The sequence below is a fragment of the Lagenorhynchus albirostris genome, chromosome 2 (genome assembly GCF_949774975.1).
Source record: "Lagenorhynchus albirostris chromosome 2, mLagAlb1.1, whole genome shotgun sequence".
Classification (NCBI taxonomy): domain Eukaryota; kingdom Metazoa; phylum Chordata; class Mammalia; order Artiodactyla; family Delphinidae; genus Lagenorhynchus; species Lagenorhynchus albirostris.
In genome coordinates, this window is record NC_083096.1 from 88,080,413 (window position 1) to 88,357,488 (window position 277,076).

A 277,076-nucleotide genomic window follows, 5' to 3' on the forward strand; every position below is an offset into this window, starting at 1 on the left:
TTGGCAACTCTTTGGGTGGAGCAGTGAGGAAGGTGGCCAAGGCGACAGGCCCGGGGTCAGGGATGCTGTGAACAAAAGGTAAAGAGCAGCTTTTTTGCAGGGAGGTAGACTCAGCTGACACCTGTCCAGTTTCAGAGGCATCCAGGTGGGAAAGTCTGTGGTGGCTCAGGAATGAGAGGGGGTAGAGATCTGGAAAACCTAGAAGAGTTGGGAGTCAAGAGGAGCAGGCAGAGTTACAAGGAAAGATGAAGATCAAATCCCATTACAAGACTCACCCTCTGCCTCCTTTCTTTAAACCAGCTGAATTCCAGAGGGTCCAAATAATTCTGAGTCAGGATTGGTTCTGCGTGATCAGTTTAGGATTTGGGAAAACGAGTGTCAACCCCAAACAATTTCCCGTTGCTGTTACGTGTGTTTCTGTGTCACCACATGTCTCCCCACAGATGGTATACATTTGGGATTGCAGAGTCATTTCACTATCATCTTTAAAAAGCCAGATTTGGGTAGGTAAATCTGTTTCCCAAAGCCAAATATAATTCTCCGCGCCACTGTTCCCTCCATCCACGCAGGTGATGGGGAAGTGTGTACTCAGCGTGGCTCAGAGAGCGGTGAGTGAAGGGCCGAGGTGGCCCAGCTCTGGAGGAATCTCTGAGGGTGGAGAGAGGCCAGGTGAAAGAGGCTGGCTTGGGAAAGAGTATTGTTATATAACCCGAGGGAGTTGTGGATGGTGGGCAGATGGAGACGGGAGGCGAGGAGCCTGGAGATGGCAATAAGCGTGGATCAGCTTCCTCTGGGAGGGAGAGGGACAATGCATGAAAGACAGGTGAACCAAGAATCCAAGAGCCCTTTGCAAGGTGGGGGAGGAACCCCAGCCTCACAGCCTCTGCCACATCTTTCTACTATGGCCCTGAGGGCGCGATTGGACACGAGGTTGCTGGATGTCCCAGAGTAGCGCTCCACCAGAGTCAGCCTTCTCCATGGGACTCGGGGACAGAACTCCACCAAATCCTGGGTCTACTGTGGTCACCTGCCATCTCAGAGAATTGTCCAGACCTGGGCAACCCCAGCCTCCTCACCCGTGAAGAGTGGAAAGAATGTGTTTACCTGATCTCCCTCATCCACATGCCGTTCCTGATTACCCTAGTGGGTGAAGAGAGAAATAAAAATTAGCATGTTTATCCCACTTTTAAATTCATTTAATGAGAACTCATTTACCCTCTCCCAATTTAAATTCGTAGTAATGCCATAACCTTTCGGAGCTGATTATTACCCACGTCTTCCCAGATCTTTCTGCTAAGGAGGCTTTCCCTCCAAATGCTTCTGAGTCCCCTTAGAACTTGACAATTTGTCAGGCAGTCAACAAATTCCGGTGATCCCACACTGCTGCACGGGCCCGGTGGGTGCTAGGTGCTCTCCCGGCGAAGGGAGGGGAAAGAATCAAGTCTCCTCTCTTTGGTGGTGTCTTCAGTTCCATTAATTTGCCTTCCAGACTTTTGCTCTTTCACTTACCAATGACCCTTCCCTGTGTCCCATTTCCCACCCGGGGGGCCAATCAGGGACTCACTGGTTCTCCGCTCTCTCCTCCTGCCTCCAGGGGTCGCTGAACTAACTCTCAAGCTGGTGTGCGCGGTGGCGGAGCAGTGGCCGCCCAAGAGCTGGAGTCACCATGGCGGCCGGAGTCGCAGCCTGGCTGCCTTTCGCGCGGGCTGCGGCCATCGGGTGGATGCCGGTGGCCAACTGCCCCATGCCCCTTGCCCCGGCAGACAAGAACAAGCGGCAGGATGAACTGATCGTCCTCAATGTGAGCGGGCGGAGGTTCCAGACGTGGCGGACCACGCTGGAGCGCTACCCAGACACACTGCTGGGCAGCACAGAGAAGGAGTTCTTCTTCAACGAGGACACCAAGGAGTACTTCTTCGACCGGGACCCAGAAGTGTTCCGCTGCGTCCTCAACTTCTATCGCACAGGCAAGCTGCACTACCCCCGCTACGAGTGCATCTCCGCCTACGATGACGAGCTGGCTTTCTATGGCATCCTGCCCGAGATCATTGGCGACTGCTGTTACGAGGAGTACAAGGACCGCAAGAGGGAGAACGCCGAGCGGCTCATGGACGACAATGACTCGGAGAACAACCAGGAGTCCATGCCCTCCCTCAGCTTCCGCCAGACCATGTGGCGGGCCTTCGAGAACCCGCACACCAGCACACTGGCCTTGGTCTTCTACTACGTGACTGGCTTCTTCATTGCCGTCTCGGTCATCACCAACGTGGTGGAGACGGTGCCATGTGGCACGGTGCCTGGGAGCAAGGAGCTGCCGTGTGGCGAGCGCTACTCGGTGGCCTTCTTTTGTCTGGACACCGCCTGCGTCATGATCTTCACGGTGGAGTACCTCCTCCGGCTGTTCGCGGCGCCCAGCCGCTACCGCTTCATCCGCAGCGTGATGAGCATCATCGACGTGGTGGCCATCATGCCCTACTACATCGGCCTGGTAATGACCAACAATGAGGACGTGTCGGGCGCCTTCGTCACGCTTCGGGTCTTCCGCGTCTTCAGGATCTTCAAGTTCTCCCGCCACTCCCAGGGCTTGCGGATCCTGGGCTACACCCTGAAGAGCTGTGCCTCTGAGCTCGGCTTCCTCCTCTTCTCCCTCACCATGGCCATCATCATCTTTGCCACTGTGATGTTTTATGCCGAGAAGGGCTCCTCTGCCAGCAAGTTCACGAGCATCCCCGCCTCTTTTTGGTACACCATCGTCACCATGACCACACTGGGGTAAGTCCTGCTCTGTTGGACTGGAGAAGGGCGGAGGTTGGATTGATGATGACGCTTTGGATGGTATCAGGATTGGGCAGAGGAGGATGGAGTCGCTTCTCCAAGTTGTAGGAGCCAGGGAAGCCCCTCATCAGAAGAGGAAGGCACGTGAATGATTGGTTTGGGGAGGACAGAAGTCTCGGAATTGAGTTTTCTTTTCGCGGGGGGCATGTATTTTACAAAACATGGAAAATTAAATCCCCGTTTATGTTTTTCAGCCATGCCTTCTGTGTATGTGTGTGTGGTGAGGGAGAGGTGAGTGGTGATGCTGCATGCTCATATGCATCTTGTGCTTGCAAGGGCTGCCTTGAGGAGAAAAACAGCGTAGCAGGAAGGAAGAAGACAGTGAGAAGTTCAGCGAGTGTTGTCAGGAGGGTACAGATTTCCATTAACAGAAGACACCTAGAACACTCTTTTGGGATCCTTCCTGCATTTCTCCTTTGTCGTGTATTTGCAGGCTGTTTTCTCTTTTGCCTTACTTTTCTTCTCTGCTGCCACAGATGCTCAAGGGTTCAGTACCTCTGAACAGACTTTCTCTAAGGGACTCTGAACTTGGGTTTTCTGCAAAGTGGGGCACATGGTTTGTTTTTTTCTCACGGAAGGAACAGCAGTCTTGCTTTCTCAGCCTGACTCTGTGATGGAATGATCTGGCCTTCCTGGGCAATTGTGAGGTGGTCTGAATGGATCATGTGGTCAGACACAGTGGCAGCGATATCATCAGAGGGAGGGAGAGGTGCTCAGCGAGGTCACAGGTGACTGTCTCTTCCATCTCCCCGAGGTCTCCTCTGCAGCTGAGGTCACCAAAATGTATTTGCGGTACTGGGATGTGAAGATTTCCATCAGAGGATGGGGGGTGAGGAAGCAGATTACAATCTTCACCCTAACGGGATTAGGGCCAATGAAGGCAGCTTTACGGAGACGTGTATTTCTTAGGGGTTGCTGCTTCAGCCGTTGCAACTCGTTGAGGCTAATGCAGAACCCTTCATGATTCATGTGCTGGGTCTATATTTGCTTAGGCCAGGAAGCGTTATATTGCTGATGGAGAATTCATGAAGCTTTTTATTTGGTGTTTGACAATTCGGTTTGTGGCGTCCTGGTGATTTGATTTTGTTTTTTCCTGGCTGAAACCCTGTGGCACTGGTATCGGTTTTTCCATAGTGCTGCATGTGCTTGTTGGAAATGACTGAGCAGGTGATGGGACCTTTTCAAATGATTACATTTGTCATTCTGCCACATGGGAGGGAGTAGCAAGGGAGAGGGCGTGGGGTGTCACTGTCCACGATGGGGGCATTCCATTCACCTCTGTCTGTCTGACAGAGGCCACCCTGCCCCTTCCTCCCTTTCCAACACACACGCAGCCTCCAAATAGCCGCTCCCACCCAGATGGGCGAGAAAGTCTGGTCCTTTGACCTTGCCTCTCTTGGCTCAGGGGGCAGATGTGGCTTCCTGGCACAGTGGAATATTTAGGGATTAAAATGGGCTAGAGAGCTGGCCACGTGTCAGGAGAAGGAGGCACATTTGCTGCTTCTGTGCTAACCTGGCCATCCCTTCGCTTTCCTGAAAGGGACCGCTCCCACGGCCAGGACCTCCATGGCCGCGCTCTGACATGGCTCTGACTGTCCAGCGCCCTCAAGTGCCCCTTGGTGGGACTCATGACACCAGAGTGATGCCTCAGGACCACCATGGGGAGAAAACAGGACAGATGGATGGGTGTCATCCATGGGATGGGGGATGTGGGACCGTTTCAGAGGAGATCAGTGGAAACTTCAGTGACCACCTGCCCATTACATTTTATTAGTATAACAGCGTATGTGTGTCTACTGTGTGTCAGCAGTGTGCTGAGCACTTTGCATATGTTATCTCTTTAAGTCTTCACAATAGCCTTGCAAGGTAGGAAAAACTCTATACAACTTTGAAGATGTAGCAGGCGAGGCTCAGAGAGGTTAAGTAAATGCCTGTAGTCACATAGCTGCTAAGGGGCGGTGCTGCTTTGCAAATACCAGTCTGGCTGTCTCCGGGACCCTTTCTGTTCTCGTTCCCCCTCTACTTGTTTCCGTACCATCAGGGCCCGTAGGTGGAAATCAGCCCTTCAGAGTTGTTTTTTTTTATTATGGCCTCAGGGTGTCATAGTCTATTCTAGTCATATCACTATTGAAGAAAGAAAGCATCAGTGCAGTGAGTACTACAGACACCTCACTAGGCACGCAGGGAATTTATAAATAAAACATTTCCTTCTGGCCAGTTTAAGTTCTGCCTTGGAAATCCATGGCTGCTTTCATGGCAAAATCCAGTGTTTTAATGTCATTGGGGAGACCAGTGATTTCCTTTAGCCTTCACTCTGTAGAATCAAGGTCGAGTCCAATGTCAGGGGGTGGACAGTCATGGCCTCACATTTATTTTCGGGGATGCGGGAGGGGCAAAGCAAGAAGACTCTGCCAGAGACTGAGACAAAGAGGAAGGGCAGGACACCTGCGTGGGAAGAAGCACGCTCCCCCTGACCGTGGGCACTGTGGACTCCTCACCCTTCCCTTCCCCGTGCATCACGACGTCTAGCCTCGGCGAGGAAAGACTCACGGGCCAGAACAAGAAAAGAAGCCTTTTAGTTATATCTTCCTTAACCTCAGTTAAGTGACGGGAATGCAGGCTCTTTCTTCCCTTCCACCCTGGCTGGTGTCGCCCAGTGCTGGATTGGGCTGCTTTGACTTTGACCTGAGCTGGCAGTGGGAACCATCACCAGGCTCACTGCTCGGCTATACACAGCAGGTGTTTGGCAAAACACTGTTAAATGGATGGGTCAATGCGAACGGGGCTCCTTTTCCATTTGCTTGGTCTGATACTGTTCTCAGTTCCTTCCAGACTCACCTGTCCTCTCTCTAGGGTGGACCCAAGATTTGGGTCTGCCCCAGCCCTGGCCCCAGGGAGAGAGGATGGCAGCCTTCACCTGGTGTGTGGTCCCCCCAACTGTGGTGCTCTGCTGCATTGTGGGGGTCTTCTTGCCCTTACTGGAGGTCTTACCCACCAGACCCTGGAAACCTTTCCTCTCCTCGGCTGGTTTCTGTCCTGAGCTCATTTACTGGCTAGTTGTAAGCTTGTTCGACCACTCCAGAAAGCCTTTCTTTTGCTTACCCTTCACTGGCATTTGAGCCCCAAGTGGCTGTGCAATACCAAGGGCCAGTGTTCTGCCACATTCCATGTTCTGTCTGATTGCTTCCAACAATTCCCAGCAGACTCCTAGTTCTTCCAGGCTCCAGACCCTCCCCGCCCAAACCTCCCCTTGCTTCCTATTTCCAGTCTGGAGAGACCGTCTTGAGTTCCTTTGCAGAGCAGAGCTGACTGATTGGCCGAGGGCTGATGTGCCGAGTGAAGGAGTTCGCTCTTCCTGGCTCTGGTTGCCATCTCTGCCTGCTTTCCCAGGATCCGCTGATGAGTTACTCAGGTGTCCTCCAGGGAGGGATCTCCTGGAGCCAATTATTCCTATTTATTTAATTTCTCAAAATATCTTAAGCACACAGAACAATAACAGCCCAGCTGCCATCAACGCTTGAGGATGGCTTTCCTTTGCCACCTCCTTTGCTGGTGGGAAAGACACCTGTGCCCAGCCCAGGGTTCCCTTGTGCCCCCTTGACAGCTGAGCTCCCAAATTCACCATTAAAGGATTAATTTCCGTGCTTATAATGGATGCTATAAATAAAATAAATCGTCAGTTATCTCAGTTAACAGAGGGAAGGGATAATACAGAACTCCCAATATTAAATAAGACCAGCACATCTAGTTTGGGAATGTATTATACGGCATAGACTTCTTCAAAGCAGATCTCCCCTCTTCATTTTATTTGACTTTGGTTGGCATCACCATTGGGCGGACTGCCTGAGACGATCCGTGGGTGAAGCTCACGTGGGGCGTGGGGAAGAGGGCAGGAAAGCTTTGTGAGCAAGCATCCGCAGGGCCATGGAGGACCAGCTCCAGGCCTGGATGGGGTGAGGCCGCTCTTGGATAGCTTAGGGAGGGGGAGTTTGACCTGGGAAGGGCAGGGAGCGGCAGAGCAGCAGAGCAGCATTGCTCCTGATGAGGTGGCCCGCTGCTGCCCAAGTTGGCTTGGCTATGTAATTGAGACCGGCAGCCTGTCTTCACCCCGTGTCCTGAGATGAGAGAGCTTTTGACAGTGTCCAAAAATCACTTTAACGGGCTTCCCTGGTGGCGCAGTGGTTGAGAGTCCGCCTGCCGATGCAGGGGGCACGGGTTCGTGCCCCGGTCCGGGAAGATCCCACACGCCGCGGAGCTGCTGGGCCCGTGAGCCATGGCTGCTGAGCCTGCGGGTCTGGAGCCTGTGCTCCGCAACGGGAGAGGCCACAAAAGTGAGAGGCCCGCGTACCACACACACACACACACACACACACACAAATCACTTTAACGAAAACAATCGATTTTTACTTCTTCCAAGCAAAAGCAGCCTCCAGGTTTTTTTTGCTCCAGGGATTTGCATTTCCCTTTAAAGCATAATCCTGGCAGGGTCCTGCCTGAGGTTTCCGGAGACTGGGAGCCGGGCCTTGGAGAGCAATACAGGCACTCCACAGAGTGGGGTACTTGGTCAGGCTTCCCCAGTGGAGACAACCAGAGGTGTGGTTTTGTTAACCCTTCAATTCCTGAAATTCTGGCTGCACCCTCATCCACTGCCTCTGGGGGGCCCACCAACCCTCCTCCCACCTTCCAAATGCCTTGGTGTGGGACACTGGCCAAACGGTGCCCACCTTTGATGGTGGTGGGTCCCTGCCCAGGGAGCTCTGATCAGAGTGCACTTACTGGGAATAAATGACCTCAGGGTCTTTTCTTGGTTTGACATTTCTTACCCAACAGTTTTCTGGTGCTGAAATTCCTGAGTAGAAACCTGCATCACAACAAGGAATCATTCATTCATTCAACATTTACTGAGTGCCTACTGTGTACCGGGCAGCATGGTAGGCTCTGAGAATACACAGGCACTATGATGGCATGTCAGCCCTACATAAGGTACAGACAAAATGAACTGAATGAGACTCAGTTCTCTTCCTTTGAACCGAAACAAGAGAGGGTGGGGAGAGCAGTGGACCAAGGATCAGAAAAGAGGCTTTTACTCACACTCTTCCCGTCACCCAGAGGCTACCCCTCACTCTGCTCTGTGTGCGGCTAAGCCCCGTCATCCTTCGAGACAGCCCACATCGTCTCCTCCAGGAGACCTTCCCAGCCCTCCGGGAGCTCCGTGCCCCTCCTCCCGCCTCCCACTGCAGCCTCTGCATACCTCTGTCTTGCCAGTTGCCACATTTTATTAACTTTATTTGTTTATGTGTCTTTCCCCCAGGATATGAGCTCCTCAAGGGCAGGTCTCTATTCCAAAGATCATGGTATGATCCATGCCTAGCACAGGGTCTGATATGTATTGGGCCTCAATATATATGTGTTCAACCAAACAGGTTTGTACCCCAGCTTACCCGTCTTCAGTTTTCTCACCTGTTAACCATCTCCTGCCCATTGTGAGAACCAATGAAAGTGCTATCTGAATGTTGGTTATATGGTCATGTCCGACAGGATATTTGTGGGTGGGTGGAGATGGGGAGACCAAGCAGAGCATTCTCTGGTTCTGACGTCAGCCTAGCAGAGTTGGGGCTTTCTTGCAAGGGAAGTTTAAGCCTTTGTCTTTCACTATTGGCTACTTGGCCAGGCTTCCCACTGCAGACTCTGGAGCAGGGAGGAGCACAAAGAGAGCCATAGATAAGCCCCCCTACCCATGAAGTATCCCTCCATTCGATTATTTGAGTAGCTACTGGGCTCTGGGGATACAGCATCAAAGAAAACAACCGCTGATCCAGTGGAGCTTACATTCTAGTGGAGGAAAACAGACAGTAAATAGAAAAATATATACATACATACATGTATCCTATCAGACAGCAATTCATGCTGCAGAGAAAAATAAAGCATGATGTGAGAAACTGGGGCTGCTGAGTGTGAGACGGGGTAGAGCAAGGGAGAGTTGCTATTTTAGATGAGGAGGTTAAGACAGGCCTCTCAGATAAGGTTACATTTGAGCAGAGATCTGAAGGAATGTGGGTTTCTTGGGGAAGAGCATTGCAGGCAGAAGGAACAGCAAATGCAAAGGCCATTAGGCAGGAGGGGCCTTGGTGCACTATTCTTGGAAGGGCAAGAAGGCACTTACGGTCCAGCCCCAAGAGCAGGTAGCGGGAAGCAGCTCATGCAGGGCCCTTAGGATCACCTCAAGGACTTGGCCCTTTGCCTTTCACTAATCTGCTTAGAATGGGAAGCCACTGGAGAGTTTTGAGTAGACCTGACTCATGTCTTAAAAGGATCACTCTGGGTACTGGGTAGTGAATATATTGTACGGGAGAAGCTACCACAATAATCCGGGCAGGAGATGATGGTGGCTGGGATCTAGGGTGGTGGTGGCAGTGGAGAGGGGAGAAGGGAGAGATTCCGCATTTATTTGAAGGTAGAGGCCACAGGACACACATGCTGGTCCTGCTGTCAGCCTGCCAGCTGAAAGCTTCACCAGCTCCCATGGCAGAGAACTGGCCTGAAGACACATTCCTAAAGACCTCCACCGCTGGGAGAAACATTTCACAAGAAGAGGCCTCAAGGGCCTGCAGGATAGCTCCCAGACTGTGGCACAGAACGGACAAGCCCCATAGGCCGAGCTGGAGCATGGCCAGCTGAGAGCAGGGCTGGGCTGGACTGGCGGTCAGTGGGAGCATCTGCACCTGATTGAGGTTGTCTCCAACTCAGGCGGAATTTCCCTATAGCACCTGCCAAGGGCTGGGCACCACCATGTGGGGACGATCTTGGCTCAGAAACTGAAAGGGAGAGGCCAGTCTCAGAGTCAGCCGGCACAGAGGGGCAAGCGGAGGGCCTCAGGGCTACGGAGGAGGGAGAGATGAATTCCCACGGGTGGGATGTGAGCTTTGACGCTCTTCACACCAGAGTCACCACATTAGATTGCTCTTCCGATCCAACAGTTCAAATTGCTGCAATTTTCGGAAAGGGATTTCCACGCTGATGCCCATTTCACAGCTCTCTTCGGAATCTTTGAAAATCAATCTCTCTCTCTCTCTCTCTCTGTTTGGTTTTGTTTGGGTTTCCCTCTTTAAACATACCCATAAACACAAACATGATCCTTCCTGAGGAGCAGCAATTATTCTGCCTGAAAATAGTGTAAATAAAAGGCATCCTGGCCCTCCGTCTCCCCAGGGGAGGGGCAGAACCCCTTGGTAACTACATGAGGATTTTTGTCTCTCTCGCCCAGGTGGGAGCGCCTGTCCCAGGCCACGCAGGGCCCTTGGCCACATGCCATCATGGCTGGGAGCTACTCCCAGGCAAGGAGAGGAGCAGAGACTTCTCTGTGAGTCCCCCCATGCCCTGTCCTCAGACAGGTGGTCCCCTCCAGGAAGCTGACACTCTAGTCACATCTTAAGTGTTCATCCTTTGTGATGACCAAGTCAGTTTTTCTTTCCTGGGAAGTGGGGACCAGGCCCTTAGCAATCTCTTTTGGAAGGAGTATATAGTAGTGAATTCAAACCAACCTTGAATGGGGACTTGTTTGTGATGAGGAGGAAGGGGTTACCACGATGCCTTCGAGAACCCATAGTTCTCGACCAAAAGGCTCATGTACTGTGGCCTCCAGGTCAAGGCCAGTGCGCCTGCCTCTGTCCAGACTGCTTTTCTCAGACCAGAACGTAGGCTTCTTCTCCCCAGCCCCAGCTCTCTCCACCCAGCTCAATGCAAATGATGGGTTGGTGGGAAGGGGCTTGCTGGGGAGGGAAGATAACTCAGCCTTTGCTGACCATGGTTGGATAGAGGGAGATTGCATCTAGCTCACGTAATCATATTCTGGGTGTCAGGACTCGAATGAATGTCATTAAACTGAATCAGAAAAATCGTTTTAATATAAGTGCCACCTCACACACAAGCTAGTTGATGGAGAAATGGATGGGGCTGGGGACGCCTCCTTTGTAATGTGATGCCGTAAAATCCCATCACCTTCATTATTTCCCACCGAGCCAACACATCATAATGCCCATGAGCGGCAGAACAGCTTGAATTTAATATACAGAAAGTCCAATCAAACAATAAATGGATGGAACTATATAAAGAAACCATTTTCTGGGAGGCTGGCTCCATTCTCTGGGATTCAGCTCCCTGACACATGAAATGTGCATCAATTTTCCCCAACTAATGCAGCTGCTGAATCACCACATTTGATATTTGTTTGCTTCAGAAGGAGAAGAGGGGAACTTTCTCCCCTGCATTATCTAGCTATCAATGCAAAATTGCATATCTCATTTTCTTTGATTTGCATCCAGTGGTTCCCGGTGGCACAGCAAGGCACCCTCCTGTTACCAGCAAGACTGGAAGCACAGCCCTCCCTTCATCCCAGAACCTTACTCGGTCCCAGGGGCACTTTGTCATCATCTTTAAACAAAATCCAACTCTGGACCCAGAGTGGGCTGTTAGGGGGCTGGGACGTCTCTACCCTTGCAATCATCTGACAGAAACTGGCCAAACCCTGGGCCATGCTGACAAACCCAAGTTCCTGTGATGCCCTAATCGTCCAGTCTTGCCTTCAAGGTTGTATAGAGCAAATGTTTCCTTCTGGAAACATCTCCCACCAGCACAGTCCTCCATCTCCCCTTCCATCCCTGTTACCCGGCCAGTTATTGAGAGGCTGTAAACGCAAATAGCAACCTGATCAGCCAAACAATTAAAAAGGCAAATCAGCTCCTTAAAAATCATCCAGTACATGTCAAAGACTGATGGAAATCATGTTTTTATGCTTCTGGTGTGGGATTCTCTCCAACGCTGTTTTTCCAACGGGATGGATAACTGAGAGTTAACCATAATTACAGACTTATAGCTGCTGAGAAGTATCATTAGTTTATTTTTACTTCTTCCTGGTCACGCATATTTAAACAGGAAAATAAAAAAAGAACCTTAGGAGGATTCAACTAAACTGAATGATATCAAAACCATGGACAGCATAAATCTCGATTCAGTTCAACAAACATTACTGAGCACCTAGTATCTGTGAAGCACCCTATTAGGCAGTGTTGAGGATACCAAAATAAATGAGATGGAGACCGAGTTGTAAACTCCCAAGAAGTTTACAATATAGCAGGGGATTGGAGCATGTTTCTGACTGTACAGGGGAGAATGGGGCATGTGTTGAAATGATCAAGAAGTGTTCGGCACAGAAGAAAAGTTTAATAAGTATTTGTTGATGAACAAATGATTGGCTTCGTGGAAAGGTGAAGTTTCGGCTGGACTGACAGCAGTGGGCAGGACAATGAGCTTGCCTGTGGGTCTGTGGTGTTTGCAGGTAACCCTGGGTGTCCTTGAAGTGGCTGGCAGGCAGGTGGAAATGTGGGTCTGAAGCTGAGCAAGGGAGAAGGGGGCTAAAGCCGCAGGTTTCGAAATCATCAGCTGAAGCAGGAGAAATAGATGAGATTGCCCAGGAAAACATGAAAGGAAGGAAGAGGAGAGGGCCTGGGGCACACTTCCGGCCCCAGGCCCTGCTTCTCTGGCACCTGCCCCCTTTAGGAGTGGCGGTACCACCTGTGAGCAGTTTTGCCGATGCTTCCGTTTAGCCTCTCTCTTTGGCCCATGGAAGTTCCCTTTCACACTGGGTTTCTGCTGGAGCTAAAAGGTCATATTGGTTTCCTGAGTAAAACAAGGTTTTCTGTTTAGTCTCCTACCATGATAATTAAATAAACAGCACCGACCCAGGAAATCGAAATTGCTTTATGGGCTTTGCTAAAAAATAATAAGAACAGGATCCTTACATTGGCATGTGGATGGGAGATGGGGTCTAAATGGTCACAGACCAGCAAACGTCCCCTACCTGGCCAAGGAGGATGTTGACTCCGAGTGGTGCAGCCTCCATGGGTGACACTGTCTGGCCTTGCAGTGCCAGACCCCCGGGGCAGAGTTTCCAGGCACTGCAGACACTGCTTGTCCCACCCATTCCCTCCTTCTTCTTAGAGAGAAACATCAGATGCACTCCTGGCGTCACTGGGTGTGTCCTCTGGCCTGCCGCCTCTTGGAGACATCTCTCTTGGGCCCTTGGTAAGCACCCGGGGAAAGCGATGGTTCAGTAATTCAGCAAATTTGCATTGGGCTGTCTTTGTGAGCACGGCATAGTCCTGGTTGCGAGGAGGGCCTACAAAAAAAGAAAGGGGACGAGGACTAAATCCTAGGAGGCGGGAGTTAGGTTCCCTTCCTATATATGAGAGGACTGAGACGTTGAGAGTGTAGGCCACTGGCCCGAGCTCCCACGGTATAGTAGCATTACTAGATTCAAACCAAGGTCTTCTGACTCCTTCGGAGCCCGCTGCTTCATAAGAAGCTTCAGTCTAGTAACAGGGGTGACTTGTGTGCACACAGAGCTATATTTCTGGGTTCAACAAGGTGAGAGCTATGAGTAAAGGGCAGAAAAGTGTGAGGGAAAGGTGGAGGAACAGGAACCAGGGAAGGCTTCAGGAACCAGGGAAGGCTTCTTGGAGGAGGTGGCATTTCAGCTGGTCCTTGGAAGCTTGTGGTGGAAAAGTTCAGTGCGTTCCTTCATTTGATCATTTATTGAACAAATATTGTGAGTCTCCACATGCCAGGCAGTGTGCTGGGGCTGAGGCTGTATTCACGAACAGAACAGGCAAATTCTCAGGAGCAGCAAACAATAGTCAAGTGAATGTATAAAGTGAGAATGAAACGTTGAAGTAAAAACCAGGAAAAAAAGAGATGAGCCTGGTAAGGGGAGAGAGAAGGAGGCCATCAGCCTGACCCCAGGGAGAGGTGAGGGGTCCCAACACGAGGGTAGAGGAGCAGTGACTCTAGCCTCTCCTGAAGTGAAAGCTGTGTCCACAGTTGATTAGGAGCTGGTGAGAGGCTGGCCGCAGGACAGAAATGATGATTCAAGAGCTGTGTTTGAGTCCCTTTAGGGTTGTTATCCAGAAGGTGAGGAGACGAAAATGAGTAGCAATAGATTCACCCTGACACGTGAGAGACCACTGTCCCTCATCATCAACAACAACAACAATAATCATAGCTAATATTATCAAGCTTTTATGATGCTCCAGGTATGGTGCTAACTATAAGTCATTTACATGGGCTTCCTCATTTAACCCTCCTGATAACCTCCCCTTAACCACAGGAGAGCGAGATTACTGTTATCTGTGTTCTGTCCCTGAGAAAATCGAGGCCTGCTCTCTGGTGAACGGAGAAGCTGGGTTTCAGACCTGAGCTGCTCTGACCAGCGTCTGCTCTGAACCTATCACTAACCACCCAGATTTCCATCGGAGAGGCGTTCGAGACCTCTCCCTCCCCAGGCTCTGTCTTGGGCAGCGGGAGGAAGACACAGAGTCCTCACCGTCCTAATGTCCCAGCACCAAAGAGCCTCGGGCCTGCTGGCAAAGGTCATAAGGGTGAAGAGTGGACACAGGATGGTGACGAAGGAGAGATGAGAGTCGCAGAGATGGGGACAGCGGGGTCGAGGGGATCCAGGCTGGTCTGAACCAACAGAGACAGGAACAGCGCATGCACAGGCAGGGGGTGAGTTCATCAACAGGCAAGGAGCATACTGGTGGAAAGGAGGGAAGACAAAAAAAGAAGGAGGTGGGAAATTTTAGTGTTGCAGCAGAGTCTGTGCAAAAGAAGAAATATGTAAGGGAGAGGGAACGTTGTAAATATGCATACTGTGTAAATTTCCTATGTGAGTATCTCAGAATAAAAGTCTAAAAGTTTTGGGGCTTCCCTGGTGGCGCAGTGGTTGAGAGTCCGCCTGCCGATGCAGGGAACACGGGTTCGTGCCCCGGTCCGGGAAGATCCCACATGCCGCGGAGCGGCTGAGCCCGTGAGCCATGGCCGCTGAGCCTGCGCGTCCGGAGCCTGTGCTCCGCAACGGGAGAGGCCACAGCAGTGAGAGGCCCGCGTACCGCCAAAAAAAAAAAAAAAAAAAAAAAGTCTAAAAGTCTCACACCATCTCCCTCTCTGTGGAGATTCTGGTGCCTGGTGCCTTTGTTGACCACGTCCTACGTCTGGAAGTTGGCAGCATTCCCTCTCTCCCACCGCAGACCTTGGGGCATAACTCAGCCTTTCAGCTGGCCACCTCCGCAGCCCGCTAGAGAGATCACAGCTCAGCGCAGCAGGGAGCTGGGGTCCAGTCCTCACAGTTTTGGAATGGAGGGAATCAGCGCTGTTAGGGGAACCTATCAGAACCCGGTGACAGAGCGCAGGCTGCCCTGTCCTCCCGGCCCCTCACAATGATCTGTGGCCGGGAGCCGGGGCAGGTGGGGGATCGGGTGAGGAGCCTCCGGGGGCCCATCATCCCTGGGGGGTCATGGGTGCTCCCTCGCCCCCGCCGACCCTGAGGAATCACAGTACCAGGTGTGACTCTTTCTTTGTCATCTCTGACCCTCCCTACCCCCTCTGCTGGCTCATCTGATGTTGTGGTGTTGCACTCCTTCAGCCTTTTTCATGCCTTCTCTGCACCAGAGATGGAGAAGAGCAGTTTGCCATATGTGACCCTACGTTTGTTTTTTGTTTTTTTTTTCTCTTCATCCCCGGCCTGTTTCTCTTCTGCCTCTAGAAGCTGCTAGACGTTTTCCCGAGATTTCTGTACCTGAGGGCTTGCATCTCTGTCTTCTGAACCAAAGACCCCTCCCCTCTCCAGCAGAAGCGTCTCTCCAGGCTGGCAAAAGGCCATTGTGTTGATTAATAAAACATTTTCCTGCAGCCTGACAAGCAGGCTCTGAGTTTCGGCAGGGCTTAAAGAGAGATGATGAAGAGTTATACCCACCGCCAACTCCGCATACTGTGTTTGACTTTCTTAATATTTCCATATAAGGTCAGCTTCTCATCTGAGGAGCAGAGGCTGCTGTGTCCAGGCTCTGATTTAGGTGTTTATGCTGGTTCACGTGGGTTAACCGGACCCTTCTGCTGGGATTGAGCTGTATAGAGCAATAGGACTACCATTGAACTAGGAGTCAGGAGATGTGGGTTTTGGGGCCAGCTTCAGCAGGCTGTGTGATCTTGGGCAAGTCTCTCCCAGATCAAAGGAAAACTGATCGTTAGCCCAGGGGCCTGGATGATCCACAGCCTGGAGAACCAGCCCCTAGATGCTAGGGCACTGGGGACCTTCCCATTTCCATTTCTTCATCTCCAAAGAGGGCGAAGTGAAAAGAGTCCTTGGCCAGAGTGACCACCAGAAATGCAAGTCTGCAGAGGGACCTGGGAGGTTCTGCTTGGAGACTCCCCCAGAGGGCTCCAGGGTTCCCGATGAGAAGCACAGATCCAGGTCAGCAGCCCTCGGCCACACAGCATTGTGTTTAGAGAGAGCAGGGAATCGTGGATTCAGGTCCCTGGATAGGCTCGATAAGCTGAATGAGGGGAAGGTATAAGACATTAACCCTGGGACGTCAGAGAGCTACGTAAGCCCCACGAATCCTAGTTTGCTGTCCCTCTTCAGAGCTGGATTCCCTTCAACAGCCTCCCCAGCAGATGGCAACGAATCTGCCTGAACATTCAGGGATGGGAGTTTCCCCTTTTGACTGGTGCGCATTCAGTTTTGGAGAGGGTCAGTGATCACAACCCTCCTCTGTGTATTAAACCCAAGACTACTTCCTCTAGGCCCCAAAGTGATGACGGCTTTTGAGAACCCAGAAGATTCTGTTAGGAAATAGTTCTGGAAGGCAAGTATAATTATGATCAGGGAAGCCACTAGGGGACTTGGTGGCAAGAAGACCCTGGGCCATCTGTCCTGGCACAGACTTAGGATGACTCAGGCATAGCCCTGGCAGCTCCAAGCCCTTGGGGAGGGGTGGAGGCTTCCTGGGTGAGTCAGCTCCTTTCCAGCCCCTTGGAGAGCCTGCACAGCATGGAGGGGCAGGTTTTGGAGCAAATAGAGTCCCCATCCCTTCTCTGGTCTCCCACCACCCCAACCCTACGGACACTCCACCAGGGGCTGGTTTCCTACGTGCCCCACCTCATCCCCAACTTCTTTCTTCCCTGTTATCCCGTTGGCCTGTAAATGGTCCTTCCCTTCTCCACTCCCATTATTTCATAATATGAGTTCCCCAGAGGAATGCAGGGGAACCTCAATATTGCTATTAGCATCCGTGTGGGCAGCGTGGCTTGCATTACTTTGAGTTATTTGAGTGAAACCAACCATTAAGTGATCACAGAGGACTGGGGAGAGGGTGAGCCTGTGGACTCTCTCCGGCTGTGGGCATCTCACTGGCTGGCTTTCCAATGTGCAGAGAGGACGAGGATGGAAGGGCCGACTGGCGGCAGGGTGCTGGCCCTGAAGGGAAGTTTGGTTGGAAATGGGACAGGTTAGTGAGTCCTCTCCTAGGGAGGCTTCCTCACTTCTGTCACCACCATCTGAAACCATAGGCAGCCCTTGCTCGTCAGAGTTAAGTGCCGTGGTCACGGTCCCAGCTCCCAGCAGAGTGCCAGGGACACAGAAGGGGCTCAGCTGTCAGGTTCTGGCCCATCGCTGTCCCTTCACGTCCTGCCCGTTCACTCAGGCAGAGTGAGAAGTACCCGCACAAGTGTGGCTCAAACAACCTGAAGGACTGGACAGTGAGTCAGGTGCAGGGGTTGTGTGTTTCACAGCATGTAGTGAGAGAGGATGTGCTCAAACTTGGGGTAGGGTCTGTAGCTCTGGGACATTTCCTATCCGGATAGGGCAGAGCCGAGGGGATCATCAGATCTGTTTGACCTGGAGATATCACGGAAGAGATAGAACTTCCAGGAGTGTGTAAATCACGTGAGAAAGTTGGCTTGGACGCCTGGAGAGGGAAAGCATTCCAGGCAAACAGTGTAAGTTGGAGGAGAGACTCAGAAACAGGCTCTATGCTCATGCTGTGTGTGTGTGTGTGTGTGTGTGTGTGTGTGTGTATTGTGCGTGTGAGCGCACGCTTGTGTGCCTGAAAGCCTGCTGGCAGTGAGGGGTGGGGAGGGAGGAGGGAGTTCTCAGTGTAACCCTGGGCCATTGTAGACATGGGGGAACCTCCAGGTCCTTGTTCTCTGTTTGCCATCCAGAATCCCTCCATTTTTAGAAAGTTTGCCTGCTGAAAGGTGACCCTTTCCCGCATATCAGAAGCATCATCCTGGACCAGGACTGGGGCTTCTGGTCCTTAGATGAGGCCCTCACCCACCCACAGCTTTTCCCCAAAAAACAACTCTGTACCTGGAGAAATCCAGAGACAATTGATGGAGTTCTTGTCTCAATGAATTTGACTACCCTGGGGACCTCATATAATAGTGAAGACGTTTGATCATTAACTTTAAAAAATTGCGAAATACATCAAACATGCAAAGAAAAAAAATCTTGTCATCTTTCAAGCAGCATCTATAAAACTTCCTTATGCCCATCGATGTGAGTGCCTCTCATTGGTATGACAGCATTATTTAATGAAACTTAAGTTATAAGGGTAACTTTATTTTAAAGGGGGAGGGTTGTGTCTTCACATAGGTATATATATTTTCATTGTAAAAAAAACGAGTTTAAAATCTTTTTTCTTCATGTTAATTATTTAAAATTAAACCAGAGACCAGAGACCCGTTTGTTTAAAATTAAACCTGAACCAGAGCGAGTCAGCAGTCCTTGGATTTATAGTTCTGTTTACACAAAAATGTGTTGGAGGCAGTGGGGAGCACAAGCCTCCAACTGCAGATGCCAGTTTGAATCTGCTATTGCCCATTTCCTTTATTCATTCAACAAATGTTCCTGTTGTGCTGACCGTGTGTGCCTGTTCTCGGGGTGATGAAAAGCTCACCAGGCATGGTCATCAGGCACAGAAAATGAATCAGACGGACTGCAATGGCACCTATAATTATGCTCCTTGGCAGAGTTAAGGCCCATGCACTTTGGGCAATGGGGGGAAATGTGAAGGAAGCAGCCGTCTCCAGGACTTGGCACAGGGGGCTCCTCTCTCAGTAGTGGCAGTCCCACCCCATCCCAGAGAATCAGGGATGGGGTAGGACTTTTCCCAACTTTGCAAGAGCAAGAGTCTGTCCTGTTCTTAATCCTAGCCCTGTGTCCACCTCCTAATGGCAGCTAGAATTTTTTTTTAATTTAATTTACTTTTTTATACATCAGGTTCTCATTAGTTATCCATTTTATACATATTAGTGCATATATGCCAAGCCTAATCTCCCAATTCATCACACCACCATCACCACCCCCCTGCCACTTTCCCCCCTTGGTGTCCATATGTTTGCTCTCTACATCTCTGTGTCAATTTCTGCCCTGCAAACTGGTTCATCTGTACCATTTTTCTAGGTCCCACATATATGCGTTAATATATGGTATTTGTTTTTCTCTTTCTGACTTACTTCACTCTGTATGATACTCTCTAGATCCATCCACATCTCTACAAATGACCCAGTTTCATTCCTTTTTATGGCTGAGTAATATTCCATTGTATATATGTACCACATCTTCTTTATCCATTCGTCTCTTGATGGGCATTTAGGTTGCTTCCACGTCCTGGCTATTGTAAATAATGCTGCAATGAATACTGGGGTGCATGTTTCTTTTTGAATTATGCTTTTCTCTGGGTATATGCCCAGTAGTGGGATTGCTGGGTCATATGGTAATTCTATTTTTAGTATCTTAAGGAACCTCCATAGTGGCTGTATCAATTTACATTCCCACCAACAGTGCAAAAGGGTTCCCTTTTCTCCACACCCTCTCCAGCATTTGTTATTTGTAGATTTTCTGATGATGCCCATTCTAACCGGTGTGAGGTGATACCTCATTGTAGTTTTGATTTGCATTTCTCTAATAATTAGTGATGTTGAGCAGCTTATCATGTGCTTTTGGCCATCTGTATATCTTCTTTGGAGAAATGTCTATTTAGGTCTTCTGCCCATTTTGGGGTTGGGTTGTTTGTTTTTTTTAATATTGACCTGCATGAGCTGTTTATATATTTTAGAGATTAATCCTTTGTCCATTGATTCGTTTGCAAATATTTTCTCCCATTCTGAGGGTTGCCTTTTCATCTTATTTATGGTTTCCTTTGCTGTGCAAAAGGTTTGAAGTTTCATTAGGTCCCATTTGTTTATTTTTGTTTTTATTTCCATTACTCTAGGAGGTGGATCAAAAAAGATGTTGCTGTGATTTATGTCAAATAGTGTTCTTCCTATGTTTTCCTCTAAGAGTTTGATAGTGTCTGGTGTACATTCAGGTATTTAATCCATTTTGAGTTTATTTCTGTCTATGGTGTTAGGGAGTGTTCTAATTTCATTCTTTTACATGTAGCTGGCCAGTTTTCCCAGCACCACTTATTGAAGAGACTGTCATTTCTCCATTGTATATCCTTACCTCCTTTGTCATAGATTAGTTGACCATATGTGCGTGCGTTTATCTCTGGGCTTTCTATCCAGTTCCATTGATCTATAATTCTGTTCTTGTGCCAGTGCCATATTGTCTTGATTACTGTAGCTTTGTAATATAGTCTGAAGTCAGGGAGTCTGATTCCTCCAGCTCCGTTTTTATCACTCAAGACTGCTTTGGCTGTTCAGGGTCTTTTGTGTCTCCAATCAAATTTTAAGAATTTTTGCTCTAGTTCTGTAAAAAATGCCATTGGTAATTTGATAGGGATTGCATTGAATCTGTAGATTGCTTTGGGTAGTATAGTCATTTTCACAATACGGATTCTTCCAATCCAAGAACATGGTATATCTCTCCATCTGTTTGTATCATCTTTAATTTCTTTCATCAGTGTCTTATAGTTTTCTGCACACAGGTCTTTTGTCTCCCTAGGTAGGCTAATTCCTAGGTATTTTATTCTTTTTGTTGCAGTGGTAAATGGGAGTGTTTCCTTAATTTCTCTTTCTGATTTTTCATCATTAGTGTATAGGAATGCAAGAGACTTCTGGGCATTAATTTTGTATCCTTCAACTTTACCAAATTCATTGATTAGCTCTAGTAGTTTTCTGGCGGCATCTTTAGGGTTCTTGATGTATAGTATCAGTCATCTGCAAACAGTGACAGTTTTACTTCTTCTTTTCCAATTTGTATTCCTTTCATTTCTTTTTCTTCTCTGATTGCCATGGCTAGGACTTCCAAAATTATGTTGAATAATAGTAGTGAGAGTGGACATCCTTGTCTTCTTCCTGATCTTAGAGGAAGTGCGTTCAGTTTTTCACCATTGAGAATGATATTAGCTGTGGGTTTGTCGTATATGGCCTTTATTATGTTGAGGTAGTTTCCCTCTCTGCCCACTTTCTTGAGAGTTTTTATCATAAATGGGTGTTGAATTTTGTCAAAAGCTTTTTCTGCATCTATTGAGATGATCATATGGTTTTTATTCTTCAATTTGTTAATATGGTGTATCACATTGATTGATTTGCATATATTGAAGAATCCTTGCATCCCTGGGATAAATCCCACTTGATCCTGGTATATGATCCTTTTAATGTGTTGTTGGATTCTGTTTGCTAGTATTTTGTTGAGGATTTTTGCATCTATATTCATGAGGGGTATTGGTCTGTAATTTTCTTTTTTTTTGTAGTATCTTTGTCTGGTTTTGGTATCAGGGGGATGTTGACCTCATAGAATGAGTTTGGGAGTCTTACTTCCTCTGCAATTTTTTGGAAGAGTTTGAGAAGAATGGGTGTTAGCTCTTCTCTAAATGTTTGATAGAATTCACCTGTGAAGCCATCTGGTCCTGGACTTTTGTTTGTTGGAAGATTTTTAATCACAATTTCAATTTCATTACTTGTGACTGGTCTATTTATATTTTCTATTTCTTCCTGGTTCAGTCTTGGAAGGTTACACCTTTCTAAGAATTTTTCCATTTCTTCCAGGTTGTCCATTTTAGTGGCATAGAGCTGCTTGTAGTAGTCTCTTAGAATACTTTGTATTTCTGCAGTGTCTGTTGTAACTTCTCCATTTTCATTTCTAATTTTATGGATTTGAGTTCTCTCCCTCTTTTTCTTGAGGAGTCTGGCTAAAGCTTTATCAATTTTGTTTATCTTCTCAAAGAACAAGCTTTTAGTTTTATTGATCTTTGCTATTGTTTTCTTTGTTTCTATTTCATTTATTTCTGCTCTGATCTTTATTATTTCTTTCCTTCTACTAACTTTGGGGGTTTTTGTTCTTCTTTCTCTAGTTCCTTTAGGTGTAAGGCTAGATTGTTTATTTGAGATTTTTCTTGTTTCTTGAGGTAGGCTTGTATTGCTATAAACTTCCCTCTTAGAACTGCTTTTGCTGCATCCCATAGGTTTTGGATCATTGTGTTTTCATTGTCATTTGTCTCTAGGTATTTTTTGATTTCCTCTTTGATTTCTTCAGTGATCTCTTGGTTATTTAGTAATGTATTGTTTAGCCTCCATGTGTTTGTGTTTTATACGTTTTTTTCCCCTGTAATTGATTTCTAATCTCATACCGTTGTGGTCAGAAAAGATGCTTGATATGATTACAATTTTGTTAAATTTACTGAGGCTTGATTTGTGACCCAAGATGTGATCTATCCTGGAGAATGTTCCATGTGCACTTGAGAAGATAGTGTAATCTGCTGTTTTTGGATGGAATGTCCTATAAATATCAATTAAATCTCTGTGGTCTGTTGTGCCATTTAAAGCTTATGTTAATTTTCTGTTTGGATGATCTATCCATTGGTGTAAGTGAGGTGTTAAAGTGCCCCATTATCATTGTGTTACTGTCGATTTCCTCTTTTATAGCTGTTAGCCATTGCCTTATGTATTGGGCTGCTCCTATGTTGGGTGCATATATATTTATAATTGTTATGTCTTCTTCTTGGATTGATCCCTTGATCATTATGTAGTGTCCTTCCTTGTCTCTTGTAATATTATTTATTTTAAAGTCTATTTTATCTGATATGAGTATTGCTACCCCAGCTTTTTTTGATTTCCATTTGCATGGAATATCTTTTTCCATCCCCTCACTTTGAGTCTGTATGTGTCCCTAGGTCTGAAGTGGGTCTCTTGTAGACAGCATATATATGGGTCTTGTTTTTGTATCCATTTAGCGAGCCTGTGTCTTTTGGTTGGAACATTTAATCCATTCACGTTTAAGGTAATTATTGATATGTATGTTCCTAATACCATTTTTTTCATTGTTTTGGGTTTGTTTTTGTAGGTCCTTTTCTTCTTTTGTGTTTCCCAATTAGAGAAGTTCCTTTAGCATTTGTTGTAGAGCTGGTTTAGTGGTGCTGAATTCTCTTAGTTTTTGCTTGTCTGTAAAGCTTTGATTTCTCCATCAAATCTGAATGAGATCTTTGCCTGGTAGAGTAATCTTGGTTGTAGGTTCTTCCCTTTCATCACTTTAAATATGTCATGCCACTCCCTTCTGACTTGTAGAGTTTCTGCCAAGAAATCAGCTGTTAACCTTATGGGAGTTCCCTTGTATGTTATTTTTCTCTTGCTGCTTTCAATAATATTTCTTTGTCTTTAATTTTTGCCAATTTGATTACTATGTGTCTTGGCGTGTTTCTCCTTGGATTTATCCTGCCTGGGACTCTCTGCACTTCCTGGACTTGGGTGGCTATTTCCTTTCCCATGTTAGGGAAGTTTTTGACTATAATCTCTTCAAATATTTTCTCGGGTCCTTTCTCTCTCTCTTCTCCTTTTGGGACCTCTATAATTCAAATGTTGTTGAGTTTAATATTGTCCCAGAGGTCTCTTAGGCTGTCTTTATTTCTTTTCATTCTTTTTTCTGTATTCTGCTTTGCAGCAGTTAATTCCACCATTCTGTCTTCCAGGTCACTTATCCGTTCTTCTGCCTCAGTTATTCTGCTATTGATTCCTTCTAGTGTAGTTTTCATTTCAGTTATTGTATTGTTCATCTCTGTTTGTTTGTTCTTTAATTCTTCTAAGTCTTTGTTAAACATTTCTTGCATCTTCTCGATCTTTGCCTCCATTCTTTTTCTGAGGTCCTAGATCATCTTCACTATCATTATTGTGAATTCTTTTTCTGGAAGGTTGCCTATCTCCACTTCATTTAGTTGTTTTTCTGGGGTTTTATCTTGTTCCTTCATCTGGTACATAGCCCTCTGCCTTTTCATCTCGTCTATCTTTCTGTGAATGTGGTTTTAGCTCCACAGGCTGCAGGATTGTAGTTCTTCTTGCTTCTGTTGTCTGCCCTCTGGTGGATGAGGCTGTCTAAGAGGCTTGTGCAAGTTTCCTGATGGGAGGGACTGGTGGTGGGTAGAGCTGGCTGTTGCTCTGGTGGGCAGAGCTCAGTAAAACTTTAATCCACTTGTCTTCTGATGGGTGTGGCTGGGTTCCCTTCCTGTTGGTTGTTTGGCCTGAGGTGACCCAATATTGGAGCCTACAGGCTCTTTGGTGGGGCTAATGCTGGACTCTGGGATGGCTCACACCAAGAAGTACTTCCCAGAACTTCTGCTGCCAGTGTCCTTGTCCTCATGGTGAGACACAGCCACCCCCCTGCACCACAGGAGACCCTCTAACATTAGCAGGTAGGTCTGGTTCAGTCTTCCCTGGGGTCACTGCTCCTTAGCCTGGGTCCCGATGCACACACTACTTTGTGTGTGCCCTCCAAGAGTGGAGTCTCTGTTTCCCCCAGTCCTGTCAGAGTCCTGCAGTCAAATCCCACCAGCCTTCAAAGTCTGATTCTCTAGGAATTCCTCCTCCCATTGCCGACACCCAGGTTGGGAAGCTTGATGTGGGGCTCAGAGCCTTCACTCCAGTGGGTGGACTTCTGTGGTATAAGTGTTCTCCAGTTTGTGAGTCACCCACCCAGCAGTTATGAGATTTGATTTTATTGTGATTGCGCCCCTCCTACGGTCTCATTGTGGCTTCTCCTTTGTCTTTGGATGTGGGGTATCTTTTTTGGTGAGTTCCAGTGTCTTCCTGTCAATGACTGTTCAGCAGTTAACTGTGCTCAACAGCTAGAATTTTGACAATATAATCTTTAATTCTGTCTCAGAAAAACCCCTCTCAATTTGTGCCTCCTTCCTTGCTCCAGGTTTTAGATTCTTTTCCTTTAGATCTGTTCTTCCCAGTGTGGTCACCTGGCCGTGCCTTTGACCTTGCTCCACTGGGGCTGGCCAGGCTGCTTCAGAAAGGAGGTTACTCATCAGCGGCTCTGCTCCCCCCCCCACACCTCACCTGAATGCCCTGGGGGCTCAGGAGATCTGCACCTGCCTGCGTGCAGGTAACCCATTCTTTCCCACCTGTGTACCGTGGCGCCCAGGCTGGGAAACTCTACTTTAGCATCCTTAGTTTCACCTCTCTCCACCTGGGGCCGTCGGGGTCCCAGCTGGGCCCAAAACCAGTGAGGCCTTCGTGCTCTGAGCAGCCCTGTCACCCCCATCAGTCTCAACTGGCATGATGTTTCCTGGTCTTTGTTGAATGTGTCCCTAGCTCGGCCACTTTCTTAGGGTGTGACCAAACAGCAGTCTGCCTGTGAACCTCAATGTCTTGTTTTGACAAATGAGGATTGCTCTGAGGTTGAAAACCAGTGACATTTATGCAGTACCTAGGTCAGTGCCTGACATGTGTAAGTGCCCAGTATTAACCATCACCAGGGCTTGGAGGGGCTCTTCTGCACTTGCTCCTGGGCAGGGATGGCCAGATGAACAGAGCTGTCACTGGTAAACAGCGCTTGGCTCGCCGAGGAATACCAGATGGTATGCCAGCAACTCTAGCCAGGGAAACTCAGGGCAGAAGCTGCAGGGAGAATAGAAGTGGGACTGTAGCTGCCCAAGGGTTCGGCTCTGTGGGCACCACTCACACAGGCAAGGAGGGCTCTGTGGACCCCAGTGTCTTAGAAACAAGAAAGCTGAGATCACAGCCCCAGTATCGGCAAAGCAGCAGCCAAAGGGGGCCTGGAACCCGGATCACTTTCTTCCCCGGCCGATGCCCTTCCCTTCATGCCATGAGGGCTTTAGTGTCTCCCTCTGACTTCCCTTCAAATACCCATTTCCCTGGATCAGCACCCTAGCAGATTCCTGTCTGGTCTCCATGCCGAGATGCAGAGTTTCAGCGTAAGGGAGGGGGAGAGAAGATGCAGAGGAGGTGCCCAAGGCGGCAGCAAGGAGGGAGCTCGGCCGCTGCTGGCCGCTGCTGAGGCTGAGACAGGCCTTTGCAGAGCAGCCCGTGCCCCCTGCTCTAAGCAGAGTTCAACCCTGGCTCTCAGACACCAACGAAACAAAAGAAAGAGTGTCTCCGTCAAGGCAGCCTCTGCCCTTCGCTCGCTTGGAGCTGCCTGGAGTGAACGAGGAAATGATTATTTATCAGGGAGTTGGTCAGGAAATTGGACACATCCAACAAAGACCAGGAAACATTGTGCCAACTGAGTCTGATGGGGGTGACGGGGCTGCTCGGAGTAAAATGGCCTCGCTGGCGTGAGTGTTTGCTTTTGGAGGGGCAGCTGAGGACGCCCACTGTGTGTGTGACGAGTGCAGGTGGACAGGCCCTCTGTGGCTAGCCGAGATCCTGGCTGCCGGCCCCTGGCAGGTGGGCCAGGAAGCAGCAAAGTAGGCCGGGCTGTAGCCCAGGTCCCCGGGCAGAGCGAGCATCGCCCTCCACAGGACCTCCCTCCTGCCCAGGACAAGGCACAGGGTCCAGGCTGCCTTATCTGTGCCCCCTCCCCAGGCTCCCAGGCTAACACCCCATTACTCTGGCGGGAAGGGGGAGGCAAGGCATGACCTGGGGGGCTTCCCTAGAGAGGGAAGCAGGAGTTTGGATGGGGTTCCCCCAATCACTCACTAACGTGCTCCACCGCTGAGGCCCCAGGCTCCCCTCGGGCTCCTCATTAAGATATAGAGAGATGAGTGCTGATGGGAAAGTGCTCTGGAAACAGTCTGTTCTGTTCTCTCCCCGTCCGTCCCCAGGGATGTAAGCTCGTTCCCATCTTCATATGAGAAGGGGTTTGAGAGCCCGTGTCTCCCCTGGAATTGAGACAGTGTTGCATACGTGACTGTAGCACTGATGCTTCAAGCTTCTCCCCCGTCTCAGCCTGGGGGTGTCAACATGGGATTTCTCCCCCCACCCCACCTCTGGCCCCAGGTTTCCCCAAGGATCTTCCAGTGTTTCTACCTGACAACTTTCTGGGCTAAGGGAGGGAGCTACAGAGGTCCGTGTTCTGACCAGTCCTCTGGGGAGGGGAGGAAGCAGTGCCTAGCCTTGGCTGGTCTTTGCCTCCTGTGGTGTCCCCACGCCATGGGGGATCCTGTTTCTCTGTTTGGAAGGTAACTGAGGACCATGAACTATCCCCTTCAAGGTTGCTAAGTGGGGCTTTTTCAAGCACCGTGAGGGTCAACATCCTTAGCAAGAAAGGATCTTTGGCTTTGGGATATTTTCTTTCTTTTCTCTGGGCCCAGATTTTAAGCCCTAAATAGCTATGGACTGCAGGGTACTGGAGGATTTGTTTGGGGTCAGCTGAGAAGCCAGCTTGGGAAGAGGATGCAGGTCCTAGCAGTGGGGCATGGAGGGGTTTGGTCCAAGGTGGGTAAGGGAGACATTGCTAGGACTGTGAGACCATTTGACGGCAGGGACCTCACACCCAACCATTTCTACCCCTCAGGGCTCTCTGTGTTCTACTTTGTACCTGCCGCAGAGCACCTGGCGGGGACAGTGTTGGCCCAGAGGATGCTCTGGTTCCTTTGTCACAGCTGCCGTCTCTTGGGTTTACCCACCTTCCCAGCAGTGGGCAGGGAGAGAATATAGATATTCCCACCCCCACTGGCCCCAGGACACAGGAGTCAGTAAGTGAAGTTAGCATGTCTGCAGCTCAGTGTTCGGAGGCCCCTGGGAGCTTCCCACCCTTGTGACCTTTGGGAATGACGGAGGCCCCACCTGCTGAGGGTGGGAAGTGGTGGATGGAGTGAGCCTCCTGGAGCAACGGGAGTCACAGGAAGACCCAGGGTGGCAGGAACGGAGGGCTGTTCACCTTAGGGTGCTCGAGGTGGTGTGTTTAAATACAGAGGAATAACTAGGGTGCTCGAGGTGGAGTATTTAAATACAGAAAAATAACTATCTCTCCCTCTCTGTTTATAGTTGTCTTTTGCTCCTGGAAAGAAATCTTCATCCCTTGGGTAATTATAGCCGAGAAGGCTGAGGGTTCTGTGGAAAGTTTAGAGGGAGCGGGGTTAGCATGGGAACGTGCTTCTAGAAGCATGGGCCAGGCAGTCCACCACTGGCTGCCTCACCTCGCTTTGATACGCGAAAGCAATCACAGCAAATGCAACACATTCTCTACTGAGGCAAGAGGAAAGAGTCTAGCTCTTGGAATTTTGGAACAATCACTCTGCCTAACCGTTATGCAGTCTGGCTTCATCTATGAGTGTGTGTGTGTGAGTCTGTTTCCCTTCCCCTCTATGGATCTGTCATTGGGTGATAAAATAGAATCTGATGAGTGTCATTCTAAAGCAATTACAAGCAACATGCATGATGACAGAGCTGAAGAACACAGCGTATGGCCTCAGGCGGCCGCGTGTGAAAACTAATCGGGAGATTTTGTTTGCCTGCCATTACCCTGAAAAACCAGATCAGCTTCATGTTGAGGAAGAGAAGACCATCAAAGCCCCCCACAGCCTGCCAGATGGATGCTGGAGGCTCTGGGGTGGAGATCAAGGGCTACTGTGAAATGCTGGCCGCCAGGACAGGGCTAGACAGAGGGGGCCTGCCAGCTCCAGAGGGTAGAGAAGAATGGGGAGCACCCCAAACCCCAAGCTGAGCAGCCCAAGCCTGGACCGTTTTGGGGAGCACAGAGTACAGGCTAACCGGCAGCGTGTTTTTATTTCATCAGTGCTGATTTTACTCAATGTCTCTGCCCGCCCTCCAGCCGCTTCCTGCTCCCCAGTTCCCTGGCAGCTCTCTGTCTGTTCATACGTCATATTGCTAAGTGAAGCTCGCAGGGTCTCCAGTCTGCTCTGTTCGTTGGTGACCAACTTTTCCCACTCTTCCCAGGGAACGGCTCTGCTCCTGGGCACTGCCGATTAGGCCCCAGGTTCTCTCCTACTCCAGCCTCAGCTCGGGGCTCTGCAGGGGATTGGAGAGGTTTCTGGAGCAGATTAGCCATGGGACGCTGGCAGGGATGAGCACAGCCTGGTCAGGTTGGATGCCTGTATACAAGATGGATTAGGACCCTCTCTCTGTCACACGCTCAGGATGAAAGTATCTGCCCCAACCTAGCTACCCCAGCCATTAGGACCCTCTCTCTGTCACACGCTCAGGGTGAAAGTATCTGCCCCAACCTAGCTACCCCAGCCACGTGTGTGTGTGTGTGTGTGCAGGTGCGTACACCTATGCACGCACCTGCACAACTGGGTATCTCTGTGTATATGTGTATTGGGTGGTTTGGGGACAGCCTATCTCCAGGCTGCCAGGTCACTGGGCAGGGACTCAAGGGTTCCCCCAGGGACTCAAGGGTCCTTATCCATGTGCCCTGCTAAAACTTGATTCGCAGGACAGTGGGGAGTAGGCAGCCTGCACTGCCCAGGATCTCCCCAGGTTTGTATTCCTGACCTCCACTGAGCGAGTCCTTTTCTCCCTCCTCCCCACTCACTGACATGCCCTAGCAGAAATCGACAAATTTATTTTGTAAAGAGCCAGAAAATAAATATTTTAGGCTTTGTGGGCCATACTTTCTCTGTTGCAGCTACTCAGCTCTGCTGTTGTAGCACAAAACCAGCCCTAGACAATAGGTAAACGAACGATCATGGTTGTGTGCCAATTTTATTTACAAAAACAGGAGATGGGACAGATTTGGTCCAAGAGCTGTGGTTTGCCGTAAAGAGTGGAGGACAGGAGCCTGACACCAGCACTGGCCCTCTGCATATGCTCTCATTGGGGACCTAAGCAACATCTTGCTTTAGAATGAAAACTTAGCATCAGCACTTCCACACTCCTTTCCTGGTGCATGTGTGTACATACCCTTTTTGTACTTAGAATTATACTTTATAGAACTGACATGTGCACACTGCAATATTTAAAGTGGATAACCAACAAGGACCTACTGTATAGGACAGGGAGCTCTGCTCAATATTATGTAACAACATAAATGGGAAAAGAATTTGAAAAAGAGTAGGTACATGTACATGTATAACTGAATCACTTTGCTGTACACCTGAAACTATCACAACATTGTTAATCAACTATACTCCAATGTAACATAAACAGTAAAAAGAAAAAAGAACTGGGAGTTGAAAGGTCATTTCATTCTACCCACTTATTTTCTAGATGACCATAGCACTAGTTGGTGGCAGAGGTGGGATCATGCAAATCCTGGCAATTTCAGCCAGACCTTTCCTCTCTACCGTACTGTCTCATCCCTAGCCCATTATGTCCCTAGAGTGGGGCAGAACAAAACAGGGCTAGGCAGCAGCGCTGTGTGTGTGTTTAGTGATTGCGGGGGCATCTAGGGTGTTGGCAGAAGTCCTGGAGAAAGAACCTTGTTGCTTTCTGGGAAGTGACTCTGGTGGGCATCTAGTTGGGGAGAAGGAGAGAGTTCCACTGGCACTTTTTAAAAAAAATTTATTTATTTTATTTATTTTTATTTTTGGCTGTGTTGGGTCTTTGTTGCTGCACACGGGCTTTCTCTAGTTGCGGGGAGCAGGGGCTACTCTTCGTTGCGGTGTTTGGGCTTCTCACTGAGGTGGCTTTTCTTGTTGCATAGCACGAGCTCTAGGCATTTGGGCTTCAGTTGTTGTGGCACGTGGGCTCAGTAGTTGTGGCTTGCAGGCTCTGGAGCACAGGCTCAGTAGTTGTGGCGCACGGGCTTAGTTGCTCTGCGGCATGTGGGGTCTTCCTGGACCAGGGCTCGAACTCGTGTCCCCTGCATTGGCAGGTGGATTCTTAACCACTGTGCCACCGGGGAAGCCCCACTGGCACTTTTTTCACCACTATATGTTGGCCGGTGTTGTAATCAGTTTGCTTTGTTCTGGATGCCTCCCTCCCTCACTATTGTGACCCTGGGATTTGAAGGCCCTAAGCCCCTCCTCTCATCTTCTCTTAGACATTGCATTGAGTACAGAAAAACAAGATTGGTTTTATTTTAGGAAGAGAAGGAGGAAGAGACAACCTAGTTGTGAGTTTATTTTTCCTCTATAGACTTTGAGTGGGATCTTCCCTTGTCTGGGCCTCAGTTTCCCTGTTGGTATAATAGGGAGGTGTCCAGGCAGGGCAGAGAGGGCCAGGGATATTGTCCCCATTGCTGAGAGAGGGGAAAGCCCAGGTCCTGAGGGGCCAGGAGGAGACGTCAGGTGTCCTGCTCACTGAGGTCTCTGTCCAGGAAGCCAAGTAATCCAGTGAGTCAACCCTGGCTTCAGCTGGAATGCCAGTGGAGGGTAGAGGAGGGTTGAAAAAATGAGCCGAACTCAAGCCTGGTATCTGGCTGCACCTGCCCTTGAATTTAGGAATGCTGCGTGTCAGGAAGAGAAAAGTGGGACTCGAGAGCCCAGGCCAAGCCTGGAAAGACTCCCGGAGGATGCTGAGCTCACAGCCCAGACCCTCCAATCAATAGGGCATGGCTATTTATAGCATCAGCCGGAGAGAAACTTAATTATGATCAAAAGGAGCTATTTAATACCGTGCTTGCAGAAGACGCAACCTCTTGTCAGTGGAAATTAATCAGCAGCTGCTGTGGGTTCCTGCCCCCTCGGGCTCCAGAGCTGGGGGGGCGCCTGGCAGGAGCTGGGGCACCGGCCACCCCGGGAGTGCTAATGATATCAGTGCCCTCACAGAGTCATCTAACGTTCAGTGGTCTCCCGCAGGGCTCCAGATGCGTGGGGATAAGGGTCCTGGACCCCGGCAGGGTGGGAAAAAAGGTTTGGGGGATGGGGATTCATGACTCAGCTCAGATCCTGCGTCTCCCTCAAAGCGTTTCCTGACTACTCCTGCCCACAAGCATCTCCCTCTTCCCTTTATTCCTGCAACCTTTGCGGTCTGTCCTACACGTGTGGAACTCAGTATGGCCCCTCCTAGCTGGTGGAGGGGAGGGGGCTATAAGCTGTAGTTTACTCATGCATAAATTAGAGATAATAACAGCCCCTTCTTCACAGATTATGAGGGTTAAGATGAGTTACCACCTGATGACTCACTTAGAAGAGCCTGGCACAGGGCAAGCACTCCATAAGTGCCAGTTGTTGTTACTACCACACGACTACTATGTGTGTGTTAATTACCTTTGTCTCTCTGGCCAGATTGTTTTTCAAGGGCAGACATGGTTCCTTTATCCTTGAGGTGACCTCCCCCAGTGCCTAGCACAGTGATGGCCGTGTAGAGGGTGTTTAATAAACATTGCCTGTTTAGTTCATTTGATTCAAAAGCTAAAGGAATTCATTCTCTCACTGATTCATTCATTCATTTATTCTCAAAACCTTTATTGAGCAGTCACATGTCAGACCTCATACTGGACACCGAAGATGTGAAAACTGTTAAATACAGATGAACTTTCTGTTGAGCTGCTCACTGCCTAGTGAGGGAGACGAGCGTGTGGATGGATCATTGCGACACAGTGTGAGAGTGGTAATAGGAGTGTGGCTGAGATCCTGCAGAGGAGATCACAGAGGAGGGGGTGAGTTACCCTTCCACGGATGCCGTGGAGGATTCTTGGAGTGGATGGTATTTAGGGAAGGCCCTGGAGGGTCACAACAGGACATGAAGGGAATATAGAGAGTCTAGGTAGAGGGAAGAAAGGCCTGGAGTTGGGAAAGCTGGCATTCCAATCATTCAGGAGCATCTGGACCAAGCTGAGGATAACCCCAGGGCCATCGCCAGACACTGCTCTCCAGGTTGACATCAAAGGCAGAACTGCTGGTATTAAGCTGTGCGAGAGGAGGGTCCATCTCACAAACACTCTATACAAGTACTTTGGCTCAAAGCCTTTGGCTCAAAGGTCAGTTTCCTCCCTAGAGAAACCAAAGGAAATGCCCCCAAAAGATGGGCTTAGATTAGAAATCCAGAAGCGAGGGATGGAATTCTGAAGGAAGGAGCTGGAGATGTCTAGGTGTCTAGGTCTCCTGCGTGGGGTAGTCATTGAAAATTAAAGAAATTCTCACATCTACGAGGACCAGCCCTGCAGGAAACTGTACAGGAGTTAGGACACAGGCTCTGGAGTCGGACCGCCTGGGCTGGAATTCCCAGCTCCAGCGCTTGTGAGAATAGCTGGGCCTTGACCAAGTGCAACCCCCGGTGCGATGAGAAAGCAGCTTTACTTTGTCTCCACTGTCCCTGTGAATTTATTCAGTGGAGCTGATTCTTCTGCTGCCCTGGATGAAATCTGGGCCAGATCCCATGACTTTCCAGGTCATGTTTAGGTAACACAAACAGCCTGAGTTCCATCATTACTGTGTCCAGCCCAGTCCAATCATCACAACTTTAAAGCCCACCCAGTGACGTCACCTCCCGTCCCCGATCTGAGTGCCGCTGGTAGAAATAGGGTGGTGGATGTGACTGGCTTTTTTCTCTTTCCCTTCTGTCAGTCCAGGTCTGACAGGCTCTCAAAAGCAGGAAAGTTGAGGGGAGTTTTATAAAGGGACTATTTCCAAAGGTGTCAGCAGGGCCTGCAGGTGCCAGGGGAAGGAGAAGTTACCGGAACTAAGGGAAGGAGCTATATGGATAGGGCCACCTGAGGGGAGGGGCACCGGTGAGCAGAGGCAGAGGGCCTGGCATCCTCCGGGCTTGTTAGTCCACAGTGCCTCCTGCTGGAAGGCACGGAGCCTGCTGGTTCAGTCCACAGAGTTCGGCCTCCAGCTGGAGCCAGGAAAGGGTAGACGGTGGGTCTAGGGGGCAGAGGAAACCCCCTCCTGGGTCCTCTCCTTCTCTCTTCCCAGGTTAGGGCAGTTGGAAAGGGAGGTCCAGAGGGCTGGGCATGGAAGTTCTTATGAGTTCTTTGGGCCCAGGAGATGTGTAAAGCTGACTTTTCTCTTCTGGGGAGCACTTTCAAGGTTCTTTGGAGACCCTTGCCCCACCCAGTCACTAGGAAGCACCCTCAGTTCCCCTCTTGTATGTGATGCCCTCTCCCTGATGGGCGCTCAACTCCTTTCTCAACATTGAGTGTTGGGGGCCCCACCACGTCCCTGCGGGGCCCACCGCCCTCTAGGCAGGCTCTCTCCCTGCTGGTGTCCACCCCCGACCACAGGAAGTGCTCCTTTGCCTGGAAACCTGGGGTACCTGTGAGGCCACTTTCCTTTGCTCCACCGTCCAAGCTACAGTGAGCACGTCCATCACTTTCCCTGTAGATTATTCAGGCATGAATTAGACGCCAGTGTTCCGTGTCTCCCAAGTTCAGAGGACCCATGTAAAACTCCCTGAGAGGTTCCCTTCAAGCCCCTCACTCTTGGCTTGACCTGAACGGGGAGCAGGCAGAATACACCACCTCCTCTCTTCAGCGCCCCTCTTCCATCTCCAACAGCCCCATTGTTCTTACTCTCCCTGACTCGCTGATGGCCGGGGTGGGTGGACAGCTTGGATCCTCCATGCTCGTCTTGCACTTCACTGGAGATGTAGAGTTTCATCTGAAGCCGAGATTAAAGAAGTCCACCGTACTGTTACACCAGATTTGAGTAAGTTAATTAGCCTCTCTGTTCCCTCTTGTATACAGTGGGGATAGGGTACCTTATCAGGTTTCCTAAGGATTTAATGAGTTTGTTCCTATAAAGCATTTAGAATATTGCCTGGAATGTAGTAAGTGCTCAATAAAGCGCTCTTGTTGCTATCGTTATTATTATTTTCTTTTTCATTGGAACATGGCTTAAGGGGAGGATCTCCTTCTAAAAGAAGAGCTGAGGGGAGGGAACCAGACTTCTCTCTCTGTCTTTCTGTCTCTGTGTCCCTATCTGTCTGTCTGTCTCTCTCCCACTGGCCTTTTAACCCTCCTGAGGGTGGTTAGGAGGCACTGGTTGCCAAGAGAAGGAGGCAAGCGTGGAAGTTTCTGGGTTCTCTCTTAGCATTAAGCATGACCTCGGGCAGTCTTCGATCCCGCTTTCAGCATCTCCCTCTGGGAAGGAGGGACGTGTGAATGGGAGAAGCCAAGTGGGATGTTCCCTCCTTTTCCAGCCACCTTGGCTGTGAGGGGAGAAGGAAGGCAAGGAAGTGGTAGCCAAGCTCCAGAAACGTCTTACCCTCATCGGGATGCCAGGAGCTGCAAACTCTGATGCGAGATGGTGGAGCATGGGCTCGGGTGGGATGAGTCACCCTGTCGGCCAGCCCCAGGGTTTCCTTCTCCTCTTCTTAGACCCTACATGGGAGAGTGAGAGGCAGAGGAAGGGGGAGAGGACACCCAGGTTTGTGGAAGAGGCTCCAAAGTCAGCCCTGCCCTTGCAAGCGTGCGGTGGGACCCTTTTGAAAGCAGAGATTCCCAGACACACCACAAGCAGCCTCCTCCTAAGAGGCTTCAAGAGGGCAGTGATGCCCCAGTTCAGGCTGAGAACAGCTCTCTCCTCCTCGCCGTGACTCCTGACCCCTGTGACCGATTCCCAGAGGCTGGAGACAGTGGCTGTGCCCTGCAGACGGACCAGGCGTGCTCCTGGAAGATCCCACAATTCCCGGCGCCGGGGCTGTGGGCCTGGATGCAGGTGTGCCCTGGCCCATTGCTGCACTGGCTTGGCAGTGTTTTGTCAATAATCTCAGTGTTTCACTGAGGACACTCACGTCTTCCCTGCTGTTCCTGGCTCCCGAAACCTTCTCTCCTCTCTACCAAACCCCCTGCTGTCTTTCTGGAGGCTCCCCTGCTCTTTCATGGGTTTTCTTTGACTCTCCTTGCTGTTGCTTCTTCATTTTCCCTCCCTGCAACTGTGCACGTTCCTGTGGAGCTTTTCCCTGGGTCTCTGTTCAAATGTCACCTCCTCACGAGACCTCCCCAGACTGCCCTGTTGGCAGTGGCCTAACTCCAACCCTGCTTCACCCGTCTCCCAGCACCCATTGTCTCCTGGCACAATTTTCTATATCTATTTGATAGTCATCTGGCTCCCCACTTCTCTAGAATGTGAACTCCACAAGGGCAGGGACTTCATTCTCCATCGTACCTTTAGCCCCTTGGCCAGTGCCAGGCACATAGTAGGCACTCAGTAAATGTTTGTTGAAAGAGTGAAAGGATGAATGTGTGAATGCCCTGCTGTCATCCCTTGGACGTTCCCACACTTAAGGTGGTCAACACAGAGACCATCTCCACCACACCTGCCCCATCTAACCCTCCGCCATACACCTATCTACTGCCCTCCTGATTACACGTGATTCCCAATTTTGAAGAAATCAAGGGCTCCTAGACTGTGTCAGCCATAGAAACTGATGAACAGGAGGCAGAGGTGAGAACTGGGGTGTGGACAAGGTGGTGCACGGGAAAGCGTATGCACCGTGGACTCGGACTGATCCCCCTTGAGTCCTGGCTGGGCCGCTCACCAGCTGTGTGACCTTGGGCAGGTTACTCGGGTCTGTGGTTGTAAATAGTGGGCGTACGCAAAGCACCTGGTCCAGTGCCTGCACATGGTCAAGAAACATAAGCTGCGAATGTGGGTCTTTACCAAGCTGTAGTGATCGGGCAGGACAGCTATCGTAAGGCATCTTGCCTCCAGGCTAGAGACTTGGGGTCCTCTTTGCCACTTCTTCTCGGCCACACCTAGAGCTCTCTGCCTTAAAGCCTTGTCACCTCTCCCTTCAAATGGCTGCAAGGATGAGCCCTTCCTCGTGGCCCCTGCAGCCAGCGCCCTCCTCCTCTCCAGCCTGCGACTGCTGCCCTGCTGCCCTCACATGTTCTCTTAAAATTCACCTTCATCTGCCCACTTTTCAAGGTCCTCATTCTGTTCCACTCTTATTTTATTCTCTTCTGCTCCAGCCAGATATCCCTCCATTCAATAACTAATCCATTCAGTGTTTTTAAAGCACCTCATGGGCATCAGGCACGGCGCTGCGGCTGGGTCCAGGAGAGAGCATGAGGAAATGCCTGTCCTCGGGGGGGTTGCAGTCAGGCGGGGGCTGCAGATGTGCGTGGTGATCCAGGGCATGAATGCGGTACTGGAGAGAAGGAGAAAGGCAGTGTTGTCAAACAGCGGGTGACCAGCCCGTTAGTGGGTCATGAAATTAACTTAGTGGGTCACAACCATCATTTTTTTAAAAATTAAATAGAGCAGAAGAAAAATATCACAGAATGATATTATGGGATCACAGCCATAACGAGGGGAAAATGTTTCTTTAAAACTTTGTTTCCACTTTATATATTGATGTGTGTGTGTGTCTGGTAATGTAAAATATATTTCTTATTTTGGGTCATAGTAAAAATGTTCAGAACTAAACACTAACTTAAGGTATATTGGAGCACCCGTCCTTGGGAATCAGGAAGACCTTTTTGGAGAATGACATCTTAAAAAAACCTGAAATCTTAGTAAAAGTTCATCAAAAAGAAGGGTAGGAGGATAGAAGCCTATTCAAGGCAGAAAGGGTCACCTAAAATGACCAGGGTGGGAGAAGGAGGGCAGAGAAAGCAAGCAAAAGAGCCAGAGAACTATTTGGTAATTGCCCCACAAATACAAGTATATTCCCACCTCATGCCTTTCATCTAGTGTCCTCTCCCCTGCCTTCACCAGCCTCCCTTTTCTCTTCTAAAACTGGTTGATTCTCTTTCCCATCTCAGCCCAATGCTCTGGCCCCCAGGACTCTGACCACCCTCTGAGTGGCCTCAGTGCCTCGGTATCCAGCCCTTAATTGCTCTGTGTTTCCTGCATTTCAGTCCAGCTTTAGAATTTACTTTAGAATTTATTTTCACCCACAGGGTCTCCTTTGAGGGGTCCCAAGGCCATGTAAGGGCATCAAGACATGTATCGTCTCCACTTTACAAAAGGGAAACTGAGGCACAGGGAGGTCCAGTGCAGGCCCAGACTCACCCCAAGGTGGGCGATGGTGACTCCGGTTCTGGCTGTCACCAGATTTTCCAGCTTTCCGATGAAAACGTTTTTATTTGTATCAAGTTGGACCTTGAACATGTGATGCTCAGACCGACCCTTCCGCCTGATCTTAAACCCCTCTGGGGTGTAGGCTGCGTTTCACACTTGTGCATCTCCCACAGTGCTGGATGCCCAGAATGAGGCTCAGAAATGCTTGTTGTGATGTTCTGCCTACATTGCAATATGACAGTAAGGCCCCAAGGCACAGATCACCGAAATAGCACAAACCCTTCTCCTTTTTGTTTTCTTCTCCACGTGTACTTGCCTTTCTTCTCTGTTTTCTCCTCTCCTCCTCCTCTTGCCTTCCAGAAGCCCTTTCCCTCATCTCTTCCCCCTTTCCCTTCCTCACACCCCATGCTTCCCCTCTCCTGCATGCACAGTAAACCTAGACTGGCCGTAGGGAGGCCCGTTCCCAGAGGGGAGAAGTCTGCTTGCTGAGAAGGGAGAGTAAAAAAGACCTTGGTTACAGACTTCCAGCTAATTGGTCTGAGGGTCTTTAAGCCTCTCTGGGGAAATGCCCTGCACAGCTGGGATGGAAACTCTCTCCAACCCTGGGGAAAAAAAAATAAAATAAGTGGAAGAACTAGCAGAATAGCCCGACAGGCTATGCAGAGGAGAAGAAATAAATTCTATCCTAAGTGTGGGCCAGAGCTCCGTGCCCCTCCCTGGCACCTCCCAGGGCTGCTGCCTCCCTGCCCCTGGGAGGCTGGCTCTCTGCCCTGGTGAATCACAGGCTCGGTGGGGAGTGATCTGTTTGCCGCTAAGCTCTCGTCTGTGGCTGCTTTTCCAGAAGCTGGAGCCATTTACAAATGGGAACAACACTCATCTCTGGCACGGGAGCCCCATGCCCAGCACCAGGCCAGTGCCTTGAAATAGATCTTTCTGTAGAGGCTGAGCAGGTGTCCTCAGCCTCTGCCCTCACCTGCCCTCACCTCAGCAGGTGTCTGAGGGCACCTGCTCAGCCACCAGACACGTGGCAGGGGCACAGGCAAACCCATGTGTACAGCGGGCCTGGTGGGCCGCCTCCGCAGAGCAGGCGGACAAGCCTTGCCTTGTGCTTTCTCGACACCAGGGCGCACTGGGAACTTGCTCGATGTTAGTGGAAGGAGTGAGTGGTGGCTGAACAAGGTTCCTTGGAGGTCAGGCCATTACCCTCTGTCTTTCCTCACTTCTCCCTGTCTGCTTACCTGCCTCTCCCATACATACATACACAGTCTCCACTGGAGAAATGTCATTGTATACAAAACAAGGATTGTCATAACAAAATAATACAAGCAAATAAATAAAAAACTAATCAAACAACAAGTATTATTCCAGCCCAGGATTTCACAGGTCCCTGTGATTTCTTAGACATCTGGTCTACCATAGGTCATTTGTCAGCCATTATGAAAATAAGCAAAGTTTTTCCAAACCTCAGTATCCTCCTTGGAAGTCCCAGATAGATGAAGGAAAGCCCCCACTATAAATACCCCTTCTCCCTTTAGCTCTTCTGGTAAAACCATTGTCCTGCCAGAGTATTGCCTAAAGAACACATGATCTCATGTGTCTGAAAACTGGGGTTTGAGCCCTGCTCTCACTGATTATTACCTGTGTGATTTAGGGTGAGTCACTTAACCTCTCTGAGTCTTCATTTCTTCATCTATTAAAAGAGAATAACAAAAATACAATTATCACAGAACTGAAGCAAGAACTGGGATGATGTTGGAGAGAGTGTGTTATAAACTTTAAAGTGTTGGACAAATGTTTTGTTAATGCAGTGCTTGTCTCCCCTGCTGGAATGTAAGCTCCATGAGGGCAGGAACCTTGTTTTCTTCACTGCTGAACCCCCAGCACCTAGAACAGCTCATGACGCATGGCAATCACTCACATGTTGAATGAATTAACAAATGATTATCCAGAACACAGAAGTTGGGCAAGTCATGTCATTTATCTGCAATACAGCCTCAGTGCCTCTGGGAGAAAGGGATTGTCCTCAATTTGCCATTGTATCCATGGAGCCTAACAGAGTTCCTGACTCATACAGCCCTATCTTACGTATTTGTTATCGATTGGTTAAGTAAATTATGCATCTACCAGTAAACAGCTGTCTCCTCAGCCTTGCCTGTCCACTGGGGTCCCCGTGGCTTGTTTCCCGTGCAGGGTGGGGTGTAGGGACAAACAACAGCTCTGCCAGGGTGTGGATAAGCCGTTTACAAATACAAAGAGCAGCATAACCTTCTGAATTCTCACTTCTTGGTATTTAATAATGATCTACCAGTCTATGGAGGAGTATTACAAGGAAGTTAGATAAGGAGGAAACAGGCATGCGCTAAACCAGAGGGTCCTGGAGACTGGAGGGTGAGTCCCAGCAGGCCTGGACTGGGGACCTCTACCGGTCGTCAGTGAGAGTCTGGCTGCCTTCTTCCATTGAGGACGAGAAGGATGCAGACAGCATCTCTCCCATCTTGTTTACATAGTAAGTACCACGGAGAGCACCAACCTGCTCCCGGCCCTGGGCTCAGTGCCACGGGATATAGGGAATGGTGGCTCTCTACCCTGTTCAGTTTCTGTCTGGAAACACCTTGCCCCTGTCCACCACCTGAACACCATCTCACACCAGGGGTTTGGGAGCCCTTCTTGACCCTCCCCAAGACTCCCCGCCGTTTCTCTCTCACACATATACATTACCATTCCCTTCATCCTTGGTGTCCCCACTGCACTGGGCATGGGTCCACCAACGCCCCATAGCACTTTGCTGCTATTTGTGTCTGTTCTTTCACTGCTGTGCCTAGAGCTGTGCCTGCCACATAGTAGACACTCAATAAATCTGTGTTTGAATGAATGAGCAGATTGAAAAGAATAATGCACATAACATTCTTAGCCTAGGATCCAACTTGTGGTAAGCATCCAGTCAACATTCATTGTTTCCATGATCAAGTTAAGTGAGCCTGACTTTTGCCCTCTGCGGTCCAGGTGGGCAGAGGGCAGAGGCATTTTTCTCTCACGCTTCCGAGCCCCCAGGGCAGATGAGCTGACAGATGCAGGGGCTTGTGAAGAGCATCAGGCCGATGCCAGGCAAGGTGAGCTGATGACTCCTGGTAGTAGGTCGAGGCTCTGGTCAGGACGATCCCCCATCCACGTGACCCCTGATGGGCTGACTGATGGAGCTTTTGGGTCCAGCCCTGGGGAACACTTGTCATTGCTAACTGTGTGTCAGAGGAAATCTGCTTCCTGTGTCAAAGGCAGTTTCTATTCTGCTGTCAGAACTCAAAGACCATATTCCACTTGCAGGCAGGGGAGGTTCCCATTTCCGGAACTGGGGTTGGGGTCTCCCAGGCTGGCTCCCTCCGGCTCGGGCTGTCGGAGACGGACTGCCCCTGGCTGCCTGTCCTCTGCTGGGGATTACGATGCCATTTGTTCTAATTCTTGTTGACATTTTGTTTCCCACACTATTAAATGAACCTCTCCAGAAGGGATGGGAGAGAAATTTGCTTTAGCGGGAGAGGAAAAGTAATGTGTACTCTGGTGTTAAACAAGGTCCTGATTTGTTTCCATGCAGAAACCTGAGTGAATCTGGAGCCAGGATCCCAGCCCTTGGGAGCTGGGTCGAAGGTTTGGGCCCAGGTGCATCCCAAGCCATCTTATGTAGAGGACCTGTGTCACATCACTGTGTGCAGGGAGTGGTTAGGACAGAAAGGGGCCTCGAAGGGAACCCCACAGACAGCAGGCACCCGGTCTCCTTGTTCCCCTCTCCACGCTGAGAGTCTTCATCCTTAGCCGCTCCCTCTGGTGAGAGGCAGAGCCGACACCCAGCTGGGCTATTTGCTTTCCTGGGCACCTGTAGTGAGTGAGAAGGGGCGGCACATGGTCGGCTGTTACGAGAAGTTGGTCAGCATCTGGGCGGCGACTCTGCTCTTCTTTTATCCCAGAAATAGCGGCAGCTGCTGCTCTTCCGAGATAAGTTTGTCAGAGGAGGATACCCTTCCCTCCTACTCCCCCTCCTCCTTCCTGCTTTCCTTTGAGAAGTTTTCGTTGAGCACCTCCTTTGTGCCAGGTACTGTTCCAGAAGCTGAGAACAGCAGTAAATGGGGCAGATGTAATCCCTGCTCTCCTGGGACTTTTCTCAAAGGAGAGAGACATGAAATATTTGGTTACATCAAGGCTTCAAAGACTTGATCGTACAATGGAAACACTGAGGCATTGGGGGTGAGGGGACATTAAAAAACCTACTACCTCAGTTCTGATCTCATTGTCCAGGGGGGCAGCTGACCCTCCGGGTATTTCACTCTCCCCAGATAATTACGATGTACAGCAAATCTGAGAACAATTGAATGACAATGTGGTCCGTGCTACGAAGGAGGGTTTGAAGCTGCTTTGAGAGAATAAAATTGCAGGTTGAGATCTTGTGGGGTGGGGGACCATCAGAGCAGGATTTCTTGAAATCATGTTTGGCCTGAGACCAGAGCAGGGCTTCACAAATTTTAATGGGTCTACAAGAAATCTCCTGAGGATCTTGCTGAAATGCAGATCCTGAATCAGGAGGTCTGGGCAATGATGTTCTGCTTTTCTGGTGAGCTCCCTGGTGATGCCAACTCTGCATGTCTGGGGGCCACACTTTAAGTAGTCAAGATCTAAAGGCAATTGGGGTGTAGGTGCAGCTGGGAGCCCCTTCAGGCTCTAAGCCCCCTGGGGCTGAGATGTGACCTCAACCACTCACACACAGCACGTCTGACCCTGCCCTGGCCTGGGCTTCCTTAACTCTAGGATGCTGTGCAAAGGAAGGGAAAGTGCCAAAGCCCTCCTGGCTCCAGATGCCTGACCAGCACCCCCCCCATTCACCTTGCCCCTCTCATTTCCACCTGGAACACTTTCTACGCTGTGACATCCTGTGGTGGTTAGAAATGCAGGCTCTATAGCCAGACTGCCTGGGTTTATGTGCCACTTGATCATTACTAATAGCATGGTCTCGAACAAATTCATCTCTCTTTGCCTCCATTTTGTCATCTGTAAAATGGGAGAATGGAATATTAGATGAATTAATACTTAACATGTTTCCTGGCATATACTGAGTCCTTAATAAATCTTGGGTATTATTTTTCGCTATTATTCTCTTTCCTTCTCCCCTACTAAACATACACACACACACACACACACACTCACACACACACTCACACACACTTCTCTTGTCTAAACACCTGACCATCCTGCTTTGCGAAGCTAGCTGGGGAAACTTCCCTGACCCTGTCCCAGTGCTGCTGTGCTCTTGTCGCTCTGCATGTGTCTGTCTGACTCTTCCCTCCTTCACCCAAGTCAGCGCACATCCCTCCACTGCTCAGAACCTCATCTCACTTAGAGTAAGCACCAACGTCCTTACCTTGGCTGGAGTACTCTACACTTCTTCTCTGAGGTCGTTGGTGGTGTTATTCTTCATTTCGCGTCTCCCTCCCAGCTCACCAAAGCTCTGCTGCTTCAGGGCCTTTGTGATTGCTGCTCCCTCCCCTTGAACCACGCTTCCTCCAGGGAAACCTCACTTCCTTCAGGTGTCTGCTCAAATGCCCACTTCCGTTAGCATCTTCAATGAAATGTGCCTCTCTGCCATCGCTTTCCGTCCCCTTCCCTTCGTTGTTCTTTTTCACAGCACCCATCACCGCCTGTCTTATATCTGTATTGATTGTGTAGCTCCCCAACTCTCCAAGGATGCAGGACTTCTCCATTTTGTTTGCGGTTGCATCTTGCGCCCAGCCTGGCACCTAGAAGGTGCCTAATAAACATTTGCTAAATAAATGACTAAAGGTGGGTTCCACGTTCTTACGTGAACGAGAATAGTGTCTGGCAGGGAATGGGCATTTAGTACACGTTGAATCAATGAATGAACGAGCATCCTTAGACTCGGCTCTGACCCTGGCCCAAGGCAAATCACTTACCTTCTCTGGGCCTTGCCCTAACTGTCCACGATTCTGTCTTTTTCTGAGACCTCAAGTCAGTGAGGAGACCGTCTGGGCTGCCGCAAAGTGCCCTCACGCGGGGAGGGAGAGAGTGAGTTGAAATGTTGGGAAGGTGGGTTGAGGTCAGACTAAAGGGGTCTTTGAACCCTGGGCTTTGGACTTCAGCTTCATCCCAAAGGCAACGAGGAGCCACTGAAGGTTGTTGAGTAGGAGAGTGGCGAGATCAACTGTGGAGCTTCAGAAAGACTGACTCGGCGGGATGAGCAGGCTGGATGGGGACAGGGCGATCACTCTAGACCCCGTCCGCCCTCGATCACAGCTCCTCTGCTGCGTGCGTGCGTGCGTGTGTGTGTGTGTGTGTGTGTGTTCAGGCCGGCCCAGGGCATGGAAGACGAGTCTGACGGACCCATTTCCAGGCTGGGAGCCGCACCCCAGGTTTTAGAAGCCAATCCCCTCCTCCTTGACTATTCCTGGGAATAAAGCTGGATCCCTGCCCTGCTGTTGCCTCTTGCTGTGTCCCTCAGATGGTTGCACTGTCACTCCCATCTCCTGCCTCTAGGCACAGACTGGTTATAATGAAGGAGAAAGTTTCTAAATGAGCACCACTGTGGAACAGCCAGCCGGCCTGTCCAGGGAGTCTGCTTGAATTCCATTTACACAGCAGACATCTTTTTCATCCTCCTCTTAAGACCAGCAGTCTTTGTCGGCTAGGCCTGCACCCGCCTTCCCCCGGGGAGTCTGGTGCCCCCGGGTGGGGCTGGTGGAATAGAAAAGCACAGGGGCTGGTCTGGCTTCAGCAGGGTCAGCATGGATGCTAATGCTGCCTGAGGAGGGGGTGCCAGACGTGGCCAGAGGGGTCAGAGGGTCTGCTTCCAGGAAACGGATGCCCTGAATGTCTGGGAACTCAGGCTCACCATGAAAGTGATGTACTCATCCCACCCCTTCTGTCCCCGAGCCCTGCTCCTTCGCCCTTCTTTCTCACTTCGGCAGATGGCCCAGCACCTGTCCTATCCAGGAAGTAAGCCCAACCTGGGGCTTATCCAGACAACTTCTCCCTCCCCCCACACCTAGATCCAGCAACACCGGCCTGCTGTTCTGCCTTCCCACCAGGTTGACGTGCTTCAGACCCTTATCATCTTTCAGGCAAAGTTATGCCACTAGCCTTCCAGCTGGTCTCCAGTTTCGCCCCCTCCCGACCATCCCACGATGAGTTAATGAGAACCATTCATTAGCCATTCATTCATTTAGTAAGCATTTATTGAGTGACTCATATATACCAGGAACAGTGCAAGGCACTGGGTGAAGGGAAAACCCACAGTGTCTAGTCGGGGAGACCCCAAATCACAGGATAATTCTATAATTCCAGTTGGAGCTAGAAGCACCATGACGGAAAGGCAAGGAGGGCTGAGAGTGCTGGCGAGGGCTCTAACCTAGTCGAGGCAGGGAGTAGGGAAGGTCTCCTTGAGTAGGTGACACTTGAGCAGACCTTAGGCAGTGGCCAAGTGGTAATGTCACTTGGCAAGGTGGCTGGGGCCTTCTCTTCCTTTCTGGCTCCCTCTTAGCGCTCCAGCCCCAGCTCTTGCCTGCCCTACTGTGTGCCTTGGTGGTGCCAAACTAACGGTCCACCCTCCATTTCCTGGTGCCCAGGGCCTTTGCTCTGGGTGTTCCCTCTACCAAGAATGCCACCCTCACTCTCCTACCCTGGCCACCATGCTCATTCTTCAAGACTCAGACTCCTCCTCCAAGGAGCCCACCTGATCCACCAGTTCAGCATCACAATCATACCTACCTGGTCCTGTTTTTATCTGTCCAGGGGTCTGCTTCCTCCATGGGACTCTCACTGCTCTCTGTGACCCCTTTGCTCCCCAGGTATGGGCATGTAACAGCGACTTGCTAAAGATTATGGAGCTGAACAGGCTGAACTGGAAGACAAGCCCAGGCTGCCAGAAAGTGGTCTCCAGTCCAGCCACTCAGGTTCCCAGTCCTCAGCTGACAGCTGCCCCAGGGCACAGCTAGTCTTCAGACTTGGGCTCTCCTCATCTCCTTATCAAAATACAAGCCATACAGAGGCACTCTGTGCATGTGTGCGAGCATGCATGTGTGTGTGTGTGTGTGTGTGTGTGTGTGTGTATAATCAGCAAATTCACAGAAAGCACAATTTTATCAGGATAAGTTGTTTCCCTGTTTCCTGCATGAATTATACAGAGAAGGCCTTTGCTGTGCATTTTGCTATTTTTATAAGACAGTCTTGCAGCGTTTATTTTCCTTTAGCACATTTGTTGGGATAATTACATAGGGGGCATGTGTGTGTCTGGATGATTGAAAAGTGGATTGGGGGTGTTCCATGCCAAGGGCAGGCTCACCGCTCTCCCCGTGGATTGGAATGAGGTTGGGATTCCAGGAGGCTGTGCTCTCTGGATCTGCAGCCGGGGCTTCTGGACACACCTCTTACATCTGAATGGGCAGTTTGCCCGTTTGCAAAGTTTGCTCAGTTTGCAGCAAAGAGGCAGTTCTGCTCCTGTGCCCAAATTAGATGAGCTAATGCCAGTGAAGGATGGAGCCTAGTGTCTGGCATATGTAAGTGTCCAGCAAAAGACAGAGGCTGTCCCAGCTTCCTCATTATCGTCAATAGTATTGTTGCCGATGTAATTATTATTTAGTATTTCATTATTCTTATCACCAAAATCCTCTGCTCATTGTACCCATCATACTAAAGATTTGCATCTCCCAGGAGGAAAGGACATGTTTTTCTCTCTCTGAGCGATTACAACCAAATAAAGAGAAGATATTAAAATGATTTCATTTATGTAGATATCTCTCTACCTAAATGAGTGAAAACAGGCAATTCAATTATCTGGGAGTAAGGGAAACAGGTGGTTGCAAAAATAATCCAAAAGCTAAAGCTGTGGGCTCTACAATCGACTCAACCATCTACCTGCAGGCAAGCCGTGGAGAGCGTGAGATGGGTCGGTTGGACCAGTTTTAAAGGTTTGGGCTGATGATGCATCTGAAGGACCTTGTTATAAGGTGGTTGAATGTATAAAAGGGTCCCACTGACACGGACTCTAGGAATGGCGTGTCGTTGAAGGTCCTTCTTGTGCACTTGAGAATGGACCTAAAGGCACAGGTCTTGTGTACATGCTCTGTATTAAATACATACTGAATGTATGGATGGATTTGGTTTAAGTCTGGTGACCTTCAGGGCTTCCTGCTTCCCTCGATCTGAAGTCAAGAAGAGGTGACCTTTTTCAGCCAACTGACCTGGATAAATAAACAAAAATGAGAAGAGTAGCTAACAGTTATTGAGTGAAACTCATATACCAAGCATTATGTGTTCTCTACCTATTAACTCATTTAATAAACAGTTGCATGAGTTATATACTATTAGCATCTGCATCTTATGACTGAGGAAGCTAAGGTAGAGCAGGTTGCGGCACTTGCCCAAGTTCATCAGCGTTGATGAACCAAGTTCATCAAAGGGGACCAAACAAGGACAGAGACTCTGAGTCCAGAGCCCATGCATCCAGCCGCATCCTTGCCTGCGGTGTTCACACACAGGCCCAGGGCAGGCACACACACACACACACACACGTTCATGCATACATGCATGCATACACACACACTCATACACACGCACACACACACACGTGCCCACTTTTGGGCAGATTTACATTCCTTTTTCTTTCTTTCTAAGAATGATATTGGCATTTCCAGAACACACACAAGTCTGGTAGGGTAGCAGTCTGGGATTAATTTACAGACTCCCTGTGGTTTAGACAACTGCATTCACCAGGTCTGTCCAGGCCTCCCATGCCCAAGGTTGACGTTCCTTGTCGTGGGCAGCACCTCCCAGGTCTGGTTTCCCTGATATTGTTGGTCATCAGCTGTCCTGATCCCTTGGCAGCCCATGGCTTTTAAGGAACATAAAACATGTGCTTGGGCCAAGCCTTTGACTCAGATCCCCCTCACCGGACCAGAGACGGATGGAATGGGCTTGGGGGCTGGGGAGTCATGCGGGATGGGTGGGAGTCAGCCTTGCAATGCCGGGTAAATAGCCCTCCCTCTTGTGTTCCTCGAGTCACTTCCAAATTGTCCTCTCTTCCCAGCAGTGGCCCAATTACAGGGCTGGAAAGCACTGGTTACTTGGGAAGATAGCTGTGATTATAGCATGTTCTCACCAGGATAAAAGATGATTCCACCTGGGGAAAGTGGTCCAGGGCACCACCACACTGTTCTCACAGCTCCCCAGCCTTGTCGGTCTCTCTGGGTAGCAGGGAGGGGTGTGAGTAGAGACGGAGGACCTTTCCACCTACTCTCGTCCCACCCAGGGCCACCTGGCCAGCCCGCACCAGCCAGCTTCCAGGACCAGCCAGGGCAGCCTTGACCTCAGAACCTGTTCTCCCTCCTCCCATTGACGCTGGTGTCGCTAACTCTCCACTGCCGTGGGAGGATATTCTGTAGCCTGTTTGGTCCTGACCAGCTCCCCACATACCCAGGGGAGCGTGGTCTAGAATAAAAATTCATCTTAGTAGCTGCCTTCAGAAGTGTATAATCAAAAGGGTAAATCTGCCTGTTAAAAATCATACATGCATCACAAACATCAGAGCCAAACCGAAAGAGATCTGGGTGATTCACACCTCTCCAACGACATGATGACTGTCATTGTTGACTGTGTTTTTTGGAACTGGGGCTCCTTGGTCTTGGGTGGTCAGGGCAGCTGCCTCTTGCTATATGGAGGGGAAGTCTAGTAAAACTGACTAGAGTTCTGTGGGTTTAATCCTGGAAGGCTTCCTGGAGGAGGAGATTTTTAAAAACAAACCAGGATTGGGAAAGCCCATCAGCTTTAAAAGGTGAACCTTGGCCTCCCTGCCTCCTTTCCCACATGCATGTCACTCTTGACTTGATCCTGCTTCCTGGCCTACCTTTAAAGGTTCATCCCCAGAGCAGCCTCTCCTGACGTCTTAGGAAACACTGCTATAATTTTGTGTATGCTCTTCTGCCAGGATTCAGAGCAAATCCCGACAACAGCTCCCTGAGGCTCCTAACGGAAAGCTCATGTGGAACGCTAGGGGTTCTCCACTCGACTCTGCTCCTACCTCAGCCGCCCTTTTGAACTAGCATTCACTGAGCACTTACTCTGTGGTTGGCACTGTGCTGGGCAGCTTCTGTGCCCCATGTGTCTCCACGATGACTGGCACATCATAGGTGCTCCCTGAGTGCTGGCTGGTGATTGGAAGTCACGTAGCCAACAAATAGCTGGGCATGGATTGGAGCCCAGTGCCCAGTGACCCCAGAGCAGCACTCTGAACTATATCAACGCCATCACACCACACTGCACTGTGTTCTTTTTAAATCTCTAGGCCACCTGTTTGCAAACTTTTAGCCTGAAATTCCACTCTTATTGGGTACCTCCTGCCGGGCCAACTTTGCGGTGGATGAGTAGAACCAGGAGCATGGCATTGTCACAAAACCAAGAGACCAACATGCGACAACATAGATGAACTTTGAGCATGTGTGCTAAATGAAATAAGTCAGTACCTAAAGTTGTCAAATTCACAGAGACAAAAAGTAGAATGGTGGGCAGTTATTGTTTAATGGTTACAGAGTTTCAGTTTTGCAAGAAGAAAAATGTTCTGGAGAATGGATGGTGGTGATGGCTGTACAACCACGTGGATGTACTTAATGCCACTGAACTGTACACTTAAAAATGGTGAAAAATCAAAAACAAACCCGAGACCAAGCCCTGAGCACAGGTGAAGAGGGTGAAGCAGATCAGGAGTTGGTCCTTTTGCCATAGACAAAATAATGGCCCAATGATGTCCATGTCCTAATCCCCAGAACCTGTGAATATGTTGCAAAGCGAATTAAGGCAGCAGGTGGGATTTACAGCGGTTGTTAATCAGCTGACCTTAAGAAAGGGAGAGTGTCCAGGGTTATCCAGGTAGGTCCAAGGTAATAGCAAGCGTCCTTAAAAATGGAAGAGGGAGGCAGAAGAAGAGGCTGGAGGGATGTCATATGAGGACTTACCCTCTGTTGCTGCCTTTGAAGGGGAGGAAGGGACTGTAAGCCACAGATTTTAGCCCAGTGAGACCCATTTCAGACCTCTTTCCTCCAGAACTGTAAGGTGATACAGTTGTGTTGTTTAAGCCAGTGAGTCTCTGCTGATTAGTTACAACAGCAATAGGAAAGGACTGTAGTCTCAGAGCAGTGATCCAGAGCTCAGCAGTCCTGCCACCGCAGTAAGCCTGCCACTGGAAGATCCGTGTCAGGCTGGTCCATTCACAACGCTTGAGAGATGTTCTAGGGGAAGAAGGGAGCCCTTATCCCATAAGGCAGAAGATGGGTCACTGCGACTGCCCCTAACCGTCAAGCCCCAAAACTGTGATAATCATAATAGCAAGCAATTACACAGCCCTGTACCAAGCACTGTCTTCAGCCCTTGTCTCGTACTAACGCATACACTCCTCATAACAATTATACGAGGTAGTTACCATTTTACCCCATTTTACAGATGAGGAAACTGAAGTCCAGAGAGGTTAAGTGACTTGATCAAAGTCACACTGCCTATGAGGGGTATAGCTGGAATTTGAACCTAACCTCTAGAATCTTTGCTTTCAGCTGCTACACTGTGAAAATAATAGGCTCTCCTTTTTGTGGGACCCATTCCTTGAGGAAGAGAGTCTGGATTTAGGAGAAACTCTGTGGGTTTTGGCGGGGGTGGTCCCTCCACATCCTGTTGGGCTGCTTGTTTATTTGGGGGTGTGTGAAGGCTCTGTGAAGCAGTACTAAAGCTCCAGGAGTTAGACCCAAATGGAAAGTTATCCTCAGAGAAGTGCCCCTCCCTCCTCACCTCTGCTCCCCGTTCCCATCCCCCTTCTTCCCCCCCTTTCTCATCCGCCTCTGGTAGGTAACCAACCTAAGTGTGTGTATTCCTTCTGCACCAATGGACAAGATACCTGTGTACCTTCTTCCATCCCTTTCTTCCTTACGTGAGGGGTGGCACACTGTAGATAGTCTTGTGCTTTGCCTTTTTTTTTTTAAACATCTTTATTGGCGTATAATTGCTTTACAATGGTGTGTTAGTTTCTGCTTTATAACAAAGTGAATCAGCTATACGTACACATATATCCCCATATCTCTTCCCTCTTGCATCTCCCTCCTTCCCACCCTCCCTATCCCACCCCTCTAGGTGGTCACAAAGCACCGAGCTGATCTCCCTGTGCTATGTGGCTGCTTCCCACTAGCTGTCTATTTTACATTTGTGCTATTTTACATATATGTCCATGCCACTCTCTCACTTCATCCCAGCCTTTTAACTTGGCAGTATGTTCAGGAGGAAGCTGGAAAACTCAGTAACAATATGCTGGGCTCAGCCTCCTTCATCACAGAGACAGGGGTGGGGGTGGGCCCTGGATAAAGAGGCCACTCTCCCCAACACACTCACACTTTGGTTAAAACAAGACAAACCCATAGTGTCACGACCTTTCTTGCCTGGGCATGTGCCCTGCCGTGGCCCTCTCCCTGACACGTCCAGCTTGGCACACCCAGGTTTTGCCAGACCTTTGTCATCCTAATAAATGAAGGGAGAGACCTGAATCCTCGTGTTGCTGGTGGAGAAATTGAGACTCAGAGGAGTTTTTGCATCATTTACTCGATCGCATGATGATTCAGCACGGAGTCAAGCCAAGACTCCTAGTTTATTATACTTGGGCACAGTCAGTGATGCTTTGTAGAGATCAGTTTACTGGGTGAGGGTGGAGCCTCAGGCAACACCCGAGAACTAGAGGAGGTAGGCCAGGGCCCCAGGGAAAAGGTGGGCAGAAGCCTGATGCCCCTCGCCCAGGTCTGGGGCTGGCAGGTTTCAAGGTTCATCTGCTTGGTCACTGATTCAGTTATCCATGCCACCAGCACTCACCGAGCTGCTAACACCATGTGCCTTCCTGCAGAGAGACCTGAGTGAACGCTTCCCGTCCAAGGATGGAGAGCGCCAGTTTAGGTGCCCTGTTAAACAGCGAAGGCCCTCGGCCCCTGGTGGGTTTGGGTCCAGCAGTCAGTGGAGTTAGAAAGTGGACGAGACCTTCTTTCAGGGTCCCTTCCAGCCCCAGGAATCATCGACTACCAACACGGGGAGATTTTCTGTTCGTTGTCACCTCGGTTTTCAAGCCTATTTGCTGTGAATCCAAAACCCAAGCGCAACACAACTTACTGTTTAAAAAAAAAAAAAAACATCAAATCGCATCAAATCACCTCTCTTTGTCCCGCATTCCGGCAGCCTTTCTAAATCTGCCTACCTAATTAGCTTCTTCTCCTAACCCAAAATATGATTAAATCTGTATTAAAAATATCTGTGCAGAGTAGGATCAGACACACCTGAGCATTTTCTAAATTTAGCAAAGGACAATAGGCTCTGGGTTACTTTAATTGGGTGCGGGATTGCTGCAGGAATACATTTTAATTTGGATTTCCAGAGCATTTCTCTCTGTCTCCTGCCTTTAAATTGCGTAGCAGGGGAAGGGGGAGCATAATGGGGCCCGTTCATAACTGCCCTCCCTCCCGACTTATCTCGGAGCTGAATGAACAATGCGCGGCTGGTGGAGGAGGGGACAGGTGGGAAAGGGGTATTCCTGTCTGCTTAGCATGGCTTTGACAGGTATCCAGGCACAAGCGGGATGGGCCCAGCTCTGCAGAGAGAGGCAGCTGTGGGATGCTAGCAGCATCTTCCTTGTCACCCCGCTTTCCCTGGGAGCCCCCAGTAGTTCCCTGTGCTTTCTGGTGCTGGTGGGAGGAGGCGCTTGCTCAGAGCTAAGTAGCCATGCAGTTGGCACAAGCACTAGACATGAACGATTTCAACCAGATGTGCATCTCCAAGGCACCTGCCCATTCCTTTGCTGAAAGATGAAATAATGCCACTATGGTATCATATGATGGCATCCCGCCTCCCCTCCCCCAGGAGATGCCAAGGCAGGCTTCTTACAGTGGGCTTGAATGACTTCCCTGATTGTACCTATCACCCCCCATTGCTGGCGAAAGAAAGAAGCCTGGGAGTCCCAGCATCTGGAAACCACTGGGGTGCAGTCAGTCTTGCTTCGTGAGAGCCCTTTACTGAGGAGGTGGGGGGTGGAACCCAGCACGGTGGAGGAGGCCTGGCTGCCCAGGAACCAGAGGTGGGCAAGGTTGGGGACTGGCTGGCTTCCTCTCAGGTTCTCTACTCCCTGCTGGAATTCTTACACCAGGTGCTTGCCACTGATTTTCAATTTGCAAAGCAAAACAAATTTGCATTAATCGGAAAAATCCACAGGAAAGACTGTTTAGATTTTAATGCAGCTGCCGGGAGCCTGTTGGATTCCAAGTTTGCAGGAGGCTCTGTTAACCCTGATGCCATCAGAGGCTTGTTATCTCTCCTCTGAAACAGTCCCGTCTTCGAGCAGAGCTTTCCTCCCCTGGCCCCAGGCTGTGTGGCCTTTTCCCACACACTGGAAGCCAGGGAGGGAAAGCTGCCACGCCCCACATCCCATAGCCCACTGTGACATTGCTCCCAGGAAGAGTTGTGAAGGGAGCATTATGAGGTCTATGTGGGACTGCCCTGAGCCCTGGGGCCAGGACACTTGGGTGGGGGGGCCTGTGAACTAGACTCAGCCCCTCTTCTGCGATGTCATTCCCGGCTGGCCCCTGCCTGCTGCCCGCTCCGCCTGGGAGCTTCCTGCTCCATGTCTGCACATGGCATTCAGACAGTGAGAACGCATCTTAACCTCAACTTCCACAGGTGCAGTCAGGGTGGTGAATTTTTCCCCAAAGCAATTGTGCGATGCCTTCTCTAGCCATACAGGAGTGGACCCCACAGCCTGCTGCCCTGCTTGCATGCAGCTTCACTACTGCTTCTCTCTGTGGAGGCTGAGCATTAGGCACTGACGATTCCATGTGTCTGTGCAAAGGAGAGAAGGCACTTAGACAGGAGCTGTCCTGGAGCTCTTTAAGGGCAGGGAGATCCCAGCCAGCTGAGCGTCAGGGGCAGGAGGTGAGCCTCATTCCGGGGCCCCTTCTCCTTCCTGGGCATCATACCCCCCTCCCTCTGGACCATTCATTCAGTTAACAGATATTTTTTAAGCTCCTATGTGACAGGCACTATTCTAATCATGAACATAGTAGAATAAAGTCCTTACCTTCATGGAGCTTATATCCTAGTGGGGGTTGATAACCTAGAGATACATAAACCAAAAAAAAAAAAAAAAAAGAATCCATCGTCAGGTGGTTGTCAGAGCTGGATGAAGGAAAGTAAGTAGAGTTGGAGGGCAGAGCCTGGTAGGCGTCTGGTAGTTTTCCCACGCGGCAGGCAGGAAAGACCCCTTGAGAGGAAGCAGTAATTAGTAGGTAGTGAGGGAGTGAGCCATGCAGGTGTCTGGGAGGAGGAACATTCCAGGAGCAGAAGTGCAAGCAGGACCACTCTTTGGGCTCAAAATACTGGGCTGTTTGCTTTGGCTTCCTAGCAAAAAAAAATGCAATGCCAGCCTGGCAGCCAGCAGGTTGATATTAAGAAGGATTATGTTGTGCGTTGACCTAAGAGGGGAGGCTTTGGAATCGGATATACCTAGCCCTGGATCCGTGCACTGACATTGCCAGCTGTGTGACTCTGAGCACATCACTTAACCTCTCTGGGCCTCAGAGTCCTTAGCTGGAAAATAGGGAGATCATGATAGTTTCTATCCCAGAGAGGTATTGTGACAATTAAATAGGAAAAGAGACGTAGAGCACTTAGTGTCATAACCAGCCCATTTAGTAACTCACTAAATGCTATTTGTTGCCTTTGAGGAAAGATAAATGGAGTGAAGGGAGATGCATGTTTAGAAAAGAAAGGATGGAAGGAGAAGAGAGCAGGCATCTTCCAAAGGGAACACTTCCTAAAACAGGTCAGCTCTCAAGAATCAGAGCAAATGAACGCTGTTCCTCACCCGGCTGATGATCCAGCGGTGGGGAGCGCATCGCTGCCTGCGTCAGCCCCAAGCGATGAGCGGGATTCAGGGATGCCGATTCTGTTCCCAGGACAGCTTCCTCCTAGAGCAGCAGAGGGAAAGCCAAGCGCCAGGAGAACTGGACCTTGTCCAGGTCTAGCCTGGCTGGCCAAGCCACTTACCCACTCTGGCCTCAGTTTTCTCTTCGGGAGAACGAGGGGAGTGGGATGGCCTCCCAGGTCCCCCCAGGGCTCTCCCTGGACCTTTCCAGGGGACAGGCACCTGTAAGGTGGTAAAAGGGTCAGGCTCTGGACCACACACGTCTGATTTTGAGCACAGACCTGCCAGTTCCCAGCTGTGTGACCTTGAATGTATTACTTGCCTCATCTTTAAAAATAGGAGAGCCTTGAAGCTTAAATGATACAATGTGTATCAAGTGCTAACAGTGTCTGGTGTCTGGCACATAATGGCTCAGTAAATTGTAACTGTTACAACTATTCCTTCTCCTGCTACTCTTGTTATTGTTCTTATGCACCATCACAGAGCAGTGGGACCCACCCTAATGTTCTCCCGGCCCCAACTCACTTTAGGGAACTTTCTGCTATGGGAACCACAAACTGGAGATTAGTTGCACATGAACCATTGGGTACTGACATTAAATAAAATCCAGTGCAAAGTTACCCTGATACATTGTTAATGTTATGCGTAATTGTTTCAGAGCTGCACAATAATTAGGCATAAATGGTAAGCTAGGCATGTAAATGAAAATAATTAGTATATGTAACAATTAGGCAAAGAAGGCATTTTTTGTGATCAGCTGGGAGAAGGGAAGATACTAGGGCTGGGGAAGAGGATAGGATGGGGGAAGGATGCCCAGGCCCCATCCTTTTATCCCAAATGGGAGGGCTGGTTCCTTTTCAGGTCATATCTGGGCCAAACCCCATCAGCCACCGCTGCCTGCCCCAGGTTCCAATATTAGGCCCTGACAAACCACTTAGCCAGGCACTCTTCAAACCCTGGACTTGTGACAAGCGAAGAAAGAGCACAACGCATTGCCCCTGGCAGTTTCTGGGTGCCCAGGTGGGAAGGGACTCCTTTCTCTATTAGGAGAGTCAGTGCCTAAAACAATACCTGGCGCTTCCAACACATCTGTTGAATGAATGAATGCGTGCTTAGACACGCCTTTGGGTGAAATGTTTGCAACTGAGAACATTGCAAACATGTCTGCAACTGAGAAGTAATGGGAAGAAAGGGAATTTGGGGCTGGGGGAGAAGAAGAGAGGAGACTAGCAGTGAAACTTTGGGAGGCCCAAGGGCAAAGCGGTTAGGAGTGTGGGTTATGAAGCTAAACCTCGTGGGCTTCATTCTCCGTGCAATTAGCTGTTCTGTGCCTTGCTTTTCTGCCCTGTAAGCTGGAGACAGACTGTGATACAGATTAAATGAGTTAAAGTAGTTAATACATGTAAAGTGCTCAGCCCAGGGCAGGGTACACCATCAGAGCTAAATAAAGCCATTTATTAGCCATTTTTATGTACTTTTCTGTAAATATGGGTGTCTTCCCTGCAACTTAGTGGCAGAGAGGTGGGCGGTTCTGACACATGGGGCCCTTGGAGGAGAGAAAGGACAGGGAGTTGCACGCCTCCCATTATCCTTCCCTTCCGCTGAGCACACATTTACATTACCAAGCACCACGTGCCAGGCCCTAACCCAGGAGCTAGCAATGCGGCAGGGAACAAGACAGGCAAGGTCCCTGCCCTCTTGGAGCTTACAGTATAGGAGGGGCAGGTGGTTCATAAACGTGAATAAAATACACAGTGTGTCACTTAGTGCTAAGTGCTATGGAGAGAAATTAGCAGGGAGAGGGATTAAAAGGAGCCGAGTGTGGGCGTTGGAACCAAATTGGCTAAAAACAGTGGAAAGGCCACAATCTTTACGCATCTGCATAAGCGTGTGTGTGTGTATGTTTACTATGTGGATTTTCTGTGAGGATGTTTTAAATCCCAGGCCAGCCGGAAGCCTCTTTCTCTCCACCGCCCAGCCTGGGTTTGCTGGGGAATGCTTTATACTGTTCCAGTGTCTTACAGATGGAAAACCAGTGCCAAGTGACCTGCCCAAGGTCACATAGCTTGTAATTAAGTACTGGGCAGATCCCCTTTGTCAATCTAAGAAAACACATTTGTAAAATGATAATTGTTGAGTGTTTACTGGTGAATGGCCCTATGCTAAGGGCATTGTTACATTTTTACTTCCTCCAAGGCAGGGGTTCCTATCCCTTTCGCAGATGGAGAAACTGACGCCCAGAGAGGTTCCGTCACCTTCCAAAGTTCACACAGTTAGAACCCAGGTCTGCTTGCGTCTGACTCCAGAGCCAGACCCTGTCCACCACTAAAACTGTTAGTAAAAATAACCACTGTGATCCCTCCAGGGTTAAATGAGGAATTTGAGTGAGTAATATAGTGGGTAAGAACACAGGGTCTAAATTCATATTCCTGGGATTTAAATCCTGGCCTATCCGCTTAGCGGCTGTGTGACCTTGAGCAAGCCTCAGAGCCTCTCGGTGCCTCGTCTGTGCAGTAGGGGTGGTAATAGTAACCTGTCGTACTGCTGTGTGAGCACTGAATGAGTTAACCCCTGTAAAAGCACTTAGCACTGTGCCCCGCACAGTGAACACGGCATGCGTCAGCTGTTATTATCAAGAAATGTAGTCACGTCTTCCTGGTGCCCAGTCCCTCCTGCTGGTGGCATAGCCAGCTGACCTGTTTATGGAGTGTGTGGTGAGCCCAGGCAGGGGAGGTGTGGCTTAGCTGGGGTTTTCTCTGATGGGGGCCCCTTACACAGGCAGGACCCGGGGCTGCGATCCTGTCTGTGGACTGCAGCTGACAGCACCCCCTCTGGATCATCTGGGTCCTCTTGCCTCTCCCTCTCAGCACCAGAACATCACTCAGACCCCCAGTTCGAAGCCCGCCACTGTGAAGGGAGAGACAACTTCATGCCCCAGAGAAACCTATCAGTACTGCCAGGGCGGAGACCCTGTTTGCAACTGCTCTTGTTCTGCATGTTTCAGTATCGGGCATGATGTGGGCACACATTCTGGAGGTGCTGAATGCCAGCCTATGCCAGTGGCAAGGGGCATGGGCAGCCCTGGAAGGGAGGAGTGAGGCTGGCCAGTGCCTTCCTTGCTCCACCCAATTCCCCACCGGTCGGCCAACTACAGAATCAAGGGGGCATTTGATGTGAGGTCTGAAGCACCACCTGAACATTTCATGCTGGCCCCTGGACATGTGGGGTAGCCCAGGATGTGGAGACAAGATCAGTGAAGGCCTCGGTTTCAAGAGGCTTCACTCATCTCTGCCTCAGAAGCGTTCAGGTACCAAGTGCATCTGCGTGTCAGGTCTGGCTCCTCTGCCAGTAGGAGACAGCGGTCAGGAAGGAGGATGCTGCTGTCCCTCTCCGGGTCATAGCCCGAAGCGATGATTTTTCCTCGAGGGAGATTAAAGAGTCAGGTGCAAGGGAGCCTGTGTCTGGAGGGAAGACAGGTCAGCCTGTTATTTCTCAAGTACATCGTGTCCGGAAATAGCCCAGAGCTGTGGCAGCCCCAACTTTTCCTCCTAAACTAAGATGGTCCAAGGGCACCCTTGCCCTGGCCCTCCAGGTTGGCAAAGTCCTCACGGGGAGGCATTTTCTAAACACAAGGGCCCTCGGTTGCTCTGCTGGGATGGCTGGGCCACTGGGCAGCAGCCCCAGAGCTGAGCTTCCAGCCAAAGGCTTGGTTTCCTACGCACATGTTAACAGGCAGAAAAGAAAAACTCTGGTGCTGAAGTGTGAACTGGAAATGCTTTTGAACAATCTGTTCAGGCCTGATTGAACCCTGGTCTCTGCCTCTCTTAAGTGAGTGATCTGCAGACTCTAATGTTCCCCGGAATCTTCCATGCTCCCTGAGCACCACGTTTATTGCTTTATTATAGCACTTAGCACGCGCTATTGTAATTATTTGTTTATATGTCCATAATCATCTCTTCTAGGCTGTCAGCTCTGCAGAGGGACAGCTTGCATTACTCACCTCTGTTTCTGCAGCCCCACGGTCACGGCCTGGCACTTGGGGCTCGGTGACTGTTTGTGGAATGGGAAGGAGGCAGAGAGGGAGGGAGATGGGATGCACAGCCCTCCGTGGTCGGGAGCCACTTCCTGTGACCACTCACCGGCCAAGGGAAGCCTGCTTAGGGCTGTGCTAGTGGTCCTTGCCTATGGGAATGTCCCTTGCCCAAGCGACAGCTCGTGAATCCCTCCACGGTTTGAAATCCCAAACCCTGGGCATCTGCCTGGCAGCCTCCCACACCTCTGACCAGCTGCCTCTGGCCAGTGGTGCTCATAGCAGCACTTCTGCCCCCCACTGCCTTCAGGAGGATCAAAGTAAGAAGGGGGCAGGTACCCACCTGTGCAACAAGCCCTGCATCTCTACTGAGGGGCTTGGCGCTTCCGAGGAGGTATTAAGGCCCCCACTGTTTTTTCATTGACACAGAAACATGTGCCGCCTCCTTCGCTGGAGATACAGAAATATATTTCCAAGTTGTTGACCCAGGTGTTATAACGCCGGAGATTAGAATCCTGGAGATGAAAGCGGAAAGGTCACACACACACATACACCACACACACACACACTCACTCCTGTGAGGCTGGCGCTCACTCCCCTCCCTCCCACCAGCCCGGGTTGGATCCCAGCTGAGGACCGACTATACATCAAGGTCCTGGCCTGGAAGCCTCAGTGGGACAGCCACCTGGAGCTTGTCGGAGAACCAGAGGAAGGCGGTTTGGGTAAGCAGGGCACAGAAAGGAGGAGGAATATGCAACGATCTGGGGGCTCATCCTAGCTTTAAAAGACTCAGCCCTTTATTGTGGAATCAGACGGTGATACCTGTGCTGGGCCAGGAAGCAGACAGGAAACCACCTTGGAATACACGCTGGGTGTTTGACGCCAGGCTAGACCTTCATGCACCCTCGTCTACCCCCATGAGCCCACCCTCTCCACTCTACCGCGTTGATTCTCGAGACTGGGCCTGGGCCAGAGGTCTAAGGGAGTCCTGGAGAAGGTGCCTTGACTCTTAGGATAGTTGAGCTGTAAGGAGCCCTAGAGGCCATACATTCCAACCCCTTATCCTGCTGGTGGGAAACTGAGGTTGAGAGGTCAGGCAATTTGAACGTGGTCACCCAGTTCTGTCTGTTGACTCACCCTGGTCAGTCAACAGACAGAACCAGGCCTGTTGACTTTTGGTCCAGAGTCCATTTGGAGTTTTGCGGGGATGATCAGACCTGAGTGTGTGTACCTGGCTTATCCCCAGACATAGGCCTTAAAGGCCAGGCCCATTATTTCTGTTTCTATTTCTTGCAGAGGAGACACTCAATAAACATTGATTGGATACTTTACATCACTATCTCATTGAACCTTCACAACTTCCATATAAAACAGGGATTGTGCTTCTCTATAGATGAGAAATTTGTAGCTCAGAGAGGTCAGGTAACTTGCCTGAAGTCACATAGCTACTAACAGCTAAAAACAGAACTTAGAGCCAGATCTGACTTCAGAGCCAAACTATATCTAGCAAATCCTTCCTATATGCCGGATACTGTTCTGAGTCCTTGTATGTTCCAACTTAACTAATGCTCCTAATGTCTTATGAGATAAATGCTGTTACTATCCCCCTTTAAAGGCACAGAGAGGTTAAGTATCTTTGCCAAAGTCACATAGCCAGTAATCTTTCTGACTCAGAAGAACTCACTATTAGTAGTGTTCTACATATACTCAGTAAACATTTGTTGGATGAATGAATAGAAGTACAGGAGTAACTGCCGGGGGATCTTCAGCTATGCTCTTAGCACTTGGGGGGCTGGTTCATCAGAAGAATCTCTCCTCTCCCAACCATGACCAGCACCATATCACCTCTCCTCAAAACACAAATTGAAAGCCACTTAGCTGTGCTGGAACTGGGTGGAATCTAAATTTTACCTGACCTCAAGGCAGAGACTCAAGGCAGTTCTTCCTTTCCTCCTGCCAATGCCACCCTGCTCATGAATTAAAGATGCTGCCTGTGGCCATGGCTTCGTAATGGCATCACCTCCTCTGTGTTCATCTCCAACAAATTAGGGCTGCCTAGAAGCACTCTTGGGCTTCAAGGCAACAAATAGTTGGAGACAGAAATGTCTACAGAGTGAGTTTTTCAGCTGCCTTGAGAACAGAACACCCATGACTGTTGCAGTAACTTCGAATTGTTTTAAATCATTGTTTACCCACAGCACTTTCCTGCTATCATTACCACCATAAAGCCTTATATTTAGGCATCTCCGTTATCTCCGTGGGAGCTCAGAGCCCTGGTTTATCCTGTTCATCTTCCTAACAGCTCTGGGAGAGGAGAGGCCAGTATGCTCTTTCAGCTCTTACGCGAGAAGGAAAAGTCAGCTCTGAAAATAAGCAGTAACTCCTCCTATCCAAGGCCTCAGACACATTAGGGGGTTGATGGTGCTGTAGAGGGAAAATATCACTGGGAACAGTTGAGAGACAAGTACTCCTCTCAACCTTCGCTCTGCCATTAACTAGCTATGTTACCTTGGGCAAGTCACTCACTCTCTCTGGGCTTCAGTGTAGTGAGAAGTTAGGACTAAAGTGAGTTCTGAATTAAGATGTGGCAGATGTGAATGAAATCCCTATCAAACTACCACTGGCATTTTTCACAGAACTAGAACAAAAAATTTCACAATTTGTATGGAAACACAAAAGACCCCGAATAGCCAAAGCAATCTTGAGAACGAAAAACGGAGCTGGAGGAATCAGGCTCCCTGACTTCAGACTATACTACAAAGCTACAGTAATCAAGACAGTATGGTACTGGCACAAAAACAGAAAGAGATCAATGGAACAGCATAGAAAGCCCAGAGATAAACCCACGCACATATGGTCACCTTATCTTTGATAAAGGTGGCAGGAATGTACAGTGGAGAAAGGACAGCCTCTTCAATAAGTGGTGCTGGGAAAACTGGACAGGTACATGTAAAAGTATGAGATTAGATCACTCCCTAACACCATACACAAAAATAAGCTCAAAATGGATTAAAGACCTAAATGTAAGGCCAGAAACTATCAAACTCTTAGAGGAAAACATAGGCAGAACACTTTATGACATAAATCACAGCAAGATCCTTTCTGACCCACCTCCTAGAGAAATGGAAATAAAAACAAAAATAAACAAATGGGACCTAATGAAACTTCAAAGCTTTTGCACAGCAAAGGAAACCATAAACAAGACCAAAAGACAACCCTCAGAATGGGAGAAAATGTTTGCAAATGAAGCAACTGACAAAGGATTAATCTCCAAAATTTATAAGCAGCTCATGCAGCTCAATAACAAAAAAAACAAACAACCCAATCCAAAAATGGGCAGAAGACCTAAATAGACATTTCTCCAAAGAAGATATACAGATTGCCAACAAACACATGAAAGAATGCTCAACATCATTAATCACAAGAGAAATGCAAATCAAAACTACAATGAGATATCATCTCACACCAGTCAGAATGGCCATCATCAAAAACTCTAGAAACAATAAATGCTGGAGAGGGTGTGGAGAAAAGGGAACACTCTTGCACTGCTGGTGGGAATGTGAATTGGTACAGCCACTATGGAGAACAGTATGGAGGTTCCTTAAAAAACTACAAATAGAACTACCATATGACCCAGCAATCCCACTACTGGGCATATACCCTGAGAAAACCATAATTCAAAAAGAGTCATGTACCAAAATGTTCATTGCAGCTCTATTTACAATAGCCAGGAGATGGAAACAACCTAAGTGTCCATCATCGGATGAATGGATAAAGAAGATGTGGCACATATATACAATGGAATATTACTCAGCCATAAAAAGAAACGAAATTGAGCTATTTGTAATGAGGTGGATAGACCTAGAGTCTTTCATACAGAGTGAAGTAAGTCAGAAAGAGAAAGAAAAATACCGTATGCTAACACATATATATGGAATTTAAGGGGAAAAAAATGTCATGAAGAATCTAGGGGTAAGACAGGAATAAAGACACAGACCTACTAGAGAATGGACTTGAGGATATGGGGAGGGGGAAGGGTAAGCTGTGACAAAGTGAGAGAGAGGCATGGACATATATACACTACCAAACGTAAGGTAGATAGCTAGTGGGAAGCAGCCGCATAGCACAGGGAGATCAGCTCGGTGCTTTGTGACCGCCTGGAGGGGTGGGATAGGGAGGGTGGGAGGGAGGGAGACGCAAGAGGGAAGAGATATGGGAACATGTGTATATGTATGGCTGATTTGCTTTGTTATGGAGCAGAAACTAACACACCATTGTAGAGCAATTATACTCCAATAAAGATGTAAAAAAAAAAAAGATGTGGCAGATGTGGGTGGTTAGGAGCACTTTATTCAGAAACTGGGGCTTGAATTGTAACTGTGCCGTCTCCTACCTGTGTGGCCTTGGGCAGCATTCTACATCTGGCTTATCAAAGCCCAAGTTCAAACCAGGGAAACGGGGGGAATTTAATGCAGAGAATTGGTGACCAGGTGATGAAGAGTGAAGAGCCAGACTGGGGGTGGAGAGGTAACCAGAGATTAGCAGGAAGCCACCCCTCTTAGGGAGAGGCTGTATCACAGGACGTCTCCCCTTGGCATCACTCAGCAGAAGGGGAAATTATGGTGCCCTGTCTGGAGGGAGACATCACACACAGCAGAGAAAGAAGAGAGAAATACCCTGACTCTGGCTTCCTCTCACCCTTCAATTTTCTGCCAGGGCCTCCCTTTGGCTGAATCCAGCTGGAAACCAGTTGGTACAGGAACCCAAGAAATGTAGCTTATGAGGGAATGCAAGGCATGGATCTGAGGACCAAAAGTGCAGGGCCAGCGCACTCTCCTTGCCTGAGTTTCTTCACCTGTAAAATGGCCTATCTCACTGTGCTGTTGGGAGGACTACATGAGATAATGCATGTAAAGTCCTGGGTGATTTCTCTTAACAATCAGTTGATGAGAACTCTGAGTTCATGCCTTTGTAATTGACTAGGTTTGTATGTGTGTGTTGAGTGCTGCACTTACCATGGGTAGAGGTGGTTTCAGAACCAGATGACAAGGGGATACATGGGGAAAGATCTCACTCATTCAACAAACTGAATAACAGAGACTGTGCTAGGCCCAAGGGATACAGGATTCATAAATAAATAAATAAGATCCAGGCATAAACTGTGGGTTAAATGGTAGTTTTTGCAGTCAAATGATTTTTAAAATAAGTTTTAAGTCATTTGCAAAATGAAGGGTTTGGTCCAAAGAGCCCCGGACGAGAGCTCCTGTTTCCCAGATCTCCTGTTTATCCTTCTCTTCATTCTTCTCCTTTTAGAGTCCACACAGTCCCTAACTTCCCTGCCTTATCTGCACTCTGGCTTAATGAGCCCTGAGCATCAAGGATGAGTTTGTTCTTTCATGGACAGGTCATTCTGTTTGTTCCCTGCAGATCCATTTGTATGCTTTGCAGCCTGCCCTGTGCCCTGGGCTGCATCCCTAGTGCTCCCTTGACATGTGGCATCCAGGTGAGTTACTGCAGGTGGGAGGACAGAGAGGCTGGGGTAGTTCCTCCGCTTCCTCACTGCTCTGGGCACCACTCCACAATTAGTGCACGAGCCCGGCAGCCCCTCCTCCCTGGCTCAGCTCTCCATGCTTGCTCCTCTGTCCCTTTGGCCTGGCAATAGTGACAGCCTCTGGCCATTGCTAGTCCCCTGGTATCTCAGCAGCCCTTTTTGGTCCCAGTAATCCTGCCCTCACCTCTGTAAATGGTTTTTTCATCAGAGCCTCTGGAACCAGGTGAGATGGAGTCTGTTAACTGCTTGGCCCTCACTGAGCTCCTCTGAGCTTCTTGAAGCTATGCTGTGGTTTAATGGCAGGTATGAAGGCCTTTATGCCATAGGGCTGGAATACAAAATAGATCTTTAAAACATTTAAACAATAAAAAATAAAAGCAAATTCCAGGGAAACTTTTTTTAGCTGTAGCCTTGGGCAACTTACTCAACCCATCTGAGCTTCTTTCTTCAATTGGTTCACAGAGTTAAGAATAAGCATCGTGATAAAAAGATGATGAGAGATAAGACTCCTTACACTGTGGGGTCATTATAGAGGCTGAATGAGAAATAAATGAGACAACTTGTGAACAGCACTTAAGCAGAGTGGCAGAGAGTAGGAGCCTAGTCGTGTTCGTTTTCCTTGCTCCTGGGGGCATGGATCCTGTCTTTTCCCTCCTGGAATCCCCACTGCTGGGTATGCCAATGCAGAACCTGGCACCGAGTCAGCATCACCAACATGCAGGGTTTGGGGAATGAAGGAGCTTAGATAGGAAGATGCTTTACAGTCTCCTTCCTGGGGCCAGAAGAGGAATGGGGTCAAAGTGAGAAGTGTCTGGACTGTGACCTTTCCCCCAGGGGAGGAGCCCCAGGGCAGGAATGCCGGGGCAGCTGCATGTGGTCACAAAGAGGGAAGCGGTCTGCTGCCCCGGAAGGGGTCAGGGCACACACACAGCTGCGGGTGGCAACGGGGTGGACCTTCCGTGTGAGTGCGGCGTGGTGGAGGGCACAGATGTGCGTGACTGAAGTAGCAGGAGCCCAGCAGAACACACCAGCCCTGAGCAGGACCCGCTCTAGGGGCTCCAGGGGGCCCCTCCAGCTCACACTTGGGCTGGGGTGTTCAGCAACCAGAGACTGTTTCAGAAACAGGAGAGGGAAGAGGAGGGAGCGCCCAGCACGGGTAGGCTTAGGTGCTGCCAAGCAAGCTGGTACTGGAATTATTTGCAGTCCATATGCCAATTTGCTTTGTCATTGCCTGCCTATCTTTAGAAGCCGCTGGCGTAACTAGGAAACCAGAATCTGTTGACTGTGTTTCTTCGGCGTGGAGAGTGTGATTATTTCCCAGAGATGCTGAAGGAATGTGTGAGGTCGGGCGGTGGGAAGACGACCTCTCCTTGCCCCCCACCCGCTCCCTTGTCCACCCACCCCATCCCGGTCAGGACGCACGTGAGGATCGTGCCCACGCGGCTGCACACACTGCCCTTTCACAGGCTTTTTTTTTTGCCCACGGTTGTGAGTCCAGGGTCCGGGTGACCTTTCCCAGATGGAACATCGGCAGGGAGCGGAGGCCTCCGTTTTGGCTCCCAGCTGTCGGGCGATGGGGTCCTCTGCTCCCTCATGCTCCCCAGGGCATCAGGTAGGCACTGGTCCAGTGGCCTGGGGGCAGAGCTGTCCTTGGCTCCCTATTCCCCAGGAGGAGTAGGAAGCAGAGAGAGGGGATGATGGTACAGCACCAACCTGAGCTAACTAGAACCTTGGAACATTCTCCATCGCCCTCCATCTAGGCTGGCTCCTTCAAGGACAGTGTCATTCATTCAGACACTGCCTAGGGTCCAGAGCAAAGAGTGGCACTTGTTTCAAATCAAGTCCTAAGATGCCATCTCAGGAGGAAGAGGGCACCAGCTTGGCGGGGTTAATCCTTTCATAAGACTCTGGTTGAGGGGACTCCAGCATAGGTTTGATCAGAAGAACTTTAAACTGTGGGACTTTGATTTGATAATGTGTAAATTTGCCCAGCCTGCTGCAGGGACATCATCTAATCAGGATTAGGACCACTTTGGTGAGTGACAAAATGAGGTGCTTAGAATAAAATCCAAACCTTTACAGTTGCTTTCCAGACCTTATCTGATGAGACCCCTGTCTTCTCTCCTAACCCATCCCCTACCACGCCCCCTTGTCCTCAAGGCTTTAGCCCCTCTGGCCTCTTTCCTGTCCTTGCACATGCTGTGCCGATCTCATTCTTGCCTCAGGACCTTTGCACTGGTCGTTGCTTCTGTTTCCCCCAGATCTTCACAGGACTGCCTCTTCTCATCATTCAGGTCTTGTCCATCATTCAGGCAGATAGCATGTCCTTGGAGAGACCTTCCCTGAACACCACCCAGCTGTGAGCCCACCATCAGCCTCTATTTGGTCCCATTACCCTCTTTTACCTCATTCGTAGCACCTATCAGTACCTACATTTATCTTATGCATTATTCGTATACTCATCTACTGTCTGTCTCCCCCATCTAGAATGTAAGCATATTGAGGGCAAGGAATCTGTTTTGTTTACTGCTCCCTCCCCTGCGTCTGGAACAGTGCCCGGCACTTAGTGGGGGCTCAAGAGATTTTTGCTGAATGAATTAATGAATGAATGGGGCCTTATGGTCCAATGATGCCCTGAGCTCAGGCTCTGAGGCTAGTACTGCTCAACACTAGGTGCTCCCATTTGATTTATCATCTCTGCTACCTTGCACAACTTCCCTTTTCACCCCGCAGCTGCTTCTCCCCTGCAGTGCCTTCTACACACACAGCCACTTAAAATGCAGAAACCATTTTAACATTAGGTGGCAAAATCTTGAGGGTGTAACCCATACACAGAGGAATAATCTCAGGGCTCTGATAAACCTGTTCCCCCGTCGCTAGTTGTGTTTCCCGGTTTGTCATTCACTGCCTGCCGCCTGCAAAAGTACCTCCCATTAGTTCCTTTTGCCAGCAAGGGAGCTTAAGTTTTTGTTTTTGTTTCGTTTTTGCCTGGGCCCCATTCAGCCCCCCAGTTTCCTAGTAAAATGACTCTTTCTGTCTCCACTCTTCCCTGATCTCAGGAGCAGCTTCCCTCGGCCCCTCCCAGAGTTCCTGTGCTCCCCGCACCCCACTGCCCAGCACCGTGCGGGCCCCAGCACTTAGTGTAATGTATACAGAGTGTTGCATGCCTGTCCCCTTACCCTGTAAGACCACGCGCTCTTCAGTGGTGAGGGCTGTGTCTTTTATCTCAGTCTGCCCAACACTGAGTACAGTGTCTCTAAGTCCCCAAGAGATGCCAAGGAAACTTCTTCTCTCCCCAAGCCCCATTCCCATCATTCCTTTTACAACATGCTCTTTGAACCCTATATTTCTCAATGGTTCCAAATCTCTTCCCAGCTCTACTCCCACACTCACCCAAATGACAGTTTACTCAGGTCTTCGTTTTGGGTCTCATCGTCTTCTCAGACAGTTGCTAGCATTGACATCAGCATTTGCACAGCACTTTACAGTTTACAAAGTGGTTTCCTGGTGCATGATAATTTTGTCATATCCAAGCCACTTGTATCTCCTCTGGGCTCCTGTCCGGTCAGAGTCTCTAAGTAAACATTTACTGAGCGCTGATTACATGTCATGATTGGATTGGGGTATTTTTTGAGCCTCTTTGTGGGAACCTGCCAACTGTTCAGAGTAGGACAACCTCACAAAAGCAGGGAAAACTATACTCAAGGCCCCTTATTCCTGAGGCCTCAGCACACCATACCATATTAAGGCCCACTTGCTTCCCGGGCCAGCCTTCTCATAAATGTGCCCACCCAAGATTGTTAACATTCAGACCCCTTCTGTAGCAGCAGAAAGCACCCTGTGTTGTGACCTGTCAGGCAGGAAGGAAGGATGGTACTGTGGGAGGTCCAGTGGTCTGGGTCTGTGCTTTCTCCACCTTAGCTCCCTCATCCTTTGGATGAAGAGAATTCACCTGCCCTGTCCCTTCCCAAGGTCATTAAAGGATATATAAGACTTTGTATCCCAGAGGCCTTTATGAAGAGAAATACCAGTAGGAGGTCTCCTTTTTTCCCTCTCCTGCAGGGACCTCCCCAACCCTCCACCTGTGTGAGTGTCTGCTGCCTCAGAGGCAAGCAGGTATTTTCTCACAACCCCTCTCCAACCAGGCTAGACCCCATCACACGGCCTCAGTTCTGCTCTGTCATCGTTTGAATTAACAATAACAGTGAACATTTACTGAGCATTTCTTAGGTGCCAGGAGCTATTCTAAGCACTCTGCATGGATTAACTCAATCATGACAACTTCCCTAGGAAGTGGGTACTTTTATGTAGATGAGTGTGCAGTCTGTGAATAAAGACAGTGTTGCTTCTTCATTTCCAGTCTAGATGCTTTTATGTTTCTTGTTCTTGCCTTATTGTACCAGCTTGGACTTTCAGTACAATGTTGAATGAAATGTTGAATAAAAATGGTGAAAGCAGACATCCTTGCCTTGTTACCAGTCTAAGGACATCCAGTCTTCCACAGTAAGACCAGGATCTGGTCTTTTCACCAATAGGTATGATGTTACTGTAGGTTTTTTATAGATGCCTTTTTCCAGTTGAGGACATCTGCTGAGAGTTTTTTAAAAATCATAAGTTGGCATTATATTATGTTAAAAGTTCTTTATGTATCTATTGAGATGATCATATGGGCTTCCTTTTTTGTATATTGATATGGTGAATTATACACTGAAGAGTTTGTGTAGAATTGATATTATTTCTTTCCTAAATGTTTGGTAGAATTCATCAGTGAAGCCATCTGTACCTGAAATTTTATTTGTGGAAATATTTTAAACTAATAATTCAATTTATTTAATAGATATAAGGCTATTCAGGTTATCTGTTTCTTTTTGAGCACATTTTGGGAGTTTGATAGTTGATGTCTTTCAAGGAATTTCTCCATTTCATCTAAATTTTTGAATTTTTTGCCATGAAGTCATTTATAATATTATCTTTTTGAAGTGTATAGAATCCGTAGTAAAATTCAATCTTTTGTGCCTGACCTTGGTGATTCTTTTTTTTCTTGATCAGAATGATAGTTTTTCAATTATATTCATCTTTATAAAGAAAGAGCTTTTGGTTTCATTGAATCTATTTTTGCTTTTGTTTTGTATTTTATTGATTTATGTTCTTTTCTTTTTTGTTTCTTTCCTTCTGTTTACTGTGGTTTCAGTTGTCTTTTGTTCCCTAGTTTCTTACGTGGAAACTTAGATTATTGATTTGAGACTTTTCTCTTTTTTTTTAGTATAAACATTTAATGCTATAAATTTCCCTTTAAGCACTGCTTTCGCTACTACACACCACTAAGTTTAGTATGTTGTGTTCATTTTTATTCAGTTCAAAATTTTCTAATTTCCCTTGTGATTTTTTTTCCTTTGGCCTATGGCTTATTTAGAAATGCACTGTTTAATCTCCTAATATTTGAAGATTTTTCAGATATCTTTTTTAAAGTTTCTAGTTTAATTCTATTATGGCCAAAGAAAAGACTTTATATGATTTCAATCCATTACAATATACTGAGACTTGTTTTGTGGCCCAGAATATGGTCTATCTTGGTAAGTTATTTATATGCCCCTGAAGGCAGTGTATATTGTGCTGTTGTTGGCTGGAGTGTTCTAATTATGTCAGGTCAAGAAGGTTGATGGGATTGAATGTTTTATATCCCTACTGATTTTGTCTATTTTTTCTATCAATTGCTGAGAAAAGAATGTTTGAACTTCCAATTATAGTTGTGGATTTGTCTATTTCTCCTTTTACATATCAAGTTTTGCTTATATCATATATTTTGAAGCTCTATTAATAGGTGCATATACATTTAAGGTGGTTATATCCTTTTGATGAGTTTACTCCTTTATCATTATAAAGTATCCGTCTTTATCTCTGGTAAGAGTCCTTGTTCTAAAGTCTACTTTAGGTGATATCATCACCCCAGTTTGTTTTGATCAGTGTTTGCTTGGTATATCTTTTTCTATCCTTTTACCTTTAACCTACCTGTGTCTTCGTATTTAAAGTTTGTTTCTTATAGATAGCATACAGTTAAGTCTCGCTTTTTTAAATCCAATATGACAATCTCTGCTTTTTAATAAAAGTTTGTAGGTCCTTTTTATTTAATTTAATTATTGATTTTCTTGAATTTAAATCTACTGTCTTGCTATTCATTTTCTAATTGTCCCATCGGTACTTTGTTTCTGTTTTCTTCTTTCTCTGCCTTATTATGTATTAATCGAGTATTTTTATGATTCCATTTCATCTCCATTGTTGGCTTACTAGCCATATCTGTTTTATTTTTAGTGATTGCTCTATGATTTACAATGTATTTTATTGTAAATGTAAATATATTTTATTGATTTTAACGTATCAAAGTCTATCTTCAAATAATATACCACTTCACATATAGTGTAAAGAATTTTATGGCTATGTATTCTATTTTCTGATTCTTGTCCTTTGTGATATCATTGCCATACATTTTATTTCTACATTATATAAACCCCATAATACAGTGAAAAATGTTTGCTCTAAACAGTCAATATTTTTTTTTAACATCTTTATTGGGGTATAATTGCTTTACAATGGTGTGTTAGTTTCTGCTTTATAACAAAGTGAATCAGTTATACATATACATATGTTCCCATATCTTTTCCCTCTTGCGTCTCCCTCCTTCCCACCCTCCCTATCCCACCCCTCCAGGCTGTCACAAAGCACCGAGCCGATATCCCTGTGCCATGCGACTGCTTCCCACTAGCTATCTACCTTACGTTTGTTAGTGTTTATATGTCCATGCCTCTCTCTCGCCCTGTCACAGCTCACCCTTCCCCCTCCCCATATCCTCAAGTCCGTTCTCCAGTAGGTCTGTGTCTTTATTCCTGTCTTACCGCTAGGTTCTTCATGACATTTTTTTTTCTTAAATTCCATGTATATGTGCTAGCATACGGTATTTGTCTTTCTCTTTCTGACTTACTTCACTCTGTATGACAGACTCTAGGTCTATCCACCTCATTACAAATAGCTCAATTTCGTTTCTTTTTATGGCTGAGTAATATTCCATTGTATATATGTGCCACATCTTCTTTATCCATTCATCCGATGATGGGCACTTAGGTTGTTTCCATCTCCGGGCTATTGTAAATAGAGCTGCAATGAACATTTTGGTACATGACTCTTTTTGAATTATGGTTTTCTCAGGGTATATGCCCAGTAGTGGGATTGCTGGGTCATATGGTAGTTCTATTTGTAGTTTTTTAAGGAACCTCCATACTGTTCTCCATAGTGGCTGAACCAATTCACATTCCCACCAGCAGTGCAAGAGTGTTCCCTTTTCTCCACACCCTCTCCAGCATTTATTGTTTCTAGATTCTTTGATGATGGCCATTCTGACTGGTGTGAGATGATATCTCATTGTAGTTTTGATTTGCATTTCTCTCATGATTAATGATGTTGAGCATTCTTTCATGTGTTTGCTGGCAGTCTGTATATCTTCTTTGGAGAAATGTCTATTTAGGTCTTCTGCCCATTTTTGGATTGGGTTGTTTGTTTTTTTGTTATTGAGCTGCATGAGCTGCTTGTAAATTTTGGAGATTAATCCTTTGTCAGTTGCTTCATTTGCAAATATTTTCTCCCATTCTGAGGGTTGTCTTTTGGTCTTGTTTATGGTTTCCTTTGCTGTGCAAAAGCTTTGAAGTTTCATTAGGTCCCATTTGTTTATTTTTGTTTTTATTTCCATTTCTCTAGGAGGTGGGTCAAAAAGGATCTTGCTGTGATTTATGTCATAGAGTGTTCTGCCTATGTTTTCCTCTAAGAGTTTGATAGTTTCAAACAGTCAATATTTTTAAAGAGATTTCAAAATGAGTAAAAATGTATTTCAGTTTACTCACATATCTACTATTCTCAGTGCTTTTCATTCCCTTGGGCAGATCCAGATTTCCATGTAGTATCATTTTCTTTTATCCTGGGGAGCTTCCTTTAACATTTCTTCTAGGCAGGACTGCTGGCAATGAATTATCTCAGCTTTAATCTGAAAAAGTATTCTGCTTTCATTTTTGAAAGATATTTTTGCTGAATATAGAATTCTAGGTTGACAGTTTTTCCTTTCCGTGCTCACAGCTGTCACTGTCTTCCGGTTTGCATCTTTATGACAAGAGGTCTGCCACTTTGCCTTTGTTCTTCCGTGTAGAATGTCCTTTTCCCATTGGCTGCTTTTAGGGTTTTCTCGTTATCACTAGTTTTTAGCAATTTGGTTATGCTGTGCCTTGGTGTCGTTCTTTTGTTTGTTTATTGGTTTATGACATTTACTCTGCTTTGAGTTCAGTGAGCCTCCTGGATCTCTGGCTTTATAGGTTTCATGAAATTTTGAAAATTTTTAACCATTTCTTCAAATATTTTTTCTGTGCTCCCTTTCTTTTTGGAGGGATTCCATTTACACATATGTTAGGTCACTGGATGCTGTCCTATAGGTCACTGATGCTATGTTCATTTATTTTTCAGTCCTTTTTCTCTTTCTGCTTTATTTTGGATATTTTCTACTGCTATATCTTCAAATTCACTGACTTTCTGATGTGTCTGGTTGGCTGTTAATCTCATTCATTATATTTTTCATTTCAGTATTGTATGTTTTCATTTCTAGAACTTTCATTTGGGTCATTTTTATATCTTCCAATTCTATCCTCAACACATTCATATTTTCTTATACACTCTTAAGTGCATGTAGTATATTTGTTAGAGTAGTTTTAATATTCTTCTATACTATTTCATCATCTCTGTCATTTCTGAGTCATTTTCTACTGATCAGTTTTTCTCCTGTTTTTTCTGTCTTTTTGGTTGCCTTGGGTGTTTTTGTTTGTTTGTTTAATTAGATGCCAAACATTGTGAACTTTACTTTGTTGGGTGATGATTTTTTTTTTCTTTTTGCATCCTTTAAATAGTGTTGGACTTTGTTCTGGCCTAAAGTTTAGTTACTTGGGATCAGTTTGACCCTTCCAAGCCTTGTTTTTTAAGCTCTCTTAGGATGAGTCTGGAGCTCACTACTTTCTGTCAGGACACTACCTGACACCTGTGCATTTATTATAAGGTCTGTCCACTCTGGCTTATGGGAACATGAACACTACCCAGCCCCATTTAGCTCTGGAAATTGTTTGGCCCGATTCTTCATGATGGTTCTTTCCCCAGCCTCATGGAGTTTCATACCTTGCATGTGCAAATTAGTATTTAGCCAAAGATTTAAGAGGATCCTTTTCAGCTCTCCAGAAGTCTTTCTGATATTCTGCTCTGAACATTCTAGCTGCCTCAGTCTCCTCGGAGTCTAAGAGACTGGCCTCTGTTTGGATTCCCATTCCCTGGGCTGCAGTCTAGGAACTGAGTTCAGGCAGTGAGGTCGGGAAATTGTAGCCCTCTCTCCGCCCCCATTTGGTTCCTTTCTCTCAGGGAATCCTGTACTGCTTGTTGTCCAATGTCTGGAATTATTTGCTTCATACATTTTATATGATGTTCTAGTTGTTTACAACAGGAAGGTAAATCCAGTCACAGTTACTGTATCATGGCTGGAAGCACAAGTGGCAGTATGTAACTTCATTATGCTTATTTTAAAGATAAGGACTGTGGTTACCGAAGGGGAAAGGTGGAGGGAAGGGATAAATTAGGAGTTTGGGATTAACATACACACACTACTATACATAAAATAGATAATCACAGCAAGGGCCTACTGTATAGCACAGGAAACTCTACTCAGTATTCTGTAATAACCAATATGGGGAAAGAATGGATATATGTATATGTATAACCAAATCACTTTGCTGCATACCTGAAACTAACACAACGCTGTAAATCAGATATACTCCAATATAAAATAAAAATTAAATTAAAAAAAAAAAGATAAGGAAACGGAGGCACAGAGATATTTAACAACTTGCCCAAGATAACATTATTCTTAGGTGGCAGAGTCCAGATTTGAGTCCTGGTCAGCAGTCTCCACTAAACTATCAGCTCCTTGGGGGTCAGGGACCTTGCCTGTCTTGTTCACTGCTGTGTCCTAGGCACCTAGCACAGCACCTGGTACACAGTGTTGCTACTCAGTAGATGCTGTTAAATAAAATGAATAATTGACTGACCAATCTGGGACTGAATGAAGCATTTCCCAGGAAGGAGAGAGATGGTTATCTCTCTTATAATGGTATGATATTATATATATGGTATTATACCATACCAGATGGTATATCTCTTATAATATACCCAGGTTGTGTTTGTTTAATACCACCTGAATGGGCCATGCTGATGATCGTGTCCTGAGGTCTCCAAGCCTCAGCAGGTACTGCTTCACCTACCCTTGCATGCACCTTGCATATACTCCTGTGTGTGAGCAGCAGCTGCTGCTCAAATCTTCTGTCTGGCTTCTGCATTGAAACATATTTTAATCATACACTTTCAAGCCAGAAAGCCAATCTGCATTTTAAAAAATCAAATTCCTTTCCCCAGTGGCGGCCATGCACAAGAGTTGGCCTCTTTTTTGCTGTTGTCCAGCGTGGAAATCCTGGACAAGTAGGAGCCCATCTTGGTCTGAGTTAGGCCACATAAAGAGAAAAGAAGTTCATCTGGCATAGCATACCTTCCTCCAAATACCCTGTTCCTTACCCTACATATTTTGGGAAAGTGGAAGAAAGAGAGCCAGAATTCTCTCTCAGTGGTCCCCTTATCCAGACTGAGGTCTGTTTCGGATGACGGCAGAGCAATTGATTGAAAATTATATGCCCATTTCTACATCCGCATAATTTTGCATATTTATTTTATGGCCAAACAAACTCATTTGGATTATCTCTCTCCCTCTCTCTCCCTCCTGCTTTTGCTTTTGTTGTGTCATAAAAGTCTGGCTCAGCCTGGAAAAATGACCAGTTCTTCTGGTCTTTGTTTCTACAGGGCAAATGGGTTCTTCTCAGAAGACCTCTAGGCTGGTCCTGATCCAACCTCCTAGAATTCACTCTTTTGCTCCATAACCCCAGCACTGGGGCCTGGGTGATGTCCTGGTCAGCTGAGGTCTGTGCTCAGCTGGGGCATGTGGAGGAAGCAGAAGGGGTGGGAGACTGCTCGTCAGGAAGTTTTCAAGTGGGCAGGTTGTCCGTCTGCCCTGCAGACGAGTGTCTCCCCGGGGACCAAGCTGCTGTCACTGTGGGTAATTGGATTCCTGCTCCCCGGCAGGACAGGCTCCAGTAACCTTTAGGATTAATTGCTCCAGTCGACCTCAGCTGCCTCCTCCGACTGGCTGTCTTTGCCAGTCTTGATCAGAAAGCCCCAGGGGCTCAGTGTTGGGCCCTGGGCATTGGGACAGGAGTATGAGCCAGACACTTCTTGATCTGAGGCTTGAGAGATTTCCCTTGAGCACTAGCAGTGGCATCCATGGACGATGCTGTGCTAAACCCTTAAAGCAAGGTCCGTTCCTTATCATAGACCTTCCCAAGGTGGAGTTAAAGGATCTCTTCAGTTGGCGGTGTGAAGTCAACAATCATTCTAAAGAGGAACGCCCAGGGCTTCCCTGGTGGCGCAGTGGTTGAGAGTCCGCCTGCAGATGCAGGGGACGCGGGTTCGTGCCCCGGTCCGGAAGGATCCCACATGCCGCGGAGCGGCTGGGCCCGTGAGCCATGGCCGCTGAGCCTGCGCGTCCGGAGCCTGTGCTCCGCAACGGGAGAGGCCACAACAGTGAGAGGCCCGCGTACCGCAAAGAAAATAAATAAATAAATAATACAAAAAAATAAAGAGGAACGCCAAGCTGTCAGCCTCCTCTCTTCCCAGGAGAAAATGACAATGGCTGTCTCCCCCCTAGAGGGCTAAAGAAGGTTTGGAAGCTTCTTTGAAAGCCTAGCCTAGTGAAAAGCTATGGCTGTGGTTTGTGGGTCACTGAAAATTCATCCTGCTGTGCTTATTCACCAGAACCTAGAACCTAAGGTAGAGAGACGGGAGACACTGCAGTGGCCGCATCTTTGACAGCACTGAGCATCTGTGAGTACTCATAAAAACAATGGCTAACATATATCGGGTACTTAGCCCTGCATTACCGCATTTAATCCTCACAACGACTCTGTTTCTCCCCATCTGGTAAAGGAGAAAACAAGGCTGAGAGATGTTAACAGCAGAGAGGCCACACAGCTGCTCACTGGCAGATCCTTCAGAGCAGTGTGTCTGTTACCGCAGCCAGCGCTTCACCCACTCTCGTCTTTGGAGGTCTTGACAATAGGACTTTTCCTTTTCTTTCTGGGGTTGGTGGTGGTAGTTGGCAGTGACCATGGTGTCACTAAGGTTCTGTAATCTTCCACGCACCTTGGTGCAGAAAAGATTTTGTCTCCATGTATTTTTCATACAAACACGGGACAGTTACATTGAAGGGCCTTTTGCTTTTCTCAGTACTGTTCGCTAGTTCTATCTCCCTTCTCACACTGATCAATAATCCATCAATCGGCAAATGCACATTAACATGGACGCAACGTGCCTCAGTCAACGGGGCAGGGTCCAGCACTGTGCCCCACCAATAGGGTCCTCGTACACTAACCTTTTCCCGCGAGGCTCCTGCAGTTGGCAATGACAGTGTGTCATTATGAGACTTTCCTGGAAAGCCTGATTGGCCAGTCATTTGTTTCCACTGCCACCTCCCCACCCCCAGATGGCAATGGATGTTGCCATGACAACATAATGGGAAGCAATCATGCCTATTGTGGGGCAGGAATGTTGACTTGCATGAAAGAGCATGTGTGGGGCTGGGGAGAAGATAAGAGAAACATAGACCTGCTTGTGCCCAGAAAAAAAGAAGTTAATTCGGAATTGAGGAGCCTGCCTTCCGAATGTTCAGTCCCCACCTGATGCCTGTGGAAACTTTATTACTTGCCAGGTCACAGTATTTGCCTACTGACAGAGTCTTACCCAAAAAAGACATAGGACCAGTGCTTTAGATTCATTTGGAACCAAAACTTCACCTCAGGGATGAGAAACTCCTTGTTGCTCTAGTTTTTGAAAAAATTCCTTTCTTGTTTTTCCTGCTTCCTTTCCTTTTCTGCACACACAACAACACAACCTCCAAAAAGCTGGGAAAGCAATGGGTGGCATTTCCATCACATAGGAGAAGAGCTCTGATTTCTTTATTTTTGAGGCAAAAAAAAAAAGGTTTTGAATTAAGTCAAAGACTCAAGCAAAATCACTGTCAAATCAGAGAGTCACTGGAAGAAGGGAGTGAGCTGAAGTTGGGTGGGTGCTGGGAAGCCTGGGCAGGAGGCAGGAAAGAGCAAGTGGGAGGGGACAGTGGAGACAACGGGAGCTGGACTTGGCGCCAGAAGACCTAACTTGGAGTTTCAGTTCTGCTGCGACCGTTAGTGTGGTTAAGAGTAAGTGTTCTAGAGTCTAACTCCCAGGTTCCATCCCTGGCTCTGACACTTACCAGCTTACCAGTGTAAACTTGGGCAGGTTAACCTAATACTTACTTGTGTCAGTCTGGGCTGAAAGAGGATAGATGAGCTAACTAGGGACACGCCAGGAGTGGTAGCTGTTAATTTTACTGTGCAATGTGAACAAGTTATCTTACCTCTCTGAGCCTTGATTTACTCGTTAGTAAAATGGGGATTATTTTTGCCTCACAGGCAAATATTCATGAGGATTAAGTAAGTTAATATGTCAGAGAGTGCCTAGCCGCTGCTTTCCACACGTGCAGGAGGTGCTAAATAAATGTCAGTCAAACCTTGATCTATTATTCTAAAGGAGGAAGGGAGGAGACAAGACCTTAAAACTGTCCACCATGCATTCTTCTGTCCCATCTCACGCAAACGTATACCTTTCAAATGCCTGTGGCAGGCAGTTCTTCATTTTCTCCTCCTGAATCATCAAATATTTGCAGAGTGCTGAACTGGGCTGGGGGCTGTGGAGAGTTTGAAAGTGCAGAGGGAGCGTCCTGCCTCAAGGTGCTTTACCCTTGAGGGAGGAAAAGAAACAGTGCAGGTAAGAAAGTGCCGTGTGCACTGTGAGCTGCAGAACCCCCTGCACGGTGAGCAGGGCGCAGTCCATGGTAGGCATTCTATGTGCGGAATAAATGAACGAGTGAATTTGAAGTAAAATGACAATGAAATACTAAGACAGGCAGTGTGTGCTGGAGACATTACAGAGGGGCGGAATCCAGTGAGTGCTAGAGTGGTTAGTAAGGTGGGTAGAGGAGCTAGCATGTGAGCAGGGTGGACAGAACACCTCCGCTTGCTTGTCTCCATCAGGGCCCGGCGTCTGAGCTCTGGGGCCCCAGAGGGCAGGGATCCGAAGCTCTCCTGCCTGCCACTGCCCCCCCCCCGAGTCCACTGGCCTGCCCTGAGCCCCGTTGGGTGTCGCTTACCCTTGCCGTGCCCATGCATATGTGCACATTGGAGGGAATACAAAGGACATGTACTGGTTACCTACTGCGGCAGATCAAAGGACCCTAAAACTTAGAACAACAAACATTTATCATCTCACACGCTCTGTGGGCTGAGGATCCAGGTATGGCTTCGTTGGGTGCCTGTGGCTCCAGGACTCACGGGGTGACCGTCACGATGTCAGCCAGAGCTGCAGGCATCTGAAGTCTGACTCCGGCGGTTACTGGCCCTTCTCAGTCCCTCACCATGGCTGCTGACTTCCCCCAGAACAAATGATCTAAGAGATGGAGAGAGCCCAAGATGGACACCACAGTCTTCCTCTAATCTTGGAAGTGAGACTCCATCACTTCTGCCACATTCTCTAAGGTAGAAGCAAGTCATGAAGTCTAGCCCATGCACAAAGGAGGTACACAGGGTGTGAGTACCAGGAGGCAGGGATACTGGGGACCATCTTAAAGGCTGCCAACCATAGGACATAGGATGCTTTTTCTTCTAAGCCCAACAACCAGAAAGGAGAACCCCAGCATGCTGAACCAAAGGGCCTTTTCTCATGTGTTTTGTTTGTTACTTTGCACGTGCATAAAGGAGATGCCGTCTTCTAGGTCTTCTGGGTCTGAGAACAACATCTGGGACTTCCCCAGCACACCCCAGTGACAAGTCCCTTCCCCTGTGGAGAAAAGTTCAGTGCATCAGTCTTTACTGCCCACTTGTGCCCTATGTGGTGGGTACCATGACAGATGGCTGAACACTGGGGCACAGGAGCCAGTGTGGGGTGGGGGGGAGGTGGAGAGCAGAGAGGGAACGAGGTCAGGGAGGTCACCCCATAGATGAGCCTAAACTGCCCTGAAGGACAGGGAGGTGTTAGCCAGGAGTGGGGAGTGGGTGTTTCAGTCGGAAGCAGGAGTTCAGAGGGAAGAAAGGCGTCATGGGTGGGGGGCTGTTAGAGAGTATGGCAGAGTTGAGGGCACATGGGAAGCTTTGGAAGCACAGCTTCCAAAGGCCCAGCAGTTAAGCAGGCAGCTGATTCTCTAGTTCCCTTTGGATCCATCTTGATAGCCTTGGTCAGACTGGGTTAAGGAGTGGATGCCCTGAGCACAGGTAGATCTGGAATAAGGAAGGAAGGAATGATCACAGGATCCAATGCCCTAAGCCCAGCAGCTCGGATTGAGGGGCTGTCCCTGAGCCCTGGGCAGAGCAGAGAAGCAAGGTGCAGGGAGCAGCATCCTGAGAGAGAACCAGGTCAAGGCCGGGGCCACATTCACAAACCAAGTTTCGTTCGCTAAGACAGGAAAAGAGTTACGTTTGTTCGGGTTTTTTTAAAAAAAATACAGTGATATGCCAGGTGTCACAAGCCACAAGCAAATGACCAACCTCCAAATAAGGGATGCTGACGCTAAGTCGGGTAAGGTCAGAGAGGCTGCAGCTCCCTCTTGCAGAGCAGTCTGGACAGGGTGGTACTGCGTGGCGGGATGCCTGCTGGGTGAGATGCTGTGCCGTGCCCCAGGCAGGGCGAGCAACACAGGTATTTAGGCGTGCCCACCGTCACAGGTGCTGGGCCAGGGGAACTGATAGGGCGGGCTCCTGAGCCCCACGGGCCCTTTGGAGCAGGGACTTCCGTGTCTGTCACCACCTGCTTGTCTAGCTTGATAGCTCTTTTTTCAAACTAATGAGTCTAGGAAAGGAAAAGTAGCATACTCCCCAGGCACGGCCACTTGAGTACGGGACTCCCATGGCCACTTCTGGGCTCACAGCCCCAAGAACACAGAGAACACAGGAGTGCAGAGGAACCCATTTCTCCTGGTTCTCTACCCATCTAGTAACGACTGCCGACAGCTCACACCAGAGCTGTGGGGTCCTCATCTGTAAAACCAAGGGGCCTCAAGAACGGTTCTCCGCCCTGGCTGTTCATTAGCACCGGCCAGGGAGCTTTCTGAAGTGGGTGACACCCCGGCCTCACCATGAGTGATTCGAATTGAAGGGCCTGGGCCGAGGCTAGGGCATTACTGTTCCATTCAACAGACCTGGAATCTGACTCGAGGCTGGGGCTCTTGCTGTACCAGTTTCCTGTGTGACTCCCAGCGGGCTGTGCTCCACAGTCACCTGGGGACTGATTCACACTCCCTGTGCCTCCTGACGCAGGATCTCTAGGTCAGGGGGAGGCCCAGGAGTCTGCATTGAAGGATGTCCCCTGGTGTCTCTCATGCTGCGGGCTCACAGGTACCGCGGGGTGTCTTTACCTAGCACTGGAGCGCGAAAACTCGAGGGTGTCCGTTCTGTCACTACTGGGAGTCCTTCTGAAAGGCACCGATCCCCTCTGTCATCGCGTCAAATAGGCTTATAGCAATACTTCACAGGGCTGTGATGATCAGCGGAGTTGCTGGTACGAATGCTACTGCTGTTTTTCGGATTTTCCTGCTGCCTGAGTGTCCTGGGTATGGTTTTCTACGTTGGTGTGTCCTGCCCCAGCCCCCAGCGCCATGCGGCCACAGATGCTAAATCAGAGGGCGTGGATAGGGAGAATGAAGGCCCGGGCCTGCTCTGGAGTGTGCCTGCCTCAGAACTCCACTGAAAGCACGATACCATGCAGTTTCTAAATCAGTCATTTGGGCTAGTTTAGCGTGAAAGGCCCCAACGAGCCGGGACTGATTCATCCATTCTCGGCGTTCTGGGGAGGCATGCGGCACAGGTCCCTGAGAAGCGGTGGGCTTCCACATGGACAATGCTGTCTGCTTCCCCTCCGTCGCCAGCAGGGCAGCCCTCTCCGCAGGTGGCCCGGACAGAAAACCACCAGCCTATGTGGCCAGGGCAGAGGGACCAGACCACGAGGTCGGGCCGAGCGTGGGTCCCGAGTCTGCCTTCCACAGCCAAGCTCCCCCCCCACCGCCACTGCCCAGGCTGTGCGAGGTCGCCATGGTGACTTCCTGTCCCCAGTATATCCAGGCTCTCTCAGAGCCACTGGGCAGCGGTGGCAGGTGCAGATAAGGGTCTCTAAGCAGCGGCGGCTGTCGCGCAGCCTGCAGCGGCCAAGCACAGCATCGATTCTCGCCTGTGCCGCTGCCCACAGAGGATAAAGGAGGCTGGGGGAGGAGGGAGCCCTTTCTATATTTAGCTCCCACAGTGGTACATCCCGGCGGACAGCTTTGAAAGAGGCTGACTTCCAGTCCAGCATGGGAAGGTTTAACATTCCTCAGTTAGGCACACTCTATGGATGGCTGTGTTTCGCCCATTGAGAGGGTTTTTAAAAAATAAGTAAAAAGGAAATCAAGAGGGAATAGAACAACAAAGCTAAGCTGATTTAGAGCAATGAGGGAAACTGCCCCTAAACACCTCCTCCGCCCAGCCATGCACAACTCCATCCCTGGACCTGCTGGACATGGAGGGGGGCTGGCTGGGGCTGGCGTTGGAACAGGAGCGTCGGAGAACAGGATTCTCTGGATTGCTGAGCGGTTTGGCCCCTGAGATGCTGCCCAGAGCAGAGGCATAGCAATTGAGTATGTGCCCAGGGCCTTAGATCGTGACCCTTTGGAGGGGCTCTTGTTTGGGAGGGGGCACAGGAGAGACTTGGGTCATTGGAAATTTCAGTTAATGGCCTGATGACCTGGGGATTTGCTCTAAGCTCCCCCTCTCTCCTCCAAAGCCCTCCAAGACGCATGAAAGGGAGGCAGCACACCGGGGGAGCCAGAGCGCTGACAAATTTTTATTTGCCTGAATTCACCAGGTAATTGCATGTCCCTCACTTTGCTTCGGCTGCTCAGGCCGTGGCCCATTCAGTGGCCTGGATTGAGCTCCCTCAGCCCGGGGCCTTGTAGGGAGATAAGCACAAGAAAGATTGAGGCTCTGGTCCCCTGAGGTCCCTGAGCCCCCAGGAACGCAGGAATGAAAAGGAGACTGGAGAACAGACCCAGAGGACAGATGCTGGTGCAAATGAGCATAATGTGAACTGGTGCAGGGCCTGTGGGAGGAGCAGTCGGGGGGTCTGGGGAGCGGGAACTAAAGGCAGGAGACCCACCTGGCTTGGGCCTTGTGCCTTTCCCAGCCAGTCTTGTGTGGAGTGTATCTAGCCAACCTGGCATCTTCAGGGATGTTAGTGATGCCAGGTGAAGAGTTCCATGCCAAGTTCATTATCATTGTTCAAGTTATTTACAAATGACCCTGCTGCTTAATGAGCAAGTTAAAAGACGGATCAGAAATCCATGGCTTCTTCACTTGGCAGAAGTGAATCTTCACTCTGGAATCTTGGAATCTTTACTCTGTCACTCAGAGCCTTGGAGAGAAGGGCCTTCAGAGGCCGGAACCACAGTTGGCCAGGGATGCACTGAATGGGTGCCGTCTCCAGGCAGCTGGGCTTTGAATGAACTGGGATGTTTGGACTATCTTTCCTCCCCCACTACATTCATGTTGAATGTTGCATGACCCTCCCCTTCCCATCTACTCCCTACTCAGCTTTTCCTGCCCTAACTCTTACCTGGTGGTAATAAGTAGGCACCAGGGAAGGCCACCGAAACTAGCACTTCCCTTCTGCTCACCCTGATCTCATGGCCAGCAGACTCCCAGGGACAGTGAACCAGGCTGAGTGTATGTCACAATCCGAAGTCGAAGAGAAAGGGTCCCACCTTCCTCACCGGACAGCCCAGCCCAGCCCCAAAGCACACTGCGTGGAAGAATTCCTTCTGACTTTCAGGGTCTGTTTCTGAGCTTCTGCAGCCTGTACTTATGTATGTATATAAGCATTTATATGTATACGTGAATATATCTATTATGAATCCTTATTTCTGTATACAAGTAAATATGTACCTTTAACAAATTTATTGAGCACTGTAGGGAAGCAATATGCTACTGTCTGAAGCGTGTTGAAAATGCGCAGAGGAATATGTGAAGATTATATGAAAATAATTATATTATCTGCTGAGAGCTAGTATAGTCCGGGCACTGTATTAGGTGCTTGACACCAGTGCCTTTCATCTATGCCTCACGACATCCTTGAAGTGTTAACCCCATCTTGCAGATGAGAAAACTAAGGATCAGAGACGTTAAACTCACCCAGGGGCACAACACAGGAAAGCAGCTGGCAAACCTCAGGCTTGAGTCCAGAGGATCTGCTGGCCCCCGAGCTCTGAACCGCTAGCCGTGAATTACACATGGCCCTGCCTTCGGGAGCCATCACCCTGGTGCTCCGTGAGCACAGGCAGGCCCACCTACAAACCGCTGTAATTACAAAGCAGGGAACAGGCAGAGAGGAGTGCAGTCAGCTTGTGTCTGAACAGGAGTGCAATGCTAAGTCCAGGGTCCTGCCCAGGAGCTATGAAGTTTAGCCACACTTTATTGTCTCCTGTCCATACTTACCTTTGTCCCATGGTGCCTTTTCTCCCACCAAATTGTCCTCAGTTGCTACAGGGCCCCGTCGAAGTGCAGGGCAGGTGCTGTTGGAAACAGGTGTTTTATTAAGTCACTCGCCCCTCATCTGCTCTCTCCTCCACCCCTTTATTCCCTGCACCCTAGATTCATTGACTTGCAGTACAAGGTGCCCACGTATTAGATACCCAGAGGCCCGGGCCCGCTCTGGGACTGGCCTCCGCCTCACTGCTAATGTGTGCCCCATGCCTGCCTCAGGTGCACTGGCGAGGCACTGGGAGCAGCGCCACTCCTCTGTCACCTGCTGCACCTGACAGGTGCCATGGGACTTCTCAGGCTCCTGAGTAAGGCTAGGCGGGGACTCTGGGAGATTCTGAATCCTCAAGCATCTTAGTGCTTTAGAAGCTCAAGCACTGGCCAGGGCATCAGGACACATGGAATCTTACTCGGCTTTGTCACTGCCTAACGGAGTGGTTTGGGGTCCTCATCTTCTGTGGGGCTCCACCTTCATTTGGATGGTCTCTAAGTTCCCTTACAGTGCTGATACTCTGGGGTTCTCGAAGGGCACAGAACCCCTGGGCACCCGAGGGGTAAGGGCCATAGTGGGAGATGCTGCTCTCGGGGTCCAAATGGGGTGCCTGGATGGAGAGCCTGGTTCTCCAGCCTCCAATCAAGATGAGCTCAGACTGGGGCTTTGGGGCCCCAGGCAGGAGGTTTAGCCTGGGTCTGCATAAGCATGTCTCCCAAGAAAAAGAAAGCATTCTTCGTAACCCCTTCCCTGGAAGTATTGGGAATGAGCATCTTCCCCCCTCTCCCCCCGCTACACACACACACACACACACACACACACACACACACACACACTCACACTCACACACACACACACACACACACACACACACACACACAAGTTCTGTGCTCTGGTTTAGCATTTATTGTCCTGACCTATTTCTATTAGATCTCGTTCTCTAGTCTGGGAGCTGCTCCTCTAATTCAGTGTATTTATTTCAGTGTCCCCAGTGCCTAGCTAGGGGCCTGCCGCTGCATAGCAAGTGAGCTATGAATATTTGTGGTAGAAATAAAGTTTGGCACTGGCCTTTAGAACGCAGTCTGAGTCTTTGGCTCCAGCTGGAAGGCATTTATGCTAATGAGTGTTGATCTTGCCTCTCCAACCAGAAGGTAACTCCTGCATGAGGGGAGCTTGACTTAATTCTGTATCTTGCAAAGGAGCTCACCCATTCTGGGCTCATATAAACTTGTTAAAATAAATGGGTTGGAATACAGCGTATCACCCTTTGGACTCCAGGGGCAGCTGCTGAGATTCTTTGGGGCGTGTCACTATTTAGCTTTAATTACCTGATTTTATATTAGCTCTGGGAACTGGTCTGACTGAATGATAAGATTTGGCTCCGGGATAATAGCTAACAATAACAACCTTATATAGCATGCTTAATAGGTGGCATCGCTGTGATAAATGCTTTACTACCCTCATCTCATTGAATCCCAATAACAATCCTTCTGTATTCATTATCCATCTATTCGGCCAGTACTTTTTGAACGCTCACTGTTTGCAAGGCACTGGGCATATAGTGGTGTACAAGATAAACATGGTTTTGTTTTCCCCATTTTACAGATGAGGATGTGGATTCAGGGACTCTCAAGTGACTTGCCTGCGACCACCAGGCTCATAAGTGGCAAAACTGCGTCTAAATCGCCTTTTTCCTTCACTGCGTCAGGGGAATGATGCCCCTGGTGGAAACTCAAGTTTGTAGCCCTTTGCAGGATGGAGGTTGCTGTCTGGTTCCTCTAGAAACGGACATCACCTTACGCAAATGGATGTTTAGCTGGTAAAAGCACTTGCCAGGAGTCCCTGAAATGCTCTCTGCGGTGGGGAGGGGTGAAGGTATTGGGGAAATGTCCTGGCATTTTCCTCTGGACACAACAGGGGACATAAAGAGGTTCTCTTTCCTGCCAGAGGTGACCCAGACAAATGGGAGAAGGCCTGGGGTGAAGACCTGGGTGGAGGTGTCTCAGGGGAGGCATGGGTGAGGTGACCAGAAGTACTGCTGGTGGCCCTCATCATCCCCTGCTCCAGGCCACACTGGATGGTGTCCCTGGGAGGCATTGCCTGGCTGTGGGGGTTCCCCATGGGACTCCTATGGAGGCCGTGAAGGAGTCCCAGACTCTCTTTCATAAGCACGCCTTCTCTTCCTCATCCCCAGGGCACGCCCACACCTAAGTGCCCACTCACACATACACCCACGTGAGCAGGTGGTTCCCATGGGAGTGTCCAGCTCTTCCAGTTTCTCTGTTCCCTTTTGCCACCACCCTACACTCATACGTGCACATGTGTGTCCACACCCTTCCCGGGTCGGTACAGCTAATGGAGTTCAATCTTCTGCCATGGTGGACCCACTGTGCCACCCAGTCATCCCCGACCCCAGTCCCAGCCTCAGGCCAAGAAACAGAACATAAAAGCCTTTTCAAATGGATGTTGATCAGAAAGTAAGGAAGGCAGGTAAAGGATGGAAGGGAAAGGGGCTAACATTTGCAGAGGGCTTCCTGTGGACTAGACCTTGGCCTTTATCCTCATGCTTTATTTCATCCTCACAAGAAGCAGTATCCCTCTTCTACAGATGGGGCAGGCAGGGCTCAGTGGAGTAGTTGCTGGAGCAGTGATAAGCTAGGGATTGGGCCAAGAGCAGGGGAGAGACTGAACAAAGGTTTGATGCTGACCTCTGTGGGGCAAGTCAGCAGCTAGACGCCCTTTGGGATGAGAATGGAGCACTCAGCCCCTAGTGCTGGGAGGCTCGGAGAGGGGAAAAGACAGCACCCCTGCCACAGCTACCAGGAGGGAGACACTGATCGTGCCACCCCTTCTGGCACCGGTGTGACCACAGAGAAGGGAGTGGCGGATATGGTGTGGCGCCCCAGGCAAGTCCTGGCGCTCAATCAGAGGAGCCAGGGCAATGCTGTATCCAGCTGGTGATGGAGGGTTGGAGGCTGCTGTGGTGGCACGAGGGGGACTGTGTCTCCTGGGAGGCCTGCAGCACGTCCCTACCCGAACCTGTGCTTCCTGCTCTCTGCTCCTGTGACCTCAGCTTGGACCTGCTTCCTCTGCAAAGCTGTCTCCAATCCCGCACTGTGTGACTTCTGCTCTTTCCCTGTCTTTCCCCTTTTTGCCCCTCCCCTGGGACTCTGAGCTCCTGGAGGGCAAGGCCTGTGCTTTGTTTGTGGTTAAAACCCCCCACTCAGTAAAGAACTAAGTACAAAACACATGTACTGGGCTTCCCTGGTGGCGCAGTGGTTGAGAGTTCGCCTGCCGATGCAGGGGACACGGGTTCGTGGCCGGTCTGGGAGGATCCCACATGCCGCGGAGCGGCTGGGCCCGTGAGCCATGGCCGCTGAGCCTGCGCATCCGGAGCCTGTGCTCCGCAATGAGAGAGGCCACAACAGTGAGAGGCCCGTGTACCAACCCCCCCAAAAAAAAAAAAAAACACATGTACTGTTCACAGTGCCACTCAGTTCTCTTACTGAAAGTCACCTTGTGCCCGTCCCCAGAGGCCCAGTCCTGGCCCTCAGGAAGCTCACAGTCTCCCAGGGTAGAGGGCCACACACTCCCCAACTGTAATCCTATGTAGCCAATGTCAGACAGCAATCATAACAATAGCCACACTTTTCACGCAGTTCCTAGGTGCCAGGCGCGTGGAGGGGCTGGCTCTGAGCTGTGAGAAAGCCACTGAAGGAGCCACTAACCCTGCTGGTGGATTCAAGGAAGGCTTCTCGGAGCAGATGGCTGGGCTTTTTTAAAATTCATTTTTGTTTCCCACCCCAGGGATATAATCAAGGTAAAGACCAAGAAAATAAGAGTTACAACAACTAGGGTCCTTCACTGTGTAAGCGCTCCACGTGGATTAATTTATTCCTCCCCACAAGCCCCTGAGGAGGGCTATCGGGGATCCTATTTAACAGATGAGGAAGCAGAGCCAGGGAGGGTAAAGAAGACGCCGAGGGCCACAGGTAAAGCACGGGCCGGGATACAAACCCGGGCAGTCCTGTTTCTCGGCTGATCTCCTAAGGATGCCCAAGGACTGGTGAGGCTGGGTCCGGAGAGAGATTATGTTTCATGGAAGGAGGGCTGCATCTGGAGATGGGAGACCTCTGATGTCCCAAAGTATTTGGCAGTCTAAGGCATATTTGGAAACAAAAAGTGTTTTCTCCTTTACAGCTCACCTGTATTTATCCATCCTTCACATTCCTTCTGGAAATAAAATACTAGGTGCATTTCTCTGTCTTCAGACCTGGTTCTGGCGACCAGGACCCAATGCCCTTTTCACTCCTATCCCCTCCTTTCCGTATATATACCTAAACCCACAAGCCTGCACCTACATCTGACCTCCCTCACCTACATATAGATGGTGGACCCAGACACCTACCCGTGGGCCCATCTGCCTTTGTCCCATCCCAGTGCCCAGCCCCACGATTCCACATCTGCGGGCCCCCCTGTACCTGGACGCACCCTCTCCCACCCCTCTGCTCCCAGATAGGCCCTCACATTCACATAGGCACGTACACAAGCCACACACCACACCCCCACCCACCTGTACACACACAGATGAGGTCTGTGTGCCCGACTACCGCACGTGCAGCACCCAGGGACTCCCACCACTACAGAGGAGGAAGCCACAGAAGCAGGGGCAAAGTCCAGAAGGACATTTGGGACTGACGTCCAGGCACCCTGCCGGGGACTCAGGGTCAGCAGTGTTCTGGGGTGAGGAGGATAAGGAGAGAGCAAATCACCTGTCTGGGCTTTGAGGACCACAAGGGAACGGGCAGCCAGGCCCTAGTGCTGGGGGCTTTGGTGCAGTGGAGCTGTTTGATCATCACAGCTGAGAAGGTGGAGGTCCAAGGAAACCCCACAAATACCAGATGCTGGCAAGGACTTAATAAAGTCTCCCAGAGTTGGAGGACAGGTCAAAGGGCGAAGAAGGGCTGATGCTGTGCGCATGCCTTCATGCTTTCACTTAACCGGTGTGCATGGAGGCCCTGCCCTGGGACTGCCAGCGTGCTCGGCTTTGGGGCTGAAACAGTAGATGAGACAGACCTGCCCCTCTTCGTGGAGCGTAGTCTGGTCGTAGTAGCAGTCTGGTGATGAGGGTAATAAGAGCAGTTACTAGACCTCACTGTGTGTCAGAATCCCCTTATCACTGATACGTGTGAATGCATTGACGTCCTATAACAACCCATAAGGAAGCTGCTGACAGCATGCCCACTTTACAGATGGTGAGACTGAGGCACAGAGAGGTTAAGTAACTTGTCCAAGATTTCACAGCTTATAAATGAAGGAGCCAGTACTGGAACCCAGGCAGTCTGAGAGCCCATGCCGGGAGCCAGGGTTTGATGATGATCCCCAGGAGGGAGAAGGATGCTGCCTCCCATCTGATGGGACACTTAGAGTTTACAAAGCCGTTTACACATACTTTATTTACCCCATTGAACCTCTCAGCCGGCCTCTGAGGTGGATCTCCTTACTCCCACTGTACAGATGAGGGAAATGGAGGTCAAATATTCCAATAATGAGATATTTTCCAGACAGCTAGTAGGTAAGAGGTAGGACTCCAGCCCAGCTGCGTCGAGTCCGGGTGGCACTGTACAGTTTCTGTCAGAACCAGGCCCACTCACCTCCTCATTCTGGGCCTCAGTTTCCCCATGTGTAAAACAAGGAAGAACGAACGCCTGCTGCCCCCTGATTTCCAGGGAATATGTTCGTGTGGTATTAAGTGAACAGAATTAAAAATAAAATAGTAGCTAGAGAGAGTGGAGATCTTCTGGGTGAAGCACCAGGAATAGGTCCCCTTCTCGTGTCCCTCTCATGGACTTTCCCCACATCCACTCAGAGGAGGAGTGAGCTCTTGACCACCCCGCCGTGCAGGCAAGCAGCTGGACTCCGGAATCCCGCAGATCTGGGTTCAAGCTCTGCCCTGACGAGGAGCAGCTACACTCTTGGAGAAGTCCCTTTACCTCCTGTCTGCCCCCGGGTCCTGGGGGTGGAAGCATCTGTCTCCAGGGCTGTGGTGAGGAGGACCGAGACACGGGAGGCGTGTTGCCTGCAGTCAGCACTCACATCCCAGTGGCAGTCACTTAAAATTATCCTCCTTATTTTTATCTATCGTCCTGGAAGTGCTCGTGCCTGAGGGGATGGCAGCTCTGTTTCCTGAACTCCTTCCTCCTGGCACTTAACCAAGCTGCCTTCGAAGAAATCTTTTTCAGCCTTGCTGTGACCCCAGGTGGGGGACCAGTCACATCCTCATCCCTGGGAGTTCTCGGGAGGTGCGGTGGGGAGCGGGCAGGTTCTCCTCCCAAGCTTCCTGCCCACCCACCGGCCCGGCCGGCTCCCCATTCAGCCGCCCCCCAAGGAGGACAGCTAGCACATCCTGAGCATATGGCAAAGGGGTTACTCCGCAGCCCCCTGACTCATCGAACTGCTGAATAATCCAGGAGGGGAGGTGACTGATTTAGGGAACATGCCAATTTGATATCAGGGCCTGATCGCTGGAACGCGGCTCCCCGGGGAAGAGAAAATGAAAAATATGACTAAACTGTCCTCCCACACGGGCTGTCATTAAAACAGTGCTTGGTGTGTCACAGATATTTTTTGCTTCATCTCCAACTAATTTGTGCTTCCAACTTTAAAAAACTTAAAAAATTTTTATTACCCCTTCTCCCACCTCCCCATTTGGTGTGGACTTTGCTCTGCAAGGCCAAGGGAAGGTCAAAGGTGTGTCCTCCCAGCTGCCGTGACCCTCAAAGGAAAGGCAGAGAAGCCCACAGGCAGCCTGGTCTACAGCCTGTCTCACAGCTGAGGCAGAACCCTCCCTCGTGCACCTCCTCCTTTCTCCCCGTCCTCCCATCCCCCCTCTTTTTCTTCCTTCTCCTTCTGCCCCCTATTCCCTCTCCCTCCCCCCTTCCTCTCCCACCTTTCCTTCCCCTCCAGCCCCCACCAGCTGCTGTGCCTCTCTGACAAGGAACACATCACGAACTGAGGTCTCCAAGGCCCCCCATGGCCTGTGCAGGCCCCGCTGCTCTGCTGTGTTTTGGAGGAGGAGCTTCTGGGAATTGTTTAGGAGAAAGAAACCCTCAGGAAGGTCGGGCGGACCAGGCCCAGAGCCCTGCCCTGCAGGCTCAGTGTCAGCCAGAGAACGTTTCCCTCCCCACACTCTCAGGCCAGGTGGCTCCTGGCCTGGTGACCCCGGGCCAGCCCTTTGCCAGGACCTCCACCAACCCCAACTGGGAGCTTCCTGCGTTGCCACAGTGCAGCCCAGTCTGGTAACATTCATTCCTGCCATCTTTAGCCCCCGGGGAGAGAGTCGGTCAGTGTTTACTACGTGCCAGCTACTGTGCTGGCGTCTGGGGGCAGAGCCGTAAATGAGGCCTATTTCCTGGCCCTGCATTCTGGTGATGGGTAGGTAGGTAGAGGGAGGGGAACGTGTAAACAGATAAACTCACAAATGACTAAGACGACCTCCAACAGAGTGTGGTGGAGGAGATGGAACAGGGTAGCGTGAGAGAGACAGCTTTAGTATCCAGATGCCCCAGCTGAGGGCTGCGGCCCTGAGGCGCAGGATGTCGCTCTGCAAAGATCCAGGGAAGAAGCTTCCAGGTGGGAAGCGAACACACAGCCCAGCAAAGGCCAGTATCAGAACGGTCTTGGCATATCTGAGAGGCGGGGGGCAGGCGTATGGCCGGCGCGGGGGCAGGCAGTGAACAAGCTGGGCTGTTGGGAGGCAGCCAGCCACCGAGCACAGGCCCTCACTCACCCTAGGCCAACGGAAGATTTGGAATGCATTTTAGGTGTTAGGGAAAGCCTTTGGAGGGTTTGAAGCAGTGGGTGATGTGATCTGGTTTATGCTTTAAAAGCTAACTCTGATGGATGTGTGAAGGATAGATTGTGAGCAGCAAGAGGGACCCAGGTGCCGAGTGAGAAGGCCGATGGCAGAGGCCAGCGATGGGGGCTTAGACCTAGCTGGTCTGCCCTGCCCCCTCACCTGAGCCGCAGACTCCTCACACCTCGCATGTCCAGATCCTCCCTGTACTTGCCTGCCTGTCACAGCCCTCATCACACTGCACAGTAATTATTTATTTGCCTGCCTGTCTTTGAGCAGGACCGTGAGCCCCCAGAGGGCTGGGACCGCCTTCTTTCGCCATCTTCCTGTCCTCAGGCAGCTCAGCCCAGAGCAGCTACTCACCAAGCATCTGTTGACACAGAACCCTCCTTTTCGGTCATCATTTCAGCCCAAAGTCAAGCTGTCCCATCACGTTTGCAGATCTAATGCTCACCACTCACGCTAAGTCCTGAGTAAAACTCACCTCCTCCAGGAAGTCTTCTTTGATTTTAGAGGATACTTTGCCATATCCTCTGAACCTGTGGGCTCCCTGATTCAAATCCATACCTCCCTAGAATGTGGTTTTCAGAAAGCCCTCCTGCCTGTTCTGCTTCTCTTCAGTAGTTGGTTCAGTAGATAATTATCATTCAGTCTTGGCTTAAATGTCAGAGACACCTTTCCTGATGATGGTGTGGAGGATCCCCTGCCCACTACCCACTGTTATTCTCTTTGTGATACTCTATTATCTTTCACTTACATGCTTGTTTATTTATTTATTGTATAATCTTCCCAAATACAATGTAAGTTCCAGGAAGCAGGACCTTGTCTATCCCGCTCACAGCTGCATCCCAAGTGCCCAGAACAGTGCCTGGCATGTGGCAGGCGCTCGGGAATTCTTTTGTGAGCAGATGACTCCTGAGCTCTTCCTATGTATAAACTGTTGCTATAGGCACCATGGCCCTTCCCTCCAAGGGCAAACCATCTGCCTGAGGTCCTGAGACTCACACCTTGGATGGTTGGCTCACATCGGAGCAATGCCCAAGAAATGATACAACAGGTGCTGTCAGGGTGGGAGCAGAGGGGAGTCAGGGGGCCAGGTGAGCTTCCTGGAGGGCATGAGGGCTGAGACGAGCTTTGGACACTCATTCCCACCGCCAGACCCTTGCTGGTGGGTGTTTCTTCTCCACCTGAAACACTGGACCCTACCCCCTTTGTCCCACTTTGCTGACTCTGGTTCGTACTTCCTGTTTGAAGCCCCTTCTCCAGGAAGCTTTTCCTGTCTCACATGCCCAAGGCAGCGGGAGCCTGGATATCCCTCTCTTGTAAGGCTTCTCACACAGCTTCGGAATGGCCTTTTATTTCTTAGGCTCCCCCAACATAACACCCACACACACCCATGCACATGCACAAGGAAGCTGACTCAGTGTGGGCAAGGCGGGCGTTTGATTCCCTTCTGATTCCCTAGAACCTAATACAATTCCCAGAATGTAGTAGATGTTCAGAAAGGATGTGTGAAATAAATGAAGAAGGGAGTTTATTCTCTTCCCTGATGGGTAAGGAGCTTCCAAAATACTGGTACCAATTCATCTGTTTCTTCAGCAAATATTTAAGGAGCGCTTACTCTGTACCAGGCACTGTTCTAGGCTCTGGAGATACAACTGTCAACAAGACAGACAAGACTGCCTGCATTCAGGGAGCTTACACACTAGCTGAGGGACAGGCAAAACAGGAGAAGTAACCGAGCTAGTAAGTTAGATGGTGACCAATGCCATGGGGAACAGTAAAACAGAGAAGGGGGCAGGGAGTGTTGGGGATGCGATACTGAGCAGATTAGTCAGGAATGGTCCCTGAGGAAGTGTCGGTGGGGATGCCTGCAGGGAGGTGAGGGGTGCCACACTCGGTCCCATCCCTCCTGCAGCACATCCCTCCAACAAGTCTCCCCTCTTTCTTCTGAATCACTGAATTCTCCTCTCTAATGGACCATTCTCATCGGCATTCAGACCTCCTGTTATTTCTTCCTTCTTAAAAATACCTTCCTTTCCTCCCCCCACCTCCCTGCTAACAAGCCCTCTCCATTTCTTTGCTTCTCTTTGCAGCAAAACTCCCTGAAGGAATGTTCGGATTCATCTCTTCCCATTCTCTTTTTTTCTTTTCCTTTTAACTTGATAAACATTCATTGTGCTGCCCCTGTGCCTGGCACTGTACAAATACTAACTGATTTAATCCTCCTAACAGCCCTTTGAAGTAGGTGGTCTCAGATTAGGAAATGGAGGCAAAGAGAGGTTAAATCATTTGCCTAAAGTCACACAGCCAAAAAGAGGCAGAGCTGGGACTTGAACCCCGGGAGGCTGGGGCCCAGATCTGTGCTATTAATCACTCTGCTACACAAGCCCCTGTGTCACGTCTCCTGAAACCCACCTCATTCGGGATTCTCAAGCCCCACTCTCTTGAAACTCTTCCTGTCTGGGTCACCCGTGACCTCCATGTTGCTAGATCCCACGGTCATTTCTCACCCTTCATCTTTCCTGACGTCTCGAGACAGCAGTATTTAGCACAGTTGGTCATTCTTCTCCTTCTCACAGTTTCTTCTCCAGGCTTCTTGGACCCCACCCTCGCCTGGTCCTCCCACCTTGCTTTCACTCCCCAACAGTCTCCTTTGCCTGCTTCTCTTCTTCTCCCTAACCTGTGGATTTGGAAGAGCCCACAACTGGGTCCTTCATCCTTTTCTCCATCTATATTCACTCTCTGGTCATCTCGTCTCATCTCCTGGCTTTAAAAACTACATGCTAAGGCTCCTGTATTTATAATTCCAGTGCATGCCTTTTCCCTAACTCCAGACTTATTTATCCACCTGAGTTCTTCACATCTCCACTCAGGTATATAATAGATAATTCAAATTCAACCTGTCCAGCTGAACTGATTTCTTCCCCCCTCCCTCCCCAAACCTGCTCCACCCATGTATCTTTGTTGATGGAAATCTCTGTCCTTGCAGGTGCTCAAGCCAAAAGCCTTAGCATCCTCCTTGACTCCTCTGTTTATCTCACACCCCACATTCCATCTGTCAAGAAATCTTGCTGACTCTTCTTCCTTCGAGCCCACACAGGACCTGACCGCTTCTCACCATCTCCCCTCCCGCCGTGCCGGCGCATGCCACCATCATCTCTGGATTACATAATGTCTTCCTAGCTGGTCCCCCACTTGCATCCCTGACCCCTTATCTACTCTCATCACAGTGGCCAATGCAACCCTTTTAAGACTTAAGTCAGAGCATGTTTTCCTCTGCTCACAATCCTCTGATGGCTTCCCATTTCATCCAGAGGCAGAGCCTTTATGGTGTCCTCCACGACCTTCTACCATCCAGTGCCCATAGCCTCTCGGAGTTCATATTGCTCCCCTTCTGGGACGCTCCGTACCCGCCATTCTGTTTGCTGTCCCTCAACTTCTCAGGAACACTCCCACCTTAGGACTTTGCCCTTGGCCGTTTCCATCGCCTGAGATGCTCACCCCCCAGGTGCCCTCACAGCCAACTCCCTCAGAGTCACCTTTTGGATGGAACTTGCCCTGACTTCCCCAGGCTCCCCACTTCCTCTTCCTCTGCTCTGTTTTTTCCTCCATAGAACTTTTCACCTTCTAACATATGCTAAGCTTTACTTATGCAGGTAAACCTCCCCTCACTGCAGTGTGAGCTCCAGGGGAGCGGGAATCTTTGCCTTGTTCAGGGATATTCTAAGCAACTAGGACAGAACCTGACAGAACCATGCTCTGTAGACACCTATTCAGTGATGATCTGGATGAAGGCCTTCCAGGCTGGGAACCGATGGTTGCCAGGGGCCTGCTGTGTCCTCCCTCCCTGCTAGAGCAGGGTTAGGGACCATCAGTCTGTCCACGGGGCAGACCCCCTGGCAAGACTGCGGCAACTGCCCCGCACTTCCGAGCAGACCCCCGTTCCTGTGTGGGGTGACGTTTGTGGCCCCGGTGGAGGAGCAGGGCGCTACGCACAGCCCAGCAAACTCCAGCCCAGCGACCACATCGCCTCCATTTACCCAGACAGACCTGTTACATGGAGATAAACACACAGCCCTGGTCTAAAGAGTGATAAACTGACCTCTGCATGCCTCCCGCCTCCCTCGCAGACACAACCAGAGAAGAGGCCCTTGCCAGCAAGGCTGCTGCCAGCCGGTGATGGGAAACGGGGTGCGATGGGACCTGAGACAGCGGACGGGCTTGGCTTCTGCCGCCTGCAGCCCCCAGGGTTCTTCGGTCTATCTGCTGGTTTCTTTTCTTCTTTCTCTAAATGTGTGTTTGCCCTCTTTCTCTTCTGCTTCTCCCTGTCCCTTCTCTCTTTAGCCCCTGCACAGGTTTCTGTCTGTGGCTTTGAGTTTCTCTCTATCTGGGTCTCTGCCTCATCGTCTTTGTTTTTCTCTCTGTGTGTCCGTTGCCTCTGTCTCTCTCTAATCTTTGCCCTACTGCATTCCACCTTTCTTTTGCACAACCTTTCTGTTTTCCTCTCCATCCGAATCCTCACCCCATTCTGCCTCTTCTCTTGGCTTCTGGCCTTTGGGGGGCAGTGCTCTGCCTCCTCTCACCAGTTCCACTGGGAATTCCTGCATCCCTTCCCTCCTAACCCTACCCTTAGGATTTCCGTCCATGACCTTGGTATGTAATCTGAGCAGAGCCTACGGTCAGCCCCTGCCCTCCCAGCTCCTCTGCTTTCTTTGCCAAAGCTCTGGTCCACCTACCAGGGGTGACCTTATCTCAGCTGCACTGCGTTGGCTTGTCTGGTCGCCCACGGCCTTTGCCAGGACCTGAAATTCTTCCCCTTTCACCGGGATTACCCTGCAGTTGGGTCTTAGGCACGAGGTTGGTTCTCTGGGAAAGCTCCCTCCAGATTACAAATCCTTCTCTGCATCTCCTTCCCACTGACCATGAATTTTCCATCCCTGGCACTCCAAAGTGATTCCTTGTCAGGTTTAAGTCCTACCCATCTTTCTCTTTTACAGACGGCATGTCGGATAACTTCATAAAACTTAGCACCAGCCTCTGGTTTATTTGCTGCGATTCGGCCAATTTTAAATCTGGCTTCCTGCTGGCTCTTCCTTTTCCCAGCCAGTGAATGTTCACCCCTGCTACTCCACGATAGAGAAATCATGGAGCACTTGAGCGGTCCTTTGCCTTTGGGGGTTTTGTTTCAGTTGGAAATATTAAGTACTTGAAGGCAGCAAGCAGGTCTGCCTGGGCCCCAGATGAGGTTGGGAAGATGTATTTTTTTCCTCTCCTCTCTCCCCTTCCTCTCTAATTCCTTCTCTAGCATGACCACCACTATGTTCTGTTCTCTCTTTTTGTCATTCTCCCCTTCTGTCTCTGGAGACAGCCTTCCCGACCCTCCTCACACCCACCTTCCAGAAGGGTATTTTCATAGAAAGTTGTGGAATACTGCAATGGCCTCATGTCCATGAAGGGACCTTGTAAAATGGAAAGCATAATAACTCATGTTTGATAAGTGCTTCCCGGCCTCCTTGCACAGAAGAAGCAGCTCTTGAGTGCCCAGGGAGTGTTTCTCCTTGTCTCTTACCTCTGAGTCGTAACTGACACCACCCCCACTAAAAACTCCAATTACCCCCCCCCAGACAGATGTGAACAGGAGCCTGCTGGCCTCTCTTCCCACATGCCTCCCCATCCCTGGCTTTGTCACACGTGCAGAACTTTCTTCTTAGTGGACTGTAGTTCATTAGGCATGGAACAGGCCTCTGCTAAACGCTGCAGGAATCCTCACAGCACCATGCCCAGGCAGCATTTACATCTCTTTTGAATGCTGGTTGTGATGGACAGCTCACTACCCTTAGGTCGTAGGCTTAGTGGTCAATAATACGTGTGTTGGGGGTCACACTGATCCACCATCTACTGGTTGTGTCACATGAGGCACATTTGCTTAACCTGTCAGTTTTCTCCTTTTTTAAAATGACAACAAAAAAAATCTTTGTCAGGGTGTTGTGTAATGCAGGGGAAGTGCTTATCACAGGGTGATGCTTTGTACATGCTCAGTGAGCGTTAGCTATTTTATTATTAACTCACAAGGCGGCCTTTGCACGTTCTGAACTGAAATGCCCTCCCAATAAAGGGAAGAAGGCCTGGTTCTGCAGTCTGGAGCTACACAAAAGGCACCTAATCCCTCTTGCATGGGATAACCCTTCAAATGTTTGAAGACAGCTTTCATGTTCCTTCTGAATCTTTTCTCCACTTCAGGTATCCTTAGTTTCGTCACCTGTTCCTCATATTTTTTTCATGCTTTCCAGGCCCCTTGCCATCTGGGTCACTGTCCTTTGTACACACTTGTCAATGCTCTTCCAAAAATACACCGCATAGAAGTGAAGGTATGACTACAAATTTGTCCTGACCTGCCAAGGGTGCAAATGGGACTGTATTGCCCTTGACCTGGATGCCGTAAACAGTCAAAGCCGTATTAGTGTATGTTGGTATGTCTCTTTGTTGATTGGTTGACTCGGCGACCTGTGACCAACTAAAAACTCATGATTTTCACATGAACCTCTCAAGCCCGCACTCATCATACTTGCCACACTAATTTTTTTTCTGAATTTTAGAATTGTATTTATTTTTTTATACAGCAGGTTCTTATTAGTTATCCATTTTATACATATTAGTGTATACATGTCAATCCTAATCTCCCAATTCATCACACCACACCAACCCCCGCCCTGACACTTTCCCCCCTTGGTGTCCGTATGTTTGTTCTCTACATATGTGTCTCTATTTCTGCCCTGCAAACTGGTTCATTAGTACCATTTTTCTACGTTCCACATATATGCGTTAATATATGATATTTGTTTTTCTCTTTCTGACTTACTTCACTCTGTATGACAGTCTCTAGATCCATCCACATCCCTACAAATGACCCAATTTTGTTTCTTTTTATGGCTGAGTAATATTCCATTGTATATATTTACTACATCTTCTTTATCCATTCATCTGCTGATGGGCATTTAGGTTGCCCAAATACTAGCAAACAGAATCCAACAACACATTAAAAGGATCATATACCATGATCAAGTGGGATTTATCCCAGGGATGCAAGGATTCTTCAATATATGCAAATCAATCAATGTGATACACCATATTAACAAATTGAAGAATAAAAACCATATGATCATCTCAATAAATGCAGAAAAAGCTTTTGACAAAATTCAACACCCATTTATGATAAAAACTCTCCAGAAAGTGGGCACAGAGGGAACCTACCTCAACATAATAAAGGCCATATACGACAAACTCACAGCAAACATCATTCTCAATGGTGAAAAACTGAAAGCATTTCCTCTAAGATCAGGAACAAGCCAAGGATGTCCACTCTCGCCACTATTACTCAACATAGTTTTGGAAGTCCTAGCCACGGCAATCAGAGAAGAAAAAGAAATAAAAGGAATACAAATTGGAAAAGAAGAAGTAAAACTGTCACTGTTTGCTGATGACATGATACTATACATAGAGAATCCTAAAGATACCACCAGAAAACTACTAGAGCTAATCAATGAATTTGGTAAAGTTGCAGGATATAAAATTAACGCACAGAAATCTCTTGCATTCCTATACACTAATGATGAAAAACCTGAAAGAGAAATTAAGGAAACACTCCCATTTACCACTGCAACAAAAAGAATAAAATACCTAGGAATAAACCTACTTAGGGAGACAAAAGACCTGTATGCAGAAAACTACAAGACACTGATGAAAGAAATTAAAGATGATACCAACAGATGGAGAGATATACCACATTCTTGGATTGGAAGAATCAATATTGTGAAAATGACTATATTAGCCACATTAATTTTTGAACTAATGCAGGATCGACGTTGTGTCTGTTCACTTGCATTGTATTTATTTTGACCCCTACTGTAGGTTGAAGTTCTATTTTTAATTCCATTATTTGAATAGATAATACACTTCCATATTAAAAAATCAAAAAATAGGGCTTCCCTGGTGGCGCAGTGGTTGAGAGTCCGCCTGCCGATGCAGGGGATGCGGGTGCATGCCCCGGTCCGGGAGGATCCCGCATGCCGCGGAACGGCTAGGCCCGTGAGCCATGGCCGCTGAGCCTGCGTGTCCGGAGCCTGTGCTCCGCAACGGGAGAGGCCACAACAGTGAGAGGCCCGCGTACCGCAAAAAAAAAAAAAAAAAAAAAAAAAAAAAAAAAAAATCAAAAAATATAACAGGGTAAACTGTGAAAAGTTTCCAGGCCACCCTATCTGCCCAAGCTTCTTTATCCCCACATAGATGGTGGGCACGTTCTTAGTTTTTTATGTATCCATCTGGAGTTTCTTTATGCAGCTACAAGCCAATACCAATATTGGTTCTTATATTTCACCTGCTTTTTACACAAACAGAAGCATATGGAACACATTGCTCTAAAGCTTGGTTTTTTCCCCTGACAATGTCTGGGATCCTTTTGAATCTTCAGTCCTTCATCTGACATAATGTCATATCTACCAGACTTGTGACATCTGTACACAAAGTAAGCATGTCATCAATGTCTTTATCCAAGCTGTTGATAGAAATGTGTGGAGCCCGGAAGCCTGTCATCATGGACGTGCCCCAAGCTGATACCCATCCATAAACCAACACTGCCATGCACAGTCTTCCAGTGGTACAACTAACTAGGCTGATTCTCAACCCATTTTCTCCTTCTTCTTCTCAAGGAATGTGCACAAACATATCAAATACCTCACTAAAGAACTGGGTATATAGAAGCTTCCTGATTTATCAGTCTAGAGCAGTGGTTCTTAACTAGGGAAGATTTTTCCCTAGGGGACATGTGGCAATGTCTGCAGACACTCTTGGTTGGCACGACCAAACGTATGAACTGGGGGAGAAGGGCTTTCTACTGTCATCCAGTGGGTAGAGGCCAGGGTGCAGCTAAACATCCTACAATGGACAGAGCAATCCCCTTCCCCTACTCCTACACACAGCAAAGAATTGTCAGGTCTATATGTCAAAGTTGAGAAACGCTAATCTAGAACGTTACCAAAATTAAAAAAAAAAAATTTGAAGATTGATTTGACATCTCTTGGTTTTGATAAATCCTTGTTGGTTCTTAATAATCACCACATTCCAAAAGTTACATTAACATACATTTATTTTTGGCAAGAGAGAATCCTCTGATTGAATGAAAAGTCGTCTAGACTCTCCAGTCTCATGTAGAGAGTCCCCAGATTTGGGGGGCTGCTCCTCTCGTGGGCAGTAAGTTCCTCCAGGGATGCCCTGCTCCATGGAGATAGTGAAGGAGTTTCCTCTCTAGTGATTTCTGTCCAGTTTCCCAGGACTGCTCACGTTCCTAGTGATGACTTCAGTTCTGCCTTCTCACCCTCCATGCCTCTTGTCCCAGCCAGGAATGGTACAGAATCTATGGAAAGTTAGGAAGTCTTGTGGAAATGTCTTTCCCTCTTTAAATGTGCCCATTTCCCGCTTAGGGAGGGATCAGTGTCCCAAAAAGAACAACTCAGAAGCCTTGACAAATGGAAAAGTAAATAAATAAAACAATTTCCCACACCTCTTTAGAGGACAAAATCTAACGAGGATGGAGCTGAGGCATTAAAGGAGTTGTTGGTGTCCAGCAGGGCCGCCAGCCAGGAATGATCTATCTCCATATTCACTGAGCTCCTACTGTATCCAAACTGCTGTTAGGGCCCTATCTGTTCAGGGATAAAGAAATCATGGACCCAGCTCTTGAAGACCTGATGCCTGTGTAATGCAAAACAAGAACTTGAAACAGATCTGCAACCGAATCCCACAGAGGTAGTGAGATGGTGTTCATTAGACATAGTCCTTAATGCCTTGAAGTGTCCGTTTCTCCTCTGTAAGAATGGAGACAGCAATAGCTATCTCATGGTCATGAAAACAAAATGAGAACAAGCATCTGAAATGCCTTGTGCACCTAGTAAGAAGCCAATATTGTAGTTACTATTAAATACTCTAATATCCTAGTACAGATATGCGACATGCAGAATTTGAGAAACACTAAAAAATGGCGTAAAGGACTGGACACGTAAAGAAAGAGCGATTGATGTCACTGAAAGTGTTGTGAAGGACACTGAACTTGGGATCACTGGAAGACCTGGCTTTGAATCCCTCCTCCGTCACTCAGTAGTTGTGTAAACATGGAGGCTTTGCTTAATTTCTCTAAGCTTCTGTTTTTTCATCTAAAAAAATGGATATAATAGGACCTACCTAAACCTCTCAGATGCTTGTTGAATCCATGGTTAAGTTTTAACCTAGGAGACTTCTTGAAATAGATGGCATTTGAGCCAAGCCCTGAGGAACGAAGAGGATGTTCGTAAGGGCAAAAAGGACCAAGAGGACCTCTCAGGGTGAGATAAGAGCTGAGCTAGGAAGGGAATAATGAATATTTGTGAAACTCTCCAGGAAGTTAAGAACATATAAGCTTGGGGTATCAGACAGACCTTGGTCAAGTCATGTATGCTCTCTAAGCCTCAGTTTCTTCATCTGTAAAAAAATAACCTGCGAGGTCGGTGTGAGTGTTCAGTGAGTAACATACGAAAGCATTTAGCTCAGTGCCAGGCACGTGGTAAGTGCTTAATGGACCATCACTGTTGGACCTGTGGCTCGGGGCTTGATCTTGGGGCTGGAATGTCTGGAGGGGCCAGTCCTCAAGGGCCTTGTATACCAGGTCAAGGAGGAGGCCAGTTGTTTGGACACCAGGAAGCCATTCCCAGCTTTGGAGAGTGACAGGACAGAGTTTTAGGCTAACTCTGGGCAACGCTGTGGAGGGTAGGCTGGCGAGGAGGGTGCGTAGAGGCAGGGAGACCAGTTGGCCCAGAAAGCTGGGCTGCAGTTTCGTTTTTCCCATGTCTTTACTTTGGACTCTGGAGCAAGCCCCAGAGATTCAGCAAAGCCCCAGGCTTACAGCTGGGCTGGGCCGAGGTCCTGGGGGGAGTGCAGAGTTCGGGCCCCTCCCCGCCGGACACTCTTCCACCACCCTCACCAGCCTCCCTGTGACAGCTGCCGCTCCCACCCCCAGTCCCTGTTTGGAGCAGTGATTAATACAGGTTTAAAATAATCTTTGTCTTCTCCCTTTGTCCGCCCCCAGCACAGCCGCTGCTCTCCTCCCATCCCCCCACCCCTCGCTGGCCACACCTCAGAAACCCGCCTCAGGGCAGCTTGGGCCTGGGGCCCGGCCTGGGCTCCTTCCCACACTGTCATCCCCACGCACATTTGAGACCCAGAGCGGACAACATACCTTCCCTTCCGGGCTCCTCCTTGGCCCTGGACCACGCAGTGCTCTGCCCCAGTGTTCTGGGCTGGGGCAGGGAGAGGCCCAGTGAACTGCAAATTGGAGGCAGCAGGCCCTGGCTCACTCCGGTGTGGAATGCTGGTCACTTCTTCCAGACATGTGTGGAGCTCTCCATGCCTCGATTTCGCCATTGGTCCTCTGACTTCTTTTCCTTCCCAAAGAACTTTTTTTTTTCATTTCCTCATTGATGCTCCTAAATTGGGGGCATGGATAATGCCATCCCATTAAACCGATGTGGAAAACCAAAGCTCAGAGAGGCTAAGTGGCTTCCCCAAATGTCAGAGTGGGCTCCAAAGCACACCTCGTCTGTCCTGAAGAGGCCATCCACCTGCGTCGCTCCGAAGCTACCGGGTCTCCATTCCTAGTCCTTCAGTCCACCAGGGCACCAGTGACAGTCCTCACGTTCCTCCTCTCCCTGGAATAAATCTGTAATTAGCAGACACTTGCCCCTCGAAGCCAGGCAACTCGAGGCTAGCACAGCACTTCTGTCTGGCTCCAGCCCTGGAAGTTGAGGCTCAGGGGAGGACACGTGGGCATAGATAAGGCAAAACAGCAGAGAGTGGATCGAAATGGATAAGACTGAAATGTCAAATCGTGGGGTATTGTAGTTCAAAGAGATGCAAAGATATCTAGTCTACCTCTCTGATTTTCCAGAGAGGGAAACTGAGGCCCAGAAAGGGGAAGGGGGCACTCAGAGCCACACAGCTGCAGGACGATGGGCTGACCTCTGAGGCCCTGCCCTCTGCCCTGCCGTGGAGGCCACTCTGGACTGCCACTGTGTCACGTGAGGTGTAGAGCCTGCCCGCACCGGTTCTCCCCTCTGTGACGTCAGAGGTGATGGCATAAAGAGAATTTGTTTTCCCAGCACAAGTAGCCAGAGTCAGAAGGGGTTAGGAAAGAAAGAAACGTGTCAGATGACAGGGAAGCCGACCTGGAGTTAAACCTGAGAAAGCAGAGGAGGGAAGCCACGTGGGGGCAACTGGTGGGGACTTGAGCCGCCGCAGCCTTGGGCAGGTGCTCACTTGGCTGCCAGGCTAAACTGTGCATCTGAGAGCACAAAAGTCACTTTCTCTGCTCTGTCTGGTGGGAGAGCCAAAGACCTCACGCCTGTGCTCAGACAGCTGACAAATGCCGAGTTAATCCCAGATCACTTGCTTAGTATTAAAAAAAAAGATGGGATGGAGATGGGGAAATGTGTCACTTTGGGTAGGAAAGGACTATGTTTGATGGTCTGGATGGAGTCAGGCTAAATATTTAATGTTCTTGACAGAGACCTGGAGGGGGCTGTTTCTTTCTCTAAACAGTGACGCGCAAGGCTCCCGGGCTGGGAGACAGAGGCGCCGGCAGCTGGACAGCTGCTTCCAGCTGCCTCTTAGGGGAAAGGCGGGAGAGAGAGGAGGCCAAGTGAAGGATGCAACAGAGGATGTGGGAGCAAAGGGCCAGTGCAGCCGGAGGCTGGGGGGCAGAGGTGGCCGGGACCAACCGAGAGCTCCCTTTATTACAAAAATAACAGTTCTTTACGTTTGGAATACAAACCTGTTGAAACTACCTAGCAGTGGGAAAACAATTTCCAAGCAGCTTTATTTTTCTGCTCCCCAACCAAATGTGCAACGAAACATCCACCCGGGAATAGCAGGAGTGAAGACACACGGCAGTAACTATGATATTTAAATGTTTCCGCAGTAGAAATTTCAGTAAGGTTTAAATGAACCATAAGCTGATTTCTTTCTGGATTAGTTTTTTTCTCCTCCTCCTTTATTACTTAAGACATTGTGCTCCTACACCGTATTTCTATGGCACTAGCAAAGAAGTCCCAGCAGGAAACTTCAAAACTTTGTTACCATTCTGAGCACCTCTCTCCCAATCCATTCCCCAGAGGAGATAGGCACCCCTCCATCCACCCAAGACATTAGCTGGGTGAGCCTGAGGCCACAGGGTCTCACCTCAGACCCCAAAGCTGCCCTGGGTAGATTCCACCCAGGCTGGCAAACGCTCTTCGGCCCCCACGTCCTTAGTTGCACCTCCTGCAGTAGTGGTTGCCAATATTGAACCTGGTGAGAGTAGATAAGCTTGATCAAAGCCTTGTCTCAAATATCCCTCTGCTGAGTCTAGGCTGAGCTGGGGTCCTGGCAATGGATAATGTCTAAAATCAGAAAGTTGAGCATCTTCCTATATTACGGTCATATGTATGGTTCTTTGAATACTGGGCAAGTTCTAGGCTTAGAGGGGGATACAAGGAAGGGTAAATTATTGCACCAACCTATAAACATCTAATGATAGCTAAAATGTATATAGTGCTACTACAGGCAGCTAATTTACTAAAAGTTACACATACACACCTATATATATGTATATGTATATATTAGTTCATTTAAACCTATGTGTGTATATATATATATATATATGTATATATTAGTTCATTTAATCCTTACAACAGCCTTGAGTGGTTGCCACTATCATCATCCCAGGTTTCAGATGAGGAAACTGAGGTACAAGGAGCTTAAATAACTCACCCAAGATCTCATAGGCGGTAACATCAGAGCTGTGATTGACCCAGAGGATCTAGCTCCAGCATAAGTGGTGACCCTTCACTATACCCTGCCTCGCCAGCCTGCCCCCAGATTCACCTCCTTGGGTCTGCATGGCAGAAACATTGACCTCTCTTGGAATTAAAGTATTTGAAATCTTCTGGATCAGTCAACACTGGAATGAGTGGTGAAGCTTATGGTGGTGCCTTCCCCGGAGACCTTGAAGAACTGCAGAGACCACACGTCTGGATGAGAGCCCTTCCTTTTGGAGGCAGGAGACTGGAAAAGACCACCCCCTTGAATTCAGTCATTGTCTTCCCAAGACAATACTTGCATGTGGACACCCAAGCAAGCTTCTCTTTGCAAGGCTGAGATAAAGCATGTTCAAACTCTCACACCACGTGGTTCTTTTCAGCCCTGTAGCACATACAGAGCTGGGGAAGAATGAAAAGTTCTGCGTATGGACTTTTAATTTCAAGCTATGAAAAACAGGCCATATCTAGGAATATTTGGCCAGAGAAGTGCCTTCATGCTGAGTTTCCTACTCAAGGTGGCATTTCAGGGGCCATTAGAGTATCCCCTGGAAGCTAAGAGGCCAGCATGCAAATGCATTGACTCAGAACCTTCCCGCACAGGCAGAAGCCCAGCCCACCACATTCCAAGCCAGGTCCCCACCAATGAATATTTATGGTGCTGGTATAGTCAGGGTTCTCCAGAGAAACAGAACCAATAGGAGATACATATTCCGTATAAGGAATTGGCTTACACTATTATAGAGGCTGAGAAGTCCCAAGACTGCAGCTGTTGAGCTGGAGACCCAGGAGAGCCAATGTGTAGTTCCAGTATGAGTCCGAAGGCCCAAGGACCAGGAGAGCCAATGGTACAAGTTCAAGGAGTAGAGCTGATGTTTCAGTGGGAGTCCAAAAGCTGAAAAAGACCCATGTCCCAGCTCAAGCCATCAGGCAGGAGTTTCCCCATGATTTGTGGAAGGGTCGACTTTTGCTTCTATTCAGGTCTTCAGCTGATTGGATGAGGCCCACCCAAATCAGGGAGGGCAATGTGCTTTTCTCAGTCTACCAACCACATATTAATCTCAACCAAGGACACCCCACAGACTTACCCAGAAGAGCGTTTGACCAAATATCTGGGCACCCCACGGCCCAGTCAAATCGACACACAAAAGTAGCCATCACCGCACCACTGCATTCTCTACCCCTTGCCCTCCAACTATCGTTCTAGGAGGCGGGAATGTGGGGAGAGTGCTTAGAACACCCTAGTAGCTCCACTAGTGGGGCTGCCCTTTCTGCTGGCCTCCTACATCCGTGGCCTTTAGCAGCCAGCTGTGTGGGTTAAAGTACCAATACCTGACAATGGGAGTGCCTCTCTTCACTCCTTACCCACTTCATTTCCTCCCAGGACCCCATACGACCAGAGAAATGGAGCAGAGAAGCCAGAGATGGGGAGAGAGGTCCACATATGGGTCCTGTCTTGTCTGTGACCTTGGGCCTCAGACCCAGGCACCCTGGATGGGCAGATGGTAGAGTGGAAGCAGAGTCCCTGTATCTCACCTTTGCTCATCATCTGAGCTCATGCCGGCTAGCAAGCCTCCTCTCTTATTAGGAATAATAAGGCCATATTGTGGCTGACAGGAGGGAAGCTCATTTCACACTCTGGGAAGTGGGATTCGGCAAAGAGACATGAAGAGGTTTCACGTACATGCTTCTCTGCCTGCTAATCTGAAAGCTGGCCTTGGCAACAGGCCAGAGGAGATGAGTACGGACTTCCCTTTCCAGTAACCCAGAGGTGAGATAGCACTGAGGTTCACATGGGGGCTTTGGTCCCCGGTATACCTCATCCTCCGTCTACCAGCTGAGTGACCTTGGGCAAGTCACTTAACCTTCCCATGCCTCAGCTTCCTCACTTGAAAGAAAAAAAAAGAGAATAATAACACCCACTCCATATGATTGTTTTTGTGAGGATTAGATGAATTCATCTATTTATAGATGAATATATATATATATATATATATATATATGGCTTTAAAAATGCCTGGCTTTTTTGCAGTAACGTGGATGGCCCTAGAGATTATCATACTAAGTGAAGTAAGTCAGACAGAGAAAGGCAAATATCATATGATATCACTTATATGTGGAATCTAAAAAAAAAAGAAAGAAACAAATGAACTTACATACAAAACAAAACAGACTCACAGATATAGTAAACAAACTTATGGTTACCAAAGATGAAAGGAGGGGAGGGATAAATTAGGAGTTTGGGATTAGCAGATACAAACTACTATATACAAAAGAGATAAACAACAAGGACCTACTGTAGAGCACAGGAAACTATATTCAATATCTTATAATAAACTATAATGGAAAAGAAGCTGAAAAAGAATATATGTGTGTGTGTGTGTGTGTATGTATATATATATATGTAATTGAATTACTTTGCTGTACACCAGAAACTAACACAACACTGTCAATCAGCTATACTTCCATTAAAAATAAAGCCTGGCTCTAGGTAGGGCCCCAGTACATGTTAGCTATTATTAATACCCATCAGCCTCCTTTTGCTTCCTGAGGTTTGGAGAATCAGTTTTCTCCTAGTGGAATATCCACAGCAAATTTAAAGTTCTAGCTGGCTCCCTGCACAGCTAAATGTGTGCCCTGCGGGAATGAACTTACTCTAATGCTTAAAGGTCAAGAACTCTTTCCCACTGCTCCACTACACGTCATGAGACTGAGGGTCAACGGCCACGGGCTTAGTGAGTTTGGGAATAGTCCATAAGATCCTCCATTATCACGCTTCTCTCCTGGTGTGGATAATTGAAGGAAGGTTGTGGATCTCTGATACACAAGATAGAACTACATCTGTATCTTCCTCATAGTTTCCCACTTCCTCCATGCCCCTCCCAGCCCTGAAGCCCTGCATAGTCTTCTGGGGCCTTCGTCACTGGTTATGATCATGTCAGAAGTGAATGATCTACTCTCCTCCTGCAGGCAACTCAAAGTGTCTTCTCCCTGCTTCCCCATCCCCAGGCTCCACCCCCACTTCTCCAGTGTGTGCACGTAGGTGTACAAGAGCTGAAAGTGTTAGGGACACTGGTTTGATGCAGTTTCAAGCATTTTTTGGATATAGGCAAAGCTGAGATTTAGGGAAACCTCTTCTCTAGATCTCCACTAGAGATTGGTAATGCTCTAAACAAAGACAACTTGTCAGCCGAGCACACTGCCTGGCACATAGTAGGTGCTTTTCTAAATGCATTTGAATGAGACAGGATCCCAATCAGTCCATGTAGATGTGGAGCCATCCTACCTGGAGACAGAAAGACGTCAAGGAGCCTTAGGAGCCAGGCTTGCTGGGGGAGTCAGGACCAGGGAATGGCTCTCCTCATCTTTATCTCCTCCCTGACTTCCAGGCAGTAAACACACCTCCAGATCCTCTTCCCTCTTCCTCCCCTTTTCTTGCCTCTTCTGCCTTGGGAAGAGCATGGTCGGAAGAGGGAGAACAAACTCTATCTCTTTCTCTACCCCTAGGTTGTCTGAAAATAGTAACATTTCCAAAAATCACCTTCTTTGACCTCAGAATAAGTCCAGTGAGTGTTCTGAAGCAGATTGAACCTGCTTGGTTTTGTTTCGCTAGAGCTGCAATTAAAATCCACTCAGAGCTCCTGGGGCTCCTCCAGGTAAAATCAGGGCAGGTAGCCTGGAGTCAGAGGTGCCAGATAGAGTGGGGTTGCATCATGGGATTAAAATCTGTCTAAAGCGGGCCTAGGAGGTGGATTAGCCACACACTGAGCCAGGGCCAGAGAAGCAGCGTGGAGTACTCCATAGGCACTCAGCAAATACACAGTGTGATTGCTTTGGACCTCTGCCCACTCATGCAGCTTGTCTTGAATCAATTCCATGTAGTGGCTCCTGGAATTATGGACTGTCCTAGCTGAAAAGGACCATTTTACAGGTATGGAAACTGAGGCCCAGACTGGTGAAGGGACTTGTCCAAGGACACAGAACAAATCAGGGGAAGGACAACTGGTACACTTGGAAATGTCAGCTTAGTGGATTTAGCTCATGGGCTATCAATTTGACCTAAGGAAGAACCAGCACGTGGGGGCTAGTTTCCCTGCTGGCTGAATAGTGAACTGCCTGAGTCTGTGTGTTCCTGAGGTTTTCTGCCACCTCTGGTACCAACATCCTGAACAGAGAAGGCGAACAGCAGACAAGCCCTCCGGCCCTGTTTCTCTGCTCCCTCCATGAGCATCCATTAGCCACAGTTTCATGTTGAATGGGGCTGTAAGGAATTTCAAGGCCGAGATGATTACATTTTGTACATTACCCTTCTGCCAGAGAGCTAAAAATACCCTCCTGGTGGTTGCTAAGTGCAGGTCTAATGGTTTTCCTTAGAGGAAAGAATGGGATTCTAGTTTCTCAGAATCTGGAGGCTCCGTGTCCAGGGAATGAAGATGTGGAAATTGTTGTAGCTGGTTGTAGAGCATCCCTGAGGGAGGAGAAGCTAGGGACAGCCCCAGAATTCACTGCTCCCTGGTGTCAGGGAGAATCTCCAGGGACTGGTGCTGGCAAAGTTTGTGGATCCCCGGAAGCAATACAGTAGGGGCTGTAGCTTCCATGGAGAATTCTCCCAGATCTGTGGGCTCCCCTCCCCTTGGGGTCTGGCTTTCTGAATTTTCATTCCTGGAAACCTCACTCTTTCACCAGCACAGAATGGTCAGTCCCTAAAGTAGAACCTACAATCTAGATACTTTAAAGGTAAAGAGATTGATTTAGGGATATGGAACAGGGTCTTGGGAACAGCTCACCTGCCTTGCTAGAGACCTGATGATGGATCTAGGGTGTTTCTCACTTGATAAGTTAAAAACAGATTTACAAGCATATAGTCACCCCAAGACAGCCCACCTCCTCTCACCTGGCCTAGCACTCCCTCTGACTATAAACATTTGAATTTTTTTTAATAAATTTATTTTATTTATGTTTGGCTGCGTTGGGTCTTCGTTGCTGCTCACTGGCTTTCTCTAGTTGCGGCGAGCAGGGGCTACTCTTCGTTGCAGTGCGCGGGCTTCTCATCGCGGTGGCTTCTCTTGTGGAGCACGGGCTCTAGGCACGCGGGCTTCAGTAGTTGCAGCACGCGGGCTCAGTAGTTGTGGCACACGGGCTTAGTTGCTCCGCGGCATGTGGGATCTTCCTGGACCAAGGATCGAACCCGTGTCCCCTGCATTGGCAGGTGGATTTTCAACCACTGCACCACCAGGGAAGCCCTTGAATTTATTTTTTTAACCAATATGTCAGAAGTCCTAAATTCAACTAGGAGGCTTGATCTCCCTTAAGAGGTCCCCTTGGGAACCTGTGCATTAGAGCCACATCTCCTGGGACAGCTTGAATGCTTTCCTTCGGAAAGGTATCCAGCCCCGGGTCACTGCAAGCCCACATTGCCCCTCTGGAATCAGAATGTCTCCTCGGGGCATTTGGTTTGTTCTCTGGAGGCTGTTGCCATGGTTTCATCCTCCTGATTACCTTGGACATTGACATTCACATGAATGTGCCTTTCCCGGCACAGGCTGATGAGTGGCCCTGGGCGGTGGGTGAGGATTTGGTTGCCTGGGGAGGGAAGCTGGCCTGGAGCAAGATGTTCGAAGCCAGTGTTTCAGCAGCTCAAGAAGGAGAGGCCCTGGGGGCTAGTTAGGTGGTGGTGTGCCGCGCGCGGCGTCTGGCTGAGGGCTGTGTGCTCAGGAGAAGAAAAGGTCCCCGTGTCATTGTTGGGGGCAGGGGGTGGCTTCTCATGCTCCTTTTGCTCAGGGGAACACTGTTGAGCTCACCCCTTGCTTAGGCAATGCTCACAGAGGCAAAGTTCACCGTAAACTACTTTCCCGGAAAAAAAAAAAAGGAAGTGGGAAAACAAATCTTTATAAGACGGTAATTGACTCACTACACTTCGCTCCAGAATACTTTCTGCTGTCACTAAAAATCAGCCCTGCCCTCCCAAGATGGATACCTGCCCCTCGGTAGAAGACAGGCACTTTAAAGAATGGGCAAGGAGCTGCAAAGGCAATTCCCCTCCCAAAAAAGAACTTCCAGAAGTGTCTTAAGTAAGGCAGCAACTCAGTCCCAAAGTGACGATTTTGAAAGAACAACACACTTGAATGTGTATGTTATCAGACGTTTGTTAAAACAGCTTTGTGGGGCTTCCCTGGTGGCGCAGTGGTTGAGAGTCCGCCTGCCGATGCAGGGGACACGGGTTCGTGCTCCGGTCCGGGAGGATCCCACATGCCGCGGAGCGGCTGGGCCCGTGAGCCATGACCGCTGAGCCTGCGTGTCCGGAGCCTGTGCTCCGCAGCGGGAGAGGCCGCGGCAGTGAGAGGCCCGCGTACCGCAAAAAAAAAAAAAAAAAAAAAAAAAAAAAAGCCTTGTTGCCTGCAGCTCCTCCTCATTGGTTCACGCTGACGGAGCGGGGAGAGCAGTGGGGTAATTAACTCAAAACGATGATAACCGAAGACTCACTGTTGTTTGACTTCAAATGTGTGGTATGATATATGGACAGTGTACATATCTTACAGCGTGTTTGCCTTCCTAATTATGTTTTGCTTCAAACAATATGGAAATGAGTTGGCTGGCTGTGAGTGCACACCAATTAATGGCTGGGTCGGGCTGCTTGGAAGCTTTTTGGGTGTGTGGAGCAATGACAAAACTCTCAAGGGATTTAACATTTTCTACAGACAACTTGCCCAGTGTGTAATCCACCTGGGTATAATTGAGTGTTGGCTGCAATCAGATTCATTAGTAGCTCAAGAATTAAACCTACCCTCCCATCCCCAACCCCGTCCAGTCCTTCTCCATTTTCCCCTGCTCCTGCCAGATAGTTCATGAATCTTGAGTACCAGAGACTGCCAAGCAGGCAGCTTTGCATCAGTGGCAAGGGGGCTAATCTATATTCTCATGTTAACCATACTTCCCAGTGAATTTCAGTAACTTGGAAATGGGCGTTTGGCAGCTGGGAAAGACAAGGCATGGTAGGTGCTCAGAACAAGTCCATAATAAGCATCTGTTTAAAAGAGACCTCTCCAGCCGGATGCCTTGGGCCTGATGGGGGCCCGCAGGCTAGGGGGCCCGCAGGCTAGGGGGCCCTGATGGGGGCCTGCACATTAAAATACACTTAGTCTGTCTTCCCAGGTGGAGGGAGCAGCATTTCTTTCCCTGTGGAATGGATCTAGCCCAAACAGGCAGTTTCTTATTCATAAAGCAGAATTTCCAGGCCAAACTTCCTTCTGCCCACAATCCCCTGCCCCCAAGTGGGGCCACTGGTTTAAGATGCTTTCTTCCAGGGGCTTCCCTGGTGGCGCAGTGGTTGAGAGTCCACCTGCCGATGCAGGGGACGCGGGTTCATGCCCCGGTCCGGGAAGATCCCACATGCCGCGGAGCGGCTGGGCCCGTGAGCCATGGCCGCAGAGCCTGTGCTCCGCAACGGGAGAGGCCACAACAGTGAGAGGCCTGCGTACCGCAAAAAAAAAAAAAAAAAAAAAAAAAAAGTAAGACGCTTTCTTCCAGAAGTCTTTACCCAGTAATTGCTACCACCTGTCATATCATGCATGCCTGCTTTATACGCTACTGGCAGGTCCTCCTTAGGAGAGCATTGCCACCTCTGCCCTGGCTAGGCTTGTGTCTCCTTGAAGACAGGGTCTATTCTTATCTGAGTGCTCTCATCCTTTGCACCCCTAGCCCACCCCCTAATGCACACAGCAGAGGGCAGGGACAGTTCGAGGCAGGACAAGCTGGGACACTGCACAAGGGGACAGTGTCAGGGGTGGATGGCCCAGGACTGGATCAGAGTTCTTACCCGAAGCTTCATGGGACACTGGGACCCAAAGAGGGGTAAGCCAGAGACTAGTGGGAAAACTGGGAAAACCAAGCACAACTTCAAGTCCAAAGGCTCAGAGGCAGGACCAAAATCCAGGCTGCAGAACAAAGAGCTGAGAGTTCAGAAGAGATAGCATCAGAGGAAGAGCAATGCCTACCACTGCTCCTGGCCCAGAGGAAGTCCAGTCTGTATTTTTTGAATGAATTAATGAAACAATGAATGGGGAAGAGGATTCAGAATAATCTGATTGCCCCCTAAAACTATAGGAGCATCTCCCCGTATGAAGCTGGTGAGCGTGCTCAGTGGATCCATGGGAGTGGACAGGCCAATTTTCTGAAGTGCAATTGGTCATAATGTGCTCTCTTGCGGTCTCTTTTCCAAGACTCCCAGCTCAAAGCTCTATAAATGTGTTGTTGATTTATTGTCCAACACTAAGATTCCTTGTTTCCCATGATCTCTCACCCTCACTTCCTTTACTCTCCCTAAAATTTTGCTCCCCTATCATAAAAAACAAACACCCTTCCCTCTCAAAAAAGAAGAATAGGACTCCACAGCCTCCTGGAGTTTCTGTCCATAATGTTATAAAAGACTCTTCACACCAGCACTTTCCAAAGTGTGCCTTGTAGAACATTGTCCCATAGAATGGTAATGGTAAGAGGTTTATAGGTCAAATAAATCTAGAAAACATTGGATTTCACAAAACTAAACCAGTTTCTTCAGTGCAGGGCTTCTCAGTCTTTAGTATACTCATCTGCATTCCTAAAAGAGGAAATGCCAAATTTACTTAACCTCAGAGCCCTTCTAGGCAGTGCTTCTTGCAAGACTGGGGCTCTGCACTTTGGAGATCTACAGTCTTTTCCTTTCTTCTTCTTTTCTTCAGTTCCCTGGTTCCCTTGTCTGTAAAGTGGGAGGTAATAATAGTACTCACCTCATGGAGTAGTTGTGACGATGAAATGAATTCATTCATGTAAAGTGTTTACAAAGTGCTTGGCCCTTAGTAAGCATCAAATGCAAGGTTTCGTTGTTTTTACTAGTGTTTATATGATGACTATTTCTGGCTCTTTATAACCTAGCTCTTGCCTTCACACTCTACCCAACTCGCTCCCCTGATCGTCACTGATCACTTCTCAGCCCCCCAAGTCCAGTGGCCTTTTCCTGTTCCTCCTCTCCTGGCCTTTGGGAGCATTTGGCGTTCTATTCTCCTTTCCCTAATGCTTCACCCTCCTCCTTGTGCTTCTTTCCAGCCTCTCTCTCCTGTTGTCCTTCTGCTGTTCTGGCCATCGATCCTTTGATTCCTCCTTCCTTCCACTTTACAAACTTAGGTTTTACTCAAGAATGGCTCTATTTTGCTCTTTCTCAATACTCTGTCCTTAGGAGATCACGTCCAATGACAGAGCTTCATCTGCTAACCTTGGTGAAGGCAGATGGTACTCCAGCTGATTTCCCATCCATCCCCACCTTCTCTCCTGAACTCCATGCTGTCCATCTTTTCCAACTATGTGCTGGACATCTCAGCCTTAATTTCCTCCAAACCCTCAAACTCAGTGTGTTCAGAGCCAAACTCATAGACTGAGACCTTTAACATTGGTCTTTCTTTCATGCTCCCTGTTTCTCTTAGTGACACAGTTGTCCTCTTCACCACCCAAGCTTGACTCCTCCCTACCTCTTGCCAGGTCCTACCAAGTGGGTTACCATCTTGCTCTGAACTCCATTTCCTTGTCTGTATTTTGTCTGCCTCTCCTACGATTCACTCATTCATTATGTCTTCAGTGCCTTGACCATCATGACAACTTCTTAACTGGTGTCTCAATCACAGTCCATTTTACACTGTGCTTCTAGAATACTCTTCTATGAACCGATTTTCATCATCTCATATCCTGCTTTAAAACACTCAGTTCCTCCCTACTACCAACAGAACAAAGTTGAGATCCAAAGCCTTTTATGATATAGTCTCAGCTCTCTTTCTGATCTTGCTGCCATGACATCTCTTCACAAAACCTTCACTATATAACCTACCAGATTTCTCAACATGCTCACATGTGCCCCACACTTTCCTCCCCATCTCAGTTGCTACTTCCTTCGTGAAGCCACAGTTACTCCTGCTAGATGGTACCTTTTCTTCTTCTGCTCTCCCCTACTGGAGGTTATATTCCTTCAGGATGGGAACTATGTCTGACTCATCTCTGTCTCCCATCCCACATACACTTTGCATAGGATAGTAGCCCAACAGATGTTTGTTAAATGAATGAATAAATTGGTGCATTGATGATTGGATGGATGGTTAAGTGGTTGGATAGAGGCCACCTCTTTCCTCTTTTTGTGTCCTTTTTTTTCTTTCACTAAGTGCAATTCTGTGTACCATCTTACACAAGAGACCCTGTAGCACCATAATCATTGGCTTACACGACTGCCACTCCAAATCTTTGATGTGGTGCCCCTCCCCGCCCCATCCCCTGATCAAAGTCCTCTTAGCAAGGTGCCCTAGCTGAAAGCTCTCCAAGTAGTGAACCTTTGAATGCCTGATACCCATGTCTTCAAAATGGTACGGACGCCAGCTGGCCCTCTAATTAAAGCCATAAGCTTTTATTATCCCCAGTAATTTCCTTCAGTGTCAAAGTGACCATCTCTCCTCTTAATTCCATCTCAGTCTGACTCTGGCAGGATGACATTAGTGCCCAGCATCAGAATGAGGGGAGTCAAAATCAGGCTGGCAGTTCTCAGTATCCACCTTGCCCAGCGTCCCTCAACCAGGATTCCCATAGCTGAGAATCTTCACAGTGAAATCTGTGACCATGGTCTGCTAGGAATTTGTAAATGTTCGTTTCTGAGACGTGAATTTAGCGTCTGGTAAAAAATATGAAATCATAAAAGTGACTTCTGTGATCCTGCCAGCTGGGGTTTGAAATTCCCACAGCTACCAAGAGGCAGGTAAGACACTAGTAGTTAAGAGAACATGCTCTGGAAACAAGCTACCAGATCCAAGTACTATAGTAGTCAGGGTCCAGTCAGAAAAAAAATAAGCCACCCTAGGTATTTCAAACAGAATAGATTTAATACAGGGAGTTGGTGGGAGAGCTGGAAGAACAAAAAGGGGACACTGAAGTGACCCAGAGATAATGAAGGCAAGAAACAGCTGCCATCTCTAGGACTGGGAGGGCAAGAGGGAAGAGTTACCAGAACCTGGAGCTCAGAGGAGCTGGTGTTCCAACCTCTGAGTTGAGGGTGCCCGCTGGTTGCTGCTGGTCCCCAAGGGAGCAATAAAGGCTGGTTCTGAAATACCCAAAAGAGTTAGTGACTAGAGCCAAGAGCCACTGCTAAGGCTACACTAACAGGAGCAGGAAAAATCAGGAAATAAGTCCCCTCCTCCTTTCCTCCTTCTTTCCAGTCTCCTTCTAAACGCCTGCTATCAGTAAGCCTCATAGCGAGCCAGTTAGCAAGGGAGGCCATGGAGTCCAGCTTAGAAGCGAGAAGAGGAAATGGCTGAAGGTGTAGCAGTAGGTAAATCACTGGCACAACTCTTTGCCGGTTCGGTAACCTTGACCAAATGGCTTCTCTTCTCTGTGCTTCAGTTTTCTCGTGTTTAAAATGGGAATAACAGTCATACCTCCTTCACAGGATCTTTGTGAAGTTTACATGAGCTAACACATAGAAAGCACTTAGAAGGGCTTAGCACAGAGCAAGTGCTCAAATTTTTTACCTGTTATTATTCTGCCAGTATGTATCTCGGTTAATCCCTTTGCTTCTCATCCTACTTGCCCCAATAACACATATTATACAGTTATCCTTGATGTTGATTTGATACAAGCACTTTATTTCAGTGCCTGACTCGTGTGTGTGTGTGTGTGTGTGTGTGTGTGTGTGTTTTCATTCTTTGGGGAGAAAGTTTCAAAAAAAAAAAAAAAGTACAGACTTCGTCAGATGTGAATTCCAAACCTAAATCCATCAGTTACTGGCTGTAGGTTAATCTCTAGGAATTCCAATTTTCTCATCTCTAAGAGCAGGCTATCACTACCTCCCTGCAGTATTATAACATGATATACGTGGAACTGCCTGGCAAAGGATCCGGCACACAGTGGATGTTCATCGTGTTGTTTACACTCCTCTCTTCCTTCCTGGCTGAGCACATAAGGACATACGTTGCTCAGAACCTTGAGCTTTGAACTCTCCGTTCACTGCCAATGTTGTGTGCAGGCAGACCCTCACAAGAACCATCGTGCAGATTATGGACCAGGGTGAAAGAGATCTAAGAGCTGTCAGGATAAGATGTGGCTTTGTAAAATTCAAGCTCTGATCCCATCTCTGCCCCCTGACCACTCAACGATCCTCGTTCATTTTTCATCTTAGCTTCTATTTCTCTGTTTTCAGTCTGTAAACAGGGACTACAACATCCCTGGAAGAATATGTGGTCTAGTATACATAATGTGGCCATAGCCCCAACTCATTCAAGATCCTGCAGTGACACTGCAGATGGAAGAGGGTGAGGCGTGGCTGGGACAAAAGGAGAGAGTTCAGGCTGGTGGACAATTTTGGAATGAAGGTTACGGGTCCTAGGGTCTGGGCCAGGGGCTCTAGAAACTCTATTTCTGTCTGATCATGCTAACAGCTTGGATATTTCTGTGTCTCATGAGCTCACTTTAAAAGGTCTGCACTCTATGAATGCTAAGCAGACTTTTTGAGAGGAAAGAATATAATAAGGAAAAGGAAAGGGGGAAAGGAGCGCTCTGATTTCAGTCAGGTACAGTGGGTATCCCTGCTGTGCAGGGGCCTGCGGGTGAATGGCTGGCTTATGGACGGGGACCAGCACAGGGCTTAAGAGCATGGGCTTTGCGGTCAAGGAATCCTGGGTTTAAATCCTGGCTCCCTGCTTAATATGTTTGACTCTGGAATAAAACCGCCTAAGTTCCCTGGCCTCAGTCTCCTCAATTGTAAAGTGGGAATGACCCTCAATGGGTTATTGCAAAGTTTAAATAAAATAATGTACATTAAGCACTTTATTTTATTTTTTTTTTGCGGTACGCGGGCCTCTCGCTGTTGTGGCCTCTCCCGTTGCGGAGCACAGGCTCCGGATGCGCAGGCTCAGCGGCCATGGCCCACGGGCCCAGCCGCTCCGCGGCATGTGGGATCTTCCCGGACCGGGGCACGAACCCGTGTCCCCTGCGTTGGCAGGCGGACTCTCAACCACTGCGCCACCTAGCAGAATGTTTGGCTTATAGTAAGTGCTCAATAAATGAGAGCTGTTATTATAATCAGCCACTTAAAATAATAAGAGCGATGACGACTTACAGAGAGCTTCCTGCACCAGGCACTCTGCTAAGTGCCTTGGGGACCTTACTCGTGGAGATCCTGTAACAGCCCAATGAGATGGATGCTGGAATTGTCTCCATTTGACACACGAGGCTCCATGGCACAGAACAATGAGCAGCTTCCTCAAGGTTACACAGCTTGTGTTACGTTGGAGCCAGAATTGAAACCGAGTTCTGTCTTTCACCATAGCCTGTGTCTGTTACAGTGCTAAGGTCTGCACTGTGGTCAGAAGGGTTTTCTTCAAAGTTTCTTACAAAATATCCAGAAATATTCACCTTTATCAGGGTGCTTGCAGTGTTGTCACTGGCAAATCTGTTCTTTGAGGTTTTTTAAAGCTTTTTCGCTCTTAGAGGTGAATATTACTCCGGCAGAGGGGGAAGTAAGTCTCAAAAACTAATACTTTAGCAAGTTCTGCTTTTCAGTATGACAAGAAATAGCATTGCTCAGCTTCTCAGCCACAGTGTGTGTGTGTGTGTGTGTGTGTGTGTGTGTGTGTGTGTGTTTAAAGAAACAAAATTAGAGAAACAACATAGAAAAATAAAATGGTATCCTCTCAATTTTGCCATGAACCTAAAACTGCTCTAAAAAACAAAATCTATTTTAAAATTTTCAAACAAAAATAAAATGGTCAAAAGTATTTTATTCAAAAAATAATTTGCACCCACAAAATGAAAAATTTTTACAGTTGAAAGCATATAAATAATGTCTTTAGAAAACCTCCAAGAAAAGAGCCCAAAACTCTTTTGAATAATAGCAACATAATTAGAATGGGTCAGAGCTGCTAGAATCTCTACTAAGAAAGAATCTTTTTTGGATACATCATTTCTATGTTATTTTAAAGATACTCATTTACAATAGCACCTAAAATTCCCTAGGACCCTGCCACTGTTAGCACAGACAGGCAGTGTTCTAGTGTGACACATCCTTGACAAAACCCACGCTGGCTCTCTCTCTTTGTGTAACTCTGACCCCTTTGGTTATCACTGAAATGTAACCAGAGACCAGCTCTCTCCCTTCCTCCCTTGCCTTTCTTCAAAGTCCTTATAACAAAGTAAGATATTCTTAATGAGTACCCACTCCCAACTATGGCTTGGTTTGAATAACTTAAGGCAAGACTTTGGCAGTTCTTTGAATTATTGTGTTAGGAAGTTATGTGATTAAATGAGATAATATGTATGAAAGCAAGGGGCAGAGTATCTGGCATACAGTGGGAACTCAATAACAAATTGAGTTTATTTTTCCTGTAATAAGGAATTTGTGTCTATAACAGCCTAAAGTCATAGCATGGTTCACTGGTGTCTACCTGTTAGGGCCTTAGAATTCAGCACCGTGGCCAAGGACGCTTTAAGATCAAGATGAGGGCACCTTAAGACCAAGAGGGTTGTTGAATTTCTGGCTGTCCCTGACACATCATCACCACCACCCCATATCTGTCTCCTATTTCTCCTACTTCCTGCCCCCTGTTTCCTCCTCTTTTCGCCACTCCCTATCTGTCTACAATTTCACATTGTGCTTCTATTGCATGTGAGCCTTCTCTCTGACCATATTTGTCTCCTACGTCTTTCTCTGCTTTCCCGTCCCTTTCCCCCTCTCCTCCCCACAAACACACAGACAAACATGCACACTATTCTATTACTCCTTGGAAAATCCTTGCCCTTCCTCCTGATGAGCCCTTCTCTGAGGTCTGGGCTGGGGACGACAGTGAGTCGTTCTGAAGGTCATGGTTTGGGCAACTGCCTGAACTTGTGGAGTCAGCAGTTCCTCCTGAGATGCCTCCCATGGTCCCGGGAGCTGTCCTGGCAGAGGCAAATGCTGCAGCAGCTAAGGAGGATTTGGGCCTGGGGGGATGGGGAGAGTTAGGCAAATACTTGCAAACCACATGAAAGGAACTCTGGGAACAAGGAAGGTCTCCATTTGTTCATCTTTGCTAAGCCCTTAAAAAGCCAGATAACTGGGTCCTACCATGACAACAGAATTTACATTTTACTGAAATACAAAACAAGTGAAAAAGAAAAAATAAATAAAGTTGTCTACACCAAACCAGTTTCCTAAGAAAGGAGGACTCCCACCTGTGGTTTCTCCCACTAAAAGACCCTTCCCGAAAGCAACAGGTAGAGAATACCCCACAGAAACTTTGAGGTACCCTCCACTGAGCCCCTAAAGTTGGTTATCTGGGCCTGATGAAAGTGCTGTTTCTCAGCTCTTATCAGTGAGTCCCGCATGGTATTGAAAGAAGGATGCGTGTCCTCTTCCCCCCAGTCCAGCCGTCCGACACCCACACCCTCCACCACAACTAACTCCCACGCTACCCATCCTCAGCTTGTCTAAAGTGGGCCTCTTTCTGTAAAGTCCTTTTTTCCTTCGGTTCCCCAGAGCAGTCAAGGTGGTACCCATTCCTCTCATCACCCACAGCTCCAAGTCACCCTAGACTCCATTCTTTCTTCCCCACCTCACCCCTAATTTCAATCATCATCAAATCCCACCAACCTCAACTCCTCAATATCTTCCAAACCAGACTTACCCTCCCTAGACACACTGCCACTTTTCAGCTAACCCCCTCATCATTTTTCCCCTGGATTATTTTGGTTGTCTTTCAGACGTTCTTCCTGTTTCCTGCCCCATTCACCTTCCAGACCAACCTTCATTATTTATTTCTAAAACATAATTGGGTTCTGTTGCTGCCCTGCTTAAAACCCTTTAGATGCCCCCCACCCCCCACATTGCATGAAGACCAAGTTCAAACTCTTCCTCATGACCCACAAGGGCTTCCCTGAACCCCTTAGGACTTGCCTCTCCAACCTCCTTGCCCACTGCTTGCCCTGGCAACCCTCCAGAGCAATGAATGTCTGTTCTCCAAAGAACCATGTTACTTAATGCCTGTGTGTTTGCATATGATGTTATTTCTCCTTGTCCTCCCACTAGACTCCCATTCATCCTTCAAGACTCAGTTTGAGTACCTCCTCCTTGGTGAAGACTTTCTGTTTCCCCAAACTTTCCTTTGTAATCAAATCCACCTTAATGATTGATTTAAATTCTCATCTCCCCCATCTCGACCATGAGCTGGTTTTATCTATCCCTGTTTCACAAATTATGTCTGTCTGACATATAGTTGCTGAAAAAGCAATATTTGATGAAAGAATGAACTTGTAATTAGGCAGTCTGCGTGACCTTGACCATGTCATATAACCTTCTGAGACTTAATTTTCTTTGTCTATAAAACAAGGACACAAATGTCTACCTTGCAGGTTTGTTGTGTGGATTTTATGGAAAAATGTGTAAAGCACTTAACCCTGCCCAGCCCACTGTAGCAACTCAATAAATGTAGTTTCCATGTCCTTTTTCTTCTCCTTGTTATAATTCTATTCTAACAAAAACAGGCAAAGGCAAAAGAGAAATCCCAATGCCCAATGCCAAGGTACCTGGATGAGGACCGTCACCTATTGCCCATCTAACAGGAACAGTGTCCTCACACCTCAACCTCTCACATCACTGAAGATTAGCCAGCCCTGGGCAGTGTTTAGTGAAGGATCTGGATCAGTTCTAGGATCCGGCAACATCTGAGGACTGACCATGAGCCAGGCGTAGTGCGTTACCTGTAATAACTCATTCAGCTCCGCCATGATCCTGAGAGAGTGAATTGTTACTGTCCCCATTGTACAGAAGAGGAAACTGAGACAATTGGGGTTAAGGTCATACAGTTAGTAGTAGAATAAGGACTGATAGACGGCAGAGCCTGTTCTCTGAACTCCTACACACTCCTGTCCAACACTGATTAAAGATGTTGCAAGAGATAATAGCTCCAAATCCACGAAAGAGCAGACCCCTTGGTTTCTGAGACTTGGTGAGACAATGCATAGGCTCCCTGTATTAGAATTTAGGGTAAACCCCAGTGGCCTCATTTCTTGATTTCCAGATTTTCATTGTAAAATTTATCATGATAATTATTAGTTGAGATGTCTTACTAAGAAGGGGAAGGCTCTCCAAATTCCTAAGAGTTTGAGACATTTGCATATGGCCAGTCACCTGTTTTTTATACATAAAGTTTTATTGGAATGTGGCTACTTGATTTATTTATATATTGTCTGTGGCTGTTTTTGCACTACAGTGGCAGAGCTGAGAGGTTGTGACAGAGGCCTTATGGTCCGCAAGCTTAAAATATTCACTGTCTGGCCCTTTATAGGAAAAGTTTGCCAACCCCTTCAGCTAACAGTACTTTCATCCAACACCCTCTTGTCAAAGCAGGCTGGGAAAATCCCAATGAGCCCAGACACCTGGGCAGAGTCTCCAGGCGCTGCTTCCTTCCCAGCCAGTGCAGTGCACTAAGAGAAGTCCCTTGTTCCCTGCAGGCCCCAAGGAAATACATCATGTCCTTCGGGGAGTCTGTGCAGCCCAGGGTGGGAGCAGACAGGTGCAGTTTATAAGGTACTAGCTTTGTGGACAGTCTTTGGGTTTGATTCCTTCTGCTGGTTTGGGGGTCTCTGTCATGGCTTGAGCCACGGGAGCACAAGGAAAGTGGCAGAGCAGTGCAGTCAAGACAAATGTCCTGACCCCACGGAGGCCGCCGGAGGTGGCCAGCTGATGGATGGCAGAGGGAGAATTTCTCAGTTGCCGTCTAATCTGTGTGCCCAGGAAATAAATAGCTCGTGTCACTGGTGTCTGCCCTGGCCCTGCAGGCCCCCCTTCCCCGCAGAGCCTGCTCTGCACCCCACCCTGCTCTGCCAGCCTGGAAATACTGTCTCAGGAAGCGGGGAAGGAGAGGACAGGGGAGGAATGAGAGGCACGACGCGTTCTGTCCTGTCCCTGAGGCCCCTTCCTGCTGCCAGCCTCCTCCATGAACATGGGGAGGCGTGAGCTGCCTACAAGGAGGAACCCACTGCGGGCCTGAAGCAACACTTGGGGCCTCGGTTTTCTAATCTGTAAAATGAGAAGGCTTTTAACGTGATCTCAAAAACTCATTATTCCAAGTTCCCGAGACTGCGCTGAGGTGGGGAAAGGGCACAGCTGAAATCTGGAAGAATCCCAAAATCTAAACATAAAGTGCCTCTGTGTGCCGGAATCTCTGGAGTTACGGCACGTCTTCATCGGAACCCGGGGTGCAGACTCTGGTTGTTTTGGGTTATCCAGTGACCCTCAGCAGAACTTCCCCTAGGAAACGTTCCCTCTCTCCTTTTAAAGGAAGCTTTTATGCCCAAAATTCTTTCTCTCTCTGTCTCTCTCTCTCCTCCCCGCTCTCTTCTGCCCCTTCACTTTGTACAAAACCCCCTCGACTACTGGGTTTACCCCATGAGGCCCTTTGGAAATGGGAGCTGGTGAATTAGGCTGTGCCAGACAGCTCCTGCTTGAAAGAGGGCTTCGCTCGGGATCAATAGGGAGACTTCCTTGCTGGGAGCTAAACCTTCCCAGAGATGTCCCGTCAATAATCCAAGAAGACAGGGACAGACTCTGGCTGACATCTGGGTCCAAAGATTTCTCTGGGTGGATGGAAGGACTTCTGTCAGCTGACAGCCGACATTTAGTCAAGCCAGGAAGGCTTGATGGAGGAGGTGGTGTGTCGGAATTACCTGAATGAGAACGAGAGCTCATTTGTCCCAGGGCAAGGATGGAGAAGGGGTCACCTCCCTGCTGAGGCAGACATAATCACAGGCTCATCCTGGGAACTAAACCGGATCTGTCACTACGATTTCACAGCTGCAGCTCAGGGATGGGCAGGGCTTGGGGGGAAGTTGGGAGCGTGGGTCATCCATTAGCAGAGTGGATAGGGCTAAATCGAAAGCCAGGGGGCTGGGGGTGGGGAAAGCTAAGAAACCAAGCAGTAGCCATGTTCCAGATCCTCTCCCACCGCCAGAACGCATCTTCCCAAGGGGCTGGATGCACGATGTTGGTGTTTTTATCCCAGGCAGAGCTGTCAGTGGCCCAGTTTTCATTTGCCACCTAACAAGTATTAATCAAGCACCTAAGCTGTTAGAGGCAAGTCAAACAGTCCTAGGGACAAATCTCAGCTTCAACATTTATTAGTTGTTTGGCTTCAGTTAAGCTACTTATTCCCTCTGAGCTGCTATTTCCTCATCTTTTAAATAGAATTCACAATAGCTACTTAAGGGTTTGTGTGTGGCTTAAATGAGACAAGGTGTGCAAATTATCTTCTCGAGCACTGCACTAAGTAGATGCTCAATAAATTCACTTATTCACCACATATTTTTTAAATGCCCACCATACTCCAGGCACCATTCTGATAGCTACTGTTGGTCATACCTAAGATTGTGGAACTTGTGTCAACTCCAGCTGTATCTATAGCAGAATAGCACCGAAGAGGTGGTCTCTGCAGGATTGCCCCTGATTGTCTTTAGGGTGCTTTCCTGGAGAATGCAGAGGCTTCCACTCCAAAAGGGGTTAGAGGTAGGGAAAGGCTTTCCCACACCTCCCGCCACCCTGGTAGAGCAGGGTCAGGGAGATAGGCGCTCCAAACCCTCAACTCATCATATAATACCCTCTCCAAGGACTATTGTGAACAATAAATTACTTTAGGCATTAAAGCGCTGAGGATGGTTGGTACACGATAAAGGCTTGATGAATACTCATTTGTATTGTTTTCATAGGGCTCAGCTCTCACGAGCACAGAGCGCTTTGTGGTGGGAGGATCTCCAGGTTCTCCATTTCCACGGAGGAGGGAAATTGTAGCATGCAGCATGTAGGGAAGGCACAAGGCTTCCTAACTGTAGCCTGTAAAGTCCCCATTCTGTGGCTTCTGGAAAGCACTGTCCAGCCTCAAACAATGCCCAGAAGTAAAAGAAGATGAAAATTTCCAAGCAAACTCCTCTCCCTGCTTCCCTTGCCAAGTGGAGCCCAGTGTCCTTCAGCATCTCCCCAGAGATTCTAGCTGGGCTGGGGAGAGAGTAATACCCCAGACTTGCCAAACCTCTTGGAGTCATCCTATCCATCTATTTCCTTCCCATCAAGCTTTCCCTTGACACACTGAGGTGACCTCTCTTCTCAGATGAGGTAATGCTGAGGCTCAGGTGCCCCAGAGAGCTTCTTACAAGGCGATCAGCACAGGCTGTGCACTGGGAGGGCCTTGGGAGAAGAACTTCAAAAGGGTCAGCACTACAGCTCCTGACTGGAATATCTCCCCGCAGAAGCCTGGAGTGTAGCATCAGCTCATCAGGGTCTTGTAGGTCAGGCGAGGGAGTTTGGATCTTCTAAATGCAACGAGAACCAAAAAACTTTTATTTTTTTTTTGTCAGGAGACAGACATGATCAATTTTCCTTATTGAAAGGTCACTCTGCTGTGTGGAGAAAAAAGTGGACATGAGTAGGAGGGAGGAAGGGAGACCATGAGAGGGCTACTGCCCTGGTGGTCACAGAGGGCTACCCTGACAAGGTGACACTTGAGCACAGATCTTAATGAAGTTAGCCAAATGCTTATGACATGCAGAGGGAGGGGTAAGTGCAAAGGCCCTGAGACAGGAGTATGCCCAGTTTGTTCAAGGACCAGCAGAGGAGCCAGTATGTCTGGAGTAGAACTAGCCAAGGAAGTAGGCATTGAGGTCAGAGAGGCAATGGGGAACCGGATCATGGTGGGCCTCATGGTAGAGTGATCAACGGTCCCAGTTTGCCCAGGACTGAGGGGTTTCCTGTGATGTGGAACTTTTGGTGCTAAAAACAACAGAACCAACCTATCCATAAGGCACAACAGACACAGTGCCTAGGCCACACCATACTTTTAGGGGCCCATGAAAATGTTTTAATTTTATTTTTTTTTAAATCAGGAGAAAAAAAGAATATAATGATAATGAATATATAATAATAAATCCAGCCTGAATTGTCTTTGTCTTTATATACCAATGTAAAGGATAATTTTTAGTTTTCAGTTTTTTTGTGTTTTTTTTTTAATGGAGGAAGAAGCCAAGGTCAGAGCCTATAAAAGCAAAGGGCCCACAAATATCATAAAACAGGACATAAACTAGGACAGTTAGTCATCCTATTTGGGAGGCCTTTGGAGGGACTTTTTACATTTTACAGAGAAAAACACTGAGACCTTGAAGGGTCAAGGTAAGGCAGCCCCAAGAAATGATGGTGGGTTGGCCTGGGCAAACGGCGAGGGAGAAAGGATTAGATGGAGTCAAGAAATAGTCCAGTGATGGAGTTGACAAGACTTGATGATTGTTTGTATGTATGTTGTGGGGTGGGGAAGGGTGAGGAGGTGAAGGAGGTGTGACTCTGGTTCACTAACTTGGGCAGCAGCGTGTTCGATGGTACTTTTTGCTGTGATGAGGACCAGGGCAGCCAGAGTGTGACCCTGGGCAAGTCATGGAGCCCTTCGGGTCATCAGTTTCCTTATCTCCAAAACAGGGGTACCAAAAACGATCTCCTGGCATCACTGTAAGAATCAAAAAATTAAAAATAAATAACCCAAATAAAAGTGCCTGGTGCATAGTAGGTGCTCATAAATATGAACTGAACCTTCCCAAAGGTCCAGTATAATTCTTTCATTCATTTACATATTCAGTCACCTAATATTTAGTACTCTTCCCTCAGGAAACTTGTATTCTAGTGGGAGCAACAGAGAGTAAAGAAATGAAAGTCCTATATTGTCAGGGTGAATATGTGCTGTTAAGAAGAACTGTGTGAGAAGGTGGGGCGTCAGGGAGGGGCTCTTTAGATAGGGTGGTCAGAGAAAGCCTTTCCAGAAAAGGCACCTGTGAACAAGTGAGTTCCCCTGGAGCCAGGGTGGCCCTTCCCCTGAGAAAGGGGGCATGCTCTGGGTACTCTGAATGGAGCAGAGCAGAGAAGGCAGCTGGAGTGCCCCGGAGCCCGGGTCCAAGCAGCTGTCAGAGGTGTAGGTTTGCTGAGGCGGCAACAATTACCACGCTGTTCAGCCAGCAGAGGGTTGCCGCATCTCCCCATCCCCCCCCCCCCCGCAATAAGCGATGGGTATTTACTTTTCCCTGCTGCACGGTTGGCAAAGGAGCCCCTGGAGCTCAGCCAGGAGAGGGGAGGATGGCGGTCCCCGCATCAGCCCTCAGGAACACTTCGTTTCACATCCGCACTACCTGGGTGAGCAAAACGGGCCGAGGCACCCAGTGAGCAAGTGAAGAATAGAGCATTCGGCCCTCTTCTCCTCCTGGGCGCCTGCAGAGACCCCATGGAGACCCAGGGCTGTGCCGGCAGACTGCCTCCCATCTCTGCTGGGGGCGTGGAGCCCCAGACAGGGCGGAGCATCTGTAAAATGGGGATGGTGGTAATAACAGAAACTGTGCAGGGCTGCTGTGAGACTTACACAGAGTAATGGATGTCGAAAGTGCTTTGTAAACTGTAAGACATTATACAGATGTTCATTTACAGTTTGTAAATGAGTTGATGAGAGCAGGCACAGGATGCTTGCCCAGGAACTAGGTGGAGGCAGAGAAAGTTAAAGAAGGGGGAGTGACCACAAAGTGCCCCTGGAACTGTGACCGACGCAGAAAGACAGTGTGTGAAAGGTACATGAATAAACATGAGACATCCTCTGACTCCTAACGGCCTTAATTGTGCTCCAGTTAACAAGGTAGACAGGCAGCTGCTGGTTTCTCCCAGGCAGGGAGGGCCCTCCCCTCTCTTCCCGCCCTGCTTAGCTGCCCCCCCAGAGTACTGGGGACCGGAGCCTGCAGGGAGGATCTCCCCTCCCTCCTGTGCCCCAGCCTGGTCCCCTGCCCCTTCCTGCTCACCTCTGTGCACAGCGGCACAGTGCAGTCCCTTGGGGCATGGAGCCAATACTCACAACCAAACAGGGACGGATGCTGGTGAGTGTCGCCGTGGAAACTGGCAGGTGGGGCTGGCAGCCGGCTTCCTGGAGCTGACCCCAGGCTGGGCAGAGCCTCGGAATCCACACGTGCGAGGGGGGCCTGCACGGAGGGAGGCTGGGAGAGATGACAGGCAGGAGGCCCGGGAATGGAGGAGAAGCACAAGGCATCAGGCAACCTTCCGCAGATATTTAGATTCAGTTTTGCTTATTGTACACCTACTATAGGCCTGTACTGCGCTGAGAGTTTTCGCTCACGTTATCCTGTGTAAACCTCACAACACGCCTGGGGGGTCAGTATTATACTTTACAGATAAGACGCAGACTCGAAGAAGGTAAGTGACTACACCAAGGACACACACACAGTTCAAGGTCCTGAGGCTTCTGAGAGCACCTTGTGTGTTCCTTTTCCTGAAACTTCTAAACGCATCTAACCACACCACATCAGTGCCCTCACAGACTCTAAGGTGGGGAGCAGGCACCCTCTGCCCTGCCCCTCCTGTTTCTCCTCCTGGGTGGCGTGGAGAGAGAAGAAACATCTCCTTAGTTATTCTTCCTGAGGGGGTGGGACAGCATTCTCCCTCCATCTGCTTCCATCCTCTCCTCCCTGCTCTCTGCTTCCGGCTGGGTTTGCCAACGGGGAGTCCTGGCAACAGCTTGGAGAGAAGGAGGAGAGTAAAGTGGAGATGTCCTCCGCAGGTCCCAACTGAAAGCCAGAGCTCCTCTCAAGGGGGCCCTTTCTACATGCCTCTCTTTCCCAGTGTTGGTACCACTTTGTCCCTTCATCCCTTCAGTTGGTAACAGCCCTGCTTTACTTGCTCTGGCTATACTGTGCCGTCTCCCGTGGTTTCGGCAGACCCAGCACACACCTCTGTGGGAAGGAGCTTTAGCGACCTTCCCGGTTACCCTCATTTGAGTGTGCCGTCTATCAGCAGTGGGGGTGTGGAAGGAGGTCAGGAGAGGTCTAAGGTGAGATATATGGTCCTCCTGGAGCCAGCTGGATAGAAGGATGCTGACTCTGGCTCATTCCACAGGGTTACGTAGCTCAAAGCTTCCCCAGATTCCAGCAGTCTGGAAGAAGGTCCAGACAGCCTCCTTGATCTTGTAGGATCCCTCCTCGGCTCTCCTTCACTTGCCTGGTATGTGATCATTAGCGTAAGACACAGACTCTTTGCTCAAAGAGGATCGTCGAGACGCAGCTCTGGTGTGAAACGTAATTATAGGCTGGTGATGAGTCACCCCTCGGTCTCACTTGCTGGAACATGCTTCTCTGACCCTGGCAGGGTGGGTGAGGTTAGTTAGCTTTTGTCTAGCAGGCACCAGGAACTCTAACCCTCGTGAGGGAGACCGGCGGACTTGCCCTGATGAGAGGGATGGAGTGGACTGGGGAGGTCTGGAGGCTGCCCAATCGGACATCCTGGGGCCCCAAAGGATGAGAAGCAGCCCAGACCTTGGAACTCCAGAACACAGTGGGGGGCGAGGGGGAGGCAGTGGGGGGCTGTATCTCTGGTTCTGAGGTTTCAGTCTGGGTTTGACCTCAGCCTACCTTCCCCCATGGACCTCAGCTTCACACAGTGGCCCCCGGAGGTAATGAGAGCAGCCCACCAGGCCAGCATGGACACTCGGCACAGTGGGGTGGGAACCACGGCTCTAGGACTGGCCCCACCACAGAGTTGCAAGCGCCTAACTCTGCTTATGACGTGGTGTTGGGTACATAACAGGCTCCCGAGAAATGTTGGTGGGATACTCCAGGTGCTTCAGAGCTCAGTCAGGGCACAAACTAGGCAATGTGATGCAGGACGCCAGCATCAGGAGGCCAGGGTCCGAGCACAGCTCAGCAGCTAACTACCTGGCTAACATAGGCAGTGCTTCTGGTGGCCCGAGGCCTTAATGCCCTCTCCGTGAAGTGGAGGAGACACCTACTCTGAGATTAACGGGTGGAGGCATTTGCAGATGGGGGAGGCATTTTTGTAGCCAACAGCAGCTAAGAGCAGGGATGTCTGTGTCCCAAGGGAGATCCCTGTATTCTCACCCTTTCGCACCCACTCCCCAGAGAACCGGCCTCTGCCCAGTGGCAGAGGTCAGCGTCTCACCCTTTCCATGCCCCTCCGGCCCCTTCTCCTGCCTCTCTCTCTGCCTCTGAGCTCATAAAGCTCCTGTCTAAGCACCCCATCCTCAGCTATGAGCCTCTGGGAGCCATAAGCTGTCCTTTCGTGTAGGGGACATCAGGGGACCTCATGCTCTAACAGACCTCCTATATCTTTTCAGATTCAAAGAACTTTCAAAGAATAAGAATCCATTCAACAGATGTTTAGTGAACATCTATCTTGTACCAATTGCCCTCTTGAGCACTGAGGTTACAGTGGTGAACGGAAAATAAACATAACCATCATGTCTGGAGCAGGTACCAAATGTCAGGCTCTGTGTTAAGCACTCTGGAAGCTATGTCAGGTCATCCTCACAAAAACTTAAGAGTGTGGTAGTTTACAGATGAGGAAACTGAGGATTATTGAAGTTAATCATTTGTTCATCCATTCACCAAATATTTATTGAGCCCCTACTGAGTGTCAGGCACTGTTCTTGGTGCTGGGAATACAACAATGAGCAAAACAGATAAAACACCCCTGCCCTCGTGGAGCTTGCACTCTAGTGGGGAGCAGGGGTAGGGGAGACGGGAATAAAGACTATATAAAGTGTAGTATGTGAAAAAGTGGCAAGTGTTATGAGAAAAATACAGCAGAGAATGAGGTTATGGAATGTCCGTGGTGGGAGCTGTAACTCAAATTCGGGTGGTCAGGGAAAGCCCCGGACACGGACCCATTTGAGCAAAGCCATGAAGGAAGTGAGGATAATTTAGAAAGAAACGGAGAAGAAATTCATCTCCCGCACCCCGCAGCCCAGAGTGCTGATTCTTGCTGCCGGGTTCCTAATCACTGTGCATTCCTGCCCACCAGCCCTTGATCGAGGCTTCCTGCCTATCCCTTTCACATACATGATTTCCTTTAATCCCCACATCAGAACAACCCTGAAGGTAAGTTGTATTATCACACGTTTCCAGAGAGGAAAGATGAAATGACTCAAAAAGATGAAATGACTCGCCTGAAGTGTGGATGCTGAGATCCAAGCCTGGTTCTTCCAAGTCCATCACCGAGCAGAATGGGAAGCACTCGGGTCACAGCTGATTTCAATTCCTAAGCCTCAATTTCCCCATCTGAAAAGTGGGGTTAATATTATCTACCTCATAGCATTGCTGGGAGGATTAGTAGGTAATACATGTTAAGTGCCAGACTCAGCACGTTCATGCTGTTACTGTCGTCCCAAGAATCATGCCCTACTCATCGGATCCCCCTGGAGGACCCGAGTTAAGCCATGTGGTTCGCAGGACTTGGGGAAGGAAAGAATGCCTTGGGAGAGCAGAGGACGCGCAAACGGAGGCAGCGCCAGGCAGGACGAAGGTGGACAGAGAACCAGCGCAGGCAAGCTCACCTGTGTGGGAGCGGATGAGTAAACGTTGCTTAAACATAAGTGGTGCGACTCAGTGATTGTCATCACAGTGGTCTGAGGTTATGACTTAAGCGATTTTATTTTTCTTTCGGAGGCGCCGGCTCATTTTTTATGCATGCGCAGGAACTAACTGCGTCCCAGAGAGCGCTCTTCGCCTGCTGGTCTGGAGGTGCGCTGCCCGCCATATGCCCGGTGCGAGCGTAATTAACCCGCTGCAGCTGCACTCTCCTCTGTCTGGATTATGCATTCGATTTCAGTTTCACTCGCAGGCAAGAGGCCCACAGTTCATATCTATTAAAATGATTACCCTAAAGCGAGGTGCTGAGGACAGAGCCCAGTACCAGGCTGGAAGCAGAGACCGGACGCCCAGTGCGGACCGAGCGCGGCCCCGTCCTTGCCAGCTCCCAGGGAGGGCTCCCAGCAGCCTCGCCGAGAGCTTTGGGCCGCCCTGCAGGTGTTGAAGCTGTTTTTCTGGCATCTGAAATTTATTGTTCCTGGACTTTCCTTGCTGGTCTAGCCCTCACCCCATCTTCTCCCTGCCAGCCTTCCTCCATCTATGACAGCCACTGGCCACTCAGGCTTTCTTTCCAGAAGTGCCTTCAGCACCTGGAACAGGGACTCAGATAGAGTGGGCACCTGATTAATATTGAGCATGAGATAGTTCCAATGGGAAGAGGACAAAGGGACGCTCCGTTAATCCTCCAGGATGGAAACCTGAGCCTGGGCCCACGTTCCCTGGCCTCCACAAATAGTCACTTATCCAGACGCAACAGCTATAAAGACTGATGGAACAGGTGCTCTTGGGGACTTAGGGGCAGGGACGAGAGCCAAACCAAGGAACTGGCCATCTTTCTAAGCTTCCCTCGCACTTTACTGCCCTCAGCTAAGAGCAGTGTCTCTTGGCAAGGCTGTCTCATTCCAGGGTCTCCAGCAAGCTGGGAGCCACTCTTGCTTCCACAGCTACAGCCCCCCTCACGGTGGTGATTCACTCTGTGTGCAGGCACTGAGCATCCGCAGCGCCAGACTTCCTGCTAGGTGCTGGGTGAGGGAATATAAAGAAAACTGAGAAACACATTTAGTCCCCAGGGAACTCGTGTCTAGTGGGGAAGACAGATATGTAAACAAATGGTCGCAATACAGGGGGATAAATACCATAATGCAGGCGTGTTTACAGAGGTTTGAACACAGAGAAGGGAGTGACTAAATTTGCCAGGAGTTGGTGATGAGATTGTTGAGATTTTCGTTGAGTACAGATGAGTTTGGGGGCAGAACCAGAGCAATAACATTTCCTTTGTTCCAGAGAGGTATGTGTATACTTCTGCACTAAGCATTATGCTGGCTTGTAGAAGATGTATGGTTCCTAGATTCAAAGAGCCTGCACTCCAGGTGGGAAGACTCACCCTGCATTCATGTACTCAACAAGCATTTACTGAGCACCTACTGTATACCAGAGCCTGTACGAAGCTCGAGATACAAAGATGATTAGACACCGTCGCTGCCCTGTTTTAGAGGGAAACAGACAAACAAAATTCCAATTCTGGTGCTCCATAGCTGTGTGATTTCAGGCAAATCTTTTTTGTGTTTTTTCCCATCACAGCCTCAGTTTCCTTATCTGTAAACTGGGGATAAAAGAACCTATTTTTCAAGCCACTATGAAGAATAAATGAAACATGACAAATGAAACAACAACAAAATATGTGCTGTGCTCAAGATTGGGTATGCAAGGGGGTATGAATTGAAATTTTGTACAGCATAGGTAAAATAATGCCCTATTTAATTTTTCCATTATTCATAAATTACCAACGGGGATGAATTTTTTAAAAATACATCATAAGTCAATGGAGTATGTCCATCATGAGAAGAGTCTTTTCAAGGTATAGAGACAAAGGGACAATTACTTATGTGGAGTGGAGGGAATAGCAGCTCAGGGAAGACTTTCTAGGAATGGTTATGTACAAGTTGGGTTTTGAAGAGTGATTAGGAGTTTCCAGGTTAAAAGCGGCAGGTTATAAAGTCAGTGGGGATGATTATAAGGACGTAAACAGTGGGCAATATAAGAGCTCAACAGTAATACAAATGAGAGGTAATGCAGGCATCCCAACATTGAAGACTAGATGACTGTCATGGAGAATAAACCCTATGCAGGCTTCTTTGCATGTGAGAAATATGCGCAGTTCAGTCTTAGCGACTGTGGCTTGAGCCTTACATGGTCGTGTCATGGGGGTATTTGAACAGGGAGCCAGCCTTCTTCTGCCCCCAGTGACGTCACTGGTCATTGTCGCATCCCTGGGCTTCCTATTGTTTGAAAACAAACACGGAAAAGTCACCTGGTGCGGTGACTCCCAGTGGCCAGTGACTGCCAGCTCCTAGGAAGGGCTCGCAGCAGCCTCGCCGAGAGCTTTGGGCCGCCCTGCAGGTGTTGAAGCTCTTTTTCTGGCATCTGAAATTTATTGTTCCTGGACTTTCCTTGCTGGTCTAGCCCTCGCCCCATCTTCTCCCTGCCAGCCTTCCTCCATCTATGAGGAAGCCACGTCAAAATCTGGGCACCCAGGCTGCGACCCAGGGCCTGTGCATTTTAAGCTCCCCAGAGTGATTGGGATGAGACCCGCTGATCACGTTTTCCTCCCTTGGTTATCCTCCTTTTCACAAGGAGGGGTATGGTCCAAGGGGAAGTGATGCCTGTGAATTTGCTGCAAGGGGTCCCGAGATAGTGCTGCAGCCTCCAAGGATTCCCGAGGGAGCAGAAGCCCAGGAGGCGTGTCCCCAAGCACATTGGACGGGAGAGTGCGGGTTTCTGTTTGTCAGGTTGTTTAGTCGCTGATGAAGATGCTATTCTTAGCACTCAGGCAACTGGGGCTTCCCTAATCAGGGAGCAGGGAACAGGTCAACTGAGGGTGCCAGGGGATTTGAAATTCCATGCAGAGCCTGTTAGGACCAGACCAGGAAAGATGACAGTCTTGGGCAGGGATTGATTGGAGGAGAATCAGATACTTTCCAGCCCCACAAAGAAAAGGACAAGAGGAAAAGGTGCTAAGATTGAGCAGGAAGGAACATGAGAAGATGGCCAACGAGTTACAGGGGGGTAACGGGTGGGTTCCCTAGGAGAGAAGGTGGACTCTTGTTTGCCTTCAACAAGGCAAGTGCAATCAGCCAGGAAGTTCTGATGGCAACTACAAGCCAGGTCTGATGGAAAATAGGAAGGCCCAGGATGAGGAGACTGGGGCAGGATCAGGAATCCTGTAATGAGGAGGCTGGGGCACCCGATAGGAAATCTGGTCCCTAAAAGAACGGACAGGGGGACCAGAGAAGGAGCTTAGTCACAGAAGAAATGAGTCCAAGCAAGGAAGCAGGCCACCAAGCTCTGAGGAGAGCCAACAGAGAGCCTCTGGGTTGAGCAGGGCCCAACCAGGCTAAATGGCATCTTCTTATGAATGAGGAAGAGTGCCTCCTGCCACCCGCCCCACTCCCCGCAGATGCAGCACGCAGATGGCTGCCCCTCGGCCATGAGCTGCACAGTGGAACCCATGGCCTTGAGGCTGAGCTCCTAAATGGTGTACCTTGGACTCCTCCACTGCCCCACCTAGAAATAGGATAGTTCCCAGAGCTTGGCCTGGACTGCCCTTACAGATGGTACCACGCGCAAGAGGAGAGGGTCTCAGGGGCTCCTTGCCAGGCCTAAAGCCAGGGGTTCCTTGCTGAGAAGTGGGGTTCCATGAGTTCTCAAGGAGCAGAAGCCCCCCGTCAGGGGTGATGAGAGAAAGACAGGCTGGGATGGGGACCCCGGGCCAGGTGCTCACTGCTCGCCCCGCCACTACACACACACACACACACACACACACACACACACACACACGCTCTGGTAGCTGGAGGCTGCATGCTGCTGTGTGTGCAGCACAGCAGGTGACTTGCCAGCTCACATCCTCAGTCTTCTGCTAGGCCCGCCAAGGGCAAGGGAAGTACGTGTCGAGAGCAGTTTTTGGTGCTATTGTAGCAAGCGTCCACTTCAAGAGGTTTGCCCCGTCTAGACGGTGTTCTGACCCGATCAATAGGACGTCAGTCTCTGAGGGCCGCCTGTGCCTGGCCAGGAATAGACACAGGCAGGAGCGCAAGTGTGCGTCTGTCCTTCCTACGGCCTCTGCTCCAGAAGCAGGGAGCCTGCAGAGGCGAGGGTGAGGGGGTGGGCAGGGAGCGGAGAGTAGGGAAGGAGACGGAGCGAGGGGTGCAGACCAGAACTGGAGGCTCGACTCAGGGCACAGGAAGGAGCGGAGCATGCGGGAGAGCCACTGGCAACCTCTCCGGATGGGGCAGCCGGCACCTCCCGTGGGAAGTGCTTCCTGTGTCCCTGGCATCATTGTACGCGTACATGTGTTTCCCTCATCTCATTCTCACCCTCACCCCACCAGGTAGGACTCATTATCCACATCTTACAGACAGAAGCTGAGGCATGAGAGGCACAGTAATCCCCCCACAAGTTCTCAGAACTAAGAAGGGGATGCCAGGCCGGTCCCAGGGCCACACCTGGTGACCGAGCATTTGTGGCAGTTTGGGCGCAGGCCTCCTGGGCTGGTGCAGGGCCCAGGGAACGGAAACCAGGGTTCTTGAAGCCTCTGGGTTGGGTCTGAGACTGTGTGAGCCTATTTCTCACAGGGAAATACACACACACACAAACACACACACACACACACACACACACAATCTTCATTGTTGCTGAATTACTGTCTATGCTCATCTAAGACCCATGATGTTCTGGGCTGCCTTCCTGCAGCTTTTTCCAAGAAAAGAAGATGGAAATGGTTGAAGGAGTTTTATTTTCTTTTGGCAGGGAGAAGCAGGCAACTCGCAAAGTCCTTACTCTGCAAAGTTTCCACTGGACCACCACTCCCACCCACAACTGCGCCCCTCTGAGGGCACGCGGGGCCCCAGGTCAGGAACCCCAGCAGTCTACAGGGCAGACTGCGCCAGCCCGAGCTGTGACCTCGGTGCTGAGACTCAGACAGCTTCTGCCTGCCAAGGACCCGTAGGACATAGCCTCCTACCCCCGGCGGAGTGTCCTCTGCCAGGAGATACAGTCACAGAGGACCGGGCTGCTTGAGGCCAGGAGTTCCTCGGTCTGTAACCTGCACCCTCATGCAGCACGTGAGGGGTGTCGGACGGAGCAGGGCAGCTGCTGGCCCCTGGTGCCTCAGCCTCGCGGGGCCTGAGGAGGGCGTCACGAGAGGGAGGAGGGCTGGGCAAGGACTCTCAAGGCAGAGCGGGGCCGTGGGGACACCACGCCATGCCAGCGGCTCAGGGCATCCGGGACGAAGCATGTGAGCTTCTCCTGGCCTCTCTCTACCTCCACTTTCCCTCCACGGGCCCTGGGGGGCCTACCCACGGCTCCGGGACACCCTGCCCTGCTAGAGGGAAGCGGGAGGACTCTCCCACTCATGCCCCTCCCCAACTGCTACATGCGAACAGTTAAGCCCAGGACAGCCATTAGCTAGTGCTGAAGGGTCTATATTGATTAAGGATAATTATGTTTACTCTTTAGCAGTGTGGGGCCTGGTAGGAATATTTTTTGTTAATTTGCTGCTGCTTAGCTTCAGGAACGGGGACTGATATGCCAACCTCCACCTGGATCACCCACTACACACGCACGCGCGCGCACACACACACACACACACACACACATCTCCATTGTTGCTGAATTGCTGTCTATGCTCATCTAAGACCCATGGTGTTCTGGGCTGCCTTCCTGCAGCTTTTTCCAAGAAAAGAAGATGGAAATGGTTGAAGGAGTTTTATTTTCTTTGGGAGTTTTTACCTCGGATGAGCGGCACAGAGGAGCCCAAATTGCAGCAGAACACAAATACACACACAAACACACTTATACACTCTTTTCCTCCCGACTCGGAATAAACATATTTTTAAAACCTAAATTCTTGGAGGAACGGAGAGACAGAGGGGTCTCTTCTCTCTGCCTCTGAGATATAAAACCCAAATCCCATGAGAAGATGGCCCCGTGCTGCTCCATCACCTGGTGGAAGGCATCCTTCCCACCTCAGCTCTTCTGACCCCTTGACCCCATCTCCCTGACTACACACCTCACCCTTGGTGTTTCCTTTCGGCACGATCACGCCTTCTCCTGGTCGCCTGTAAGTGCGCTGCTCCCTTCCTTCAGGAAGCGCTTACGGGATTGGGCCAGGCCCCTTGCCTGGGCTGAGGATCCAGGGGCCACAGGTCCCACCTCTGCCCTCAGGTGGCTCACAGTCAGTCTAGTGAGGAAAGCACAGGTACCACCTGGGCTGCGGGTTCAGAGAGCCTGGGTACGAACCTGGAGGCCAGCACTTTCCAGAGCTGCTTTATTACCTCGGGCAAGGAACTTCTTTAAGACTCAGTTTCCCCGGTTGTAAAATTAAGATGATAACAATACCTACTTCACAAAACCATTGTGACAGCTCAGGAAATGCGGCAGGTGAAGTGCTCGCCCACGCCTGGCGCACAGCAGATGCTCAGTAAGCAATAGTAGCCGTGCTTAGCGGGCGCTTACTGCGTACGGGGCAGATTTCCTGTGCACTGTCTCCTACAAGCCTCACGAGAGCCTCCCGAGGAGACGGAGCTGTGGAGGGGCTCGATAACTTAATAGGGGTCGCGCTGTGAGCTGAGATTCGACCCCCGGCTGTCCGGCTCCCTTGCCCAGATGCTTAACCACTGTGCTGCTGTGTTCCTCACCCGACTCCTCAGCCCAGGTAACACTGGCTCCCATTCTTTCACTGGCGGCAGCAACAGCAGCAGAGAGTATGATAGGCGCACGGAGGAAAGCTGCCTTACGTAACCTAGAGAAGTGACATCGGGGAAGAGCTCCTGAAAGAGGATAAATGGCCTTTTTCTGGTAGAGGGAACTGTGTGTTCTGAGGCCCAGAGATGAAAGAACACAGTGTGTTCAGAGAACAGAAAATATTTCCATCTAAGTGGGTGGTAGTTAGGGCGACCATATATTCTAGTGTGCCTGGGACTGTCCCGGTTTACACCTGTTGGCCCAGCTTCATTATAAATAGTCCCTGTTCCCTCTCAGACAACCTCAGTTAGGATGATAAATTACATGGTCACCATAATTCTAGCGTGTGGGTCCTGGAGAAGTGAAAACAGGGCTTGGCGAGCCCGCACTCAAGGACTCGGATTTTACCCTGAAGGATGCGGAGACCCGCTGGGGCCTGAATTATAGGGAGCAAGCCCGAGGCCAACCAGACCTTTAGGATGCAGTGGTCCAGGTGGACAGTGATGTTGGATTATTAAGGAAGTAGAATCCACAGACTTTGGTTACAGAGAGGCCATGGGGTTAGTGGGCACACGGCTCTCTGGGTTCAAATCCCAGGTCGGCCACTTATTAACTACGTGACCTTGGGTCAATTATTTAATCTCTCCGTATCTCACTTTCTTTGTCTCTGAATGAAGTATCATAATGGCATCACCTCCCAGGGTGGTTGTGAGCATTACATAGAGTTAATATATAAGGCAGTGGTAAGCAGTAACGAGTCAGAAATGACTCGGTCTCTGGCATAGGTCACTGGAACAGAAGCATTCCTTGGGCTTGAGAACAAGAGGAGATGCAGCGGGGGAAGACACAGAGGTGGCGAGGCCTGTTTGGGCTATGCTGGGTTTGACGTGTCAGAGGTGAGGAGATACCACATAGGTAGCTGGGCATGCCACGTCTAGCGTGCAAGGAAGATCTGGGCTGAGGATTCCAACCTTGGTATCATCTGCGCCTCACCAGGAGGGGATGGAGTAGAAGACAAGCATCCAGAAAACCCTGCGAGCACCAGCCTTTACGTTGCTGGCGGAGGAGAGGAACCCGGGAAGGCATTCGAGGCATGATCAGAAAGGCAGGAGAGAAACCAGGCGAGAATTACTTCCCAGAAGCCAAGGGAGAATTGAATTTCAACAAGGAGGGAGTTTTCAACAGCGGCAGATGCTACTGCGAGGCGGGGCAGTTCAGAGAGGAAGAAAGCCTGCTGGATTTAGCTGTGGAGGCCATGGGTGGCCTTGGTGGGCGTGTTTCACCATACATGGCAAGGATTATAGTGTGAATGGAAGACGAGGATATGGAGAGAACATGTGTGGACCGCTTTTAAGAAGCTGGGCTGCAAAGGAAAGGGACAATGGCCACAGCGGAGTGCAGGGTCAGGAGAGGTGTGTTTGTCTTTAGGGAGAAGAGCCTTGAACTCGGGAGAGAACAGTAGAGATGGAGAGGTTGAAGCAGTTGTCAGATAAAGGCATAACTGATGGAACAAAGCCCTTGAGTAGGCAGGAGGGGATGAGGTGCTGGGCGTACCAGCAAGATTAGCTCTGACAGCAGGAAGGCTGCCTTCTATCGAGAGATGGGGGGAGAGGTAAGGATACGGATAACTTACCAGCCGAGGGGGCAGCCGGCACCATTTTCTCTGGGCCATTGGAGGCAAGACCTCCTATGAAGGGAAGAAATGGGGTAAGGAGGCTTGAAGAAAGGGTGATCATGTGAGAAAGCTGTGTGGGGAATGAAACAAGTGTTTCCTGTGGGCAGATAGAGGACAGTTAGGGACCGAGAGGGGCACTGCTGTTGAGGTACCACAGGGATCCTGTGGGCACCTGGGATGGTGGCCGGGCTTGGACTGGAGTGAGAGTCGATGCCATGGTTTTCAGTGAGCAGAAGGCTGATAAATGACAGAGACCAACGAAAGGATGGAAGAAGTGTGTAGCTAGCATCAAAGAAGCAGGATGCTTTTTTAAAAATTTGACAACAGAAAAGAGAGGAATAATCTTGAAGTGGCATCAGTTACAAGGCAAGGGGGCCCCACCTCCTGGAAAAATGAGCATCTCTTTTCAGAGAGGTCTGCAGGGATATGGTGAACGTGAAGGCAGAATCTGTGCCCAATTTGTCTTCGTCCCATTTTCCTACCCACCTGGCTTTGTTAATAGGTCGTTTAAAAATGGCTGGTTGAGAGTGAATGAATGAATGAATGCCTGAATGCCTTGCTCCCATCCTGAGAGATGCTTCCACCTGTACCCGTGTTTCTTGCTCTGAACATTGCCTCTTCCTGTCCCTGAGAAGCGCCTGCCCGGCCTATGTGTGCCGGTTGCTCCCCTCTCAGGGGCCATATGGGGGACTGGAAGGTGGAGAAAGAGGAGGAAGGGGTGTTTGCTGTCATTCACAGAGTCAGCTGTAGTCCCTGAGAGTGTGAGACCTGCCCCCCAATCATTTTATGCCAGCGTGGAATGATTGCTACCTGATCTACCAGGTAACTCTTGGGTTTTCAGTAACTCTGATACTGCAGTGTGTAGCCAAAGGACCAGTGGTGACACGGTGTGGGGAGAAGCACAGCATCAAATGCGAGGGGCCTTGTTTTTTTGCAACCATGGTTCTAGTTTTTCGATGGGACTCATTTTGTCCCCATCGCTACCTTCTTCCTTGCTTCCCAGCCTGGCACTAATGGCTTGATCAGAGAACCCTGAAATGCAGGGCAGAAGGTGCTTCACTGGCTCCCGAGGGCAAAATGAAGCAAGGTGTCACCAAGGCAGGAGGACCACAGCTCATCCAACCCCAGTGGCCACCCAGACTCCCACCGAGGGAGCAGAAACAGACCGGCTTTATTTTTAGCCCCCTTGTGGGCCCCCGAGCCCTGCCCCACTTTCTGAAAGCAGAGGGCTTGGGGCCTACACCATCTGGCCTTAGTGGGAGGATGGGGCAGGCCATGCCTTCTCCTGCCACTCATGAGGAAAAGCTCGGGGAACACAGCCCTCTCCGTGTCCACATTTTCCAGGCCAGGAAATCCACACAGTGGGACCTCCAATGGAACTGGAGTCTACTGGAACCACAGTGGTCAGTCCTGTGCCCAGGGCTCTGGCAGGGCCTCCAAGGGCCTTGCTCTGGGAACCCCAAACTCTAGGCGCTGTTCTGACTCTGCAGAACAGAACCCTCCCCAGACCCCTGCTAGCATTTTTCTGAGCTCAGCTTGATCTTCCTGTAGGACTGAGAGCAAATCTGTAACTCGGAGGGTAAAGGACAATGAAAGCAATAGAGAGGCTCCCAGTTGAGCTCAACACAAACAATGTACTAGAGAGCGTCCTTTATTCATTCACTCAGCCACGGGTGGACCGCGCGCCTGTAAAGGTGCTACGGATGCCAGAAATGAACAGAACGTAATCTTTGCCCTCAAGATGCGATACTGTTGTTCTCTAGCCCATAACTGATCACAGGAGCTGCCAGGATCCAAGGACCAAAAGCAGAGGAGTCGGGGCATGGGGCTGGGAGACCTGGCATCTCTTCTTCCTGAGCTGAATCCCAGGGCTTGCAGTTTCTCCCCACTTTTTCTCTTCTCTGGCAATTCCCCTTGGTTCATTGCATCTGCCACATGTGCTCAGCCCCTGCATCCAACTGAATGGTGAGGACACCTGCCAGACAGACCCAGTCCTACAGATGGAGGGAGGCAGCTGTCACTCATCTTGGCAGAGATTTGCGGCTTTAACCGGCTGCTCCATGGAGCCCCTGATCGTTACTGTCCAGAGTGAAGACCTTCTTGGAATCATTTTCTGCTCGTGCTCTCTTGTTGTCCAGACCTAGGCTGAAATCTTTTTTCCAGACTCAGCTGGGCCTTTTGCAGCCTGAACACCTCTCAGTGGCATTTGGTCCCTGGTCAGAGCCTTGCTAGACCTCTCTCCATGGATAATGGTACCCGGTTTCCCACTCTTGGTCCCTAGCATCTGTAGAGTCCCTCCTGCCCCCCAGACCTACTCCTCAGAGGGACACTAAAATGGGGCAGCTGAACCAAAGGACAGGCAGGCATCTGGCCAGGAGGGCTACTGGGGGCGGGTGGAGAGTCTGGACAGCTGAGGCCTAATTGGAGCTCAGCACTGGCTCACCCTCACCATGGCACCTCTGCCTGGAGTTCTGCCGAGCCCCGAGCCCCCTAGGAGTGCCCAGCTTAGTGGGAGCAATCTCGAACCCAGGATACCTGGGCCCCTTCCTGGCTGGCATTTGGGACCCAGACTGATGCCTCTGTTGCCTCTCAGGTGCTTCACTTCCCAGCTGCCCTCCCTCTCTCTGGATGTGTTTCCACACTGCAAAGCCCCAAAGTGCGCTGGCCTAGACCCAGGGGCTGGGAATCAGGAACTGTTGGAAATGGCATATCTGAGCCAAGAGTTATCCCCTGGCTCCCAGGGCACTTTGGGCATAACCCACTGACACCCTGACCATTTTAGGGTAAACTTCTCCGTTCTTTCTTCTCTCCTAAAGAGAGTCCCAAACAAGCAGACACTGAAATAAGGCTCTAAGGTGAAAACAGAGGAAGCAAAATGCCCAGAAATGGACAAATACCCTGAAGGAAGTCAGGCATGACAGGTCCGGACCAGCAAGGGAGCAGACGTGCGTTGTGCCCGTACGTAGGGGCCTCATTTTGCCACTGGTACCATAGCTGCTTACCGCTGTCTCACTCACGCTTCACGTCAGCCCCATGAGATAAGTATTATCATCCTTGCTATAGAAATGGAGAAACCTCAGAGAATTTAACCTGCCCAAAGTTGCACGGAGAGGAAGTTGAGCCCGCTGATTCTAGAGAAAGAAGAACTTTTCTGGAAGAGGGGCCCAGGAAGCCTCAGGAAGTAGCAGCTGAAGAGTCAGGAGCAAGGAGGTTCTCTGACATCTATGTCGTAACACACAGAGTGGGGGGACGAGTTAACTTGTAGTCTAGAGGCCCTGCAGCCTGTTGGACGGAACTCATGCCTGGAGTGTAGAGCAAGGTAAGTTGTGACAACAGGGGGAGAAGGAAACACTACGTGCCAGGAAGGTACCTGCATATCTGAAACCGGTGAGCCAGAGGGGGCAGCCCAGGTGAGAGGATTTCAGTGGGAATAGGCCACTAACTCCCTGCCAGATGTGAACCTGGCACGATTCTCCAATAGCACAGGACAGAAAGAAATAGTGGTGGCGCTTCTGACTAATTAGACGACTGCGAGTATCATTCTGCTAAAGGCAGAAGAGCTGATAAATTTTTTACTTGACTTGCTAATAATTTTATCCCTTAAAAGGTAGAACAGGCAAATAGGGGAACTGAGTCTAGACTGAACTGTGATCCACAGAAAAGATGTATTTGTTGCTGTGAAGAGTACTGGTTCCCCAGGGACAAGGAATTTGTTTTGTCCCCTCTGCCTAGAACAGTGCCTGGCACATCGTAGTTGAGGAATTATTTGTTTGGTGAACGAAAAGAACAGGGATGGTAACCTGGAGGAGATGGCCACGCCATCTCAGCACGATGGATTCCCGGGGAAGGGAACACTGGCGTTTTCCACCATGAGCCTGAGGTTTTATAAAGGGTGAGTCTAGGGAGTGCAATGGAGCAGTCAGTTCAGTTCCATGGCCAGGGATGCCAAAGGGAACACAGCTTAGGATGGTTGGGGAGATATAAAAATGGAATGTCTATATTACAGTCACAAACCATCTCTAAGAAAAAAGAGAGACATCAAAAGCAATGACATACATTTTTGAATGAAGGGATGGAAAATAAGTCACTCTGAGAATCTAATGAAAACTATAGACCTTTCTCACAGAAGAAAAAAAAGAAAACACTTCTATACACCATTTTGTGTATAACTTTAGGAGACGATGGAGACCTCATGTTAAGATCTACTTATGTAAGATTATTAAACTGATCATTTTGGTGATTTCTAGTTTTTAGCTATTAAAAATATCTCTGTTATGACCATTCTTCCACAAAAAAAAAAAAAAAGGTCTAACATACAGGAACCAATGAAAATGCAGAGAATACTTCTGAGGAGTTCTGACTTGGCAAGAGTGTAGGGCACGTTGGAAGGTGGGAGGGCTGCATAACAAGGAAGGGTACCAGAGGGCCCTACACCCTGCGAGAGCTGTGTAGGGAAGTCTAAGCTCAGAATAAATCATTTTTTAAAATCCGGTCAATACAAAGGCACTTTGGATATTTCTGTAGTTATTGTGCCAAGAGCAAGGGTTCAGGAATCAGACCCACCTCGTTTAAATCTCAGCTTTGTGACCTTGGACAAGCCCTTTAACCTCACCCAGCCTCCGTTTCCTTATCTGTAAAATGGGGGTGATATCTATTCCCAAAGGCTTATGATAACTAATAAATTTGATAATACCCATTAAGTACTTGGCCTGGTGCCAGGCAGATTTTGTTCAATACATCTTTACCATCATTATTATTATCATTATTCTCTGCTTGTAATGCCCTTGCTCTCCTTTTCTGACTATCAAATCCTTCAATGAAGATTAGCTTTTAGTGGGTTTTGTTATTTTTAAGTAATGCCTGAAGCAGGAAAATGAACAAGATAAAGGACTGCTCCTTGGGGAAGATGATGTCATATTAACTTTGTTGGAAAGAAATATCTAACAAAAGGGAATCGGGCTAGCATGGAAGGGAAGGAAAGGAATACAACATACATGCCTGCGTGGCCCCTGGAGAAGACAGAAAAATAGAACTGCCTACCTCTTGTTTTGCTTCCATCTTCGTCACCAAAGGGAACAAGTTTTGATCTGGTGTGTCAGGAAGAGCATCTATCATCCTTACATGAGGCCAAGACTCCAGACCCAGATGCTCGATGTCCCGGGACTGAAATAATTTGCAGATACAATGGCAGAAACGTTGCTGGTAATTGTTGAAGAACCACATAGAACAGAGAAGATGCTCAAAGACTGGGCATAGCTCACTTTTCTAAAATCAAGATTCTGGAAGTTCTGGATTGATCAGCCTGATATCAAACTGATGATATTCTACAAAGATAGCGTGGTAAGTGGATTGTTTGTGTGCACTTAGAAAAGAAATAGAGACCCAGGAGCCAGCATGAGATTACTATAAATAAATCATGCGAAATTAAAATGATTTTTTTTAGTAGGTGCTTTTTCTAGACTATCAGAGGAAGACAATTGTCATATAGTTTGATTTCAGGAAAACATTTAATGAAGTTGCTCCTTATCACATTGTGGATAAAATGGAGAATGTGATCTGAACAATAGTGCAATGATATGACTTCAAAAATATCCTCCCTGGGCTTCCCTGGTGGCGCAGTGGTTGAGAGTCCACCTGCCGATGCAGGGGACACGGGTTCGTGCCCCGGTCTGGGAGGATCCCACATGCCACGGAGCGGCTGGGCCCGTGAGCCATGCCTGCTGAGCCTGCGCGTCCGGAGCCTGTGCTCTGCAACGGGAGAGGCCACAACAGTGAGAGGCCTGCGTACCGCAAAAAAAAAAAAAAAAAAAAAAATCCCCCCTCAGGACTTGCTGGCGGTCCAGTGGTTAAGTCTCCACACTCCCAATGCAGGGGGCACGGGCTCAATCCCGGGTTGGGGAACTAAGATTCCGCATGCTGCAAGGCATGGCCAAGAAAAAAAGTTCCCCTACTATGTCAGTTGTTCTCCCCAAGTGTCAAGAGAATCTCTTAAAAAGTGGTCTGTTCAATGTTTGTACAAGGGATCCAGAAATCATGCTAATAGATACATAGATACCACCTACAGGGGAAGTTAAATTACCAGATAGATATGGTGCCAGGATCCAAAGAGATCTCCACCACCTGAAATGATGAGCTTACACTGAACAAAATGTAATGGAAAATTAAAAATAGAGTTACCCTATGATGCAGCAATCCCACTCCTGGGCATATATCTGGAAAAGACGAAAACTCTAATTCGAAAAGATACATGCACTCCAGTGTTCACAGCAGCACTATTTACATTAACCAAGATGTGGAAGCAGCCTAAAAGTTCATCAACAGATGAATGGGTAAAGAAGATGTGGTGTATATATATACAATGGAATAGTACTCAGCCATAAAAAGGATGAAATGATGGTGTTTGCAACAACATGGATGGACTTAGAAATTATTATACTAAGTGAAATAAGTCACACAAATATCCGATGACATCACTTATATGTGGAATCTAAGAAAAATGATAAAAATGAACTTAATTTACAAAACAGAAATAGACTCACAGACATAGAAAACAAACTTTTGGTTACCAAAGGGGAAGGGGGGAGGGAGGAATAAATTAGGAGTTTGGGATTAATAGATATACACCACTATATATAAAATAGATAGGCAACAAGGATTTACTTAGCACAGGGAACTATATTCAATATCTTGTAATAACCTATAATGGAAAAGAATCTGAAAAAGAATATACATGTGTATATATATGTGTGTATATATATATATATATATATATATATATATATATATATAAAAAACTGAATCATTTTGCTGTGCACCTGAAACTAACACAACATTGTAAATCAACTACACTTCAATAAAAATAAATAAATAAAATAAAAGCACAAAAAATATAATGGAGACATGCAGAAGAATAGCAAGTAGTTTCTGCAGATACTCTGCCTTCAAGGAGGTGAGACATAACTCTCCACTCCTTCAGTGTCGGTTGTGCATGATGACCTTCCAAAAGTACAGTAGGAAGGGGGTGCGGAGAATAACTTTAACTTTACAGCAGAGAAACCTGGCAAACACTGCCTCAACCAGGTGATTAAGGTCAACAGCAACAGCGGTAAGTCACGTTGATAGCATGATAGGATACCTTGATGTGATGTGATGAGAATGACACTTTACCTCTGTGGTCTTCCTCCCAAAAGCCTATAGCCTGAATCTCATTATGAGAAAAATAGTAGGCAAATCCCAGTTGAGGGACATTCTACAAAATACCTGGACAGTACTCTCCAAAACTGTCAAGATTGTCAAAAACAAAGAAATTCTAAGAAACTTTCATGGTCTAGAGGAGCCTAAGGAGACTTGAGAACTAAATGTAATGTGATATCCTAGATGGGATCCTAAGCAAAAACTAAGGATATCTGAGTGCAATGTGGACTTTAGATAATATTTCAATAATGATTTATTAATCATGGGAAAATCTACCATATTAACATGTGAGATGCTAATAATAGAGGAAACTGGATGTGAATATATGGACACTCTCTGTACTAACTTCACCATTTTTCTGTAAATCTATTCCAAAAATTTTTAAGTTTATTTAAAATATATAGTGGATATGAGTATAAACTCCTGCATTTAGGATAAAAATAACTTATTATGTAAGTGTGTCTTGGGGACATCCAAATTAAATACAGCTTATGGGAAAGACATCTCCGGCTTTTAATGGACCAAATCTCAATGCATGGCACTGGGCAATGTGGTTGTGGAACGAAGAGTAATCCTCTGTTGCTCCAACAGCATGTCAGCCTTCAGGTCAGGCATCCTGGCAGGATTCCACTGCTCAGACCACATGAGGAGTCTCAACTTGGAGCTCAGACTTCCTGGGTTCAAGCCCAGGCTCTGCCTAACCTAGTCAAGTCATTTAACCTCTCCAGTCCTTGGTTTTCTCATCTGCAAAGTGGGCAAATAACGGTAACAGCCTGATAGAGCCATTGGGTGGCGCAAAGCCCCGGCCCATGATAACTACTTAGGAAATGGGTCTTTGTGGGCAAAGGGTCTGATGGGGGGAGCATGGGCCCCACACCTTAATTTTTAGAGTAAGTTCTATTTCAAAGGGGTCTTCAGCATCTCAGAGAATAGCATTAGATGAGGGAGTCATGGGGAACTCATGATGTTTACCTTGGAGAAAAGACTGGACCCAGGAGCTATTGCTTCAATTCAGAGAGAGAGCCAGCAGGTAGAAGTGATAATCTTTGTCATTCATTTACCAAAGCCCTGAGTAAGTCCCAAAGCCTGTCTGGGTTTTTCCTTCCTTATCCCCAAAATACAGATAAGGACACTTTTTGGTCAATCTTGCGGGGAGACTGAGAGGATCAATGAGTTAATAAATATGGAAGTGCACTGAAAAAAATGAAACTGTTGTTAATAAGCATGTGCTGTTATTAAAACTACCTTGATACCTAGACGTTTGTATATTTCCTACTGTGCTGGTTCACAGGGGGTGGGGAAAGCACAAGAAAGTGCTGTTTGAAATGTTTCCCCTTTTCAACTGCAGAGCTATCAGGGGCAAATCAAGGACACAGACCTCTCTTCAGGGATGGAGTCTGATGTCATGAGCTCACAGAGAAGTAGGGGCTGGACTTTAGAGAATGCACAGGCTTTGGAAATTTACCCAAATCCTGTAAACCACACTGTCCTCCTCTGTAAAATGGAGATCATCGTATGAACCTCACGGGGTTGCTGTGGGATTGCGTGCACGAATGGGTCGGCATACAGTCAGCATTTAGCCAGTGGTGGCTGCTATGGTAATCTGTCCCTCCAGCAGTTCTGCGGAAGTGGTCGTGTTCTGAGTACCCCATCCATAGGGCCTGTCAGGTGGAATGGTCACTGCCCTTGGAGGCTCTGGGTTGTGGGGGTTGGTCAGTGGGGAAGAGCCACTCTCATGGGAGCCAAGTCGAGAACAGCAATGGAGTCCACGTCAATGGACGGCAGACTGCGAATCATAATCTATCCCAGACACTTTAGAACCAATTTCTGTGGAGCTCTGAACAGTCAAGGAGGTTCCAGGTAAAATCAGAGCCCGGAGGGTGTCAGATTACTGGGAAAGAGGGGAATTGGATTGGTGAGAGAGATAGGAAGTCATTACAGAACTACCCAGCAGTAACTATGGATTAGAAGGAAAAAAGGGAGAAGGCAAGAGGCGCAGACAGGCAGTGCCCAGTCTCAGAGGCAGCACGGTGACAGGAACACAGCAGAGGGAGTATGAGTGACTTGGTCCCTCAGGATTCCTGTTGACATGTCACATGTCTCAGATGACCAGAAGTCTTGTCCAGCATCCACCATGTGAATTTCAACACTTTCAGGGCCTGAAGCCATGCCTTATGCCAAAATTTCCTTATCACCAGAGATTTCTAAAGATGTTACCACACGCCTTTGGAGAAAAACAACAATGTATTAAAAAAAATTTTTAGACACTGCCTGGAGGTACAATAGACAGTGACAGATGGATCTAGATTTACATAAAATGACACAGACACTGATTTTCTGAATATTTTCTGATAAAATCAACAACTAAAATGCATCACACACACACACAGCCCCCCACCACCGCTCCCAGGAGGGGCCAAACCAAAGATGTGAACGCAGAGTGCCCAAAGGTCAGGAGTTAACCTCCCACCGGGCTTGGCCGATTCCCTGGCAGACCTCCTGCCAGCACAGCCTCCACCTCTGCGGGTTGCTTTGGAGGATGGTCAGCCTAGAGTTTCTCCAAAAAACAGCTCTAGCTTAACCCTTAGATGGACTGAGAACCCTCCGAGCCACTATCCAGGTTGCCGTCTGTCCCTCCAAAGTGGTTCGAACCCACTGGATGCAGACGAGTCGAATTATCTGTACTCAGAACAAGGCCTCACATTTTAAGAAAGATATTGACAGACTAAAGCATGTCCACGGTCGGGCAATCTGGCTGGTGGGGGACCTGAGCCACGTCCTGCTGGGGACGTTGAACGAAGATGCAGAGGGGTCTGCTGGTTGTCTTCAAATACCTACAGAGTTGTCATATAAAAGATATAATAAACTTCCTCTGTGTATTCTCAGAAAGCAGAATCAGGACCCAGGTATGCAAGTTAGAGGGAAGCAGATGTTGGCTCCGTCTTGAAAAAGACTCTCTCGCGGTTGGGGTCTCTGATAATCTGATTGCATGGAAAAGTAATCAAGTGCTTGCTTGTGGCCAGAGTTCAAAGCCTGGATGGCCTCCCGTCAAGGTTGCTGTTGAGGGGTTCTACTTTGCCTGAAAGCTTGGATGAGAAGATCTCTAAGTTCTTTTCCAAGCTGCAGATTATGTTCTCATTCCGTAGAGAGAGCAGAAACTGAGGGTCATGACAACTTAGCCAGAAAGAGCTGAGATGAGTATGTAAAGCTGGGAGAAAATCTTTAAGTTTGGTAAGTCTCAAGTTCTGGTTTTAACCTCTTGGGTTTTGTTTTTCAAGCTCTTTTTAACAGAAGGAGCAATACATCTGAGTCTGAGCTCCAGGACCAGGACTCACTTCTGTTGGGGTATTCAAAGCTATCTGCTCCCCATAGGAATGGTCTCTCCAAGAGTGGGCATCAGTAGCTACTTTTGTTCCCCAGGCCTTTTCCTCTTTTCTGACTTTCAGGGGGTCACAGAAACAGGGAGAGAGCTGCATGAAGATACCTAAACCCCTCCATGGCTTAAATTCTTCATGATCCCATGTGAAACAGCAGAGTAGATAAGTGGAATTAGACCCACCCAAGTGGCCATCTCAGATAACTCAGAGCCGTAGTTCCTGTGTTGTCAAGGATGCATCTGTGGGTAACCAGTCTTCTTCCCACTCCTAGCCTGTGTGTCTGGGCCCTTCACCCATACCCTGGACAGTCCATTTCCCTCCTGAAATAAGCCCTGGTCAGTGCCACTTCTTGTTGGGTTTTCTTCACCCTTTCTGTTTCAGCTTAGTCAGATCAGTTTGTTCTTAAAGGTTTTCAGCTACCACTGCTCACCACCACCTTCCCTGAACACCTATGGATATACCATTTATCAGCTCTATATTTGGGGAAATGTTCCCCTGGATTAAGCAACTGATAAAGAAAGTGACATTAAGAGACTCTGTTTTCGACTCCTGGCCTTCGTGTATGGGCAGCAGAAGGCAGAGTAATTATGCCAGAAATCAGTACCACCAACATTTGGACAACGATCCCCTTAATTTGTTCTCATCCTCATCCAAAAAATTCTGGCTCTCTTGCTGCTCTTGCCTCAACCTGTCTGAATTTCTTATTTTGAGCATGATTCCTAAGGAACTGAGGACTTATTACAGGCTTGAGGAATAATTTCAGGCAAGTCACCTTTCCTTTCTGGGCCTCAGGCTCCTTGTCATTGAGCCTTTGACTGCCCCTCTGGGCCACCTTGGGGAAGGCCGGTTATTAAGGATGCATTGGATGCCGACAAAACAGGTGCAAGTGTTCCAAGCTGCTTGCAAGCAAGGGAAAGGTCTGCACTAATCATCCCAGAGCCTAAAAGGTTTCCAGCATCTGTTAAGATCCAAGTGTAAATGGGGCACCATAATTGGGGTTTAGTATCTCCAGCAAGTTTGCTTGACACCTCCCCGGAGCAGTGGATGGATCAGGCGTGGTGTCAAATGGCGAGCCTCTTAATGTGCAAAGCAGAGAGGTGTCAAAACTGGCAAAAAAAAGAAGCCTCCATTTCTTCTCAATCTCCATAAAAATGAGTGAACGTGGAAGCTCAGCTGTCACCAGGAACCAGGGACCAAGGCCAACTTGACAACCCTGCCAATGTTTGGTCCTACTGCTTTCCTGGCTCTCTCCCCTCTTGCCTCCCACCTGCCCCTGAAACTTTAATTATTTTCTGGACCCAGAAAATGTCTGTTTGCTGGTGGTGAGCTGGAGGAGGGAAGAGAGATGGCTCCCAAAGAAATACAAAAGCCCGTTAGCCTTCACAGAAACCATGGGGAACAGAATGGCTGTGTTTAGTTATGAAGACATCTTGGGAATGTCTTTACTTGTGACATCTTGGGACATCTTTACTTGTGAGTCTAACTAAAGCAGAATTTGAGAACCCCTCCAAGGTCACCTTTCCCGGCAGTGATCTTGGAAATAGTTATAGCTGCCCTAACCTTTAGGGAAGGGAGATAAGTTTGGAGACATTTTCAGAAAAGAGGAAAAGGGTTCAGAGAGTGGAGAGATATAAAATTATAGAAGAGATGATTGGAGAATTGCATTAATGTTACCTTTGATTGACAAAACCCTCCCTGGAAGCTTTTCTGGAACTTAGAAAGTCTCCGGAAAAAGAACAAAAAAAAAGAATTTTCAGATCCGAGCTGCATTGTCGCTCAGCATCCCAAGCTAGTCTCAGAGTTAAAAGCTCTTTACGTCTGTGAGCTTTGCACATGCGCATGCTTGAGACAACATGTGCTTGTCATCGGCCCTTGACCATTAGCCAGGGATGTATAGAGCCTGTGTGCATGAAGGTAGAGCTTGCTGAGTCTGTGCCTTTGGTTCCCTGATACCTCCCGAGGAAGGGGAGACCGGCGGTGTGGGCTTCAGGATAGGAGGTGAGGTTAGGGGGGTGTAGTCACTGTGTTGACAATCCCGGCTCAGTGGGATTCCGTCACCACACCCTGAGCTCTGTGCACAGCTCTATGCTCATTGCTCTGGGGATACAAAGGGAGGAGACACTCTGACCCCTGCACTCCTGGAGATTACAGCCTTGTTGAAGGAAGAACTTTTTGAGATAGTGCCACTTACATACTCAGTGGTTCCCACCCCTGGCTACAGGGGTCTCCTACAGAGAATTTTTAAAAATACTTATCCCTGGAGCCTGTAAATCAGTATCTCTGGGAGTGGGCTGGACTTATGGGGTTTTTTTTTGTTTTGTTTCGTTTTGTTTTTTGTGTTTTTTTTGTGGTACGCAGGCCTCTCATTGTTGTGGCCTCTCCCGTTGCGGAGCACAGGCTCCGGACGCTCAGGGCCCAGCACAGGCTCAGCGGCCATGGCTCACGGGCCCAGCCGCTCCACGGCATGTGGGATCTTCCCGGGTCGGGGCACGAACCCGTGTCCCCTGCGTTGGCAGGCGGACTCTCAACCACTGCGCCACCAGGGAAGCCCCCTGGACTTATGGGTTTTAATTGCTTCCCAGGTGATCCTCATGGGGCCAGCCTGGCACAGATCTGCCGACACACATTTGGGAACTTTGGGACTATGGCAACCAGGGACATCCTGGAGTAGGTGAGACCTGAGTTGTACCTTGAAGGGAAAAATACAGTGGGCGGCAGGCAATGTACAGGATGAGCAAAAATGAGGAAGTATGAGTGAATTGGGGCAAGAGATTTCCACCTGGCATAAGGGAGAAACTTACCCCATCACTTTCCTTCTTCTCTGAGGATGAAAAGGGGAGTTAGCACAGCCCACCTTTAAAAAAAAAAAGGATTGCAAACCTTGAGGCCAGCAGGGGTGCTGCCTGAATTGATCTGCCTCAATTTGTCTGAAGTCCTATTTAATTATAAAATTCATGCAAACCATGTTTACTTTTAACATTAAAAGAGTGTTTTCCCACATCTTCTAGTTTAACAGAGCAGTTCTCAACCTTTCTGATCTCAGAAAAATGATTGAGGACACTAAAGAGCTTTATTTTTGTGAGATGTGTGTGGTATTAGAAATTAAAACTGTGGAATTTTCTGAGTATTTAAAAATATGTATTTATTAATTTATTTGAAAATAAATCCATTGCATGTTAACGTAATGTTATAAAAATAACTATATTTTCTAGAATAAAACTAGTGAGGAGAGTAGCGTTATTTTATATTTTTGCAAATCTCTTTAAGGTCTGGCTTAATAGAAAACAGCTGGATTCTCACATCTACATCTGCTTTCAATCTGTTTTTCTGTGTGGTTTTAGCTGAGGTATCTGAAGAAAACCCAGACCCACACAGCAAGGCCATGACTGAGGTGGGACAAGCAAGGCACTTAGGACACAGAATTTAAGGAGGCACCCTCACTCAGGGTCATGCCATCACAGGGTTGGCCCTGAGAGTGTGGGCCTCCTTAAATTTGGCATTCTAGGAACTTCACTTGCCTCACTTTAGTCCCAGCCCTGTCACGCAGATAAGGAGTTGGAAAGGCAAGAAGTACTTTGATAGCCTTGTCAGGTAATGGTGGATATTTTTTTGATACCACACCAGAACACAAGTAGTGGGTGAGTTGCATTGTGGGATCTGAACCATACAATGCACTTTTTCATACCACGTTGACATTAAAATCTATTGGTCATTCTTGCACTCTGAATGGACCTTTACCCATATTCACTGACTCTTTGAAAGGGTCTCAAGACTCCCAGGGCTCTGCAGACCATACTTTGAAAATCGCTGGCTTCAGAGATGCTCCAGGAACTGCAGGGACGTGGTCATAGCTGGAACGTAGGCAGATACTAAGAGTCATGCATGAGTACAAGAGGCTTAAAAACCGAGCTAGGGCCAGACCTGAGCGAGGAAGCTGGCTTGTATCTTGAGGGCTCTAAGGAACCATACAAGGTCTTAAGCAGGGGAGTGATGGGATGAGATTTGCATTTTTAGATTCATTTATTCAACTGATATTTATTGAGCTCCTGTTGTGTGCCAGGCACTGGGGATAACAGTGAACAGAGAAGGTTTCTGCCTTCATGGAGCTTACATTCTAGTCGGGAAGCAGAAAATAAATAAATATAAGACCGAGATCCACCCTGCTGGCAATAGAGGATGGACTGGTAGAGAATTAGACTGAGAGGAGAAGAGTGCAGACGGTTGTAATGCTAGTCGCTAGTCGGAAGACATGATGGGGACCAGGGCAGCGGCAGCAGAGATGGGGGAGGGAGCATTAGCGAGCAGGAGAGGCATTAAGGATGTGCTAAGCCGTGTTCCTGTGGGGAGAGACTAGGATGGTGCCCCGCGTGCTAACTCAGGCCGTGGGATGCACTGCCCCTGAGCTGGTCCATCCACGAGGTGAAGCATTTCGCTTTGGATAATCAGCTTGGTTCGCAGCATGCTGAGTCTGAGGTGCCTGGGAGAAGGGGGTCATTCAGATGGAGATGTCCAGTGAGATGTTGTATGATATGGGTCTGATCTCAGAATGGAGGACTCGACTGGGATTGAGATGTAAGTGCTGTTGCTTATTCCGGTGGTGAACAGATAATGTCACCCAGGGACAGTGCTCAAAGCTAGGAGAGGGCTTCCCTGGTGGCGCAGTGGTTGGGAGTCCACCTGCCGATGCAGGGGACACGGGTTCGTGCCCCGGTCCGGGAAGATCCCACATGCCGCGGAGCGGCTGGGCCCGTGAGCCATGGCCGCTGAGCCTGCGCGTCCGGAGCCTGTGCTCCGGAACGGGAGAGACCACAACAGTGAGAGGCCCGCGTACCGCAAAAAAAAAAAAAAAAAAAAAAAAAAAAAAAAAACCTAGGAGAGAAGATAGCCAAGGGATGCCAACATATCCACCTGTTCCTGCCACCTGCCTCAAATTTCACATGTCTCAAGGCAGATATGTCGTCTCCCCACCCCTGAAGACTGTTCTCTTCATTAAACGATGCTGATGACCTTGTCGTTCTCAGAAGCTCCCTCTTGCTCAGCCCTCACCTACCATGGCTTCATGATCTGCCCGGCTCTCCCTCGCTTACCCTCTGCACCCCTAAATTGCTTCTTTACTCTTCCACTCTGTTCCATCTGGAAAGCCCAATTGCATTGCCCCCTCCCACGCTCATCAGAAGCTTGTCCTACTAGAGAATTCCTACTCATCCTTCAAGACCTGCTCAAGCGTCCTCTTTCATTTCAGGTCTTCCCTCCCACTCCACCTCTGACGACACACAACCACATACCATCAGACATAGTTGGTTACCTTCTCCTTTAGTTTCCAATCTGTCTCACCATGGCTGTTCTAGTACTCATAACACGGCTGTGCAACTATTTGTTCACATGACTTTCTCCCCACTAAAGTGGAAGCCACATGACAGCAGGAAATATGCTGACTTGTCTTTTTCATCTTGGTTTCTGGGGTAGTTCCCAAATGAATGCTGAGACCTCAGCCTAACGGGTTTAATGCTGAAGAAACACTGGTGAGCACCAGGGCTAGGGAAGTGGCTTCACCAGCCAGTGGAACCAGCATCAAGCCAAAGGGAATACTCTCTGGGGTATGAGCAAGGCTGCAGAGGGCTGTAAGCATCACGAAACTGAAGGGCAGCTGGGGGGTAGTGCCTTAGTTGCAGGTGCCTCATTTGTTCAGAGAAAGACCCCAGCAGTGGCTGGTGTGGTGAAGGGGGTTGACAACAGCAAAGAGCAAAGCCAGGTGTCCAGACGAGAGGACGGAAAGCTGAGCAGAGTTTGTGGGTGGGCTCCCTCCAGACCCCAGCCCACCAGGTTTGTGGCACCTAAGAGATCTCAGGGCTCACCCAGAGGTGACAGTGATGACCCATCCTCTCAGGACACACCTAGGAACTGAGGATTACTGAGCGTCCTCGGGACCTAAATAAATACCTCCGAGCATTCCCACCAGAGGGCTTATCGAGGCAGCCGCGGACAGCAGCTGAGGCACACAGATGACATCTGTTGCTTGAGCAGATGGTGAGAGAGCTGGCCCAGCCAGGATAGAGAGCTCGCATTGTGACTAATAGGAGACGAAGCTGAAGAGAATAAGCACACTCTCCTTTGTCTATTCAAACAAGAGCAGTAACAAGCTAAAAGCTGAGACAGAAGCCCATGAAGCGAGGCAATTATTATGAGACAGCCGCAGGTACATGGAAGGAAAAGCTGGGTCCCATCTTTGTTCACAAAGCCACAGAACATTGTGTGAATGCCAAGCTCTGTAAGGGAAGGGAAAAGCCTTTGTCACATCTTGCTGCCGGCCCCAGACACAGCCCTGACCCAGTGAATGTGGCTGGAACCATGGTCACCGGACTTTCCATGACCAGATGTGCCCCATCAGGACACGCTGCTTGTGGCAGAGGGGTGGAGGGACGAGCCTCAGGCTCCACTCTGCTCCTTTAAAGAAGCCGCTTCCAGTGCCCCTGAGCAGAAGGGGAAGGAGATGGAATAGAACAACCTGGAAACTGCAAATCTTCTATCTTTCTTTAAGATTTTTTTGATGTGTACCATTTTTAAAGTCTTGATTGAATTCGTTACAGTATTGCTTCTGTTTTATGTTTTGGTTTTTTGGCCGCGAAGCATGTGAGATCTTAGCTCCCCAACCAGGGATCGAACCCATACCCCCTGCATTGGAAGGTGAAGTCTTAACCACTGGACCACCAGGGAAGTCCCTGCAAATCTTATTTCTTACTTGCTGTCTATCCCAGGGCTCTAGAGAAAGAATGGCAAGGTCCTCTGCTGGATTCCGTGAAGCTCCATTTCTTCTTCCTCTGCGCAGCCCTGGCTGATGATCAGGGTGTCCAGAGAAGGAGGGAGGGAGGAGCTAGACAGTACCGGTGCCACCTACCTGGGGAAGAGGGTGGCAGAGGGGAGTGGAGACAATATACAGACTTTGGAGCCATGCAGGCTCTGCCAAGTAGAGTTTTGTAATCTCTCTGAACCTCAGTTTCCTCATATATAAAATGGGTATAATAATAGCTCCAGCCTCATAGGATTGGTATCAGGAGTGCATAAGCAAATGCATGTATAGTTCTTAGCTCGGTGCTTGGCATGTTCTAAGTGCTCACTGCAAGTTAGCTATTGCCACTGTGATTATCTGTCCCCGGCCCTCATTGGGTTTAGGAATCCCAGTACTTGACTTGCAATGTCAACAGGTATCAAAATTCTGCCTTCTCAGTGTCCTGGGGCCCCTGGGGAGTACTGTGATTCCTGTGCAAGAGTGAACCTACGGAGGGTCAAGGAGTGCAGTGGGGGTCACAGGGTGCAGTGAGCTCTCACTCCGTTTCTTCCCGGGCAGCACAGCCCCTGCTGCCTTCCCTCTCGTCCTGGCGCTTCCCACTTCCTGCCTCACTTCTCTCCCACTCCACACAGGGAAATTCACACTGTCATCTGCATGCACATCTGCTCTCTTAGGAACGCACACTACGTGCACGTCTTCCCATTCTGCTACACATCTGGGCAAATTATTCAACTGCTCTGGGCCTTAGTTTTCTCATCTGAAAACTGGCAATAATAATAGTGCCAGCCTCATAGAGTTGTTGGAGATTAAACCAGGTAATTCATGTGAAGCGCTTAGAATAACGATTGGCCTATTTGAAGTGATCATTCAGTGTTAGCTGTCATTATTATTATTATTATAGAAAGTGCACGTCTCCCATGAATAAGGATTTTGCTCTGAGATGCCACTGTCCTACGAAAACCCTGAATGAATTCTTCAGCCTTAGGAACCTTTCAGAAACCATGAATTCATGAACATAATAACCCACCTGTGAGCAACCTTCTGACTCAAACAAGCATTAACAATAGAGTGAAAACCCTGAATCACACCTGAGGGCCCGAGACCCAAATGTCTCTATATGTCCCTAATAAGGGATGGGGTTGGGGGGGAGGGTTGTGCATGCAGTGGATGAGAGTGTTGAATGACAGCAGACACTATCCTAGACTTTGAAATTAGAAGTAAAGTTATTATGGTCCCATGGCTGCTAAAAGAAAACAGAGCTCACAAGGAGAGAGAGACTCCTAAAATGGAATTATAACAATAAAAATCACGTATAATTCCAACAAGGAAGAAAACAGGTTCTCTAAAGAAATCGATGTGGCTACATGAGAAACCTCTAATGAACCTAGAGTTTAAAAGTCAAAGTGGGAGGGACTTCCCTGGTGGCACAGTGGTTAAGAGTCCGCCTGCCAGTGCAGGGAACACGGATTCAACCCCTGGTCCAGGAAGATCCCACATGCCACGGAGCGGCCAGACCCGCATGCCACAACTACTGAGCCTGCACGCCACAACTACTGAAGCCTGCGCACCTAGAGCCTATGCTCCACAGCAAGAGAAGCCACCGCAATGAAAAGCCTGCATGCTGCAACAAAGAGTAACCCCACTTGCCACAACTAGAGAAAGCCTGCGTGCAGCAATGAAGGCCCAACGCAGCCAAAAGTGAATAAATAAACAAATTTATTTTTTTAAAAAATTAGCTCGCTTTAAAAAAAAAAAGTCAAACTGGGAAAAATATATTTGCAGCAAATATTGGATAAATGGTTAATATCTTTAACATATAAAGAGCTCACACAAATCAATAATAAAACCCCTAAGGCACAATGGGGACCTGAGCCAAAGATGTGATAATTCACTAAAGAAGCAAGAAAGCCAGCTTTCCAAAAGATGGAAATTCTTCAATCTTACTAGTAATCAAAATGAAAATTCAGACAACAAGATAGCTACTTTTGCCTTGTACATTTGCAAAGATTTCTATTTTTTAACGAATAACCAAAACTGGTAAGAGGGCAGCAAATAGTCCCATTCGAATATTGCAGGTGGGATATGGTACCCAGGAGAGTCACTCCTTAGATCTTCCTATGGAAATAGCTCTAGTTCAGAAGTCTTGTTATTAATAGTGTTATTTATACAAGCAAAAATTAGAAGTAATTGAAATTCAACCTTGTAGAATGATGTTTATGATGAGTTCATGATGGTATGGGAAAATGCAGGAGACAAGATTGCACAGATATTATGTTAACAACTATGATTTTTAAAACAACAGCAACAAAGACTGGTAGAAAACAAAATACTAATGATGGTATCTCTGGGTGTTGGAACAATGGACGATTAGTTCTCTCTGCATTTCTGCTTGGTGATTAGATTTTCCACAATGACCATGCATTACTTTTATTATGGAAAAAAAAAGAAATGTTATTTAAAAGTTCAGAGGTACAAAAAGACTGGAAGAAAGTTGCATGATTAAAGATAAATCCAACAGACGAGTGCGACCATGTGGCCGATGACACCTTAGCTTCAAGTAGGACTGGCTTGTGGGAAGTGCTATGATCCACTGGAGGAACTTGTACTGTGTTCTCTCAAGAACATGTACACAGCGAGGAAGCGTGTACAGAGTTAACAGGAAAAACTGAGCAAAATGGGCTGTTGTGCTAGAAAGTGAAGAGGATCCTGGACCACAGACCTATGGGTCAAAAAATCCTAAGAGTATTGGGACTTCAGTGATCCCCAGTGTAGTGTACTGCTTCCCGTTGTGTGGCCCCTGGACCACTGGGGGTCCTCAAAATGACTCTAAATGAAGCTTGAGGCAATTTAGGTGGTATATGGATATGGAATTATTTTTTTAAGCTTTTTCTTTTCAATTTTCTTTCCATTTTCCAATTATACCAAGGAGAAAGTCTTAGTTTGATGACTTGGATTAGCCTTGTTAGATCAGCGTTGCGAGTCTCTCTTCCTAACAGAGCATGAGCAAGCTGTGGGCTCTGTACCTTAAGCAGCCAACAGCATCTGGCTGGCATTTAATAACGCAGGTGGTGTGTGGACAAGGCAGAATGGCCAGGAGAAGGAGTGAAGTGTAGTAAACACTTGGGCATCTGGAACATGAGGGGGCAGGAAAGTGGGGTGCCTTGCTGTGAGTCACCCAGCTGGCCAACGGCAGCTCAAGCCTGAACACGCCCCACTTCCCCTACACTCCCACCCCCTTCAGCTAGGAACTCTCCCCCCACGCCCACCTGCCTCCCAAGGAGCTGTCTCGTCTAGGTCAGTATTTCTCCACTTTCCTCTAAGCAGCAGATTTACCCTGTCTTGTTCTTTGCTGTGATAGTCATTTCTTGTTTGGTTTTGTGATGTTTGTTGTTGGGCTTTATTTTTTTCTTCGAGTTGGGGAGAGCATCAGATCATGCTATCAGCACAACTAAAAACGTTTTTACTTTGCCTCTGTACTTTTCCTAAAGAGCCAGCATCTTCCACATCCTCCTCTGGGAGCCACGCTGCTCCCCGGCGCTGGACTTTCTCTACTGACAACTAAAGCAGTCTTTTTCTTTTATTTTCGGTTTTGGTTTTCAAATGTGAATTTGTCTGAGAGTCCCCAGCGTGGCCACATTAGTGGCTTTAGATGCTTCCTGATTGGGATTATTTGTGCTTGTGTAGTCAATTTCCTCTAAGATCTCTGGCCATGGGTTGAGAAGAAGATCCCAGTCTTGCTTGGGCTGGTAACTAGCTGAGGGGCCTTGTGCGAGTCATTCAGCCTCGCTGACTGGGTGATAACACTGTCCCACTTCGCCGTCAGGGTCGCACAGGAGGACCAAATGAGCTGCTAGTCACGAAGTGCTTTGTAGGGCAAAATGCACCCCAATGAAATGCACTATTCAGCTCCTAATTTTCTTTTGCTTTTCCCATCAAGGAAAATGTTCTTCAGACTGGAAAGCATAAAACCAACACCATTAAAAAGAGAACCAAAGCTCAAAATAGGAGCAAAGAGAGAGAGTAGTTCAGTCTTTTTTTTTTTTTTTTTCTTTTTGCGGTACGCGGGTCTCTCACTGTTGTGGCCTCTCCCATTGCGGAGCACAGGCTCCAGACGCTCAGGCTCAGCAGCCATGGCTTACGGGCCCAGCCGCTCCGCGGCATGTGGAATCTTCCCGGACCGGGGCACGAACCCATGTCCCTTGCATCGGCAGGCAGACTCTCAACCACTGCGCCAGGGAAGCCCAGCAGTTCAGTCTTTAAATGAGCTCCATCCCTAGATGCCTTAGAACCATCAGGCCTGATCTGCAGCCTGGGATGATGTGACACGCAGGCCATGTTGTGCTGGTGACCAGAGTATGTTCAACGGAGGGAAAATAGGAGGGACAGTGGGGACTTCGGCCACTGTCCCATATGAGAAACCATTGAAAGAAACTGGGAGATGTAGACAAGAAAAAAACCTGAAGGATGACACACACACCACTGCTTGTTTAGAATAGGGATTCCTCCAACAACCTCAATTACCCTGCCGAGCTCCCCCCACCCCACCGGACACTCTTTGGGATCTTTGAGGGAAGTTCATCACCTCCCCAGCAGCCCCCTTGGCAGTACTCAGGAGAAAGTGGAGAGACCATGGAACAGTAAGACCGCCGACTTCTGTGATTCCACCCACAGCTCAGCCACCGAGTCTGGGTACAGATTGTGGCTCCACACTTATAAACCATATGACCTTGTGTCTTGGCTTTCCCATCTATAAAATGGAGATGGTATCTCACTCATAGGCTTGTTGTGAAGTTGAGAAAAGATGACGTGAAATTCTTAGCACAAAGTGTGTTCAAGAGATATTAGTTCTTTTCCCTTCTCCACTCCTCATATCCTTATTTCTGATTATAAAGAGAATTGCTTCTACAAAAAAATTCAACATAGACTTCCATATGATCCAGCAATTCCATTTCTGGGTATATACTCAAAAGAATTGGAAGTGGGGACTCATACAAATATTTGTACACCCTACTCATAGCAGCATTATTCACAACAGCCAAAAGGTGAAAGCAACCCAAATATCCATCCACAGATGAATGGGTAGACAAAATGCAGCACACACCTACAATGGAATATTATTCAGCCTGTTTTTTTAATTTAATTTTATTTTTTTATACAACAGGTTCTTATTAGTTATCATTTTATACATATTAGTGTACATATGCAAATCCCAATCTCCCAATTCATCCCACCACACCACTCCGCCCCCGCTTCCCCCCCTTGGTGTCTATATGTTTGTTCTCTACATCTGCATCTCTATTTCTGCCTTGCAAACCGGTTCATCTGTACCATATTTCTAGATTCCACATATATGCGTTAATATACAATATTTGTTTTTCTCTTTCTGACTTACTTCACTTTGTTTCACAGTCTCTAGGTCCATCCACGTCTCTGCAAATGTCCCAATTTCGTTTCTTTTTATGGCTGAGTAATATTCCATCGTATATATGTACCACATCTTCTTTATCTATTCATCTGTCGATGGGCATTTAGGTTGCTTCCATGGCCTGGCTATTGTAAATAGTGCTGCAATGGATATTGGGGTGCATGTGTCTTTTTGAATTATGGTTTTCTCTGGTTATATGCCCAGTAGTGGGATTTCTAGTTTTTTAAGGAACCTCCATATTGTTCTCCATAGTGGCTGTATCAGTTTACATTCCCACCAACAGTGCAGGAGGGTTCCCTTTCCTCCACACCCTCTCCAGCATTTATTGTTTGTAGATTTTCTAATGACGCCTTATTCTAACCGGTGTGAGGAGATACCTCGCTGTAGTTTTGGTTTCCATTTCTGTAATAATTAGTGATGTTGAGCAGCTTTTCATGTGCTTCTTGGCCATCTGTATGTCTTCTTTGGAGAAATGTCTATTTAGATCTTCTGCCTACTTTTTGATTGGATTGTTTGTTTTTTTAATGTTGAGCTGCCTGAGCTGTTTATATATTTTGGAGATTAATCCTTTGTTGATTCATTTGCAAATATTTTCTCCCATTCTGAAGGCTGTCTTTTTGTCTTGTTTATAGTTTCCTTTGCTGTGCAAAAGCTTTTAAGTTTCATTAGGTCCCATTTGTTTATTTTTGTTTTAATTTCCATTACTCTAGGAGGTGGGTCAGAAAAGATCTTGCTGTGATTTATGTCAAGGAGTGTTCTTCCTATGTTTTCTTCTAAGAGTTTTGTAGTATCTGGTCTTCCATTTAGTTCTTTAATCCATTTTGAGTTTATTTTTGTGTATGGTGTTAAGGAGTGTTCTAATTTCATTCTTTTACATGTAGCTGTCCAGTTTTACTAGTACCACTTATTGAAGAGGGTGTCTTTTCTCCATTGCATATCTTGCCTCCTTTGTCATAGATTAGTTGACCATAGGTGCATGGGTTTACCTCTGGGCTTTCTATCCTGTTCCACTGATCTATATTTCTGTTTTTGTGCCAGTACCATATTGTCTTGATTACCGTAGCTTTGTAGTATAGTCTAAAGTCAGGGAGTCTGATTCCTCCAGCTCTGTTTTTTTCCCTCAAGATTACATTGACTATTTGGGGTCTTTTTTGTCTCCATACAGATTTTTTGTTCTAGTTCTGTAAAAAATGCCACTGGTAATTTGATAGAGGTTGCATTGAATCTGTAGATTGCTTTGGGTAGTATAGTCATTTTCACAATATTGATTCTTCCAATCCAAGAACATGGTATATCTCTCCATCTGTTTGTGTCATCTTTGATTTCTTTCATCAGTGTCTTATAGTTTTCTGCATACAGGTCTTTTGTCTCCTTAGGTCGGTTTATTCCTAGGTATTTTATTTTTGTTGTTGCAATGGTAAATGAGTTTGTTTCCTTAATTTCTCTTTCTGATCTTTTGTTGTTAGTGTATAGGAATGCAAGGGATTTCTGTGCATTAATTTTGTATCCTGCAACCTTACCAAATTCATTGATCAGGTCTAGTAATTTTCTGGTGGCATTAGTAGGATTCTCTATGTATAGTATCATGTCATCTGCAAACAATGACAGTTTTACTTCTTCTTTTTCCAATTTGTATTCCTCTTTCTTCTCTGATTGCCATGCCATGCCATAGAACTTCCAAAACTATGTTGAATAATAGTGGCAAGAGTGGACATCCTCATCCTGTTCCTGATCTTGAGGAAATGCTTTCAGTTTTTCCCCATTGAGAATGATGTTTGCTGTGGGTTTGTCGTATATGGCCTTATTATGTTGAGGTAGGTTACCTCTCTGCCCACTTTCTGGAGACTTTTTATCATAATGGGTGTTGAATTTTATCAAAAGCTTTTTTGCATCTATTGAGATGATCATATGGTTTTTATTCTTCAGTTTGTTAATTTGGTGTATCACATTGGGTAATTTGCATATATTGAAGAATCCTTGCATCCTTGGGATAAATCCCATTTGATCCTGGTGTAGGATCCTTTTAATGTGTTGTTGGATTCTGTTTGCTAGTATTTTGTTGAGGATTTTTGCATCTATGTTCATCAGTGATATTCATCTGTAATTTTCTTTTTTTTTTTTTAGTATCTTTGTCTGGTTTTGATATCAGGGTGATGGTGGCCTCATAGAATGAGTCTGGGATTGTTCCTTCCTCTGCAATTTTTTGGAAGAGTTTGAGAAGAATAGGTGTTAGCTCTTCTCAAAATGTTTGATAGAATTCATCTGTGAAGCCATCTGGTCCCAGGCTTTTGTTTGTTGGAAGATTTTTATCACAGTTTCAATTTCATGACTTGTGATTGGTCTGTTCATATTTTCTATTTCTTCCTGGTTCAGTCTTAGAAGGTTATACCTTTCTAAGAATTTGTCCATTTCTTCCAGGTTGTCGATTTTATTGGCATAGATTTGCTTGTAGTAGTCTCTTAGGATGCTTTGTATTTCTGCGGTGTCTGTTGTAACTTCTCCTTTTTCGTTTCTAATTTTATGGATTTGAGTCCTCTCCCTCTTTTTCTTGATGAGTCTGGATAATGATTTATCAATTTTGTTTATCTTCTCAGAGAACCAGCTTTTAGTTTTATTGATCTTTGCTATTGTTTTCTTTGTTTCTATTTCATTTATTTCTGCTCTGATCATTATGATTTCTTTCCTTCTGCTAACTTTGGGTTTTGTGTGTTCTTTCTCTAGTTCCTTAGGTGTAAGTTTAGATTGTTTATTTGAGACTTTTCTTGTTTCTTAAGGTAGGCTTGTATTGCTATAAACTTCCATCTTAGAACTGCTTTTGTTGCATCCCATAGGTTTTGGATTGTCGTGTTTTCATTGTCCTTTGTCTCTAGGTAATTTTTTATTTCCTCTTTGATTTCTTCAGTGATCTCTTGGTTATTTAGTAACGTATTGTTTACCCTCCATGTGGTTGTGTTTTTTATGTTTTTTCCCCTGTAATTTATTTCTAATCTCATAGCATTGTGGTAGGAAAAGATGCTTGATATGATTTCAATTTCCTTAAATTTGCTGAAGCTTGATTTGTGAGCCAAGATGTGATCTACCCTGGAGAATGTTCTATGTGCACTTGAGAATAAAGTGTAATCTGCTGTTTTCAGATGGAATGTCCTATAAATATCAATTAAATCTATCTGATCTGTTGTGTCATTTAAAGCTTGTGTTTCCTTATTAATTTGCTGTCTGGATGATCTGTGCATTGGTGTAAGTGAGGTGTTAAATTCCCTCACTAATATTGTGTTATTGTTGATTTTCTCTTTTATAGCTGTTAACATTTGCCTTATGTATTGAGGTGCTCCTATGTTGGGTGCATATATATTTATAATTGTTATAGATTCTTCTTGGATTGATCCCTTGATCATTATGTAGTGTCCTTCCTTGTCTCTTGTAACATTCTTCATTTTAAAGCCTATTTTATCTGATATGAATATTGCTACTCCAGCTTTCTTTTGATTTCCATTTGCATGGAATATCTTTTTCCATCCCCTCACTTTGAGTCTGTATGTGTCCCGAGGTCTGAAGTGGGTCTCTAGTAGGCAACATATATATGGGTCTTGTTTTTGTACCTATTCAGCGAGCCTCTGTCTTTTGGATGGAGCATTTAATCCATTCACGTTTAAGGTAATTATAGATATATTTGTTCCTGTTAACATTTTCTTAATTGTTTTGGGTTTGTTTTTGTATGTCCTTTTCTTCTCTTGTGTTTCCCCTTAGAGAAGTTCCTCTAGCATTTGTTGTAGAGTTGGTTTGGTGGTGCTGAATTCTCTTAGCTTTTGCTTGTCTGTAAAGCTTTTGATTTCTCCATCGAACCTGAATGAGATCCTTTCTGGGTAGAGTAATCTTGGTTGTAGGTTCTTCCCTTTCATCACTTTAAGTATGTCATGCCACTCCCTTCTAGCTTGTAGAGTTTCTGCTGAGAAATCAGCTGTTAACCTTATGGGAGTTTCCTTGTATGTTATTTGCCATTTTTCCCTTGTTGCTTTTAATAATTTTTCTTTGTCTTTAATTTTTGTCAATTTGATTACTATCTGTCTCGGCATGTTTCTCCTTGAGTTTATCCTGCCTGGGACTCTCTGCACTTCCTGGACTTGGGTGGCTATTTCCTTTCCCATGTTAGGGAAGTTTTCGACTATAATCTCTTCAAATATTTTCTCTCTTCTCCTTTTGGGACCCCTATAATGTGAAAGTTGGTGCATTTAATGTTGTCCCACAGGTCTCTTAGTCTGTCTTAATTTCTTTTCATTCTTTTTTCTTTATTCTGTTCCACAGCAGTGAATTCCACCATTCTGTCTTCCAGGTCACTTATCTGTTATTCTGCCTCAGTTATTCTGCTTTTGATTTCTTCTAGTGTATTTTTTATTTCAGTTGTTGTATTGTTCATCTCTGTTTGTTTGTTCTTTAAATATTCTAGGTGTTTGTTCTTTAATTCTTCTAGGTCTTTGTTAAACATTTCTTGCATCTTCTTGATCTTTGCCTCCATTTTTTTTCTGAGGTCCTGGATCATCTTCACTATCATTATTCTGAATTCTTTTTCTGGAAGGTTGCCTATCTCCACTTTATTTTAACTCTTTTTCAGGGGTTTTATCTTGTTCCTTCATCTGATACATAGTCCTCTGTGTCTTCATTTTTTCTGTCTTTCTGTGAATGTGGTTTTCATTCCACAGGCTGCAGAATTGTAGTTCTTCTTGCTTCTGCTGTCTATGGATGAGGCTGTCTAGGAGGCTTGTGCAAGTTTCCTGATGGGAGGGACTGGTGGTGGGTAGAGCTGGCTGCTGCTCTGGTGGGCAGAACTCAGTAAAACTTTAATCTGCTTGCCTGCTGATGGGTGGGACTGAGTTCCCTCCCTATTGGTTGTTTGACTTGAGGCGGCCCAGCACTGGAGCCTACCCGGCTCTTTGGTGGGACTAATGGTGGACTCTGGGAGGGCTCACACCATGGAGTGCTTCCCAGAACTTCCGCTGCCAGTGTCTTTGTCCTCACAGTGAGCCACAGCCACCCCCTGTCTCTGCCGGAGACCCTCCAACACTAGCAAGTCAGTCTGGTTCAGTCTCCTATGGGGTCACTTCTCCTCCCCCCGGGTCCCGATTTACACACTACTTTGTGTGTGCCCTCCAAGAGTGGAGTCTCTGTTTCCCCCAGTCCTGTCAAAGTTCTGCAATCAAATTCCGCTAGCCTTCAAAGTCTGACTCTCTGAGACTTCCTCCTCCCATTGCCGGACCCCCAGGTTGGGAAGCCTGATGTGGGGCTCAGAACCTTCACTCCAGTGGGTTGACTTCTGTGGTATAATTGTTCTCCAGTTTGTGAGTCACCCACCCAGTGGTTATGGGATTTGATTTTATTGAGATTGTGCCCCTCATACCATCTCACTGTGGCTTCTCCTTTGTCTTTGGATGTGGGGTATGTTTTTTGGTGAGTTCCAGTGTCTTCCTGTCGATGATTGTTCAGCAGTTAGTTCTATTCAGCCCTAAAAAGGAAGGAAATACTGGCACATGCTGCAGCATTGATGAATCTTGAGGACCTTATGGCAAGTGAAATAAGCCAGTCACAGGAGGACAAATACTGTACGATTCCACTCATATGAGGTACTTACAGTTTCAGATTCATAGAGACAGAAAGTGGAATGGTGGTTGCCAGGGACTGGGGGCAGGGGCGAATGGGGAATTAGTGTTTAATAGGCATAAAGTCTCAGTTTGGGAAGACTAGAAAGTTCTGGAGATGGATGGTGGTGATGCGTGCACAGTATAAATGCATTTAATGCCACTGAACTGTACACACCTAAAAAAGGTCAAAATGGTGAATTTTATGTTACTTATATTTTACTCCAATAAGAAAAATGCTTACATAACAACAAAAAATTATGCCTTAATTTTAGTCCATGACACTATTTCAGAAATATTAAAATGTAAAAATCATATAAATCTTAGAATAAAGAGAATATGATTTTTTTTTTTTTTTTTTTGTGGTACACGGGCCTCTCACTGTCGTGGCCTCTCCTGTCGCAGAGCACAGGCTCCAGACGTGCAGGCTCAGCAGCCATGGCTCACGGGCCCAGCCGCTCCGCGGCATGTGGGATCCTCCCAGACCGGGGCACGAACCCATGTCCCCTGCATCGGCAAACAGACTCTCAACCACTGTGCCACCAGGGAAGCCCGAGAATATGATTTTTAATACCAAAAAAAAGAGAAGAAGATGAAGAAAAAGAAGACACACGAAGAAGGGAATAGAAGTACCATCCATCATGGCACCTTTTCAAGGGCACAGAGAAACCAGGTCTTAGCGGGGGAAATCTCAGAGTGTTGCTTACAATTCCTGGAAAGTATCTGAACTGCCACCACTCACAGCTCCGGAGGGTGGGGCAAACAACACAGGAGATGAAGCCCACGTCCTGCCTTCTGTGACATCAGCACACACGCACCCCTCAGAGCCAGCTGTGCTCACCACCACCCTTCCAAACAGCAGTGGGGCTACAAGATGCTCCCTGGCCCAGTGACCGCTCCCAGTCCCCCACCCAGAAGCCCACTGTCTGCTAATAGAGATCACAGGAGCCCAGGGTGAGGGGCCACCTGGGGTACCTGATTGCTGGCACTGCAGGGGGAGAGGACGCGGGCTGGACTTCCAGTCGGCTTGCCATTGGATGCCTCCAGGTGTCCGGAGCCCCACAGCCTTCAGGCCGCCCCCTGGAAAACTTGAATCCCAGAATGACCCTGAGGCCCAGGACCAGAGCTGGCCAACCTGGGCTTCCTGAGCAGACAGGTAACCAGGCCTCCCCGAGTCCTCTCTCCGGCACCACCATGGACCCAGGACATTTTAAATGGCCCATAGATGAGGGCATCAAAGAAACCCATATGCACTTTCAGGCCCTGGTCTGGGCTGACCTCACACTTGGACACAAGTCACACCAGGTGCCACGTTGCCTAGCTGCTGAGACCCAAGGGCTCCTGTCTGGGAGCAGCTCCACTGCCAGCTAGCTGTAAGGTAACTGACCTCTCCGGACCTCTAACACCCGTCAATGAAATGCTGAATCTGTTCCCAGCCCTGGGACCTCTGCAGACAGGGAAGGGAAATCTCCATTCCACTCCATAGGCCTTCCTGGGCACCTGTCACAGAAAGACAGGATGCCAGTCTATAAGGACAATGAGGAGGATAACAGATCCTGCCCTTGGGGAAGGTATTCATTTCCTAGGGCTGCTGTAACAAAGTACCACCAACTCGGTGCTTAGGACAGCAGAAAGGTATTCTCTTGCAGTTCTGGAGGCTGGAAGTCAGAAATCAAGGTGTCAGCAAGCTGTTCCTTTTCAGAGGCTCTGAGGGAGAACCTGCTCCCTACCTCTCTGCTGGCTTCTCTGGTTGCCGGCAGTCCTTGACTTGTAGCTGCGTTACTGCAATCTCTGCTTCCGTCTTCACATGTGTGTCCACTTCTCCCTCTTCTTCTAAGGACACCAGTCATTGGATTAAGGGCCAGTCCAATGGAGTATGTTCCCATCTTAACTTGATTAAGTTAATCAAGTGGATTACATCCACAAAGACCCTCTTCCAAATGAGGGCATATTCACAGGTTCCAGGGGCTAGGACTTGTATATATTAGGAAGACAATTCAACCCAGGGAGATTCCAACAGTAATAGTGAAACAATGTAGCAAAAAAGATAGAGCAAAAACCTTAGAGCCAGTTAGAGTTGGTCTTCTTACCCTCCCAGAGCCTCAGTGTACTCAACTGTAAAATGGGATAACAGTATCTACCTTGCAAGATATAATATGTGCAAGGCAACTGGCACATGGTAGGCACTCAGTAAACAGTAACAATATTGTTATAACAATTATTATCAGTACTATTATTAGCTGAACTGCAGAGATGTAGGCAACTATAGCATAGGAGAGGTTCAAGCAAAATACCCTGGAGGAAGACTAGATCAGATTGTGGGAAACAGGATTAGTTTAATAGAAGAGATGATATGAAACAGGCCCGGGAAAGATGGCTAGGATTTTGGCAGTGCAACCTGCACGGGAGGGAAATCCAGGAAGTAGGAGCTACACAAACAAGCCTTGGAAGCAGGAAAGTATAAAGCATGTTTGAAGAAGAGCTCCAAGTTCATTTGGCTGGAACATTGGGAAATGAATGAAGAGTAATGGTAATTAAGGTTGTGAAGGAGGATTTGGACCACAGAACATGAGGAGTTTGCACTTAATTCGTAGTCAATGGGGAGTCCATGAATGTTTTTTGGAAGGAGTGAGGCAATTAAACCTGCATTTAAGAAAATTAATCTGGCTGCAGTGTGCAGAATCAGAAAGCCCTGGAGCAGGGAGAGATCAGGGCGGAACCCAGAAGAGATCCCTGTGGGAGGTGAGATCTTTCCTTGTCCTGGCTAAAGGCTGAAGGTGCGTTGTAAAAAATGCCTGGGGACTCAGTCACGGCTTGGAGTGGCCATCTTAGACAGGTCACACACCCACTCTGGGTACCTCATTATGAGCTGGGTGACCGAGTGAAATAAGCCAGACAGAGAAAGACAAGTCCTGCATGGTATCACTTATAAGTGGAATCTAAAAAAAAAAAAAAAATACTCAAAGAAACAGAGAGTAGAATGGTGGTTGCCAGGTTGTGGGGTGGGGGAAATAGGGAGAGGTTGGTAAAAGGGTACAAACCTTCAGTTGTAAAGTAAATGAGGTCTGAGGATCGAATATAGCACATGGTGACTGTAGTTGATAACGCCGTATTGTACAATTGAAATTTGCTGAGAGAGTAGAACTCAAATGTTCTCACTAAAAAAGAAAAGATAAATATATGAGGTAATGAATATGTTAATTAACTAGATGGGGGGAATCCTTTCACGGTGTATATGTATATCAAATCATCATGATATACACTTTAAATATCTTACAATTTTATTTGTCCCTTATACCTCAATAAAGCTGAAATTAAAAAAAAGGAACAGATAGGGTGGCCAGTGATGGGCGTTCTGCGATCTCTAAGACCATCCCACAGGTAGGGTGCTCTCAGACTAAGAAGACACCAGCAGGGCCTTCAGGTGAGCTGCATTCACAAGGGCACCTGGAGGTGGCAGTGCGGACAGCCTCTGCCCCAGCCCCGCCCCCTCTCCTGCCCTGCTGGGAGACCAGCAGCTTGCCTGATCTCTGGCGGCTTTGGGGAGGCCAGAGCCCCGTCAGGCTGCTCGAGAGCTGTGAGCCGGCTTAATTGTTGCCCATTAACTTTCACCTCGGTCTTACTTTAGAATTCTGTGAATATTTATGAGTGCGCTCTTGCTTAATGAGGAGGGGAACAGAGACATTAATGAGCTTCTTTTCCTGGTTGGGCTTGAGGATTTTTTTTTTGTTTCATATCTCTAATCTGAATTCCAGCTCTGCTGTACCTTTTTTCCTCTTGGATCATCAGAGGTGAGACCTGCGGGACACTTTTCACAGCCACCATCCAGGCAGAATCTAAGCACACAGAGGTGGAGGGTGTGTGTGTGTGTGTGTACCTGTGTGTGCACACTTGAGAATGTGTGCAAGTGAGAGGCTGTGTGTGCACACGTATGGCCACACATGGGGATGTGTGAGCTCTCCAGGAAGCAAAGAAAGCCTGTCCGGGTTCAAATGGAACCAGAAGTTGCTTCTCCTCTTGAGTTGGGCCTCACAGAGATGAGAGGAAAAGTAAGGCAGGGGATGCTTTCCTTGGGTCTTCTTTGCAGGAGCTGAGGTGTGGGGCTAGGCCTCCCCCTGGGCCCAGCATCTCAGGGGCCTGCCCCGGGACCTCCTCAAAATGGGACAGAGCCTGAGGCCTGTGCACCAGCCCGTGTGAGCCTGGAAGGCTCTGCAGAGAGCGTGGCCCAGACCTGCCCTGCAGACCCAGGGGAGGGAGCAAGGAGGCTGCTTGGAACAGCCAGCCCGGGGCTTGGAGCCAGAAGGCAAACAGGGGGACAATACACATTCTCACCTGCACCCAGGAAGTTTGGAGAACATCAGTCCCGTTCCCCTGGGGTCTTAGCCCAGTCTCTAAGGGATGTGAAAAGCCTGGCCATTGCATATTTGATAAATCAGCAGGAGAAAAGCAGAGGAGGCCCCAGAATGGTGAAAACCCCTTCCTGCTAAAACGTCAGGCTGTTTCTCCCTGGCCTTCCCTCGGCCTTTCAGCCGCTGGGGACCCTCCACCTCTCTCTCTCTGCCTGAGAAGAAAGATGATGGATAGAGTAGGAGGAAGAAAGTAACCATAACTTCTGATCACTGAAACCCAACCACTCTTAACATTTCTGTATTTTTACATATGGCTTCCTTTGTTCCCTTTGCCTAGCTTAACGGGCTAACCCCCTAGTGTAAGTCATTGGGTCAGTATCAAGTTTGTGCTATGATGAACGATGCTGAGTTGAACATTTTTATGCATTTACTTCTGAATGATGCTCAGGTCAAATTATTGGACCAATGGTCTTGGACACTTTTACATCTCTTGGTGGATACAGCCAAGTCATTTTCCAAAAGAGTTGTACCAATCAGCGGTATATGAAAGTGCCCATTTCAATGCGTCCTCATCAGGACTATTTTCTCATTTGTTTTTTCTAACGTTTGCTAATTTGATGGGCTAAAATGACAGTACTTCCTTGCTGCCTTAATTCGCATTTTTTAGTATATTGTGAGGTTGGATATTTTCCGTGTGCTTATTGACTAGTTGCAGTGTTCACAACATTCAAAAGTAAGGAAAAAAACATTGATTTGTGCATGAACTGTGCACTTGGGCATGGGGAATGCACCGTGTGTGTGTGCACGTGTGTGTGTATGAGAGAGAGAGAGACGTTGCAGGCTATATGAGCATCTCAGAGACCAGATGCTTCCATTTGTACGTTTGTAAGTGTGAGTGCATGTAGTTGATGTATGGTTATTTTCACCTTCTATGAGAGAGACAGGGAAGTGAAGAGGGAAGATTGCAAGCTTTGGAATCTTTCAGGCTCAGGTTCAGTGTTACCAAGTGGGTAGTTGTATGAGTTGGGGCCAGTTACTTGGCCTTTTGCTTTTAAGTCTTTGTTTTCTCATCTGTAAAATGGGACTAATAATTTCTGTGACATAGAATTGTGGACACTAGTACATGAACCAATGAAGGTACAATGGAAGCCCTCCCGCCCAGAGTTCCCCTTGTCTGTCCTCAGTTTGGGGTGTAAAGTTGGGCACGTTTGGACGCTGGCCTAGACCCATGAGGTGACAACGTCCTGGGGAGCCATGCCAGCCTCTTCTCTGTCCTGCAGTCATTAGCAAAGAGCCCAAGTCACTCTTCAGGTTCTGCAAGTGTTTGTGTGGAATGAAGGGATGAACCTCTATATGAGCGCATGTGGGCCTTTATTGGAAGAAACGATAGGATCTGAGTTAATTCTACCCCAATCATCCTTCTCTTCCCCAAGTTCTTGAGGTCATGCCAGGACTGGGGGTGGCCCTTTTCAACCTGACATGTTCCATGAATAAGACACATATGCCCGAGAGAGAGGGAAGAGGCTGAGTGCTAACAGGAGGGCATGTGGGAAACCCCCTCAGAGTCAGCGTGGCCGGCAGAGAGCTGGAGATGACACCCAAAGGGTGTCCTCAGGAGAGAGGCTGGAGCACTTGGACTCACCTCCTTCCCGGGGAGGCGGCGGCGGCCGAGTGCAGGCCGTTCATATCCTAGCCCCACCCTCCTGAGCTATGGGGCTGGGACAAGTCATTCAAGCTCTCTCTGCCTCAGCTTCTTCATCTATAGAATGGGTGTATGATAATACCTGCCTCATAGACTGTCGTGAGGATTAAGGGAGATCATTCATGAAAACACAGGAAGGTGAGCTGCTATTGTTTCCACTATAACCCCAGCCTCCCTTGTTTCCCCTCACTTTCTCTCCGGGTCCTGGGAGGCGCGGCTGGCAGGAGAGGAGGGGACTGGGCAGTATTCCAGAGAGGAAGACTTTTCTGTGTGCCAATATTCAGGAGAGCGCGGAAATTTCTTCCCACCTTCTGTCGGAACTCTCTGAAGAATGGAGCTTATGAACTGATCAAAATGACTGACCAAAAAGAGAAGAGGAAGGAAGGGGAGGGAAAGAGGGGAAGGGAGGGAAGCCAGGGAACATCACCGTGCTATTTGGTGACTGAAATTTACCAAGGTGAGCAGGGGCTGGTCTGAAAGTGAGCTTGGCCCACAGAGAGCTGGAGATGGTACACCGAGTGCAGGACCGTTTCCCTGAATGCAGTCTGGACACCCCACCCCCTCAGACTCTAGTCCAGGTTCTGCCACCAAGGCCCTGAGGGTTCAGATGCATCCCTGGGCCTCAGCAGCCCCTTCTGCCAAAGAGAGAAAATCGATTGTTCCTCTCAGAAGCAGGAGGAAGCTAAGCTGACCAAAAGTCTGCCCGTTGCTTTGTGTTCTTTGGAATAAAGACACCACGTGAGTCAGGGTACAAATATAGTCAGGTACTACACTATTCGATAAAATACTAGGACACTGGGCCTTCCTCATATGGCTGAGCAGACATATCCTAGGGACTCAGGCAGAGAAGATGAATATGCATGTGGCTCAGACAGCAAAGCCACGGGCTGCAGAGGTAGATAAACACAAGGGGAAAGTCAGCCAGCATCTCGGCAACTGGGCCTGGGTCCCCTCCACCAGGAGGACATCCAAAGAAACGGGGGCCTGGATGTTAGCATCCGTTCTCTGGCAATTCCTCCCAGCTCCCAAAGCAGATCTTTATCCTGGCAATAGGGGTTTCTCTAGTAATAAGTTCTCTGCTCTGAGCATTTGCTAAAGCCAGATTAATCGGAGAGATAAGAAAATAAGAAGATGACAGAAGCACCTCAATTACTCATTACTCAGCTAATCTCTCATGCAGCACCCGCTGTATGCAGAACTCAGGCTCCATCAAGTCAAACACAATTCTTGTCCTCAAGACACACTCACGTCTGGTTCCCATGGATGTTCATAGTGGAGGCCCAATAAATGTTGTTTTCTCTTATCACAGTGTGGAATCTGCAGTGTTCTCCAGGGTGGAGGTTGCTACCTCCAGGCCCCGTTTTGGTTTGTGGGACCTTTATTTTGGAAATTACCCTGCTGCAGCGTAATGGATCAGGTGATAGGTTGGGCTCTTCCGCTAGTCAGCACCTTCCTAGGATGAGCACCATGCTTGCTGCTCCGTCTTTCTGTGCCCAGCATCTAGACAACGCCTGGCATGAGGCAAGTATGGATAAAGGCCTATTCGTGTCACATGGCTACAGATCTGTCTCATAGAGTGGACTCCCCGTGGGCAGGCCCATTTCCTTTACCTCTGTACTGGAGACCTACCCCAGGACCCAGCACATCATCAGGGCTCTTCATTTGATGAGTGACTGGTACATTCAGCAAATTCCGTAACAGCTCAGCTCACCAGCATGGAGGTGGGGTAGGGCCCCTCAACAGAGGGAGGTGACGTGTACCAAGCACTCAGCACAGAGCCTGATAAGGCATAAGCACTCGCCAAATACCGTTACTGTTCCCTGGAGCAAGTCACCGAATGTCTCTGAGCCTCAGTTTCCTCATCTATAAAGTGGGAGAGGAATCCCAGCTGCCACCAGTGGGTGAATCCTAACAGGCCCTAGTCAGTGTCAGCTGAACCCACCTGCACCCTTTGACCCAGCTACAGAGCCAGAACCTGGCTGGGGGAGATGCCCATAACAGAGAGCCCCCTCACCTGGTACAGGTGTGTGAGACATGGGCCCCTCTGCCCTTGCGGGCTGCTCACCCCAGCTACAGACAGCCGCCCCTGCTGGCTCCAGTGACCTGGACAAATACTACTGCTTTGCATTGTGCCATGATGTGAAGACAGTCGAGAGGTTCTGTCCTGGAAGGTCAGGTGCCCCAGCGGAGGGAAAAAAGGCATGGCCTCGGCTCTGATGCTCAGCTGCATCGTTGCCATGGCTCCTTTCCGACTCTTCATGTATTTTTTAAAAATACGTAATTTCCTAAAGGGAAACTAAATTGGATTGTGCATTAATTTGAGAGACTGTAGTCTGATACTGCTGGCATCAGAACTGCTGGCTTCTCATCCTTGCTAGGATTCAGAGGGTGGTCTGGGGACCCCCCGGGACCCGGTGTGACCCCTTCCCCACACCTACCCCACGCAGAGGGCACTCCCACCTGGCAGGCCTGCAGCTGAGATTCCCAGGAGCCTGAGGTTACTTCACCTGACTGGGGGGGGCACCCTCTCCTCCCCGCTTCTTCACCTGGGAACCTGAACCAGCTGCCCCTGCCTCCGTGGATCTAGATGGCAGGCCCTGTCCTGGTGGGGCCTGAGGGACAGAAGATGCTGTGAGAACACGTGTCTCAATGCCCCGGAGGCCAAGCCAGAGAAATCTGAAGGGTGGGAGTGCAGGTGTGTGTTCCGCAGGGTATCAGGCTCACCTCCTGCCAGCCTGTGCAGCCAGCGTGTTGGGGGTTTGGTTCAGACACTGGTGTGAAGCAGGACCGGGTTTGAGACCTGGTTCTACTGCTCACGATCTGGGTGACCTCAGTTGTTAAATGAGTCCTAGCTTCAACACCTGTGAAATGGGGATGATAAGAAAACCTACTTCACTGAGCCCTTGTGCAGATTAAAACGTAAAATGTCCAAGGGGAGAAAGTGCTGGCAGAGTGCTAGCATACAGTAAGCACTCAATAAATGTGCACTGCTGTTGTTTTTATAGCTTGCCTATTTCATGCAGGGATCCTGCCCTGCCTCACCCTGGAGGAAAGCCACATTGCGGTCTGATGGCTCCTGAACCCAGACCCTCAGCACTTAAGCCCTCCGGCTGCTCCGTGTGGGGCAGTGGTGGGTGCCCAGGGACCCCAAAGTCATTTCTGCATTTTCCAGAATGCCCACTGCAGGGTGTGCGTAGGGACAAAACCAGCTGAGTAGCTGACCTTAGGGGTGTGAAAACCAGCTCCCCCAGCGCTCCCAGCAGAGCCAGGGAGCCGGTCCTGACACCCTCTGCCCTCCTCTGCCCTCCCCGGCCAGCACAGCTCTGCTCAGGGAGCATTTACCAGGCGCCAGCACTGCAGGAACATCACCCTGCCCAGGAATTAACATCATACCCAGTTGTCAGACGAGGAGACTAGAACTCAAAGAGACTGGCCCAAGTGACACTGCAGGTAACAGCCAGAGCCCTTCCTGCCTGTTCTTAATCACCACGCTGCACTGCACTGCCTCTCAATCTCTTGGAATCCCTCTGTGTTGGGCCCGGAAGGCAGGCAGGGGGGAGAAAGGAAAAAAGGTATCCAAGTCCAAATTCTCTAGACCCCAAACTCGCAAGGAAAAATGCCAGTGTTATTCACCTATTCCTGGTGAGTAATGTCTCTCCAGGGGAAGTTTAAAATAGAAACTTTAGTCATACCTTAATAGAGCCGAATGATTTCTAAAAACACTCAAGCCTTAGTCCTTTGCATCCAAAACTGACGGCTGGGAGCTAACGGAGCGGACAGAGGCACGTCAGTCCCCAAAGAGGATGGTCCTAAGAGTGCACTTGGCTCGGGAGTTCCATTATGGCATTTACCCAGGGACGCAGAAACACATACCCAAACCCTGAGGATCTGTTCACCCTCCCGTCCTTCCATCTCCCATTACTCAGTCATTCCCCCTTAGCAGAGCCCAGTAGGCAGATAAGGCAAAGATGGACACCTCCCAGATAAACCAGGGTTCTTTCATTCAGCATGTTTCCTGAGCACCTATTATATGCCAGGTACAGTCAGGGTTGCCCGGGTCAAGGCAGCAAACAGGAAAAATATATTGGCTCCCGTGTTTGTATAGCATTTTCTGGTTTTGTCCAAAGTCCTTGACATCTCTTATCCCTTTGATCCTCACCACAACGTTGGCAATGGAACAAGGTGTATAAAACATGTGGCCCTGGATCCAGCACATTGTTGTCCCACTCCATGAGCACGAATCCTCTTTATTTCCTGTGTACAGGTAACAAAAGGGTCACCAGGGCTTCCCTGGTGGCGCAGTGGTTGAGAGTCCGCCTGCCGATGCAGGGGACACGGGTTCGTGCCCCGGTCTGGGAAGATCCCACATGCCGTGGAGCGGCTGGGCCCATGGCCGCTGAGCCTGCGCGTCCGGGAGCCTGTGCTCCGCGATGGGAGAGGCCACAACAGTGAGAGGCCCGTGTACCGCAAAAAAAAAAAAAAAGGTCACCAAACTTATTGAGCAAAGGAGGAGAAGTAAAGCACAGAGAGGAAGAGGATGTGCTGAAATACAAGTCCCAGAACAGTGAGAGAACCAGGACCACCTCCCCCATGAATTATGCTGTCCAGAGGCCCTCTCTTCTTATGCAACCGTTTTATACAGATAAAATCTGCTTAAATTGAATATTGATTGTGGTGTCAGGAAGGTGTGTGTCAGCCTGCCTGAGGCCCATGCAGGTGCACGCTGGAGGGAGAGCACATACTGAGACCAATTATTTTAGCCCCCGTCATTAGCTTGACTGCTTTTACAGCTGCCAAACCCCATCACAGCAAAGACCCCAATTTGTTAGACCCAGGGAGAGTCCCTGCTCTTTGCACACACACACACAAAAGAAACCCAGACACAGTCTGGAAAAGATATGGCCAAGTTTTACTATTTTTTTAAGCTATTCAGTGGAGTGTTCCTTTGCCTTTTCTGTTATTAAAACCTTGGGCTGGCAGCCACAAACCATCCCCCTACGGTCCTGGGGGGTTACCCCAACCTTGCCCTTCACAGAGATGTCTGCAAGAAACATTGGATTTTCTATTAGCTCTGAGGCTGGAAAGAGGCATTTTCCACCTTCCTGGGCGCAGTTAATTGGCTGCAGATCATCAGTGAGAAGAGAAGGAACAGTTCTCAAACACCTGCTTTCTCTCCAGCCAGGATGGATGCTTGGAGAGAAATTCAGGGCATGTCAGCCTGTGCCCAGTGTGGACCATTGGGTGCAGCCTTGGGGCAAAGTGGGTGGTTGGAGCCCCAGAGCATGGCTTCTTCCTCTGGCCCCCATGGGTCTCAGGGCAGCTAGGAGCTGCTCCTTTCAAGGTGTTTGGTCTCAGCATGAGGGGGCTGCCCTCCTCCAGCAAGGTAAAGCCCATTTTGGACAGAGAATGGGAAGAGACTAAACAGTCACTGAGTCCAGGCACCTAACCCAACCTTGAATCAGAAGTAGGAAATAAAAGCTAGAGGGGGGAGCTAAAGACACACCACTCACCCAGTTTATTCAAGATAGAGCCACGAATCAATTCAGAAGGCCCCTCCCATGCTGACCTCCAGGTTATCTCCCGCTCCATGATCCAGGGCAGAAAGGCAGACAAGAAACCCGGCAGCTCATCCATCCTCCATCTCAGTAATATCCTGTCGACACTGGGTGATGGTGGACCAGGAAGCGACTTCTTGCTTGAAATTTCCGGTGCTGCCTTTGGAGCCCAGGATGGGCTTGAAAAAGCATTTTGGCTGGACCAGATACCAATCAGTGAATAAATAGAGCCCTAGAGCAGGCTGCGCACAGCAAGGCACCATCTAGAGTGCCTGTGTCTCCCTGGAGCCCATAAACAACCCAAGTGCAGGGCAGGGACCCTGTCTTGATCAGTTTTGAGTTCCCAGCACTCAGGCCAGTGCCTGACACACAAAGGCCATCAATCAATATTGTTTTAACTGAGACATGGGCCCTTATTCTTGGAGAACCCTTGGAGTACATGTGTGTGCAGCACACACACACACCCCACACAACCACATAGAGGAAGTGTGACACAATTTTTTCTAACTCTAGAAAAATAATTTTCTGCTGTTGAAACAGAACAGGTGAGGCCAAGACATTGGATTCAGTAGTCCCCTTGGACACTTACTAATCAAAGCACAATGTTTCTCCTCGGCACCTACACAAAGCACTTCCCTGGCCTCCCACCCCAAGGCCCCTGCATAGCTCCTCCACCAACCTCCCTCAAACCCAGCATAGCCCAGCAGCCAAGCCCCAAAGTCTCCCTCTTGTCTTTCTCTCCCAGAGACTTTCCAGTCCTGCTCCCTTATGTTACAGCCTGTTGAGGGGGAGACAGGACTTTGGCCCTGCTTCTACCTCCGCTCTATATGCTTGTGCCTTTAGGTTTGGGGTTATTCAATGCATCTCTGTCCTTGTTGCTCCAGTGAAGAGCAGCCACTTTAAGTCAACATGCAGGGGGCACCTCTGGTGAGGCCCACTTGTGATTTTCAAAATTCCCTGAAAGCCAGGGGCTGCAGAACAGAAATATTGCTTGCAGAGTTGACAAGGTCCTCTTAAGGCTGGTGATTTTGTTGGTCTTATTAATGGCAACCTATAGCCACTCCCACTCACTGACTTTGGTCATTGGAAATTCCAGAATGAGCTTAGACCAGAAGCTATGCCAGAAGAGGAAAGAAGGGCCCAAGAGACCATGTGCATATTCCCTGTTGACCCTGAACCTGGGAGCATTAATGGCTGCTCGTGGATCAGCAGGGGCCTTGACACAGCATTGATTGGGGAACGGGGTCAGGAAGCAGATCATACTCTGGAATTCAACTGACTCCTTTTCCTTGGAGCAGTACCTCTAATAAGGAAGCCCTTGTATTCATACAGCATCATGGCAAAGAGGCAGAAGAGGTTTATGGACCAGGAAACATTGGACCAAGGGACACAAGTTTTGGCTGTCTCTTAGTTCTTATATTCATTGATCTCAAGAAATGAGTTCCTGTCAATTTGAATAAACAAGTACAAAGATGCTGAGAAAATTCAGAATAATGGACTGATGGATGTCAGGTGAAATGAATCAGAAAAGGTTTCCTGGAGACCTTCAAGATGGCGAAGGAGTAAGATGTGGAGATCGCCTTCTTCCCCACAAATACATCAGAAATACAACTACATGTGGAACAACTCCTCCAGAACACCTACTGAACACTGGCAGAAGACCTCAGACTTCCCGAAAGGCAAGAAAATCCCCACATACCTGGCAGTGTGGCTGACAGGGTCTTGGTGCTCTGGCCAGGGATCAGACTTGTGCCTCTGACATGGGAGAGCCAAGTTTAGGACATTAGTCCACCAGAGACATCCCAGCTCCACGTAATGTCAAACGGTGAAAGGTCTCCCAGAGATCTCCATCACAGCACTAAGACCCAGCTCCACTCAACAACCAGCAAGCTCCAGTGCTGGATACCCTATGCCAAACAACTTGCAAGACAGGAACACAACCCCACCCATTAGCAGAGAGGCTCCCTAAAATAATAATAAGGTCACAGACACCCAAAACACACCACCAGGTGCGATCCTGCCCACCAGAAAGACAAGATCCAGTCTCATCCACCATGACACAGGCACCAGTCCCTTCCACCAGGAAGCCTACACAACCCACTGAACCAACCATAGCCACTGGGGGCAGACACCAAAAAAACACAGGAACTAGGAACATGCAGCCTGTGAAAAGGAGACCCCAAACACAGTAAGTTAAGCAAAATGAGAAGACCAAGAAACACACAGCAGATGAAGGAGCCAGGTAAACACCCACCATACCAAACAAATGAAGAGAAAATAGGAAACCTACCTGAAGGAGAATTCAGAGTAATGATAGTAAAGATGATCCAAAATCTTGGAAATAGAATGGAGAAAATACAAGAAACCTTTAACAAGGACCTAGAAGAACTAAAGAGCAAACAAATAATGATGAACACCACAATAAATGAAATTAAAAATTCTCTAGAAGGAATCAATAGCAGAATAACTGAGACAGAAGAATGGATAAGTGACCTGGAAGATAAAATAGTGGAAATAACTACTGAAGAGCAGAATAAAGAAAAAAGAATGAAAATAATTGAGAACAGTCTCAGAGACCTCTGGGACAACACTAAATGCACCAACATTCGAATTATAGGGGTCCCAGGAGAAGAATAGAAAAAGAAAGGGACTAAGAAAATATTTGAAGAGATTATAGTTGAAAACTTCCCTAATATGGGAAAGGAAATAGTCAATCAAGTCCAGGAAGTGCAGAGAATCCCATACAGCAAATATCCAAAGAGAAACATGCCAAGACATGTATTAATCAAACTATCAAAAATTAACTACAAAGAAAAAATATTAAAAGCAACAAGGGAAAAGCAACAAATAACATACAAGGGAATTCCCCATAAGGTTAACAGCTGATCTTTCAGCAGAAACTCTGCAAACCAGAAGAGAGTGGCAGGACATATTTAAAGTGATAAAAGGAAAAAACCTACAACCAAGATTACTCTACCCAGCAAGGATCTCATTCAGATTCGATGGGGAAATTAAAACTTTACAGACAAGCAAAAGCTAAGAGAATTCAGCACCACCAAACAAGCTTTACAACAAATGCTAAAGGAACTTCTCTAGGCAGGAAACACAAGAGAAGAAAAAGACCTACAATAACAAACCCAAAACAATTAAGAAAATAGTAATAGGAACATACGTATCCATAACTATCTTAAATGTAAATGGATTAAAAGCTCCAACCAAAATAAATAGACTGGCTGAATGGATACAAACACAAGACCTGTATATATGCTGTCAACAAGAGACTCACTTCAGACCTAGGGACACATACAGACTGAAAGTGAGGGGATGGAAAAAGATATTCCATGCAAATGGAAATCAAAGGAAAGATGGAGTAACAATTCTCATATCAGACAAAATAGACTTTGAAATAGACTATTACAAGAGACAAAGAAGGATACTACATAATGATCAAGGGATCAATCCAAGAAGAAGATATAAAAATTGTAAATATTTATGCATCCAACATAGGAGCACCTCAATACATAAGGCAAATGCTAACAGCCATAAAAGGGGAAAATGACAGTAAACAATCACAGTAGGGAGCTTTAACACCCCACTTTCACCAATGGACAGATCATCCAAAATGAAAATAAATAAGGAAACACAAGCTTTAAATGATACATTAAACAAGATGGACTTAATTGATATTTAAAGGATATTCCATCCAAAAACCATAGAATACACTTTCTTCTCAAGTGCTCATGGAACATTCTCCAGGATAGATCACATCTTGGGTCACAAATCAACCCTTGGTAAATTTAAGAAAATTGAAATCATATCAAGTATCTTTTCTGACCACAACACTATGAGACTAGATATCAATTACATGAAAAAATACAAACACATGGAAGCTAAACAATACACTACTAACTAACCAAGAGATCACTGAAAAAATCAAAGAGGAAATCATAAAATACCTAGAAACAAATGACAATGAAAACATGACAACCCAAACCTATGGGATGCAGCAAAAGTAGTTCTAAAAGGGAATTTTATAGCAATACAATTCTACCTCAAGAAACAAGAAAGATATCAAATAAACAACCTAAACTTACACCTAAGGAAGTAGAGAAAGAATAACAAAAAAAAAACCAAATTTATCAGAAGGAAAGAAATCATAAAGATCAGAACAGAAAGAAATGAAAAAGAAATTAAGGAAACAAGAGCAAAGATCAATAAAACTAAAAGCTCGTTCTTTGAGAAGGTAAACAAAATTGATAAACCATTAGCCAGACTCATCAAGAAAAAAAGGGAGTAGACTCAAATCAATAGAATTAGAAATGAAAAAGAATAAGCAACAACTAACCCTGCAGATATACAATGAATCATGAAGGATTACTACAAGAAACTCTATGCCAATAAAATGGACTACCTGGAAGTAATGGACAAATTCTTAGAAAAGCACAATCTTCTGAGACTGAACCAGGAAGAAATAGAAAATATAAACAGACCAATCACAAGTAATAAAATTGAAACTGTGATTAAAAATCTTCCAACAAACAAAAGACCAGGGCCAGATGGCTTCACAAGTGAATTCTATCAAACATTTAGAGAAGAGCTAACACCTATCCTTCTCAAGCTCTTCCAAACTACAGCAGAGGGAGGAACACTCCCAAACTCATTCTATGAGGCCACCATCACCCTGTTACCTAAACAACACAAAGATGTCACAAAGAAAGAAAACTACAGGCTGATATCACTGATGAACATAGATGCAAAAATCCTCAACAAAATATTAGCAAAAAGAAACCAACAGCACATTAAAAGGTTAATGCATCAGGATCAAGTGGGGTTTATCCCAGGAATGCAAGAATTCTTCAATATACACAAATCAATTAATGTGCTAAACCATATTAACAAATTGAAGAAGAAAAACCATATGATCATCTCAATAGATGCAGAAAAAGCTTTCGACAAAATTCAACACCGATTTATGATAAAAACCATCTGGAAAGTAGGCATAGAGGGAACTTACCTCAAGATAATAAAGGCCATATATGACAAACCCACAGCCAACATCTTTCTCACGGTGAAAAACTGAAACCATTTCCTCTAAGATCAGGAGCAAGACAAGGTTGTCCCCTCTCACCACTGTTATTCAACATAGTTTTGGAAGTCCTAGCTACAGCAATCAGAGAAGAAAAAGAAATAAAAAGAATCCAAATTGGAAAAGAAGAAGTAAATTTGTCACTGTTTGCAAATGACATGATATTATACATAGAGAATCCTAAAGATTCTACCAGAAAACTATTAGAGCTAATCAATGAATTTCATAAAGTAGCAGGATACAAAATTAATGCACAGAAATCCTTGCATTCTGATACACTAATGATTAAAAATATGAAAGAGAAATTAAGGAAACACTCCCATTTACCATTGCAAAAAAAAAAAGAGTAAAACACCTAGGAATAAACCTACCTAAGGAGAAAAAACCTGTATGTAGAAAACTATAAGATACTGATGAAAGAAATTAAAGATGATAAAAACAAATGGAGAGATATATCATGTTCTTGGATTGGAAGAATCAACATTGTGAAAATGACTACACTACCCAAAGCAATCTACAGATTCAATGCAATCCCTATCAAACTAGGGATTTGTCATTTTTCACAGAACTAGAACAAAAAAATTCACAATTTGTATGAAAACACAAAAGACCCTGAATAGCCAAAGCAATCTTGAGAAAGAAAAATGGAGCTGGAGGAATCAGGCTTCCAGACTTCAGACTATACTACAAAGCTACAGTAATCAAGAGAGTATGGTACTGGCACAAAAACAGACATATAGATCAATGAAACAGGATAGAAAGCCCAGAGATAAACCCATGCACATATGGTCACCTTATTTTTGATAAAGGAGGCAAGAATATACAATGGAAAAAAGACAGCCTCTTCAATAAGTGGTGCTGGGAAAACTGGATAGCTACATGTAAAAGAATGAAATCAGAACACTCCCTAACACTATACACAATAATAAACTCAAAATGGATTAAAGACCTAAATGTAAAACCAGACACTATGAAACTCTTAGAGGAAAACATAAGCAGAACACTCTATGACATAAATCACAGCAAGATCCTTTTGACCCACCTCCTAGAGTAATGGAAATAAAACCCAAAAATAAACAAATGGGACCTAATGAAGCAAAAGCTTTTGCACAGCAAAGGAAACCATAAACAAGATGAAAAGAAACCCTCAGAATGGGAGAAAATATTTGCAAATGAAGCAACTGACAAAGGATTAATCTCCAAAATTTACAAGCAGCTCATGCAGCTCAATATCAAAAAACAAACAACCAAATCCAAAAATGGGCAGAAGACCTAAATAGACATTTCTCCAAAGAAGATATACAGATTGCCAACAAACACATGAAAGGATGCTCAACATCACTAATCATTAGAGAAATGCAAATCAAAACTACAATGAGGTGGGCTTCCCTGGTGGCACAGTGGTTGAGAGTCTGCCTGCCAATGCAGGGGACACAGGTTCGTGCCCCGGTCTGGGAAGATCGCACATGCCGCGGAGCGGCTAGGCCCGTGAGCCGTGGCTGCTGAGCCTGCACGTCCGGAGCCTGTGCTCCGCAACGGGAGAGGCCACAACAGTGAGAGGCCTGCATACCGAAAAAAAAAAAAAAAAAAAAACTACAATGAGTTATCACCTCACCCCTGTCAGAATGGCCATCATCAAAAAATCTACAAACAATAAATGTTGGAGAGGGTGTGGAGAAAAGTGAACCCTCCTTCACTGTTGGTGGGAATGTAAATTGATACAGCCACTATGGAGAACAGTATGGAGGTTCCTTAAAAAACTAAAAGTAGAACTACTTTTACTTTCTAAAGAAAAAGTAGAACTACTCTACTACAACCCAGCAATCCCACTACTGGGCATATACCCTGAGAAAACCATAATTCAAAAAGAGTCATGTACCACAATGTTCATGGCAGCTCTATTTACAATAGCCAGGACGTGTAAGCAATGTAAGTGTCCATCAACAGATGAATGGATAAAGAAGATGTGGCATGGCACATAATATACAATGGAATATTACTCAGCCATAAAAAGAAACAAAATTGAGTTATTTGTAGTGAGGTGGTTGGACCTAGAGTCTGTTATACAGAGTGAAGTAAATCAGAAAGAGAAAAACAAATACCGTATGCTAACACATATATATGGAATCTAAAAAAGAAAAAATGGTTCTGAAGAACCTAGGGGCAGGACAGGAATAAAGAACGCAGACTTAGAGAATGGACTTGAGGACACGGGGAGGGGGAAGGGTAAGCTGGAACGAAGTGAGAGAGTGGCATGGACATATGTACACTACCAAATGTAAAATAGCTAGTGGGAAGCAGCCGCATAGCACAGGGAGATCAGCTCAGTGCTTTGTGACCACAAAGAGGGGTGGGATAGGGAGGGTGGGAGGGAGACGCAAGAGGGAGGAGATATGAGGATATGTATATGTATAGCTGATTCACTTTGTTATAAAGCAGAAACTAACACACCATTGTAAAGCAATTATACTCCAATAAAGATGTTAAAAAAAAAAGACAGAAAAGGTTTCCTGAAACAAGAAATACTTTTTAGTACCTGAAAGAGGAAAGGATGAAAATAACATTTATTGAATTCCCACTTTTATATGTGAGGCATTCAACAAGGCACGTGTACTTTCTCATGTGTTTCTATGGGCTACATTCTGGATAGTTCCTTCCAACTTGCAGTGCACTAATTTTCTCTTCAGCTATGTTTAATATACATGCAAATCTGTCGATCAAGTACTTCGTTTTGGTTGTTGTGGGTTTTTTTTTTTTTTATGTTTTTTGCGGTACGCGGGCCTCTCAGTGTTGGGGCCTCTCCCGTTGCGGAGCACAGGCTCCGGACGTGCAGGCTCAGCGGCCACGGCTCACAGGCCAGCTGTTCCGCGGCATGTGGGATCTTCCCGGACCGGGACACAAACCCATGTCCCCTGCATCGGCAGGCGGACTCTCAACCACTGTGCCACCAGGGAAGCCCCGTTGTTGTGTATTTTTTAGTTCTAGAATTTCTATTTGGCTTTCTTCAAAATAACTAGATCACTTTTTAGTTTCCATTCCCTTACAGAATTTTCAATCTCGCCTTTTACTTCTTTTAATTGTAAGCATAGCTGTCTGAGGGTGATAATTCCAATATTTCAAGCATTTGTGAATCTCTTTGTTATGTTGTTTCTTCTGGTTCTCATTCATAATGTTTTCTTTCCTTGTGTACTTGGTTATCTTTAACTCTCTGCTACTCAATGTATTTGAACAGTATTTGAAGGAATAATCTGAGATTTAGGGTGATAGTATTTTTCCTCCAGAGAAGATCTTAGTTTGCTTAGTGAGCTTTTGCCAGACACCTGGGAATGCTGCCAGTCCAGGACTACCTTCATCTGAATTCCTTAGCCAGAATTCAAGGCTGCACATCCATGGGAGAGAATGTTTACTTCCAGTTCATCTTTACCCTGAGGGTGGAGCCCTTCAGGATCCCAACTCTGAGCGAAGTGGAGAGTGTTTATTCATGCCTCCCACCCTGGGATGAGGGTGGGAACTGCAAAAATCAGAGATCGTTTTTTTTTTTTTTAAAAAAAAGCCCAGTGTTCTTTTTTTTAAAAGGAACATATATTTATTTATTTATTTATTTAGCTTGCGTTGGGTCTTCATTGCTCTGTGCGGGCTTTCTCTAGTTGCGGTGAGCGGGGGCTACTCTTCATTGTGGTGCGCGGGCTTCTTATTGCGGTGGCTTCTCTTGTTGTGGAGCATGGGCTCTAGGTGCACGGGCTTCAGTAGTTGTGGCACGTGGGCTCAGTAGTTGTGGCTCATGGGCTCTAGAACTCAGGCTAAATAGTTGTGGCGCACGGGCTTAGTTGCTCCACAGCATATCGGATGTTCCCGGGCCAGGGCTCGAACCTGTGTCCCCTGCATCAGCAGGTGGATTCTTAACCACTGCACCACCAGGGAAGTCCCCAGAGATCCTTTTTGTCACTGTTACTTCTGGATTAATTTATTTTTCAAAAGCAAGGGTATACTGGGCTATACCTGTCTGAGCTCTCACTTCCTCAGAGATTATGGCCGAATGATCCCTCATTATGTTGTTACCTCTCTGATGATCCTAAGAAAATGTTGTTGTATTTCATCCAGCTTTTTATTTGTCCTCAGCAGAAGGGTTTATTCAAATTGATTTGCTTTTCATTACTGCAATTAGATGTCCTTCTCTCATTTTTCCATACAATGATTCAGCAAGGTGAGTAAATATGAATATTCCCATTTTACAGATGAGAAAGTGAGTGTTAGAAACTTTGCCTAAGTCAGTGGTCCCCAAGTGGAGGACTCGAAGGTTGAATCAAGACTGTTACAAGCCCAAAGTCCATTGTTTTCCCACTACACCATGCTTAGGAATGGAAAGAGGAGCAGGAAGCTATTTAAATTGTCCGTGAGGGACTGCCCTGGTGGTCCAGTGGTTAAGACTTCGCCTTCCAGTGCAGGAGGTGTGGGTTCGATCCCTGGTCAGACTAAGATCCAACATGCCTCACGGCCAAAAAACCAAAACATAAAACAGAAGCAATATTGTAACAAATTCAATAAAGACTTTAAAATGGTCCACATCAAAAAAAAAAAACCTTTTAAAGCCACCAAGGGAGTGGTACAACTTGGGAGACTCTGGGACTCCCCTTACTCACCAATGTCCGATATTTCAAACTTAGAGATTCTTGTCTCAGAAAGGTGTGTACTCCGGCTAGAGTGTAAATACCCCTGGGGAAATAAAAAAGTAAAAAAATAAATCTTTTAATGAATAAATAAATAAAGTGTCCATGAAAGGCCTGTGCAAGAAGTCAGAGGAAAATGGGAGACCTGGGCAGTGAGTTTCACGAGCAGATACATCCACAGAGCAGAGCTTCTGTGTCAAAAGAAAAATTCTCAAAGGCAAAGGGCAGGCCAGGCTGTGCAGGTGCCCTGCACTGGAACGGGAGTCCCTGTTGAAACAGATGTGCCCCCTCGAGTGGCCCTGATCTTGGGGACACAGATGCTCCCCACTGGAGCTGGAGTGTACAGAGGGCGGGGGAGTGTCCCAGCAGCTGGGAGCCCAGGTTGGAACAGATGTGCTCCACAGAGCCGAGTGCCCAGTGGGAGCCACGAGATTGCCACTAGGTGGAAGGGCCTGGGAGGAAGGCCAGCCCGGGGCTTTAGGATTCGACTTGACCTGACGGGAACTACACATTGCTTGCTAACTCACACTCCTCTCCCTTCTCTTCCTGCTCTCCTTGCCTTCTTCCTGCCACTGGGAAGCCACACTGCAGCTTCTCTGGAACACCTTGGTCCCAGACCTCTGAGTTTAGGAAAACATACACACATTCTGGAATTACTTTTCCGCCACAAGCCGGTCGCTGCATCTCTTGTGGCAGCAGGGGAATTTTCTTCGGGGACTTTCCCCCAGCCAAGCGAACAGCAGGCTCAAGCCCTCCACATCCCCACCCTCCCGGCTCTGATCTTGTTCTCAAGTAAAGTTTACTTCTCTAAAGTTTAGGGCCTCTGCTGAACCAAGCTCTTTAAAGGGGGTGGCAGGATTGGGGCGGGGGGGATTTATACCCCTCCAGGACGTTCCTTTTTCACTCGGCAATATTTCTCAGCTTAATCGTCACACCATCCACCCAGGAGGCTCATGAACACACACAGGTATGCAGGCTCAGTGGGGATCCCACCGGCTGGGAGCCAGTGAGGGTGGACCTCTTTGTCGGGACCTGGAAAATGTGCTCCTGCAGTGTCCCCACGGTCCCCTCTCCAGAGGACTGAGGCTGAGACATACGCCTTCTCCTCTTGCAGACTTTCTAACTCTTCTTCTCCCTGTTGGGGTTGATGTTTCACCAAGATTAATAGTTGATTGAGTCATTTTTAAAGGGGCCCTGTGATGAAGAGAAATCACATAAATAAGCCCTATGTCAGCTCAGGCCACCCTTTCCTCATGCCACCGCTTCTGCTTTGTAGCCAAGAAGCCCTCTGCCCTTACTTGGATACACCGTCCCCCTGCAGCAGGCTCGCCCGCCAGCCAGCCATGTGCACAGGGCCCTGGAGGGGCCAAGGGGGCAGCTCGGTGCAGGGAGGTGGGGGAGGGGAAGGCAGGGGAGCTTCTCAGCCTGGACAGCTGTGCCTGATTGCTCTGGACCCAGCCTCTTCCCTCACCGAAAGGTCGTGGTCAAGAGCGTAGGCTCTGGAGGGAGACCACCTGGGCTCAAACACTAGCTCGACTGTTTATTACTTATATGATTGGGGATTATTACTCAACCTCTCTGAGCCTTAGTTTCCTAGTCTGCAAAATGCGGATAATCATAGATCCTGTGTCCTGGGGTTGTTGGGAGAATTAAATAGACAAATACTTGAAAATTACTTGGGCCAGTGCCTAGCACATACTAAGCATTCATATGTTAGAGTTAGTCACGTTACGTCACCTTCCCTTGGAGCTGCAGTTGTGTTTCCCGCAGAGGCTGCCGGTGTCGTGGAGGCCGGTGTCGTGGAGGCCACGCGGAGCCGTGGGGCTGACCTGGCGTGTTCCCTTCCCCGCATGCAGTAGTCACATCGGGCCGCAGCTCTGGAGGTTAACTGAACGGCAGAGGGCAGAAATGTTACGAAGGAGGGCTCAGAGTACAGAGGCTCGGTTACAATGTAATGTGTGTGGTCACGTCGGAATTTGGGGGAGACTGGGAGACGGGCCCTGCCAGCCTTGTAGCAACCCCCAAGCCCACCTCCCTTCCTCCGTTTACATTTTATTAAATTAGATATTGACAACGAGAAGGGTGTGCTGCCGGGGCTGAAGGAAGGCTCTGATTAAGAAGGAAACTGGGCCGCCCTTGACCAAAGCATCCCCTGTCACCTTGACAAAAGCCAGAGAGGAGCTGGGAATGGGGTGAGGGTGGAGAAGGAGTGAAATGCCATGGACATGGGGATATGAAAGGAGACCTTGGTCCAAGGGGCAAGGGCCAGGCAGCTCCCCTCACCGAGTATTCATTGAGTACTTTCCCATACGCCCAGCCCTATTTTAAGCTCTATAGGAGGATAAAAAATAGCAAAGGACACAGCCCTGCCCTCAAGAAGCAAGAATCTAGTTGGCAACGTGAGCCTCACACAAATGAAACATTAAATAAGCAACAAGGGATTTTGCACTGGTTGTTGTACGTGAAAAATGAGCAGTGGTTTCAGATGACTCTGAAAATGAGGGGGTTGAAGTAGATGGTTCTTCTTTTAACTTAGTCGGTGCCCCCCCCCACCCTCAGCTTTTTATTCTGGAAAATTTCAAGAGTATACAAAAAGGGAGAGAGTGGTAACTGAAACTTCATGCACCTACCTACCTGGCTTTATCTTTTTTCTCCTCACTCGCCCTTTTTTCCTGGAGTATTTTAAAGCACATTCCAGATATGTGTCATTTCACCCATAAATATTTCAGTATGCATGAAACAGATGGTTTTTAAGGTTTCTTCCATCACTGACCTGGTGTGAGTGTATGTGTGCTTGTGAATGTCAGAGGAGCTCTCTGATGGGATGAGGAGGAAGTGATACGTCTATTTGGGGTTTGGTGTATGTGGGTAATGCTATTTTACACACACACACATACACACACACACACACACACACACACAAGCAGCTGCCCTAAGGACCACCTCTAATCATTTCAAAACTACCTTTACTGATCCTGGCAGATTTCAGCCCAGAAAAGACTGGCCAGAACAGCTTGGACATAAGGATCCAAAAGAGGTAGAGACTGAAAGAGAATCAGCTAAATGTCCATTTCTCCATAAAAATACGCAATGAACCCTACTACCTGGCAGGCAATGTGCTCACTAAACACTGACGAAGCGGTGGTGACCCAGGCAGGCAAAGCCCCTTCTGTCACCAGCTTACATGGGGGTGTGGGGTTTGGGGGCAGAGAGCAAATGGGCCAGTGTGTACTGTAGGAGAGCTGTTCTGGGGTGTCACACCTCAGAGGCCTGTCACAGAAGTGAGCGTAAGACACAGAGAGAGAGAGGCAAAGGCTCAGAGACGCAGAGATTAAAGATCGAGGCCAAAGGGGTCAGGCTCCAGGCAGGCTTCAGAGACCAGGTGCCTGACGAGGGCCAGGTGAGGCAGAGTCCAGCCCGCGGCTCATTTCCACCTTCCAAAGCAAAAGAAACCCTACAGGGGGATGATCAAGGCTCAGCGAATGCACCGAGCTGAACCAGACCAAACCCAGAAGCTCTGAGCCCAGGGCGGGCAGCAGGTAAGATGCAGAAGGATGCTTCTGGGTTTTCCATAGCTCAGCGGAAACTGAAATTGGCCTCAGGCCCTGGAGCAGGATTTCAAGTGCCTGAGATGAGGTTAGAGGTAATAGTTAAGTGTCTTGGGGACCCAGGAATTTAGTCCTGGTACAGGCTCGAGGCGAAACCTGCCTAAAGAATGATGACTGAATTCAGTCCACCACGCCTAAAAGTACCTTTGAACAGCCCACCGTGTGTCCGCTATGGCAGCAGTGCTGCAGTAACACAGAAGTAAAACCCTGTCTTCAAGATGGTGATGTTAGGCTTGCGAGGCACCTACTATGTGCCCAGCACTGTGCCAGGCCTGCTGTCATGGAGTTTCCCATCTAGTGAGTAGAAAGATGTGCAGTTCAGATAAGGCTTAATGGGAGAGAGAGAATGTCTTCTGGCCCTTAGAGGGTGGGGATGGGTGAGGAGGGGAAGGGAGAACACACAAGATGAGGGAGGGTGGCACTAGACAGTACAGGGTGGAGGGGAGGAGGGCCAGGAAAGACTTGGGAAGGACAGTTGGAATAGACTGGACTTAGCCGATGGGCCGTGGAGGGCAGGGCGCTGTGATGAGTAGGGATGCCCGGTGACCGTATATAGGGTCAAGCGGCCAAATCACTCAGCACCTCAATCTGTCCTGGCCTGGGGCTAAGATTCCTCTCAGCACTGAGGTCCTTGCCTCTTGCCCACTCCTTCCCCTGCCACCATGCCAGCCGGAGCTACAGGAGAAAGAATCAGAGGTGTGCTGGCAGAGACAAGACTGGACCTTCTGAGAAGGTCTGCACAACCCCAGACACCCTGTGCACAAGAATTTGTCTGCTTTACCGCGAGCCCACCCCAGCTTCTGCGTCCTAGTGCCCCATCACCTCTGCGGACTTTGACCTCAATGCTCATGCCCTTTGGGAGTGCCATCTGGTGTCCGACCTGGCCGCAACCCCACCTCTGCTGTGCACTTTGTGGCCCTTCCCCCTTCCTCCCAAGGTCAGAGCCGAATTTCTGCCATAAAGGCCCACCCTGGTGCCAACCAGAGCTTATTGTGCTAGGGGTCCCCTTTGTAGGGGAGACAGCTCATCCCTTCCTGAGAAACGCTTGCCAGCCCAGGTGGCAGAAGGCCAAGAAGCCGCCCCAGGGAGAAGGGCTGTTTGATGGCCATGTGGAGAAAGAGAAGCAGATGGTGCAGGCCTACGGGACAGGGTCTCTGAGGGAGCACCGTGCCTTAACGAGACGCATGTGCTACTCTTTCTTGTCAACCTCTGCTCCCAAGGGTGCAGAGGGGGTAAACAGGGACAAGTCTCTGGGGCGCTGGGACTGCAGAGAATGGATGGGCAAAGGCCTAATTTCCAGAAGAGCGTGCCCGTCAAGATTGGGGCTAATCGGACATGGAAGCAACCTAAGTGCCCATCATCGGATGAATGGATAAAGAAGATGTGGCACATGTATACAATGGAATATTACTCACATAAAAAGAAACGAAATTGAGCTATTTGTAATGAGGTGGATGGACCTAGAGTCTGTCATACAGAGTGAAGTAAGTCAGAAAGAGAAAGACAAATACCGTATGCTAACACATATATATGGAATCTAAGAAAAAAAGATGTCATGAAGAACCTAGGGGGAAGAAATATGGGAACATATGTATATGCATAACTGATTCACTTTGTTATAAAGCAGAAACTAACACACCATTGTAAACCAATTATACTCCAATAAAGATGTAAAAATAATAATAATAAAAATAAAGTTACTGAAGAACAAAAAAAAAAGATTGGGGCTAGTACTTTGTGCCAAGGTGACTCCCGGCCCACAGGCACCCGGAGGCAGGGCACGGGCCCCCTCCAGGTCTGATGAGGCTCGTCCCCAGAGCTGGGCCCAGTCAGGGCAGGGTGGTCCCTCGACTTCTTCCTTCCAAAGGACAAATGTCCTTGCAGAACACGCTCGGAGCAAGCCCACTCAGAGAGCAGGGAACCACTGACTGGGTATTTAGGAAATGCCACCAGAAATAACCAAATTCCGATTTTCATTTGACTATTTTCTCATTGACAGGAGACCAGTAGTGAACGTGATTACATCTCCTTCCCTGGTTCTTATACGAAGGTGGCTGGCACCATTCCTGTCTAGTTATAGCACTGGTTTGCTGTCTGCTTATCCTCTGTATTTTCATCCGTGTTAGTGTCTCTTTCCCGGGAGCTGTGTGAGCTAAAGGGATTGTGTCTTTACAGGAATCAACACCATGATGTGACTACAGCGACCACCTCTTTTGGTGACATGGCTGCTGCAGGCCGCTCCTTGGTCTTTACTGTCCTCCTACTAGTCGTGATAGGAGTAGACTCAGCGAGGAGGACTATTTGGACCCAGTGACAACATGAGGCTACTTAAGGATTAGGTAGGGGAGACGAGGTCTACTCCAGAAGCTGAACTCGTTAGGGATAACCAGTCTGTTTAAGGCATTATGTTCAGTCATAGTTAATTTTAGCATTTCACTTTTTCAGTTCTAGAAGCTCCATTTGATTCTTTTTCATATCTGCTTGGTGGTTCCTGATACTGGTCTATTGTAGTTCATCTTTGTGATTCCATCCTTTATTTTGAAAAAAAAAAAAATTATTTCCATATGTAACTCTTCTGCATCTACCAATTCCAGTATCTGAAGTTCTTTAGTTGGGGCCGGGGGAGTCTAAATCCACTCTTTGTTTTTTTTCTGTTGACTCTCACTCATGGTTGCTTGCTTCCTTGTGATTTTTTTTAAGCAAACTCACATTTACATGATTTTAATCTGTAGGAATCCCGAAGGCCCCAGTTAAAGGTGTTTTCCTCCGGACAGGATTTAAATCGGGTTTGCCCATAAGCTAGGTAGTACTACCATCTTGGGAGCACTTCAGCCCATGTGCTGGGCCTGGCTTCAGTGGAAAACTCTGAGAAAGTTCCTTTTTGCCATTGGGCCAAGGTTCAGTTTCCCAGTGACGGGTCCCAGGTCACCAGGCTGTCGTTGGCACATGCCCTCAGAGCAACAGTGTCCCTTCCTCTGTTTACTGCACCCTCCTCCCAGCTGTGATTTTCCCTTGTGGTTTGTTCCTTTTTAATGGGGGTAAATTACATTTCCCCTACTTCGAGTGAACTCAACAATGCCTCAAAAAGTGTATTTGATTCAGGATTTAGATGTTTTGCAGCCGAAGGGCTCCCTGATGGTCTGATCCGCTGGGGTCAGCAGTTCCACTGCTAATCTGTTCATAGTTCATCCACTCATTCAGCAAATACCCTGAGTGCCTACCATGTGCCAGGCATGGTTCCAGGTACGGGGGGTACAGCCTCCGCCCTCCTGGAGCCTGCAGTCTGATCCCAGGAGTCAGTCCCGGAGGCCCCTGCAGTCCATGGAACACATACCAGAGTTGCTGCTTTCTCTCTTATTCAGTCTGAGTGTTGAGTCCCTATTGTGCACATTGCAACATGCCAGGCTCCGGGGATGCAGAGATAGAGAGCCCTGTGCTCAGATTACACTTTTGCCAATGGCAAAAACAGCCATTCCGAAAGGTATAGCAAGGCATAAAGGCGTAAGGGGTCTGATGGAGATGGAAAGACGCAGGAATGAGTGAAACTCGAGAGCCTGAGGGAGGTGACATTTGAACAGCATCTGGAAAGATGGGTAGCTGTTGCCTGGGAAAGAGAAAGAGTTCCCAGGAGAGAGGAGGGCCTGGCTAAAGGCTTGAAGTCAAGGAGGAGCCTGATGCCTCCGGGAGCAGAGATAAGTTCAGTGTAGACAGCAAGGGAGGGTGGGAGCTTGGCTGAGATGTACACAGGATTTGCCCCATCCTCCAAGCCTGAGTGCCCCCCGGGGTCCCTCCCTTCCCTTCACCCTCACACTGAGTCAGTTACCAAGTCCCCCAGGTTCTACTTCCTAAATGATCCGTGTCTATCTCCTCCGTCCCATTCCCACTGCCATTGCCTTGGTTCCGGCATCATTATTTCCTGCCTGGACTGGTGCAGCGGCCTCTTAACTGGTTTCCCTTCATCCCCATCCAACCCATCCTCCACTCTGCTTCAGAGTGCTCTTTCAAAGATGAATATTTAATCATCTTACTTTAGGAGAAAGTTCAGATTCCTCAGATTAACCCAGGAGAAAGTTCATGTGACCACCTCTCCAGCCTAACTTCCTCATCTTCCTCCAGCCAGTAATTCCTTACAGTTCCAGTAATTCCTTATAGTAGGCAAGCCCTACTGGCTTACGGTTCAGGAAACTGGCCTGTGCCACTGCCTCTGGGAGGTCCTCAGCTTGATTTAGAGGTCCCTCCTTAGTGCCCACACAGGACCCTGTGTACAACCTTCCTGCAGTGTAAGGACACTGAACCATCATCATGATTTGCTTGTCTATCTTCCCTATGAGATCATAAGCTCCTTAAGGGCAAGGGACATGTCTATCTGGCTTTGTATCCCCAGCACCTAGCAGAGTGACAGACACAAGGCAGACACCCAGCAGGGGTTTGATGAATCAACCAATCCAGAGGGATGGGATAGAAGCTGTGGGCCCATGCACGTTGGTGTGTGTGGAGTACGCACGTTGGTGTGTGTGGAGTACACACGATGGGCGGGGCATTCCTCCAGTGATCAGGCCGGCTCTCAACTGATTTATGACCTTGGGCTCTCAGTTTCCTCCTAGGAGCAGTGACTGGTCTGAGTCTGGTTGCTGCCACCATTTTCTGGCTCTGACATTCTGTGCATCTGAAGATCTGCGACCTCCGGAGAGAGGATGGTTGAGAGCGGTGGTCCTCAAAGTGTGGTCCCAGCTCACCAGCATCAGTGTCACTTAAGTACTTGGTTAGAATGCAGATTCTCAGGTCTTCTCCAGACCTACACAATCAGAAGTCTGAGGTTGGGGCCTAGCCGTCTATGTTTTGACAAGCCTTCCATGCAATTCCGATGCGCACTAAATTCTGAGAAGGCTGGATTAGAAGAACAGCTTTGTCATCCAGCACAATTGCTGTTGAGGTGGCAAACTAAGGAGGTTATCGCCACAGACTCCCAGTGGCCAAGAGCCTGCAGCTGTGACCGGCTGTGCCCCTGAGGGCAGGCCAACCACGGCAAAGTCCTGGAGAGGTCACACATGCCCCTTGCCCAGGATTCTTTGCTGGCAGAACCCAGAACTCCTCCCTTAGCAGCTGAGGGCTTCCCAGCAGGGTGTCTGGGCTCACACCGCTTTGAAAGTGTCTCCATTTTCTTGAAGCTGTTTTCTCCTGTGGACTAGCCAGGTCCTCTGGCTCGTCTCTCTCCTCCTGCAGTAGAGCACGGTAAGAAAGAGGGTGCTCTGCAGTCAGACAAGCCCAATTCGGAATACTGGCTTGGATTGGCCGACGATCCTGAGCATGTTAACTTCTTGGAACTTCGGTTTCCTCATCTCAAAAAGGGGGCTGATTATACCTCATAAGGTTGTTATGGAGATTGAATGGCACACATTGATGCTAAGTAAAAATAAACTATTCCTGAATTGTCACTGTGACGGTTAATAAAGTCCCCTGCTCTGAGCCTCAGCTCTCCTCTCTGGGTCCAGCCCCCCAAGGTCTTCAGAGGAACCTCAAGGTTCCAAAATGCCAACCCATCCTTTGGGCTCCAGGCTCGCTGCTGGGGCTCACTTTGCAGGTGAGCCCAGGAGAGTGTCTAGCTGTAGGGTGGTGATCGGAGATGTGGTGGTTTTATTTCGGGGGAGGAGGGACGTGCTGTAGGAAGGAAGAGTAATACGGGGCTTTCATTTCATTCCCCAAGTCCCCCTCCTCGAGAATCAGCAGCGCAGGGGCGTGGTTAGGCAGCTGCCCTAGATCCAGACACCTCTGAAGTACCCCCTTGCTCTTTAACCAGACTGCTGCCCACCATGGTGGCTCCTCGGGGACCGTGGCTTTGGGCTGTCATAACTAGTAGTGTGTGTAGGGGCTTTGAAATCTGAGAGGCTAGATCCACGTCCCGGGTCTGCGGCGGGCTAGCCCAGTTACTTAATTACTCTGTGCCTCAGTTTCCTCACCTGTAAAATGAAAGTAATCATTGCATCTATTGCTTAGGGTTGCTGGGAGGAACAAATGAGATCATGTATTTGCAGTACCTGACATGATTTAAGAGCTCAAAAAAAGAAAAAGATTACAGCAGTGCGGCTTTGTAGGAGGGGATTTGGACATGAAAAGGGGCTGACCAGATGTTCCTCACGGGGTGAACTTACCAGTCAGGCTGGTGTCTTTTGTGTCCTCCGGGGTGGTCTACCATTGTCCTTTGCCCCCGGACAAGGAGGCAGCCCCAGCGTTCTGAGTACTGGAACCGCTGTGGTGCCTAGGCTGCCCTAACTCCCCTGCTCACCCTGACCCCAGCCACGAGGACAGCTTTCATCCTCATCTGCATCTCCAACACCGGAGGTTCTAGGAGCAAAGGCGGAAGCCAAGTTCAGGGGCATCTCAGTGGAGAAGGTGGGTATAGAAGTGGGTGTAGCAGTGAGGCGGAGACTGCAGAAACTCATCGAGGGCGTGCCTCCGTGTCAGAGCTCCCAGCAGCTGGACCCCGAATGGGCGGTGGCCGGGCCTCCAGTAAAGAATGCACTCCCCACCAGCTGGGCAGCCTTACCCCTACCTGAGAGGAAGACAGAATCAGACGGGGGAGCTTGGCTTGCACTTATCTCTCAGCCCCTGGAGGAGGGAATGAAGGCAGCAATTAATTGTACAAGGCCGGTGGTTTGCGCAGCTTAAGTTCAGATAAAAAGTTTAATTATCCCTAAGCCCTAATACAAATTAATTAGCTTTCCATATTAGGAGGGTGAGCTTCCCTGCTCTTGCCATAGCCCAGACTTCACTGAGGGTTACCGAGGATGTGCTGGGAGAGAAGCAGGGAGCCCCTGAGCCCCACCCAGTCAGGAGCAGACAGCTGGCTCCACGCTGGCCCCAGTTAAGAGCTGCGTGTGAGTCCTAGGTCTGGGCTGAGCGCCACAGCTCCCCTATACGTGGCATGTCACTTCCAGGAGAAGCTTTCTTGTACCTTACGTTTCTCCACCCTCAGAGCCAGGATGGGAGGTGGGGGAGGGGAGTCCTTATTTGCCCGAAACGAGGAAGACAGAAAGGAAATAAGGCTATGGCTTAAAAAATTTTTTTTCTAGGCCACGACATTTTCTGTTTTTTCTTTCCTCACCCCTTTCCTTCCTCAAAATTCCACGGAGAAAATAGGCCAGAGAGGCCACGAGGACTTAGAGAATCACTGTCAGCTCCAGCACTTCAGTATTCCTGCCCAGGTGGGCCCAGGAGGGGCTGTGGGACAAAGGGCACTGCCCATCACAGTCATTACAATCCTAACAGCTGCTGTCTAATGAGCGTTTACCGTGTAACGGGAATTTAGTCTTTGCAAAAACATTACGAAAAGGTATGTTTTCTTCATTAACTCACACATTCGACCAACATTTATTGAAGTGATTTAGCAAGGGAATGATGTGCTTGGATTTGCACTCTAAGACTATGGTTCTTTGTGAATTAAAGGGAAACGAAAGTGCAAATGACGTGTCTGGTTAAGGGGCTTTTGCAGAAGTCCAGTCGAGAAACGACAGCGGTCTGGGCCTAGGATTTATTTAATAAACATTTATAATAAGTTCTTAATATGTGCCAGAATTGAGCCTTTGACAAATGGTAACTCACCTTATCCCTCACAACAACTCTGTGATGTAGGTACTGTTATTTTATCGGTCCCAGGAAACTGAGGACAAAGAAGTAACTTGCACAAGTGTCGCCCAGCTAACAAGTGGTAGAGCCAGGACTTGGCCCAGATAGTCTGCTGCCCAGAGTGCACACTCTCACCCGCTATGCTGTACTGCTACCACTGAGTGGGCAGAGAGGCTGAGAAGGGGGTGAGCGCCAGCTGACTCCTCTGAGCCCTCTCCCATGACCACCCACTCCTCTGGAGAAGCGGGATGTGAGGGACAGAGCAGGACAATGGAAACAGACTGACCTGGGTTTTAACCCATTCAGTTCCACCTCTTACTACTTGAGGACCTTGAACAAGTCGCTGTCCTCTCAGGACCGGCTCCTCAGCCCTACTTGACAGGGATTTTGTGAGACCCAGTGATGCCAAGGTTCCTAGCACAGTCTCCAGTACATTGTTCCCTTTCATGCTTCCCTTCTCCATCCCCTCTTCTTAGGCCAAACGATCCTGTCCCTTTGATCGTTTCCCCTGTGAGAGGATTTCCAGACAATTCCCCCTCCCACCCTCCCTTCTCTGGACGTGACCCAGTTAATCATATCCTATACAATATGTAGAGCCCAGAACTCCACACAGTGGCCTGGAAGTGGTCTGCACCGAGGAGCACAGTCTGAACACCCGCTCCCTTTTTCTGGGCTATGTACTCCTATCAGTCCAGCCTAAGGCGGCATTAGGTCTTTAGCAGCTGTGTTACACGGGTGGCTATGTTAAACTTAATTCCCCCCAGTGATTTTTAACTTGGATGGCTTTTAAGCTGGTCTCTCTCATCAGCTCTACAAGTCATTGATTATTTGAATCAAAATGCTGGTGTTGTCATTTATCTTTGTTAAAATTAATCTGGTTGATTTCACCCACGATTACAACCTGTTAAAAATCCTTTTGACTTCAAAAGACGTCAATGCATAGTAGCGCTGTCACTTAGAAATCTGAAGAGCTTGATTAAAAATAACCAGTCATAGCCTCATCATCACCAGCATCATCACCATCATCATCATCATTGTCATTGTCATAGGAACCAAATGGAAGAAGGTTAAACAAAAGCAACAATTCGTTAGTATGCAGAGTCAAAAGAAGGCTTGCACAACCAAGCCACAGGAAAGTCAAAAGTAAAGCTGGTCATCAGTAAGAATTAGGACAGGAACTCGAACCTCCATCAGATTTCCCTTTTCACCTCTCATCTCTTTCTACTGTCAGCCTGCTCCCTTTCTAGCTACAGTCTGGCTTTTCCCAGTGGCAGAAAGCATGGCTGCCAACAGCTCCAGAGCTTTATTAGTTGCAGTTTCCACTTCTGTGAAAGAGATTGGGACTTCCCTGGTGGCGCAGTGGTTAAGAATCCACCTGCCAATGCAGGCAACATGGGTTTGAGCCCTGGTCCGGGAAGATATCACATGCCGCGGAGCAACTAAGCCCGTGCACCACAACTTCTGAGCCTGCACTCTAGAGCCCGGGAGCAACAACTACTGAGCTCACGTGTCACAACTACTGAAGCCCACATGCCTAGAGCCCGTGCTCTGCAACAAGAGAAGCTACTGCAATGAGAAGCCTGCGTACCGCAACGAAGAGTAGCCCCCCCTCGCCGCAACTAGAGAAAGCCTGCGCCCAGCAACGAAGACCCAATGCAGCCAAAAAATAAATTTAATTAATTAATTAATTTTTAAAAAAGAAAGAAAGAAAGAAAGAGATTGATCTGATCTCAAGGGTAAAAATCCAGGGGAGGAGAAAATAATTGACCAACATCATTAGCCAACAGTGTAAATGCAAATCAAACCCACAATGAGAAATTCAAACTAGAGTTACCATATGATCCTGCAATTCCACTCCTGGGCATATATCTGGAGAAAATTCTAATTCAAAAAGATACATGCACCCCAGTCACTATTCACAATAGCCAAGACATGGAAGCAACCTAAATGTCCATTGACAGATGAGTGGGTAAAGAAGATGTGGTACATATATACAATGAAATATTACTCAGCCATAAAAATGAATGAAATAATGCCATTTGCAGCAACACAGATGGACCTAGAAATTATCATATTAAGTGAAGTAAGACAGACAAAGACAAATATCGTATGATGTCACTTATATGTAGAATCTAAAAAAAATGATACAAAAGAACTTATTAACAAAACAGAAATAGACTCACAGACATAGAAAACAAACTTATGATTACCAAAGGGGATAGTGGAGGTGGGAAGGAGAGAGACAATTTAGGGATTTGGGATTAGATCCATGCTACTATATATAAAATAGATAAACAACAAGAACCTACTATATAGCACAGGGAACTATATTCAATATCTTGTAATAATGTTTAAGGGAAAAGAATCTGAAAAATAATATACATATTAAATATAATATATATTATATATATAACTGAATCACTTTGCTGTACACCTGAAATTCACACAACATTCTAAATTAACTATACTTCAGTTTTTAAAAACGTGTTAAAAAAAACCAACACAGGGCTTCCCTGGTGGTGCAGTGGTTGAGAGTCCGCCTGCCGATGCAGGGGACACGGGTTCGTGCCCCAGTCCGGGAGGATCCCACATGCCACGGAGCGGCTGGGCCCGTGAGCCATGGCCGCTGAGCTTGCGCGTCCAGAGCCTGTGCTCCGCAATGGGAGAGGCCGCAAGAGTGAGAGGCCCATGTGCCGCAAAAACAAAAAACAAAAACAAAAAAAACACACAATGAGATACCATGTCACACGCACTAGGACAGCTAGGATCAAAAGACAAATGGTAACAAGTGTTGGTGAAGATATGGAGAAATTGGAACCCTAATTTATAGCTAGTGGGATTGTAAAGTGACACAGCCACTTTAGAAAACAGTTCACCAGTTCCTCAAACTGGTAAACATAGAGTTACCACATGAGTCCCAGAGAAATGAAAACATATATCCCCACCAAAATTTGTACACAAATTTTCATAGCGGAGTTTATTCATAATAGCCAAAAAGTAGAAACAATCCAAATGTCTCTCAACTGATGAATGAGTGAACAAAATGTGGTCTATCCATACGATGAGATATTAGTCAGCCATAAGAAGGGAATGAAGTACTGATACATGCTACAACATGGGCGAACCTTGAACCCTTAGCACATTATGCTAAGTGAAAGAAGTCGGGCGCAAGGGGCCACATACTGTATGATTCCATTTATATTAAATGTCCAACAGAAGGAAATCCATAGAGACAGAAAGTAGATTAGTGGTTGCCTAGGGCTGAAGGGTGAGGTGTACCATGGTCACTGACTGCTCATGGGTGCTAGGTTTCTACTGGGGGTGATGACAATGCTCTAAGTTAGACACCGGTGATGGTAAAACAACTTTGCAAATACACTAAAAACCATCGAATTTTACGATTTAAGTGGATGAATTTTATGGTATTTAAATTGTATCTCCATAAAGCTGTTTAAAAACGAATCCAGGAAAGAACTCATTGACCCAGCTTGAGTCAGATGCCTATTCTGAATTTACTACCTGTGGCCAGTTGGAGCAGAGGCGTCGGGGAAGGCTTGTTAAGAATATGGCAGCTCCTCTGAGACCCAGCGCCTCTGGACAGAGTTTATGTTGTAATGGGGAGGGGAGGGGTTCGGTTCCTAGGAGGGTGTAGGTTATTAGCAGACAAAACAATCGATGCCTACCACACTGACTATTTTTATAGAGAATTTACATTTACCCAGATACAGCATCAAGTGGTGCTTCCGAATTATCTCATTAATTATCACAAAAACCTTGTAAGTTAGGTTTGTAAAACCCATTTATATTGGTAGAGGCTCAGGTTACATAACTTCCCTAAGGACACTTAACTATTTAGTAAGTAATGTTGGGCTCGGGTTCAACCCAGATCTGATTCCTCTCTCAATCATTAGGCCACACTGCCTCCTTCTGGCCTTACATGAGTTGTTAAAAAAATTCTGAAATGCACCACTGGAGACCTAACTTTAGATCCCTTCTTTATTTCGTTTGCTCATTTACTCTTTCATTGAAGGAGATCCTTCTAACATGAAAACCAGGAACTTCCTTTGCTGTCCTGGGACCATTTCTGTTTATCTTTGAGAAGGGCCGGAAGACTCGAGATGGCTGTTCAGCCCCTGCCAGCCACACTGCAGTCCCCTCCACATTCCTCCAGCTTGTCCAGGGTACAGAGAACGGGGGCAAGCACACACCTTGCTGCAATGATGATGCAGTAGGTCTGTAGCGGTCTCCTGATCCACCAGCCAGTTAACCCTCTCCAAACAGGAAATAAGGGTCATCTGGCAAGATGTGTTTAATGAACCAGTGCAGCTTATTTTCCAAGTGTTCTCACTCTGTCCGCTTAACAATCCACTCTCAAATTCTGCCCGCAACTGAATGGCAGAATTGATGGAGGCCAAGCCTGCTGGTCTGTGGTTCCTCAGGCCTCCTTTCCTTTTCTTTAAATATATTGATACAGTAGTTTTCCATCTCTAGTCTCCTGGTATTTCTCTGCTGCATCATGATTTCCCAGCCATCATGGGAAGTGGTTCTATAACGCCATCTGCACATTCCTCCTGTCTCCTGGGGTAGGATCCAGGTGGGCCTGTGATGGGAATCCACTGAAGACAGCTGGCCACTCACCTGCTCTCCCCTCCCCTACCTTAAGCTCTGGATCTTTGTTTTTCCACATTTGTCCTGGCCTTCCCAAGATAAAGCGTGCTCTTCTCGGTGGAGAAGGCAGAGAGCGCATGGGAGATGCGTTGTTCAGCTTTCTCTCTGTCAACTGTTTCCAGCAGACCATCTGCCTAGCAGAAGGCACAGCTTTCCTTCCAGTGGATGAAACAACATTCCTGTTGTCCTTAGCATTTTTCACCACCTCAGTCACTGAAATGTAGCCTTCCTGACGCTATTCTTACATACTCCCGCCACACTTTGTTTTCACCCATGGTCACGTACCCAATGTCCACCTTTCAATCATGTCATCTGAAAACCCCAGCTAACATGATTCACTTCCAGGGCAGCCCCCTTTTCTTCATCACTGGGATGATTTGAACTTGGAATAATCAGCTTCTCGGCAATAGAGACCATGGTTTGCAGACTGTCTAGGTAAAAGTAATAGTATTTATTGTTTGTAGAGCTGTATACGTCACAATAGGATTATGACCTAGGTTACTCTTATTATCTTCATTTTCGAGACAAAGAAACTGAGGCCTAAAGGTCACAGTTATTTTAGGGTGGAGCTGGGTGAGTCTTGAACCCATATTGTCCAACTTCGGAAGCCGGATTCTCGACCACTTCACCGGAAGCCACTCCTGAGCATCATGGCAGAGAAGGCAAACCTAGCATCAAAGTTCCCAGAAGGAGCTCTCGCAGGCCTTACTGTCAGTGGTGTGACTGAGACAGCTTGAGCCAGAACAAAGGGCCTGGACACAAGGAGAAGGAAGAGGGTCCTCAAAACAGGAGCCAACTTCATAGGGTTTTGAGAGGCTTAAATGAGATCATTCATCCACTCGCCAAGTATGTGTCAATCACTGCACATCCTCCACAAAGCCCTCGGTGTTAGGAGGTGAGGACTTCATAGTTCTGAAATGGCTCCCCCATCCCTTTCCACAGCCTCTTTGGACCCCAGGACACCTGGGCCCCTCAGGACAAGTGACTTGGAGCCTGACAATTTCAGTAGCAACAATTCCTGGTCACCCTAAGCCAGTTTCTGCTCCAGACACCCAGAGGGCACAGAGGCGGGGGAGATGGTGTTTCTGGCTTTGGCCAAAGGAGTCATCACAGCTTTTCTTAACTTGGCCTTTAAATTATCTCAATAAAGAAGAGACTAAACACTTAACCACTGTGGAGCGTATCTTATTGATTGGAGGAGAGAGGCTCTGGCCTGCTTGCCTGGGGCTGAGCAGGAACCAGGGCAGGCTGGTCCCAGGGGGCAGTTGCGAAGGTGTGAAGTTTCTCTGAGCTCTGAGAGTAGCCGGCACTGTCCCAAAGTGGCTTCACGGCTTAAGGGGCTGCGATTTGGAGCTCATGGTCCCCTCTAAGACAGCACGGCTAGTAGAAAAGAGATGAGAGTAAGAGGAGTGTGTTTTACTCCCAGGCGTACCCAAACATGGACAACCCACTTCATGCCTCTGAGCCTCGGTTCCTTCATCTGTACAATGGGGATCGGGGTTCCAAGCTCACAGGGTTCATGGAGCTTGTGTGAGGCAAATGTGTAAAAGTGTTTTGGAAATTATAAACCTCCACATGAATAGAAGGCGGTTTATTATTCATCGTTTTGTTATCAAAAATGAAATTGTGTTCTTCTTCTGCTTCAAAATCATCCACGGCTCCTCTTTGCACTTGGATGAAACCCACGCTCGTCGTCGTGGCCCACTAGACCCCGCATGGTCAGGCCCCCCACCTGCCGCCTCAGTTTCCTCTTGTAGAACCCGCCACCCGCCCTGTGCGCCAGCCCCGCTAGCCCTTTCACTGTTCCTAGAACAGGTCGAGCCCCTTCCTACCTCAGGGCCTCCGTCCTTTCTGTTCCTGCTACCTGGCACACTCTTCCCCAAGGCTGTTGCCTGGCTGGATTCTTTACCTTCAGATCTTAGCTTAAATGTTACCTCCTCAGAGAGGCCTTTCCTGACCACACTCCCCCAACCTGGCACAGCACCCATCTCTGTTCTCTTCATAGAAATAGCCAGAAGTCACAATGTTTTTATATATTCACTTTACCGTCTTCCCCTGGTAGGATGTTGGCTCCATGAACATAAGGATCTTGTCTATTTTGTTCACTCCCGGGTCCTATCACAGTACCTGGCACACAGTAGGCACTCTAAACAATTGTTGAGTGAAGGAGTGAATGATTGGCCCGGAAGCCTGACTTGTTTCCCAAATGGCCCTTCTTCCTTACACCCATTTCTCTTTCTGTCTCTCAGATATGGAGACATGGTGCCCAAGACGATCGCAGGGAAGATCTTCGGCTCCATCTGTTCCCTGAGCGGTGTCCTCGTCATTGCCCTGCCGGTCCCTGTGATCGTTTCCAACTTCAGCCGGATTTACCACCAGAATCAGAGAGCTGATAAACGCAGGGCACAAAAGGTAAGCCTCAGACCCGAGAAGGGGGCAGGCAGCACCAGGGAGGGTGCTCTTGGCCTTGTGCTGTTGTCACAAGGAGCTCCTGGGAGAATCACTGCGCAGATGGCCTCTGGCTTTGGAAGGTAAAGCAGCGCCAAGTGCCTCCCTACCTACCAGTAACCTGCATTCCAGCCCCAGACAGCTGCACAAGACAGCAAACGCTCGATTATCCACAAGCTGCTGTTCTCCCTTTCGGAAGATATTCTGTGCAGTTTCCTTGGGCCCTGGCTCCTCTTCCAAGATCTAAGCCATCAACTCTGGGTAGTGCCCGGACTTTTCCCTTTCCCAGTGAGAGCTTACTGGGGAACATAATTGCTTTTCAGTACTCTGTAATAGCCTATACGAAACAAAGTGACAAAAATAAATTTGCTAAAAAGAAAAATGAATACTCTGAAAGGAGAACATTCTGAGGCCATTGAGTTCAGGGACAAATGGCACAGCAGGCTTTAGTCACCTCATGATATCATAGGATAAGGCACAGAACTGCAGTTGACGGTCAGGAGATTAATCATGGGTCCTGGAAAAGTTTTCAGTGATGTCCAGTGAACACGGCTTAGGAAGGCAGGGCAGGATGAGTGCCCTCTCACCACAGGATTATGAAAGATGTCTGAAGGCTTTGGTGACAAGACAGAAGCCTCCTTTCATGACTGGCCGCCACCTTCTACCCAAAATACCTCACCCTCTCAGCCAAATGTCATTTCTCTGCATTTTTAGGGCATCTGGCTGGTGAAGGTTCTTGGACCCAGGGGGCAGATTTTCCCTTTACTCCCTTTTTTTTTATGTATTCAGCCTTTCTTTTTTAATTTTTGAATTTTATTTTATTTATTTTTTTATACAGTAGGTTCTTATTAGTCATCAATTTTATACACATCAGTGTATACATGTCAATCCCAATCTCCCAATTCATCCCACCACCACACACCATCCCCCCAGCCGCTTTCCCCCCTTGGCGTCCATACGTTTGTTCTCTACATCTGTGTCTCAATTTCTGCCCTGCAACTGGTTCATCTGTACCATTTTTCTAGGTTCCACATATATGCGTTGATATACGATATTTGTTTTTCTCTTTCTGACTTACTTCACTCTGTATGACAGTCTCTAGATCCATCCACATCTCAACAAATGACCCAGTTTCGTTCCTTTTTATGGCTGAGTAATATTCCATTGTATATATGTACCACAACTTCTTTATCCATTCGTCTGTCAATGGGCATTTAGGTTGCTTCCATGACCTGGCTATTGTAAATAGAGCTGCAATGAACATTGGGGTGCATGTGTCTTTTTGAATTATGCTTTTCTCTGGGTATATGCCCAGTAGTGGGATTGCTGGATCATATGGTAATTTTATTTTTAGTTTTTTAAGGAACCTCCATACTGTTCTCCATAGTGGCTGTATCAATTTACATTCCCACAAACAGTGCAAGAGGGTTCCCTTTTCTCCATACCCTCTCCAGCATTTGTTGTTTGTAGATTTTCTGGTGATGCCCATTCTAACTGGTGTGAAGTGATACCTCATTGTAATATTGATTTGCATTTCTCTAATAATTAGTGATGTTGAGCAGCTTTTCATGTGCTTCTTGGCCATCTGTATGTCTTCTTTGGAGATATGTCTATTTAGGTCTTCTGCCCATTTTTGGATTGGGTTGTTTGTTTTATTAATATTGAGCTGCATGAGCTGTATATATTTTGGAGATTAATCCTTTGTCCATTGATTTGTTTGCAAATATTTTCTCCCATTCTGAGGGTTGTCTTTTTGTCTTGTTAATGGTTTCCTTTGCTGTGCAAAAGCTTTTAAGTTTCATTAGGTCCCATTTGTTTATTTTTGTTTTTATTTCCATTACTCTAAGAGGTGGATAAAAAAAATCTTGCTGTGATTTATGTCGAAGAGTGTTCTTCCTATGTTTTCCTCTAAGAGTTTTATAGTGTACGGTCTTACATTTAGGTCTCTAATCCATTTTGAGTTTATTTTTGTGTATGGTGTTAGGGAGTGTTCTAATTTCATTCTTTTACATGTAGCTGTCCAGTTTTCCCAGCACCACTTATTGAAGAGACTGTCTTTTCTCCATTGTATATCCTGCCTCCTTTGTCATAGATTAGTTGACCATAGGTGCATGTGTTTATCTCTGGACTTTCTATCTTGTTCCATTGATCTATGTTTCTGTTTTTGTGCCAGTACCATATTGTCTTGATTACTGTAGCTTTGTAGTATAGTCTAAAGTCAGGGAGTCTGATTCCTCCAGCTCCGTTTTTTTCCCTCAAGACTGCTTTGGTTATTCAGGGTCTCTTGTGTCTCCACACAAATTTTAAGATTTTTTGTTCTAGTTCCATGAAAAATGCCATTGGTAGTTTGATAGGGATTGCATTGAATCTGTAGAATGCTTTGGGTAGTATAGTCATTTTCACAGTATTGATTCTTCCATCCAAGAACATGGTATATCTCTCCATCTGTTGATATCACCTTTAATTTCTTTCATCAATGTCTTATAGTTTTCTGCATACAGGTCTTTTTTCTCCCTAGGCAGGTTTATTCCTAGGTATTTTACTCTTTTTGTTGCAATGGTAAATGGGAGTGTTTCCTTAATTTCTCTCTCAGATTTTTCATCATTAGTGTATTGGAATGCAAGAGACTTCTGGGCATTAATTTTGTATCCTTCAACTTTACCAAATTCATTGATTAGCTCTAGTAGTTTTCTGGTGGCATCTTCAGTATTCTCTATGTATAGTATCATGTCATCTGCAAAGAGTGACAGTTTTACTTCTTTTCCAATTTGTATTCCTTTTATTTCTTTTTCTTGTCTGATTGCTGTGGCTAGGACTGCCAAAACTATGTTGAATAATAGTAGTGAGAGTGTATATCCTTGTCTTGCTCCTGATCTTAGAGGAAATGCTTTCAGTTTTTCACCATTGAGAATGATATTTGCTGTGGGTTTGTCATATATGGCCTTTAGTATGTAAAGGTAGGTTCCCTCTCTGCCCACTTTCTGGAGAGTTTTTATCATAAATGGGTGTTGAATTTTGTCAAAAGCTTTTTTGCATCCAATGAGATGATCATATGGTTTTTATTCTTCAGTTTGTTAATTTGGTATAGCACATTGGTTGATTTGCATATATTGAAGAATCCTTGCATCCCTGGGATAAATCCCACTTGATCATTGTGTATGATCCTTTTAATGTGCTGTTGGATTCTGTTTGCTAGTATTTTGTTGAGGATTTTTGCATCTATATTCATCAGTGATATTGGTCTGTAATTTTTTCTTTTTTGTAGTATCTTTGTCTGGTTTTGGTATCAGGGTGATGGTGGCCTCATAGAATGAGTTTGGGAGTGCTCCTTCCTCTGCAATTTTTTGGAAGAGTTTGAGAAGGATGGTTGTTAGCTCTTCTCTAAATGTTTGATAGAATTCACCAGTGAAGCCATCTGGTCCTGGAATTTTGTTTGTTGGAAGATTTTTTCTTTTTTTTTTTTTTTTTTGCGGTACATGGGCCTCTCACTGTTGTGGCCTCTCCCGTTGCGGAGCACAGGCTCCGGACGCACAGGCTCAGCATCCATGGCTCACGGGCCCAGCCACTCCGCGGCATGTGGGATCTTCCCGGACCGGGGCACAAACCCGTGTCCCCTGCATCGGCAGGTGGACTCTCAACCGCTGCACCACCAGGGAAGCCCTTTTGGAAGATTTTTAATCACAGTTTCAATTTCATTACTTGTGATTAGTCTGTTCATATTTTCTATTTCTTCCTGGTTCAGTCTTGGAAGGTTATACCTTTCTAAGAATTTGGCCATTTCTTCCAGGTTGTCCATTTTATTGGCATAGAGTTGCTTGTAGTAGTCTCTTAGGATGCTTTGTATTTGTGTGGTGTCTGTTGTAACTTCTCTGTTTTCATTTCTAATTTTATGGCTTTGAGTCCTCTCCCTCTTTTTCTTGATGAGTCTGGCTAATAGTTTATCAATTTTGTTTATCTTCTCAAAGAACCAGCTTTTAGTTTTATTGATCTTTGCTATTGTTTTCTTTGTTTCTATTTCATTTATTTCTGCTCTGATCTTTATGATTTCTTTCCTTCTGCTAACTTTGGGTTTTGTTCTTCTTTCTCTACTTCCTTCAGGTGTAAGGTTAGATTGTTTATTTGAGATTTTTCTTATTTCTTGAGGTAGTCTTCTATAGCTATAAACTTCCATCTTAGAACTGCTTTTGCTGCATCCCATAAGTTTTGGATCGTCGTGTTTTCATCATCATTCGTCTCTAGGTATTTTTTGATTTCTTCAGTGATCTCTTGGTTATTTAGTAATGTATTGTTTAGCCTCCATGTGTTTGTGTTTTTTATGTTTTTTTCCCTGTAAGTGATTTCTAATCTCCTAATGTTGTGGTCAGAAAAGAGGCTTGATATGATTTCAATTTTCTTAAATTTACTGAGGCTTGATTTGTGACCCAAGATGTGATCTATCCTGGAGAATGTTCCATGCACACTTGAGAAGAAAGTGTAATCTGCTGTTTTGGGATGGAATGTCCTATATATATCAATTAAATCTCTGTGGTCTATTGTGTCATTTAAATCATGTGTTTCCTTATTTATTGTCATTTTGGATGATCTGTCCATTGGTATAAGTGAGATGTTAAAGTTCTCCACTATTATTGTGTTACTGTCGATTTCCTCTTTTATAGCTGTTAGCAGTTGCCATATGTATTGAGGTGCTCCTATGTTGGCTGCATATATATTTATAATTGTTATAGATTCTTCTTGGATTGATCTGTTGATCATTATGTAGTGTCCTTCCTTGTCTCTTGTAACATTCTTTATTTTAAAGTCTATTTTATCTGATATGGGTATTGCTACTCCAGCTTTCTTTTGATTTCCATTTGCATGGAATATATTTTTCCATCCCCTCACTTTCAGTCTGTATGTGTCCCTAGGTCTGAAGTGGGTCTCTTGTAGACAGCATATATATGGGTCTTGTTTTTGTATCCATTCAGCGAGCCTGTGTCTTTTGGTTGGAGCATTTAATCCATTCACGTTTAAGGTAATTATTGATATGTATGTTCCTATGACCATTTTCTTAATTGTTTTGGGTTTGTTTTTGTAGTCCTTTTCTTTTCTTATGTTTTGCACTTAGAGAAGTTCCTTTAGCATTTGTTTGGAGCTGGTTTGGTGCTGGTTTGGTGGGGCTAAATTCTCTTAGCTTTTGCTTGTCTGTAAAGCTTTTGTTTCTCCATCGAATCTGAATGAGATCCTTGTCGGGTAGAATAATCTTGGTTGTAGGTTCTTCCCTTTCTTCACTTTAAGTATATCATGCCACTCCCTTCTGGCTTGTAGAGTTTCTGCTGAGAAATCAGCTGTGAACCTTATGGGAGTTCCCTTGTATGTTATTTGTCATTTTTCCCTTGCTGCTTTCAATAATTTTTCTTTGTCTTTAATTTTTGTCAATTTGATTACTATCTCTCTCGGCATGTTTCTCCTTGGATTTATCCTGCCTGGGACTGTCTGCACTTCCTGGACTTTAGTGGCTATTTCCTTTCCCATGTTAGGGAATTTTTCAACTATAATCTCTTCAAATATTTTCTCAGGTCCTTTCTCTCTCTCTTCTCCTTCTGGGACCTCTATAAAGCTAATGTTGTTGCATTTAATGTTGTCCCAGAGGTCTCTTAGGCTGTCCTCATTTCTTTTCGTTCTTTTTTCTTTATTTTGTTTTGCAGCAGTGAATTCCACCATTCTGTCTTCCAGGTCACTTATCTGTTCTTCCGCTTCAGTTATTCTGCTATTGATTCCTTCTAGGGTATTTTTCATTTCAGTTATTGTGTTGTTCATCTCTGTTTGTTTGTTCTTTAATTCTTCTAGGTCTTTGTTAAACATTTCTTGCATCTTCTCCATCTTTGCCTCCATTCCTTTTCCGAGGTCCTGGATCATCTTCACTATCATTATTGTGAATTCTTTTTCTGGAAGCTTGCCTATCTCCACTCCATTTAGTTGTTTTTCTGGAGTTTTATCTTGTTCCTTCATCTGGTACATAGCCCTCTGCCTTTTCATCTTGTCTGTCTTTCTGTGAATGTGGTTTTTGTTCTGCAGGCTGCAGGATTGTAGCTCTTCTTGCTTCTGCTGTCTGCCCTCTGGTGGATGAGGCTATCTAAGAGGCCTGGTCAAGTTTCCTGATGGGAGGGACTGGTGGTGGGTAGAGCTGACTGTTGCTCTGGTGGGCAGAGCTCAGCAAAACTTTAATCTGCTTGACTGCTGATGCGTGGGTCTGCATTCCCTCCCTGTTCGTTGTTTGGCCTGAGGCAACCCAACACTGGAGGCTACCTGGGCTCTTTGATGGGGCTAATGGCGGACTCTGGGAGGGCTCACGCCAAGGAGTACTTCCCAGAACTTCTGCTGCCGGTTTCCTTGTCCCCACAGTGAGCCACAGCCACCCTCTGCCTCTGCAGGAGACCTTCTAACACTAGCTGGTAGGTCTGGTTCAGTCTCCCCTGGGATCACTGTTGCTTCTCCTTGGTCCCGATACGAACACTACTTTGTGTGTGCCCTCCAAGAGTGGAGTCTCTGTTTCCCCCAGTCCTGTCAAAGTCCTGCAATCAAATCCCACTAGCCTTCGATGTCTGATTCTCTAGGAATTCCTCCTTCCGTTGCTGGACCCCCAGGTTGGCAAGCCTGACATTGGGCTCAGAACCTTCACTCCAGTGGGTGGACTTCTGTGTTATAAGTGTTCTCCAGTCTGTGAGTCACCCACCCAGCAGTTATGGGATTTGATTTTACTGTGACTGCACCCCTCCTACGGTCTCATTGTGGCTTCTCCTTTGTCTTTGGATGTGGGGTATCTTTTTGGTGAGTTCCAGTGTCCTCCTGTCGATGATTGTCCAGCAGCTAGTTGTGATTCTGGTGCTCTCGCAAGAGGGAGTGAGGACACGTCCTTCTACTCCGCCATCTTGGTTCAGGGCCCTGCCATCCTTTCTCTTCTGTTCTGGGCTGAAATACTCCCCCTTCAGCAGCATCTCAACCTCCTTGGGGTATGATCAAAGCCCTTCTGGGGACAGGGGACAGGGGGACCTGAAAGAGTCACTTATGGAGGCCTGAAACATTATGTCCTTATTTTATTCTTTCTTTTATTCATTCATTCCACACACATTTACTGAACACCAACTATGTGCCAGGCCCTATGCATTGCAGCTGGGTTACTTCCTCACCGCATGATCCTCTCTCCTGACCTTCCATTCACAGGGATAACTCCCAAGTGGCAGGGCTTCCATAACATATCAGAGGAATCCAGGATTTCAGAACAAATCTGTGTGTGCTGACTGAAACAAAGTCTCAAAGTTCATGAAAGTTAGCTCTGAAATGTATAATAATTTACATGTAAAAATACTTAATAATATAATATATAGTTAGTTATATAATAGTTATATAGTAACTATAGTTACTATATACTATATATATAGTATATATAGTTACTATACTATAACTATAAGTTATAGTTATATAATAAATCCAGTTGGTCCCCACTTCCAGCATCTCCCCTTTTGTATGCCTTTGTCACCTCCTTGCCCTTCTGTCTCCCTCTGCCTGTGTGGAAATATATTTTGACTTATCTTGACCTGGGTTTTTAATGTTGTCAGCCTGCCTTGGATTGATCTGCTGTCCTCTCCATCCCCTCCAGAACCATTTCCTACCTCTTTACCCAAGGTCAGGTTTCCCCACCCCCATCCCCTGCTAGCCAGCTCAGAAATAGAAGTCTTATCTCTTTCCCTGTTCAAGTCAGCTGGCAAATGTGAACAATATATAAATTCATTATGCTGTCCTAAAGAAAGGGGCAGAAAGAAACTGGGATCGCCTTTCCAAATCAAGGATCCTAAAGCCCTGAAGGGTCAAGGGTCCTATAGCAACCTCCCCCTCCCCCTCCCCCAACCCCCCAGCACTGGGCAAGGGCTGACACAGGGTTTGTTTTGGTTTTGGGGTTTTTTTTAACATCTCTATTGGAGTATAATTGCTTTACGATGGTGTGATAGTTTCTGCTGTATAACAAAGTGAATCAGCTATACATATACATATATCCCCATATCCCCTCCCTCTTGCATCTCCCTCCCTCCCACCCTCCCTATCCCACCCCTCTAAGTGGTCACAAAGCACTGAGCTGATCTCCTTGTGCTATGCGGCTGCTTCCCACTAGTTATCTATTTTACATTTGGCAGTATATATATGTCCATGACACTCTCTCACTTCATCCCAGCTTACCCTTCCCCCTCCCCGTGTCCTCAAGTCCATCCTCTACGTCTGCGTCTTTATTCCTGTCAGATTCCATATATATGTGTTAGCATACGGTATTTGTTTTTCTCTTTCTGACTTACTTCACTCTGGAGAGGGTGTGGAGAAAAGGGAACCCTCTTGCACTGTGGGTGGGAATGTAAATTGATACAGCCACTATGGAGAACAGTATGGAGGTTCCTTAAAAAACTACAAATAGAACTACCATATGACCCAGCAATCCCACTACTGGGCATATACCCGGAGAAAACCACCACAATGTTCATTGCAGCTCTATTTACAATAGCCATGACATGACACAGGGTTTTTGTAGAGCAGTGGGGACCCAAGGTATCCTCAGCTCACACACTAGCCCACAACAGCCCCACTCAAACTGTGCTTCAGCCACTCCTGTGCTCCCTTCCCCTCCGGGCTCACACCCTTACCTACTTCTTAGAGCATAGCATCTGCTGTCGTTTTGCCCCTGCAAAGAATACGACAGGGACCATTTCTCTGCAGAACTTTACAAAGCTCATCCTGTGTAATTAAGATCCAGAAGGAATCAGCTTAGGCTTCTTCCTCCCTCTAGCCCCTCAGGATGAGACTCCCTCCCTTCTGCCTCCTTTCCCACCCTTCTCCCTCCTTTCCCACCCTTCTCCCTCTCCCTCTTTGCTCTTCCTTGAAATCGGAGTAAATATTTGCAGTGTTTTCACCTCCTCTGGATACTGTCTCTCCTCACAGTAGGCTCAGTTCTGCCTCTTTTCACCTTAGGCTTCCTGTGAGAGGAAAAGAAAAAGAACACAAGAATACTGCCTGCTTCCAGCACTGGGTCTGTCACAGCGAGGCAAGGAAGGCAGGTTGGGGAACTTAGTGGGGAATGGAGAGATGGGACAGGAAGGGGGTTAGGGGTGCTGATGACAGTTCTCAGCCCAGACCACATACTCAGGAGCTGTGAAGGTAAGCTCCAGCCCGTGTGCCTCAGGTGGAGAGGAAAGGCTCCAAAGTTTGTCATCCTTTCCCATCGTGACTGATTGGCTTGGGATTATTACTGAAAGAATTCCACGACTCTTTGCTGCAGAGACTGGGTTTTCTAAGCCAAGTGAACTGGAGATCAAGTAAGGAGGTCTAGCAGTGGACAGAGAGGGGGAACGTTTTTAATGGAAATTTTAATTGGAATAATTGTAGATTCACATGTAGTTATAAAATTTCATATCCAGCGTATGGACATTGCTGCAATCCACCAAGCCTATTCAGACTTCGCCAGTTTTACTTGTACCCGTGTGTGTGTGTGTGTGTGTGTGTGTGTGTGTGTGTGTGAAGTTTTATACAGTTTTATCACCTATGCAGGTTCACATCCCCCATCTCAGTCAAGGTACTGCACAGTTCCAACACCATAAGGGTCCCTCCCACTATTTCTTTTATAACCACACCCCCCTCGCTCTATGTCTACCCCGTCTCTAACCTCTGGCAACTATTTATCTGTCCTCCCTTCATAAAAACGTTGTTTTTTTTTTTAATGGTATATCAATGGGCTTATACGGTAGGCAACCTTTGGAGATTGGCTTTTTTCATTTCATATAATTCCTGGAGATTCATCTAAGTCATGTGTATCAGTAGTCCGTTCCTTTTCCTTGCTGAGCAGTATTCCCTGGTATGGATGCATCCCAGTTATGGTTAAGTTTGCCTGTTGAGGGACATCGGGCTATTATAAATAAAGTTGCTGTTAACAGCCATGTGCAGGTTTTTGTGTGAACATAAGTTTTCATTTCTCTGGGATAAATGCCTAAAAGTGCAATTGCCCGTGTTCTCTTTTGGCTTTTCCATTTCTCCCTCTTTTTCCTTCTTCTGCCTCTCCCAGGGTACAGATGTCAATACTCATGGTCCAAGGGCACCTGCCAGCCAGATAGCTAGGAAGTGCTTCATCGTGAAACCCTTCTCGGGGCTGACAGAGTTCTTGAGCTTATTAGCCTGAACTTGGAACTGTGCCCAGGGTGGCAGAATCCTCTATCCAAACCTCTCCTCCAGCCCTGGAATGTCTACAGCTGTTGAAAATGCAACTTTCTGGGCTTTGCTCATCAAGTTGAAAACTTGTCTGAGTGGAGTTGAAATTCAGGGACGGAGGAGGGGGTGTTATGGAAGCAGCGTTGGGAGGTTGGAAGACCTGAGCTGAAACCTTGCCCTGAACAAGTCACTTCCTCTCACATCCTCCATTTCCTCGTCTGTAAAATAGCCTAGATGATCCCTACATTCTCCGAACTCTTACACTGTACTCATGTTCATGGAAGAGAAGGAGGCTGACCAGTACACACAAGGACTGAGCCCATCACAACGGCTTTATTAACATGGATTTCTGACCGACTGTGTAGGATCATCTTCCTTCCTGGGCCATCACAAGCCTTGCTTGAGCAAATACTCAGTGTGAAGCTCTGTGCTAGGTGCTGAAGATAAAAATATGCATAAGTCACAGGCTCTGGCCCTCAGGGGCTCAAAGTCAAGCCAAAAGTCCTCACCAAATTACATATGCTGGGTATGGTTCTATAAATATATTGCAAACCTCTTTATCCTGTGTGGGAAATGATTAAACGATATAGTGCATTTGTTATGACAATCTGTTGCTTTAATAGCGCCCAGGGTAAGATAAGATTAAAAGGAGTGCCACAAAGGAGAGCAGGAGAATCTTTCATCTCTAGAAAGTAATGAAGACAGACCCCAGATACAAGAATGGTCTGGCTGTAAGTGGTGCCATCAAATTATATAAGGCTAAAATGAGCTGACACAACCGGATTTCCATACGCAGCTCTCAACACCCAGTGCTCACCCAAAGCAATAGTAGCCACATCCTCAAATGATGAAGAACTTGCTTGAATGTAGACATTGAGCTGAGGGGAGGGCTGCAGCGGGATCCCCAGGAACGAGAACTGTCCTGCACCTGGAATGCATGTTCTTTGCTCAGAGAGAAGAGGAATGGTAGGGCTTACTTACCATCCTTTCTCTCCCTGCTTCCTCTTTTTATTCTCTGTCTAGAGAAGAGTTCTTCCTCAGTTTTACAGGCAGATCTTCTAGGCTCAAGTGCTGACCTCTTCGCCATATTTAGAAACCAGGGGAAGTCGTTGAATTGTTCCTGCAAGGACACAGTGGTCACAGGGGGACTTCCCAGGGAACAATAGCTATCGTGTGTTCTTTGTGCTTCTGTTGACAGCCTAAATCCAAGTCCCTGGCCTCCTTTCAGCAGATGAGCCAGCCCAGTAGGACACTTGGAGGGGACACTTCCCCATGCTGGGGAGAAGGTCACAAGAAGTGAAAATTGCCACAATTTTCCAAGGACTCCTCTGTTCAGAGTCCATGCTGACGTTAAATGTGTATTTTCCCAGAGGCAGAAGGAAGGACCCCTCTGCCCCAGAATAGGTTTGTAAGGTCTTGTGGGCTCTTCTTCCTGCAGCTGGGTCTAGATCCACAAGAGCCCAAATGTGAAGCTGCATTTTTTTTAAACCAGCAGGAAGCCCTCTACCCGTCCCTTCTCCCTCCCTCCCAGAGCCTCTTTCCTCTTAGGCCTCACACTGTGGCTGTGCTGCTGTCATAGTGACACTGATTATGGTTATTAGGAAGGAGAAGAGAAGTCAGCCTGTGCAGTGTGTCCGGCCTCTCTCACTGCCTCTGCAAGCAAGAGAGATGAGTTTGTGTGGTTGAGGTACCACGCGACCCTTGCACAGGATACTGCCGAAGGCTTCCAAGGATGGAGCTGGGAGATTCTCAGTCGCCGCAGCTAAAGCCAGGGTGGTGTATGGAAATGTGCTCCATCCTCTCCTCTCTCACACCCACATTGGGCCCCTTGTCACATGCACATGCACCTACACTCGTTCCCATAGACATGCACAGCAAAATATACATGTATAGACACATCCCAAAGACAGACATGCAATTGTAAATTCTTCCATTGATTTACAAGTTATCAAGCACCCGGGGATATATCAGTGAACAAAACAAAAACCCACTGCCCTCAAGGAGTTTACATTCCTGTGGGGAAAGAGAGACAATAGCGAGATAAATATGTAAAACATATACTACCTTAGTAATGAATGCTAAGGAAAAAATAGAAAGAGGGGAAGGAGTTGAGGGGCACGTATATACACTCCTTGCTTTTCTTATAATTAACTGGTATTTGGGCACCTGCTGTATGCAGGGAATTGCACTGGACCCTAGGAGAGAATCAGGAGAACTATAACATGGGCTCCTTTAAAGAACTTGCAGTCTGAGATGAGAAATACCCCAATGCAATACTGAATGCATAAAGGTCATGAAATTTGAGGAAGGAGGGAGGAATTTGATGAGTGATATTTCCCTGGCCAGGATCACACCCAGGCTGGAGAGACAAGTGGAAACCCCTAGGCACTCTGACCATGACCATGCTCACTCTGTACAGGGGGGTCACAGCCTCTCTGACCCAGTCCCAGGTCTATAAACAGAGATCTCTGCGGCGGGGAAGAAGCAGCTTCCTCCCCTTCATCAGACATCACCTGGGAACCCAACCTTGCTGGGACAGCCCACTGTCGCTGGCTTGGCCAGGCTCACTGTCTTTTTGTCTCTCAGTCTTGCTCACTCTTTTATTCTCTCTGCCAATCACAGAAGGCCCGCCTTGCCAGGATCCGTGTGGCCAAAACAGGGAGCTCCAATGCCTACCTGCACAGCAAGCGCAACGGACTCCTCAACGAGGCACTGGAGCTGATGGTAGGTGCCTGGGGGACTTGGGTTGGGGAGATGGAGGGGAGGACGGGCTTGCTTTTTCTTCCTGGGGGCATCAGCACTCCCACCCCAAAGCCCCAAAGTTTCCCCAGGTAGCAGCCACCCTCCACATACGTCTTCCATAGGGTTCTCATCATCACCCCTAAACCCCCTTTAGCTCAAGGGCTCCCAGCCAAAGGCTAGCATGGTCTAGGGTGACCCTAAAATTTGGTTCATCCAGATTTTTCCAGTCCCCCCTCCCTTCTGCGGAGAGATGAAGGAGATGGAGAGAAGGAGAGCCAGCAGCTTCATACTCAGCCTCTCCTCTTCTCCTCCTAGGGCACCCCGGAAGAGGAGCACATGGGCAAGACCACCTCACTCATCGAGAGCCAGCACCACCACCTGCTGCACTGCCTGGAGAAAACCACTGTGAGTCCCAGCCCAGTGCCACCTCCCTTCTCATCCCTGACCCCTGACCCTTTTCTGAGGTCAGAACTTACAGAGTGAGAACTCTGTCCTCACGTTCTCACCCCAGGCTTCAGAAGTCAAAGTTTGTCCCCTTAGATCCAAAGAGTAGCAATGAGGTCTCTATCAGCCCTCAGGAGGAAGACCCCAAGGAGTGGGGCAAAGCCACCAGGGTCAGGAGGCCCGCAGCACAGAGGAGGCCATTCCCCCAGTCTTTCCACACACACCCTACATCCATCCTCACAGCCCATTTCTTAGTTACTGAGGCCTAAGGGCTCTGCCTATCAGTTTCTCAGCTCTGATGAGCACCCCTCTTCAGAGCTAGGGCTGAATTTATACTAGGTTACTACAGGACAGCAGAGAAGAATGTCAGTTTTTGTCCTATCCCTGGGGCTAGGTTGATGCAATCTGTGGGTCCCTTTTCTCCTTCCATTCCACTTGGAACAGGAGAGAGCGAATGAACAAAGCAGTGCATATATTTCTCTAGCCACGGATTTTACCAGTACCACCCCATCTCAGTCACCCTGCAATTCCCAGGGAATTCAGATTCTGAAAGCCTGATTGCTAAAAATGAGTCATGGCTTAGGGTGCCCCAGCTGGAATGTGGAATGATGCTTGTGCCTCACCAACAGACTGAAAGGAAGGGCAGTGGGGTCAACCCTGGAGCCTTGGCAAAAGTGTTAGGAATAGTAGGGAGGGAGGAGAAGTTAGGCTGGACAACCAAAGAGAGACAAAGAGAAACTCCTTCTTGTTCTTTTCTAGGACCTCCTTCCCCAAAAACGCTATGGTCAGGGCTCAGCACACTAAGGAAGGAACTCTCTAATTTTCAGTGTTCCATATCCTGGCCTCCCAGATGTGGGGGAAGTAGATGTTAGGTGACTCTTAGTATGGACAGCCGTGGACGCTGTGGATGGCAGCTGAACCCAGTGAGGGCTTCCACGGTGGGAAGGTACTCTGAAAACCCTAGTTTCCAGGACTTAGCCAATGTTTCTTAGTGTCAAGAACCGTACAGGTGTATCTAGAATTTCTCTCAAAGACTCAGAGCTTGCCAAAGAAATAGGCCTGGACCCAACTGCCCTTTCCAAGTTGCATGTGCTGGGTGGAATGTGTAAGTTGAAAGGATATGGGTGAAAATGTTTGGGTTTGAAGAGATGGAATGTTGGCATTGACGGGGTGGAATGCTGAATTTGAAGGAAAGAATGTCGGATTGTGGGGATATTGGGATTAAAGAGATGGAATGCTGCATTTTAGGCAAGGAATGTTGGACTCAAGGGATGGAATGTTGGGACAAAGGAGGAAGAATGCTGGAAGCAAGGGATGGAATGTTGGACTGGAAGGGTGGAATGCTGGGATTGAGAGATCGAATGTCAAAACTGAGCCTGGGAATGCTGGAATGTACAATCAATGGTGTTTTTATCTTCTGTTGGCATGTTGTCCTGTAGGGGTTGTCCTATCTTGTGGATGATCCCCTGTTATCTGTACGAACCTCCACCATCAAGGTATAACTTTTTAAAATTTCAATTGATGTTTTTCTCTCTGATTCTTCTGAGTCTGTGGAGTCTCCTCTTCTTACCCCCTGGTCTGGTTCTCTGCATGTGCTGTTGATTCTTCTTGGGCTTATCCTAACTCTGCTTATCCTACCCAGTACCAGCTCAGGCTTCCAGTTTTTTTGTGCCTTTCTGATTCCCTTTTTTGACCTCCCCAGGGGCTTGGAGGGGTGGTGGAACATGGAACCAACATTGGTACCTTGTGAGTGTCCATGTGCCACATCTGTCTGTGCCACCCGCCCAGCCCTATGGGGACTCCTGGTATCGGCTGTCAGGGCTGGTCTCTCTCTGAACTCTGTTCCCATGCTACTTCTCCTCAGACTTTCTCCTCACTCTGGCAGCCTTGGCCAGACCATTCATGGCATAGATGTTTAGTCACCTTGGCTAAACAGCCATATGTTAGTTATCCTGGGCTCCACTCCACCCCATCCTGGTGGCCTCCATCAGGAGTCTGTTAGCATCCCCTTCCCATGCTTACACTTGACTTAGGGAATCCTGTGCCTTTAGGTATATTAAGGAGCCATACCCCATAACCAGGTGGAAAAAACCCAGTACTCAAAAGCAATCATAACCCTGAGTGTGTGACCGCATTGGCCTCCCAGAGCAAAGCTCTCCCAATACTGTGAATAATCCAGTGCCTTTAAAAGCTTATGTCTCACACTTGCCCAGGATTCATAAGGATCTCACCCAGTAAATCCAGAAAAGACAACCCAGCGTACCCACTACCCATTGTTAGTGACTCCTTACCTGCCGCTCCCTGCCCCCCGCCACCAGAAGATCCTGTCAAAGCCTGCAAAGTCCGTCAAGTCTTTGCTTCTAGCTCTGAGGATGCCACTAAGTCCCTCCATGTTCTCCGTATCCCTTCAGCCAAAGCTGCAGACAAAGTGAATGTCACATCATGATTTCACAACCGCAGTCTCCGCCCTCCAGTCTGATGACCAGGGCTGTCAATGGTCATCTCCTCCTTCCTTCATTTGATGCCTGTAGGATATCCCCCATGTCCTGAATGCTTATCTGTGCTCCAGGCAGCTGGGAGCCCTTCTCCCAAGGCCCAGAACAGAGACAGGCAGCTATACAGGGTACGGGGGCTTATCCCCGCCCCCCACCCCTCCTCCTATCTCCTTCTCCTACCTCTTCTCCCTCTGCTTCCCACAGAACCACGAGTTTATAGATGAACAGATGTTTGAGCAGAATTGCATGGAGAGTTCAATGCAGAACTACCCATCCACACGGAGTCCCTCACTGTCCAGCCACCCGGGCCTCACGACCACCTGCTGCTCCCGTCGTAGTAAGAAAACCACACACCTGCCCAACTCCAACCTGCCGGCCACCCGCCTGCGCAGCATGCAAGAGCTCAGCACGATCCACATCCAGGGCAGCGAGCAGCCCTCCCTCACTACCAGGTGGGTGGCTCCCATCTCCATCACTCCCTAAGGTCTGCAACGCTCCCTTCCCAGAGTGAAAGGCTCTCAGCATTAGGAGACCCCTGGGGGTCCTCAGCCTTCCCTCCTCCTTATCTAATGCATGAGTCCCTCACCTCACCTTCCTCCCCCCACCTTCCTTCTCATCCTTGCAAGTTAACCCACAGGCCTCTCATATGCTTTGGAGGATACTATAGCAGGTGTAGGCCCAATGTGGGGTTAGATACCAGAAAAAATAAGAACAACAACAAAAATCCATAAATGACCTACCCTAGTGCAAAGAATGGACTGTTTTCTCAAGACAATAATTTTCACAATTGTGAAACTATATGAAATTTCGGCTTATCCCAGGCTGATTTTGAATCACAGACTGACTCTCTACTTACATGTAGGCAACTTCCCACTACCTCCAATGAGTGGCAAGGAATTCAGGGAAACCAAAATCAAATGCCACAAGTGATGGGAAAAAAATCCACTGGAGGGAAAAACATATACTCTGAATTCCAAAGCCCAGTATCCATGACTTTTACAATTCGGGGTAGTTTAGGAATAATAATCAGAATGGATAATTACAGGTCGATTACCAAAAGCAGAGATGGAGGGACACCCAAATCACCTCCCGGTTACTGTGAGCTAGACAGGTAGAGGGTCAAGGAAGCTTTGGGACACTAGCAAGACGAACCATCATCAACTCACTCTTTTTTTATCCCAGTCGTTCCAGCCTTAATTTGAAAGCAGACGACGGACTGAGACCAAACTGCAAAACATCCCAGATCACCACAGCCATCATCAGCATTCCTACTCCCCCAGCGCTAACCCCAGAGGGGGAAGGTCGGCCACCCCCTGCCAGCCCAGGCTCCAACACGAACATTCCTGCCATGGCCAGCAATGTTGTCAAGGTCTCCGCCTTGTAAAACCACTGGACAGAGGGCCAGTGCGGGTAGTGGGAGTGAAGGGGGCTGGCATGTTGGTGGGTGGCCACTGTGACCACTCCCTCCCCCTCCCCCACTATTTCTGCCCACCCTGTTGCACCCCCAACACTGAAACCTGTGCCTGGAAGGAGAAAGAGGCAGCAAAGGGGCACCTGAGGTTCACTGCTGCTAGCGTGGACATAGCCCTGTGCCACTGCATCTCACAGGGGCCAGAGGAAAGGGAGGGCGGGGCGGGTAGGGATGGGACTGTGCGGGTATAAGCTGCGAGCCAGGACAGGGCCCGGAGTGGGGAGCCTCAGACCAAATAACCATTGTTTCTGGAGACCCCAGTGAGGAAAATACAAGACCAAGAGCAGCACAGAGGCCGAGTTGTCACATGCAAAACAGGAAGAAAATATAACACTGTGTATTTAAGCACCTTTTTCAAGGCTCTTAATGGATAATATTTATTCATGGGAAAAGGTGGAAAACAAAAACACCCACGGAGTTTTGTGAAATGTTTTTCTCCATGGACCCAATACCTTTGAACCAAAACAATGCATTTTGTGAGGGGGTTTGTTTTTTTTTTTTCTCCTTTTATAGCAAAAGCTTTTAGGCTAAGAAGTCAGTTACTGCTGAGTTCTCTCTTCGTTCCCCCAGGTAGGTGAGGTCGACTGAGCCTGGGCCCCACTGCCCAGCTGACCTGCACAGAGCTGCCACGTGACCACACAGCAACACTCACCCTCTGTCTGCCCCTGTCTCCTTTGTCTCTGTACCTCTCTGCTTCACCCACTGGCTGTTTTTCTCTGTGTCCAGCCATCTGTCTCCACATGGACCCCAGTGATACTGAGACATGTTAGTAAAGCCTTCTCCACTGCCAAGCACCTGCAGACTCGTGCCAAGGACATGAATGCAGTGGTGGAAGAGAAAAGAATAAAGCAAAAATGGGCATTTAGGGATGAGGGAAGTCCACCTTAAAGAACAGAGTGCTTCCCTTGTGGTTGGAACCACTGGTGTTGAAGTTTCCATTTCTGGGGAAGAAAGGGAATGACCACATTTATCTCACTGGGATCTTGGAAAAGGAAATCGCTAGCACCTGAGAGGCACAGGCAATGCCAGTGTGTGCCAGTGAAGAGAGAAGAGACGAACCCAGGGCTCCCAGCTGCAGTCAGCCCCTGTGGCACCTTGCTCTGTACCCTTCTTTCAGGACCCACTGTAAAGCCATTCAGAGCTCTGACAAGAAGCCCCAGGAGCAGTTTCCCGCAGAGAAGGCAGCAGTACGGGGACCAAGCTTCTGACTTATCTCACACCTGAGGCAACTCCCACGGAGGCTGCAGAAGGTTAAGCCTGTGTGCCTCACGAAGGATGCTCCAAAGAGTGAAGTCAAGCAAGAGATTAGAGATGATTCTTATGTGGTCTGAATGATGCCTTGAGATCTGAAGAGTCTTCAGGCCTGATGTCCCTGAAGATAACTGAAATGGGGGAGAAGCCTGATCACCTCCCTGCAAGTGAGGAAGTGAATATTATTTTTGGAAAACCTGGACACATTTCTGTGCAAGTGGTTTGCATCCTGATGGGGCTGGGAACAGCATTTCCGGAATCCAATCAATTTTCACTGCTTTTAGCAGAGCAGGTGGGCCTCGGGGTTAGTGACCAGGCCCTTTCCGCCTTCCCCAATCTCCAACTACCCTATTGCAGTCTCTCTAGCCTGGACTCTGAGACACAGGAGCTCCTTGGGAACTCTTTATCCATTCAACAGCTTAGTGGTTAGCTGTTTAATGCTAGGCCAAGAATTTTTCTGCCCACCTCAGCCATCCAGAAGAGTTTCACTAGCTGGGAACCTAAAAACACCTTCAACGGGCTTCCCTATGACCCCAGCTCTACTGACCCTGTAGAAGGAGAAAGTCAAAGGGATGTGAGGTGGCACCTAACCAGAAGGTGAGCAGAAGGGCAGAGGAGACGGAACCTTCTCCTTTACGCTATCCTCGCTGACCACTGACTGCGTCCCTTCTCTGGGTCTGGCCTCAAGGATTTCCCCCTAACCCGAGAATGGGGTGGTCTGGCCCTCTGAGCTTATGGTGTAAGTAGGCAAAAAGCTTTACAATTACAGAGGAATACATGTGTACACACAAACACACAACAACCTAAACACACTTGCGTACTTAATCCCATTCACGTCATCCACGTATCTCATTAGGGAAGGCAGAGGACTGGGCTGGACTCCATCTAGAGGGCAGGCAAAGGACTAGAAAAGGAATTTTCCTTTTGAAAGAATGGGTAATGGAACAAAGTTAAACAAGGTTTAAGTTTCTAAGTATACATCATAGGAACCGAATTGGGTAAAGGATAAAGAGGTAAATAGGAACATGGTTACACACACATACGAACTGCCTGTGTTTAAGAACAGGTCATCACAGAGTTAGAAGAATGACTGCTCCAACCCAGGACCTGTTTGGTAGTGCATCAGGGGAGCTTACTAGTGGTTCCCACAAAAATTAATGAAATTTTAAAAAATCATGTCCCAAATAATTTCCCACTTTTTTGACCCTAATGAACTGAATGTTTTGTATTTCTTCAATTTCATTTCCAAATCCCACATGATGCCAGTTCCTAAACCACCATTATTAGACTAACCCCTGCATCTCCATCCCCCAGTGTAGCCTTAGCCAAAGATGAGAGACCCTTGTTCACACAAGAAAATGGCTCATCTACACAACAGAATAGAGCAAGACTACACTGCTAAAGGGCATTTGTGAGTAAAAAGAAGGTCCAAAGTGTGCCAAATCAGTTGAATGTCTAACTCATTGGCCAGGGACTGAAGAACCAGGATATTATCAGGGTTTTCAGGGGACAATGGCTTTCTGGTGAAATGACTCGAGCTTTCATAGTTCATGAACAACTTCAGCATAATAGATTTACAAAACTACCTATCCCATTCAATCCTACTCAACATTAGGGAGGGTTAAAAACCAACCAACCAACCAACCAATAAGCTATATTGAAATGAATGGAAACTTAGAAAACATGGAATAGAGTGAATCAGAACTAGAAGAGATTAAAGAATATCTAAGTCATTTTACAGTCTAGAAGGCTGAGGCCCAGAGAAATTAAGTGACCTACTCAAGGTCATGCAGTTATTTAATGACACGACTGGGACCAGAACCCAAGTCCCTTGGCTATTAGTCTAATGTTTTCCCTACACCCACTGCCTCTCAGAGCAACGATGCTTTAGAGAAGACCCATCAGAGATTACTTCTTGTATCTAGAGACATAGTCTTATGTGAAAGTCAATTATTACTTGGACACAGCCCTTGGAAACCACTGACTGTACTAATCCAAACCATACTTTGGAGACCACCATCCACTAGATACAACTAGCTGTGGACGATCAATTCTGTCACAAATAGGTAAGTGAATAGTCAGGTTTTTTCAGTCAAATCCTGTCTCTCCTCGAAGAGCGGGCTAGGACAACATTTTGAAGCATACCTTCTATAGTCCTTTTAATCCTTTCCACAACCTCTGGTGGTAGTAGATCAAGTACCTAAATCCTTGATTCACAGAGAAGAAAACAGGCAGAAAGAAGCTGAGTGACATTCAAGTTCACATGGCAGGTTAGTGGCAGAACTATGTTTGCAATCCAGGGCTTAGACATCTTGTCCCGGGACCTTTTCCTCTACATCATGTAGCATAACTCTGAGGATTGCTTATATATTTTAATATCTGGATTTCAAGGCTAGTGATTAGGGAGAGGAAGCACTATACTCAAAACCACCCTGAACCAGGACCTCCAGAAGCAAACTCTGTACTACTTCTCCTTCATCCCCTCTTTTCGTAACTAGTGTCAAGCTCAAGACTAACTGCATAGAATCCTGTTCAAAAGACTAGATAGTCTCAATGACAGTTGAACACATGAGTCTACAGTCATACAGGAGTATGAAGTCAGCAAGTAGAAAAGTGAAATTAAGAAAAATAATTTGAACAGAAATTAAAGTGGAGAGTTAATGCTGATCGACAATTAACAAAAAAGTCAACTTGTGGATATGTTGAGGACCGTACCCAGTTTCCAAACTATGATTCCTGCAGTTCGGGATCATGTCACTTGTTAGAATATTGGCAGGGAAAGTACATTGAAAGATGTACCTAGATTTTTTTCCTTATCTTTTTTTTTTTTTAACTTTGCAGAGGTAGTGGTTGAAATTTATCTAAACCTAGATGTTTAGGTTATTAATGAATTCTAGTGATCCAGGTTCCCTCATTTCAATGACCAGGTAACTACAAGGCAGAAAGATCCTAATGCTGTTAATCTAAGGCGATATTTGTTTCCCTTTTAATCTAGTTGGCATGGTAACCATAACAAACAGGAACCAAAAAGACTTTTATTTTCCCTTTCTGATGTCCTTATGAAATCTCAGCATTTGCAACGCTTTAAAATGATTGAAGGAAAAGCGTTGTTATGACCCATCACCCTTGGAGCCCAAAGAGCATCATGAGGAGCATCATTAGAACTAAGAGAAAGTGGATCAGAAAAAGAAACAGCTTTAAAGGGGTTCCTTTTGAGTCTTGTTTTCTACTCAGAATGTTCTATGTTTTTCTCATCAAGTGTGGGAATGAATTTATCTTAGCAGGTTACTTAACTACACTGGATAATGTCACACTAACCAGTGTAGGGCACTGACCCAAGTCCTGGGGGGGCTCCTTGGACCAACAGACTATTTTACAAACCTGGGTGGTGGGAGGGATGGTATATTTTTGATAATCAGACATTCCAATGTAATGTTTTCCTTAGAGGTCACCCTCCCCCATCAATGTTATCGTGAAAAACATCAAGTGTGTTCTTTTCTATTTTCATATAATAAATGAGCTTTGCTTACCAACAACACAATGGCAAAGAAGAAATACTGTACAAAACTGCAGGAAGATAAACATGTGAAAACTTTCTATGGGGAAAAAAAAACTCTTGAGTTTCCTGTCGTCTTCTTTTGAAACTGTAGTGCATATGTTAAAATGTATATCATTTACGGTATTGAGTCATGTGCCACTGCTGTACCTGATGTATCCAATCTGGATTAAACAAACTATGTGCCGCAAACCCTAACATGATTACGATTGTTTATTTTAATACCAGTTCCCCTGCTATACATTAGAAAATAGGGTAATTTTGTTTTGGGGGAAGTTTTTTTTTTTTAAACGTCTTTATTGGAGTGTAATTTTTTTACGAGGTGTGTTAGTTTCTTTTGTATAAAAAGGTGAATCAGCTATACATATACATATATCCCCATATCTCCTCCCTCTTGCGTCTCCCTCCCACCCTCCATATCGCACCCGTCTAGGTGGTCACAAAGCACCGAGCTGATCTCCCTGTGCTATGCGGCTGCTTCCCACTAGCTATCCATTTTACATTTGGTAGTGTATATATGTCCATGCCACTCTCTCTCACTTCGTCCCAGCTTCCCCTTCCTCCTCCCAGTGTCCTCAAGTCCATTCTCTATGTCTGTCTTTATTCCTGCCCTGCCACTAGGTTTATCAGTACCTTTTTTTTTTTTAAGATGCCATATATTTGAACAGAGGCTTTCTTCCTTGCCAGAAGGCTCACAGAATCTCAGAAGGGTACTTAAGGTCTAGTCTCATCTCCCTTCCCCGCCCTCCCTCAATGCAAGCAGCTCCTCTATGACATCTGAGATGGTTCTTGCCTGCTTGTATGCTTTAGTCATGGATGTTCACTAACAGGGAAAGCATTTGGCATTTGCCAACAGCTCTATTTTGAGACACAGCCCTGTATTACTGAAAGAAAATATGCTTTTAATCTGCACTGGTTCTGCTGAGAATACACTGAATGTCCACTCTTTCATCTAAACCAACGTCTCAAACTAAAAACTCAAAATTAAATGCTATACAGGGTATAGCAGAAAGCTTGGAAAGCAGATGACAGAGGCCCTTAGGTTCTATAACTTACTTATATGGCTTCACATCAGTCTCTTCTCTCTTGGCTTCAGTTTGTTTCCTCCTCTTAAAAATGAGGGGATTGGATTAGATATCCTGAAGATCTGTTCTAACCTTAATAATTCTGGTTTAGGTAGTGAGAGCAAAAGGCATTTTCATATTTCACCGTAATGTGGCAAGAACAACGGGGATTCTTTTGATTTCCCCACAACCAGATCCCAATAAATGAAAACTGAAATAGAAATGGAAGGTTAAGGCCAATCCGTGATGCCAGAAGGCCCTAGAAGTTGGCTGTGAAATTCATTTCAATCACTAATGTTCATATCCTTATCACCCACTAGGTGTCACTACAGATTCACAGCTCAAATAATCTGGAGCAAAGTAACTGGAAACCAGATGTGGTGAGCAATACGTGCTTTTTCATTACAAAGCACTAAATGTTAACTGGGATATATGTGCTTGTTCACAGCGGCACAAAACAATAAACATATTCTGCCAAAATAAGAGAATAACCTTGTCAGAGTTCCAATGTCAGCTATGACTATCAAAAATATAATTTTATCTTTTAAGATTAACATAGCTTTATTTATATCTGGGGGAGGAAAAAAAACCTAAAACTTCAAACTACTCCCTTGTCTCATGAGTTGATCTGTAACTACTATAATTTCTGTTCAATTATTTTTAGTATTCAGGGGCTGAAGTTTACCTTTAAACCTTTTTTTTTTTAAGGTTAGGTTATGTTTAAAAGGTTAGCAATTATTATTGCAATACTTAAGCTACTTTAGAAAATATTACTTTTAATTACCCAAAATAACTTATATCCTCTAAGTCAGAATTATCCAGAGCAACAGGTTTCTCAAACATTTCTCTACATGTTAATACTGCTAGCCTAATTTAAGTTAAAGCCTAACTTGAACAGCTGTAATAAGTGTATTTAGTATTCTGGAATTCAGACATTAAACCAATTCACACTAGCCCTCATCCAAATTAAGTGAATGTATAAAGGCTCTCTATACTCATAAAAAGATTATTCTTTTCTCTAACTAGAAATTATCTTCTCTTACTAGTCATGTATTAGTTAAATCTTAGAACTAGAAGGGACCCTAAAAATCTAGTCCAACTGCCTCCTTTTATTGATGAGAAAATTGGACCCCGCGAGGCTAAATGACTAGTACAAAGTAAAAAATAGGTAGTAACAGAGTCAACCAAGACAACTGCTCCTTCTACTACACAACATTCTCAAGTGCATTTGCCTAAAACCTATCTATAGTCCCCAAAAGATTAAGGGGTTATGCACCTAGAATGACAATTCCAAATTAAAATTCCACACACAGTAACATACAAATGCCAGCAGATTCCTTCCACAGCCACAATAACTACATCCCTTATTTGGGAAGGTAACTGCTGAAATTTTCCTAGCAAATGCTTATGAAAAATAAAACAGTATTATTTTCATGTTATGTATATGCTTACCTCCAGCTTACTTTTATATTAAAAAAGAGATCACAAGACAATCCTAAAAGAGAATCCAATTAATTTCAAGACTAATGGGTACCCACATCTCTAATTAAGATGCAGGAGTATCCTGATTAAAATTCCCTAGCAATGACAAACTGTGAACTTGGCTGTATTGTGGGGGAAAGGGTAGAAAAAAAAAAAGAGTGACAAGATCTTATTTAAACATGTAATTAAAGTCTTTTTAATGACATTCTGGACCTAATTATGGATTTGCTATTTACAGTGTTAATTAATTCACTCTAACTTGGCAATACATGTACAGTACTGATACATATAAATAAAGCATATCATTGCCCAACCCAAATGACAGGAATCTAAGTTAAACAGTTTAGGGCTGTGTTATGTGAGTGTCAGACAGTAAATGACAATGGCTGTGGATGTTTGCTGACAGCCATGGGGGAATGTGTTTATATTGCCTAGACAAGTATGCACACAGGAAAGGAGAGCTTCCCATCACTTTTAAAAAGTAAATACATATCTCTATTCATACTCGGTTCTCTCACCACAAATCCATTCACAGAGAAGTTTGGGAACCAATCGTATATTCATAAAAGAACTGCTACAGGGAAGAAATTAAAGAATATGTAACTTCCAATTACATTTATCTAAATCATAATTTACAGATACAGCATCTCAGAAAAATGCTAGAAACTTCCCTTAGCCTACCAGCAGAGTACAGCAGTTCTTAACCTGGGTTCCACAGATGGGCTTCAAAGGGTCTATGAACCCTTTGAAATTACGTATACAATTCTTGCTTATAGAATGAAATTTTCTGGGACAAATCTATAGCTTTCATCAGATTCATAAAAGGATCCAAAAATCAACAAAGATTAAGAGCTGCTCCTTTTCCTGAGAAACAAAGACAGCCACTACTGATGATCCTTAGCTATTTAATGCACATCAACCACAGCTTCCACAATTATAAAGACAAAAGATATTCAAAAGATGAACAATAAACATGTCAACACACTTGGCTAAGTTTCTACTTTTACTGGTAATAAATATTTTTACTGGAAGCAAACAAGGACCTTCAGGAAAGTCTGAAGCAATGTTTATTCCTTCCTGCCTAAACCTAAAAGGAGAGGGGGCTTTCTGTTCTACCATGCTACAAATTTCTACAAGAACACACCTCTATGGAAATGTAGCCCAAGACTTTTGGAAAGAACTCCACAGCATAAACTAGCATTATTTTTCAAATCTCAACTGTTTTTATTTCTTTTAAGCAAGCAGTGGTATATAAGTCTTTTTAAGTGTTTCTTTTTGGAACAGCTTATAGAAAATGGCACCCTGGGACCTTTGGCTCTATGTCCCCCAAAATTTTCTTTCAAGAATCTCATCCAAGAAGTTTCTTTAAAGAAGATAATTCATCTGACCTGAATCAGGTTGATTTAGGTCAAAACAATCTGAAAACTAGATGTGTCCCAGTGGAAAGCCTCAAAACTTCTCCAGTTGCTCAAAAATGCCACTATATGCCACTCTACTACAGGTCAAGGATGACAATCCAAAGGTATCACTTGTTGATATCCCCAGATGGCGTGACGTACAGCCTATAATCACTGGTTGCCACGCATCATTTCTTGTAGATAAACGGTATTCATGTGATAGGCTGCCATCCAGCTTGGATGCCTCTGAGCGTTCCAATAATACGACTGAGAAGCAGAAGCATAGTATTCCTGCCACGCCCTGTAGTAAGCTCTCCAGTACTCCTCATAGTCCTGATAGGTGTCAGAAAAACTCGGATGTGTTTCCCTATGGCGGTCATACCAACCATCTTCCTGGGGTTCTGCCTGCAATCGATAGGAAGACCGCCTGGGAAGGCTTCTCTGGCTCTGCTTAGCTCTCTGGTTATGGTTAGCTCCCTCTTTATGCCTTGTCTTTATTTTGATTTCAGGTGATTCTTGATACTCTACTAGATGAGGGGGGTCATTTCCATTCAGAGGTTGTTCCAAAGAGATATGGCCACCCACAGGAATAGATTCCAAGTCTTTCAGCTGAGTATCAGAAGAACCTTCCAAGTATGACTTACTTCCTTTGCTCTGGGAAGAACTCCTTGAACTGTAAGAATCACTGTCACTCTCAGAGTCTCCAGATTGGCTACTACTTGCCAGTATCTGCACTCTCTCTTCAGTAATTCTATTTCTCACAAAACCATTTTGAGGATTCACAGTCTGATCCCCAGGACCTGTGTAGTGTCTGATGACTTCCACAGGTTTCTCTAACCCCTCTTTAATATAGTGTTCGTAATCCTCCATCAATTCTGCAAAAGTCAAAGTACATGGCAGATGGGTTTTAAAGGAAGACAGACAGGGAATTTTGGGGAGTGACACAGAAGCTTCTTTGACTTGGTGCTGACTGTTAGTAGAGTTTTCAACAGAGGACTGAATAGAATTCTTCATTTGCTCTTCCAATTGTACGGCACAGCCCAGTTCTTTTGGTGACATGGCTTTTTCTACAATTCCACACTCTGAGTGGCTTTTCACAGGAAGCTTTTGTTTGGTATTATTTTTTGATTTGACTGATAGTGCAGATACAGAAGTATTTCTAGATGAAGCCATGTGGTTACCATGAGCTTTCTGAGTTTGAAAGGTGCTCTCTATTTTTTGAATTTGTTTTAGGGTCTGTGTAGGTATACTTGCTAAGCCATATGTATGCATGGCAGCTTCAACCTCCACATCCCAATCCAAACATTCTTCCATCAGACCAGGAGGAATAGGATCTACGTAAAAGGAATAAAAAAAGTATTAAATTCTCGAGCTGTTCTAGACCAGCATTTTCTGAATGGATTAATAAAGCTTTCCACGGTCAAATAAGATTAAGAAACAAAATATACTAACACTATACTAAGAAGCTTAATATATTAGATTTTAAAAGACCTAAGCAAAACTTGCAGTAAAGAAATTTGCCCAAAAATATAAAAGACCCATCCCATACCCCCTCACTCGAAAAGAGCTTATTCTAGGAGTGAGGTATGCCTCTACAGCGATTCTCCCATCCTTCCTCGTCTCCCTCTCCCCAACTCCTCCCCATTATCTCACTACTGATAACAGCAAAACAAGATATTAGAAAATGGATTGTGCTCCCCAAAGCTTACCAACTGGAAATATTACAACTGCAACCCTGTACCCAAGTAAATCTGCCACCCTATATTCTACCAGGGAGAAATCACTGCCCTCAACGGTGGAGGAAAAAAACCTCCACGGGGAAAAAAGCCAGATGACTGTGAAAAGATCTGTGGTACCAATGGCACTTGTAAGTTTAAAAAAATTTGCTGGCTCTAACTCTATAAATTTCCTATCCCATCCAGGCATGACAATTTGCTTCCACCTGCACTCAGATCTTTCCAAAGTGTGACCAATTTTCATCTTAGGCAGACTAAGTACACAGAGGCCCTGCTTTTCAAAGACCTCCCCTGTCTGTTGCTGCTAGTGGTGTTCCATGTATGTGTACCCACTACTCATTCCCTCAGATCTGGATTCTTCAGCTGGGGCTCTTGATCCTTCACTGCACAGACCCTCTAACTAAACATGGATTCCTACTAAGGTGCCATCCCTTGCTTGCGGAGACCTATCATTCAGGCCAATTCCCTCCTAATCCTGCTCCAGGCAACTCACCCGAACAGTCTGTTGTCACACAAGTGCCTAGTCCAGTATAGATCTAACACTATAAATATCATTTTCTCATCATTTCGGGGCTCTGTTAACTTTTCATAAAGATCCAAATATGTCACTTTCTGGTAACCAAAGGCAAATCTTATTTTTATCACTAGATGTTATGATACTGAGTCCTACCACAAGTCCTAACTCTCTTGTACCAATTTTCAATTTACTTTTTCCATTATTTATAACTATAAAGATCACCAATAGACTTATACATAGAGAGAATTAACAAAATATAGTCTTAGAACTGACAGAGAACCTAAAGACCATCTACTCTAAAAACAAATATTTTGTAAATCAGGACATAAGCTTAGAGCAATTTAAAAAATGTGTGAAAATGAGTTATCACAAAGCCAAAACTACTAAAATTCACAGTACTCCCAAACCTGTGTTTCATCTAGCTTTGTAAAAATCACTAAAGGAGTTAATATAAATTGGTAAAATATTCATTGTTATATTTATTCAACATCTTCTAGAAGTCCATCTTCTAGAAGGTCATGTATACACTATATAAGTATACATTTATGTATCTATACAACGTATATATATACACACACTAACATGCATACATTAACATATACAGTTGACCTTTGAATAACATGGGTTTGAACTGCAGGTATGAACTGCGCAGGTCCACTTATACGCAGATTTTTTCCAATATGTACAATAGTACTACACAATCTGCTGTTGGCTGAATCAGTGGATGTGGAAAGGCAGATATGGAGGGCTGACTATAAGCTATACAGCGATTTATGCTGCATGGAGGCTCAGCGCCTCTAACCACCCCCATTGTTGTTCAAGGGTCAGTTGTATAGCAAATAAACCATATTTCCACCCAGGAGTTTGGTTTTTTTTTTAGTAAGTTTGTTTGTTTGTGTATTGATTGATCGATTGACTGATTGCATTGGGCTCTATCGATTGACTGCATTGCTCATGGGCTCTAGAGCGCAGGCTCATTAGCTGTGGTGCATGGGCTTAGTTGCTCTGCAGCACGTGGGATCTTCCCGGACCAGGGATCGAACCCGTGTCCCCTGCACAGGCAGGTGGATTCCTACCAGTGCGCCACCAGGGAAGCCCCAAGCTGCTTTTTAAAACTGCTGTCTTGGAAACAATGCATGTTTGAAACTATTAATGATCTCTTGAAAACTTTTTTAGAAACCCTAAAAAACTGGGTGGGGACTTCCAGGAGGCACAACTACTGAGCCCACGTGTCACAACTACTGAAGCCCCCGTGCCTAGAGCCCGTGTTCCGTAACAAGAGAAGCCACTGCAATGAGAGGCCTGCGCACCACAACGAAGAGTAGCCCCAGCTCGCCGCAACTAGAGAAAGCCCGCACGCAGCAACGAAGACCCAACAAAGACCCAACACAGCCAAAAATAAATAAATTAATTTAAAAAAATAGCTTGATAAATGATTCATTAAAATCAAAAGAAAACACTTCAACATTTTCAGAACAGTGTCCAAATTAAAGATACTATTCCTTCCCCATGGTGACAAAGGGGAGTATGGCAAGAATTACCTTCATAGCAACATAAGAGGTAAAATACATCCCTTGATATAAAAGAATAAAATCAAATTGCAGGGCTACAAAGTAAAATATGGAGTTAATACAGTAGGAAAATATTTTTCATTTTTCATGTGTCATTAGTTAGCTTGCAATCTTCTCCCTGTTACTTATTAGCTGTAAGACCTTAGACAAATATTTAACCTCTCTATGCCTCAATATCCTCATCTACAAAAGGCAGATAATAATAGCGCATACCTCACGTAATTGTGGTGTGAATTAAATGAGTTAACATATATACTTAGAACAGTATCCAACACATCATAAGTACTCTATGTTAGCTATTATTTTTATTAGGCCTATCATTATTATTTTGACAGCAAAATGAAACAGACAAAATATACCTGGTAAAGGCTGAAGATTGATCTTACATTTCTGGGCAATTTTCATCATCATATTTTCTTCTTCTCCCCTACAGCAGTAGGTCACTGTCAGTCCCAAAGTACCTAAAGCACAGAAGGAATGTTAAGTAGTAAATCATTTTCACATAAATGACACTTCAAGTCCACCTGTCACATTATAGCTTCCTCCCCTTAAAGAAAGCACCCAAACTTTTTTCTTTTCTTTTTTTTTTTTTTTTACCAAAACGGCCAGCTCTGCCAATCCGATGCATATATGTCTCCCAATTCAATGGAACATCCAGGTTTACAACCAGATTCACGTTCTCAGCATCAATTCCACGGGAAGTCTTGAAGAAGAGAACAGTTGTTTGTGTGCATTAGCCATTGCATGGCACACTATATTATTCAATATAACCAAGAGCCCAATTAAGAATAGGAGGATATTTAAGAGCAAGGAGGATATTTAGGAGCAAAGGAAAAGAAAATTCATTTCTAATGACTAATTTCAACAATAAAGATAAAAATACAGAAGACATTTTTAGGAAGAAATCATATTCCCCAGCACTGGAAAGACAATTATCTTCTGGTATTCTTGTCAGATACACCCACCTAAAATAATAGATGAAATCTGTACATTTGATAACAGAACATATGTCCAGATGGATTAATCAACCAAACTGAACAGGAAATTTACCAAATCTGTGGAAACGAGGACTCTGCAATGAAACTGCTTCAGTTTAGCCATAGCATCAAGACGCTGATTCTGATTCATGTTGCCTAAAAAGACCCAGAAAGAAAGTCATATAAAAACAAGTGAACAGGGCTTCCCTGGTGGCGCAGTGGTTGAGAGTCCGCCTGCCGATGCAGAGGACACGGGTTCGTGCCTGCACGTCCGGAACCTGTGCTCCGCAACGGGAGAGGCCACAGCAGTGAGAGGCCCACATACCGCAAAAAAAACCAAAACAAGTGAACATACATTTATCAAATCCACAAAAATCAGAAATCATAATTGCCAGTCTTAACACTTTAACAACCAAAGTTAATTCTGTCCTTATATGCAAATCTAGGTTAAGAACTAACGTCAGAAACAAAAACCTAAAGTCAGAATCTTCTAAAATATGGTTAGGCAATCAACTAGAAATTCAATTTTAAATGGTGACTAGGCTATGCCTGCAGATATAACATTATATCTACAAAGTGCCATATGAGGTTTAACAATTCTTAGGAAAATAATATTGATTTAACCAGCTGTTTACCAATTTGGTGTTGAAGTGTGATCTATCATCCAAATACTGGTCCATCAGAAAACAATCTCCCCAGTATCTCATAATATACCACGACTAAATGAGCTTACGCTAACAGGTTAAAAACTAAGCTGAGATAGCAATCAAAACTCCAAAAAGGATCTCACTTATCAAAAATTCCTTTAAATCTTTCACTCCTAGGTCAACAGTAATAATTTAGCTTTGTGTCAAAAATGAATCAGTTTTGCCTTCCACAAGACTGTAAAAGTCAATTTAGTTAGCAATTCTTTGTATTTTTTACAATGTTTATCTTAAGATAACAAAGACAGACTCTATTTTGTAAAGTTATTACGTTCTTTGTGGCTATAACTCCAGTTTTCTAGTTTTTTAGTACATACCATGTTACTTCTTAAAGAGACAAATCCCAGTGAAAAATAAACCTGAAATTCCTTTTACTCTGAAGACTCAGTCTAACCTCACACTCACAAGACAAGTCAGGAAGTGGTATCTCTTCCTCCTGACTTTGGAGAAGCTTCAAGTCAGGATACTAAACAAAGATTAAAGTTAAGAGATGAACTTACCTGAAATGCACTCTGCAGGAAAGCCTTTAGAAGAAAGGATATCAGCCAAGTGTTGTGCTCTATGAAAAATAACACAGCGGGTTATAATTTTACAAATACTGCCCCACACCTATCCTTTTATTTCACAAGTTCCCCAGATGACTTTTTTTTTTTTTTGCGGTACGCGGGCCTCTCCCATTGCGAAGCACAGGCTCCGGACGCGCAGGCTCAGCGGCCGTGGCTCACAGGCCTAGCTGCTCTGCGGCATGTGGGATCTTCCCGGATCGGGGCACGAACCCGTGTCCCCTGCATCGGCAGGCGGACTCCCAACCACTGCGCCACCAGGGAAGCCCCCCAGATGACTTTTTAAGGTACATTACCTGCTGTGTAAATTAGAAAAGACTAAGGCCTGATTAAATGGAATTTTGCTGAACAATTCTTGTAAATGCTGAGTCTTTTCCTCAAAAATCTTATGGGCCAAAGGGTATGAACTGACAACTTTGTAGTACTGCTTCAAACCTACAAAGAAGAGTCTTCTGTTAAAATGAACATATTTTCTATAGCAAATATGAAAGCAAAAGCCAACTTAGCAAAGGAAAGCTCCAGAATATCACAAACCAACCCACTAAATATCCAGTATCTGTACACACCTATGAGACTCGGATCACTGGAGTTTAGTCTTACAAAAGTGGGCTCTCTCATGTACTTTGTCAAAGCATTAGCCAAAAATTCAGGGTAAGTAGCTGACACTGCCAACATCTGCTTACTGGCAGGCAAGGAAGAATAAATCCAACTGCAAAATAAAAGAAAAACACACACACCATGGAAACTATTCAGATGATAATCACCACCTAGAAAAGCAAAAGATAGATACTTTGGGGCACCATTTCAATAGTCAAGTTAGTTATTTTTCTTACTTTATTTGCTCCTGGAAGCTGCCTTCTTCTAAAAGCTTATCTGCTTCATCAAGAATAAAGAGACGTATACTGCCTGGATTCAAGTAGTCAAGTTCTATCAGTTGTTTAATTCTGCCTAAAGTCCAGAAAAAAAATATTCAAATATTCATATGCACCAAATCCGTGCAAATTTCAGCCAATGTTGTTATTCTACTTACAGGTTGAATTGCTAACTTTCCTGACCCAACCCTCATTATTCTTTACACACTAAACCACAAATCAGAAATCCTGAGTTCTGATCTTCCCTAAATCCATTATTTTTTCCCTCACATTTCATCACCAATACGTATGGAAAATAAACACTTCCTGTCAAAAGACTTGTAAGGCACTGAATGCTAGATTATGATTCTGAGTGACTCATGACCGAAGGACTAATACTGAAGCAAAGAATAATCCCAATCCATGGCTTAGAAGGGCTTTCTAAAATCATCTTATTCCTCTTCTGCTCAGAAGCCTATCCCATACTTGTTCTTAAACATCCTTAGAAACAGAAATTTCAAAAATCCTGTTGGTAATCCAGTCATGTGTTTATATGTCACTAATCTAATGCTCTTCATTTTTAATCCTCAAAATAATTACCATAATTATCAAAGATTGCCATATTCTTATTGCTATATAGAAGTGTTCAGTTACTTAAAAGCCCCAGTTATTAACAAGCATTGATATCTTACCAGGAGAACCAACAGCAATATGACACTTTTTAAGTCTGGTTTTGTCTTGTGATAATGGAGTCCCTCCGATAAACACATGACACTCTAAGCCTTCCATTTTTATTCCAATGGCTGTGATAACAGAATGTATCTGTACAGCAATTTCTCTTGTAGGAGCCAAGATCAAAATCTAAAAAACACATAAAATATACCTTTAACAAGTCGGTAGAATAAATACATAAGGCAGGACTCAAAAAGCTTTACAGTGTTTTTTAACCCAGATACTCATATCTGGGTTAAAAAACACTGTTGAAGAGTCGTCATCAGATATACATGACTGAGAACTTGAAATACAGCCTGCTGTAACTACTAAACCACAAAGTAAGACTATGAGGGTCATACCTGATTCATCTTTATATCCCCAATGCCCGGCATACTGTTTAAACATAACATGGGCTCAACAAATCTTTGCCGAAGAAATGATCTCCAAACCCAAATCTCCTGTTAATTTGGGTAAGGCCCTCTTAGACCCTACTCTGAGAGAACCCAGAAGGTGGGAGATCAGTATAATACATTCACTGTAAGAACCACATGCAGTTACCTACCATAGCCAAACACCTCATTACCACGAATCAGGTCAAATGCTAAACCTCACCACAATCTAGTGAGCAAATAAAAGAATAAAAAATCCCTATCTGTATTCTCAAGTAATGACAAAATTGACACACATGGCAGACTTATTTTATTTAACACGCAGTAATAACAGAAATCTCTAAACGTCTAACACTAATAATGTGTATTTGGTCACTAACCACACCAACACCACGCATCAGCCTAAGTATCTACTTTACTTGTATACTTTTCATATGTCTTAACACAATCATTCACTTCTACCTCTGAGGAGCTACTGGTATTTCATCTGACCTGTAGGAAATCCACATAACATACCCTCCTTGGGTCCTCTGAGCTAAACTCACCTGGGTACTTAGGTTTTCAAGAACAAGAGAGTCCAAAGCAATGGTGGAGAATACACAGGTTTTCCCAGTGCCAGACTTAGCTTGAACAATTAAATCTGGGGAGGAAAAAAAAAATTATCATTAGCCAGGACTGACTGAAGAAGCTTAGGTACCAACATGAAATTCCAGAACTAGACAGGCCTCCAGAGATCACATCCTTAACCACCTTCGTTTTTAAGTTAACTCTAAAACAAGCATGCGGCCATATCCAGAAACAGGCCTCCTCCCTGAACCTCCACCGTTTCTCTTCTTTTTTTGGCTTAGAAAGCAGAAATTTATTTTCTCAAAGTTTTGGAGGCCAGAAATATGAAATCAAGGTATCAGCCGGGCCACATTCCCTCCTACGGCTCTATGGTACAATCCTTCCCGTCTCTTCCAGCTTCTGACGGCTGAGACATTTCTTGGCTTGGAGTTGTGTAATTCCAATCTCTGCCTCCATTTTCACATGGCTTTCTTCTCTGCCTTTCTCCCTGCTCTTATAAGGACTCTTGTCACTGGATTTAGGGCCTACCCTAATCCAGGCTGATCTCATCTGAGATCTTTCCTGCCGTTTATATTCCCAAACGTAGAACCACTTGACAGCGTGGAATGGACCTCAACTATCTCCAAATTCAATACTGCGCCTCCGTTTGACAGAGGAGGAAACTGAGGCTCGCGTGCGTGCGGCGTCTTGCCCCGGGCCGAGCCCTGCAAGACGGCCGCTCTGGGCCCTTCCCGGCCCTCGCCACGGGCTTGGCCGCCGCCGCCGCCGCCCCCTCCTGCGGCCCTCCCGGCCCCTCCAGGGCCCCAGCCCTCACCAAGTCCGCACCGCCCCAGCGGTATGGCCTTGAGCTGCACGGGCGACGGCCGCTCGAAGCCAACCGCCCGCAGCCCCTCCACCACCGGCCGCGACAGCAGCAGCGACTCGAAGTCCCCCGGCTCCGCCAGCAGCACGTCCCCGGTGCGGGTCCGCGGACTGTTGATGTCATGAGCCGTCCGCAGACTCCGCACTGGCCGGGTGGCTGGCTCCGGGGCCGCGAACTGCGCAGCCACGCGCTCCGCCGGCATAGTGCTCTCCACGGTCTTTAAGGCCGCCGAGCCTTCAAAAGCCGTCGCCATGCTAGCCGCGCCGCCGGATCTCGCGGTACTTGGGGCGAGGCGTGGAGCCTGAGAACAAGAAGAAGAAAAACTTTATTGGCAGTCTTCCGGCGAAGACACTGACACTCCCGGCCTCGAAGAGGAGGGGTAAGGGACGGAAGTCGGAGGCTTAGAAGGACTCGGAAACAGCTATAACAACAAAAAAAACGTGGCCTGAGGAAGGCGGGAAAAGGGAGGGGAGGAAAGCTGAGGCTACCGGTGTGTCGCCGCCTGCGGCCTACAGAGGGCGCCGCGCGCTCACGGTGGGAGCACTGCCCCGCCCTGCGCCCGCGTTGCTGACCTCACAATGCTGCCTTTGTGAAGAGCCCAGTGCGTCACGCTCCCAGCCTCCGGGCTTCGGCTCGGCGGTCAGCTCCTCCGGCTCCCCACCGTGTCCCGCCCCAACTCGCTGCCTCCTCCTGTGCTCGCAGAGAGCGCCCGAAGTACAGCGAGATTTAGGATTGACCACGTTGCCAGGTATATATCTGTGTGCTTTCATCTCTGCGTTCCCAGCCCCTAGCACAGTACCTGGCACACGCTGAGCTCTGATAAAAGCAAATCGAATTGGAACCAGCAACTGAACTGACAACTCCCACATTAGTATCTACACCTCCGACCCTCCTCTGAACTCCAGACTTGTACATCCATCTCCCTTTTCAACACTTCCACTTTATGTCTAATAGCTCAAATTTAACATTTTCTATGTGTTACTCCTATCCCTCCCCACCACCATCTCATGGATGACAGCAGTCTTTACCACTTTATTTTAGGTCTCTGCTCAAATACCACCTTTTCAAAGAGGACTTTCCTGAACACTCTGAGATAGCTCCCCCATCCTGGCAGCTCCCCAGCCTTTCCCATCACTCTCTATTCCCTTATTCTGCTTTATTTTTCTGCTTATCACTAGATGAAATCATATGTTTATTGTCTGTCTCCCCCACTCTCTGAGGACAGGGACCTATTCTCTTTTGTTCTCTGCAGTATGCCTAATCGGAAAAAACAATCTAACACAGAGTAAGTGCTCAATATTTATTGAATAAATGAGCTCCTATAAAAAGTCTGAGTCGTAACTCCAAATTAAGTATTTTTGGAACCTAATATTCACAATTACAAATCTAAAGATTATATCATAATTCTGGTCGTTATCTCTCACCAGCCTCACACTTCCCTACACACACACACACACACACACACACACACACACACACACACCACGGTGATGATGCAGATTCCAAAGGAGGTAGGAGGACTTTGGCAAGGTAATCCCACTGGAAAGGTATTCTCAGATGCATTTTTCTTATAAATTTACAAAACATTGAGAAAATGTCAACTGTTCATATGAAAGAAGGGGGCCTGTTGGGAGTGGGCAGTAAAGGTTCCAGACTTCCTCTTAGTACCTACCCCACCTCTTTCATCCACTTAATCCCTAAATCCCAAACCTGGGATTATTCTTATTCTTGATTCCACCTTCCATTATCCCTCTCCCCTTTCTTTTTTTTGGGGGAGGGGGGGATTTGGATTGACCAGGGATTGAATCCGGGGCCATGGCAGACAGTGAAAGCACTGAGTCCTAACCACTGGACCGCCAGGGAAATCCTTCCCCTTTCTAACAATTACTTGAGGGCAAGTAATTTTGCTTCCAAATATTGCATCCATATTTCTTCTCCAGTCTCCATAGCATCTGTCCTATTTTAGGTCCCTTTTAAGGGTCCTATTTTAGGACCTTTTAGGTCCTAACTATCACAACAACCTCCTGAATGGTTCCCCTGCCCAAATATTGCAGTTATGTTACTAGTCATAAATTATATTGCTATAGCTAAAAACAAATCAATACAATTTTTTTCCTCAGTAGTTAAAAAGTGTAATAATGCTGTTGGTCGTAATTTTTAGTGCCATAAAAATAAAACATAAAGGTAAGAGATCATTTAATAACCAGGTAAGGTATGAGAGTAACATACGCAGAAACCAGTTGGACTGTTGTCTGCCTGCTGGCTTCCTTCAGGATAAAATCACAATGGGACCCCAGCCTCTTTGTATGCTGTTCTGTCTACTTGGAAAATCTTTCCTCACCTTATATACCTGGAAGGTAGAGGGGGGAAGGATTCCTGTGAATTGAAGAAGTGGGAGTAAAAGGTAGACTCGGAATGGATTTTCAGGTTCAAATGGTCCCAGGCAATGATTTCACAATGGAAGTTTCTGCACCCAGAGGAAAGGAAAATAATGTAAACAAAAACATAGACGTAAGGTGGCCCCCCTCGAATGTGAGGATCCATGGGACTATGTGGAAAGAAGGGAAGGCACTAAGATTTTTATAGCCACTTTTTCTCATTTGATCCTCAAAGCAACAAATAGGCAACCTTATTATTTGCATTCAATCTGCAAACATCTCTTCATTCATTCTTTCAGCAGAAATCTTCTAAACGCCTAATACGAATCAGCCAGATGCTGGAGATGCAAAACTGGGACAAAATAAGCAGAGCACTTGCCCTCAAGAAGAAAGATACATGCAGACGGATAGCTCTGGCCAAGGAGGAAATATTCAAATAGCACAAGGTGGTGTAAAAGTACATGCAGTACTGACATTTTTCAGGGCCTTAGCGGCTCAAAGTGTGGCTGTCATGTGGGAGAGCGTGAGAACATCTGAAAAATTGAGAAAAACAGCTTTTGGTATTCAGAGACCAATAGCTTTCTTCTCTATGCTCTTCTCTCCCCATCCCAAATCAGAGTGGTTTAAAGCATGCATGGAACTATAAGAAAACCTCCATGCCCGGGTCACTCCTTTCGTAATCCCTGGAGTCTAGCACTTCTGCCAAGATAGCTGCACCAGGAGACAATGCTCAAGTCCCTTGAAGCACTGGGGTGGGGGTGGGGGTGATGTTCTGAGCTGATCCTGAAGGATAGATGTGGAGTTCATCAGGCAGTGGGGGTGGAAGGAAAGCTCACCAGGCAGACAAGTTAGAAAGATATTCTGGGCAAAAGGAACAGTTTGTGCAAAGGCGTGGAAGCATGAGAAACTATAGTAGATACAGTAAGGTATGAGCTTTAGCATGAACGGAGGCAAGTATGGAGCGCTTACCAGGAAACAAGGTTGCAGAGATAGATATATTGGTCCCATAGTATGGAGGACCTTGTCTGCCACCATAAGGAACATAAAATTAATGTGTTATGCTCGCCCAAAGGAGGATAGTGTTATGTAGCAATAGAGAGAAATACAATTGGAAGTATAGACTAAGGCTTGATCAGTGACAAAGCTGAGGAGTTTGGATTGTAACTTGCAGAGCATCGAGCATCATCTCAGTTTGGGATCTAATATGAGGTAGTAACTGCAAGGCCCACTTTATAACGCTGTTTCTCACACCTAACAACCCCTGGGTCTTTTGGGTGTTGTCCACTGCTTTCTGAGTGTCAGTGCTTAACCTGTGTGCTGCTTAGCCAGCAAGCAGTGACTGAGCACATGTTTCCTAGTTCTCTCTCCCAGGCAAGGGGAACATTCCCTCCTATATTCTTCAGTTCATCTGCTCAGTGGACTATAGCACCATCAATAAACTTAAGTTACATCAAGTTTATTAAGTAACAATATCTGGCCTTCTGGACAGAATTTTTCACGACCCTGCTCAGTCCTATGCAGCTACCTTTCAACGTGGAGAATAACTATTTTCATATGTGCCCCTTGGCCTATGGGGTGACTATGTCTTCAGTACCTTTTCAAACAGGAATTAGGAGAGGGGAAGAAGCAGGAAAGGCCCAGGTTCCTATACTTTGCGCGGCCACCTCTCACCGTGGGGACTTGCTTAGCTGGCTTTCAGTAAAGGACCCCAGGCCATCCTCCCTCTCTCTAGACCAGACTCCCCTCTGCCCAAGGCCCACGTTGATTAATTGCCCCATTTAATACCACAGCCTCAGTCTTTAGGGAGGAAGGCGTCACATTTGCTCTTCTGCTGAGAATGGGGCCCAATTCATTCTTGTCCAGGCAACATAATAAATAACCTGCCCCTGTTGGCAGGGAGTTTATTAGAGACTGATGGGACATTTAACAATAACTGGGGGCCTGTGATTTATTAGGTAGGGAGGTTTGTGGCGTCTCCGAAGACGGGGAATGTGGAATTTAATTGATAAAGCGGCTGTCAGCAACAATGAGATGCACTCAATAGAATACGCATTTGAGGGCTTCTCTTTGGAGCTGTCAGGAGGGGTTTCTGCTAATCATACGCAGCTCCTGTGGATGGTGGTGTCTGCTGGTTATTTGGGTGAGACACAAATGGCAGGGAGGGGACTCTGAAAGGGGCCCGGGGAAGGGTGCACCTGTCAGTTGCCCGGCCTGATGGAAGAATGTGACACAAATGAGCAAAAGGAAAGATTTCCATCACGCCAAGAGAGGGCTCCCCTTCAAGAGGACTTTGTTTCTCTCCTGTGAGCTGCTCAAGAGAACAAGAGGTGCCGAGCACCCACTTCCTGGAGAAGGAGGGAAAGGAAAGAGTTAAGTGGCAAGAGAGATTTGTTCTGGAATTCGAAACTCCCTAAGCCTGACCTATCTACACCAGACACCCCCCTGCCTGGCTCCCCAGCCACAGACACTCACATACACATCACACCCACACACACACCACCGTTACCTGCCTCCCCCCAACACCATAGTTACCCACATCCACACAGCCTCCTTCTGTCACTGCTGCTCTCATGCCGAGAACAGAGCCACAGAGACTCAGATGGATGGAGCCTCACCTTTTATCTACTGTTGTCTGCCGGCTCTGGAGACCCCAGAATCCAGGCTGAGAAACTGGAAATAAATTCCTGTCTGGAGCGTGCAGAGCATACCGCACCTTACCTCCTCGGCCCGCCCTCCACCCAGCTTCCCGACAGCAAGGGAGCTTGGTTTTTCTCTCTGAGGCCATCCACGATGGCACTGGTGATGGCACAGCTCTGTCCTCAGGCAGCCCTGAGCCTTTCCGGGCGGCTCTGCTCAAATTTGCCGCTCCCCTCATCCCTCAGGCGGTTGCTCAGACTTAAACAAGGCCACGTAAGGCACGAGAGAGGGGCTTTCTGAGGCCAGTCTGCTTCCCTCCTGTGATCCTCCCACATCTATTCTTAGGTCCCAGGAGACTGATCTGCCTCCGTGTTCCCTCCAGGGAGAGAAAGGGAGGGGGAGGCAAAGTCAGGGAAGAAGAAGTCAGTGTCACTGTCTAATCTGAGCCTCAGTGGTGACACTGAGGGACCTCTGAGCAGAATGGATACAGCAACTGGTTTGATTAAATCAAACCTCTCCTTCAACCTCGTTAAATTAAACTGACAGGCCGGGAGCAGATGAGGGAGCGCAGAGGGCTCATCACCTGAGGTGGAGGCAGGGGAGGCCGGGAGCTGGGGCCTCCCTCCCAGGAAGATCAGATGGTAGCAGAGCAGCGGCCTGCCCTTTCCCTTATTTGCTGACTATAGATAGGAGATGAGATTTATGGATGTGAGATGCCTAAGTACCTGTCTGAGCACAGGCTGTGAAAGTGATGCAGAGGCAGACTGCCGCCGCTCAGTAGGCTCTGCAAATTCCCTTGGCACTGTCCAGTGACAGTGTTCTTGACATTTCAAAGGGCCTTTACACTTTACCTTCACAGCAGGCAGGTAGCAGTGAGATTGTTTTCCTCACTTTACAGTCAGAGAAATTGAGGCACGGGGGTGGATTACAGGGCCAACTAGCAGGCAGAGATGGGCAGCGGAGCCAGTCTAAGACCCCCAGGTCTCCCTCACTTCTCCCTCCCCCGTCCTGGCTCACTTCACCTCCAGCTTATGTCATTTGGCGGAACTCCCCAGGACTTAGTCCCTGGACTGCCATCTCTTCTCCCACCCACCAGAGAAATGTAAACCACACAGCTTGCTTCGTGGACCATCAGGAAAATGCCAGTTCCCACCTGGCTTGGGGCAGCCCACCTGCAAAGCACACGGCTGGCTTCCAAAGGTCACGAGGCCATTCTAATGTACTCATATCACTCTCCCACCCGTCCAAGCCCTCCCGAGTGATTTCCACTCCACCTAATTACAAGTTAGGGGAGGGGAAGGGGGTGGGCGAGATATTGTTAGCAACACCAGCAAACAGCAATAGGAGACAGATAACACCGATACCCTGCTGGCTTCCTCACCTGTCACCCAGTTCCTCACCTGCCAAAGCTAATTTTCCACTCACCAGTGGGTGAGAGCTCATTTCAGAGTGTGTGAGCCACACACACACTCACACACATGCATGGGTACCCAGTGCCATTGTGAATAGAGTAATGCCTCACCCAGGATTCCCTTGTTCTCACTTTCCATGCACTCCAATGATTTGTTTATTGACACCTCCACCCTTTTCCAATCTATTTTCCATAGGAAAGACACTGGGATGGGGAGGCTGGCAAAGACAGTGCATAGTGATTACTGGAGACCCTGTTGACTCCTACCTCCTCCAAGGCACACTCATCACACGCCAATTAATGATCAGAACCTGGGACAGGGAGAACAAAGGACAGAGGGAAGGGGAGAGAGGAGCAGACTTTCAACCACTGCCACCATGAAGGAAGCTGGGAGGGAGAGCCGGCACAAGGTGGTAACATTTGCCTGATGAGGACAAACAGCTGGAAACAGCACCTACCAGGGGAGCGTATGTATGGGCCACACCAGACATGGCATTGCCGTGCTCTTCCCTCATGGTTTTCATCACCACTCTTGACCTGAAAAAGATAGCAAAGAGCAGGCAGGCAGATAGGTCGAAGGTACTTGGACAAATATCACCAGCTTCCTGAACTCACCGTTGGTGTTGTGACTGGCCGCACGCAAACCCAACACGTCCAACCTATCGATCTGAAATCATAGAAGAGATCTCTAAGGCAAGGAGTTGGATTCCTCTAGAAACACCTACCAAAGTGTGATGGAGGGGAAAGAGTTCTCGGCGGGGAGTAGGGGGAGGGTGGGAGGGACAGGGGAGGGAAGATCACTGGATCTGAGTTCCTTTGCTGATTCTGCCATTAGCGACCTGGGTGACTTAGGGCAAATCACTTAACATTTCTGGGCTGCACTCTCGTAACTTGTAAAGTCATATGCTTGGGTGTGAAATGCAGACTGTCAGACTTAGAGATCACAGAGGAGAAAACTGAGACACAACGAGGTTAAATTACGTGTTCAAGTCCACATGGTGAGGCCTTGGAGTGACAGAAGGCATGGGTTCTGAAGCCAGAGCCTCTGGGTGAACCGAGGGGAGTTCTGGTTCCTCATCCCTTCCTCACCTGCAGAACAGAGGCAATAGGAGCCCTGCCTCCGAGGGTCTGGGAAGAACAGATGCGTGCCTGACACAAGGAAAGCCCTCAATAAATGTTAGCTAGCTCTATTTTCAGTGACAGACTGAAGGTTCAGACCCACAGAGCTTGACTTCTAGTCTCTCCATGAGGTCACAATTCCCTGATTATCTATAAGGTCCTTTACAGCTCCCAAATTCTATGATTCTAAGTCCGAGAGATGAAAATGCAAGTGATTTCGAAAACCCTCCAGGCAGAGACACAAAAGGCCATTTGGGGGATTCATTATTCACTCTCCATTGCCTCAGTCGCTTTCTATGGATGACGATTCATGAGGAATAATCACAGCAGGGAAAACCTGTCCAAATGCAGGGAGGAGGGAGGGCAGTAAAAAACCCAAACTCCTTTGCGTGTTCAGCTCCTGTTCTGCAATGTGCATCTTCATTTGTTAAATGACGGCAGTGTTTCTTGGCCTCATTGCCTTTCCGCTCTGGGAACCGGAGGCTGTCTCCTGGTACAGACTGCTGCTGCTGTGAGTCACTGCCCACCCCACTCACACCCCACAAAACCCCAGAACTCTGGTCAAGCAGAAGCCCTCACAGAAGCAGCTGTCACCCTCAAGCATTGGCTCCCCTCGGGGTCTCCAGGCTGAAACCTCACCTGTACCCCAGGGCCGGTGTCTGATCAAGGTAAGGACAGTTCTCTGCCACCTGCGAAAGACCAGGCTTAGGAGCCAGCCTGGTGGAAGCAAATATGCACAGTAAGCCAAACCTGAAACTGACCTCTTTTTCTACTTACCCCATGGCCTCAGTGGGAGAAGCAGGTCGCCTTCTTTCTCTCTTGCTGACAACTCTCCCCCTGGCAGGCTGCCAATGCCTGGTACTTGTTTACAGCTACCAGAAGCTGGTGGAGATGACCAAATAGTGTGTAATAAAATCAGCTTTTGCCCTGAGTTGCAGGCCACGGTGATGTTACAGGCAAGTCAGCGCTGGGCCTCCAGGGAGCCAGATGTGGCAGGATATCCCCAGGAGAGTGCAGGGAGCAAGTCTCTTTCCTTCTCAGTGCTGTTTGCATCAACCAGCATCAATCTGCACAAATTCCATAAGTATATCCCCTAGCTGTGCCCTGACATTCTTCAGGTGTTCTTTGCAGTTGAAAAATACCTGCTTTTCCAGCAAATGTTTGCAAAATGGAAATGTTTACTTCCCAGTAGCAATGAGACCATCGCTTAGGCACCATAAGCACAGGCCCATAGCTGCAAATAATTCCAAATAGGGGTTGGTAGCAGCCCATAGACTTAACTGTTCATTATTCAGACTAGTCTAATTTTGCACTTACAATTCCTCTGAATGAAGGAAGGAATGAATGAAGTTTTCTCAGATGACTATCCTTCATGCATGAAGTTTTCTCAGATGACTATCCTGCTACTGCTTCCTCCAACACCGTCCTTCTGTCCCTCTCCAAAAAGTTTTAGCACCTGCATAACTGGTCTTGCAGCCCAGGAACTTTGTAAAGAAGTGACGACTGTGACTGTGGCGTCTAAGTTAACACAGTATGCAAGAGTGATGGCCATTCTGCGGATGGGGAAGTATTCCGCAGAGGAGGGCAGTAGAAAGAGGTTACCTTGGAAACAGGGAGACTTTATTATATCACCTTTCAGACCCATCTCTTTGGACCTCAGTTGCTCTATCTGAAAGTGAGGAGAATGATACTCTATGTTTGAGGACACCAAAAGCTAACAAGCTTCCTATGACTGAGTCTTTGATTCCACCACCCAGTCAGAAGAGTTTTCCCTTAAACACCAAAGTGAATCTTTCTTTTGGAACCGAGAGGGCTTCCAACATGTAGACCACTTCGTCTCTCTGCTGTCTCTCCTGGTGTTGGGATTGTAAGAAGCAGAGGAGCCCAGGCCTCTGTCTAAGGTGGACAGAGGAAGATATCATGAAAACTGAGAGTTAGGTTATTCTAAGAAGAGTTAGGCTTCTGTCCAATTCCTCCCCCACCATCCCAGTGTTTCACACCAGCCACGCAGTTTCTGCTCAGCACCTCTGGGCCTGCCTGCCAGGAGAGGTCCTCTGCCTGGAGAGAAACAGTTCTGCAGTGATATCTGAACACATTCCAACAGCACGTGTTTATCTCTAGGGTCAGCCTTTCCTGTTGATGCTCAGGAGGTGTGGGGGGAGTGGGGACGGGGATTGGGATAAGGGCTGTTGGCAGCCACGAGGGGGGGAGGCATGAGGGCAATGGGGACATGGACCCACCCTTGGGAGGGTGATGTTATGATGAGGTTTCCAGACTGTATGTGGCCACATATCTCTTTCCTCACATCAGGTTATCAGGATGAGCTCCTCAGCTCTTCTGTTGCCAGTGGAGATGAGATGGCCATTGCCTTAGCCAGGGGTGCCTCATCCAGGGCAGGCTAAGACTGGTGGGTTGGGACGTCCAGGTGAGAATCATAGGATCTGGAGCTAGGAGAATGGCAGTGTTTCCATTGTTTAGTTTAGGATCCGAGTTCCATTGGGATACACCTGGTTCTGCCTCTCCCTTTGAGCTCAGTCATCGGTGCCAGGACCTTCAGGCTCTGGCAGTAGAGCAGAGGGGACCACCTTCCCTGACTAGGCTGGGCAAACCACAAGAGTCTGACACCTTTAGGCACCGTTTCCAGGAGTTGCACCTCAAGAAAAGTACCCACAATACACTTATCCCCACCAGCAAGGGGCAAAGCTGAGATGCTTCTGAGGGTTCCACTCCAGCTCTGGACGGCTTTGAGAAAGTAGGTTCACATCCAATCTCAAGACCTTTGATTTATTCTTTATTTTCAAATGAGGTAATCTCATCTTCCCCCCAGGCTGAGTGTTGCCGGGGGGCGGGCAGGAGGGAGGAGGCTGAACCATTTGATTCCTCTTCAGCAAAAATGAATCGTCCTCTAACCCCCACCCCCATCCTCAGCCCAAGGATATTTATCCCTGTTTATACAACCATGGCAATAGGCTTTATTCTCTACCACTTAAGAAAAAGAAAAGGTGGAAGACAGAGCTACCTCTTCAGAAACCAGGTAAGAGAGAGGGCTCCACACACCCTGGTGTAATGTTGACCTTCTCAGAGGCAGGGGAGCAAGAAAGTTGTAGTGGCCCAGCATCATAAAAGCACCCCAGAGTTTGACAGTAATTGTCCTCCAAAGTTCTGGGGGAACCACACGGGAATAGCACTTCTGACTTGGCTGGGACCTGTCTCTTTTGAGCACTGCACTGAGTTTATGGTCATCAGGTTTTTTTCTTGCCATATCCTTGACCTTAAAAGTGGGTAGAGGGCTTCCCTGGTGGCACAGTGGTTGGGAGTCCGCCTGCCGATGCAGGGGACACGGTTCGTGCCCCGGTCTGGGAAGATCCAACATGCCGCGGAGCAGCTGGGCCTGTGAGCCATGGCCACTGGGCCTGCGCGTCCGGAGCCTGTGCTTCGCAATGGGAGAGACCACAACAGTGAGAGGCCCGTGTACCGCAAAAAAAAAAAAAAAAAAAAAAAAAAAGTGGGTAGAATGCAATCTTTGGCTTTGCTAACAATGTATTATTCATCTCTAAGATGGATTCCCCTTGTCCTGACTACTTCACAGATCAGTGTCAAAATAGAGTTTTGTAAGGCATAAAGTGTTAGGATTCACATAGGTTTAAACTATAGCAAGGGAAACTGAGGCCAGTGAAAGGAAAGCATCTGTGCAAGGTCATACTGTGTTGTCAATACTCTAGAAGGCCTCAACACCCAGTCCTAAATTCTTGTGACGACATCAGCCTGCATCTCCGGGAGTTTTAACCATAGCTGCTCTCCCACTAACTTCCAAGAGGATTCCAGTCCTTGAGCTCGAAGGCATGGAGAAAATTAGGCCTGAAACTTGACTCCCAATACTATTTCAGCCACACACCCACAGACTCAGTGCCTCGTATACCCGCCACTGCTGCTGGGTGCTGCGCAGCAAAGCACCGGCCCTCCGGGTTGAGGAGCTCTTTTGTGGTGTTTCTCCCCGCATAAAACTTCCTCCGTGAACTATATGTTAACGGGCAGTCCCAGAGGATTCAACTCAAAAACTGGTCCACCTGGGCTGGAGACCGTAGCCCCATACTTGGGAATGGCTCCCACTCTGAACTCTCCTCGTGTCCTACCCAAAGGGGCCCCTTGGTGATCTCGATTCACAACTGCCAGGAAGCCGGCGGCCGGGCTCTGCAACGCTGAGTGGACCAGCGGGCCGGACTCGCCACGGGCGGTGGTGGCCGGCCTGGGAGAGCAGCAGGAAATGCATTTTCGGGCTCTCCCAGCGGGCGTTGGAAACTCGGGGGCAGATTCTCAGCTCCATCCCGCGGCCGTCGGCTTTTCTGACCCACGCGGGATCCTGTGCAGCGATCTCGAAGGGAGCGAGGCCACCTGAGTTGGCGAGCGGCCACCGAGACACAGGCTTCGGACTGGGTTCTGACCCACCTGTGTGCCTTTTCCTTTTCTCTATCCAGCGGCTTCCGCTGCCCAGCTTCATCCAAAGGGGGCAGTCAGGGCTAGGCCGAGAGCCCTAGGCAAGGTCCACTATAATTGAGAACCCGGGGCTAAGTGGAGGCCATCCGACTGTTCTCTGCAAAGTCTTCATTTCTGAAGACGTTCATTTTTATCCTCCCTCCCTCCTTCGCTCTCACCTCTCCATGGTAAACAGAGGTGGCGCTCTTTGCTGACACGGATCGGAATGGCCGAAGTTTCTGCCTCCTTTCTTTGCCCCTTCTCTCGCGTCTTCAAGGTTGACTCATTCGGAGATCCCTAAATTCTGCCTGGGGCAAACTTTCCCCCATTAATTACCTTGAAACAACAAGTCGCTAATTGCGCTAATTATTCTCGGGCCCTGCAACACCGCCCCCCCGCGGGCCAGGCCGTATTGCAGGGAGCCCGGGCACCGGGTGGGAACCTCAGCCCCGACTCACGCGGAGGCCGGCGTTGCGGGTCCTGGGTTCGGCTGGGAGGAGCGCCCCGGGCAGGCCTGCGTCTCCTCTCGGGTCCATCGCCCAGGACCTGGCTGGAGCTCGCACACCTCCGGCGCATGGGCCGCGTCTGCTAAATAGAATGTTAGCATCTTTGAGTCCTCTCTCCCTCCCCCGACCTTACAGGGAGCTTCGCAAGTGGCCAGAGCAAGAATTAGGATAACTGACGCCGCCGGAGTACTGCGGGAGAGAAAGGCCTGCCCCTTCACCCCTGCCCACCCTACTGAAGGCAGCCCCCATCCCATTACCCTATTTTATGTTTTCATGAAGAGTCATTACCTGAAATTATGGTGTCTAATTTTTATTTTTTTACCTGTCTGTCTTAACCCCTTCCCTTCCGCCGCCCCTTGTACGTTCTTGAGACCAGAGACCTAGCCTGTCTTGTTCAGTAACCGCAGACCTGTAACCCTGCAGGGAGTACAGTAGAGCCTCCATTGCTTCGTGATAAATACGTGAACGGACCGAGCGGCGGCTCCTCCGCTCCAGGGGTGAGGAGTAGACTGGAAGGTGAGGTAGACCCACGCTTCCGGAGTCCACTTTTTTGAACACTTCAGAATTCAAAAGAGCTGCCGAGTGGCATTTGGGGTGGAGGGTGTTCCTTTTCTGATCGGAGTTTGGGAAACAGTGTTGACACTGAGGTACTCAGCTTCTTCCGAGACCGCTACCCAGTTCCCATCCGTAAGACGGGCTCTCTCTGGGGGTCACGTGCTTTGTTGGGGGACGTCGGTACAGTCTGGCGTCACGATATCCCCCGCCGCACCGGCCAGGACCAGGTAGGTGTCCCCCATGTCAGCCCCCCAGGAGCGGAGGCCCTCGCCTGGTGCACCCACCCGCTCCAGGGCCCATCCACTGCAGCCCAGCCCGCGCCCCCCGTGCGTTCTTCTCATTGGCTGAAGGCATCCCTCCTGCATTCTCATAGGCTGTCCCACTTTTCCCTCCGCCCCCAGCAAGGACTGCGCGCCGCGAGTAGCCGGGAAGCGGCTCCAAGTCCGGACCTGGGAGCAGAGGCTCGGCTCGGCGCTGCGAGAGGCGCGGGGGCAGCGAGCCGGCCGAGCGCGGTTTCGGTGGGACCGGTGTTCCCATCCTGGGACTCTCTCGTGGAGCCGAGCCCGGCCAATAGGCGCATGAGGAAGAAGAGCAGGGAAATGGACTGCTATTTGCGCCGCCTCAAACAGGAGCTGGTAAGAGCGGAGCGGGAGCCGGGGGCTGGGAGGGCTGCTCCGCCACGACGGGTACCTGGCCTCCGCCAGGACCCCGGGACCGCGACGCGCGCGGGGCCGAGGCCCAGAGAGGAGAGGAGGGCACACGGCGAGCAGGCGGAGGACAGGGCCTGTCCTGAGGAAAAGGGGCCCCGTGGAAACTTGGAGCAGAGACTTGTGTGAGAGGGAGGCAGGCACGAACGAGTGAGAGAGACGGAGGGAGCCAAGCAAGTCCAGACCGAAATGTGCCCAGAGACCCGAGGGAGCAAAGAGGGCTCACCCGAGACGCGGTGGGACCCGGGCGCCCGCACGGAAAGAGCGGAACGCGGCTGCCGGGCAGCTGGGGCTTCGCGGGGCGCCGGGAGGAGGGTGCGTGGCCCCAGCCCTGCGCGGGGCAGGAGGTCGGCCAGGGACTGCTCGCTCGAGGGGAGCTGGCACCTCCGGGCACCCCCCCAGCTGTGGCGGCCGGGCTTGGCAGGGCTGGCGCGGCTGCAGGGGCAGGCCCTGCCGGCTGTCTGCCCGGACTTGCCTGCCAGCGGGGAGGGGGCTGGCAGCTGGACCGGCGGGGGCGGGCCCGGCGCGGGAGGACGGGCGCCGCCTGGCAGCTCGCGAGCGGGAGTGCGGAGGCCCAGCCAGATGTCAGGGGTCTGGGCTGGGGGAACGAGGAGGGAACGTGCAGAGGCCGGGGTACGGGGGCCGGGAGAAGTGGCACAGTCTCGGGGTCGGGGGGTGGGCGGCGGGGCGTGGAAATCGCCCAAGTGGGGAGAGCGGCTTCTGCCGAAACTCTGTTGTGGGAGGCGCATTGCTTCTTACTGACTTAATATCCCTCCCCCTCCCACCTGCCACCTCTCTTGTTCTACCCACCACGAGAATTCAGACAGATATTATGCGCGTCCCCCACCTGGGCCGCCACAGCCGTCTCTGTCAACCAGGCTCTCCTGGGGCTTTGCCTCCGCCTCCTTTTGTCCCTTTTAGTTTTGTTTCTCTTGGAGTCGACCTCTTTTCGGTCTCACTTTTCTCCCCTCTTTCTTCTTGCTTTTCAGGGCCAGGGGCACCCAGGCTGACAACAGCAGACCTGGATCCAAAAAGTGCCAGCCCATGGCTCTCCAGATTCCATGACAGCCTCTCCCACTCCTGCCTGCAAACTGTCCACACTTCCCGCTGGGGAGGGAGCTTGGCAGCTTTAACAGGGGTCAGCTTGGGGGGGAGGGGAGCTTGTAGCAGCAGGTGTTCTCATTGATGTTTCCTGGTCAAGTGGCCCAGGCAATCTTTCTGTCTGTCCCACTCCGGGGCCTGCCTTCTCAGGTCAATGGTCACTTCTCTGGGACTTCCTCCCCAAGCCCTTTTGGTGGTGACACTCAGATGGGAACATTACCCAGAGGAATGCTTCTTAGATGAGGGACAGAAGAGTCTCCATCATGTCCTTTCCCATACTCATTTTCTCATGCTTTCCATGTCAGTTTGGGATGGCTGGCCCCAGCCCACACATAATTCTGACTTGTCCCATTCACTTGTCCAATACCAGAAGGAAAGGTCAAGGTCGCCACAGATAACGTCTGAAGTCCAAGGGCCATGTTGAGAAAAGAATCTAACAGAATCCTCTTTTTTTTTGCTTGGAATCTGGGACCATACCACCCACCTCAGGATCTGCCTTAATAGAGGGTTTGTGGGTGTTCCTGGCACGGGCTTGAATTTTAAAATCCTACTGATTTGCATTTTTTACAGCACCTTAGGTGGGAGGTGGTGAGGGGGGGCGAAGACAGTCTGTGGACGCCGGGAGAATAAAAAAGGCAATAGGAATCTGCACTGAGCTGAGCTCCAGGTCTTGATTTGCACGCTCTCCTGCCAAGGACTTGAGCCCCAGTCCCCGGAAGGAGGAAGGGGAGAGGCTGAAGTCACCCAGCTCCCCATTAGCTTTCATTTGGCCCTTTGTCTGAACAGCTTCAGCCTTTGACTCTCTTGGAGAGGAAGCCAAATGCCTGGCCTGGGGCCCAGAATGACACTCAGATGGGAGAGCTCTGCACCCTCCCTCCACCCATGGTGTTCCGCCCCCTCCCCAGTGCCAGTCTGCCCAGAAAGGAGACAGAGCAGAGTGACAGGCAGAGCTATTAGAGTCTTGTTCACTCCCTGACGCCTCAGCCCAGGGCTTAGGCAGAGCCAGATCTCAGTGACTCTGTTTTCCCAATGGAGTGAAGGAGAAGGTGGAGCTGAGTTAGCTCAGGCTCAGCCTTTTGGCTCCTCTAAGGACTTTGGGGTTTGAATTCACTGCAGCTTGGTTGTGCCTGGGTTAGGAAGGTGTTGGCTTGTTTATCCCCTGGGTCTGCAATGGGGTGGGAAAGGCTTATAGTCAGTATGTGTCATGAGCTTGAAGTGTGTGTGTGTGTGTGTGTGTGTGTGTGTGTGTGTGTGTGTTCATCCCAGGCAGAATCTTCCCTGCCACCCAGGAGGACTGTGTGGTGCTTGGCTTTGCCCTAAGTTAGTGTGTGCCCAGGAATGGCACTCATGTAATACTAGTCAAGTTCTACATTCATTTATGCCGTTAAATTCCCTTCAAGAAGCATACGTCCTACAGACACTGTGGGTTAAGGCTGCTGGAAAAAGAAACATCAAGGAGTTGTGAAATTTTCTTTGTCGAGGGTGTTGTGCACTCCTCTCCTGCCTCCTGGTCCTGCCCTTGGCCCAGAAAATCTAGACAAGAAGAGTCTGATCTTGAAAACCAAAGTAGCAGATTTCCCAATTTCCTGAAGCAGAAAATTTGCATTGTAGCAAGTGAGCACTGGAGGGACGCTGAGAATTTGGGGATCCTGGCTCAATTAGGTTGATGTCTGGAGAACTGGCCCTTCTCCCCTGTTTGGAAGAGGACAGGGATCTGGTTTCAGGGCTGAAATGTAGCAGGAGAGTAGCAGCAGCTGACACACTTCTTCCTAAGGATGAGGGGGTCAGGGCTGCAACTACTCAGGAGGGAATATATCTCTCCCACCTCCAGCAGCCAAAGAGGGGCCCTGCCTGAACACAGGCCTTGGGACCAGCTGTTCCTTATACACTTCTCCCTTGGGGGCTTCCAACAAATGGGGTAGACATAGGCACACAGAGGAAGCAGATGTAAGATGCTCACAGGGTGTTGCTCATGAGTTCAGATCAGTGTAGAGCAAACAGAGTGCATAAAGGCTGAGTAAAGTACAGCCAGGGTGGGAAGGCTTCCTGGAGGAGGAGGAGGTTGATGGAACCAGCTCCTTTAATGTCGATCCTAGCTGAGGCCTGGTGAAGCAGCAGAGAGACTTCTCTCAGGCTGGGGAAGGTCCTTCTAGAACAACTTGGTGTTCCCAGAAGGCAATTATCTAGCCACTAGTGGCCACAAGTTCAGGAGATTCTGGTACATGGAGGAGGACCAGAGCATAAAGACAAAATAAGGAGGAAATAAGAAGGTGATAGAGGAGGTACATTAGGAACAGCCTTCAGCTCTTGGGGCAAAAGAGCAAGTTTCCTGAGGCAGAAAAAAGCTTCTGCAAAGGATCTCATAATGTGGTCTCCCTTGATGTTTAGAGCTAGAGTGAAGATGACTTTGCTGGGGTGTGCTGTAGTCAGTGGGAAGAGCATGGAGCACAGGATTTGGGGTCAGACCAATCTGAACTCAAAACCTGGCTCTGTGTGACCCTGGCAGATTATTTGACATCTCTGTTCCTTAGCTTTCTCATCCGTAAAATGGGCTTTTAAAAGTACCTACTTTATATAGCTACTGTGAAGATTATGTCAAGTGCCTCCCCAGCTGTATGTCCCTAGCACATAACACAGTACCTGATGTGTTGTAAGCACTTGGTAAACTCACAGTGATGAACTGATCAGACTGGTGTGCATGTGTCATTCGTTCACAGAACACACTTATTGAGTTCGTACTATGTTTAAAGCACTTTGCCAGGCACTAGTACTTTGGTTACAAATATAAACAGACACTGATCCTGCTTTCAGGAAACTTAGAGTTTAATGGGAGTGATAATAATAACAACATATATTGATGTTAACACTTATTGATATGCCAGATATCTCAGGTATTATGTCAGTTGCCAAAGCAACACTAAGAAGTTGCACTTCCATTATTCCCATTTTATAAATGGGACATGGGGAGGTTAAGTGGCTTGGCCAAGGTATAGAGCTGATAAGTGGCAGAACTACGATTCAAACCCAGCCAGTCTGACTGCAGATCTCACACTCCTAGCCAGTATATGCATGCGAATGTCTTGTATAGAAACGGAGGATACTTACTAGATGAGAGGCACACATTCAGTGCTCTGAGAGGGAGGAATTACCTCCAGCTAGGGGATCAGGGAAGGCTTCATGGAAGTGGTAGCATTTGAACCACACCTGGAGGGATAAATAGGGATGGGAGCAGGAGAAAAAGAGCATTTCAGGCAGATGATGAAAACGACATGACCAAAACGTGCAGAGATGGAAGTAATGGGGGTGTTTGAAGACTGTCTAGAGGGGACATTTGAAGACTCACTGGATTATGGCTAGAACATAGGGTATATGCAGAAAAAGAGTGGGCAACAGGGCTGAAAGAGCTGTTGAGAGCAGAAGTGGGGGCGGGGTTGAATGCCATGCTGAAGAGTCTGACCTTTTCCATATGCATTGCCGAGCAGCGTGGTTAGAGACGTGCCCTGGGATCTAGGAGGTGGTTGGGGTGGGGATGGGGGGAGGGAGGAAATTGAGGCGGGAAGATGAGGTAGAAGGTTATTACAAGAGTCCACACAGGAGAGTATGAAGGCCTGAATCAGAAAGGAGAAAAAGAAGGTAACTCTTTGAGGTCCCTTGGATGCCCAAGGAACTTGGTTCACTGGCTGCCTTGGAGAGGGGCTAAAGCTGGACAGGGGAGAGGTGAGGCTGAGAGGCAAGCCCCCTGCAGGGGCGAGACTGGGCCCCTCTCTCCGTCTGTCTGCCTCTTGCCCAAGCACATGGCCCCCAGTAGATTGTTGAGTTGGGAGAGTGGGCTCATCCATCTCACACTCCCTCCTTTCTTTACCCTCCTCCCTCCTCGGGCTCTTGGCACAGTTGCTACCTTACCTTCCTGTTGAGAGTTCCAGCCAAGAGCAGGGGGCTGTGAAGGTCCCTATTCACGGAGCTGGAGAATGGGCCACTTGGCAAAAGCTGGGCTTTTCCCATTTCCGGCCCTGAACCTCCTTCTAGCTTCCAGAGGGGCTGAAAGGAACTGTGTGGGGATCTTGTGAGTAATGGGGGTGGGGGGAGCGAGGCAGGGCACACTGCCAGGTCCATGGGCAAAGCTGGAGCCTGTGTCAAAGGATTCTGGCTGAGCTGGGAGAGGGCGTGAGATGGATGGATGGAGGGCACAGCTGTGGGATCAGTCAGGGGCCTAGGAGAGGGCTTGGGAAGGTTGCCGAGGATGCTGGTGTCACATTTTCCCATCCTTACTCCTCCCAAACCACAAAGGGCCCAGCGAGTGCCATGGAGGGGAGCTGTCCCTGGGCAGCTGAGCCCTCACCACCCCGCGGAGGGCTCAGGGCTGGAGGGCCAGGATGGTGGGGTTTGGCTTCCCAGCAAGCATCTTCCCCCTTCAGATGAGTCAGTGAAGAAACACCTTCAGTGGAAGTGAACCGAATTGGGTCTTGGAGTCCCTCCACGACTTCATGTTCTTCCTCCCTATGTGATGATAATTGCCCTCGCACGTCCCACTGACTGTCCTGGTTTCTTCTCACAACAATCCCATGAGGCTGAAGAGTCAGGGGTTATGATGACATGGAAAGCTCACTGGCCTGGAGTCAGAGGGCCAGGCATGGGCTCCCAGTCCTGCCACTAATCCACCTCGGAACCTCAGGCAATAGATCTGTGTTTCCACTGGAGGTGCTCAAGATGACATCAGGTGATACTCAGACGAAAAGCTTAGTTTCGATAGATAGATGGATAGATAGATAGGAAGCGTTACCATCTGTTTATGGCAAGTGATATACATTTCATATAAGTTTCCATATAAATCCATTAATTTATATAAACAGATTTAAGTAAAGTATTAAGTAGGAGACTAGGTCATATATAGATATGGTGAAATCATGAAGGAAAGTCTAGGGAAGCGTGTTTAGGAAACACTGAGGGAGAAAACGAACCTCTCAGCTCCCTAGCTTCCTAATCCATTAAGTGGGGTAACTCCAACTGCCTCGTCAGACTCCCGGAGCAATTGTAGGGATCAGATGAGGTCATGTAGAAGACAGAGCCAGTGCTACACACGTGTGAGGGGTTATCATTTCACAGTCAGAATCCGAAGCACAAAAGGTTGGTGAATCTGCCCCATGTGGAGTGGCCGAGTTAGTCAGCTGGAGTGGGCCAGGTCTCCACAGGACAGCATGGGGCTCTTCACAAACCCGAGGAGGGTGCCCGGGGGCATCCAGCTCCACCACAGGGAGGAAGCCAGGGGCTGGTTTAGATTGCAGTGGGAGAGATTAAAGTTTGACAGGAAGAAAATGTTTAGAATGAGACATTTGGAGGCCCAGAAGAAGATGCTGGGGGTGGGAGATGGGCTGTGGGGTGGGGTGGATGCAAGGAGGGTGGTGAGACCTTTCTCAGAAAGGGTTCGCACAGCCGTCTCTAGGATACGCTTATCACGGGTGTTGTGCTTGGCGGTGGAGCAGGCTAGCTCTGTGCCTGTGTGCACACGTGTGTGTACAAGCGTGTATGAGTGTGTGTGAGCTGGGGTGGAGAAAGACAGTAGTGCCTGTTAGAGCCATTCCCACTCAAACGAATCAGAACTAATTAGGCCTTCTTGTGACTTTTCCACCTGAGCCCTGAGGGCAAGTTGGGTATGACTTGGCACCGTCCCGAGGCACTGGGAGGCCAGAGAGGAGCTCATCACCTACAGCTTGGGACTTAGTGTTCGTTTCTAGCTCGGGACTTTCTCGGGTTTGGCGCCTCTCCTTTACGCCCACCCCTCGTTGCTCTCTCTTCTCCCTCTCGGCCAGAGAAACCTTGGGATCTGAGCGGGTCCCACGCTCTGGGGAAGACAGCAGCCTGCCCTCTGGCTCTTTCTCCTTGGGTGACATCACTCCCCCCTGGCTGGGAAAGGCAGCTCGCTTCTCCGTCAGGCGCCCCAGCCGATGCTCCTGCCTCCCCACTCCCTGGCCTCCCTGTTTCCCACACTCAGGCTTCCTTCTTCCATCCTCAGCCCCCTCACAGCTGCCTTCTTGCCCTCCAAGGTCAGCGCTCTGTGGCTGGCTGACCGAATCTGGCTGGACCATGGGCAGGAGGATGCGAGGCTTCCCTTTTCCTCCCTCTGTGTGGTGCCAGGGTGGGAAAAGGGACCAGACGAGACGTTTCTCCTCAATCAGACCAGACAGGTGAACGGAATCCTATCACTACTGCGTGTTCAGGTTCACTGAGGAAGAAATGTTCTGGAAGTTCTCAGGAAGTCTTAAGATAACAGCCAAACTCCACCTGTAGGCCACGCATAAACACACATTACCTCATCTCGTCTGTCCAAAGTTGGACCAGGCAGGAACTCTTATTCCCATTTTAAAGAATGGAGAAATTGGAGTTCCCTGGCGGTCTAGTGGTTCGTAGGATGCAGCACGTTCACTGAAGTGGCCCAGATTCAATCCCTGGTGGGGGAACTAAGATCCCGCAAGCCGCGCAGGGCGGCCAAAAAAAGCAAGAATGGAGAAATTAAAAAACAGAAAATTTAAATAGCTTGCTCAGATCACACAGCTATTACATGGCAGAGCTGGGATTTGAACCCTGTTCCGTTTGTCTCCAGAACCCAAGATCTTAACCAATGCACTGTCATTTTCCATAGGCCTGCAACTTCAGCTCTTATTTACTTAAATGGGGCCTCTGTTTTACGGGCATCCCTGAATTCATACATACCCACACATTCGTTCTCACTTTAAAAAGGTAGAAAATGTCAGCATTATTTCTTAAGGATTTTTCCATACTGGAAGGGATTGAATGGGGTCATTTCATTCCTCCCACCGCCTCTGACCTGGACTGTGTTTAGCCTTCTGGAAGGAAGCTGGCAAGCTCCGACTCTGTGCCTCTTGGTGAAATGAAACCTTGAGAAAGGTTCCTGACCCTTCCTCCCTGGGTAGTGACTTACTGAGGGCAGCAAGCAATTTGGGGTGCTCAGTGGTACTCAGTGTATGTTTTATGGATATATAGTAAGTGCAGAGGTGCTAGCTGGGTTCTGGGGCAACACAATGATGTGTAGATCTCAGTCCCTGCCCCCAAGAAGTAGATGCTCAATGAATGTTTCATCAGTGACCCAGCACTTAAATGCACAGAGGAGCTGTGAGTAGCAGGACGACAGGGAAGAGCGTTTTAAGTATCACAGAAGAGGTTCTGATGGGAGTGTGGGGTGTATATGGGAGTGAATTATGCTTCTGAGTGGCGAGTGGCAGGGTCGGAGGTGTGTGTCGGGAAGCCTGATTTGGTGGCCTGCAAGGAGGCTTCTGCAGCGTTGCAGGGGGTAGAAGGGCAGATGTGCAGCATCTGGGGACAAGAACGGCCAGTGGGGTGGGAAAGCCGATTATGACCCTGAGGTTCCAGGTTGGGGTGAGTGGTATGAGGCAGGGGGCAGAAATAGGAGAGTCGGTGCAGCAGTTTGCCGGGAAGGGACCTTGAGCAGTTTGGTTTGGGGCTCAGAGTCTCCTGACTCTGCTCTGGGTCTTCCAGTTGTGGCTGAGCTGCCTCCAGAAGGAAGGGGTCAGGAAGGTAGAAGCCAAAGAGGCCAGAGCAGGGGGCCGTCAGCAAGCGTGGCCACGCCACAGGCTGTGTCTCCTGCTGCTGCTGCCACCCAAATGGAGCATGCTTGCCCAGCAGCCCGGCAAACCCCGGGCCGTGAGGCCCCGAGCCACCACTTCTTCTTGCTCTTTCTTGGGGAAGGTGCAGAGTGGGGGCAATCCTACACTCAGCAACGGCTTCCTTGCCCTCAGCGACAGTCAGTCCTCCACTGTCTGTTAGCACTGCTGGCTCAGGAGAGCCTGGGCTGGCCCCTAACTCCCACCAAAGCCCGAGTTGGCAGGGGAGGGTGTGACCCTAAAGCCTGAGAGGGTCAGCTGCCAGCACAGCGCTGCAGAGCCTCTGCGCCTGCCCTCCCAGGCCCTGCACCCCTCCACCCTGTGGGCTTAGCTCTGTGCATTAGGACAAGGCTGGGAGGTAAGATGATCCCGGTGGGTCTCTGGGGGGCTTAAGAAACAGATGGTCCCCTTGCCTGAGGTTTGCCGTTGTAACATGAGCAGATCTGGGGAGGGAGCTGGCGGAACCAAGGCAGCTTGGGCCCGGGGACGGGAACCTCGTGAATGTTATCAGACAAAGCATCCCCTGCCCAGCCTCCAAACTCGGCCCTCACCCAAGTCAATCTCTTAGCCCCTTCCAGCTGGCACCTGGGACGCGGGCCTTAGACACCCACAGAGGGGCTGGGGAACTGGCCCCCGGTGTCCCCACTCTTGGCTAGGACAGCGGAGCCAACTGGGCCAAGAAGGCAGGAAGAGCACTGGAGCCAAGTTTGAGAGCAGCTGAGAGGGGACAGGTGTTGGGAAGGGAGAAAAGGGCTGGGCAGAGCTGGGCAGGGGTCTCAGCAAACAGGAGCTTCGTGGCTCCTTATCTGTCTCCTGACCTGCCAGATGTGAACAGTGAAAGGAAACCCCAGGCCTACCCTCCCTTTCTCTTAGGGAATCTGAGCCCCTCCTCTTCCCTAGCGTCCCTCTCAGCCCTCCTCCACTGCCCAGCCATCCTGAGGCAGTGCTTGGTGGTTAGGACGCTAGCATATGGAGTGAGACGTCCTGTGTTTGAGTCCCAGCAGCGTGAGCCATGTGACCTTGGGCAAGTTACTTCACCCTCACCGTGGTTAACTCATATGTTAACATGAGAATTATAATACCAACCTCCTAGGGTTTATATAAGGATGCGATGAGATGATGTGCACAGAATACTTAGCTCAACTCCTGTTACACGGTAACTGCTCACAAATTGTTATTGTCTTCATCATCCTCATCTCAGGGAGGCTCAGGAGAAGAGGGCACAGACACAAAGGACACAGGTGGCCACCAGAACTTTCTGTACCGTCAAACTGATCTCAGTGCCACCTCTTACCTTCTATGTAATCTTGAGCTAGTTCCTTATGTGCCTCAGTTTCCTCATCTGTAAAATAGGAACCATAATACTACCTCACAGAGTAGTTGGGGAGATTAACTATAGATTAATTACACATATGCATATATGTATACATATATGTAGCTCAGGACGGTGCTTGTCTTAGCAAGTCAGCTGCCATTAATAGAATTTCCTTTATCCAGCCATATCCGTGTCAAAATTCCTCCTCTCCCAGCCCTGATCTGCACTGTACTAGGCTGTACAGAGATGGGGTCAGTGGCAGGCTGCAATGGCCCTGGAGGTGTGTGTTTGGGGAACAGCCCTTCCCCCTGGCTCACAGGCCCTGTGCTCTCTCCCCTGCAGATGTCCATGAAGGAAGTGGGCGATGGCTTGCAGGATCAGATGAACTGCATGATGGGGGCGCTGCAAGAACTGAAGCTCCTGCAGGTGCAGACAGCACTGGAGCAGCTGGAGATCTCTGGAGGGGGTCCTGCCCCAGGCTGCCCTGAAAGCCCCCGGACGCAGCTGGAGCCCCCTCAGTGGGAGGGTGGCAGCGACCCTGCCAGGCCTGCGGGCTGCTCCCGCTCCAGCCAGCCCGCTCTGGGCAGCAGCGCCAAGCTTCCGTCTCCTAGGAGTGTGTGTGGGAGGGATCTAGCTCCCCTGCCCAGGACACGGCTGCCAGAGCACCAAAGCTGTGCCCAGCGGGGGCCAGAGCTGGTGGAACCGGATGACTGGACCTCCACGTTGATGTCCCGGGGCCGGAATCGACAGCCTCTGGTGTTAGGTGACAACGTTTTTGCGGACCTGGTGGGCAACTGGCTGGACTTGCCGGAACTGGAGAAGGGTGGGGAGAAGGGTGAGACCCGGGAGGCAGGAGCCCCCAAAGGAGGGAGGGGCCCGCCGCGGGAGCTGGGCCGCAGGTTTGCCCTAACAGCAAACATCTTTAGGAAGTTCTTGCGTAGTGTGCGGCCTGACCGTGACCGGCTGCTGAAGGAGAAACCAGGCTGGGTGACACCCACGGCTTCTGAGCCCAGAGCCGGACGCTTGCAGAAGGGCAAGAAGCGGGGCCATTCCAAGGGCTCTGGACATTGCCCCTTCCCAGGTGCCTCGGAGCCCAGACGAGGGGAGAATCCTTCCACCAGCTGCCCCAAGGCCCTGGAATCCTCACCCTCTGGCTTTGATGTTAACACAGCGGTTTGGGTCTGAATCCTAGAGGTAGAAATTTGACTGACCCAAAAGGGCCCCTGGGAAAGAGGCCAGGTGGTATGGCTTTCAAAAGCCTAACTCCAAGTCCCTTCCGCCGAGAAGGGAGGGAGAAGCAGCAGAAGGTCTGGAGCAGAGCTGACAGGCCTGTAGTTGGGCGAGGCTGTACTAGGGGCTGGCTGGTGGGGGAGGCAAGAGTCCTTGGACAGAGAGAGAGAGAGAGAATGTGTGTGTGTGTTGCTTTGGGGCTGGAGGTGATAGCAGGAGAGGGGCAGGGGGAGAAGACCAGGAAATCCTTCTGACATTCGTTCACTGCCCCCAAAGACCTCAGTGTAACATTCTGCATGGATCGGGCACTGGGGCCACAGGTTCCCCAGAGACATCGCCAATAAAGACCTTGTTTCTCGTGTCCCCAGCCTCATAACTGTTTGCTTCCTTGGCAAAGCGCTGCTCCAGGCACAGGTAGTAAAGCCTGGCCCTCCTGGGAGTGGGAGCAGAGAGGCAAATTCCCACCCGCTTCTGTTGCCCTTGAGATTTCAGCCCATCCCTGGACCCTGAGAAACGGCTGACTAAGGAGTGTGTATAAGGAGTGCTTGGGGAAGCCCCAAGCCTTTCCAGAAGCACAGGAAAGGAAAGCTACTATTTGTATAGCACGTTAAACGTCTGAAAGCCTTTTCATATCCATTATCTCATATCCATTATCTCCTTCGTAAATGGGCGAGAAAGGCAGGTATTATCCCCATTTTCCAGATGAGGAAGTAAGCCTGGATGTGCTACCTGTCCAAGTACAGGCCGCAGGCAGGGGCTGACTGAAGAACAGACGCCGGGCCCTGGAATCACACACACTCCTTCCCCAACACCCTGTCTCCAGCTCAGAACCTCCACCCAGGGCACAAGAACATGGGAATTCACCAGTGAGGCAAGGTGAGCCAAGAAGAAATACGCACTCATTTTAAAATGCCTTTGGCCTCATCTTCCCACCTTGTCCAGGACAACCCAGGGTGGAGGGGCAGCAGCTCAGCTCCGGCACCCGTGGCTACACCTAAAGCCGTGCTGGGCACGTGGCCCGGAGAGCAACGCTGCCAGATCCAGGGCCCGCCTGCCTGTCCCTCCCACCCTGGCAGGGAACGCCCACTGGCTGGGAAAAGACAATGCGGGTCCCTGTTTGGGCCGAGCCTGACCAGCAGGGCAATCCGTTTCTCCTCCCTCACCTCCTCCTGGCTGAACTCCCCTCTGCCTGATGGGGAGTGACAGCTGCAATTAGAGGCAAGCCGCCTTCCCGCCCTCAGAGCATTTAATACCAAATTGTAGAGGAAAAAATAACAAGAAAGGCTCTTCCTGCATCCTGGACCCCTGGGGGCAGAGATGGAGGGAGGGGGCTTAGAGTGAACAGCCCCACAGCTCTAGTTGGGAAGCGATTAGGGTCACCCTCAAATTCCCACACAGTCAAATGGTAGATGTGTAGTTTTCAGTGGCAGAAGCTACAAGAGGAAAGGTGCTTATTAATTTTTGTGTGTGTGTGTGCGCGCACAATGGCTATTGGCCAGGCAGTGTGCACACGTGTTTCAAACTTCAAAATGACCCCAGAAGGTATTGTTAATACCTGGTAATTCAGTGGAGGCTCTGAGGGGTCCTGTAAGCTGCCCATATGAGGTTACTAGCAAATGAAAGAACCAGGATTTGAAACAGAGGGATGTCTGGCTCCAAAGCCTGTACTTTCCTCGTGTCTCCCTGGAGTTTACCAACCGAGCTAGCCCTTTCTGGAGGAGGAAGCCCCTGCCCATCCTTCCTGTCTCCCCACAGAAACCTGAAATCCATCCTGGGTGAAAGCCCATCGGCTGTGGCTGCCTCGGGTGGTGGAGTGATGTGTGTGTGTTTGCACACGTGTAGAATGTGTGTGTGTGAAGATCCCACCCACTGAATCGCTGAGTCTGGAGAGGAGGGAGCCATGGGCTGCTGGATGGGGGAGAAGCTACCCATCAGTTACTCAAGAAGGCACCAGCTCCGAGTCAGGAATGATCCTACAGGAAACCAGGTCACCTCTTGGCCATTCATCTGTGACGCATCAGTTTTGTGGACAGTCATTGCGATTCAGACCAACTGAACAAAACTTTCTGAACACTTCCCAGTGCCAGGCGTTGTGATAGGAACTAAGAACAGAGCAATGACAAGGACCCAGTTCCTGACTCAAGGGGTCCAGTAGGAAGAAAGAAGAAACTCTTAACCCAAAGGTTAGCCAGAAGGGATCCAAGGGAATGAAAACTCACTGCAACTTGGGCCAGAACAAAACAATGAGTGACACATGCTGCCACAAAATTCGCAGGTGTTGGGCACTGCCTGCTTCGTGCTCTTATTTCCTTCTTACCACATTCGGGAAATAGCTGCTGTTACTCCTATTTCACATGGAGAGGCTCAGAGAAGTTTAGCAACTTGCCGAGGGTCCCAGTGCCAGAGCTGGGATTGAAATAGTTCCAGCTGACTTGCAGGCTTGCGCTTTTCACACCGCCCCACAAACTGTCCATATTTACTCCAAAGCCAAGTCAAGAGGAACAACAACAAAACCCATCCTCCCCGCATTATCCACGCATGGAGAATAAATGGAATGCTGGCTGCCAGTGGCGGAATTTTGCCCGGGTCTTGACAGGGCTGATGTAGTGCCCCGTCCCGTGCTTTGATGATGAAAGATTAGGGCCGATTCATATGTGTCCCCCCACCCCCATTATTTTTCCTTCTCCGTCCCCTTTTGGGCTCCTGCCAGGAAAATGATGGAGACTATTTTACTGACGCTGAGGGGAGAGGTGAATGGGAGGGAATGCGTGCGGCCTAAGTGATACAGGAATGTGGGGGGGGAGCCATGTGTGAGGGGAAGTAGTGGAAGGAAGCCGAGAGAAATTGACAGCTTAATGCTGCCCCTGGGGCTCATTTTATGGTTAATTAGGACATGCAAATAAGCTGGAAGTTCATTTGATACCCTCCCTGGCATGGGGTCCGCCTCACACCTGGCCCACTTCCCTGGCAGGTACCGGGGTCCCGATTGGCTCAGGCATCTGCTTGGGACCCCACCTGCTTCTCTGTGGCCCTGAGACCAGAGTGTGTCTGTAGATGATCCCTGGCTACAAGCAGGAGCTAGAAGAGTCCCTGTGGCCGGAGGGCCTGCCTAGTCCCTTTCTCTTCCCATCCCTTCAGCCCTGGGACCCCTCTTGCCCAGAGGGTCCCTCTTCCTCAAGCACTTCCGCTGCACCACCCCTCAGGTGGAGAGCCAAACTCAAACTTGCCCCGAGGACCAGAGACCTGGCTCAGCTCTGTCCCCGCCACGTGGCCCTGTTCCGCAGAGCGCTGTGGCAAGCAGGGCGCCCCCATCTTTCCCGAGTCACAGCAACACTTCCTACAGGGCCTCCCTAAAGCGGGAGCACAGCCTGTCTCTCGGCAGGTATCTGGCTCTCAGTGCCCGCCAGGTGCCTTCCCCAGCCAGGGCAGTCACGGCGCTTCTGCTGGTACCCGGGCATGGGCACTGGATTCCGGAGTCAAACAGGATAGGAGACCCACTTGCCCGTCACTGTGTAAGCTACAGTGGGTGGCTTAACCTCCCTGAGCCTCACTGTTCTTGGTGTGAAACGGCGAAAACGCAGGGCTGCTGTGAGATGTGAAGGACGTGAGGCACCTCGGCCTCTAGAACCCAGCAGAAGCTCAGTATGTATCAGATGAGTGACCGTCACTTCAGGCGCGGACCAAGTGACCGAGGGCCAAAAACAATGAAAGATCAAGAACAGCTTTCTCAGAGCCTTGGTCTGCTCTTCTGGCCCCATTACCTCACAGAACTGTAACAAGGATCAGAGAAGACAATAAGTGTGAACATGTTTTTGTACATTGTAAAAATATTACCCGGATGGGCTATTTGCCAAATGGCAAACAATTTACACTTTTCCGTGGAAGGATATGTGTGTGCACGTGTGTAGGGGGCTGGGTACGGAGGGGCAGCAGCATAGGCTGAGCTCAGGAATGATGCTTGAAGACCCCCCACTGCCTGAGGATGTGCTCTAGGGAGCACCCCCACCCCAGCCCGCTCCCTCACAGTAAACCCTCAGGGCCCACGCATTCCTGGCAAGGACTAGAGAGGTGGACGAGCCAAGTTCTGATGGTTTTGAGGAGTCAGTGTCGCCACCCCACACTCTCACCCGCATCGCTCTCTGAAATCATCTTTGTGTTACTGGTCAGAGAGGCCGCCAAGGAACAAAGAGGGAGGGAGCCCTTCTCGGGCACCTACTCCTCAGCACAACACTTGGGGCAAAAATAATCTGGCAGGGAGCCATGACTGCACCTCACACTCCGCCTTTTCCCTGTATCTTGGCCAGGCTGGGCCCTGGGTCCGGGAGGGAGCAGGGTCTCTGACTCTCCACCAGGTCTCAGGCCACAGCTGCCGCGCTTCCGCTCCCTGGCTTCCACTCCACCGAATCCACTCCCTGTACGCCCCTCTGGACCCATCCCTCAAGACAGCCACCCTGCTCCGGGGGCATAGGAATCACTGCCAAAAATGCCCTCCTGCGTGCTCTGCACCTCCGGCAGAAGCCCACCACGACCCAGCTCTGGGCTCTCCGCCCTGCCCCCTAGTTCTTCCCACTGGCCGGGGTGGGGCGGGGGGCGGGTTCAGGCACAGCAGATGCCACCTGGTTTTTGGGGGAGGTGCCCCCATCCAAGGGAAGAATCAGGTTTTGTTTCCCGGTTTCCCCCGCTCTGCACATGTTACTCCCCTGGCTGGCTGCTTTCCCTTTCCTCCTGTGCCTCCCCCTCAGGCCCCTTCCTCACCTCCCCCTGCCGACCGAGGGCCCGCAGCTGCAAGGAAATGCTGCCTGGGCTCTGGGAGGACAGAGGAGGTGAAGGAAGTGTCTTCAAGATCCTGTGACTTCATCCTCATTGGGCCTGTCTTCCGTGGGTGTCTGGAGGCCCAGTCCTTCCCAACAGACCCAACAGACTTTCTCAGCCTTACTTCTGGGCACTTCCCACCCCCCAACTTGACGCTCCAGGGAGGTGAGCACGTTGCTCCAAGCTTGGGGTTTTTATGCCTCTAGGTCTTTGCATTGCTGTTTCCCCACTGCCTCTGACCGGCTGACCTGTTAACGCACCTTTCACTCTGCAGTTCAGAGGGCATCTCCTCTGCGAAGCCCTCCCCAGGGGCTTTATCTGTGCCTGTACCCAACCACAGGACTTACTCTGTAAGTCACCCTAGCAACTCCCCTCCCACCACTCCTGTACCTCCAGCACCGCGGAGCACAAGGCTCTCGACGTGACCTCCACTCCTCAGAGTGAACCCTCTGCTGAGCCCGGCTCCTGCATCTCCTGCTTTAGGCAAGACCAGCAGTCAAGGCCCCTCAGCTGCCTCCCCAGGCCCACTTCTCACTCAACTCCTCAGTCCACTTCCCAGGAGAGGGGAGCTGGGGCCAACATCACTTTCAAGAGAATAAACTCCCCAACCTGAGCCCCCCTCCCCAAGCTGTTGTGTGGTGCCCTGTCTCTGGCCCGTTGCTTTGGCGTCTCCACCCTAGCTTTCCAGGCCAATCCTACTGTAACACGGGCTGTTTGAGGAGCCCTGGCCCTCCCCCTCCCACCCAGCTCCCTGCTCCTGGCATGCTGTCATCCGGCCGCCCAGAGCTCAGGTCCTGCAGATGGCCGCAGCCACTTGTCTTCCATGCCTGCTCAATCCCAGTGGCTCCCTCTTTCCATCCTGGAGGACATCGCTTTTACCCCAGCCTCCAAGTTTTATCCCCTTCTACTTGCTCCCTCCCAACAGGTCGTCCTGACCTGACTCATCCCCTTGTCCTTTTTGGCAACATCTGGCCCCAGCCTTACCCTACCATAGGAGTTTTTCTTAACCTGCTTTGCCAGGGATCCCCGCCCCTGCTGGGGACATCGAGTCTGCTAGATTCTGCTTCCCCCATTGTGATTGTGGAGGGTCAGGGTGGGGCAAGGGGGAAGGAAGTTGAGAGCTGGGTGCTCAGCGCCTTCCCTCCCTCCAGCCCCACTACTGGCCACACTCCAGACATTGTCTCCCAGCAAGGCAGCATGCATATCAGTCGTTTGTGTAGAAGTGGTGGGAAAGGGGAGGGTATCAGGCATAAAAAGTTTTCTAAAAGCAAGAAGTAGCAACATTTGGAGGTTCCTCCAAATAGTGTTCAAGTACAGCAACTGAAATCCCTGCATAGACTCTGCTCCTCAGGCAGAAGTGCCAAGGCTGGTGACTTCATCCCGGACGGCCACCAAGTAGTCACTCAAAGCCTCCTACGTGCACTGCCTAGGGACGGGCCTAGGGAGCTTCCTCCTCATCACAGGGAGCACTGCGCAGACTGACTCAAGCAGGTGTTAGAATCCCCGATCTGAGGTTCCAAGCATCTGTTCAAATAAGTCAATTTATATTCCAGAAAATACGGGGTTAGGGGACTGTATCAGTGATTTCAAAGGCCCGAAGAATTCCAAAGCTCCTGGTCTTGGCTTCGGGACCCTACAGGGAACATAGGGATCAAATATCTTCTTTAAACTTCTCCATTAAATGTATCCCCTCCCAGGCAAGGCAGACAGGGCCCAGTGCCTAATCCCACAATTCCAAGTCCTACTTTCCGTAATGGGAAGACTGCATGCTTAACGCCGCTCCTTCAAACTCCCCAACCCACCCACCTAGAGAGATACTAGTGATGCAAAGGGCAAGGGAGACGGGGGCTACGGAAGTGTGGCTTGGCTTTCACCCGCAAGGGAAGGCCTGAATGATGGGGTCTTGGTGGGAAAGTTGGCACCTACCCAATAGGAGTGGATTAAGGAAAAGAGCCTTCTTAATCAAAATGGTAGATCCCCAGGGAAAGGAAGGGGCTGAAGGGCCAGAGGGGCTGCTGTCTCCTGCTGTGAAGTAACAGTAAAGAAAGGAAAACTTGGGAGGGTGTGAAGGTGGGAACTAATTACCCACCCTGTAGGTACCAAAGGGTCTGAGGGGAGAATTATGTCAAGTGAAGCAGAGGAATACAGAGCAAAAAAAAAAAGCCTTTTCTCTTAAATCCTCCCTAACATCTTGGAGTGCCAAAGTGTTAATGCTGGTTCCCTTCTAAACAGAGCGTGTGTTTGGGAATGATCACAACGATAAGCCTCAGAGATCATCGTCGTTAGAGAAAGAGGGAAAATGGAGTGCGATATGAAGCCTGGGAAGACCACTAGAATCCGTGGGGAGTAGGCCTTATAACCTCGAAATTGCCAATCCTCCTCACTTCTGAAATCCCCCCATCCCTGTCCTCTCCAAGTCTCACCCAGAGGATGCTATGCGCTTGTTATTTGCTTAGCTCAACCTACTAGTTGCTGACTTCTTGTTTCAAGGCCTGTCATGATAGGGCTCCAGCCTCTTCTCTCCACATTAACACCAACTGAAACTAGATCACTCCTGGTTCCTGTTTCCTGCGCTTGCTTTTTCCTGCAATCTGCCTGTAACACCTGTTGAAAATTCCACCCTTTAAAGCCTGGTGCAACTCCCCTCTCTGGAAGCATTTCAGATCTCCCAGAACAGAAAGCATCTGTCTCTTCTGTCTCATGCTACTTTGCTTAAAACTTCTTCATGGTACCTTTTATTAGTTCTTTGTAACCTACCAGTTTCTATCCCACATACTGTTTGCCTTCTGCCACTGTAGCCGCCCATGCTCCTATCTGGGTCAGCTTCTTCCCTTACACGCCTCCTCAGTGGACCACTCCTATTAGCACACAAACATGCACTGTTTCATCCAGCTCAACAGTAATCCATGCCTGACATCTCCACTG

The 277,076-nt window shown here is 48.0% G+C and overlaps 3 protein-coding genes across 4 annotated transcripts; 2 read left to right on the top strand and 1 right to left on the bottom strand.

Moving 5' to 3' along the window:
• The first annotated feature begins 1,666 nt into the window (after positions 1-1,666).
• Positions 1,667-225,982, top strand: KCND3 (potassium voltage-gated channel subfamily D member 3). 2 transcript variants are annotated; one of them, XM_060142405.1, is made up of 7 exons: positions 1,667-2,772; positions 208,498-208,660; positions 221,540-221,641; positions 221,975-222,064; positions 223,543-223,599; positions 224,803-225,050; positions 225,781-225,982. In XM_060142405.1, the coding sequence occupies exons 1-7, from the start codon at positions 1,667-1,669 to the stop codon at positions 225,980-225,982; spliced, it is 1,968 nt and encodes a 655-aa protein (XP_059998388.1). The 2 variants fall into 2 exon arrangements, with proteins under 2 accessions (XP_059998388.1, XP_059998389.1); XM_060142406.1 differs by lacking the exon at positions 223,543-223,599.
• Positions 225,983-234,622: 8,640 nt separating this feature from the next.
• Positions 234,623-244,538, bottom strand: DDX20 (DEAD-box helicase 20). The gene is made up of 11 exons (XM_060139350.1): positions 244,223-244,538; positions 243,387-243,481; positions 242,431-242,599; positions 241,721-241,835; positions 241,454-241,596; positions 241,184-241,322; positions 240,825-240,883; positions 239,694-239,776; positions 239,241-239,346; positions 239,003-239,104; positions 234,623-236,153 (listed from the first exon to the last, which is right to left on the bottom strand). Exons 1-11 carry the CDS (start codon positions 244,521-244,523, stop codon positions 234,991-234,993), a joined length of 2,475 nt encoding a protein of 824 aa, XP_059995333.1. The 5' UTR covers positions 244,524-244,538; the 3' UTR covers positions 234,623-234,990.
• A 13,234-nt stretch (positions 244,539-257,772) lies between these two features.
• INKA2 (inka box actin regulator 2) lies at positions 257,773-269,700 on the top strand. The gene is made up of 2 exons (XM_060142404.1): positions 257,773-257,984; positions 268,452-269,700. Exons 1-2 carry the CDS (start codon positions 257,928-257,930, stop codon positions 269,292-269,294), a joined length of 900 nt encoding a protein of 299 aa, XP_059998387.1. The 5' UTR covers positions 257,773-257,927; the 3' UTR covers positions 269,295-269,700.
• The last annotated feature ends 7,376 nt before the right edge of the window (positions 269,701-277,076 follow it).

Coding starts and splice junctions, on each gene's coding strand:
- KCND3 (XM_060142405.1), top strand. CDS start 1,667: ATGGCGGCCGGAGTCGCAGCCTGGCTGCCTTTCGCGCGGGCTGCGGCC. Junction 208,661..221,539: donor ATAAACGCAGGGCACAAAAG/GTAAGCCTCAGA, acceptor TGCCAATCACAG/AAGGCCCGCCTTGCCAGGAT. Junction 225,051..225,780: donor CAGCCCTCCCTCACTACCAG/GTGGGTGGCTCC, acceptor TTTTTATCCCAG/TCGTTCCAGCCTTAATTTGA.
- DDX20 (XM_060139350.1), bottom strand. CDS start 244,523: ATGGCGACGGCTTTTGAAGGCTCGGCGGCCTTAAAGACCGTGGAGAGC. Junction 241,323..241,453: donor CAGTGATCCGAGTCTCATAG/GTGTGTACAGAT, acceptor TCTTCTTTGTAG/GTTTGAAGCAGTACTACAAA. Junction 240,884..241,183: donor TTTTCTAATTTACACAGCAG/GTAATGTACCTT, acceptor TATTTTTCATAG/AGCACAACACTTGGCTGATA.
- INKA2 (XM_060142404.1), top strand. CDS start 257,928: ATGAGGAAGAAGAGCAGGGAAATGGACTGCTATTTGCGCCGCCTCAAA. Junction 257,985..268,451: donor GCCGCCTCAAACAGGAGCTG/GTAAGAGCGGAG, acceptor TCTCCCCTGCAG/ATGTCCATGAAGGAAGTGGG.